Here is a 288,358-nt window from a genome sequence, read left to right on the forward strand (position 1 = left end):
ACCATCACCAGTGCCCTAAATCACCACATTACCTTCCAAAAGGTCTATGTTTCTAGAAAACACAACAGTTTGTGGCTGTGTGGTGTCATCTGCCAAGCAGTACTACTCTGAATCTCAACCATCAGGTCAGTCATTCAGACGAGTGAAGCAGAAGATGAGAAATGGTTGGTTCATGATGTTTCTGACATATTCTTACTGTCTTGATGTATAGAGACCATTATCCTGCTCTGCTAACCCAACCAGTCTTGGAATTTGCCCCAGTTCACACCTGGACAACAGGGAAGTACATGTTCCCACATCATTAGGGTTCTAAAAGCATCTTGTCATAAAATATCCATGTAGGTTAGGTTGGTTTTTCTCAAATATTTCCCCAGCCCAGCACTGAGGTGCATGGCATACTCACATCGCCACCAGCAAGGACTTACAGCAGTAATACACTTGTGTGATATGAAAACTTCCGTGCAAAGAATCTGACAAGTCATGATAGCCTTGTGCTACCCCTCCATTAGAACACACACACACACACACACACACACACACACACACACACACACAAATATACAAAGGTTTTGTGTATTTTATGAATAGCTAAGCTTCTAAATGACCATCTTGCAAAAAGTAAAATTCACCTAAATGTAGGACAGAGCCATTACAGACAAAATAACTCTAGGTTGTAGGAACCATTGGTTTGCTCTTCTCTATGGTGGACCGGTAGCTAAGACCTCCCTTGTGAATTCACTGACACACCAAGGCTCTGTGAATGGCACTATCCCGTAAGGAGTTAATTGCAATCTTTGTGACCTTTCAGAGAGTTATCATTAAAGTATCTCAGTCTCAATCTTAGGAAATTTGTTTAATGTTTATGTATTTACATCTACTTGAGAGAGGTTAGAGAGAAAGAGAGAGCTCTTCCATCTACTGACTCACCCCACCCCCCAAATGCTCACAACAGACGGGCCAAACCAATGCTGGGAGTCAGGAGCCAGAAACTCCATCTACACTTCACATGTAGGTGACAGAGGCCCAAGCATTGGAATCATCATCTCTGCTGCCTCCCAGGGTGTATTAACAGGAAGCTGGCTCAGAATCAGGCGTAGTCGGCACTTAAATGAGAGGTGGGTGTCACAAACAGTGGTTTGGCCTGATGCTCCACCACACTAGCCCCAACAAGTGTTTTCCCAAATCAAAACACCTTCTGCAAATTGGAAAATACTCATTATTAAAGAGGAAATCATACCCACATTTCAACTTTTTTATTTGATGATGGAAATGATATGTTTCGCTCTTTCTCCTTTTGCTATTGCCTGAAGATTTTCTTAAGTTGTATGAATGATTTTAGTCCCTATTTATATTGTTATTACTCCTTTGACTTTGTCTCAAGAAAGCAAATATATTCTCCTGCTCTTTTCTTCTGTTAATTCTGGCCTCTGTTAATAAGAAGATATTCCAAGATCAAGTACAGGGCCTGGTGTGATAACCTAGTGGCTAAACTCCTTGCCTTGCATGCAAATGGATCCCATACAGGCACAGGTTCATGTCCTGGCTGCTCCATTTCTCAACCAGCTCCATGCTTATGGCCCAGAAAAGCAGTCAAGGATGGCCCTAAGCCTCGGCACCCTGCACCCAGGTGGTAAACCCAGAAGAAGCTCCTGGTTCCTGGCTTCAGACTGGCTCAGCTCCAGCCATTGCGGTCACTTGGGGAGTGAACCAACAAAAGGATGATCTCTTTCTCTGTATCTCTTCTCTCCGCAAATCTGCTTTTACAATAAAAATTTTTCTGAAAACCAAATGTTTTCTTTTTTAAAAAAGATCAAGCAAAAACACTCTAAATCAAGAAAAATAAATCAAGAACTATGACATTTCAGCTATTCTCTATAGGCTTACAATCATATAAGGTATGATAAGAGCCTAAAAGCAAAGTATAAAGACAAGTGTTATGCCACAGTGGAGTAAACCACTGATTGGGACACCCACATCCCATATTGGATGCCTGTGATAAGTCCCACCTCCACCTTCTGATCCAGCTTCTTACTAACACACACCCTGGCGATGCCCGAGTTCTTGGACTCCTGCCAGTCAGTTGAGAGAGCTGGGTGGAGTTTCTGGCTCCCTCCTTCAGCCAGTCCCAAATTCAGCCCTGGTAGACATTTGAGGATTGAACGCCTTGGGAGTAAGCCAACAATTGGAAGATCTCTAATTCTCATTCTCTGTCTCTCCCTTTCTGTCACTTTGCCTTTCAAAAAAAAAAAAAAAAAAAAAACAAGCCAAAAAACACAAACAAATACAAATACAAAACCTTAATACATAAGTAAAAGAAAGTCTTGACCATTGTGGTTTTATAAAAGAATCAAAGCTATGTAATAATTCTGAAAATTTTCACTTTCATGACAATCATCCACAAGTTCCTTTGCATTTCATATAGGTCACTATTACCAACATTTCCTTGACTATTCTTGTATATGCTTTCAACCCAACTACCACATGCTTCATTTCATTATTTTAATAAATATTACTATCACAATTTTGATTTTTTTTCATTTCCATGTAAGCAATATTACCCATGTCCTATAAAGAAGGTCCCTTGCGACATGGTTAGAACAAATCTGATTAGAAAAAAAATATGGGTCCAGCACAACAGCTCAACTGGCTAATCCTTCCTCTGCAACCCCAGGATCCCACATGGGCACCAGCTTGTGTCCCGACTTCTCCTCTTCCCATCGAGCTCTCTGCTTCCAGTCTGGGAAAGCAGTCAAGGATGGCCTAAAGCCTTGAGAACCTGCACCTGTGTACGAGACCTGGGAGAGACTCCTGGCTCCTGGCTTCAAGTTGGCTCATCTCTGGTCGTTGTGATAATTTGAAGAGTGAACCAGAAAATGCACGATGTTTCTTTCTGTGTCTCCTTCTGTCTATAAATCTGCCTTTCCAATAAACAGAATTACATCTTAAAAAGGGAAACAAACAAAACAGATACTTCGCCTGTCAACAACTGAATTTATTTGTATCTGTGAATGAGATAGGTTTTCACACTCAATGTTATAGAAATGCTAAAGGATAGTTATTTATTTTTTGGAATTTCTCATATACATAAATTGAATTTGCCTACATCTTAATAAACATGTACACCTTAAACAAAAACACATAATAAAGAAACATCTCCCTCATTTCTTGTTTTATTTTCGGGCCTTGGCTCATGACATTAAATTTCTTTCATCCCTGAATCCAATCACTTTTTGATGGTTGGAAATGAATATAGCTATATGCATGAAGAAGTTTTTATAGACTACAAACTCATTGACCTTTAAAAAAAGTCAAGTGTGTATACTCTGACATTTCCAGTTAACTCTTTCTGTTGTTAATTATTGCATTATTTTTAAAGAATCTAATACATAACTCAAAGTTAATAATCCAACTGATGAAATTACAAAAGAGAAGGGACATATTTATGAATCCAGGGAACAAAGTTTGACACCCTTGTGTAAACACCAGGAAAGCTTGGTCTTCCACATCCATATCCCCAGCTAACAATGCCAGTCAAAATCCATCTTCCATCACTTTTTCTTCGGCAAGATAAGGGTCCACCCGAATCTCCCTACACAAAAATATAATGTGATTACCAAGCACATTTGTCCATGATCTTCAAGTTCATCATTAATGCATCTAATGTACTGTGTTTGAGAATCCCATCTGACTTGTCTTTGCTTGACTAATTACTAAACTTTGTGGAAGTATCAAGAAATAATGTGAAATTGCTAATACCATTTTAGAATTATTTTTGCTATAACAACAACAAAAGAATACACTCATTCTCAAAAACTTGATTATTTAAGCTAACAAAAACAGCAAAAGCATCACCCAGAGGAAAATTAGAACCACATACCTCCATACAAATAAGTGTCAGTCGTAGTGGTAACAGAGATAACAAGGGCTAACATTCACTCAGTACTAGTTATGTGTTACGCATTCCTTGGGGGTGTTTATCATGACAACATTAGTTGATGTGATTGTTCTTTGCAGGTTAACTTCTGTCTCTGATCCTGCTGCCTCAACCATTGGCATGTGCTCCAGGCAAGAAGCACTTCAGTTTATTACCAAAAGTGAAGTAATTCTAAGGACCAATGGTTGAGGATGGAGAATCATTACAGAAAAATCACTCTCACCTGAAGAGTCCCTTGTGCTAGCTCTGTTCTACAAAACAAAGACTTAGATAATCCCAAGTAAGTGTTAACCATTTAGAGTATAATGTCTAGACTTTATTTTCCTACTCAATGGGAAGGAAGAGTTGTAACTTGCCCAGGTAAAAAGATAGCAATCTATATTGTCCCTGGTATCCCAACTCTACTCTTTTATATCTGGTCAGGTAAATTCTGACCATTAGGAAATTGGTTTCTTTCTTTTTTTTTTAATCATCAATGCACCAATTCTACTAACATTAATTTAATGTGCAAACTCTAATCTATAAATATACAAAGCTCAGGAGTCATCGCCTTAAAGAGACACAGGTTCTACTCCTGGCTCAGACATTTCCACCTGTGTTACACTCTTACCTCTATAGCCTAGTTTAGCCCTCTGTAAAATGAGGGAAAAGGTCTAATGCTAACGAATTTGTGTGAAGGGTCTAGCACAGTGCTTGCCCCAAAATCAGAGTTCAAAGAAGTCCTTACAATACTAAGACGAGTTTTAGTGGCATTATGGTTAAGATCCTATGGTGTGAGAATGGCCCCTGCTGTCCTCCTCCTTATCTGCTACATTATGATACTTGCAGAGATCAGGATCTCAGGCTCAGAAAGATGCTGCTCTAGCATGGCCTCCAACTGGACCACAGTCAGAGTGGCTACTAAGTGGCCTGCAAAAAAGTCATCGTTCCATTCACTTCCTTTCTCCCCCAGCCAATTTTCCATTGAAGGAGTAAATATTTTCAGAAGTTCAGTGGTTGCTGCTGGGGAAACAGGTAGTGATTCAAAAATACCATGTGCAAATGCATGTATTTGGATTTTTTTTTTTACTTTCTGATTATAAGAAAATCATGGCAGAATGATGACTGCTAACTTTATTCTCAGTTGGGGGAAAATACATGAAAACAAGAAAACTGAGTCCTTTCCCCATCTCACCCTGAACTTAAGCAGTTGGATTATAATTGCTATCTCAGCAACACAGAGAAGTTAAGCATAATACTTGCAATGGTTGTTTCCAAATCTGTGTGGATTAAACAGAAAGACACTTAGGTGGAAAGTAAAACTTGTTGGGCAAGGGGAAAGAGAGCCAACTTACTTTGCAAGCATCTCTCTTGCCTGACATGACACCTGCACAGAGCATCCGTGAAGTGATGATCCCGTAGGTGGAAACACAGAGTGTTTGATCAATGATTTCCACCTCTGCTTGCTGCAAAATAGGGGAGCCTTTATTATCTGGAAAACACATTGAAGTGTGGTAGTGGCAGTGACTGTACTCATTCAGGGCTTCATTTGAACACTTAACTCACAATAGACTGTCTTTTTTCCTCACAACAATTCTGACAGAAATTCTGTCATGAGCCCTAGTTTGCTGATGAAGAAATGGAAGTTTCACAGGTTAAAGGATTTGCACAACTGCACACAGGAGTATTCAGACCCAAGGTATGTCTTAGCCACCTAAGCCATCACTCTAACTTCCTTCACCATCTTCCTATTGCTTCCAGTAGGACTAGAAGTCAGTGACAACACCAATATTTACTGTTTGAGAAAGATCATTAAATGGAGCAGCATAATTGACCTATAAAAGTCTCTGGGGAACCATAAAAATGCAATGGCTTGGCCTTTTACTGACTTTTAACCAGTTGGGCTAACATATTCAGAAAAACAATCAGATGTACACATATACTCATGCTTATCAAGAAAGGATCTCATGATAAGTTGGTTGGGTAGAGTTTTTCTTTTGTGATATATGATCATGTAATAATGCACTGAGCACAATAAGTTAGGAAGGTTACAAGTGTTCACACAGTTAGCTGTCCTCCCTTAGTGGACCCCAAGACCTCAGGAGGCCCAAACTGGAGGTAACAAAATTACTTCAAAAACTAAACAAGAGCAGTGAACACTTAAGAACCTGCCCACAGTAAATCTCTGGAAAGTGTCAACATAAACCTTTAGGATAAAAACCAAACATTATAGATTCTACTTCTGTCCTAAACTCTTAGAAACAACTGCAAGAGAATCTGAGACAATCAATTGAGACCCCACTGTGCTTGTACAGATGGAGAAGGATATTTGTGATTGGAGGAACTGCAAAACAGCATCCTTTACAGGTGGACCAGGTAAAAGGTCTGTTTGCCACTGGCCTGATGTTAGTCACAGGCTAGTGCATCAGCTGAGCTTGAATTTGCAGCCTAGGGAGCCATGAGCAGGGTGGATGTAAGCCCCTGTTCTCACATACTGTCAGTAGTCTTGATGCAGAATGTATCTTCCACACAGTTGTCAGAGTTGGCACGATATATTGGGCTTGGGTGCCCCTTTTTCATTTATAAAAATGAATCATTCTTTTGGGTAATATGGGAACCTAACCATAACGAGGAATTGATTTTCTGTGGTAGAAAATAATAATAAGCCCTTCAGAATGTAGAGCATCCCTGGTAATGAGAGAATATGTTTTGTATATTGCTGGTTCTGCCAGTAATGTTTTGTAGGTAAAATGTAGTTTTTGAAACAGTAGGCCTCTGTGACCATGATAGTGTGATGAAAATCTCTGTTTGGTGAAAGAAAGAAAAAGAAAGAGAGAAAGAGAGGAAGAGAGGAAGAGAAGAAAGAGAAGAAAGAGAAGAAAGAAAGAAAGAAAGAAAGAAAGAAAGAAAGAAAGAAAGAAAGAAAGAAAGAAAACGAAAGAAAGACAGAGAAAAGGGCGATACTGTCTAGTCAATCCTGACTTGCTCACACAATCCCTTTCCCCCTTTTTGAGGTGAGTCCTGTATCTTTCACATCAGGAGGAGAGCATCATAAAGCATGGATAATAACACTCTGCCCCAATTTAACCTTGTAGGGAGGTCAGGAACTCAAATATTCACCAATCCTCTCTATAAACCCCAAATACAACATCACATCAGGTGTTAGCAACACTTGGAGAAGCAAATGACTGTTCATGCATACACTCACCTGCTTCATGCCTTCTCCCCCAACCAGTCACCCAGCACTTCTCCCCACTGTGCACTTTCTGGCCTGCAGGAGGAATGCATATTGGCTGAATGAGCTGTTTCAGAGACTCTGGCCAGGCGATACTGAGCTGCAGCAAAGCAATGTCATAGTCAAAGGTCTGGCTGTTGTAGTACTCATGGACCACAATTCTTCTCACCGGGGAGACAAACTTGGCATTCCCCTGCACATACATCCCAAGATGAGCAGTCCATGGTGTGGGATCTGACAGCCTGTTAGAAAAGGTAGCACAAAGTTAGTATCATGAAAAACGATATGTGATTTGGCAACAGGAACTCTATAGAAAGAGGGCTGAGAAGAGGAAGGTCTGTTTACCACTAGCCTGATGTTAGTCACAGGTTCTATCAAGGAACATAGCCAGAAGTACAAGTTCTCTGAATCCCTCCTGATCCCTTGGTAAAACCAAAGATGAAGTAAGCTGTAGCACGGAGGGCAAGTTACAGCTATATTACAGAAATCTCCTCAATAATGTCCGTGGGAGTTGCTTGGATATTTTCCTGCCACTGATATTTTATGAACCAGACACACATCAAGAATGTTGATAACCAGAACTAATTTGTTACATTCTTCCTGTGCTGACATTTGCACTAGATGCAAACAAGACTTCTACCAAGCTGGAAAGATAAGAATACTGAAAGAATACTAGAAATCAAATCATTTCAAGCAAGAATTTAACGAGATTTCTTTCTGTAAATTTGCAGAGTCTTATAGATCACTAGTCTAATTGCTCAAGATCACCACTCATGGGCTCACCAAACCGTTCCATCTCATGACAGTCTTCCCAGAACTCTAATCCTGACATCCCCACCCTGCCTGGCAACAGTCTTGAACAAGTCACACAGGGACTTATCACCAACTTGTGAGACTTTCCCCTCCACTGGAGTAGTGGTAGAGGTAAAATATGGGCATAAAGAAAGTGAAAGCTTGCAAAGAAAAATAAGGGCATCACCTACAGATGGAAGTCCCATCTCACACAATGCACTGGAGACCCGTGAGAGCATTATGGGCAATGTCACAATACCTTAACCCAAACGATCAAAGGTGACATTATTTCAGTAATGAACATGAATTATGTCATTTCTAGAAATGAATACTCGAATGGCAAAACTTGCTTAAAATGTTTTTTTAAATATTTTAAAAATGTTTTAAAAATATTCTTTTAAATGATTGAAATGGGTAGTGCTGTGGCATAGCAAGTTTAGCTGCCACCTGCAATAGCAGCTTCTCATATGGTGACTGATCCACATTTCAGCTGATTCACTTCTAATCCAGCTCACTGCTAACATACCTGGGAAAGCAGTGGAAGGTAGTCCAACTGTTGGAGCCCCTGCACTCATGTGAGTGACCTGGAAGAAGGTGCTGGCTCCTGGTTTTGGCCTGGGCTCAGCCTGGGATCAATGTGGTCATTTTGGAAGTGAATCAGCAGATAGAAGGCCTCACGCTCTCCTTCTTGTCTCTCTCTCCCTGTGCGTGTGTATGTCTATAACTCTACCTTTCAAATAAAAAAAAATCTTTTATAAATCCAGAATGAGAAGTGAATGAAGGTAGCTCTATATCTAAGATCTAGTAGATTTCAAATACAGATAAGTTTTATGGGAGATTATGAGCTTTTGTGTTGTCTTTAACTAAAAAAGCATCTGTCCCACTAGAATTCCATTGGCAAAAGCAGACATAGCCCTTCCAGTGCCACTACTCACGGGTCTTTCAAGATGCCAATCCTTGTAGCAATCCCCTGCTCAAGTCACGTACCAGTGCCTACTCTTTTCCATGTTCTCCACACATTTCCATAGACTCAGTCCCTCCGTGTTTTAAGCATTGTTTTCTCAGCCTAGTAAAACCTATTCATTCCTGATGTTCTCGTCAAATTCTTCTTCTTCTTCTTTTTTTAATAAAAAATACCTAACCACTCCATCACCAAAGGGGGGGGGGAAAAAGGTTTGTATGAACTGGTGTCAAAAACACCAACACAAAATAATTAAATTGTTCACTGTCTCCAACAGCTTGAGGGCAGATGGAAGGCCTATGGTCACAGAGTTCACCTGAAAGTAAGGATTGGGATGCCTTACCTGTTTCCGTGGAAACAGTGGGCTGCAGAGAGAAGCCACTCCCTGGAGATGACTGAGGCACCACAGTAAGCAGTTCCGATAAAGTGGAGGCTGACTTGCCATGGCCAGCCTCCCTCCAGGGTGTCAGTGCCGCCAACAATGCGGTGGAGGGTAGAGGAGCCCCTGCTGCAGCCTTTAGTAAAGGAAAATGTCACATGATGTAAAGGCAGACTGGAAAGATCTCAAGATTAAATCAAGTTGTGTGCTGAGTTGGAAACCAACTCATCCGGTAAGCAATTTGAAATATCCCGCATATCTAGAGGACAGAAGGTATGTGGATCTGTCTGAATCCAGCATCTACAAATCCCTCTTTCCTTCTTCCTGAAACCTGCTCTGATGTAGGCTGTCTCCATGCAATAATGCATGGGAGCGGGCCCGGCACGGTGGCGCAGTGGTTAAGGTCCTCGCCTTGCATGCCCGCTGGGATCCCATATGGGCGCCGGTTCTAATCCCGGCAGCCCTGATTCCCATCCAGCTCCCTGCCTGTGGCCCGGGAAAGCAGTCGAGGACGGCCCAAAGCTTTGGGACCCTGCACCCGCGTGGGAGACCCGGAAGAGGCTCCTGGCTTCGGATCGGCATAGTATCGGCCCGTTGCGCTCACTTGGGGAGTGAATCATCGGAGGGAAGATCTTCCTCTCTGTCTCTCCTCTCTGTATATCTGCCTTTCCAATAAAAATAAAATAAATCTTTAAAAAAAAAATAATGCATGGGAGCGGGAGCAGGATACATGGGAGCAGGTGGACTGCTTGACAGAAACAACAGTCCACGAATTTAGGTTGCTAGGGAGACAGGAAAAGAGAAGGACTAACTGTTACAGAATTGAGAAGCTCTTAAAGGTTGTGCTGATCTGAGAGGGAGCATTTGGGAAACAAATCAAATCTACTAAGAAAGATTATTCAGAGCAGTAGGTTTTCAGTATAAGCGATACTGATAAGATATATAATTAACATATTGCTACATGGTCAATTAGAAGCCATGTGACCTATAACAATATAAGGTAGATTGCAATTACAGGGTCTCAGTTGAAGAAAGAACCAGTATTCTATCTTGTGTGTAACGTGAGGCAGAATTAACTGTCATCTACTGCATTATGATAACTATTTCTTCTGTCACGGACATTTAAGAAATTCTATTTGTGAATGTAAAGGGCGAAGGAAAGAAGAGAAAGATCCCAACTGCTGGTTCACTCCTAAAATGTCTGCAATAGCAGACATTCTCTGAATAGTATTGTTAGAAGTTAGGAGGGCATTACTGCTTTTTGTTAGAAAACAAGGAAATAAAACTCCTAAGTTTTTATTTCTGAGAAACAATTTAATATTCTGTTCAGCAACACTTACTATTCCTCCCTGGACTTTGTTGTAAACTCTGCATCAAAAAGGAGCAAGGCTAGGAGGGAGTGAGTATGGCCATGCAGAGGGTAGAGCCATGGCCTGGAAAGCCCATATCCCATATCAGAGCTCCAGTTCAGGTCCCAAGTACACTACTTCCAATCTTATGCCTGTTAACGTGCCCGGGAGGTAGTAGATGATGTCTCAGGTTCTTAAATCACTTCTACCCACATAGAAAACTCAGATGGACTCCCATGCCCCTGCCTTCAGCCTGGCCCAGCCTTGGCCATTGCCAGTGCTTGGAAAGTGAACCAGCAGATGAAATCTTTCTGACACTTTCCTTCTGTATGTCATTCTGCCTTTCAAATAAACATTAAACACAGAAGATGCGTAGACTAAAGATGGGAGTACAGGAAATAGAAGAAGCAAATTGTTACTCACTGCAGCCTTCTTCATCACTTCCATCTGGACAGTCCACTGTCCCATCACATTTTGCATTTTGTTTCCTAAAGCAAATATCATTGCCACACTTAAAAGTTCTATTATTGCATGGGATGCCTAAAAATTAACAGAGAAAAAAGAAACCATTTTTCCTAGCCATAAGCAAATATTCACGAATGACACTGAATTTGCCAAGGACAGTTTATCCATGAAAATGCTATTTACTGCTCTGGGACAAGCATCAGGGAGAAATGAGCAGCCATACATTAAGCTGCCCATTCACCTGGACAGAGCCATTGAAAGGCAAGCACGTGGGCACACCTGCCTAGCATAAAGCAATTGTCTCTCCTTCCATTTACTGTGAAAGTCAAAGGAAGTTAGCCATTGCCTCTTTGTTATTACTTTGTCATGTTATCCAAGACAATGTTTCAGCAAATATCACTATCACTCTCAACCACTGTATAGCTTTAGGGAAAAGACAGCTGCACAGACCTTTTGAATTAGAGCATATGTGTTCACAGCCTAAAGATTTGTGTTTCTGCAAGGGCTAACACAGCATGTTCATCATGGAATCTGGCAAATTCCTTTTTATCAGGTCTTCAGTACTTACAACCTTGAGTAGTGTTAAAAGAATGTACACAATGAAACTACTGATATTCCCATAGGAATGTACACACAAGCACACAACCCAATGAAACCCCACTAGAGCAACCAACTGTTTTGTCTGGGACTGGGGGGTGAGGGGAGAGTTCCTGAGATAAGCGGTTTCTAAGAGTCAAACTGGGAAAGGTCTAGGAAAACTGGATAAGTTGATGGCCCTAATCCAGCAAAGGTCTTTAGATTCTGTTTTAGAAGAGCTCTATCCCTCCTCACTCTGAGTGCAGTTTTGCTCGTCCTGGCCATTCTCGCAGTCCCTGAAGCCATCGCAGATTAAGGGGCCATGCTGCCTGGAGGAGCTGACATTGCATACAGAACCAAGGGCCACTAGAATGAGAAAATAAAAAAAAGGCAAAAGCAGAAATACCATGAGTCTGAGACATGCATCATCGGGATTCTCTGAGGAACAGCAGTGTCAATGCAAAATGTGCAGATCAGTAATAAACTGACTTAAATTTTCTAAGTGATTATGTTCACTGAAACTGACACGATCCTTAATAAAAGCAGAGGCTTAAACTTTAACATAATTCCTAGAATTTGAGTTAGTTATACCTGGTCTTGCTTTTGCATAAATGTGGTGAATTCTAGTGAAGTGCTTGCTTATCATAACTAAATGCCAAAATAATTCCTTTCAAAAAGACAGGGACCAGGATTGTGCAGAATGAGCGCAGCCTGTCTAACCAGCATCCCATGAAGGCACCCCTTTGAGTCCTGCATGCTCCACTTCCAATCCAGCTCTCTGCTAATGTGCTTAGACAAGCAGTGGATGGAAGATGACCTATGTCTCTTGACCCCAGCACCCAGATGGAACTCCAGGCCCCTGACACAGATGGAAACACCCTCTGTCACTGACATTCATATAAGATAAACAAAACTTTATATTTTTTTAAAAAACACTTCTTTTTATTTGAAATACAGATTTTGGTGGTTTTTTGTTCGTTTGTTGTTTGTTTTTACAGAAAGAGAAGAAAAGACAACGAGAAGTTCTTCCATCTGCTGGTTCACTCCCTAAGTGGCCACAAAGCCAAAGCTGAGCTGATTCAAAGCCAGGAGCCAGACACTTCCTCCAGGTCTCCCCTGTAGGTACAGGGTCCCAAGGATTCTGGCCATCCTCTACAGCTTTCCCAGGCCACAGGCAGGGAGCTGGGCTGGAAATGGAGCAGCCAGGACACAAATTGGAACACAAAGGGGATGGAAACGCCCACAGGGTAGAGGATTAGTCTTCCACTGCATTGGCCTTGAATAAATTTTTTTTAAGATTTGTTTATTTTTATTGGAAAGGCAGATATACAGAGAGGAGGAAAGACAGAGAATAGGAAAGACAGTGATGATTCACTCCCCAAGTGACCACAATGGCCAGAGCTAAGCTGAGCTGAAGCCAGGAGCCAGGAGCTTCTTCCAGGTCTTCCACATAGGTACAGGGTCCCAAGGCTTTGGGCCATCCTCAACTGCTTTCCTAGGGCACAAGCAGGGAGCTGGATGTGAAGTGGGGCAGCTGGGATTAGAACCGGTGCCCATACGGGATCCTAGGACGTGCAAGGTAAGGACTTCAGCTACTAGGCTACCATGCTGGGCTCGAATTTTTTTTTAAAAAAAAGGTAAATCAGTATCATGAAATGTTTTCTAAATTGAACTAGTCTGTCTTCCTCAACCAAGTGGGAGTGCCCTGAGACTGGGGATTCTGTGTTTTCATTTCTGTGTCTCAAGCACTGAACAAACAGTAGGTACTCACTAAAGGTATTTGAATTAATTAACAAGAGTGATATCTTAAAGGACAATATTCTTGTGGTCTAAATGTACAAAAACTCTTTTTAAAGCTATTTTTATCATGACAGAGTCATTTTTAGAGTTAGGAATTGCTAATGGAAGTTAGTCATATTTCTCCTCCATGAAATACTTGTGAAATGCTTTTAGGCCAAGGGCAGGCACAGAATATTGTCAAGCACTTCCAGAAGGCAGAATTCCTCAGGCATTGCTAGTTCGTGAGAAGTTACAGGTTGGTAATCTGGTCCTGTGTTCCCAGGGGTCTCTGTTATCTTATTCTGTCATGTGAGGGTCGGGGAAGGATGTTGTTTCCCTGGCACAGTTCATTAGGTCTCCAAGAGCACAATGAGAAATCAGATGGACCCAAAACAGTCCTTATGATAAAGTAACAGTGTTCACTTACACTTGGAGCAGCAGAGAAGAGCAAAGCAATGTTTGAAAATAGCTCCATGACTTGTGGCTGTTGCTGAAGGACTGCACTATTGTCATAATATAAGGAGGTGGAGTGGGAAGGATGTTTGGGGAGGGTGGAAAGAGAAATTGTTGAACCTATGGAACTGTAACATGAAAAACTAAAATTTAAAAAATAGTAAGTAAAAAGCTCATGGAGCTAACATAATGGCTCATGTGGTTAATCCTCTAAGTGTAAGTGCCAGCACCCCATATAGGCACTGGTTCATGTTCCAGCTGTTCCACTTCCCATTCAGCTTCTTGCTTCCGGCCTGGGAAGGCAGCAGAGGATGGCTCAAAGCCTTTGCACTCTGCACCCATGTGGGAAACCCGGAAGAAGGTCTTGCTCTTGGCTTTGGAGCAGTCATTGCAGTCACCTGGGAATAAACCAGCATTTGAATTCTCTTTGTCTTTCCTCTCTGCAAAAAAAAAAAAAAAGGAAAAGGGCTCAGTGCAGTAGCCTAGCAACAAAAGTCTTCATCTTGCATGTTCCGGGAACCCATATGATTGCCAGTTCTAATCCCGGCAGTCCCACTTCCCATCCAGCTCTCTGCTTGTGGCCTGGGAAAGCAGTTGAGGATGACTCAAAGTCTTGGGATCGTGCACCTGTGTGTGGGAGACCTGGAAGAAGTTCCTGGCTTCAGCTCAGCTTAGCTCCAGCTGTTGTGGTCGCTTGGGGAGTGAATCATTGGACAAAAGATCTTCCTCTCTGTCTCTCCTCCTCTTTGTATATCTGACTTTCCAATTAAATAAACCTTTTTTTAAGAAGTAAAAACTTTCTGTAATCAATGAATGATCAGTACTTTTTAAAAAAATATATGAGACTTTGGATTTAAATGAACAATAGACTATAAAGTAAGATAGATTTGTTTTGGTTTGTCAAAAAGATGCTAGAGAGAAAAAGATTAAATAACAGCATCATTACAATTATATTTGCATTAAAGCTGCTGGATCTGTAGGAGAAAGTGTTGTCAATACTTCCACCTCAGGTAATGAACAATTCTTCCCACATTCTTCACTACAACAGCAGACAGACTCATGAATGAGGGGAAAATAGTAATGAAAACACAGACAGAGAATCTTCAATAAAACAGAGATATCTGTGCAAAATATGCAGGTTAAAAACACAAACCCACAGACGAAAACATTTAATTCACAAAGACCTGGACTCCATAAGCAGGCAGGCCAAAGGGATTCGCTACTCTGCACATTCTAAGCTTGTTTCTGGTCTGAGAACCTGTACTTCCAAATAGACTTTTTAAAAGATAGTGGCTCATTACGTTATTAGTCACAGATCATTGCTCCCGAGGGTATTATTATGTATTCAACTCTTGCAATGGTTCCAAAGTATGCAGAGGAAATTCCCCTGCTTTTTAAAGACCTCAACTGTGCTGCCTGCAAGGATGGTGTGTCAAGTCTAAGTCGAGGTCTTAAGAAGGGTCAAGGGTTTCTGCCTATCCCTCCTTCTCTCCCATCACTACCATGACTAATCCCTGGCTAAATCAAAACAAGTGGCGGGCCCAGCGCGGTGGCGCAAGTGGTTAAAGGTCCTTGCCTTGCACGCCCGGGATCCCATATGGGCGCTGGTTCTAATCCCGGCAGCCCCGCTTCCCTTCCAGCTCCCTGCCTGTGGCCCGGGAAAGCAGTCGAGGACGGCCCAAAGCTTTGGGACCCTGCACCAGCGTGGGAGACCTGGAGGAGGCTCCTGGCTTCGGACCGGCATAGTATCGGCCCGTTGCGCTCACTTGGGGAGTGAATCATCGGACAGAAGATCTTCCTCTCTGTCTCTCCCCTCTGTATATCTGCCTTTCCAATGAAAAAATAATAAAAATAAATCTTTAAAAAAAAAAAAAAACAAGTGGCACAAAGAGTAGACATGTTCCCAACCTAGGAAAAATTACGAGGACACAATGCTGGAAGCAGAGCCACCCAGCTGAATCCAACCCAGATCAGTTACCCCCAGCTAACCCAGGGAGCCATGATGAAAAATAAAGGATGGTTTTCCAGTCATTAGGTTTTAGGATCATTTGTTATACAGCAATGAATAACAACTACCCCGACAGGATATACAACACCAACAACCATGGCCCTGAGAAGTTGTTTGTAAGAAATTCATTTTAAAAGCTTGAATACCTACCACAGAAAAGTTCGTCACTTTCATCCAAGCAGTCATTAACTCCATCACAGCGCTGGGCCTGAGGGACACACAAACCGGAGGAGCATCTAAAAGATCCGACAGGACAAGCTACAGACAACAAAAAAGAGAACGTCTTGGGGAGGTCCCTAAAAATCAGCAGATCACATTAGCAAAGAAATCAAAAGTGCTAGGTGCTTGGAAAATTGGCAAGGTGGCAGTAGTAATTGTATCACTTCTCCATCCAATCAATGCTGCAGGTAGTTAAAAGAAAAAAAAAAAAGTACAATTTAAAAGCTGAAGGGCAAAAGCAAATTGAGTCCACAAAAACTCTAAGTGAGCATTGCATTCAACTCATATGCACAAGTGGACTGCTGCCTCCACAGCCTTGGCTCGGTTCTATGCCATTAGCACCGGCTGGCAAAATGTAAAAACAGTGAGACCCATAGGAGTATCCAGACATTCTTAAGGTGGTGGAGGAAGGTGTATCTTTTTTTTAAAAGATTTATTATTATTATTATTTTTATTGGAAAGGCGGATATACAGAGAGGAGAGACAGAGAGGAAGATCTTCCATCCGATGATTCACTCCCTAAGTGAGCACAATCCGAAGCCAGGAGCCTCTTCCGGGTCTCCCACGCGGGTGCAGGGTCCCAAAGCTTTGGGCTGTCCTTGACTGCTTTCCCAGGCCACAGGCAGGGAGCTGGATGGGAAGCGGGGGCTTCCGGGATAGAACCGGTGCCCATATGGGATCCCGGGCGTGCAAGGCGAGGACCTTAACCACTTGTGCCACCGCGCCGGGCCCCGGGAAGGTGTATCTTTAGGCTCCCTTATGAAATTATAAAGGGATTCCAGGTATTTCTGAATTTTCTGTGGTCAGATGTAAAATTGCACATGCCTTTAATCAGATTTCAAGTGATTCCTGTTCCAAAATACATTATAAATTCTGATTTTATCAAGTGGAAAATAGTGAGATTACTGACTGGTTTCAAAGCTCAGAGCTCCTGACTCTTATCGCATTGACCATCATTCTTTCCATGTCAACCAAGGAAATGGCTCCCTGACTGGATTTGGGTCATTAATCTTGAGCTTACAGATAAATGTTCCAGAAAGACTACGTTTTCATCCACTGTGCAAAACAATGGGAGCATGCTTTAGCAGTTCAACCACAGTCTCAGCGTCACATGACAGAGTGGACATGCCATGGGAAGGTGGACAGGAATAGAAGGAAAAGGGGAGACAGGTGTTGGCCTGACAGTGAAGACACCCTCTGAAGCACAAGCATTCTACATCCAAGGACCCAGGTTCACGCCTACCTCCAGTTTCTGACTGTAGCTTCCTACTGGTTTAGACCCTGGGAGGTAGTTGTGATTCTCCCGTAATTGTCTTCCTGCCACTTACATGGGGGACTTGGACTACATTTTAGCTCTTAATTCACTCTCTTAGCTCACCTCTCCCATTTTTTTTTTTAAAGTTAAAGCCAATATAGAATTTCCTCAGCAAGTCATTATCTGCTCTCCACAGTGCTAATGACTTCCCTTCTGCTGACCACTTCCTGGCTACTAATTTAGCAATTTTCAGTGTGAACTTTAAGTTCAACATTCTAGGTAGTAGTATTTGGATTCTCTTGACCATTTTTCTCCGTGTATCACAGGATAAAATCACAATAATTAGTCTTGAAAATACTGTCGCTATAACCATCACATTCACAATGTGACAGCTACCATAAAGAACAACAAAACCAGGAAATGATTCCTCCTATATTTCAGGAATGATGTGAAAAATTAATTTTCAACTATAAATTGATAATATCAAAAAGTTATATTATTTCTCTTATAATTTAAAATATTACAAAAATGTACAATTTTATATATCACTTATTTTATGTTATTTGTATTTGATCTTTATTGTGTATACAAAATTTCATGGACAAACAAATGAAAATAAACTTATTTGCATGCAAAAAAGTTTGACATCCAGGCATAGCTTTCCCATGATATCGTTATGAAGACCTTCATAAAAACGAATTTATCATAAGAATAATATATGCAACAAAATAGCATGTATTAAACACTGTTCATTCCCATCCTCAAAGCCTGAGTTATAAAGTAGCTCTATGTAGGTATTAATTAGCTGCTTAAAAGCTTAAAAACAGTTGATCCGTAGACTTACGTTGGCTGATGTTGTAACTGCCGTATTCCACCAGAAGTGGCTTGTCTGAAAGCCCTGAACTACCCCGGAGCTGAATGTGCACCAGAGGGCTGGGCACTCGGAAGATGGTCTGGTGATCCATGTAGAAGCCACAATACCTGCAGACAGGGAAGATGTGGATTGTCAATGGTGTCCCTGTTGGCAGTGAATTCACTAACTCTGGTCATTTGGGTTTCATTTGGGTACAGGTCCCTACAGCAGAGCTAATGGCAACTATCCAGTCTATATTCTGATTGCCACTTGGGGAAGGCTGCCTTAATTGGTTCTTCTGCTGAGTAGAACAACAGTGCCATTAACCTGTTGCTTTTCTCACCAGCACTTAGAATCTGAAGAAATGTAGATTGAGTCCTCCCAGTACCCTCTTCTCTGTGTGTGTGTGTGTGTGTGTGTAAAAAGGCTTTGTCCCACAAGCCTCTCTAATAGCAGAGTGAAATTCATTAATTCATGCTGAAAATATGCCAAGAATTCCAGCAACATAAAAGCAAAGGACAACAGCATTATTCAAGCTAAGTTGAAATCCAAAGTGCATCCAAGGTGTCAGTGCTCATCCTTGGCACATTTCAAAGAAGTAATATCTGTTAACAATATTTCACTGCTCTCTCTCTCTCTCTCTCTGTGTTTTGTTTTGTTTTTTCGCCTTGTCACCTAAAGTCCTCTACTCTGATTTCCCAGTATTGTCCTGAGAAACTGCCCTTTTGTTCATGCTTTCAACATGAGCATTGTGGTTAGTGCAACATGGAATATTAGCATGCTGTTGGCAGATGATAAGTGAAAATTTCATGGAACTCAAGGCATGAGGAACCCAGGGATTCCACTGGAACCTGTGAATGTCAATCATGCTAGGCCCCCAAAGCACTCAGATTCCATGGATCAGACACTGGCCTTCAGGCATGCACATCATTGATGATTTCAAGGCTTCAAGGAGGAAAGCATTCACTGTTATTCAGAAAGACATTTACAACTGTTTGAAGTACAGGAACAGATGGGCTGAGAGACCAGTCCTTGAAGTACAAAAAAGAGGTAACAGATGTATGTGGTCACTTGGCAAGTGGAAGCAGTGCCTAAGCCAGAACCTGTGGAAGCAGTGCCTAAGCCAGAACCTGAGCAAGAGGCAACTGAAAGGAAATCTGACTTTAAGGGGTCAGAGTCTACCCCTGTTGGATACACTGAGATCAGAACCATGCTCTAAAATCATGATTGTGTCGTCTGTAACTCAAGATTATTATTTTTACTCAATACACTATGGTTTGGAATTTCATTTCCAGGAGGACTGCCATGGATATATTAAGGGGAATTTAGTGGGAAAGGATCTTCTGCATCTAGGTTAGGGCTAGGTTTAAAGATAGCTTGCAGTGGGCCTGATGATAAAAATGTTAACAGTGAGATTGGGGAAATCCCACCAAAAGCTAGTTTACATGGACACACAGAGGGCCAGTAAGGGAAGGGAGATGTAAAGAAGTGACTTTCCGAAGTCCAAATAGCAGCATTTGGACACATGTTAGCCTGACGCTAACCTGCAGGACTTGCCAGCACAGCTAAAGAAGGTGAAAGTGGTCCACACCTGTAAGGTGGATACACTGCTTACACTATATCTTAGCTTCCCACAGAACTGTTCTCTGAAAGACCTGAGGGAATTGGGCCTCCTCCACTCAGCATTCATTTACACTCCTCCTTCTGCTCCTAACACAAGGCCCTTAGGCTAACTTCTCAGCAAGATGTGATAAGTTCAATTAGAGCCTTTCCTTTTTAGATGAAAGGAACTGATAATGGGGAAAGTTTGGCATTTTAACTCCCGGGAGTACCATCAGCTTTTAAAGAATCTAAGTGGATTCCAGCCACTTAACTTCAAGTAGTTCCCTTCAGGGAAACTGTTTAGAAAGCTTTCCTGGTATTGCTTGGGAGGAGGCCCTGTCTCCACATTGGCACACTGCACCCTGGGCTGCTGCTTTTACTAATTAGGAGAAAAATAGTACCCCATTTTCAAAGTATGGGCCTATTATCATCTGACAATCTCACAGAAGATTTGTAATGGTTTGTTTTCTGGATCTCTATTTTAATTGGATTTTAAATTTAATTTTGGCAGCACTATGAAAGGCTTGGGTGCATTCTATCCTCTTTATCCAGCTGATGTGATGCCCAAAGCATTCTTACTATTCATGTTAATAACGGCTAATGTTTTTTAACGTGTAGTATACACAATTTAATTAAATTCTAACAAAATAAATAAAAACCCTTACTATGGAGGCTGAAAGTCATGGTGGAGTTTGGGGGTGAGGGTGCAGTGCACTTAGGATGTCCATATGCCATCTCTAAGTGCTTTACTTCAAGAACCATTTCCATTCCCAATTCAGCTTTCTGCCCCTAGGAGCAGCATATGGTGACTCAAATTCCTGAGACCTGAATTTACTTTCCAGTTCTTTCTGCCTGACCCAGCCCTGGCTGTTGAGGGCATTTGGGTAGTGAATCAGTGGAAGGAGAATCTCAATCTACCTTTGTCTTACTGTTTCTCTGCCTTTCAAATAAGCAAATAAGTTTTATAAGTGAAAACTGAGGCCAGTGTTGCTGTACAGCTAATTAAGCAACTGCTTGAAATGCCCACATCCTACAGTAGAATGCTGGTTTCAGTTCAGGCTTTATACATGTGACCCAGCTCCTTGCTAAAGTACCTGGGAAAGAGTAAATGAAGTGTAAGGGCTTGCATTTCTGGCAGCCCTGTGCAAAAGCCAGAAACAGTTCCTGGCTCTTCTCTCCCTTCTTTCTGCCTTTTCTTTCTCTCTTGACACTGTGCCTTACAAATAGATTAATTATATCTTGGAAAAAAATTTTTAAATGCATAAAGACTGAAAACCAAAGAGGCCCAAGAATGTGTCCTACTTAAGAGAGCTACTAAACAACAGGGTTGGAATTTGAACTAACGTCTCCTGACCCTTATACAATAAACCTTTGATTCAATTATATTCCCCAAAGGAATACAGACTGTATTTTAACAATGGATCCAAGGGCACTTTCAAATGTGACAGGGCCTGTTCCAGTGAAGCTAAAGCCACTTGTCTGTATAAAGGAGGACCTGGAGGCAGCCTGTTGAGAAAGAGTGCTTAGGAGAGGAAGGTTTCTACAAGGAAAAGCAGCCCAGATCTTTTAACCTCATGGAATTCTCTGAAGCTCACCTGGGAATGTGTTTGGCTGGCAAGACAGGACCTCCTGTGTATTTGAATTCAGCTGAATGTCAAGTACAGCTTTTGAAGCAAGTAAGCAACAACAAAGGAAAAGCTGAGTCAAGAATTCCTAGGTTGGGTCCAGAAACCCAAGCGCCTAGATTTCTCTGGCTTTCTTTTCTGATTAACTTTGCCCATTCCAAAACCTTAAGATCCAGCTGGCCAATCTGGCTCTCCTGCTGCTGAGATCTGGCCTCTAATTTTAATATCATTAGATCCCTGTATATTATTTTCCCTGTAGCTCGAGGATCTGAAAACTATCTGCCAATTACTTTTGTAAAGTGTCGATTATTCACATCAATAGCCCAGCAGCATACAGCAGGTGGCATAGGATTCCTAACCATGGGTATGAATCCTTCTTCAGTCATACAGAGCTGAGTTTCCTTAAGCAGTTACTAACTCCCGTACCTTTTAAGGTCCTTCTCTGTACATAACAAAGTGCAGATTCTCTGGGGGACAAGAAACCCAAGCCATGAAGCCTTCATCAGATGCTTCACATATGGGAATCACTTACATGTGTTCGTTAATTTCCCACCATCCGTGCTCGCACCCTTTTACACTTTTCTTGGTTATTGAATAGTTATGAAATTTCAGTGCTACACCAAGAGTTGACAGGGGGGTCTGTGAAAAACAAACATCAAGTCAGAATATGCTTCAAAGGGCATGCTTAAAACTAAAAAAAAAAAATAAATAAATTCCACACTCCTTACACCTTCTGCGTGTTGTTTTAGGGATATTCTAATCCTTTTGCCCTTTGTAGGAGGAGACCCCACAATGCAGGAGCAGAAGGAGACAGGTTTAGGTTTGTGCTAGCAGTGAAGAAACTGGTTAGGAAGGCTGCATCGCAAGGTGGCACGCTGTATGTTCTTGATTCATATTTCCTGTTCATGTAGATCATGGAGACAGTGGTGACGGTTCAAGGGGTTGGGTTCCTGCCTTCCACGGGAAAAACTTAGATGAGTTCTTGATTCCTGACTTCTGTCCTGCCCAGGCCCTGCCATTGCAGGCATTTGGGAAGTGAAAAGGCACATAGCAATGCCCTCTCTCCTCTCAAATGAATATACAATTTTAGGGGTGGGGAAGGAGGAGAGAGAGAAGGCTCAGGGACCAACTGTTGTGTCCCACACAGATCCGAATGAGGGGACACACTCTGGATTTCAGTTTCCTCTTGTTGGATGAGCTTAATTCTGAGAGCACGTGTTAGTTGATGACTGCAAACACATCCCTCTGTTAATGAAAGCAATGGCATGACTTAATTGAAGCGTCTGTCATATTCTTTAGAAAAGGGAGAAATGAATCATTGTTCTCTCCTAGTGAGCTTAGGTATTTTTGAAAGCTGTTACTGAATCATCTTTAGTTTTCTTAGAAAAGAATCTCTTATGTGTGTGAACACACTGCACCTGACGTGCATGTTTCATTGGGTAATGTGTGCCACACATTATGTACCAATATGGAAAATTTTTTGTTTTGAGTTTCATGTGACTCATGAATCATTTAACAGAGTTTTGTTTTGTTTTGTTTACATTTCCAAGATGTAAGTTTTTAATTCATCCATTCTCAATTTTTCAAATTCAATCTAATTAGACAAAATATGACTGTCCATTCTGCTTTTACAACTTATTATAGATTTTGCTATGATAAAATGTATAAATTCTCCACAGTCATTTGAAAAAAGTATTTCTGCTTATCCCTCCAAACTCATTGGAAAAGACAGTCAAGGACTGTCTTGCTGCATGGAACAGCCCTCTAACTGTGGCACATGCAGATTCCTAGCCTTACTTACTTTCCCTCTTTATCTGTCTTGAATCAAGAAAAGGAAAGTAAAATCTCCTTTTTTATAAACGCTGTCCTCTTGTCTCTGTATTTTCCCTTTGTGCTGCTGCTGTATGGGTAAGGCTGCTATGTCATTTGCTGCGTGAATGCTTGTCATGGCTAGATCTTGTGGATCTTCTTTTCATTGTAGATTGTCTTATTTTTCTTACTTTCTTCTTTTAAAAGATTTAATGGGTTTTTTTTAATTGGAAAGGCAGATTACACAGAGAAAGAGAGAGAAAGCTGATTCACTCCAAAGGGCAGCAACTATGGGGGCAGCAGAAGTGTAGCCCGTCTGACGCCAGGAGCTTCCTCCGGGTCTCCCATGGAGGTATCGTACCCAAGGACTTGTATGACCTTCCACTGCTTTCCCAGGCCATAAGTAGTGAGGTGGATTAGAAGCAGAGCAGCCGGGACATGAACCAGCACCCATATGTGATGCCAGAACTGCAAGGTGGAGGATTAGTCAAGGGAACCATCACACTAGCCTCTCTTACTTTAAAATCATGAATATTGTTGCCTGATTACAGTGTTACCCGAAATTGTTATTTCTACTTTTTTTTTGTTTATACTTACCTGTTATGAAGATACCTATCATTTTTTGTTTCTTCAGTTGTTTTTGAAAGCAAGACAAAGTTCAGTTCTAGGTAACAGTTTGTAATTAAATGTAATTTAATACAGTTCTAGGTAACAGTTTGTAATTAAATGGCTCTGACAGACATTTGGCTTTAATTATGTCATCATCTTTGTTATGCTCCTATATGTGTTTGCATCTATGTAACTGTGTTTAATTCAGTAACTGAGATGGAGCCAGGATGAGGCCAGCAGCTGTGAACTCAAGTCAGGCCTATCGGTGGGTGGCATGGAGCTAAGTATTTCAGTCACGACCTGTCTCCTCTCAGGATGTGCATTGCCAGGAAGCTGGGATTTGGAGCAGAGCTGGGACCCAGACTCAGGCACTCTACTGTAGGAGTCAGGCATCTCGAACAGTAGCTTGGCCCACTTGGCCCAACACTTGCCCCTCTTTCTCATTGACACATCACATCATTGTATTAGGCAAGTGTTATGATTCCCATTTTACAGAAGGAAACAAGGCTAGCCTAACATAAGTTCCATTCCCTGGTGAGGATTGAGTGCATACCAGATTTCAAGCTAGTCCCACATTCTATCAGAGTTCCTCCTTTTTCCAGGAACTTCATCCTACGTGAACACCAATGGGCAGGGCTCAAAAGCTACAGGATTGCCTTACCCTCACCAAAAGCCCAGGACTAGTGAGAGCACATACTGTTTCTTTTAAGCCTTTCCTTTTCACTTGGTAATCTCTTCAGATTAAAAGTAGATATATTCAGCATACTGTATAAATGCAAACTAAGACTTTTGTTACTACATCTTCCAGTATAATACTGTACCAGTACACTTAGACATTTTCACTGTGTTCCACTACTTCAAAAGGAAATGCATGCTATGGAAATCCACCAATCCACTGAGTCTCTCCAAAATGAAAGTCAGTGAATTCTGTTGCGCATGGCTTCTAGTAACACAGGACTTCACACAACGTGACCTTTGTGTGCAGATTGGCCCTGGAGCACCACTGATACAAATCTGCTTGGTAAATGGAGGAAAGGGGCACTATTTCAGTGTATGTCATGCTATTTCAACAAATGAGCCAAAAAACAAGTTCACTATCTCCTTGTACTTCTGTGTTCTCAGTTTTCAGTCTCTATTACCTTACATTTGCATTGGAAAATCTACCCAAGCGAAAGGAGGAACTCTTCCAATTGGGATCTATGATACTGAGTGTTTCTCTAGTCAGTGGTGGCAACAGATGGCAGTGCACAGGTTATCTGTCAGTAATGCCTAATTTGCCAGTGGCTGCATGAATGTTCACACGACACCTGCATCCCCTTCAGATGAGCGCTGGAGATCCCTGTGGCAAAAGTGCCTGCATATTTCCTTCACAGGAGCAGGGAAGAGGAGCTGTCCAAGCAATGTGAAGAGAGGACTTGAACAGCACTTAGTAATCCCTGTTGGAATTGGGTGGACCTAAACAGGATGGTTTCAGGCTGATGACATTTGTGATGGAACAAAGGCACTGCTGCATTTTCTAAGATTCGTAAAGTTAGTGGAATACTCAAAGAAGGAAGGTAGAGAAGAAGCAAATGTCCAGCCGAGCAGTTGTTATAAAACTCAGAGAAGCCAAACGTCCACAGCAAAGAGGGGGAGGAACTGAACTTAGGGACGCAGCTTGATTCTTTTATCCGTACCTACGGCTTCTATCCCTACCATATACACAGCACATCTCTAGCAAAATGATTTGCCCCCATCTCCACTTCCTTCACTGTAAAATATAATGAGACAGAATCTATGTCAATGGTATGTTTTGAGTTGCCAGTAAGAATATATGTGTTGAAAACACTATAATGTCAAGCAAACACAGACAAATACAATGAACTGAGCACTCATGTATGGTTTTAGTATTTCTCTTCACCATACCATTTGTAAGCCCTGTGAGAACACGGGCTTCATTTTCCTTAATGGTCTCATGTGGTACCTGACACCACTGGCATTTAGTTAGAGATCATGGGGGAAGAAACTCATGGTCTTTAGGCTGAAGCAAGAGCTAATCTTTCTCAGATGGATGAAACCTTAAAACTCAGCTGAAGGTGAATTCTCAAACAGAGTTGATTGCTCTTCAGTAAATTTTGCAAATAGGATCAGGCACTAAGCAGGACTGTAGATAAAAATCAGCTATTGGCTAAAAAAAAAGTTCTGCCATGACTTGAGTCATTGTTTTTTTCATAAGTCATCTGGTTCTTAGTTGTTTTTAATAGATTTGAAGCTATTGCACAGGTGGAAAAAAAGGTTTAACACTAATTTCCATTCATAGAAATCCACTCTCACTTTGCCAGAGTCCCAAACTCTCAGAAAAAGGAAGTGCCTCATTTAACCTCCATACCGAGAGGATACTTGACTCTGGGAAACTGGGTCAGCTTCAGTGTTTGGCCCTGCTCCGTGCCTCTGCCTCCCACTGCCCACACTCCAGTGATTTGCTCTTTTCCTCATTCTTGGCATTAATGTTTCCAAATCCTTACTCCTAACGTATTCTTACTTACAGTGTGGCTGAAAATTGTAGCAACATTAGGAGTTTTCATCTTAAGTGTATTGGTTATCATGGAATCAAAATTTATTGTGTATCAGGAATTCCAAACATTTCACAGGGCTCCTACAATGTTACCTTCTTCATTCCAGCTAGCCTAGGATGACCAGCCTGGGTTTGGGGATTTGGTATTTTTCCATCTCTTTCCCCAACCTCTGCTTACGCTGCCTCCTACCTTCCCTTTCCTCCACCCTTTAACTTACTGCCTACCCGAGGCCCTGTGCTTTTGCGGCCTTGAAAATGAGCAAGCAGCCAACAGCTTAATAATTTCATTAATTTGAAAATGCTTGTGACAGTGATTAAAATAAAACCTAAGGATGCAAGCCATCAGAATGTTTAAACAATTTGGCTGCTAAGACTATGCAGAAGTCAACATACATGCTTCAAATCCCCTCCTGCTTCCTTCTGCTACTGCTTTTTTCTCCTGGGCAGTCTCATGGCTAGCTTCCTTATGCATCAAGTTTCTCTGCAAATGTTCCTTATCAGTGAGGATTTTTGACTATCCCATTTAAGGAAACAAATCCCTACATTTCTTCCCCTCACTCACTTACTGCCACTCTATGGTCTCCTTCCAGCTTTATTTTTCTCCATAGCACTGTTTCTCCTTGTGCCATCCCACATACACTGGCCTCGTTCACTATCTAGACAAGCTCTCTGAGAGCAAGATGCTTTATTTTCAGGCTTTATGGATTCCCAATGTCTAGACCCCTTGTAGTTACTCAAGAACAAACTCAATGAACACAGACTACAAACTCCTTGTCACACAACCCAATGACTCTCTCCACATCATAAAAGCAGCATGTATACTGAATGAGCAAAGAGAACATGTGACCCTATATCCATATGAAACTATAGTAAAATACACACACACAATTTTACAGCCTGATATTCAAAGACAGCAGAAGGGCATGGCACTGTGGCAAAAACAGCATCCTATGTGGAAGCACTGGCTCAAGTCCCAGCTGCTCCACTTCTAACCCAGCTCCTGGCTAAGGTTCCTGGGACAGCAACACAAGATAGCCCATGGAATTGGGTTCCTGCTATGTGGAAGATCACATGGTATTCCCAGTTCCTGGCTTCTATCTAGTCCAGCTCTTAGCCATTGCAGCCATTTGGGAAATGAAACAGTGGATGAAATACCTCTGTGTGTGTGTGTGTGTGTGTGTGTGTGTGTGTGTGTGTGTAGTTATCAAAAGGAGCTAAAAGAGATGTATATTTGATGTAATGTCATGCTTTTTGCTTATAAAATAAAAATGTAAATGTATATTTTCTAATCCAATTATTCTTAATTATGGCCATTATGATGGAGTAATTATGAATGTAAAAATGCTCCTTACCATAATAAAAATAACCGTTTGATCCCCCCAAATTCTGTATTATTTAGGACAAATAAACAAAATTAATTGGGAAAATTAGCTCCTTGTCTTCTAAGAGAAGATGATTCGTGAACAGAGGGTTAAAATGGCAGGAAACTTGGATAATATGTTGCTAAGATTTAAATTTTTAAAAATTCAGTGATAATCATTTTGCAATTTGAAAAATAAGGTGGCAGAATTAAAAAATAAAATACTACTAGAAACAGAATAGCAATGCTTTTGTAAGATACTGGTAAAATTCAGCTACCTGAAATTTCCAGGTACACTTGCACTTTGGAGGATAGTAGCTCGGGTAATACGGACTTGAAATCGTCCCTTCAAAGCTGGTGATTTCTTTGACCTGCACCGTGTTTTCACACTCTGGAAAAAAAAAAAACAATAATTCTCAATGATTTACAGCTGTGAGATTAGAGAAAACTACCCAGCTGCATTTCTTTAATTACAAATATAATTTCTTGACTAATAAACTAATGCCTTTTCTGACTTTTGCTTTTTAAAGAAGTAACACCCTACAAATTTATGGCTGAAAGACTTCTTTCTCATAAACTTGCTTTTACATCCTATGTTACAGCTGCAGATCTGAAGCTTGCCATTACGCTCTTAAAATGTGGGTCTGAACTCAGAGACACCTGCAACTTGCCCTGCAGCCCCTGCCCACCGTCTGACTTGATCATCCCATGTTCCCCAGCCCTGAGAGCTGCTGTCACTTTCTACATGTATACCATCCACACTACCCTGACGTTCTTACCTGTTTGACCTCCTGGATTACCTAATGAACACTTTATACTGAGTTAATAGCTGTTCATTAAGTTCACTTGGTTAAAATCACGAACGCAGTTCCAGGTCTGTGGCACAGTTCATGTTCCAGCTGCTCCACCTCACATCCAGATCCCTGCCTGTGACCTGGGAAAGCAGTCAAAGATGGCCCAAAGCCTTGCGACCCTGCACATGCATAGGAGACCCTGAAGAGGCTCCAGGCGCCTAGCTTCAGATCAGCTCAGTTCCAGCCATTTTGGCCATCTGGGGAGCTAACTAGCAGATGGAAGACCTCTCTCTCTCGCTCTCTGTCTTCCTTTGTTTCTGTAAAATCTACCTTTCAAATAAAAATAAATTTAAAATATTTTAAAACATCACTAATATGACATCCCTCTTCCAACAGGACCCTGACTCAGAGTCTCTCACTAGTACCACAACCATGAAAGTGAAGCCTCAGGAAAGCTGGAAGCTTCGATCTCCAGGTTCTATTAACAGAGTATCGCACAAATATTTTCAAAGTAACTTTTTTTTTAATTGGGAAAGACTTACTTTGCTCTGGAATGACCTCAAAATATGCCCGGATTCCTGATAACCTTCTTATATGAGGAGATTTAAATGTCACCAACATGAGATTATTTGTAGATACAAATGATATTAATGTCCTTGTGGGCTCACAAATTCTGAAAACAAACAAAATAAATGCACATGAAAAATAAGTGGAGGACTGGACTTTCATCTAGTCCTGACTTCACACATGTCAGAATTATCCACACAGATGCTGTGAGAAAGTCTCTGCCAACCAGCTCTTCGTCAGTCAGTAAACACAGGGAGCTACCAATAGCACAGACCGGAAAAGTACAGAAGCTTCTGTCCAGTAATGATTATCATAGGATTCTCATGACATGGCCACACTAGACCCTCTTAAGAGCAAACAAGACTTGAAAGAGACAGGTATTGGGCCCAGCATGGTAGCCTAGCAGCTAAAGTCCTTGCCTTGCATGTGCCAGGATCCCATATGGGCACCAGTTCCAATCTCGGCTGCCCCACTTCTCATCCAGCTCCTTGTGGCCTGGGAAAGCAGTGAAGGACACCTCAAAGCCTTGGGACCCTGCACCCACACGGGAGACCTAAAAGAGGCTCTGGGCTCCTGGCTTCGGGTCGGCATAGTTCCAGCCATTGCAGCTGCTTGGCGAGTGCATCATCAGAGGGAAGATCTTCCTCTCTGTCTCCCCTCCTCTCTGCATATCAGCCTTCATAACAAAAAATAAAAGAGCTAGGTATTCCTCTGCTGTTAGGAAGGCTGGGCTCAAAACTCAGCATCTTCATTTAGCTCGGCAATCAAGTAACCGTAAGTTAGAAAGCAGTAGCTTCCCTTCTATGAAATGTTTGTGACAACAACAGAGTGTTTCTCATTGTACTTCGGTGAGGAATAATTGAGATAATACGATGTCTGAAATGCTGAAAAGAAACTGGCAGCAGTGATTGAGGAATGGGAGCCAATGCAGAGCTACTTTTAACTGAATACCCTACTATATTAGTCGACTTTTGGCATGCAGACTCACAACCAAACACATGAGAACACATATGTAAACATGCATAAAAGGCTGTTACCTACATGCATAAACAGCACAAGCAGGAAGAGAAGTGCAAACATTTGGCACAGCAGCAAGATGCCACTTGGATGATCACGTCCGCTATCAGGGCGCCTGGCTGCAGTTCTGAATCCACATCTGGCCCCAGATTCCTACTAACACACACCCTGGGAGGCAGCATGTGATGGCTCAAGCACTTGGGTTACCCACATGAAACACTTAGATGATATTCTAGGATCCTGCATTGGTCTGGTGAAGCCCCAGCTATTGCAGGCATTTGAGAAGTGTACCAGCAGATGAAACGACTTATGTTAAAATGCAACAGAAATTTGTTCCAGGTAAATGAAATCCTGAAATAGCTGATTTTTTTTTTTTTTGCTAATTAATCCTATGTTTTACAATGCAGATATGTCATCTTTGCAGCACGAAGAAAAAAAAAACCAATTGTTTCACTAACACTATGCATAGGATACTTATTCTTACACTCTGTTAAAGGGATTAGGCTTCAGAATAATTTGCAGTAAGAGCAAAATTAGAAATCTCATGTTTCAAATTCACTGGCTGAAGTTCTTGCTATGCTGATTTTGAGAGTCTCATACACTAACAGTGGAAAACATCAAAAGCTGAAGTCCACAGAGCACTAAAAAGAGCAAGGGTCGGCCATGATTCCTCACAGAAGCATCTCTTTTAAAAGCTTTCTTTTAAGAGGAATCCAGAGACTGCAAAGTAGAGACACTGTAAGAAGTGTTTTCCCCATCAGCACAGAGCGTTTGCATGCTACCTGTACAAGACAGTGCTCCGGATTGGCAAGAGGGAGTCGTAAATGGTCAAGGAGTCGGTGACACAGTTGTCAGCTTCGATTTGGATGGACTCGATGGAGAGGCGAATCAGGTATCCCACGATGGCCACCAGCTTGAAGTGACACACCAGCCTCCCTGAGGTCGCAGACATCTCCACAGGGTAGCGGAGGGACAGTTGCTCTGCGTAGACATACTGAGAGCAAACCTTGTCTGTGGAAACAGAATGGTCTTTTTTTTCGTGCTTTCTTGGTTTAGGAGATGACTTTTCTGGTAATCCTGATAGGACAGTATAGGGCAAAGGGCATGATGTGGAAAACATTGGCCATCCTCACCAGTCAAGAATCCGATTCCCTCTTTTCGGGTAACAGCACCTAGATTTTACTTTGATAAGCTGCCTCTGTTCTGCATACATAGTTTGGTTTGGGTTAAACTCAGCCCCCACCCCCCAATTCTAGAGATGAGCACATGACAGACTGGCCCAAGTCAAGAAATGGGTTCAGGTGTTATGGACTAAGAAGCTGATTAGTGCTCCCATTGGGCTGGGCAGGAACAGGAACTGGGCTTGTAGCTAAAAACACCTAGCCTAATTGGACTCATCTGTATCCAATTTCCTGACTAAATTAGGACCTGGTGTGTGTGTGGGGGGGAGTATATAAGGAGAGGTGAAGGAGCAATAAAGAAAGATTTCTACCATCACTGGTCTCCTGTCAGTGCTTCATCCCCAGACTCTCTTCCTAGCCAGAGTATTCAGGAACATGTACTTGGCACAGCAGTTACAATGCTGCTTGGGGCACCCACACCCCATATTGAAGTGGCTCTAATGTGAGCTCCACTACAAATTCCAGCTTCCTGCTAGTGTATCCCTGGGAGGCAGCAGATAATGTTATAAGAGAGTAAAAGGTTGAGTCCCTGCCATTGACAGGGGTGATCTTAATTAATTTCCCTGTTTCTGATTTGGCCTGGACCAGCCTTGGCTACTGAGGAGTCAACCAGCAAACAGAATAATCTCTCTCTCTTTTTTTCTTTTAAAAATGATTTATTTATTTTTGCTGGAAAATCAGATTTACAGAGAGAAGGAGACAGAGACAAAGATCTTCCATCTGCTGGTTTGCTTCCCAGATGGCTGCAATTACCAGAGTTGAGCTGATCCAAAGCCAGGAGTTAGGAGCCCCTTCCAGGTCTCATGTGGGTGCAGGGTCCCAGGGTTTGAGCCATCGTCAACTGCTTCCCCAGGCCATAAGTAGGGAGTTGGATGGGAAGTGGAGCAGCCAGGATTAGAACCAGCACCCATATGGGAGCCCAGCACATGCAAGGCAAGAATTTTAGCCACCAAGCTACTTTGCCAAGCCCTCTTTCTCTGTTTTACATATAAATAAAAATGTTAGTTCAGAATTGGACAGCCATAAATGGTCAATAAAACCCAGCATCAGGGCAAATGAGAATAATCTTGCAAAAACTACTAGAAAAAATTATGTGTGTGTGAGAAATAGGGGTGATTTCCATGATACTTGCGAAAACAAGAAATCACACACTTGGATATTCTGGTTACCATTTACAGCACCACAATGGAAGAACACATTTGATAATGTAGCCGTAACAGAAGACAGCAATGGAAGAGTCCCATATTTTATTTTACAACCTAGATTCAGCCATGTCTGAAGCCAGAACACTCCATGTTTATAACAGGTGTATGAGCCAGTCAAGTCTTGTTTTTAAACTAGTTTGTATGTATTTGCAACTAAAAGGGGCACTGAGAAACACCATCATTGGAGAAGGAGGAAAACGGGCAAAAAGCATCTAAATGGGAGCAGGTTTGAGAGATAGCAGACACTGTAAAAAATCTTACCAGATCCTATAGTGGAGGAGTAATCTGATCGAAGCCCAGCTGCATTAAGAAAGCACAGAAGAGTCAGCTAGCGCTTTCACTTCATTTTGCCAGAGTGATTTTAATAAACATTATTTTCAATCCCTTTGTTTAAAAGAAATCAAACATATCTGGAATTTGTTTTAAAATAATATTCAGTGAGGGTTGAGGAGCTTGTTCAAGTATTTAGAGGTCAAACAAGAGTGCAATAAACTGATAGTTGTTGAAGTTGAGTCTGAATGAGAATTTGTTATACACTTCCTTTCACTTCTGTAGCCTTGAAACCATTCATAGTTACAAGATTCAGACATCTTAAAGGTATAAAAAGCAACCAAACCAAATACACTAATTAATTCCATGCCTGAAATAGTAAAATTAGTGTAGGTTTTTCCACAAGAGGTTTTTCATCCATTCCTTTGTATATAATCTAGCAGCCAACCACTGTATGCCTACATATGTGTATATATTTATTATATACATATGTAATAAAAGCTGTATACATTTGGGAATCTATCATACTTAAACCATTTCACTGTCAGGACAAATTATTACATTTGCATTTGACAAGCGTAGGGAGCAGGCAATTTCGGAACATGGATCAAGGCTCTATAATGTAGATGCATTACCTTCTGCACAAAGGAAGAGACAAGAAAAACCTCAGCAAAATTCTTCCTTCTCTAGGACTTTGTTCTTTAGAAACTTAGTTTGAAGAGGTATGAACCAAATAAACATAAGGAGAGTTACACAATAATACATTCAATTTCATGTATGTGCTGATCCCGATTCTATTATTCAGTCAGCGTACTAACTGCAAGATTTCGTGATTTCCTTAGCATAATCCCAGTGTCTTCAGCTAATCCTGTGCCACTAAGACTATACATGAGAATACTTCATTGCAAGGCTGACAACCAGAGGGACAACCGAAGGGAGGTAGAGAGGAGTTACCCAACAATCACCATTTAGTACCACAGAGTCCATGTCCACTGCCAGGCCTTGCAAGCTCCCCACAGAGGTTCGGTTGATGATGCTCGTCTGGATGGAGTCCTTCAAGATGGCTGCCACACAGTCTTCGCAGAAGATGTGGCCCTTGGCGTGTGGCATGACAAACACAATCCAGAAGTGGACAAGGAGGCCACCTTTGTTGTTGCTGCTATTGTAAGAGTAGAAAAACGAGAGATTTAGAGATACTGCTTGGGAAGTCAACTTTCATAGGGAGGCAGAATCCCAATGGACAGGCTTAAGGTAAGGCCACAGAGTACGGGTAAAATCTAACTCCCTTCTCTGGGTAGTCAGTGGCTCCTATTTTGTGAATTGGAAGGGAAAATATCATGTGACATGCATTCTGATTATTATGTTGGATTTAGATCTATAGCCATTACCGAACTGCATTTCAATGGAAACTATACCATTTTTATGTATATCAGTATCCACTGCCATCAACAATAACAGGAATTACAGTGTTTGATACCTACTGCGTGCACAATAAATCTGCTTTGTCCCATTTATTATCGCTTGGAAGAAACTATGACAGTTTCACAGGTAAGGAAATTGAAGCCAAGTACTATTCAAAGTCACTCAACTAAGGGCTCAGATCCAATTTGCTTTTTGCTCTGACCAGAAAGCTTACAGTCCCAACTGCACAAATACTGCTGTGTTTTATGAAGTACAAAGACATGTTCACAGTAGTAAATAATTTGGAAAATGAACAGGAAGGAAAGTCCACAAGTTGCTTTCCTCCAAGGATCTCAGTGTCTTTAGTGAGTCAGAGGGACTGAATCTCCAGAGGTCAATAGGGGTAGATAGTAAAGGTGGGATCTGTTACACTGTGCACAAACGTTTCCTAAAACTTACTTGACCTTGAAATTCTTCTTTTCTTGCACCATCTCTAGTTACCACTTCTTCATTGAATGTATTTTGAGAAACCATGGCCTCAGCTTTACTTTCACCTCTAGCCTTTAGCCAATCTGGTCACCACACTTGTGCTGATAGAGAGTTCAAGAGTCCCACTTTGGGGAAAGGACAGGATTTGGTAGATGAGGAGCAAAATCCCTGCAGAGAGTTGGGTACCAGGTTATGCTAATAAGATATAACCCACAGCGACCCTCTACTCAAGATAGAATCTCAACCTTGAGCAGAAAATGTTAACAGCGAACACAGAAATCTCCAAGCATGGGGTATGCCTTACCTGACATCAGCAACAACGGACTGCTTGTAAAACTTGGAGAAGGCAGAGGTTGTGTAAACCAGGTTTATCTGAAAAAGAATTGAGGTGTCTGAAGTCTTTCAAACTCAGCTTACTTTCACAGCGCCTTGCAGGTTGGGGGTGAAACTCTGAAAGCTCGTAAGGAGAAAGGTCTTCCACAAATTATAGGTTCCTACCTCCAAATGTAGGCAGTATTTTATTAATTAAAATAAATTCTTACATTTGTAGCAACTCTTTATTTACTTCCTTTCATCCTGTTATCTATGGGGAAGAGTTAGCCTCATTCTTCATTGCTCTTTTCAAAGATTCAAATCAAGCTTAACCTCTGTGTGTTTCCCACTTCAAAGCTTAATTTTCTCCATAGATAACAAATTAAAGTCATTTAAATACCTTCTCACAAGTATTTAAACCAACCCACTGGAACTTGCAAGATTCAGGTGGGTGTAAAATGAACTGGGCTATGTGTTGGCCTCGCTAAACTACATGAGAGCAGTGTCTGAGCATGGACCAGGTGTGGCTGGGCTGCAACACTCAACAGAAAGAACCAGATTGGGTATGGGCCAGTTGGGCAAGGCCACTATTCCTGCAAGAACAAGAGGTAGACAAAGTCAGCCTGGACCAAGGCCCCACTGGTGTGCACAAATCTACCAATGGGAGAAGACCTGAAAGAGGAGCTTGGGGGACTACCTTGTCAGAATGCCGTCTCTGCAGGTGAACAAATGAACCAAGGTGAAGAGCAGCCCAGACCAACTCGGGTTACAGTACCCACTGGAAATCACGTGGGTCAGGTCTGGGGGTGGGCCAAGATGAGCCAGTTCATAATATCCACTGGCAGATCTGAGAACAGGAGGGGTCGGGTCAGGATACAACACCAGCCAGTTTACACTGGGGCCAGGACTGAGGGCTGGCTGGGTCAGACAAGGCTGTAACACCTACCAGCAGGAGCTGGAACTGGAGGCAGGCTGGACTGAGCCAGGCTGAAGAACCGGCTGGTAGATGCTCAGGTGAGGTGAGCCATGTCCATCTGGTGGGTGCTGGTTTCATGAGCCCTAGGGGCAGAGGGTTTTTGGACCTGCCTGTGTGGTGGGCGCTGGGTTAGTGAGTCCCTGGGGTGAGGAGTCTGGAGTAGCCCAGGTTGTCTGGCCCAAGGCCTTGGGCCCGCCCATGAGAACTGGTCCTCCTCAGTGGAAAAGACTGAGCAGTAGACGGCTAGCCTAGATTCACATGGAGGATTTGGCAGCCCATTGAGGCCTGCAGAGGGATCTGATATCATGGCAGAGGAAGGAGAACAGAACAAATTAGACAACTGCCCCAGTAAAATGAAGACCGCAAATATCTGAGCAAATGGAGATTCTAAGATCAACTGTGCCAGCCAATGGACAGGGAGAGTGTTTCCTTCCTTATCTATGGATCAATAAAAGAGTATTTCAGAACTATTCCAACCACCTGGCAGACCCCTTGGATTGTGCACCACATTGGGACTCTGGGTGGATACAGGAGGTTGCTTTTCCCCATCTCCTAGGACTTGGGTGTTTGGGAAGCTGGGTATGGCTTCTCCCTTTATCTCCCCTCTCCCCCTAGAAACAGGAGAAAGAAATAGAAAATTTGGAAACAATAATCATACCCACTCTTTTCTAATCCTGGGTCCTTCCCACCCTGATGTAAACATGATCTAAAGTAAAATAAATTGTTTTTAAAAGTAATGTTTATATCATAAAAACAGAACAGTATTTAAGCCACCCTCTACTAGAACACTGCCGCTGTCTTAAGGACATGTTCCCCTTTCAGCCACCAGGGGGCAGGCATGCCCAAGGCCAGCTACCCATCCATCTGCCTGCAGAAAGACATCTTAGCAAACGCTCAGCCCCTTTAAAACCCGGTAATCTCAAAGCAGAACTATGCCAACCAATTTATTTTCTTTGGCTAAGACATTTCTAAAATCCATTCTCTTGTCACAAATCTCCTGCCATAGTCACAAAGCCAACTACCTCATTGCTTACAATACAAAAATAAATGAATAAAAACAGCCTTAGAAATTATACAGATGTATAGAAAATATACAGATTTGGAGTTAAATATGTTGTACAACAAGGAATGTGATGGAGCAGGCATTTGTGCAGCGATTATTCAACACTAATGTTGTTCCCTCTCCGTCTGTGCTAGCTTCCTGTTGATATGCAGGGGTTGGCTCCAGTACTTGAGTCCCTGTCATCCACATGGAAAACCAGGGTTGAGTTCTGGGTTCCTGGCTCCAGTCTGGCTTAGCCCTGGCTCTTGGTGGGTAGCAGGAGGGGGCGCGGTATTTGGAGAGTGAGCCAGAGGATGGAAGACTTCGCTCTCCCTCTATCTCTCTTTCAAATACAATTCAATAAATACATGAATAAACACTTTTAGATTTTTGTTGCCTAAACTATCTGAACCTTCATTGTCTTTTTCCATTAGCAAACTGATCATCAAAATAGCACAATTAGGTTAATTTAAAGAAAAATTCCTACACATCAGAAGAATATTTAGTCATGTATTCAGTATAGCAGAGGCATTCAATAAGTAAAAATCTCTCTGACAACTGCTGCACAGCACTTTGCCATTCTAGTTTGCAAGGTGCCTGTCACTGTGTAACGTCATGGCTATCCAACCCCCTCTGTTACTGTGGAAATACAAACTGGCAGAAATGGAATGTTCCAAGAGCTATTAAGAATGTGCCAAGAAATATGAGCAGGTTTTTTTTTCTATTTTGCCAAGTTATTAAAAGTTTTAAAAATTATGCAGGAAAATAGTAAAAAAAAAACATGCATTTTATGTGGTGATTGTCTTGTCACATTATCCATAATTGAAAACAGCTTAAATATTCAACAAAAAGAGATTTGCTCTTTTTGAGGCCTTTGAAACTTATGTGCTTCAAAAGTATATTTGTATTTACTTGCAGAGTCGCATCCAGTGTAGTGTTAAAATCAGACTAAGAAACTAGTTTGAAACAATTCCTAACAGCTGTGTGGTCCAGTTTACAAGGGACCGTGTCTCTGATGATATTAATGAGGAAGGCTTTAATATGGTCTGTTATCCTTTTCTGAATTTCATCAACTTTATAATATCTTTTGGCCTACGATAAGGAAAAGTGAAGATCATTTTATGCAAAAAACAAAAGGGAAGACAGTGACCCCCATCCCAGTACTAATCAGGCCCAAACCTGCTTTGCTTTGCTCAGCGTGCTATGCCACAGCACAAGTAAATACACTATCAACACAATGGGCAGAAATAGATGCATGTGGATCACACACAACTTCTGTTCTGGAAGGTATCTGAAAAATCAACTGATCAAATTCCTTTATTTTATAAATGGGGATAAACAAGTTCAGAGAATCATTTTTTTTACATTCATCAGAAAAAATAGCAATTCCTTCATATAGCAAAGATAAACAAAAAAGCCCACATTTCCTTCTGTCCACTTCCTAAATCCACTCTGCCTCGCTTTCCTTGCTCACTGTGACCCGTGAGATCCCCGCCACCCGCGCGGCCCTGCCCCCATGGCCTCACCACTTGCTGCACAGTCCGAGCCACTGAGAGGAATTCCCTGGACTCCTTGTGTCGGTGCTCAGGAAGAAACTCCATGTTGGTGATACGAAACATGCCAACGAAGTAAAAAGCATCTCTACTTTCCGTCTTACCTGTGAAGTAGGAGACAGCATGAGGTTTCTCCCACCTGAATGGCAGCAGGGCATTGTCCCACCTGGTCACTGGTGGGTTTCTAAAGTGATCCTCTGATTTCGTTTTCTTGACATATTGCTCCTGTTGGGGACCATCTACAAGGCCCACAGCCTCTGTGCATTCCCTCCCTTGGGAACATGCCCCACAATACTGTCACTTTCATCTGCTTGTCATTTGATATTCAAGCTTTCTTGCTAGCCTCTAACACCGTATCTGATGAGCTTTGAAGGGAAGGTGAAGGTGGGGTGGGAGGTAAGGAGGAAAGAGGGAGAGAGTAGGAGAGGGGAAAAAAGGAGGAAGAGTGGGAGAGAAAACGCTTTTAGTGCATGGAAACACTAAACAAATAAATGATACAGAACTTAAAAAGTGAATGGAGTGAATTTGAGTGAGGGGAAGCAGCTTCCAGGGTCACATTAGCCTCAAGCAGGTTGAGACTGTGAAGGGTAGGGGACAACACAGGGAAAGGGGCAGGAGGCTGAACTCCTGCCCTACTCGCACAAGTTCTGGGGCCTTAGACACACCACGTGGCCTCACCAGTTCCCCCTATGAAACAACTTTGTTCTTATGTTTGTTTTAGATGATTAATTTATTGATTTGACTTCAGACTCCGAAGTGTGCTTGAAACCTAGGACCTCTTTCTAGAGGCTCACATGTCCCTCTCGCATCAATAACTACACTCAAAATCAAGACCAAAATAATGTAACAAAAATCAATTTCGCCTTGACTCAGATTATGCTCATCCAACTCAAGGTCAGACCTACATACTTAACCCTCTGTGATCTTCCTGATTGTTTATCCCTCTCATTTCTTTAGCTCCCCCCGACCACCACCACCACGACCAGAGTCCACAAATCAAAGCTAAGCTACCTCCTGTTCATTCTTATCTGTTCATAATCTACTCATAAGCATTTCCCTTTGATATTTACACAACCAATAAACTACTAATGTACAATTCAAAATGGTGTACAAAAATAGCTACACAAATGGAAATGCATCATTTGAGAGGTGGCAGAGAGTTGGAAATCTGTAGGCTTGCTCCGTGTTGCAGTGGCTTGTATTTAACTCAGCTGCCCATTGACTGGACTTATGCCACTGATCTGTTTCTTGAGGACAGAAACCAAATCTTGTTTACTGCTCTGTCCTCCTAGCCTACCACAGCTGCCAGTATACAGCAAGTACTCCCAAGATGTGCTGAACAAAATTTTGGGGAATTGGCTCATGAAACCTTCACTAGAATTCATTCCTGGACTGGTTGGATGCTTCTCCTCTGGGATCAGAAAATTATCAGAGTAAAGGAGTCAACCTACACCTTCCAGCACTGAACTGTGAAATTTCCCAAAGTAGAAAATGAGTATGTGAGCCTTTCAGAAATGTATCTTGGTGGGCTGATGACCTATCCTGTGCCTCCCCCTGCCCCAAAAAAGTAGAAAACCAACTTGTATAGATGTACATGACCTGACCTGTTCATGACAATATTCATTAATTCTTTGTCTATTCGTTTTGTTTTCCAATCATATTTTGATGGCTTTCAAAGTATGTATAGGACCACAGCTTCTCTGCTCACAACACTTCTACCATCAGATGCCACCTCCACATTAATAATTTTCCAGTTCTCTACATACAGCAACTGAGAATCCAGTGATGGAATTCAGCTCTGACACTAGTGTCCTGGACTCAGCTTTAGGCCCCATGGTTAAGGGATCAGTCCCGAGGCTGCCCCCACTTCAGATGCCACGGAGGAGGTGGCGGGGGGTTGGGAGGGTGCCTCAGGCTGCTCGCTTGTTCATGCCACTGTCCACCTTGGTTACAAACTGAGAGTCGTCCCATGACCCTTGGGCTTCATGATTTTCTACAACTCACAAAATTCAGAGAGACACTTAACTTACTACTGCTGGTTTATAGAAAAGCATGTTGTAAAAGACACACACAAACAGACAGGTGAAGTGCACAGGGCAAGGAGGGAAGTGTCCAAAGCAAAAGTCTCTGGCTTGCAGAGCTGACACAGGCCTTTTCCTCACCAGGAATATGTTCGCCAACTTGAAAGCTTCCCTGATATGCATTGGCAGTGCCATTTATATAAGCATGACTGATAACAGCATTGCATGTGGATGATTTCATCCAAACTCCAATCCCTCCCCAAAGGTGAGGGGCCCCACATAGTGCAGGGTTGGTTACTCAGACTACCACTGGATTTTCTGTCACCAGTCATCTCATTTACATACAAAAAGACTCAAAAGCCCTGTGTTAGGAACCAGGGACGAAGAGGAAACCTTACAGCCAAGGGTGTTCCTGCCCTCTTCACTCAGGAGAGTATAAGAAAAAACCTTGTGCCAGACATGGCGACGACAACCAAATGTGCTTTGTATTGCTACAGGACAGGGATGCTGAATCAAATACACTAGCCAGTAGAGGATGGAGACTCCAGTGCAAGTCAACAAGTGCTATGGTTACTGAATTTCGTGAGTCAGTACTCTGTACGAAATAGCTTAGTTATGACACCTGTCCAAAGCAATCCATCACATCAACAAAAGCATAACAACAGGGAAGAGCAAGATGCGTGTGTGAAACGGAGCTCAGGGAGCTGGAACTGTAATGTTGCCTAGAAACAGGAGGCAGTGGGAGGAATGAGAAAATGAAACTGTTTACCATTCCATTCACTTCGAACAGCTGTAAACGCATTACATTTCTGAACTAGTCCGAATCTCCTGAAAATTCTCTGCAGTTCTTCCCATCCTATTCCCTCTTTCTTCTCTGGCTGCTCTCCACAAGTAAAGAGATAGTGCTAAGGAAGACGTGTGAAAGAGAGTTCCAGCTTCTTTTTCCTTGAATCCTTTACACGAGGGGTGCTTACGTCACCACCTCGGGGACTCCATCCTGGATTAGATTTGCCTCTTGATCCAGCCCCTGGCTTCCTAGCCAACCTCCTGCCAATGAGCATCCTGAGAAGCAATAACTGGTACTCAAGTACTTGGGTCACTGCCACCCACACGGGAGATGCAGATTAAGTTCTTGACCCTTGACTTCAGCTTGACACAACCCTGGCTGTTACAGGCATTGAATAAGTAAACCAGCAAATGGAAAGTGTGTGTGTGTGTGTGTGTGTGTGTGTGTGTGTGTGTGTGTGTTTCTAGATTCCAAATAAGTAAAATTAAATTGTAAAAAAAAGTTATTAACATGATTTTTACAACCCCTGAACACTAGTTTTGGAAATGGTCTGTTAAGGAGGAGAATCTCATGAGAAATCCCAGGGGCAGGTCAGGCTCACAAGGACTCATCCCACTACCTCTAAGCCCAAAGAGCCAGACACTGTAACTTACTGATGTAGAGCCACAGAAGGGTCCAGGCTATGATGGCTAGCACAAAGAGAAATGCTGTAAGAAGGATGATTTTGTTTTGGACATTCCAAAAGGGAGCTTTCTTCTGGCATTGCTTCTTGGGCTTGGCTGTGCTTATGGGTCTTCGTGGCGGTCGTCTCGCTGGAGTTTTTCCTTGGCCACTGACCACCTGAACTGAGATATTGGATATCTTTGAAAGGAAAAAAAAGGACATTATCAGTTAGAAGTAGTCTAGTAGTAGCAGCTTAAAAGGGATTATCCAATCAGGAGACCTTGGTGCTAAAAGGTCTAAATGTACCAAATGTTTTATATAAAGATAGTAAATTGATGTGCATCACAGCATGGAAGTGAAATTAGAAATAGGAGGCATGGTAAGTTCCCTAAGGAAACTGTTTCCACAGCCTCTCCTCAACTCTGCAGAACAGATGCTCCAGGGAAAGGCCTAAATTCCACCAAGCAGGGTAAACTAGACACAAGGATGTGAAGGTTCTAGGAGGGTAAATGACTACATACACACAGCTGTGTGTGTAAACGTGCTTCAAATGTTTGCACCATGCTTCTCTTGTAGTCAGTTCTTTCTGGGCTGAGACAGATGGAAAATAAGCATTCTACACAGAAATGAGCCAATTTCTTAATTCTGGCTTCAGGATGGTAGGAAGGGAAAGGTCATGTGACAACATGATTTGTGTAGGGTTGTAGCATAGGAATCAAACATGCTTATTTTACCATTGCCAGTCACTGAACTGACTAGTGACTGTGTCATTTAATCATCAAGGAGCAAACACCTTATTTTAAAAAGAAGATGAAGTAGAAGACTCATTATATCGATAAGTTATTGCCTGAAGTGTAACAGTATGCACATGTAAGAGGGAAAAGTACATTATTTAGCTGTTTCCCCTTCTCCTCTTATTTTCCTCTCCTCTACCCCCTGTCATTTGATGCTGTGAATTCTTTAATAATGTATCTGAGAGTTTAGCTTCTTTGACCGAGAGATTTATACATGTCAGGGTAACTAAACTCCAGTGATGAAATAACTCTTAACCACACATTCTTTTAATGACAATGACCCAGAGTACCAATTCCAAAGGAATCATCTCTCATGTGCGTTATCACTAAGAGGCTGCTCCTTCTCTTCCTCTTCCCTTCAAAGTTCATGGCTCCCCCATCTTTAACCCTACCAACTAATGGGATAGGATGTGGCCAAGTACACTCTGAATTATTCATAACTCCTCATTCGTTTTGCCCAGCACCCTTGTCAACTCCAGGAGTGAAACACCTCTGTCTTCCCTGGTGAAACTACACAAGGCCAGACTTACGTGATGGAATGTGCTAGAAGTGTGGATGCTGTTTCTAAAGAGAAAACATCCCACGGTGGGGTGGGGTGAGTTGACCGTGGTGACAAGCTCACATGGAGCACATTCCCCATAGAACCCGAAGAAGGAAGCACACAGAAATGCCAAGCCATACTGAGCTGACAAGGCCACAGTTGCATCTTAAGTGCAAGAACACATTATGGGTAGTCTCAGTTAGCACTGATTAATTTTTAAAATGGAATTTGTACGGCATGATTTCCCTGGAGTTTTACAAAAAGCAGTTGCAGATCAATTGCCAGCTGCAGTACTTTAAACAAGCTCACATTTGTAAATCTCCATTAAGCAACATAAGAAAATAAGAAATAAAGTCTTTTCTTAAGGTCCCTTTTATTTTACAGGCATACCATTTCTTTTTAGGAAAAGGGGTAGCCAGGACTGTCATTCAAGTGAGAGAAGGTTTCCAGTTCTCTACTTACTTTCAGGTCAGCAGGTTTGGGTGAAGCCTCACTGCTTTCTTTATCCATTTTCAGATGCTCTGTGTGTGATCAACCAAGGGGCCAGTTTTTTACCCCCTCGCTTGCTCTCTGGAGAAGAACTGAGACAACAGGCACTGCGTTCAAGCTACCTTTCAGCAGAATGGAATCAGTTTACTTGCACCGGGTCCAGTTCAGAAACTGAAACTGCCCTGCTGCTATATTGTGAATGTTAAAGGGACCTCAGCACTCAGCTTTGCACTCCAAAGTAATGGTCTCTTCATCCGCTTAGGTAAAAGCAGGGCCTCTCACATCCAACCTCCCTTACAGTGTCCTTATAAGAGAGCTCTAGAATGTAAACATTTTCAAGTAATGGATCAATTTGCCTGCGTCTTCTATAGAATTGAAAGATATCTAATTGCTATCCCTGAGTGCCTCTAAATCCCTACACCCCTATTTCCTGCGCTTAGTGTCCCCCCCACAGGCTCCAGATGGCTCCACCCCTGCCCTCAATTCCCTAGCCATGCTCTCTAAAAACCCACATGTAAGAGAGGGGTTTTTTCCTCCTATTTTTGTCCTACCATTGACTTTGAACCTGGGGCCCTTTCTGATGTGTATTTCCCTTTCCCAACTCTCACCTTCTCAGTGTCAACATGAGGTAAATCCAGGAGTAGGAAGAGCAACTCTGAAGGGAGAGCCAGAACTCTTCTAAACAAACGGAGAGGAAAAGGAAGAAGGTTGTGTTTGCTTGGGCACCAACACATCCCTTCCTGTGGGCTCTGGGCACCCATGGGAAACTGATTAGTTTCCCTCTAAGGGGCAAACACTGCCTTGCTGGTGTAGATACAGACGCTGGTCTCAAGGGCTACACCCGTCACATGAGAAACAGTCTGCACTGTGGTGAGAGAGTAGGCAAGTTGCCCAATAGTTGAAATGTGACCTAAGGTGGGTAAAAAAGACAGAATGACAGACTATGTCATGTACAAATTCGCTTCCTAGGTTTGATTATTTATTAGTGACACGAATGAGATAATTAACAATGCTCTCGGCTATATAAGATTAAGGAATTTTTTTAAAATGGCTTCTTTAATGACTCAAGCTTTGTAATTTCTTGCTTATTTCTAAAACTCCCCTTTCATTCATGTTGGTAAATGAGCCAGGGTCCCTGGCAAGGTTAAGTTAGACTTCTCCGGGCTCTTCTTTCTATGGCACAGATCCCTTGGCCCCTGCTGTGGTGGACGTATTAGTTTGGGGGTCACCTAAAGGCCCATTTATTAAAGGCTTGGTCCCCTGGGTGGCTCTCTCTGGAGATGAAGGAAACTTTAGGAGATGGAGCCTCGGGTGGTGTCCGTGTGTTGCTGGGGACATGCACTGAGCAGGTAGCTCTGGTTAGACGGTTGTCACATAAATCTGAGTTTGGGCCCAGACTGCGTTTCTGTGCCTGACTCAAAATAGGAACACTTACTCCCATACAGCTTCCTTCTTCGGCTTTCATTGTCTTCAACAGAAGCCAAACTTTCCTGGACTTGACTCTCCAAAAGTGTGAGCTTAACAAACATTTTTACCTTCATAAGTAGATTGTGTCAGTTACTTTGTTAACATAGCAACAACTGACTAAGAAAGGAACCCAGCTCTCTGTTCTGCTGTTTCTCATCTTTGAGTAATGCCCGTACCCTGTCTAGCTCATTCTGGGAAGGTTTCTGCCAGATTATGTTAGCAGATATTCCTCTGTTGATATCTGATCACTCTCAATATTTGATGGGGTTCTAAATTCTTTCCCCTTGATGTGTAAATCCTTGGTTTCCCTTTACAAAAGTTTCACTAGTAAGTTTACCATTTGGCACTGAGCTAAATTCTACACTGAAATTTCTTTTCCAGTAGAACCATAGGCTTGAAAAAAAATTGTCTTTATGGTCTCAATATGTATAATGCTGTTTTGTTTTTCTTTTAATGTCATGGTGAGGAAACAATGACAGCCAATAATAAAGGATAAATTACATGTACAGAATTTACACAAGCCATAAAATCAATTGAAGGTTATTTTATTATCATTTTGCCTATAGTTCTAGGAAATATCAGTGATGAGATAATGCTACCTGAGAAGCATCTTTGTTTGGTATATGAATTTTGATAACATCTACTTTAGCTTCAAATAGGCAGAGTGTTGTCTTAATAAATAGCAAACTCTGTGTAGAACTTAGAAATCTATGGAGAGCTTCAACCATACAGTTGAGTTCAAATGTTAGACTCTGTGATTGCCATTTATTTCTCCTTTTTTAAAGATTTATTTTTATTTGAAAGGCAGAGTTATATAGAGATGGGAATACATGGAGAGATTTTCCACCTACTGGCTCGTTCCCCAAGTAACCGCAAAGGCCAGGCTTGCTTCAAGCCAAAACCAGGATCCAGGAGTTTCTTCCAGGTGAGCAGGAACCCAAGCCCTTGGGCCATCTCCCACTTCTTCCTCAGCTGTATTAGTAGGGAGCTGGATTGGAAATGGAGCAGCCTGGACTCAAACAGCTGCCCACATAGGATGTCAACACAGGAGGCAGTGGCTTAGCCTTATATGCCACAACCTCAGCCCAGATATTCATTTCAAGAGAAGGTTTCTAATGGTCCAGGTTACTTAGGCATAGTTAGGGCAAAGTCTTTGTCTCCAACAGCTCCAATGATTCTACATACTCCTGCATTTGAACAGACAATTAGGCACAAGCAATAGTAGTTCCGTGACTGCAAAGACAAAAATCACAGTTTCAATTATTTCAGTCTTTCCATGTGATCACTCTGGGTTAATTTATACTTAAATTTGGAGTATGAACTGTATGGTATAAAACTATTGCATGTGTAAATATTGTGTGTGTAAAGTTTGTATGCAAACTTTATTAATTTTATTTTTATATTTAAGTTTTAAATTTTATGTATGTCCATTTTATTTTAAAGTCAGGAAAATGGTACAACAGTTGAGACTTGGAGCTTACAACAGCTGGGACTTGGGACAGGTGAAACCTTGAATGTGGAACCCAATTTAAATCTTTCCCATAAGAATCAGGGAATCAAGTACTGCAGTTGTCACTTACACCTCGCAGAGTACACAGTGGCAGAGCGATGAGTGGAGAGCAGAGCAGCCAGGACTCCAGCCAGTCACTCATGTACTAGATGCAGATGTCCCAAGCAGTATCGTCCCTTCTGTGCTGAATGCCCACCTCAACTTTATTTTTACTAGCATAATTATATATACAAAGTCAAGTAAACTTTTTCCCATTTTTTCTAACTGTTCATTTATTTTGCTTCATGACTCTTATCAAAAATAATTCCATTGTACAGTGGGAAAGTTTGTTAAAAAATGATTCACTTGGGGGTTCGAGGGGTGGTGCAGCATGCTAATACTCCGCCTGCAGCACCGGCATCCCATATGGGCGCCTGTCTGAGTGATGGCTACTCCACTTCCACTCCAGCTCCTTGCTCTTGAAAAAGCAGCAGAAGATGGCTCAAGACTTTGGTCCCTGATCCCATGTGAGAGACCTGAAATAAGTTCCTGGCTCCCGGTTTTGAATCAGCTCAGCTATGGAAATTGCAACATCTTAGGGGAGTGAACAAGCAGATGGAAGATTCTCTCTCACGCATACACACACACTCTCTCTCTCCTCCTCTCTGTAAATCTGCCTTTCAAACAAAAATTAACAAATCTTGGAATAACTTTTTTAAAAAAATATATCTACTTTCATTAGAACTGCAGATCCACAGAGAGAAGAAAAGAAAAAGATCCTCCACCTGCTGGTCCACCTCCCGAGTGGCTACAAAGTGCCTCTGGTCCATCTGTCTGTTTCCATGGCTGGGCAAACAGTAGAAAATGGCCCAAGTGTTCGCGCCTTTGCTACCTACACGGGAGACCCAGAATAACTGCCCGGCTTCATGCTGGCCCAGCCTCATCAGTGTGACCATTTTGTGGAGTAATCAGCAAATGAAATACCTGTGTGTGTGTGTGTGGTGTGTCCTTATCCTAGTAACTCTACCTTTTGAATAAACAAATATGTCAAAACTATTCACTTCTAATAGACAGATGCATGATAAAACAAGTATGACAAAACATTAATGCTAGAATATAGGCCTGCGCACATACATTTACGTCATCAAATTCTTTCACCTGCATTTTAAAAATATTTCTTGGTAAAATGTTGGTGAGGAAACAATCACTTGTGGGAGCCAAGTACGCACGATCAACACTGGTTTTAAAGTGGGAGCAAAAGGCTAGGGTTCAAGATAAAACTGCTCTTGTTGCTTCTATTGGTAAGGCAAATCCAGGACAGGATTCCATTAAGGCAGAGCAGGTAGTGACAACATCGACATAGAAATCAGTGTTTCCCATCAGCAGCAGCTTGAAAGACAGTGGGAAAGTTTCTGTTCCTTCCCTAGAAGCAAAGGTCCCTGCTCTAGAAGCAAAGGAAAGGAAGAGTGTAACAGCTTGGCTTGTCAAGCGGACTGTGTGCAGTGACCTGGAAAAGAAGAAGCCTCTCTCCCACAGCTGCAGTAGTGGGTGTCGGGCATACATATTTAACCAATTCATGCATTCGGGATATTAACATTTTGGCTTTAAAGGGTTCTGTCTTCAGAGACACGCGTGTCCTAAAAACCTGATTATGGGTCAGGTTATTCCTGTAACATGAGTGCAAGTCTGCCCCTCCCCCATCCCTTAGCATTAGAAGCTACTTTGCGGGAGTAGTTGATGCTCCCCTCCAGGACCAGCAGGAGTGAGGCCAGCTCATCGGCCACCGAGTGCAGTTGTGCTGTGAGAACGAATGTCCACTGCCAAGTTGCCATCTGACTGCCACTCACCGCTGAGCTCTTTGCTGAAGGGGAGCACATCCTGAGGAAGTGAGCCATTGGCCAAGACGCTAGGATGTCTTCCAGTCATTTGGCACTACTGCCCTTAGTGTCCCCATTCAGAGGGCACAGCAGTGACCCTGGTTGCCTTTTTTTTTTTTTTTTTGCTCACTCACAGAGGGCATGATCCCAACTATTCATGTCCTATCAGATGAAACCTTTAAAAATGAAACCTATGGTAGGACATCTTAAATCTAGATATTGTACAGTTCTCTCAATTGATTTTCTTCCTGACTCTAAGCTCATACCTCATTGTTGAGCCCTCACAACCGGCTCATGTGCATATCACCGCTAAAGAAAGCATCCTAAAATGATTTGCATGTCACCCCTCTTTGCTGGCGTTTGCTGGCAAACCTTGGTGTTCCCTGACTTGCAGCTGCAACACCTGATTTTCTGCCTCTGTCCTCAGATGGCACTAACCCTTTTGGGCATTGATGTCTGTGTCTCTTCTCCTTAGGACACCAGCTACATCAGATTAAGGGACCACCCTGCTCCTGTTTGACCTCATCTTGACCAATCACATCTCCAGTGATGTAATTCTGATTTCCAAATAAGTTCACATTTTAAGTAGTGCAAGGTAAATTTTCAGATATTTTTGAGGGTAGACACACTAAAACCCCTTATACCTAGCAAGCTCTGTGGGAAGTGAGAGCGACTTAGAGGATTATCATTCTTGAAATAGCTAATTTACTGGAAGGTTTTAGAGCCTGGTCATAGTTTGAAACTGCAGTAGTTACCTTTTTCCTGTTTTACTCAGATATTGTTCTGTTTTGCTCCCTCTTTCCCTCTGTAGTGGCAGAGGCGAGGATAATGCAATTGGACTTAGTCATGGTGCAGGAGGGAGCCATTAGCACATCATTCGTTGTCATTAATGTCTCCATGTATTTATCCTAAAGGGCTAGGGTTCCAACAGCAGTGTCCTGTTTTAGACAGTAAAAGGAAAATAAGGGAATGAATAGCTAATGGTTGTTTACTTTCTGATTTATTACTTTCTGATCTGTTTTCCCTTTTAATTGTTTAGTGTGAATAGTACTCTGTACATTATAAAATTTTGGCTGGGGTAAGAGAACAATCTGGTGCCAAAGCATTTGACTTCACATATCTAAGCAGACAAACCCTCTGAGACCCAGAATGACCCCAGCTGGTAAGCAGCATTCTCACAGAATGCTCTCATGGCATTGATGTAGCAGAGCATCTCGCTCATGATAGTATCTGAATCAGCCCAATCTAGATAAAAAAAAAAAACCTGACTTTGAAAATTATGCAAGGGCTGGAAGTTACAAGGATATATGTTTAAAATCCTCTTGAAAAGCACTATTAGTCAGAATGACACAATAGGTTTGGGAAAATGACAGAATGATGGGAAAGGAAAACAATTATGACGGAAAGGATGAAAGAAAACAGATAAATCATAAGAAACTTGGCACAGAGAGGTAAGGAGGAAAATGGAGAGGGAAACATGAGGAGAAAACAATGAGATCATGCTAACCGCCAAGCCCTGGCTCACACTGCCCTGGCTCACACTGCCCTGTGGAGCATCCCACTTGTGGACAGTCAAGAGTCACAGAGTTAGCTTCACACGCACAGCTCAGTAGTGCTGTTCAACCAGCTCAGCTGCCTTGTTGCACTAGCCCCCCCACAGACCCTGTGCATCACCTGGAATCTCAAATTAAAGTCAGTTTGTTCATTACCCTAAGTTTTTCCCAATTAAAGGCTTTAACCAACCTTGAAGTAATAAGTAAACGAAAAACAAGGGAGATCCCTGAGTAAATGTTCTGGCCATTTCAATCAAAATCTCAAATGCTTGGAAACAGCTAAATTCTAAATTTAAAAAAAAAAGAGCACCAGCGATGCAATAAAACTAATCCTATCCTTTCATAAGACAGAAATAGTTCAGAATTGTTTAGACTCTTCCCTCTAAAAATGGCTTTGTTATATAGTATCACCATCTATAAATGAAAAAATACATGGTACCGGATCAGTTTCTACTTTCATTTTTAAAAATCTGCTGCCATTAGTTTGTTTTTGTGGTTCTATGTGTATGGTTAGTGCAGCATTAGCCATACTTGATTAGGGTATCTGAGATGGGTGCTTGCCGGAGGGTCTCCTGTTTGCCCTGTTGTTATTGATCTCATTTGAGAATTCCAAAATGTGGCTGATTATGTTCCTGGGGCTAGCATCAGGGTGCAGGATCTGCCAGTGGACTTGCACTTACTCCCCTACAGAGCTCTGACTTTGGAGAACTAGCTGCCACCCTCCCACTTTCTCTTCAGGCATGAAGGGCATATGATTCTCCATTAAGTGATCTTTCAGAGCATCAGTGTGCTCCAATGGACCAGAAACAGTTTTCTCTTAAATGGTATTTTTGTACTTCTTCCATGAGTTGAATTTTACCAGCTGTCCTTGGCTGCACCTGCCCACAGCTCTTCAAACTCACTGACAAAATGTCTTGGTGTCTCAACAAGTCAGTGGAAGAAATAAACTCTGTGTCTAGAGCTGGTAAGGCACCACATGAGTCATGTTCTCCACAGTGCGCAATGCTATGAGACAATTGCAGTTAGGGGGCTTTATTTGCTGATCTTTCTCATGATAAGCCTTTATCAACTGAGGGATTCTACCTGAGCGTAACACGATGCTTAGCATATAGCAGGCATGAGCAAAATCTTAACAGATATATTAATTACATATTCATTAGCAACACATATTAATTGCTAAAAACTGGTGAATGCAATGTTGACACAGATCGATGCCAGTCTTATTCCATTCTACCACAGAAGGGAGTGATAAAAACTAGTTTGCCTCTCAAAATTAAACTTTATGCTAATTAAGTTATTCCAGTGGCAGGCCTTTGGCTGAGCAGTTGAGATGCTGGCTGGAATACCTGCATTACTTATCAATGTGCCTGGATTTGACTTTCAGATTCACTCTCGATTAGCTTCTTGCTAATATGCACTCTAAGGGGCAAAGAGGAGGGGCCAAGTGGTTGGAATCCTGACATCTCCAAGAGTGATCTTGAGTTCTTCACACCTTCCTAGCCCAGCCCCAACTATTGCAGGCATCTGGGACGGAAAGAGCAGATATGATTTCTCTCTCTTGAATAAATTATAAAAGAATTATTGCAGAGTATATACGCATTTAATAGAAAATTTTTGATCAAGAATCCTAGTTAAGCCTTTGAATATAAAGCAAGGAATGTTAAATCTTGATTATTTACATAGGTAAGGGTGTTCTTGTCTCAGGAAAAAAATGAAATCCATCCTCTGAGTTGGGCTCTAAGAAACATACTTACCTGTACTTTTCTGAATTGTTAGGTGGATTCTTCACTGCATCTTCGTAATGGGGAGAGATGCATTGCTGCTTGAGTACAGGGACCACTTCTTCGCCTGCATGTCCCTGAGAGCCCAGTCTTCAAGCAGCACCCAACATTGTATAGTGGAACTTGCAGGCTTTGGAATTATAATGTACAGGACTCAAACACCAGTCCTTTGGTTAGCTGTGGTGCCACAGACCATCCTTTCACTTCTCTACCTTTAGTACCTCTCTAAATGAATGCAAATGCTTCTCTTGCAGGGTTGTTATAAACATTCAAGGAGATGGTTTAGATGAAGCACATGACACCTCATAAGTGTCTACTGTGGTTTGGATTTGTGTATCCTTCCAAAATCCATGAGTTGGAACCTAAACTCCAAGATATTTGTATTAAGGGCTGAGGCCTGTAGAAGGTGATTAGCACTGACAAGAGCACAATGGATATATTTTTATTTTGCAGGTGAAGCTGTAAACTGATGGTATAGATGACAATCCTTTTAATAATAAATTTATTTTATTTTTGATGATATTTACATAGTTAAGAAGGATGCATGCCCATGTAGACCACCAAATAGGGTGGAGAGGGTCAAGGAATGGGTACTTGAGCAATATTAATGGAAAAATGGACATTTGGTATCTGAGGAAACATCTTAACATAATTATTAAAATGCATGTGCATAAGAATGTTTTATAAGAAACATTAACTTGAATGACAACATCTGGAAACATTTAAAAAGTCAAGAAGATATTAAGTGAAAGATGGTAATTCATTTAAGAGATTCTCAATGAAAATCATTTTCATGTAGAGGGAATTCCCAAGGAAAAATGACCAGCCTGCTCTTCCAGTTTGGCAGAGGATTTTCCATGAATCATGCCTTCCTAATTCCTGAGAAGATACCTGCTTTCTCCTTTCCTATAAAGCTATAATAGTGCACAGGGGATGTGGTGCCTTCAAGTTTGTTCATCATATGCATGGACGGATGGTGTTAATAAGCCCATGTGAAAGATAATCTGGAATTTGCACAATTCAAGAGCAGATCTTGGTGTGTGCTTAAAATATTTATTTTGGGGGACATTCCCTATTAGCTAGACCCCGGCATTTCTTGTGGCAAAAGTTACTGTCATCTCACCCTCAGTGACCTTGGAGCCCTGCTGGAAGGTCTAGACCCCCGAGAACTGGCGCCTGAACAGGTACCTGAAGAGTTAGAGAGTTCGAGACTTCGGCAGTTAGAGACCTCAGGACAACAGAACAGGGACATCACGATTGCAGAACATTAGGACTTCAAGACTTAAGACTTCGAAACATCAGGCTCTCAGGCCTGCAGGATTTCAAGCCACCAGTTAAAATTTGAGTGAGGCCCCCACCCCAGTGTGTGGGCTCCATTTCCCACCCGGTTTATGGCTCTCACCCTGGTGTGTGGCCCCCACTTCCTGCCAGTTGACATGGATTGGCATGAGTTGGCATGGGTTTGCATAGCCTGACATGGACTGCACAAGGTGGCATGAGTTGGCACCAGGTGGCACAGGTTTGGCATGTGTTGGTACAGGCTGGCACAAGGTGCATAGGCTGGCACAAGTTGGCAGTGGGTGGTATGGAATGGCACAAGTTGGCATAGGGTGGCACATGGCAGCACTGACTGGCACGAGTTCACACAGGTCAGTGTGCCAGCCTATGCCAACTTGTGCCATTCCATGCCATCCAGCACCAACTAGTGCCAGTCTGTGCCAACTTGTGCCAGGTTGTGCCACCTTGTGCCAGTCTATTCTACCCAGTTCCAACATGTGCCAGCCTATGCCATCTGTGCCAACCCATGCCAACTTGTGCCAACTTCAGTAGATAATTAATGAATGCAAAGAACTGACAGATATATGTAATTTACTCAGCTGCACTATAAATATACCAGATTAAGAGTACTGCCATGTATTTCTTTGTATGCCCCAGTGTAACAAACAATTTCTTACATAAATTAGGTACTCAATAGCACTTGTTGACTGACCACTGAGAATGGTTTTCTAGGTTTTTTTAAAATACCTTCATCACATAGATCAATTTTGCTGAAGACTAGCAAAGTATTTGAATAAATAAATGAGAACATTATTCATTAACGATGCCTTGGAAAGAATTAATGCTAGTAATAGCAGAAAGGTCATGTAATAAGAAAGAACAAGCACTTGTCTGGAAGTCTAAAAATCTATCCTACTCCCAAATTAATTGGCTACGTTATTTTGGGTAAGTATTTCACTTCTTCCTTCTCTTTTATAAAAAAATATTTATTTATTTTTGTTGAAAAGGCAGATTTACAGGGAGAGAGACAGAGAAAGATCTTCCATCTGTGGGTTCCCTTCCCAAATAGCCACAACAGCTGTAGCTGTAGCTGTAGCTGAACCAATCTGAAGCCAGGAGCCAGGAGCTTCCTCCAGGTCTCCCATGTAAGGGCAGGCTCCAAAGGCTTTGGGCCATGCTCCACTGCTCTTCCAGGCTACAGCAGAGAGCTGGATGGAAGTGGAGCAGCTGGGACATGAACCAACACCCATATGGGATCCCAGTGCTAGCAAGCAGGAGGATTAGCTAATTGAACCATCAAGCTGAACCATTCTCTTTTCCTTCTGAAATTCCAAGGATATGTTTGTTGACTCACACTTAACATTTCCTTTGCTTTTACCACCTATTTGTATCTATCATCTTGAATAGGAGGCATGTCTTGATATTTTTATTTATTCTTGGAATAGTCACATCTTTTATACCATTCATTTTTCGTATTTATACCAATCATTTCCTTGTATCTCTCATTTCTCACATTTTATATCTCCAGTTGATGTTTTTCTTCACAGTGAATCACTGCTTTATGTTTCCTATATTTTTACTTTTCATTTGTAGCTGATTGGTGAGGCTAACTGTAAACTGTTCTGCCTGCTATGTGACAATGGTGTTTACAATCCTGAGGCTCCCAAGCCTCTCCTGGGAGCTCTTACTTCCCTGAGATCATCTATGACCTTGACTGCAAACGCCCAGTGGAGAAATGGGGTGGGGGAGAGGACTCTAATGCCCAGAGCGTGGATCCCATCAGTGACATTTGGGAACTGGAGATAAAATCTTTGGGGTTACATCGTGAGCTGTCTTATTGCCTGGTATCACCTATCCTAGTCCCCACCAGCCGTGGGTCACCTCTACACCACAGCTTCAGATTTTTCCAGAGCCTCATTTCTAGGTTACAAGCATGTGACATGAGTGTGGGTGTATGGGACAGTGTTGGGAGGATGAAGTGCGCAATGCGGAAAAGTACCAGTGTTCTTAGTACCTGCTGGGTGCTCCAGCTGGCCTCTTGCACTGCCCAGGGTCTGGCAGGCTGCTTCCTGCCAAGCTCATTTGGCTTGGTCCTGCCTTTCTGCCTCTCTGTTACAGTAAGTGCTGGAGCCAGGGCAACGCGGGAGATGGAACAGGGCAGAGTCTGAAAGCACCTTCCAGCTTATCTGCTCCCTGATTATAGGTTGTTTCCCAAGTCCTCTATCCCCTAACCTCCAACTCCCCAACTCCCCAAAAGAACCCTAACCACCCACTGTTGTCTCTCAGAATTGCATCCTAGTTTTATTTTGCTCTTTGGAATCTATCAACTGCCCTCTCATGTCTGTGGCAATTCCACATTAAGGTTTGAGGAATGAATTCAGCTGCCCTGTTTGAGAAACATCCTTCCAGAGTTTCCAGGGCTCCCAGAAGATGCATTCAGACATTTTTGTGAGATGGGCCACTTTGGCATAATTGTTTTCCCATTAATAGTCTCAAAAAAATCCTTAAACTCCTATGCTGCTTAATTCAAATATAAAAAAAACTTTACAATATAAGACTAGAACTACTGCAGGTGAGGGAGAGTGAGAAATCGGGATCCAGATTCCTTTGTACCCCTTCCCTCACAGAAACTTCTGGAAAACCTTACTTCGCAAAGAACAGTCTGAAAATCTTCTAACTAGACAGTGAAAGTGTTGGTCTGATTTTATTTATCTTACATTTTTCTTGTTATTTAATGATTCATTGCATGCATAAAAAAACTTCATGCATTCTTACTAAATGCATCTTTTTGTTTGTTTTTACTGGTAGAAAAGAGCAGATAAACTTAAAGTCTCCAGGTTTACTTGTTCTCTTAATTTTTCTACCTGTGGAAGAAAGTCTTAAAACCTCACCCATCTTATGGAGATCTCAATCTTGGACAATACCGAAGAGTTTTAGGGCTTTCAATCCTATATATGCTTTTGCAAGAGCAAGCATGTCTTGGATGGTGAAAACATATACAGGGAGTTCTGATGTGGCACTGTGGATTAAGATGCTACGTGCAGCATTGGCATCCTATTGGATGCCAGTTGCAGTCCCAATTGCTCCACCTTTTACAGCCAGTTTCCTGCTAATGAAGCTGGGAAAGAAACAGAGAATGGCTAAAATGCTTGAGCCCTTGCACCAAGATGAGAGACTAAGATAAAGCTCATGGTTCCTGGCTTGGGCCTGGCCCAGCCCTGGACCTTGCAGCCATTTGGGTAATGAAACAGCAGATGGAGAGTTCTCTTTTTCTCTCTCTTTGCCTTGCCCCCTCCAAGTCTCTGTTCAACTCTGCCTTTCACATGAGTAAATAAATCTCTTAAAAACTGTCTAAATATAAAATATCAGACCTAAAGAATGTCCTGTAAGAGGAAGATTAATGCTACAGAAATGAGAACTACTCATTCATTCAACTGTGTGTCCATATATCATTCAACAAAATCATCCATCTGTCCAACCACCCACTAGATACTTCTTGAGCACCTATTGCAGAATACTTGGTCTTACTCGTTTCTATATTCCCTACATGGCATATCATAAAAAGCACAAAATAGATACTAGGAAAACATAGGGGCAAAAGCCCTTTTTCTTAATCGTGACCTTAGGTACTCAGAGTAGATAGAGCTATTCTGAAACTTTCACTTTCTTCTGCAATTGCTGGCTTAGGAAAAAAAATTTTTTTGATCAAAAATCTTGTTCATAGCTAACTTTATTTCTGTGGTACAGTCAGCCCCACCTTGCTGGCACCTTGAACAGAACAGAAAGCCCACTAACCCGGAATTCCCTCAAAAAAATGATCTTTACCTTTTAAGACACAAGACTAATTTATTGGGTGTGTACTGTGAGTGGAGGAGAAGAAATTTGGCAAATAAATAAATAAATAATCCACCAACAAGGCAAAGGAGGGGCTGAGGGATAGGATGGAAGCGGAGTCTTTGCATAGTTCTAAATGAACAAAAGGTGGCGGCAGTAGGCAACGTGGAGTCTCAGCGCAAATGCAGCACTTGGAAAACCAGGGGCAGGAGGCTTTGAGAAAGAGAAGGTCAGAAGGTGGCTAGCTATTTCTTTGTCAAGAGGCCATGACGTGGCCAGCTGCGGTGTCTTACATGATCTGCCTGGGCATCCCGTAGCCAGTCATGCCCGCCTGGGAAGCCCCCTTGTTGCTGCCCATCTGCAGACCTATGACGTTCTGTCCCTGGCGAAGCTGCTCCTCAGAAAATCCTCGCCGATTTTGCTGGGCTTTCCTGAAGGAGGACAGGGGGCAGGGAGAGAAGGGAAATAGAGAAGAAGAGGGTGAGGAGGAATCATGCTGTCAGGGCAGTTTGCAAACCCCTTGTCAAGATTCTGTGGGAGGTCACTACAGAGAGCAGCAGGCCCGAGTGATGGCCCCCACCGCAATGCTGGGAGAGCCTTTCTTTCAGAATCTCAGATGTTCTCCAGGATTTCCAGCAAGCCATCTCTTGGCGGTCAGGTTTCCCTCCCTTGCAGGCCTCTCCTTTCCCGCTCCCCAACCTTGGCCCTTTGCGTCTGCATCCTCTGGCCCTCAGGAGTTCTGCCGCAGCTCCTCTTACTAAGCGCATTAGTCCTGATTCATGCTCCCTGTCCAGAGCCAAGGATCCACGTTCTGTAGGAGCCAACAGTCAACAAGGAGAAATGTCTTGCTCTAGACCAGGGGTGAGCAAACCGCCAGAAAGAACCAGGCAATAAGGAATTTTGAACTTGTCACCACAGGTAGGTCCCTAGTCATTGCTGAGACTAAAGCCAGGGTTCCAACAGGCAGATTGAGCTCATTTAAAATGACTGAAGCTGGTAGCTTGTCATAAACAGGAGGGGAAAAAAGCAGGGATTAGAGATATGAACAATGAGTATTTTGCTTTAAGGTGCTTTTTTTTTTATCTGCCATGGGAGGGGGGAGGATGAAAAAGGAGAGATGTTAGGTAATAACAACACCATGCTCAGGCCAGAAAGCCACCCCGAGGAACCTCCTTTAGGCCTGCTGAACATCAGTGGAGACTGGACCTGGCTAAAACTGGGTAAGATCCATGGGTCGACAGAGAGGCCTGGTCATTTCTGTCCCGGGCCAAGCACCAGCCTGGGTGGTGGCCTCAGTGCTGCCTCATGGTGGGCGACTTGGCCCTGGGACTAACAGGACCTGGTGTGAGGGGCACCGACAGCACACAGCCTCTGGAGAGTTGCAACGCCTGAGACTCTGTCCATGGCTAAACCACCCTGCACCCCAAGAAATCTTTTACCTGTGAAACCAGGACGGCTCTCCCCGGTAACAGCCATCATCCTTGGTGACTGCGACACTGCCTAGGGCCATCAGGGTCCTCTGCACAGCAGCCATGTCCTTCCCTGGAAGCCAATGGAGACGTTAAAGCGAAGAGTGCAGCGGGGCCCAGGGATTCTGAGTGGCTGGACTCCCAGAACAGGGTATCTGACACAAGGTTGTGGGCGGTCACATTCAAGGGCAAGGCCCTACCCCACACTTCTCTAAGACAGCTTGAAACCCTCACACCCTCATGTCTCAGAAAGGAACAGAGGAAAGACCCAGCTGATTATTATTATTCCTGATCCATCCATGAATAAAACCTCCCCACCTCCTGGCAGCTCAGAGAGACACAGGCTTCTACCCTATGTCTATGCTTTTCCATCAGCGTGGTCCACAAGGGGAGGTGGTGTGTGCCAATTGTCAGGGAGGCATTTCCTCCCGACTGGAAGGCAAGAAGGAAACCTGAGCAAAGTGGATGGTGCGGAATAATTCTGCACCAAACCCCGGGTGGCTTCTCTCTTTGACTTTATCTGGGTTAAAAGGGTCTGTGATCATCCATGTGCCTCAAATTGAGTGTTCACTTGGCTCTTTGTGCTGTGGAGCCAGCCAATGAGCAGCAGCAAATCAGCCCAGAAAGCACTCAATGTGACATAAGTGATGGGCCCTCAATTTCGTGCTGCCTGAAGAGAGCTAAATGCAAGCGATAAATCACAGGCTTGGAGTGAAAGGAAGCCAAGCAAGGGAGTTGTGAGGTGTGGCTCTGCACAGTGCGGGCGGGGAGGGAGAACACTGCCTCCGCTGGCTTCTCCTGGGGAGAAGGAATTGGGCTGGCAAGTAGACCTGCTCCTCCCCTCCTCCCACCCTATCTTCTTTCTAGCTGATACCCAAGGACTTAGCAAAGATACTGTTGGGAGGGCTACCTGCATTTGGAAGCAGACACATGGTCCACGCGAGGCAGAAGTGTGGAGTATAAAAGGTAAAGGCACAGGATTTTAGAAGGAAGGCAGACTATAGCCTGTTGAACAGCTGTAAGAACTAAGGAAAGATATTCCACGGCTTTCTCTGTGTAGACCATCTGCAGTCTGTGGCCTGGCGGCTGCAGCATGACCACAAAACAGTACAGAATTACTGGGGAAAGGCAGATGAAAAGTGAGAAATGAGTACAAACTGTAATAACATGAACCATTAAGGCCCTTAGAGGAAATCCAATTTTCCGGATGCCCATCTATTCATAAAGGAGAAAGTGCATCTCCTGCCTCTCTCACCTCCCTCCTCTCACTCATAGCCCACAGGGTGGTTGCCCGGATGCGGGGCCTGGCAGGATGGACTGAGAGCTGCAGGGTAAAATGCTCTCCAGGAACAGCTGGGGGTGGGGCAGGAGGCTGTGGGCAGCAGATGGAAGGGGGCAGACACAAGGATGGAGAGGAAACGCGGCAGGCTTAGAGTGATGCTTCCCTTCCCAAGATGAAGCATGTTTTCATATTAGTCACTGCATAGCATCATTTTTTTAACTTTTAAAAATAGAACCACAGTAGGGAAATCCTGAAGCATCATTCTGGCAAGAGAAAGGGAGAGGGTTTGCATTTCAGTAGTGCATGATTAAAGAGAGCGTTGATTGGGGTGGCCCTTGTGGTATGGTGGCTTAATCACTGCCTGCAGTGTTGGCATCCAGGATTGGCATCTGTTGGAGTCCCAGTTGTTCCACCTCCGATCTAACTCCCTGCTAGTGGGCCTGGGAAAGCAGTGGAGAATGGCCCAACTGCTTGGGCCCCTGCACCCACATGGGAGTTCAGGAAGAAGCATTTGACTCCTAACTTTGGCCTAGTCTAGCTCCGGCTCTTGTAGCCATTTGGGGGATAAACCAATAGATGGAAGCATCTCTTTCTCTCTCTCTCTCTCTCTGTCTGTCTTTGGATTATGACCTATAATTCATTTATATTCTCAACAAAGAGCACACAGGAAGTGTGCTTCTGGTGGTTGGGAAGGATTGGTCTGTTACCAGCAGGATCTAGAAAATGTGGCGCCTGATGTCTAGCAATACGGCTACAGATAATGCCCTAAAACAATTGGTGAGGAAGCAAGCCTTGCCAAACCACAGAACCAGCCTACTGCACAGAAAGCCACACGCACCCAGAAGAGACAGATGGAATGGAGTTTCAGACAATTGTATGATATTCCAGAAATGAGAACTATCATCAATAGTGCCTCACCCTCAAGGGGAGTGACTGCATGACTAGGGCACAAGAAAAAAAATAAGCATTATCTGATAAAGACAAATGGGATATTTTAAGAATGGTTCTAGAGCAACAGATTTAATATAAACTATAGAACAGATGCTTTATTATGTATGACCTCCATTGTGGCATTGGGTTTGTCCCTCCCTATGTACTAACAGTAAATCCAATTCAGGGGGCCAGTGCTGTGGCTCAATAGACTAATCCTCCACCTTCTAGCCCCAGGATCCCATATGTGCACCCAGGATCCCATCAAGCTCCCTGCTTGTTGCCTGAGAAAGCAGAGAAGGATCACTAAAGGCCTTGGGACCCTGCAACTGCATGGGAGATCTGGAAGAAGCTCCTGGCTCCTGATGTCAGAATAGCTTAGCTCTTGTCACTGAGGCCATTCAGGGAGTGGAGCGAAATAGTGGATAGAATATCTTTCTCTCTATCTCTCTTCTCTGTAAATCTGTCTTTTAATAAAGTAAAGCAAAGGCCTGGCTTGGTGGCCGAGTGACTAAAGTCCACACCTTGGATGCACCAGGATCCCATATGGGCACCAGTTCTAACCCCAGCAGCCCCGCTTTCCATCCAGCTCCCTGTCTGTGCTTGGGAAAGCAGTAGAAGATGGCCCAAGGCCTTGCACCTGTGTGGGAGACCTGGAGGAAGTTCCTGGTTCCTGGCTTCAGACTGGCTTACTTCGGCTGTTGTGGTTACTTGGGGAGTGAAAGATTGGATGGAGATCTTCCTCTTTCTCTCTCTCTCTCTCTCTCTCTTCCTCCTCCTCTGACTTAGCAGTAAAAACAAAATTTCAAAAAAAAAAAAAAAGTAAAGCAAAACAAAAAAAACTAATTCAGGTAGGATAGTTAATACTCCCAGAATACTCACAAGTAATCCAGAGCAGAACTGTATTCAATGGGCCTGAATGCCAAGCCCAGTTCACCACATCACTGCCTGCTCTCACGGAGTCACTTGTGAGTTGGTTGGGAAGCACCTTCCTCCACCAGAGCCCAGGATCAAGGTTGCTCTCCATGGGCTCAGGGACTGCCTCAGTGCCAGCTCAGAGAGGATGAACAAGAAAAAGGGCTCAAGAGAAGGGGAGAAAACTGGTGCACAAATTCTGGATTTATAGGACCAAGGGAACCTAAAACTCAAATGCCCCAGAATCTCTGAGTATTTTTGTATAGAATAATTTCTCCATGTGCTTGCGCAAAAAAGGTTCAGGCAAAGACAAGCAGTTTGGGCCTCCCCATCTGTGTGGTGATCAAGTCAATTATTGTCAGGATTCTAAGCGACATTGTGACCTGAAACCTGCCTTCTGTAACCAGTTCTCATCTAGCTTAGCTGCTTCTCATTCCTAATATGATTTTTCAAGGAGATCCCTAAGCAAAAATTTCTAGTGTTCTATGGCCAACAGGATACGGAAGAAGGAGTTTTTCAAGCCTCACTCTCTTGCGAGGTCAGTAGCACAGATCAAGTCCTGCTGGTAGGAGGGAGTACATGGGAGGAATCAGGATTACTTGTGGAAACTTAGTCTGTAACTCCAAGGTCAAATATTTAAATGTATAAAGAAGCAGTAAATTTAAACAAAATCTGTAAAGTGTGTTAGGCAAAAAACAACCAGAGTTAAAATGCATGTGTGAGGGACTTCAGAAACTTCATGAAAATTGGTAATATGAAAAAACTACATGCATTTAATTATTTGCACCAAAATAAACATTCTTAATTCCATTTTCAATTTATCTTTTTAATCACCCTATGTTATAATTAACTGTAATATCCATCTAGTGATAAAATTGTACAAAGCTAAACAAACAGAAAAAAAAAGCAATGCAAAGCTTCTTTAGATTAGGATTTCACAAGTGTTAAATTCTTATATGATAGGGGCATCTGTTTTAAAATATGAATTTTGGGGCCAGTGTTGTGGCACAGCAAGTTAGGCTGTTATTTGTAATGTCAATATCCCATATCAGAGTGCCAATTCAAGTTCCAGCTGCTCTACTTCCAACTCAGCTTTCAGTTAATGTGCCACAAAGTATTTGGCGCCTGTCACCCCTTTGGGAGACCAAAATGGCATTCTTGACTCCTCACTTCAGCCTAGCCCAAATCTGTTGTCACTGTCTGGGGCGTGAATCGGGGGTGGAGACTCTCTCGGTACCCTTCTCTCCGTCTGCTTTTAAAATACTTAAGTCTTCCTTAAAAATATGAATTTTGGAACCATTGTCCTGAAACATTGATTTAACAAATTCTGGGAATCTGTATTTTTAATTAGCTCTGCGAGTGGACCATATCATCAAGCAAGTTTAAGAAACATGGATTTCACCTGATGACTTCCAAACTAAACTGAGGATCAAAATTATCTGAGAATCCCAAGGCAATGTCATGAAATGATTCTTTTAAAAATTATTTATTTTTGGAAGTCAGAGTTATAATTACAGAAAGGGAGAGACACACACACAGTTATTTTCATCCACTGGTTCATGCCCCAGATGACTGCAATAGTTAGAGCAGAGGCTGGATCAAGCCAACAGCTTCTTCTAAGTCTGTCACATGAAGGGTAGGAGCCTAAACACGCAAGCCATCTCCTACTGTTTTCCATGCCATTGGCAGAGAGAAGGACTGAAGTGGAGAAACTGGGACATGAACTAGTCTCTTTAAAGGATGCCAGTGTGACAGCTGGCAGCTTCAACTGCTACTCTACAATGCCAGCCCCTTTGATATGGTTCTGATGCATCCAGGGCTGGCCCAGGTTGGAGCCAAAAGCAGAAATTCAACTGGGTTTCCCATTAGGGTTACAAAGATCCAGTTCCTTGAGCCATCATCCACTCCCTCCTAGGGAATGCTGTAGCAGGAAGCTGGATCAGAAGCAGAGCATGGATTCAAATCTAGGAATTCCAATATGAGCTACTGGAATCTTACCCAATGAACTAAATGTTTGTTCTTTTGATTTTCCTTCCTCCCTTCCTTCCTTCCTTCCTTCCTCCCTTCCTTCCTTCCTCCCTTCCTCCCTTCCTCCCTTCCTTCCTCCCTTCCTTCCTTCCTTCTTCTCTCCCTCCCGCTCTCCTTCCCTCCCTCTCTTCCTTCCTTCCTTCTTCTTCTCTCTCTCTCTCTCTCTCATTAAGGTCTGTCATGTCTACATTTTAAGCTACCGTGAATGATATGACTACTGCCAAAATGAAAAGCACAGCAGTTAACACTTTATCTGATCCTACAACATATAGGATCTGCTTTTGTGCTTGCATAGGCAAGCATTGTTGTATAGTTTTGGATTTCAGCTCATCAAAATGTGACCAAATCTGGTGTGCGCTATGTACTAAATACCACCCGATAAGTAATAAAACTTGTTTTGAGAAGTGTTATCACATCATCCATCAATAAAAGTTTTGATCACTAGATGTGAGCAGATTAAATGGAGAATCAGCCCTGAGCTCTGGTGACTTGGAATCACTCTGCTTCCTGAAAACTACCCTGGATACTTTGGTGGCTTGTTAGAGTTCCTCAAGTCACATTGGTAAAAACGTTGCTCAAGACCATTCTTCAAAGAAGACAACAATACCCTGAAAGACCAAGCAGGTGTTGAGAGTTTTCTAGACGCCATGGTAACTAGAAGGAGAGTAAGTCCTGGTCCTGGTCATGGTCTAGGAATTGATCACTGACCTTAAGAAAAGCAGCACAGGTAAATATAAAAATGAAAATAGACATAAGACAGCTGAATGGTACCCTATAACTTTTTAAGGTTTGTAGCAGCTGGTTGTGTATATACTAAAATTGAGATGTCAATGAAGTAGTTACAGGATGTCATTAAGAGCTTGCATTTCTAGCATGTTGGTCACTCAATATCATGTTAATTAACTTCATAATGTTGTTAATTTCCATGCTCCTTCCTGTTGTTGAAGTTGTGTGGTGGTTTTCCATTGGAGGAGATGATATTCTGCCAGTTCTACTTTCAGAACAAGGATGGGCTCCCAAAGAAACTCTTGAATTTTTCTGAATAATAAGATGCTGGACTCTGCATGGTCCATGCCCACAATGAAGGAATCATGACTGGTTATGAACTGTACTACTGTAACAGTATGGAGGAATTCAATATGGGGCGAGGGCTTGGGGCAATACCAGAGCCTATGAAACTGTGTCATAAAATGCAATAACAAAATTTTTTTAAAAAAAGAAAAGCAGCACAGGAAGGAGGTGGAGCCATGTCTGCCTTGACAGCTCAGGATTTGGACGAGGCTGTTTTGTCTACTATCACTTGTAGGAAGCTACAAACAGTGAAAATACTCTTATGATCTAGCGATGGATACGTGATACGATACATGTGCTAAAGGCACAGATTGTACAACAATCTCTAATGTAGACCAAGGATTTGGGATCAAGAAAATAATGCATAAGCTCATCAGCTGAAACAAGTGTATCACTCTGGGAACTGCCACTGATAATAATTGAGGCTATAAGCATGTGGGAGGCCATGCATGTGTGGGGCAGATGGCACACAGTAAGTATATATACCCGTCTCTCGCTTGCTGTAAACCTAATAAATAAATTCTTCAAAATAAAAGCCAATGGCATAGTGTTTTCTCTGTATCATCTGAAATGCCTTTTCAAATTGTCAGCCAGCAACGGACACTTTTACTGAATAGAGTATCTCCCATGTCCTACATTATCACTAAGTAATGTTACCCCAAATGTGGCGTTGCATCCCAAACTACTAAGCTGTAATTTATGAGGGATTGAGCAGGGGATTGTGTTTGCAAGGATCCAACCCAGGAGTTCTTTGTTTAATGTGAATTTTTGGTTGATTTTCAACTACTTGAAAGACAGAGTGACAGAAAGAGAGAGGGAAAAGGGGAGGGAGAAACAGAGAGAGAGGGAGAGAGAGAGACTGCTCCACTTTTAGGTCAACTTCCCAAGTGCTTGAGAGAACTGTGATTGGGTCAGGCCAAAGCCAGGAGTCCAGAACTCCATCCAGGTCTCCTGCATGGTCCCCAGTACTTAAACCATCATCTGTTGCCCCCCCAGAATGCATTAACAGGAAGTTAGACTGGAAGTGGGGGAATCAGATATCACAATCAGTAGCTTAACTTGCTGTGCCACAATGCAACACCCCAACCCAATGATTCTTAATGCTGTTACAGTTTGACTGTTATCACCAAAAAGACAATGATTTTATTTTTCAAAAATTATTCTGTTACCTCAAAGATATATTATGCATGACTTTGGAAAGAAAAAAACAGGTTATAAGAATAAAGAGGAGAAAATGGATCAGAGAAGTCACCTGAGTGGATAAAGTCAGTTAGACACTCTCTACTTTCCAGTTCTACTCTAAATATCTGAAATCAGTCCTGTAGACAAAGTTCCATTTTAGAACTATTTCTGTTTTATACCAGTCTTGGCTCAGTTTACAAATCTTGGAATAAGGCCTGTTTTAACTGTTCTTGGGCTTGCAGAGAAAGCAAGTGCTAGGATAGGAAACATTTCTTATTTTCTTCAATAATAACTTACATACAAGTTTCGATTGTCCACTTAAAGAAAATGTGGCTATAGTCAAGGAAATCGGAGGGTAAGTTAGGACTAGCTCCATGGGTTTTATGAATTTTGTTGCTTCCCAGGCTTTGAGGAGCGAGACATTCTGTAGAGAGAGTGATTCTTAAACTGGAATTTCCAGACCAGCAAAATCAGTGTCACCCACTAATTGATGAGCAATGCACGTTCTGGGCCTTCAACCTCTACTTTATGCCTTATGAAACTCTTGGGCCTAGCAATCCATGTTTTAACAACCCACCAGGTGATTTGGGTGTCAGAGTTTAAGAAAAGACCCATGGAACAGGACGGTCTGTCGGCAGCCCTAGGAGTCAGGGCAGTGAAGGCTTATCCCTGAGCCAGGCACGCTTCGAGCAGCAGACGTCTGCACTGCCTTACGTCACTACAGGTACAGGATCCCAAAATATCTCTCAGACTGGGGGAAGTGTCTCCTCTGCTCTTGCCATTGAGGAATGACACATAGAATGCCAGCTCCCTAGAGAGTGTATTTGGAACTTCTGGTCTCACCACCTCCAGCAGGAACCACACCTCCCTCTCTGACTCCCGAGTCGCTAATAGAAGAGAAAAGGCATGATGAAACCACATGTCCAGGGTCCTCCCTGCTAGGTTTACTGAGAACAATGATCAGAGGGATTGATCTTTGAGCCCCGCCTGCCCAGTCTGACACTGGCTGACGTTGAGCATACTTAACTCTCATCAGCAGTTATGCAAATAAACAAAACCAGGCCAGATATTGATGGGTAATCATGGGGGAAGGAAGGTAACATTTATGAGGTGTCTAGTAGCACCACACTAGACATTTTACATATTTAATCCTTGTGAGATCCTCCTGTGGGGTTGGAAGAGGAGGGATTAGATCAGTTCACAGACAATGGAATTTCAGCTCTGAGAGAGGAAACTGCTCTGCCCTGCAGATAAAGAGGAATGGGTCTTCAAGCCATCCAGCTGACTTCCAAACTCAAGCTCCTGACGCTACACCTGGGTGTTCCGAGTCTAGAGCTGGCAAAGACATCTGCTAGGAGAGAGACATTCCTGGGTGTAATGACCATGAAGGCTATAAAGTGACCTGGCCGTCGGCCCCTGCAGATGGGGCAACAGCTGACAACAGGCAAAGGCTCCAAAGATGGCAGAGCAGACAAAGGTCACCCAGGCAGCCCATCAGCAACTACTGAGGTTATTTTTTCCAAGATGGAATGTGTGCCCTTTCAATGTATTCCCCTCTCTCTCACTCACTTTCTAGGAGTCTTGGAAGGACAAGTCAATCCTAAGAAACATTTCTACATCACAGATATTTATCATGTTCTGTTGCAAAGCCCTGTGCTGAGTTGTTCTTATGCATTATCTTCTTTACTCTGGCCTGTCAACCCTGTGGAATTAAAGTACTGTTGTCCCCATTTGATAGCTGAGAAAACTAACACTTAGAGAAGTGAATTGGTAAGTGGTAGAGCAATGGTTTTGAAGCAGGCAATCTGGTTTCCAACTCAGGAGCCTGCACTCTGCTTTCAGTACTTAATAAGACAAACTTGCAGGCAAGATGTCTGCCCAGACTCTAGAGACAGCACAGATGGCTCACTCTGCCCTTTGGGGACATCCGTGGCAGATACAATAGAAACTGGCTAGCTAGGTTATCTTTTGTCCAAGCGAAAGCCTTTCCTGGCTCACTTGCTCTCCTCCAAGCTGCTCTCACCTCTTCTCTGTCACTGAAAGCACGGTGGCCTAGCTTCCCTCCAGTGGGCACTTCTGTAACATCTCTGTGACGGGCTTTGTCTTGGGACTGTTCACCCTTGGCTTCATTAAACACGCTTGCATTCTAATTGCTCTGAGTTTGTTCCAAGCAGTTTGTTTCAAGGCTTGGAGGCACATCTGGGCCTCCGCCCATATAAATACTGGAAGCCTAAACAAGGAGGCAGTTGGCAAGCCCAGGCTCCTGAAGCTTTATTGGCCTGCTACTTAAAAGCAGTGTGGACAGCCTGTGGGCAAGCAGGGACCTACCCAGGGGAAAGACGCTAAGCAGGGAAGATGGGGGACTGACTGCTAAGGAGCATAAAATGCCTACAGAGAAGGAAGGAAAGTACCCAGTTAAGAACAGCTGCATCCACAGCAGTCACAACCACCACAACCATGGTGCAGGGCATCAGGAACTCTTGTGATTACATGGAACGTGAAGATAGCACAGAAATCACAGAATGTGGAATAGTAGGGTGAGTGTGGGATGAACCTAAGCACAGGGCTAGTCCAATGGTGGCGTGAGCAAACACACACACCCTCATATGTGTGTAGATACATACATGTATGCCTTGCAGCTTCCCTTTGATTCCACTCTTCCTACTCCAAAGCTCATTAGGGACAGGCAGTTCTCATTGACAGAACCTTGGTTTTGCTTCCTCAGTCCGTGCCTGCTGCATTACCAGTCCCACCACGTCTTCCTGCTCTGTTCCCAGCAAATCGCTTTTCCACCTCCTGCCCTGCAGCTCTGGCCTGAGCTGTAGATGTGATCCTGGGGAACATCAAGTACCCTCTCCAACTCAGAGTAAATCTCGCCGAGCCTCACCATTTATCACTGCCTGCGCAGCTCCAAGGGGGCGATCTAGAAATTCCTGTGGCCCTGCTTTCCCATCACCAGTTCTTAGGCACATATCCCTTCCTATTGCGTGACCTGCCTGGAGCTGGTGCATGGAGTGTGATCTGCCACCTGTCAGTCACAGCATCCTAGTTGTTTCCTCCTTCTACCCCGGAGCTGGAACTCGCTGTGCTTGATATTTCTCTCTCCTATGAACATTATCCTGCCTGTTCCATTGCCCTGTCTCAGGCTAGTGCAGCCACACTCATTTCCCCAACCTCCCTCTTCCTTAAGAAAAATTTAACCCACAGTTCTGGGTTAAATAGCTACTGTGTTCATCACAAAAGTTTATTACCTGAGCTTTATTACTCCCTGCTTTTTCAAGTGCTCCTAGATAGAAAGTTCAGGTCTGCGACAGTTGGAAAGAGAAGGAAATGAGGTATCCTCAATAACACAGATGCAGGAATTCATGCAGTCCTTACCTCCCTCAGCCCTTCTACCGTCTTCTTTCTCCTTTCACACTTTCTGCACATGGAGGATCTCTCACCAGTTTCTTCCATTCACACTAACTCCTCTATCCTCCTGTCCCACACAGCCCTGAATCATCATTTTCTCTCTCTCCTCTTTATCATCATCAGTTAGTCACTGCTGTTACTCACCATTTGACTCATGGCACAAGCAATGGGAACTAAGCTTTCTGGCCAAAGACTGCCATGGCAGACTAGTGGAGGCTTCACTTTGCCATCAAAGAGCCTGGATTTGAATCCTGGCTCTGCTCTTGACTTGTGACCAGTTAGACACAGGTACTCATGGGCAAGCTTAAGTTTCACCATCTGTGAAATGAGCAAACTAAAAGCACCTTATGGGGTTGCTAGGGGAATTCATTGGCATCATGTTGCAAATATTTGCTCAATAGCTACTTTACGGGAAAAGGTCAATGAGGAGTAGCTGTCTTTATTAATTGGGGGAAACTATAACAGTTTTGACATTACAAGGTATCATACAATCGAGTATCCATTAAGTCCAATGGGCTGGCCTCAAGTTCTAGATATTTGAGTTTTAACTAACAGTGAAATTCAGGATAAACTCAGGAGACTTAGAATTTCAACCGCTCATTCATGAGGGAAACATGAAATGCCAGTACGTTGTATGACAGAGAAGATTAGGGAGATGGTTTTACTTTATTAATTGTTTATCAAGCTAATCCTCTGCTAGAAATCTGTTTCATCCATCATCTGAATACCCTTTAGAATATATGGTTTCTGCGCCCAGCACGTAGCCTAGCAGCTAAAGACCTCACCTTGAACGTACCAGGATCCCATATGGGTACCATTTCTAATCCCAGCAGCTCCACTTCCTACCCAGCTCCCTACTTGTGGCCTTGAGATCCTTTAGCCACATGGGAGACCTGGAAGAAGTTCCTGGCTCCTGGCTTCAGATCAGAGCAGCTCTGACCACTGCGGTCACTTGGGAAGTGAATCATCAGATGGAAGATCTTCCCTTCTGTCTCTCCTCCTCTCTGTATATCTGACTTTGCAATAAATAAATAAATAAATAAATCTTTATAAAAAAAGAATATTATTGTTCCTGATCAGAGGGAAACCATCACAGTCTCACTGTCAGCACAGCCGTTTGAGTCACTGCCCTGGGTATCTGTTGGTTGACCCACCAATGAGAGCCTATGAGCATGTCAAAACAGCATCCATCCAGCAGCTCCTCTTGGGCTACTCTGTATCTCTGGATGTCTCAGGCAGGCCTTGTCTAGAGAAGTCACAGTCACACGGAGGGACATGCACATACTGACTCTGCCTCACTATCTCCAATCACATCACCATCCCCAATACCAGTGCATTGTTCAGTGTGTCAGGATCTGTGATTTGATGCATATGCCTTTCTAATATTTCCTCAAGTATTTCATAAATGTGAAAGAAAAATCACTTGCGCATTCCCTGAACAGAATACATATCCCGGATATGCATTCGCCAAGCTCACAAATAATTGTCTCATGAAAGTCTAGAAGACTCTTCACGCCTCAGACTGATGACAAAAAAGCACCAGATAGCCTTGTCTGCAAGTCTCGCTGCTCTATTTGTGTGTCAGAGGCATCCTAGAAACTGCCTTCCTTCACTTCCAGGAGCTATCCCTGGTACTAGGGGACAGAAATAGGGGTAAGCAGCTTCCATGGAACCATTTCAGCCCCATCTCGGTTGCAGCTTCCCTTTGCCGTGGTTCCCGGCCATGTTCTCAAGGTGTGTTTTCCCTTAGAGAAGGACGCCCCTCCCAACAGAGGGTCACAGACAGGAAGGTCTCCAGATGACAGGCAGCTGAGGGCACACCCTGCACACACCCACATGCACACAGGCACGCATGCACAGGGAAGAACACGGCAAGTAGTCTTCACAAAGAGGGGCGGTGAACGGGAGAGTGAGGGCAGGACAGTCCCAGGCAGAGGGGCCATTTACCTTCCCACAGATCCACCGTCTGAAAAATGTCCGTGGTTCTCACACCGTAAATCTCCGCAGCCTTTAGGAACTGAGAGATCTGCTCCATCTGCTTAAAAGCCATCTTGGACTCTGAGATCTTGGGGATGGGCTCCTGCCCTGGTGGGTAGAGGCTGTTTATCAGCTTGCACAGGACCTAAAGGGGGTGGGGAGGGGGCAAGAAGAACCAGTGTTTCCCTTTTGTACTCCAAGTCAGGAATGATATGTGAAGTGTGCATCAGGTTTGGGTCTGGAACTCCAGGAAAGCATAAATCAAGGCTGTGCAAAGTGCCCACACCGAATCCCAAGGCCAGATGACCCTATTCTCAGTGCTGCTCCTGATCACAGAGTCCTGCAGCCCAGGAGCCCCAGGCCCTCCTTGTCCTTGCACCATCCTTCGTTTCTCAGGGCAAAGAAAGGAAGATTTACAGAAAATAAAGAGATGGAGTGATACAGACATGATTTTAGACTTCAATGGGAGGGATGAGCTAGTGGCTTCCGATGGATGTGGGGGAGGGGCAGAGTCTGGTCTGCTTTCTCTCAGAGGTTGGATGAGAATCTGCCTTCCGTGACTCATCCCTTGCGAACTGTGTGCTGGTGATGTATAAAAGAACTGAACTGGGCGCTCCCCTCCTGGGCACCTAGGGTTCCCTTTTGGGGCAGCCCAGTAGATATGTGGATGGCAGTTATGTAAGAGGACATCACAGCCTGCAGGAGAAGAGGGGTTTGTTCCAATCAGCAGAGCTGGTGGTCCCCAAGCCCAAACCCACGGTAGCATCTGGTAGAGCAGCAGTTGTCAAATAAGGAATCACTTCAGGTTCCAGGAGAACCAGCCGTTTTACAAACAGACATGGGGCACCTCCAGGGAACACAGCACTCCAAGGATGAGAAGGAGGCTCAGTCAACTTGTTCCCTTTGTCTTACTGTGTAACCAGCTCTTCCCCCTGGGGGAAGGAGAGAGGGTAAGGGATGGCCCCAGTAAGGGCTGATGCACCAAGAAGAAATCGCCAGAAATGCTTATCTCTATTCTCCCTGGCAAAATCAAAGGGCTCTGGATTTGTGGCGATTGGGAGGAATGTTGTGATGCTCCAATGGGTGGGGAATCGGCGACTCTCACTAGGCAATTGTGTAGGGGCCCAAAGCTCACGCCTGACAGAAATAAAGGCATTCCCATCCTCTCCGGGGGACACCTGGAGCTTGGCAACCGTTGCTCCCGCAGAAAGATGGAGCCCTGGGCAAGGCTTCCCTGCCCACCACCCCAGTTCCCGCGATCGCCGCGGGTCTTACCGTCCCGTCCATCAACCATTTCTGAAAGTGAGCCCTGCCCGGAGGCGGGTGTTCTATGTCCTCGGCGCACTGCAGGATGATCCAGTCCACCAGCTTGTTCTCCAGGTCCGCGTCGTACTTCTGCTCGATCTTCTCCTGCACCTCCCGGCTTAGGCCATAGCTCGGGCCGCGGTTAGCCATCTCTACAAGACAAGAAAGGACACGCGCTGCATCCACACAATAGCAGCCGCAGCAGCCCCGGGCTCCCAAGGCAAACGGGGTTGCGATGGGGCTGGGCGGCCTAGCCCGGCAGCAGCAAAGCCGGCAGGCAGCCGGGCGTGGTTTAAATCAAGGAGCCAACGGAGCCAATGGGGTTTCGCCTACAAATCGGCAAGAGAAGCGCGGCCACGCGCCAGTGACTCTGGAATAAAGCCCCAGGCAGCCCAGGGGGCTGAACCCGGGCCCTACCGGTCCCGCCTCTTGATGAGATGCGGTGACGAACAAGAACTCAAAGCCAAGCGTGAGCCCCCTACGCAGCCAAGGGGGATGGGAGTGGGGTGGGTGGTCGTTTCCTGGCCGGGTACAGAGGCACTTGGCGAAGGCAGGAACCACGCAGTGGGGAAGAGCAGGTGATTACAGGGCAGGGAGGAAGGCTGCCTGGGCGGTCAGCTGCCGCTGCTGCATCGCGCCTGCAAGAACGGCTCCCTGATTTGATTTTCGCACGACCGGCCGCTGTGGATCAGACCCGTTGCTAAGAGCCCCTCGGAAATTTCAGCCCTTTCTGTTGTTAGTCAAGTCGGCCTGCCTGCCTCCCGCTGAGAGCAGCTTTCTCGGCGGCGCAATTCCTTCCTCTCTTCCCGGAGCCAGCGGATTGTGTGTGGGGCGGCCCTGCAGCTGCCCTGGGGATGACAGCTGGCAGGAGGGGCCCTTGTGCCCACTGTCCATCTGTCGGGAGTAGCCCAAAAGCCACTATACCCTGTCCCTAGTTAGCTCTTGTCTGCCGGGAGTGCAGTCGAAGGACTTGAGATCAGCAATCATTAAACCTGTTCTGCTATCAGTCCAACTTGGTTCAGACGCTTCCATATTTGTGTTATGCCACGGTCTGACATAATCAGGGGCTGTCAGATACACCTTTCTAATGTTATCAAAGCACACTCAGAGTCAACTTTATAAAGAAAGTAAAACTAAAAACTCTTAGGAGGAAAAGCTTTGATGGGATGTGAAGGCTTTTTTTTTTTTTTAATTTCATGTTTATTTCAATTAGAGACCATTAAAGTACAAATGACATCCTGTATATTTGGTGTGATTTAGATCTAAACTGGCCTGGGGTGTGGCATGATAGGTTTTGGTTAAATCATCACCATGCAAGCACCAGGATCCCATATGGGCAACAGTTCTAATCCTGGCGGCTCCACTTCCTATCCAGCTCCCTGCTATGGCCTGGGAATGCAACATAGGATGATCTAAAGCCCTGGGACCCTGCGCCTATGTGGGGGACCTGAAAGACACTCCTGACTTCAGATTGGCTCACTTCTGACCGTCGAGGCCGTTTGAGGAGTGAATCAGCAGATGGTGGTTCTTTCTCTCTTTCTCTCCATAAATTTGATCTGCCTTTCCAATAAAAATAAATATTTTTAAAACATAAAAATAAACAAATAAACTAGCCTGACATTTTTTCTAACAGTTAAAGGGCTCAGCTGTTTGACCTCTGGGTATGACAGCCAATTAGGGATAAAGCTCGTGTGGAAGATGGCCCCTGGATCTCTGCCTGTTTGGCCTTTGTGCAAGGTCACAAGGATGTGGCTCACCGTGTCTGCACGGGAGGCCCCTGGCAGTGGTCTTGGCACTGAAACCTCAAGCTGACCTGATCAGTGGCCGTGTGGGTGAGACAGTGGGCTGTGCCCCAGTGACTCTTCTCTGTCTTTGGATGAACTGTGCTGGGATTTCTTTGCTAAGCAACTCTGAGAAGTCAGTGGGGGCACCCATGACCTGTGAACTACATGTTGAGTAAGTCTCTGGGTACTTTTCATGAGAAAAACAGCCAAATGTTTGCTCTTTGGTTCACTTTGCATTCAACAAATGTCTGTTGATTGCTTAAATGTGCCAAATACTGGACAGGAGTAACATAATTCTTGCTTCTGGGTTGAACGGATAAAATGGACTCCAGCACAGTGGACGCAGCGGTTCTACTACAGGGGATGGTGAGCTCGGTTCCCCTGGGAAACTGATTAGAAACTGTGCAGGAAATGACTCCTCTAATAATACATGTGTTAACAACAACAACAACAACAAAATCCTGCCAGCTGGAGCCTGGACTAACCACAATTTGATTACTTGCTAGCCTTGTGAGTAGCATGCCTGAAGGATTTAGTGGCCAGTCATTGAAGTTCTGAGCGAGAGAGACAAAGGTTGTGAGTGAACCAGGCAATTGCATGAGACAAGATTTAGAAAGAGAAAAAGGAAGACTGCTTAATGCATATTTTGACACTACGTGGTCTTCAGTTAAAGAAGCTCTAAAGAAATACAGAGGTCTGTCTCCATTGCACCTTGGTGACCGCAAGATGGCCATTTCTACCCAGGGCTGATGAACACAGATCCTAACAGAAATTCCATGACTGGAATTGACCAAAAGAAAACACTGATCTTGGTACACAAAACTTGAAACAATGCAACATTTCTGAAGGCATTGCATATGCCTTTTTTTTTAGACTGTGGTTTGCTGATCTTTGGACTCTAAGAATCACTTGACTTGTAACAGAAAGTTGATGTGGGCCCGGAGGTGTGGCCTAGCGACTAAAGTCCTCACCTTGAATACACCAGGATCTCAGATGGGCGCTGGTTCTAATCCCGGCAGCTCCGCTTCCCTTCCAGCTCCCTGCCTGTGGCCCGGGAAAGCAGTCGAGGACGGCCCAATGCTTTGGGATGCTGCACCCGTGTGGGAGACCTGGAGGAAGTTCCTGGCTCCTGGCTTCGGATCGGCATAGTATCGGCCATTGCGCTCACTTGGGGAGTGAATCATTGGCAGAAGATCTTCCTCTCTATCTCTCCTCCTCTTTGTATATCCGACTTTGTAATAAAAATAAATAAATCTTAAAAGACCCCCAGAAAGTTGATGTGCTCTAAATGCACATCTAAGTGTGACTAGGATACAATGAGAGCTAAGGTAGAACACTGGATACAAGTATCCAGATTTTCACAAGTTCATAGATTCTCTAGAGGGGATGATATTGGAAAGTGCCTTAGCCCTGCATTTACTGAAAGCTTGTTACCACGGCAGCTAAATTTTTCAGCAACAATTCGGAAGAAACTATGTACATGTGCCCAAGACACAAAACTGAATGAGATTTGGCAAATTACCAAAATTAAATCTGCGAATATTAAAATGCCAGTCAGATTTCATACTAAAATTATGCACAAAATACTATAGCAAGGGGTTTAGGAATAGGGGAAGATTTCTAAACAAGATGATTTGGAGTTTGGAAAGAGGAGTAAATGTTTGCTAGGGTGATGAGGTGAAACAGGAAGGGTGGGAATGCTGCTGGCAAAGGCGGCTTATTAAAAAGGCTAAAATGTTCTAGTATCAACAAAGAATGGAAGCATACAGAAAGCAAAAAGGGTGAAATGTCAGGCTGCTGATCGTAAAGTGCAATGCTTGCAAATACAGTTTTCTGGAATTTTAAGAGTTAGTTATTAAACTCAGCCATTATTAGCAATCAAATCATATCAACTTACTCTTTTTTTTTTTTTTAAAAAAAAAGGTTTATTCATTTGAAAAGTAGTTAGAGAGAATCTTCCATCTGCTGGTTCATCTCCAAATGGCCACGACTGCTGGGACTGCCCAGGCCGAGGTCAGAAGGCAGGAGCTTCTTCTGGGTCTCCCCTGTTGGTGCAGAGCCCCAAGACTTTGGGCCATCCTCTGCTGCTTTCCTAGGCACAATAGCAGAGGGTTGGTTCAGAAGTGGAGCAGCAGGGATTCCAATTGACACCCATATGGGATGCTAGTGTCACAGGTAGCAGCTTTACTCACTATGCCACATCGGCCCCACTGACTTACTCTTCAACAAATTATATTCAAATAAAGGTCAAGGACTCAAAATGAACTGATTCCTGATTTGTTACATTTATCATTACCTATGTTACTAAGGACGTGTTTATTGTCCTTATGTGGTACAAATACTACATTATAGTGTGCTACTTAGCATGTCTTCCCAGTGTTGTGTCCATGCATGTTGGGAAATGCTATAAACCAGAGCTCCCGTAAACCACAGTATCCAGTGAAACCCTTACTGATCTTGGGCTTACCTATCAGACTGAGTTTTTTTCGATAGGGGGCTGATTTGAGTACAGGAAAAGATAGTCCAGAGTGACTCATAACTAACTTGTCTAAGAGAAGTTAATGGTGGCTCCATTTATTGCGGAGGATTCAAAGGAGGGGTGGTACATGAAGTAAGAAAGATAATAAAGTTTGGACGTATAGTATTTGCGAGGCCCATGGTCCAGTTTATTAAGCAGTTGGTTTTATGAGTCTGGAGCTCAAGAAATAAATAGAAATTACAGGAATGCACTTGAATAACCTGCATGCAGGTAGTGGTTAAAATCATAAACATGGATGGTGGTGCTCAAGTTGAGTAAAGAGCTTGAGAAAAAAATCCAGGCTAGAAGCTGAGGGAATCTGAACGCTGTAAGATGGGTAGTGAGGAGGAGCTAGATAGGTGGTGGTGATGGTCAGAGAGACCTTTAGATGAACTATGTCAAAATAAAGCTCCTGATCTCAACAGTACTTATAGAGGATGCAGTCATATAAACTGAGGGTTTCAAAGTAGTTAAGTTCTCAAATAGGCCTGAGTGTTGCTCATCATAGCACAGGGGCCCCAGCAACATACTACCTGGGAAAAAAGCAATGAGGGAGAGTCTGGAAGGACTTCACAGAGAACCTGCCATTTGAGGTTATTTTACAGCACTGGAATGTTTGTTAGTAAAAACTTGAAAGCCCAAGAAAAGAGGAAAACAAAATGGTGAAGGGCATTACCTCCAAAACATAATTTGGCTTTTAAAGAATGTCTTCACTTCTCTAGAGCCTCTAATTATATCAAAACATGTTTTCTTTTGCAAATCAAGTTGTCCATACTAGACAAATGTTCCTAAATTTATTTAGGGGGTTTTACATGAATATATAAATACTGATAGAGTCACTCCCAGCATTTCCTGGTTCCACAACTGTGGATTCAACCAACTGCAGATCAAAATTTATTTGAAAAATAAATCTGTAGACTTTTTCCTTATCATTGATACTTAAGCCATGCAACTATTTACACAGAACTGACACTGTATTAAGTACTAAAAGTAATCAATCTAGAGATGGCTTAAAATATGCAGAAAAGTACATATAATTATATAGACCATAAGTCATTATATAATAAAGAATTTGAGTGACCAGGATTTGATATGTGGGCAAGTATCCAGGAATCAGACAATCCCTTATGAATTCTGACTGTATTTAAATTTCACCTACTTTCTCCCCATGTCCAGAAAATAAGTTCAGGACTTTTTTTTTTTTTTCCTAAACTGTTCCACATTTTATGAACATTTCACATACTTAATTAGGAAACTGTGCTGAGAACAGTTCTATGGGGAGGGCTGGTCTCTTAGTTGTCTAAATCCACGCTTTATACAACTTGGGCTCTCTCAGAGTTTGTCTTCCTCTTTCACATTCGGTCCTTCTATTGGCTTCCTGGATTGCAGCCATGTCTGCATATGCCTCCAAACTGAAGTGATGCAGTAAAAGCAAAGTATAGTAAGCAAACTAGACTTCCACCCCATTGATACTTATGTTTTATCCCTTGGCATTGACATTTAGAAGGTTCAGGTCACTTTTAAGTAACACAGGAGTCCCAGAGGGTAAGGAACAGGGGCTGTCAGCTGTTCATGCAGTTTACCAGTCACCTGAATATGAGGCAGCAAAAGAAGAAGTTCCAGAACAGCTTTAGGGAAAAATAGAGAAAGACTAAGATAATCAACTAGGTGCTAGAGTATATATTTTATAGATGTAATTGCATTTGGAGTTCGTGATGTTAAAATCCCACAAAACCAAATTTTAAGTTTTTCCTATATATTTTTTAAGCTAAACGTTTGAAGAAACACTATAAAACCAGAATCCCAGTTTGAAATCTTCAGGTAAGAAGACAAAAATCCAGCTTCAGCGTAGAATCCCTATCCCCTTCCTTGTCATTTTTTTCCATCCCTCCATGAATTTGTACTCATCAGACTCTTGCTGGACTGTCCTTAAAAAACTTTAAGGCTGTGCTTTCCCGGACATTCTTTTTCTTATTGTATAGATTTTATTTTTGATAATTTTAACACATTTGATTAGGGTGTGAAGGGTGAAGGGCTAGAGGCAAGTGGGTATAACCATTGTATTGACATGCTCTTTTTTCCTTCCTGTACCTGGGGGGAGGGAAGAGATAAAGGGAGAAGCCACATCCAGCCCCGCAACCATCCCAGGGTCCCTGATGTGGGGCATACTCCAAGGGTCCTGCTCAAGTGGTTTGATAGTTCAACAGTTCTAAATTGCTGCCAATCTTGCCACTCCAATCACAATGAAATCTCTCCAGAATCCACCAGCTGACATACTCCACCTTAGAGTCTCCGTTTGCCCAGATAACCACTGCCAACATTTGGTTGGGGTAGTTGATCGATTTGTTCTGTCCTCCATCCTGTTATGGTGCAAGGTGTCCTCTGCAGGCCCCAATGTACTGCCAAATTGTCCATTTGCATCTGGATATGCTGTCCACTGCTCCATCTAAGCCACTAAGGAGGCTTCTTAGCTCTGACACATGCACTCTACAGCCAGACTATGGAACCTGTAATTTTCTCCATGGTTGGAATTTTGAGTTCAGTGGTTCAGTTGGGGGAGATTCCCAAAGAAACTTCATCTGAGGTGATCCCAGACCTGTGCATGCTATTACAGGTTCTCGCACGGCCCTTCGGCCAAATCAACTTATGCACACACTGCTAGTCGCAATTGCTGGGTCAGTTCTATCTCCAACCTTGTCTTTTATGCAAACTAATGGGTGTTGCAGTCCAACCCGATTCTGCCCACCACACACTGTGCCCCGACAGAATGGTTCCCCAAGCTCATTCATCAGAATCTCTCCCAATGCCAGATCTTGCACTCATTGGTGGATCCATGGGCCAGCCCTACTTAGTCCATTTCCTGTCCTAGCAGGAACAGGAGGCCTTTCCTGACCAGCCTTCACCCATTCTGGTTCTTATTGTTGGGTGCTACAGCCCAGCCCAGCCTGGTCCAAACCCAGACACAGTTCACACATGGCTCAGCAGGGACAGTGAGACCCAGTCCAGCCCATCCTACTCCATCCTGGTTCTCATAAGCTCAAATGGGTGCTGGAGTCTAGCTTATTCTTGCACGCTCCAGACCCAGTCAACATCCATGCTGAGGCAGACTGCATATATCAAGACCGCATCCTTCACTCTGGCACCTGCACTCACCAGTTGGACCCACAACCTAGCCAGGATGTCCTCTTAGCTCCTCAACCAGGCCTGATCCTAGCCACTGATCTTGTGCATGCCAGTGGTTGCTCTGATCCAGCTTGATATAACCCCTCTACTGTCTTGCCTTTGCCTTTGAATGCTGCAGCCTGGCCTGGCCCAGCCAGCCCCTAGTGCCAACTCTCACTGGTAGGTGCTGCAAGCTAGTCCTGCTCAGTCTGCTCTCATCCCTGGCTCCTTCAAACCAGTAGGTGTGGCAGCCTAGCCCGGCCTGACCTGCACTTAATCCTGTTTTCTGCACTTGCCAGTGGGCTATGGTTTGTTCAGCCCTGCCCAGTCCACCCCTCTTCCAAAACCAACTCACACACTTGCTGACAGATGGAGCTATCCTGCCCAGCCTACCCAACACTTAGGCCTGCTGCATCCATCCTGGCCTTTGTATGAGATGGTGTGGCTCATGTGGTGCTGCAGTCTGGACCTGCCCGCTTGTGCCCAGCTTAGTGAGTATCAGTGAGTTGCACAGTCATGTCTAGCTCAGCCCATCACCATCCCAAGCTAACCAGCAGGACTTGTACTTCCATAGGGTTAGGCCTACATATCCCCCACAGAATCCACCCCTGGACCTGGTTCTCTTGTGAGCTGGTTGGTGCCATGGCCCAGTCTAAAGTCACCCATCCCATAATCTGACACTCACTGTCTGCTACTGGGATCTAGCCCTGTCAGACAGGCCCCCAACCATAGCTTACATGTGTGCTCCTTGCGGTGGTCAGCCATGTTCCATGCCAACAAGCTCAACCTGTGAATTCCATGTGGGCTGGCGCAACAGTATGACCCAAAAACATCTTCAGGTTTCTTCCCTCAAAATCACCAAGTCTTAGACCCCTCACTTACCTGCACATACAGTGGCCCTGTTGCTGGGTGTCCCTCAGGATTCATTCCTTGCCTACATGCACTGTGAATGTCCCTTATCCATGAATCCCCAAGACCCCAGAGCTCGCCGCTGGGTGGCCAGCAGGCAGAGCCTGGCACCAGTTGGTACACTGGCCTCCCACAAACCCAGGACTCTTCCCCTACCTAGCAGCGATGCATGGGGAGCTAGGATCCCCAGTAGGAAGTCTGGGCTGGCACACGGGTACCCCAGTCACAGCCACGTTGCTGGGGAAGCCAGACACCTGTGCTGTGCTGCTGCTCAGACTTACCTGAACTCCAATGATCTCAGTTTGTATCTTTTCCAGAAGAGGAAACTGAGACTAAAGGAGGTTAAATAAATTGCTGTCAAAGAAACACTACGCTAGAACTTGAATCTAAGTTCCAATCTCAATACCCAAGAATTATGTTATAGGAGCCTGGTACCATAGCCTAGTGGCTAAAGTCCTCGCCTTGCATGCACCAGGATCTCATGAGAGTGCCAGTTTGTATCCCAGCTGCTCCACTTTTGATCCAGTTTCCTGCTTGTGGCCTGAGAAAGCAGCAGAGGATGGCCCAAGAAGTGGGAAACCTGGAAGAAGCTCCCTGGCTCCAGGCTTTGAATCGGCTCAGCTCTGACCATTGCGGCCACTTGGGAGGTGAACAAGCAGATAGATGATCTTTCTGCCTATCCATAAATCTTTCCAATAAAAATTTAAAAAATTTTAAAAAATCGTTATGCTGCTTCAACATACAGGCTATGAATCTCTAATCGTATTTTTTTAACCTCAGAACCCTCATATGGAAAAGGGTTCTTATATCTTTCTAAAAACCCTTGTTCCTTGAAATATTTGGGAAAAATAAGGCTCAATAGCACGGCATCATCCTCTTATCAAACCACTCCAGGACCAGACACTGTGGCACACAAGGATGACTAATATGTTTTTAAGTGACTTTGTCCAACATGGCAGATAATCTACAGATGAAAGCCGTATCTCTGTCAAGGGTCCCCAAGACTACCCCTAGATTCAGATGTGCTTGAACTCAGTATTCAGTACAGTTCTGTTCATGGTTAAGAACTACAGAGAAAGGATACCAGGCACAATCAGTGAGGTACAAGAAAATCAGGTGCAAACATTTAAGTTTTGTCCCAGAGGTAACAACACTACACATGACATGCTGCCCACCAAGGCAGCTTCTCAGAGACTCAGTGCCCATGATCCATACCAGGAGTTCGTTGCAGAGGCAGCCGACTTGTATCTAACTAAATCCCAGGTTCCCAAATATTCAGCACAAATTATCTTGTTTGCACAATGTAGGCATTGTAAGTGACTTAGATCAATTTGGGGAATGGTAGAAAACTACTGAAATTTATGCCCCCAGATGCTAGCAAGGACCGATTTTGTAAACAGGGAACCAAGCAGTAAGTTCTGTTATGCTAACTAATACTTGCTACACAGCAGCTTTTATTCTAAACTTTTCTCCAATGCTTATAAATTCTGGTTCTTGAACTATCCTTCAAATTGTTTACGGAATGCTGATTCGCTTATTATGAAGGAGTTAGAAGAACCTTTGCTGCGTAACACTCTATGCACACCTCACACTGTCAACGTAGTTCTACACTGACAAAGCAAGCTGACGTCCGGCCAAACCTGATCCACACTAGGCCCAAATGCTGCATAATCTCATTCAGTTAATAAAAAATTAACCCTTACGCTTTAAGTGGTTTATATATTTTTAACTGACTCAAATACTTCACAAAGCCCTTGGATTTAGATGACAATCACTTCACTATTTGTACTTTAGGCATATATTAATAAAATGTTGCTGCAAGTATGCAATAATACAAAGATCATTTTTTAGTTTTATCTCAGTATAAAAATGGTACATATTAATAAAAAGTTCTCCATTTAAAAAAGGCAAAAGATTTATATGATCTGAAGAGAAACCAGAGTATAAATTTCTCCATTTATATATGACGGATGCGGTAGGCAATGGAAGCTGCCACTTGGGATGCGCACATTCCCACCAGAGCTCCTGGGATGTAGTCCCAGCTCCACTTCCGACCAGCTTCCTGTGAATGTGCACCCTAGGAAGAGGCAGACGAGGGCTCATGCACTTGGGAGACCCTGATGGAGTTCCTGGCTCCTGGCTTCCGCCTGGCCCAGCCCTGGCTAGTGTGAGAATATAAACAATCAACTAGCAGATAAAAGCTCTTGTTCTATCTTTCAAACACATAAAAATGAATAAACACTTAAAAATATAAACTATAATATGGAAATAGTTCCCTTATGGCATCATAAAGCATTGACATATAAAAGTAAAACATGTAGCTCAATTGTAACATTTATATCCTGATTTTTGAACTTTATTATGCTTCAGACATTTCTGATCATTTCAAATATTCAATAAACATGTTCTTATTTTCTACATTGCATTTCAAATTGAGTTTACAAATTTGAATACATAATAGTATCAAACAAAAAACAACATATTTGAGCTTTATTAATAATTCTGAGAGAATGAAATTAAGAGCTGGCAGAGCTAATATAAGCATAAAAGTAATTATCACTTGAATAAAATGAGATATTTTAATAGACAGAAAATTAAGAGCTAAAGAAGAAAATTTCCAAACAGCAGCCAGTATACTTTTTTTTTCACAATTTGTACAGTTTATGCAAATACATCATTAGATAAATACTTACCCAATATTTACAAAACTGAGGTAGAGGGAAGAACTTAAAGTACGAAGGTTTATAACTAGCTGTTCCTTTGCTAATCTTTTGGATACGTGAGCTTATATACAAACCAAAAGCACGATGCTAGTTAACTATAGTTGAAAGTTTATCAATTAAGTCATCAATAGTATAAACAAGAAGCTGGATGTCTGCTTTCTCCTTCATTCGGTGATCACTATCTTTGCGGAGGATGACATCTACATCTCTGCTGACTACCCGGTCGGCAACCTGCATGGACGTGTGCCAAGGAATGATGTCGTCCTTCATGCCATGCAGCAATCTGATAGGGCAGTTCACAGGAATAGGGCTGTGCAGCAAGCAGTGGTGCTCAGCTTCCTTAATGAAACTGTACCGAATGTGGTAAACGCCTTCTTCATGGTATTTTGATGGCATGGTCCATACACCTTTCATCTCTACTTCTTTTTTTACCTTTTGAGAAAAAAAGGAAAATCTAAGTACGTACACAAAGCGTATATACATTAACACCTGTAATAGTCTTAAGAGTCTAACAGAAGTAGTTCATGAATGCAAGGAGAGGAGTAACAAAAAGTGTAATAACCACAATCACCAACATAATGAACACCAATTAATATACCATGCAAGATCTGTGACAACTGGGGCTGGCCCTGCAACCAGTGTGGCCCCAAGATCACACAGCTGTGCAAGGAGAGCTGTCAAGTCCTGGTTACACTGCTTCCTAGTCAGTTTCCTGCTAATGCACATGTGATGGCACCAAAAACTGGCCCCCAAACTGAGTCCCTGACACCCATGTGAGAGACTAGGATGGTCCTCTTGGCTTCTGGCCTAGGGCTAACTCAGACTTGGCTGATTTAATCATTTGGGGAGTGTACCAGTGGATGGCAGATATTTCTCTTTCTGCCTCCATTACTAGCTTTCTGTTGCTCTACTTTTGAAGGGCAGACTTATAGAGAGAAGGAGAGACAAAGATCTTCCATCTGTTGGTTCATTCCCTAAGTAGCCACAATGGCTGCAGCTAAGCCGATCTGCAGCAAGAAGTCTCTTTTGGGTCTCGCATGTGGGTGCAGGGTCCCAAGGCTTTGGGCCATCCTCTGATGCTTTCTCAGGCTGCAAGCAGAGAGCTGGATTAAAAGTGGAGCAACTGGGACATAAACAGCACCCATATAGGATGCTGCACTTAAAAGTGGAGGATTAGCCTGTTGAGCCATGGTGTTGGCCTCAATACCTTTTTTTTTTAAAGGATACTTTGACACAAACTTTGCATATATTATTTCATAAGATCATGATAATAGTAATTATTCCATTTTTACTAAAAAAGATATTAAGGCTAAGAGAATTTCAATAGAGAATTCAAAGATCAAAGTAACTGTTAGGACTAGGACTCAGACTTTTTCAAGTTTGTTCCACAGCACCTTGCATCAAGGTACTACCTCACTCTCACTAAATGGGGAGGAAAGGAGAAGGTACAGTAATTTCTTAGGATCAGTTCAAGTATTATTCATACTAACAGAAAATGACATTTTAGAATAAAAACTTAGGTTCTTAATTTGTCTGATAGGCAGAGTGACAAAAAAAGGGAGGAAGATACCCAGAGCTAGACATTTCAGGGGTTCCTTCAACGCCCAAACATCTGCAAAGACTATGACTAGGCCAGTTCAGACCAAATGCCAGGAACTTCTTGCATCAGATGGCAAAGTCACCTTTCAAATACTTCCTAACAGCTGAATAATATCATTTCTGCATTTATTAAAAAAATCCATTTGCTTTCATCCACTTCAAAGAGTAATGCCAGGGAAGGGAGACGGAAACAGTGAAGAAGGGAAGGAGGGAGGGAAAGAAGGCAAGAGGAAAAGAAATCTACCTTCCACGTGCTGGTTCACCCCTACAAAGTGCAAAAACCAGTATTTTTCTGGTTAGAAACGCCACCCAGGTCTCTTACTTGAGCAGCAGGGGCCCCGGTATTTGGGCCATTTTCTGCTGCCTCCTAGAATGCGTCAGCAGGAAGTGGAATCAGCAACAGAGCTGGGACATCAACTGGCAGTCTGATATGGGAAGCAGTCACCCTAAGATGCAGTTTAACCTGCTGTGCCCAAATGAAACAGTATGTATCCTTTGATTCTTTGAGGATCCTATTTTTAAGGTTATAATTTGTCTTAATTATTTTCCAAAAAATGAGAATTTTAAAATACTTTATTAAAAGTCAGAATTTTCTATGATGTATAACATATAGTCACAACAGAAAACATAGGAAACAGAAGAAGGTATAAAAAGGAATGAGACACCCATAACCCTACTATATGCACATGAAAACCATGAATATTCTGGCTTCTGGGGCAGGTCATTTGATCTGGCATAAGATATCGGGTCCCACATCAGAGCACTGGGGCTCAATACTGGCTCCAGGAATCGAGTCCCTGCCATCCACCGACAGACCTGCACTGACTTTCTGGCTTCTACCTTTGAGACAGGCCAGCCTTGATCACTGCAGTCATTTGAGAAGGGTAACAGCAGATAACAGTGCGTTCTCTATCTCATTCTGCTCTCAAATAAGCAAGGCTTATTTCCTTCCAGTATTTTGCTTTATGAGTTTGTTTTACCTAAGCATAAACTATGTAAAATATATATCTCTGAAATTTTGAGACTACTGCAAAAAGTTTGCAAAAAATGTAATTAAAGTTTATTTTGCAGAAAGTGTAAAAATCTATATATTTAAATCTATTTATTTTGACAGAGATACAGAGGGAGAGCTCTGAGGACAAAGATGCTTCACAGTCAGATCAGTTCCAGATGGATGCAAACGTCAGGGCTGGAGGAATCTCCAAACACTTGGGCCATCTTTTGCTGCTTTTCCCTGATTAGCAGAGAGCTTGATCAGAAGTAGAGCAGCCAAAATACAAACCAGTGCCCAAATGCAATGCTGTCATCACAGGCAGTGGTTTTATACCCTACATCAAACTGGTGGCCCCTATTTGTTTGAGAGACAGAAAGAAACAAACAGAATTTTCACACACTGCTTCACTCTCTAAATGCCTAAAACAGTGCTGAAATACAGCCCAAGTCAAGAGCTAAGAACTCAATCCAGGTTCTCCCACGTGGGTGGCAAGAACCCAAGTGCTAAGAAAATTATGACTGCCCGTGCTGCATGTTCTTCAAAACACACACATTCCATTAATTTTTTGGGGAACTCTCAAATAGTTTCCTATGATGATTTATATAGGACATACATTTTTGAGCTTTAAAAAACTGTGAAAAAAATTTTAAAGGCTACCTAAACAACTTTAGCTTTTTAATGGTCATGCCCAACCTGCTGATATTCCAAGAAACATCTTTAAGTATAAATGAATACCTGCATAAACTGTTTGGAAAGACATCAACAGGACTTGAATTAGAAAGCAACATGGGGCTGGTTTAAGGCACGTGCAATCATGTGACATGAGGGAAATTTCTGATTAGAGAAACAGGATAGACGTTTTACCAATAATAAAGGAAAGTATCAGGAAAGCTAAATCAGATACAACGTATTAGAGAATTTATAAGTTTAAGATTTCCTCCCAAATACTTTGAATTTTTCTTCATGTTTTAAAAGTTACTTTACTGTAAACATAGAAATGAAAATAAAAATTTAAAAATGTATGTGATAACCTACATTTTTAAAACTCAGTATTTATTTGATTTGATAAAATTTATTTGATAAAATTCAGTATTTATTGATTCAGTGAGTCATATCTGAAAGTTATACTTTCAAATGTGTGTCTTAAAAAACAATAAAGTTTTGGGGCCAGCACAGTGGTACAGCACAATAAACTCTGTCCATGGCACTGACATCCCATATGGGCGCCAGCTCATCTTCTGGCTGCTCCACTTCTGATGCAGCTCCCTGCTTGGGCCTGGGAAAGCAGTGGAAGAAGCGCAAATCTTCAGGCCACTGTTGTCTCACATGGAAGACCTGGAAGCTTCTGGCTCCTGACTTCAGAATGGCTCAGCTCTGGCTGTTGTGGCTATTTGGGGCAGTGAACCAACAGGTAGAGAAGACCTCTCTCTCAGTCTCTCCTTCTCCGTAAAAATTTCCCTCTCAAACAAAAATGAGTAAATCTTAAACACACACAATGAAGTTCTATAAGAACACACAACATATGAATCTGTTGTAATGTCATCAGTTTCTCTGTATTAAACAAATACAAATCAAGTGTTCAAAGCAAAAATGATATCCACTTATTCACAAGCTACTCAGGATTGTTCTTGAATCTGTATGCATTTCAGCAATTAAAATTTAGTTCCACTGGTTATTAACTGAAATGGAAGCGATGCTAACTATTGAAAAGTGAGGTACTATTACTTTCATTTTAAGCGTCCCTGCCCAGTTACACTGCTATCCACTTTTAAATAGAACAAACTGGTCTATCTGAAGGAGATTCAACTTTATAAAAAATACACTTTCAAGCCCTCAAAAACAAAAAATTCAGAATCAGCAAAAGCAGTATTATCCAATGACAGCATACTAAGGTTCTTTACCATGAAGAAACTCTTACAGTTATGTGGTTAGAAGCTGAAATTACGAAGGGCTTTCCATTTCATCTGAGGCCCTCTAGTGTCCCAACAAGTATACAAAGATAAGCCAGTTAAGGAGGCCACTGCTCCTAGGCAATGAGAAATGTTGGGCTTAATATTCCCAGGATTACAAAAGATGACAAAAAAAAAATCTCTGCTGTCTTGATTCTTACCAGGTTGAGAGAGACAGACAGAGAGAGAGAGAAAGAGAGAAAGAGAGAGAGCGCACACAGAAGCAGACAGTCCTGGTGCCCCTGATTTTTCCTTGCGCATGTCTTCAATTAACAAGGACTCAATATGCTTATGAAATGAGATTAGCAAAGACATGTTCTGATTTGCAAGCTATAGATCTTCTTAGTCGTTTAGGGAGTATCTAAATTATTCTCACGATGAGTGATGTGGAAACACACACAAAAAAGAAACCACATAAATCCTGTCATTTACACGACATAAAAGATGCATAACCACCCATTTTACACCTGTCATTTCCTTAGAATAATTCCTTATCAAACTAGTTATGAGATAGAACCAGGAATCTGAAGTTTAGATTAGAAAAAGACAATGGTAGAAAAAAAAATGAGGACATAGAGTAACTATAAGAAAAAATGTGGAGCAAGAACCCTCAGAAATAGGAACTCAAGACAGAATGGGCTTTTTTTTTCTTTCGCCTGATAAACAATGAAATAAGAAATATGAGTATGTAATTTCTTAAGAAGTTAAGAAGAGCATGAACTAAAAGTAAAAACGGATGAGCTGCAGTGCAGATTTCAATGCAGAACTTGTGGCAGAACTCAATGATACTCTACTCTTTGGACTCACCGTTTCTTGGTGGTTCCCACCCCTTCACCTGGAGGTGGTGTCAAAGCACAGAATACCGAGCAGGGCAAAGCTCCAGAGTGCATCTGTCAGCCCTCAGGTGTTGCTGCTGCTGCTGGACAGGGGCAACACTGCCTGAGCCACTGCCCTACACTGTTCTGATCTGTGTCTGAGCCTTGGGCCTGTGAAACCCAGACCCCTTGAGAAAAAAGGCCACTTAACTGAATGCAAAATAAAAACACACAGAGAAATGGAAACCCAGCCAACAGGCATTATTTCATTAGTTTTGCAGACAGATGAAGTGCTTAAATTTATGACCAGTAAGAGAGTATAATAAACTAATTACCTTCCCAGTTATTTCAGAAACCTCGTTTTCATCACGATTTGCTGAACATGAAATAATGAAAAATACTTAAGAGGTAAGAAACAGGAATAACATCAACTACGTAACAAGCCAGAATTGGCACATCTGTGTAACTTGGATTAACACTGGCCTAGAAAGTTCTCTAAGGTTATGAGCTGACTTCAGGATAACTAAAAAGTTACACACTTGACGGGGCCAGCATAATAGGCCTTACAAATATGTAATACTGTACATATGCGATAAAATAGTAGGTTCAAAAGAGATAATATATGATCTAAATAACTGCGATTAACAAAGAAAATAATGAAAAAAAGAAAATTCCAGGGGCCACTGCTGTGATACTGCTGGTCAACCTGCTGGCACTGTGATGTCAGAATTTCATATTAAGAGTAATGGTTTAGGGCTCAGCGCGGTAGCCTAGTGGCTGAACTCTTTGCTTTGCATGAACTGGGATCCCATATGAGCACCAGTTCATGCACCAGCAGCCCCGCTTCCCATCCAGCTCCCTGCTTGTGGCCTGGGAAGACACTTGAGGATGGTCCAAAGCCTTGGGACCCTGTACTCATGTGGGAGATCCAGAAGAGGCTGGAGGCTCCTAGTTCCTGGCTTTGGATCAGCACAGCTAAGGCTGTTGCAGCCACTTGGGGAGTGAATCATCGGAGGTAAGATCTTCCTCTCTGTCACTCCTCCTACTGCATATCTGCCTTTCCAATAAAATAAGATAAATAGGTCCCAGCTGCTCTGCTTCTGATCTAACTCCCTGCTGATGCCCTAAGCAAGCAGAGGCAGTTTCCACTTGGGCCCCTGCCACCTACATGGGAGATCAGGTGGAGTTTCTGGTTCCAGGCTTCAGGCTGACCCAGACTTGACTGTTGAAGCCATGTGGTGAGTGAAATAGCAGATGGGAGGCCAGCCTCTCTCTCACTTCTTCACAATGTAGCTCTGCCTTTCAAATTTCAAACAAAATCTTTTTATTAAAAAGAGAAGAAACAATTTCAAAGTGTGCTTTCATTAATGTGCCTCAAACACTCAGAAGAACAACTTGAAAGGGACTGTGAACAAAAAGCCACCCTAAACAAAGAGGTAAAATAGTTGAAGGTGGCAAAGAGATCACCTACAAAACGACAACTAGACCCTAAGATGGAGTCAGCACAGTAAATCAAGGCACCTTAATACAGGAACCAGTACTGAAAGAGAGAGGCAGTAGGGGCAGGCATGTGGCCAAGCAGTTAAACCTCTTGTTGGCCTTTTCACATTCTCTAACAGAAGGATCACGCCTAAGTCTTAGTTCTACTTCCAATTGTGGCTTCCCACTCTTGTGCACCCTGGCAGGTGGCAGCAACAGCTGAAGAGGTTGAGCCCGTCAGCCACATGAGGATCTGCACTGCGTTGGGAGCTTTTGGCTGTGACCTGGCCCAGCCTTGACTGCAAGGGGCATTTGGGGAGCAAACTAGAGATGGGAGCTCTGTCTCTCCACCTCTCAAACTATAAAAGAAATAGGGAGCCAAGGGTGACAGAAGGTATACACCAAGGGTATCAAACTGACTTGTGACTTACTTCAACAGGAAGCTGATTAAACTGTGTCACCAGGCCATCTGCAGCAGTAGCCACACCAACAAGTGCCATGACCTTTTCTGGCCGTGCAATTGCAGCATGAAGCATAAGCCAGCCACCAAGGCTAGATCCAACTAGTATCTAAAATAAAAAAACATGACTAGTTTTAACCAGGAATTACTTTTTCCTGTCCACAGAGGCATGAGCAACTTAATAAAAACGGAAGTACTTTATGTCATATTCATTCAGGTACCAGATTTTTAATATTTGGCACCAAATAGAATTCAATTATAAGTTCTTTATTAATCAGGGTTCTAACATAGGACAACTTTGAAAATAAAATTCATAAAATTAACTTGCTACTTAATATGAGAAAGTGAAAACAGAATAAAAATTGAAAATAAAAACTGTTCATGCATTTAAAACACTAAATTTTCATATCTAAACAAAGACTATAAATATCATGAGGACTGATTATATTTAATAAAAAGTTACCTGTGGTCCTACAGCTAATTCATCAATTATAGAGAGAACATCTTTTCTCCATTTCCCCACTGTGCATTCTTCTAAGTTGCCTTCTGAACTTCCAACTCCTGAGTAATCAAACCTGGAAAAAAGAAAAACACATTTGCATCAAAATACACACCCATTTGAGGGTTTTGTGTTTAAGAAAACAGAAGTTTTATTGTAATGCTTAAAACATGATAAAACATCACAGTCTATTTATTTCAGCAAACTGCACTGGCTTGGGCTTCAAATACTTCCTGTACGCACTTTCTCACTTCTACTCCTACCAGCCTCACCCAGTAATCATCATCTCTGCTCTGAACTAACGTGATTGTCAGTAAGGTTCCTTGTGCACAATGAACCCTTTAAGACAAAAAACCATGTCGTACATTAACTCCCCGAAGGCTTCCTAAGAGATTTAACAATACCCACAGTTCTGAGGCAAGTGTTTAGATCACTAGGTAAGATGCTAGTATCCCACAGGGGAGAACCTGGTTCAAGGCCTGGCTCCTGACGGTAGCTTCCTGCTAATGCACTCTGGGAGGTACAGGTGATGGCTCCAGGAACTGGGTCCCCTCCACCCATGGGCAAGATTGGCCAAGAGAGGGCGTTTGTGGAGTGAACTGGCAGAGAGGTACTTGCTCTGTCTCTCAAAACAAACACCAAAGTCCTTTACCCTATCCTGATCCCTGATTATCCCTCCGACCTCCTTTCTCCTTACTATTCCTCCATCCTAATGTATCCTCTTACCTTTGGGAAGTGAAAGGAATACACCACACCTGCCTGTCATGTAGAATGACTATCCCCAAACATCTACACGGTTTCTCAATTCACCCAGGCCTTTCCTCAATATGATATTTTTGACCAATCAATCCTTAAAACTGTACATCTTCATCATTCTCTATTTACTCCACCTTGTTCTCTTCACAGCACTTTTTACTACAGAAGATGTCCGGATTATACACTTCTACTCTGTCTCCCACACTAGAATGGAGGCTTTCCTTTGTTTACTAGGGCTTTCCCACCCTGCAAGCACAGTGCTGACAGACCAGAAATAAAATCATCATCATCAAATCACCTGTTTCTCTTTCCAAATTCTTACTCAGGTGCTGCCCCAACTGTTACCTGTGCATTCTTATCTGTCCTTTAAGGTACCAATCAACTGTACCAAACCAGGCTCACAGGTCATTCTACATGTAGTTACAGCCAACTAATCTCAATCCCCAAACTTCTTGAGAACTTTGAGGCTTTGCACGCTGCTCCGCTGCCTGACACACCTCCTTCCTCCTCCTCCCAAACTCCTAGTCTCTTACTCAGGTCATTCTAAGAAATTCTTCTTGACACATATGGCCATTTAAGACCGCTTTCCTCAGCATGCATTCAATTAAAATTTTTTCCTTATTTTGTTTGGCAATCAAGTATTTGCATCTCTCTAAGATGCCAGTTACTCAAGGGTGGACTGTCTAGTTTGCTTTTCCAGTCTATGGAGCACTGTTTGCTTTAAACTATCAACATTCATCCTCCTTTCTTCCCACAATCATCCCCTTCTTTGCACTTCAGTAAGGCCAGACTTCTGGTGCTCTTTCTCATCTTATTTTTTTTTAAAAGAGTTATTTATTTATTTGGGAGGCAGATTTACAGAGACAGGCAAAACAGAGCTCTACCACCTACTGTTTTATTCCCCAAATGACCACAACTGCTAGAGCTGTGTCAGCACAAAGCCAGGAGCCAGGAGCTTCTTCCACGTTTCCAACGTGGGTGCAGGGGCCCAAGGACTTGGGCCATGCCCTGCTGCTTCCCCAGCAATTAGCTGGGAGCTCAATCAGAAGTGGAGCAGCTGGGACTCAAACCAGCACCCATACAGAATGCTAGTACCATAAAAGGGACCAGCCATGGTGCTGGTCCCGACTTTGTCATATGAAATACAGACTATCACAGTAGTTCCCTGAGTGTGTCTCTATGACTCTGTCTCCAAGAAGACCTGCCTTCCATCTGTTAGCGCTTCCTATACATTACAATGATAGAACATTACCTTCAATTGCTCCCTGTGAAGTACACCAGGCAAATGTAGTACTTCAGCCTGTTTTTTTTTTTAAAGATCATTGTGTTTCATTCATCTCAGACTGACTCTTTATTACCTCATCAGAAGTAATACTTTAGCCGAAATGACTCTAAATAGGCCCTACATATACTTCTGTTTAACACCTCGCTCTGTTATTTCATTCACCTGCAGTACCTCTTCTCGCCATTGTCTTTACTAAAATCATTTCTGAACCCAGTGTAAATGAAGCACGATGGAGGAAAGGTTTCCCAAACAGGAGAAAACAGAAATAAAAGTGTCCCCCAAAACCTGAACAGATCTTTAGGCTATAAGTGTTAGAAAAGAACTCAAAAAGTATCTTTAGCCCAACCCCCTTTTTGATGACAAACTTGGATCAAGTGTTTAAGAATTGACTTGTCACAGCTACTGTTACAATTTATTCCAGAAACCAGGATTCTAGAATCACAGGTCACTGCTCTTTCTACAAGATGACACTCTCTTCCAGCAAACTTGACACTGAAGTAAAAGACTATTACAGATGAACCTCATAACAAAGGAAGCATGCTATTTTACTCAATTAGCTGTACGAAGCATTAAGAGTTGTAAAACTATGCTTTAAACAAACACTACCTATTCCTATTTATGTTCATATTTAGAGTACAGGGGTGAAGGGGAAAACTCAGTAGAAACATGAATCATAGAATACTTTTCAATATATGCATTACTTTTAAATACATATTTTTGGAGGACAATGAACAATGGTCAATGGAAAACCACAGTGTCATTATAGGAGATTACAAAAAGCTAATGAGGATTACATATTTGCTGTGACAGACTGCTGCGTCTGGAGAACTTACCACTAATTCCCTTACGATGTCCTTTCTACTAAGCATTGTCAGCAAGGTACAGACTGGTAGAAAAAAGGTCATTTAGAGGTTGTGTTTTCCATCATCCCAACTTACAAGAAGAAAGCTTAAAGACCATTAAAATAAATTAATCTATAAAAATGCTGGCATTTGCTTCGATTGGTAAGCCATTCTCCACTGACATGCTAAATAGCAGCAAAATTTTGTCTGAAATGTGTTATTCCTACCTTATATAGGCGTGACCTAGGGATTTGCAAAACTCCTCAACTGCCAATGCTTTTGTGCCATTCATATTAGAAAGATAGCCAGGGATGAAGATAATTCCCGGACTTTTGCCTTTTAGTCGCTTATAAGCCAGTTTGGGAAGGTCTGGTCGCTTAAGGAAAGAAACCGACGCCTTCTGTCTGCAAGCTGAACAAAGTACACAAAAACAAAAGCTACAATTTACAATGACAGTTTTTTTTGGAAAATCCTCCATATTTTTCTATCTTAATCACTGAATTATGCTAAAACCTATTCCCACTTAATAGGGAAAAAAAGTTACCAAGACAAGTTTGTGCATGACAGCATTACTTTCAAAGCTGTCAAAAATAGTGCATTCCTGAAGCAAAGTCCAACCCTGATTCTTCCGAATTACCCAGAGAGAGAAATTTCTAGGCAACAAGGCACTAAAATATATATATATATATATATACATTTTTTTTTTCTGAGCAGTTAACACTCAACATTAGACTTACCTACACTGTGAGGCTTTTGTTTTCATTTTACATTTTTTTTCAATGTTTGAGGAATTATCACACACTTCATATTTTTGGGAGTGGTTGGAGGAAACAAGTTGGCTTTGCATGTACAGTGAAATAAACCTAATTTTGGTGAAAAACAGGGCTTGGAGGGGTCAACACATTTTATCAGCAAAAAAAACGCATTGATTTGTCATTTCCTTAGCTGAGTTGCTATCCTCTTCATTCCTACCTTGCCAAATAAGAAATTTCCTAGAGCCAATTAAGGTGTATTTAATGTTGGTGAGCTAGAAGGGAACACGCGCTTGACATTGCACTCATAAATCGTCTTTGTATTTTAAGGATTAGCTGAAAGCCTGGTGTATAAATGCTCAACAAATACTTGCTACATAAATGAATATACTTTTTTTTTTTTCCTAATCAACGTAAGTATTGCAGGCGTTCTGAATACGTAACAGGCACTTTTGGTTGTGTCGAACTAAATGTCAGCTAAACTGTAAGCTCTAACCAAAGGGTCTCTATTACCGCATTAGTGAATATTCCAAACACCAGGAGCCTAACCAGAGGCGCGGCCAAGGCGTAACCAAACACAGACCCAACAAGTGAAAGTCATTCAGACTGTTCAAGTACAATTAGGAGAGTCTCTAAATTTTAGATCCTATTCCGATTTGCTCTGTAGTGACTGTGGCAGCCTCGAGAAGATAAAACCAGACTTTAGGCTTACTAAGGTGCATAAGTCACCTTCAACCACATCAAATGCACATCTTCATCGCTGCCAGTGCGGGCACCGGGTGCCGAGGCAGGAGGAGCAAGCGCTGCGAGCCGCGGGGCGCCCGGCCGACCTCCCCGGCCTCCCCGGGACCGCTCGGGGCACCGGGGGGCACCGGGAGGCACCGGGAGGCACCAGGAGGCCGAGCCGGACACGGGGAACGCAGCTTTTGAAACAGGCGCCAAAAGCGCGCTGCACAAACCCGGGAGCTCGGCATCCTACTCCCGCCTTTCGCACACTAACCTGGGAGCCGCCGGGGCACCCGCGGGGGCTTCCGTGCAAGTAACGTACTGAAGTCACGGTGGGGACCAAGGGACATGGCAGCCCAGCCCCAGCTCCGACGGGGCACCCAGGACGCCACGGCCGCAAGCCCCGAGCCCGCCATCTTCCCAGCAGTCCCGGCGGGCCGCACCGTCCTCAGCCGCGCACGACGCACAGGATCTGAGGCTGCGCATGCGCCACGGGCAGGTCAGCGGAAGTTGCCCTAAGCGCCCGGCACGATTCCCACGCGCGGAGGGCGCGCATGCGTAGGCGGCCGAGCGTTCTGCTCGGCGTCTTCGCCCAAGATTCTTCGAGTGGCCGAGCAGGGCGCATCTCGCGCGCCGGTGGACGTTCCAGAACTAGAATTTCAGAGAGGAACTGTGTCCCGAGTGCTTAGGATGGGGAACGTGTTTCAGGGAGTCCACATAAAGCAAATGCTGGGCTGTGGCGTTGAAGTCCCTGTGACCCCTGACGACTTTAACCGGTGTCGAAAAATTGAAAAGTTCCAACTGTGCTCTCACTGTGTCAATACTTGGAGTGAAATTGGACATTGGCTGTTCCCTCAGCCTTTGAAAATTGTTTCTGTTTTAGAGCTCTGCCTCATATATCTGCAAAACTCAGTTCCAACAGATAAGTGGACTCAACGGAAGAATCAGAAATAGAGTTCTGAATAACCTTTGGGAGATATTTTATAGCCTGAGAGTACAAAAATTTCTGGTATCTACACATGAAACCAACAGGTTATAACAACGTTTGTGAATTTAGGTTTTTCTGATGGCAAAAGACAGTTTGTCAAATGAGGATGAAAAGATATATTTTGCAGCATAGATACGTTAAGAAGTTATATTCTGTTTGCCTCAGGAATTAAGGAATATCCTGAAAAAAAACCATTCATAATCCCATAGATGGGACAGCAATTATGAATAGGAAAATGTTTAGGTAAATAGGATTTGCAGCCTCACTCATTGAAGAATATGAATTGCAAAAATGCATGCCATTAAAAAACAAAAGACATTTTAAAATTTTTATTGGAAAGGCACGTTCACAAAGAGGAGGAAAAACAGAAAGATGTTCCATTCTCTGCTTCACTCCCGAATGGCTGCAATGGCCAAGCTGAGCTGATAGGAGCCAGGAGCTTCCTCTGGGTTTTTCACATTGGTGCAGGGCCCCAAGGCTTTGGGCCATCCTCTGCTGCTTTCCCAGGCCACAAGGAGCTGGATGGGAAGTGTGGAGCATCTGTGGCAGGAACCAGCCCCCACATGAGATCCTGGTGCCTGAAAGGGTACAATTAGCCAATAGAGCCATCACACCAAGCCTACTGCATTCTGTTTTCTTTCCACCTGTAAAATTGGTGAAGCTTGGTGGAGCTCTATGCATCAGGGGCACTGGTTCATATCCTGGCTGCTCCATTCCTTATCTTCTGGAGAACTCTGATTTGATCAGCTGCATTTGGGGCCATTTGGGGCCATTTGGGGAATGAGCCAGCAGATGGAAGACCTTCTCAATCTCTTCTCTGAGTAAAATCTGCCTTTCAAATAAATATATATATATTTTAATGCTAAGAACTGTCACATGTGGTTACAGAGAATACGAATTGTTGAAAATTTTTGTCACTGTTACCACATCTATTACAATTTAAAATGTGTTGTTTTCAGGGTGGATGCCATGGTTCAACACTCTGATCCTCCACCTGCAAGTGCTGGTATCCCTTATGGGCCCAGTTCAAGTGACTGCTCCATTTGTCATCGAGGTCCCAGCTTCCGGCCTGAGAAAGCAGAGTGGGAGACCTGAAGAAGCTTCTGTCTCCTGGCTTTGCACTAGTTAAGCTCTGGCCATTACAGCCATTTCGGGAGTGAATCAGCAAGTAGAAAGATCTTTGTCTCTTCTCTCTGTAAAATCTTCTTTTCCAAAAAATATTTCTCTTAAAAACATCATCTTAAAAACATCAAGTTCTATCCAGTGCCCTTCTTCCTTATTAGTGACTACTTTGTAGGAGGAAAAAAATGCACTAGTTTATAAGAATTCATGCCAGTTTTGCAAGCAAGCAGATTTTTTAGAAAATGAACAATAAGCAAGACAATTGAATAAATTATGCTACCAGGGGCTTGAAATTCCAGCTCTGACACCCTTTCAAGGAATTCTAGGAAGTTCAAGTATTAACGAGTCCAGATCTGGTATTCTGCTTAAGTGGTGGTAATTGGTAAAATACTTCTATTTAAACCACTTTACACTCTGCTTGTAAACACAAGCAATGACTGATGGCAATGTAGAGGGGAAGTTTGAACATAGTGAGTTTAGCCGTCTATGGTGTTTTGAGAATCTGTCCTGTTGAAACGTGTCAAAAAAGTTGGATAAATTAATATTAAACAGGTCTCTTTTTTTAAGAAGGTACATTGCCTTTCAAATAGTAAAGGCAGCCACTTGATTTCAGGACTTACTCCAAAGGATACTGGACCAATTTGCCAGTTCTCTAACAAGCCTGAAGAGTTAAAATAGCTCTAAGTCACAAAAGTGGTGCCTCACCATCCGTTACATCTTAACAAGAAACATTTCTCCATAAAATCTTTGGAAAGTTACAAATATTGTCTCAGTTATTTATCTCCCTTTGTCTTGCATTTTATGTGCAGCAAAATGAAAAAATATGACATGATACAGTGGGGAGAGCTCTACACAAAAAATCTGGGGAGATCATGGATCATTGTCTCTGTCTTGCTCAATAAAGTAGAAAAATTTGTGACTAAAATAAGTGAAGATGCTTGGACTTCAGTTACATACCAGTGATGACATTGAAGTAAGCGAATGTGTTTCCACTTTGGGTACCTACTGTTAGTTTGCTTCATCACATGCAGAGAGTTAAAGATACAGGCCCAGTGCAATAGCCTAGTGACTTTAAGTCCTTACTTCACATGTGCCAGGTTCCCAAATGGGCACTGGTTCTAATCCCAGCGGCCCCTCTTCCCATCCAGCTCCCTGCTTGTAGCCTGGGAAAGCAGTCAAGGATGGCCCAAGCCTTGGGACCCTGTACCTATGTGGGAGACACGGAAGAGGTTTCTGGCTCCTGGTTTCAAATCAGCTCAGCTCTGGCTGTGTGGCCACTTGGGGATTGAATCAATGGATGGAAGATCTTCCTCTCTGTATATCTGACTTGCCAATAAAAATATAAATAATAATAATAATAAAAGATACATGGTTAAGGTGCTGAAATCTGCTTTGTTTAGGGAGATAAAGTTCTCACAGAATAAAGCCCAAGGTTTTACCTAGCATTTGATGACTTTTTCGGCAGGATAAACACAGTCCTTGTATTATAATAACTGTGTGAACACAACAATGTAAAATTTGTTTTTTTCAAAATTCACCCCGTTGTGTAGCAATAGAAATGCACCCAATGACAATTCTAAATACTTCAGTTTATAAACTCTAAATTAAAAACCCTTCTGTGAATTCTACAGTTGACTTTGGCCAATTAATCCATCCCACATCAGATGATAGACAATTTCCAAACAAAAAAGTTTATTTTCAAATGTGGAATCACCATTTTAATCCAAAGTTAATGTACTTAGCACACATAATTAAAAGGTTGACTACATCATACAAGCTAATTAGGATATACAGTACATCATAAGAGTTGTGTCTACATTACCAGCAATACCTTTGCAATTGCATTTTCTTATTTTAGACCTTTACCAAAATTGACGGTGATTGCAAGATTATATTTAATAAATGTGTTCAAAAATCAATATTTTCCCTCATCATTGTTCAAGTACAATCTTGTGCCATCCAGTTGAAAAGTCTCAGTATTGGCAATATGCATGCTTTTATACCAACTACATTGCAAATTTTTAAAAATGTACCCATATTAGGCTGGATAAAGTTTTATAAAGAGACATTTCTATAATTTCACCTTGTACTAATAACGTAATGCCATTATTTGCTATTTCTAGTTATTTATCTAAGAAAGAATACATTCATACTTAAAATACCCAAACATCAAAACTAAAATAAATGCATTTGAAAAACTATTTATAAAACAGACTTGCCCGAAGTCATTTCGTTCAACAAAAATTAATTTAACTCTAAAAAACAAAGGTGAATTGAGCAGAAATAGGTAATAAAATAGTACATTTCAGACAATGTTAGACTGAATTTCATTTTTTACTTTTTTTTTCTCTAACTACACTTCTACAAGTATTTTAATTGGTCTGTTCTTTGGTGAATATAAAACTGTGATTTCATAGTTGTGTCATGTGAGGCTGTAATTAGCTAGTGTGCTCCACAACAAAACAAAAGCGGACAACTGGAAAGAAATTAAGAGGGCCTTATTCTCAGAACCATGAATGGAGACACTGAGCAAAACAGCTTCCTGAGTCCCGACTGCCCAGTGCAGCACAGTCTGTTGTCCAAGATGGCTTTTCTAAAAGGCACAGCTTTTTGTTCTTGTGTCTTTCACAAAAAGTGGTTTAGCATATATGTACAGTAACTTAAGCTGTGGTCACATTTGCAAAGTCAATTTCCTGGGTATTCGATGGTTTTAAACAGAATTACACTAAATGAGGCTCATCACTTGAAACTAACTCTTACACAGAATTCATGCCAAATCTTTGGTTTTGATGCAGGACTTAAAAAAAAAAGGCAAAATTCCCCGAGCATATTTCCCTCCAAGCCCTTATTTGCTTATACTTATAAATGCTACTTAAAAAAAGAAAAAGCCAGCTTATTTCCAATCATGTCAGTGCCAATTATTTGTGTGCTAAAATAATTCTGCATTTCCAAGTACATATATACAGACATTCTGTAAACAATTTAGTTTATTTCACCAAAACAATTGATTTTTAAAAAGTTTACAAAAAAGGTTCCTATAAGTGATGCTATTTATCGAAATGGTGTTTTTCTTCTCATACAAATTTCAGTTTTTTTATATTTATGACTAATCATTGAATGAAAACCCTCTTTCCTTTTTGTTTTTTAAATGACTTTTCATTAATATAAAAGGAGCTCTGAATATATACAGTACGGGGTACGGGTCTGTTGTGTTTCTGAGTGTATTCAGCTACAAGGATGGTCTGTCGGGTCTGTCCGTCTGTTGGGATTGGATATGACTTCTTTCTTGTAAAAGATTACTGCAGTGTTCCCTGAAATAGACTCTTCCTCGGTTCACAACAGGAAGTGAGTGTAACCTTCTGCCCCAGTAACTATGACATCCATCCAGATCCGCATAGCTTCTGGGGATGGGGCCACCATGTAGTAGATTCTGTCATGTGTCTTGACACTGAAGGTAAGTAATGGATTCGGACTCTAACATGCAGAAAAAGAAAAGAGAGTAAAACAAACATTTTGAAGTTACAGTATTAAAGACATGAATATATGGGACAGTCTTATCCTCTTTAAAGGATCCAATTTATAGAAATTTGTGCAGGCTTCACCACGACTTTTAACTCCTTTCTCCAATGCCTTTCTCAGAATTATAAAGCTTTCTGGTTTTTCTGAACAACAACAACAAATCTCACAGTCTAGTCTGTGAAGCTAATGCAGGGCACCTAGGTGACAGTAGGTACTTCACAAACAGTAACTTCTTCTTGGCTCTCCGAAGGTCCTGCTAAGCATTAACTCCTCCCCAAGTGCGTAGTGGTTCCATTCTAGAATCACTTTACAAGGTCTTCCAAACCAGTATCTACAGAACATTCTCTCACTTTGTTAAAAATGTTCTTCGACAAAAACATCATCTCAATGTTTATTTTTCCAGCAGTATTCTGATCATAACTACCCATTGTTCTACAACAACAACCCGAAGTGACTTTAAATCCAAAGATAATCTTCTTAAATTTGCACTGAGATTTAGGAATTTGGAAAATGGATGTGGTTACCTTATTAGCATTCTTAAGGTGGTCATAATACACCTCTTCAATGGCTTGAAAGTATATTACTCCTTTTAGTTTAGCTTCATGCTTGTCTGTAAAGATAGTTGAGCATTAAAATACTTTATCACTGTGGATGGAGAAGTGAGACTACCATTACATTGCACTGCATAAAGATCTACTCCTGCTTGTGCTGATGTGCACATGTGATGGCTCAAGGCTGCCGGAGGTCTGCCTGAGCTTTAACGAAGAATTGATTTAATTACACGCCCGAAATATGGTGGAGTTTACACAGCCGCTCAAAGGGCTGAGATCATTCGGTTAAATGCTCATAAGAAAAATACCTTGGAAATACTGCTCTTATGTGAATTAGTGTATGAGCAGAGGGATAATTTGGTCTCAGCTGTACAAAAGAACAAGGTACCAAAAACATGCACCAAATGAAGCATGTACCAAAATGAAAAGAGGCTTAACAGCGGGAGGTCAGAACTTTTTTAATGTGAAAACGACTTAACTTTCATTGTATCAACTTTTTGTAGTTTTAATCTGTTACTAAACGTCCCCCTTTTTCCAATAACAATAATCAAAAATCATGTGATAAGGTAACGGCCCTCTGAGAATATGAAAACCCTCCTATCTAATTACACTTAAGGCATTATTTTCCTAACTTCTTTGACTGAGGCCCTAGTATTTCTTTTTTCCTGTGGGAAGCACTCTTAATTAACACCATACTGAGTGGATTTCTACACGTTTCTATGAAAGAGAAGGTCTTGAACACTTGCCAAAATAATTGCTGCAACAATCATGGGTCTATGAGAATATTCTGCTTTCTGAAAACAAGAATGTGAACATGAAAGTCAGCCTTGCCAGTTTTTCAAGCAGACAGAAGAAGAAACTTTTGTTTGCACGGCGTTTCCTGTGAGGAGGAACTCTGAGAATGATTAGCTTCACAACCAACTGGTAGGCCAAGAAGAGTCAATGACAGTGTTGTAAACCAAGGGGATGATGCCCTTCATTCCAGATCTCTAGGTAGTCCATCTAATCATAGAATTGTTTTCTATGCCTCGGATTTCTTTCACGCCCACTGCTCCCAGTTGGCGTGGAGGAAGTCAGTGCACAGGAACTGTGTGTATTTTGGCACTCAGGCATGGGGCCCTTCACACAGGCAGGGCCATTACCCTCACATGAGCTTTGAGTGCCGTGGCTGCTTCAGGCTGGCCTTCAGCCTGCACGGAAGCCCGGGGACTGTGCTTATTGGTGTCTGACAAAAGGCCAAGGGTAACAGTGAGGAATCCAGCCCAGGTACTGCAATGTGGGACACCAGGCTAAACACCTGCTCCTTACCCACTCATTTCCGCAATACCTGATAACCACAAGAAGGGCTGCTTGCTGAACGCTGTGTATCTCACCCACCTGACCCTAATTCTCTGGTTCTCTGGCCCGCGGTTCTTATGTTTTGGCTTTTCACGGCTATCTTCATAAATATAATCTCGCCTCACAAGACAGACTAAATAACCGCCCTCTATTTTATATGTATTATATTGACACAGTTCATAATAATTCCTATGGATGTTTGTAAGTACAAGACAGACAAGACAGGGTGTTTTTTTTTTTTTTTTCCTTAATAGCATCTAGTATGGTAGTACTGCTTTTTAGGAACTAAAAACAGAACAGAGCTGCTGCTGGGTCAGTAATGCACACGTCTCATATATAATCCAGGAGCAAACAGAAGGCTTCTTCATAAGCATACTCCCCTCCTGTTTCCCACAATCCATTATTTCATTCTCCCCGCCCCCAATATTTCTGTCACTTCATATAAAAATACATCAAGAAATGTATGGCAAACGGAATTTAAATGTGTTTTGGGGGTGGGTGTTCGCTACAGGCAAATGGAGAGGAAAAGTTATGACGTCATTCCCGTCATCATCCCCAGGGATGAGCATTAAGCACAGCCATTCCATCGCTGCTGAGATGCCTGTATCCCATGAAGAAGTGCCTGCGGTTGGTCCTTGGCTGTGCTCCCCGCTCAAGCTTCCTACTCATGCTCACTCTGGGAGGCTGTAGGTAATGGCCAAGTCCTGGGTCCCTCTCATTTACATGGGGGACTTGAGTTCCTGGCTCCCAGGCATGGCTAGTCCTAGTGATTGCTAGTAACTGGGGGCTCTCTGTGTGTATTATCCACGACTTTTAAGCAAATTGAAAATAAAATCATTCTGAATGTTTACCTTGATGCAAAACATTTTGAAATCCTTGCAGAATTTTTCTATGAATTTTTAAACTGCACGGATTTCATAATTTTTGCACTACACTAGATTTACCTTTAAATTCCATTTTTAAGGGCTTCTTCTTTTTTAATGATTTTTTTTTATTAGAAAGGCAAATTTACAGAAAGAAGGAGAGACAGAAAGATCCTCTATCTGCTGGCTCACTCCCCAATTGGCTGTAATGGCTGGAGTTGAGCTGATTCGAAGCCAGTAGCCAGGAGCTTCCTCCGGGTCTTCCACATAGGTACAGGGTCCCAAGGCTTTGGGCCATCCTCTGCTGCTTTCCCAGGTCACAAGCAGGCAGCTGGATAAGAAGTAGAGCAGCCAGGACTTGAACCAGTGTCCGTACGGGATCCTGGCACAGCTCCTCTTAGAATGGCTCTTGACATGCAAGGCGAGAACTTTAGCCACTAGGCTAACGCACTGGGCCCTCCCACAGAATTTTTGAATACGTTTTATTTACATAAGTAGTTTATCAATAAGCTTTACTCTCTATGTTTAAGAATCTACTGGTTTATAATCTACAGTTAATTATTCTTTTCATTTAGGGGTAACTCATTGTGTGTGACTTAAATAGAATGACATTAATTCATCAAAGGCAAATTCCCTTCAAAAGATAATATTTTGTCCTAAAAATAATTTTTGTTTAATATTTACTAGAGCATCAATTTATTTCAGAGTTACAGTAAACTAATTCATACTTTAACATACAATGTTTATTATTCCTGGAGCAAAAATTAATATCATAGGGACTACATAATCTGAACATAAAAGAATGTACAACCAGGTTTGGTGCAATGGCTCTTGATTAAATCCTTGCCTTGAATGTGCCAGGATCCAAAATGGGTACTGGTTCGTGTCCCAACGGTTCCACTTCCCATCCAGCTCCCAGCCTGTGGCCTGGGAAAGCAGTTGAGGACGGCCCAAAGTCTTGGGACCCTGCACCTGTGAGGGAGACCCAGGAAAAGCTCCTGGTTTTGGATTGGTTTAGCTCCAGTTGTTGCGGTCAATTGGGGAATGAGCCGGTGATGGAAGAGCTTTTCTGTCTCTCTTTCTCTCTATAAATCTGCCTTTCCAACAAAAGTAAAATAAACCTATTTTTTTAAAATGAATGTATAACCACAAAGCTAATACTGTCATTAATTTCTAATTTCATTATTTGCATATCTAAGCTGCATTTTGATTGCATTTACTGTTTAACAGGGGCTCCCTCAAGTCTTTCATCACCCACCTGCATAGTAGGAGAACGTCCGCTTGTTTCGGTCAAAAACAAACCAACGTTTTTTCCAGGTTTTAATTTTCCCACCCATTTTGATGAGGAATCCACGGCAGGTCTTCTCCGTGATTGACACGTGGTAACAGGTGTCGATATTGTGGCCGGCAGTCTCTACGTGGCTTCGCAAATCAAAGTCTTCCTTCCGCACAGGCAGATAACGTGTCAGAGGACGAGCCTGGAAGAGTCCACAATGCAATCCATCTCTAAGTAACTGTGTTTTAGGTCACGAGGGTTTAGAAATGAGAACTGTCGGTGAAGCCTGGGCTTTACAAAGCCCGTGTAATGACAGGAGCGTAAGACAATCAAAACACCTATGGCCTGGAGTCTGAATAGTGAGTGCTACAATATGGGGCCGGGGTGCACAAACTCAGAGCTGTGGGCTCCGTTCCTGGAGCTGGGAAGAGGAAAGAATGGGAAAATGTCACTCATTGTAGCTTCAACAAGCTGAGGGAGAGGAGGCAGGAAGCTGACTGAGCTGCACCCTGCAAATGAAAATTATTTTAGTGGGAAGCTTCCAGCAGTCCCTGCTGCAACATAACAGTAGCTCTCCTTAGGAAATCTGACTTGACATAGTTGATTGGACAGTGTCTAGTAAGCAACCTTCACAGTCAGCCTGCCCACTCAAGTTGTCCATGCCTGCTGGATAAGAACATACTTTGATAGAAGTTGGAGGCAGAAGTATGAAGCACAACCCAAGGTGGGCCTGGTGCAAGCAGCTAGCTGCCCAGGCTCAGGCAACAAGATGACGTATTTACTTTACTTTTTACTTTTGGCAGGGGAGAAGATTCTTCTAATGAGGAAGGGTAAAGCGGTTGTACTTCTGAATGATTGTTCTGTTCAATAACTAGTCCGCTTGTCCCCTGGAGTGTGGGGTGAGGGAAAAAGAGTGAGGGAGTGACCTACTCGAGTAGTTGGAGGCAAGGCTTGCAATCAGGATGGAAACAGAATTCTACTTCCTGATTTGGCTTCAGATACTACACAGGCCTGGGTGACCTTCACTTGCAAATAAAGATCTGGCAGAGGTTGCACATGATGAAATCACATAAACAGGTTTCACTATTTTCCCTTCGAGTTATGATACTCAGCTGCACACAGATGACTGAGTTTAGCTGACATCTCAAAGCACACAAAGCCTTAACGACAAGTGTCTCTAACCACCACATGACTGCACGGCCAGAAAGCAGGACAAATAGTGAAATGACATGTTTCCGTGTGCGTCTGGTAAATCTTGGGCAGACTGTTTTGTGCCTGAAACTACAGGTCCTTAACAAAACTTTATTTTATTCTCAGAAAACAGATGTTTTATAAGCAGCTATCATAATCACAACAGAGATTTTAGTTCTATGATGACCACTCACTGTGTTAACAATCTACCAAGAAGTTGGGTTGGTAAAAGTATGGCTTAAGGGAGCCTTTTCCCTTCCTCAACCAAAAGCTTTAGTTTGCATGCTTTTCTCCCCTTATTTTAAATATTTATTTGAAATGCAGAGTAATGAGAAGTTGAGAGAAAGATCTTCCATGTGCTGGTTCACTCTCAAATGGTCAAAGACCAGGACTGGGGCACCCCAAAGCCAGGAGTCTGAACTCCAGTCTTGTAGTGATTTCTCAGGGGCGTTAGCCGGGGGCTGGATCACAAGCAAGACAGACGGGGCTCGAGCCAGTGTTCTTATAGATCGCCTGTGTCACACGCTGGGCTTAACCTACTGCGCCACAATACCGGTCACTGGGTGTTTCATTTGTTTTCAGCAGAAAATTTAGCTGCAGTTTTTGAAGCTGAAAAGACATTTCTCTCCCTTTAAATATATTCCGAGGAATGGGTAGAAGAAAGACGACCCCTCTTTCAAAATGTTTTATGCATTCCTAGAGAAAACAGTAACTCCCATAAATACTCAATTCTTCTGGGTGCACACTCATATCTGTCCCTTAGCCCTCACATGGTGTTAACACACAGTGCCCAAGAGGCTGTCCTCACCCAGAATGGCTGTCTTCTACAGAATGACCACAAGGGGGCAACCTATTCTCGTCCATTAGGCTCCACCAACTAACCTGTGCTCTTTGTTTCTCCCTTATTTTTACTTCCTTTTCTATTAACTTCTGCCTCTGGCTGGTTTCTTCCTGAAGTCGTTTTTCCAGGAGTTCTCTGCGTCGTTTTTCTTCTTCCAGAGCTCGTTTTTTGGCTTCCATTTCCCGTTCCTAAATATCATTAGTAAGATATAATGGTTACATATATAGAATGGTTCCAACTAATATGCCGACTTAGCTTTCAAAACGATCACATGCAGAGACGCAACCATTAAATGTAATTAACAGTTAAACATTGGTTTTAAGTGGAAAAAAAATCCAGGTTGTGACTCCATTCAGTCACTTCGTATTATGATCACATCCTGCCATGTTTTAACAAATTGTCACTCAGCACTAGTCAGGCGATCCAGCCCTCTCTTCTGTCTTCCAACCAAGGCTACTGCTCCTTCCACTTCCTGTTATTGCTCTGCAACTTCCTGGCTGAAGCTCAAGGAGGAAGCACACGGGGAAGTTGGAAAAGGAAAGGAGGTGCCTCAGGGCAGGATACAAAGGCATTTTGGGGATTCCTAAGGAAGTCCAGATTCAGACTTGAAACACAGTCACAGTAACATGGGATTTTTTTCATGTTACAATAGCGCGGTTAGCACGAACTGGGAAGGAAGGGCGAATGCACAGACACGCAATCCCCCCTGTGCGCTGGCAGAGCACACAGTTCAGCCTGACACAACACTATGTATGCATTTCAAGTCACTGGAAGTTGCAATGTAGTCCAGAGCCCCAAAACCCTGGCTGAATTTTCAGGTAACCAAATGAGGCTGTGCAAGACTGACCACTCCAGGATCACACCACTTATTCAAGTTCTTTAAGGGGGAGTCTCTTGGAATCAGGTGTCTGGCTCTGGCATAAAGACAGCAAGCTCACCCTGGATTCCAGCAGCCTTGTCTTTTCTGCGTGAGCCTGCTTCAGCAATCTCTCCATTTCTTCTATTCTGGCAATGTTTGAAGTGCTGGCACTGAATGAAACAGAAAAGCCTTTTAAGATTATTAGTTCAGAGTTTCAACATTTTCCAACACACGGTCAGGGAGGTACATGACAAATTCAAGCATGTGAAGTTTAACGTATGTTACTTACAAGTCGCTGGTCTGAAGAGGCAAACCAATTAAACTGTGAAAATTGCAGATGAAATTGACTTACCTCAGTTTAGGAGACAAGAAATAGGCAAGTAAAACGGTGCCAGGGTAAACTACAGGGTAAGTCCAAAGCCAGATTTGACAAGGTGTGACTTCAAAATGCTTCCTTGCAAGTCTAAAAATGATGGCTGGTGGGAGTTCTTCCCTATGGTTTACTGACTGGGAGACGTCAAACCAACGCAACTGTCACCAAGGTTCTACATGATAGCACGCTGAGGTTTTGATGAACAGAGAAGGGTTTATTCAGTTGGGGAGTATACATCACTGTTGGTCTTTTGTTGTACCTTCACATATGAAGGTGTTTTATTTCTTGAATGATAATACCAATTAAAAAGTTATTCTACAGGTACAATAGATACGTGGTAGCCAATTTTGTGAAGAGTACCTATGTGACATACTAATGTGGAAAGTGTACAAACGGAATCCAGGACTTCAAAACAAATGCAACTGTGGAAACCCATCCCCAGAACAAATGAAGGGTATATGTCAAGCAGTGGAGCCTGTAAGAACAGTTGGAATAACAGAAATAGAAAGAGAAGAATTGGGAATGTCAAATGGAAAAGCTTCCGTTTTTATACTTGTTTACATTTTATATGATCATTCTGAAAAAGGGGGATGTGGTCTAGGTCAAGGCTTGTCTACTCTGATGTTTCAATCATGAAAAGCCCGATGTTATTTATGTTATCATTTACCCCCCAAGGGCTGAGGCCCGGCTGAAGCCAGGAATCCGGAACTCCATCTAGGTCTCTATGTAGATAAGGATCCAAGTACCTGACCCATCCTGTGCTGCCTCCCACGGCACCCAGTAACAGGAAGCTGGAACGAAAGTGGAGGCAAGATTTGAACCCAAGCACTGCAATACAGGGTGGGAGCATCCCCAGAGGTAGTTTAACCTACATGCCATAACACCTGGCCCCACATTTGTTTAGATTTTAATATTTACCTTTAATTTAATATTTATTTATTTCATTCTATTTTTCCACCCTCAGCTTTATTGATGGTGACAAATAAAAGCTACAATAATATCTATGGTATACAATGTTGTTTTGATATATATATAATACTATATATACATACATATAATACTAATAATACTAATAATCTTCATAATATATCACTACATAATCACACTAATTAATATCCCTGTCACCTCACACAGTTACATTTCTGTGTATTTGTGTGTGATGAAGCACATGTGTCCTTTAATTCTCATGACAGCATTACTGCAGAATGAGAATTCCTGGCAAGCAGTTGCACATGGCCATGCTCACTGTAGAGTGTTTCATCACACCGAGCTGCAATTGAAAATGACCAGTGACCACGGTCAGAAATGATTTATTGTATTCAGCTCATTGTGCTAGCAAATCCTTTGAATGCTTCCCCCTCCCCCCCAAAAAAATCAAAGTAGAAGATGCCTCTAAAAGGCTGAGTATAGGCTAGAGGGAGAAAACAGGTCCTTCTCTTAATAATTCAGTCAAACCTCCCAGTTGCGTCCCACAGTACATACCAGACCCTCATAATGATTTATGGTGAGCAATACATATATATCACTTATGGTAACTTTGAAATAAATATCATTCTGTTGAAATATTCACAGAATAAAAACCTTGGGATTGAAAAGTTAAAAGAAATTTGTGTGACTCTCAGATTGACTCTTAACCATAATTATAAAAGAAAATCATACTATATAACATGGGGAAAATCACTAAGAAGTAACTAAGTTTTTGAATGCGTATTATTACAAAACATTCTTGAGAACTTTTTGAAGATGGGTATAAAATACTGAAGGACTAAAAAATTTGCTGTGCTTAAGATTTTTAAGAATCATGTATTAAAATGCCCTCAAATTATAAGTTTATATTAAGGAGGTAATTCCATGCTGAAATTAGAGTGACATAGACATGGTTTGTGGTTTATTCTCAATAGAAGCCACTTGTAACATTATAGAATTACTCAATATTGTGGGTACATTGCCCTTTGGTTTTTGCTGAGGAATCATTTTTCTGATTACCAAAAAGTTCACTTGAGTCAGACAATGTTTTTGCTTTTTCAGCATCATTGTTTACATTGTAAATAAATATAAATATCAGAAATAAGCCATCAAGAATGGGTCCTGCATAACATCTTCATCCTTCTCAAATTGCTGGCTTGCTTCAGGAACAATGTTCTAAGTACCACCTACAAGAATGCCTATCATTGTTATCCCCATTACTAACTTACTAACCCAGACCATCCTTTGGAAAAACAGTAAGTTCAAAGGCAGAGATCTGAGAATACTTCTCAATAAGAACTCTGAGGTGTGCCAGGAAAGAGAATGAATGAGGAATTGGTTGAGATCTATAAGACCAAACCTAGCATCTGACTTTATAAGGCAGGTAGTGAAGCATAAACAAAGCTTCAGAAGAGAAGGAATTCCATGATCAGAATTATGTGTTAGATTTGCTGGTGGCTCCAATCCATAAGACCACCTTGACTTGCCTCAAAGGATGAATAGAAATATAAATGACTAAATCCCTGCCAGAAGTTTAATAGACAAAATAGCTGTATCTTTCCTTTTAACAAACCACAGAAGAAATCCTTCAAAATTCTGACTCCACGAAAGGAAAGTGTTTCTTTAATCAAAACCAGTGTGAATGAAGCCGTGAGTCCTCCAGCAGAGGCAAATCAGTTTCAAAGTATTGTAAGACATTGACTCAAGGGTAAAGAGAGAGGGCAGGGGGGGATGATGGAGAATGGAATATCTAACTGGATAAGTCACCTAAGGCAAAGGTCATGGCATCCAATTCTCATGAACATTGCAGACTCAGTACGTCTCAAAAATCTGGGCTTGCACATTTACAACACTGCAAATTGATGACTTTAGTTTAAGCGAACAAGCACTTTTCCAAACCCAAAGCCTTAGAGATAAGTAATCTTACCTTGAAATGTTGTCAGGTGAACAGGCAGAGATGCTTGTCTCCATGCTGTCTGAGCTGTCCAGGCTCAAGGTATCAAAGGCTTGGTCCTTGTAGCTGTGATCTGGGTAATGGAAGCTGTTCAGGTAGACATTTGACTCAGATGCTGTGCGGCTGTAAAATTCAGAGGGTTTCTGCCTTTGCCCTTCGCTCATCTGTTGGTGATTATAACCTAAGGCAAGGGCCATAAGTACGTTAGTACACTTTATTTTTTAGCCTTAGAATCTTGTAAGTCTACGAACTCAAACCAGCAACCAGAAACATGTGTGCATGAAATTTGCCCTTGCTCTAATTTGTTTTGAAGCTATGAAGATCAAAGAAACGGCATCACGCTCCATGCTAGCGCGAGTTTCAAAGAAAGCGTCTTGCGAGTGATCTTAATTGTCAGCAGGATCACTTGACACTTTCCTGTGCCATTCCTCTGCCTCAGCCCAATGGAGAATGGTATTTCAAAACACACAGACCAAAAGCACAGTAAGGCAGCACTATTGGCTTGGAGTGGGGAGATTGGCAGCAATTCATAACTGCTGAACTATCAAAACTACTTGAGCAAGACCCTCGGAGCATGCCCCACATCAGGGACCTGGGGTGGGTGGGAGACTGGGTGGGGGCTTCTCCCTTAATATCCCCCTTTACCTCAGATACATAAAGGAAACAATATGGAAATAATAGTCTTACCCACTTTCCTGTAGCCCTTGAACCTTTTCACCCTAATTAACTATGTAAAGATTGTAAAAAATATAATTAAAAAAATAGAAAAAGTTAAAGAGAAATGTATAAACCATGGGAAAAAAAAAACACAGCACTATTGAAGATCCAAGTCCTCTAAAAATAGCTGTCTTTAAATGAGGGCAAGACAATGCCCATTGTGATAGCAATATAGCTAGCATTACAGGTAAGTCACTTATTTAATGGTGTTCATTCTGGTCTCACAACAGCAGGTGGTTCTTATAGGTAGGACGTGAGAAGCTTGAATCTCAGATCATGTCCAATAATTTCTGATCTGGTTAGAAGTCAAACTGGTACATTTCCCTTTCTTGCTCTCTCTTTTACAGTTTCTTTTATCTGATGATTACTCACTTAGATAATCAGGGTCAAGCAGGATCTATGGCACCCTGAACTAAGCCACCACCTGGGACCCCACATCTCATTTTAAAAGTCTCAGTTCAATTCCAGGCTACTCTGCCTCCAATACAACGTCATGCTAATGTTTCCTGGAGGTAGGAAATGACAGCTAAAGTGTTTTGAGTATCTGCCACCATGATTGGAGGCTTGGGTGGAGTTCCTTCCTCCTTGGTTAGGCTTGGTCCAGTCTTGGCAATTGCAGGAATAGGGGAGTGAACCAGAACAAAAAATTTCTTTCTTTCTTTAGGTCTACAATCTTCCTAATTGTTGTATTCCTCTCAAATGTATAACACTCTCTTTTTCCATCTTACTAATTTTTAGCTTTCTGGTCATAATTACTTGAAAATGCAGCCATCAAAATGACCAGAAGCACCAAAAGTAAGAGGGAACCTTTTGTCTCTACCCTGGTACTTGAACAGATGGTTTGTCAAGTTGCTGACCTCCACTGCTCTTACGGCCTGAACTCTGGCAGCCAGTCAAGCATTACACACCAAATTCTCTTCAGTTCTCTATTACACTCTTAAGAGGTGGGGGACACACTGATAAACAAATCCCTCAATTCATTACAAAACTTTCCCCTATACTTTGTAATCTCTTTCTTTGTAATAAAAGACTACTTGAATAGCTTCCATTACCCTGGGAGCTGTTAACCACAGCCATTAAGACTCCACAATTGGATAGCTTGAATTTAGACTCTTTCCTTGTGTTCTGTCTACCTTTCAAGGAGTTTTTTAATTAGTGAAATGGCCAAGAAATGGGCCAGAGGACAAAAGAAGGGAACTAACTTCAAACTGCTGCTTCAGCTGTTGATTAAACACTTCCAGTCAGCAACAGAAGCCACATCCATGATGCTCTAACAAAATGATACGTGCCAAAAGTTTCCACAAAATGATTTTAGTTCCATGCAGTTTCCATGCCATTTGGTATATGGAGCAATTTTAGATAGGTAAGTGAAAAATACACAGTTTTGGATTAGTATTTTCTAAGAAAACACATTTTCTGAATATAATCCGTCATTACAAATTACAAAAACATATGTATTTAATCGCCACATATCATTCAGCTAAGGGAGAATGCAAAACCTAAACGCATGCCAGGAGGTCAGTTCCAGTCTCATCCATCATGGCGACGAATGCATAAAGCATTCAGTGAAGCCACTGCATCTATGACTGGGGAATGGTGCCTTCCTTTATTTTCACAAAAGGCAAAAATAATTCAAATATGGTAAATGTTAAAAGAGTGTAACATAATAAAAAAAATTTATTGCTTAAATATTTACCTTTGATACTTGAACTTTTGGAATTAGTAATTGCTCCTTTTAAATTGTTTCCAATTTTTCATTATGAAAGGAGAAAGACAAAAAAACAAATTATTTGAAATGAACACACATGTACATTTCCCATGATTTCATTAAAGGCTTGTGACATCAATTACTCTCACGTTGGCTCCAATTCCATGGAAATCATTGCTGTATGAAAAACAAATCCCAGAGTAACTGCATGTGGAGGTCTGACTTTATTTCTGATTTTCGTGAATGGCAAAGTCTGCAAAAAGTGAGCATGGCTTTTGTGCTACAGGAGTTTCCTTGCCTAGGAACCAGTGTCAGTGGACTCCCATCTCGGGGAAATACTTGTATCTGCTGATGACTGGTAACTCGGTTCCGATCACAACGACCTTCACTATTGCCTGGTTTTATCTCTTCCCTGCTAAATATGATCTTAAAACTAGTTACCCTTGCAGTGGCGGATAAGAGCACTGACCTCACTCCTGTGAACATGGAATTGTATACCAGTACGACTCTGACGAACAGGCTTGGCATCCAGGCTCTGGCCAGGCTATCACAAGGTGTGGGTATTTTGATTTGGGAAAAAATCATGGGAAAGCAGGGGCTTGAAGGAGGGTAGCTTAGCAGGTGATGGGTCCTGGGACAGCTTTTGTGCATTGCCTCAGGAGTCAGCTAAATCAGGGAAAATGGCAAGGAGGTCCTTTTCACCATAGGAACTTATTTATTTAGCATGTGACTGTCACAAAGTAGTCATTAAATCAACGCGTTTTTCATCAGCAAATTCCAACTAGGTTAGTGGCTAAATAAGGCAGTGGAATGCATCTACGTTTTGGGGCTGAGTCAAGGAACTGGAGAGGGAAAAATGAGGCCTTCCTCTTGGCTGGGACTATTTGGGTTTTGTTGTTGTTGTTTTTAAAATTATATAGCAAGAATAACAGCAGAGAGAAAGCCACTAAATTGTTAAAAAAAAAAAAAGTGCCTAGGAAGAGCTGGAAATTTTTCCTAGCCATACAAACACAGCTGTCTGAAGAGCAGGTTAATAAGGTTTAGATAGCAAGAACTGATACCTGCGGCAGAGGCTTGTCTCCAACCACAGCACAGACAAGCAATGAACAGGAAACCAGCCAGTTTCATTGTTCAGGACAGCCAACAGATTGCAAGTGCAACGCCCACATATTACAATAAGCAATTCTAATGCCGGTCTCTATGAATTCAAGCAAGCTCACCCTCAAAAGTCCTTCGTGAGTTGATCATTGTGGGGTATACAGAATTTTGCTAATATATTCCAAACGTGTGCTATACTTTTTCATATAGTTATCAGGGTCTTCACATGGAAAATGAGATGATTTCAAACCCCGACTTTGGTTCGGAGAATAAAACTACACAGATTTTCTGACAATTCAGTCTCTTGGAGCTCACCTGAGGAATTCATTCTTCCTATTGACATCCACAGCGGAAAGGAGAAGGACAAGTCAGGAATGAAGGAAGAGAAAGATGGAGAAAGGGAAAAAGATACAAGATCAAAAGGGTGACAGGGAGACATGGAAAACAGTCAGCACTCCAGCATGCAGTCATTGGTGGTGTTAGTCACCATGCCAGCTTAACAAGTATGATGTTCACATTTCTAGATTAAACCTCAGTTTACAAAGAAAAATCCAAAATGTAAGAAACTCTTGAGACATGCAATTAGTCAATACATATATATGTGTGTGTGTGTATAGATAGATAGATAGATAAAGCTTTCACATTTACTTTCCAATCAGAAAGTAGGAAAAATAAAACAGGAATATATATGTCTACACAATTCTTTATAACAGACAGTAGCACAATTTTAAAGAGCTAAGCTTTATAAAATGCAATTTAATGATCTGAAACACTTGAAACGGTCTATTAGGCATTATTAACACCTTACAAACCCTAACATCCTAAATCTTTAGCACTTGTCCATAGAACTAACCATCTTACTCACTCAAACCAGCCATTCAAACTGCTCATCAGCTTTTTCTTTCTTACAAAATAGGCTTAAATGGAAAGGATGCATAGGAGTTCCTAAAATCCTTCAATCCCCTCCAGTGTAGCCTGCTTTACTTCTATCTAGGCTTTCAAAAAAAAGAAATGCCATGTTTTACACTTAGCCTGTCTACACAACACCCACCCTTCTTGTTATCTGAATCCCAAGTCTTACAAAACAATGCTTCCACAGCACTCATGTTTCCTGCATGATCTGACCTTGTGATAATACAGCTGAAACAAAGCAGGTCAGGCAGCCGGTTATGAATGAACAGCAGTTGCACCCAGCCTTGTGTTTCTTGTAAATATGTAAGATTTTTTCCTCAAAGAATTTATGGTGCAAAAAGAATTTACACAATAAAACACCGTTGTACAGTTTTACATCAGACCATTTCTTAAGGATGACTTGATAATGACCTTTCAATATTTACTGGGAACAAAAACACCACACAAGGAGGTTGTCATACCTTTCTTGGACTTTCCTGCATTTAACAAAAAACAAAAGGACAAAGATTTCATTCATCCTAGAGCTTACAAAGAGCAGTTCACAAGCTGGACAAAAGCCAACAACTATAGCAAGTTCAGTAGTTCCTCAGCTTGAAGGTTCTTTGCATGACTTACAAAGTCTCCTCCATGAAAACAGTACTGACTAGGGCAGGTTTATACTTACACCATCATCCTCGATGCATCCATTATGAATAGCAGCAAAAAAATGGTGTATTTAAGTTAATCCATGTGAATTTGTAAAATAATAAAGTCTACTAAATTGAGTTGTTGAAAATGTACTAGGTATAATTAAAAAAAACCAAAAAACAAACCAAACCAACCGTGAAATTTTACTTGCAGTTGGTACTTTAATGATGCCTAGCAGTAAACAGGAGGCAATTGTGAATGAGGTTATGCTGCAGTCCTCTTGTTGTTTGTGGGCTACCTTTATGGTCTCTTTAGGCAAGATGTGGCTCTACAAACCACAGTTCCTGGGTATTCCCTCTCTGGAGTGGCAGCCAAAGGCGGCAAGCTGGTTTCACATGAACCAACACGTGCTTTTGGTAGTCCGACATGCCAGAAACTACCCAGCAGCGCCATGTGAGACTCTGAAGGGGACCATCCCAGCAGAGCTGCTGCACAGAAGGCCTGAAGTTGCAGCATTCTCACGCGCATAAAAGATACACCAGGCAAAAATAGGAACATAAAAGATAAATCAAACAATTTTGCAGCAGGTATGTCCATTACATGGTCTAAGGGCATTGGTACAATTTTCTTCTATAAAATTAGCATATGGATTTCCATAATTTTAAGGGAAAACAGAAATTAAGAATCTCCTATGTGATGTTAATAACTCTTAAGTGTTACATTCATTTTTTTTTAGAAAGCTTTAGTTCTATTTTAAAATCTCAAAATATCTTCAACACACAAGATGAGATGACTTTAAAAAGTTCAAAGAGAAAATGAGTTAACAGATAACAATTTTGGAGTAAAAATATTAAACTGATATATTTTAATTGTATACATTTTATTTTTGGTAATTTTTACATATTTGATTAGGGTGTGAAGGGTAAAGAATGTATATCTTTTATAATATAAGGTTTGCATGAACTTTCTGAAGATCCTTTGTATGCATAGATTCCAAATTTGTTTTGCACCAAAATAAACATACATTTCATTTTCTTCCCATAAACTTTTGGAAGTCCCCAGGTATTATCACAAATGATCTACCCTCTTCATGAAGTGCTCTAGTGCTGTAATACAGAAAGCACATCAATATCCTGAACATTTTTTGTTGCTGTTGTGGCTCATCAAAGCTTTGGTGTGGGAAAAATACATTTTAGAGGAAGTCTATATTAGACAAAAATACTTTCATCGAAAATAGACTTGACCTACATGTTAACAGTGATACTTAAAAGTCAAAAAAAATAAAGATTGATGTTCATTATTTGTATATATTGAGATATTTTTGCCCTAATTTAAGAAATTATGGCAAAGAAAACAAGAGAGAAGTTAAATGTATCTGATTGAAATATTCAACATAATATTGAAATATTATTAGTATAAACTCACATATTTTAATAATTTTTCATCAATACTGTAGACTCTGCTAACACTTAAATCACTTCTAATCAGGAGTTGAAAATCTTGTTCAAGTGATATATTACCATACGCATGCACATTATAAATTACACAAAGTATGTGTATGTATGTGCAGGTATGCGTATTTTGTTTCTTCTAGGGGAAATCAGTTATTATTCCAGCATCATTAGCCGAGAGCTCAGAGAGTCACAGTAGAATTCTAGCTGCTTACAGGAAAGTACTTTAGTCTTAAAAATGTGTGGATGTATCTTAAGGCTAAAACCTCCATCAGCATTTTCATCTGATGCCCTTCGGCACACCCTTATTATCGCATTTCCTACATTTTATGGAAATCTACTAATGTGACTATGAGCATTTCCATAGCAAGGAGTATGTCATTCATTTGCATTCTTGTTATTTAGTCTGCTCAAAAGTTAGGGTCAATTAATTTCTAAACTACTGTGATAATACTTATTAACATTGATTCCTTTCAATAAAAAAGCTCATCTCTGAAACGACATTATAATTATTTTCCTAGCTCCATGAAAGCTGAACTCCCATTATAAATATAAAATATGATTATAAAGAAAATATGCAGAGTCTAAATCTACCTGAAACTCTCCAGTATTAAAAACTGAAATCTATACTAAAAGTCTTAGAGGAATTCTGTTCTGGAATACTTGTAACATTAACAGCTCAGCTCAAGGACTCTTCAACATGAAATTCACTCAAGCTCATGGCTCAGTCACATCCACGTGTTTCTGGTCGGTCAAGTACCCTGGCAATCTCCCTGAGCTAGTGGTCTTTTTTTTTCTTTCTACTGATCAGGAGTAACTCTCTCAGTGCCTTTCTGGGTTTGAGAGTTCCATCATAATTTATAAAGTTAATAATGGGCAAATATTAAATGCACTGGCTACATTTGTAAATACAAAAAGGTAACCCTGGTGGAATCATCAGGTGGTCTATGCACATATTTCATTCCAAAGGAGATTAAGAGTACAACAAGAGTAAAATTAAAATTTAGAACTCTGGCTAATGACTTCTCTAACTATCCCCAACTCCATTTTCACTCCCTCTCCCTGAGAAGTTTCATGCCATTGGCTTTAACAGGTACATACCTCTGAGCATCCTTCTCGATTCAGAGTCTTTGGTCATGGTAGCCAGTGAGTGGGGAAGCACACTGCCGCAGCTATTGCTCTGTCCCAGTGGCAAATGAGCCTGTGAGAACCATGAGGGAAGATTTCAGGCAAACTGCAGGCTGAAGGGTCCTTCAGGAAACGACCACAGCCCTGTTTTCACAGCGCCTATCTAAGTGCAGAGGATAGGAAGGCTAGATATTGTTGTATAATTTGTTAATGTTAAATGGCAAAAAGCCAGTCACTGTGCCTCCCAAGAAGTCCCACGGGAATCTTAACATCACAGCACTTCTTCCAGAGGCAGCAATTCTAGCCATGAAGTTAGCCGGGAAAGATGCTCTCCAAAATTCTCTATGAGAGTGACTGCAGGTTCTTCATGCATGAAGAGCAGAAGGCAGATGCAGGGACAGGAACGCATGCATACCATGCCAAAGGACAGGGAAGGTCTACACCTGCTCCAAATGTATTCTTCCCCATCCACCCCGTCATCTGCTCGACTGCCAACTGGACACATCCGTGAATATCGCAGTGGGTTTAGCATTCATTTTAAGTAAAAATCCTTTGTGTACATAAAATTTACTTTAAACACCACTTTATGAAACACATTAAGACATATTACTTTGATTAAAGGCAGGGAAAGGACTCATCAGAGCCTCCTCATTGGCCTCTTCCTGTTTCCTCAGAGACCCCTGGGGCACATCAGCAGAAGAGGAGAGGGCACAAGCATCAGACCACGTGGATTCACACTCCATCCTCACCAAGTTCAGACTCAAGGTTTGTAGATGAGTCACTTACTTTCATTAAGGCTTGGTTTATTCACATATACAACTGGGATAATGATCAGTACCTCCATCGCACAGTACTGCTGGGCTTTCAATTAATGACAGGATCCACACAAATGACTGTGCCCCATGTCAATCACACAGAGGTGACTCAATCGTTGCTCGAATTCCTGGAATCCAGAGTCTACATTCTGCTTTATTTCTATATCTGGGATACAGCCTCAGAAACCTGCCACATAAATGAATGCTACCCACCACCACGCTGCGGAAGACAGAAAAGACCATGAACCATGATGTTCTTTCGTTGCCACAGTGAAGAATTCAAAGTTAAATCTGAATGGAATAGGAAATGCAATTTAGTCATGACGTCTACCTAACATGCAAATGTAATGGGTTTAGTATTTAGCGCTTTTTCTTAACGGTCTTTGCAGGCTGATCAGTTTGATGACAAGATGATGCAGGGGAAGTCAGGTTGGTGACTCTGCCCAGGTCCTACCTTTGGGGTGCTGCTTCTCCCCATGGTAGCACTGCTGAAATGTGGGGAGATGGAAGGTGTGGTTTTCTTTCGAGGCAAAGTATCACTCAAATAGAGGACTTCTTTATGCTGTTTTTTCCTTTCTTCCAGACTTCTAAAGTGCTTTAAATGCAAACGTAAAGTAAGATAGCAAAACTTGACTAACTGCAATAGACCACTGAAGAAATGAAGAATTATGCATTTATAAAGATGTTTTGGAAATTTTAGCACTGAATTAAAAAAAAACATATTCAACTTCTCCTTGTGTTCACTAACAGATTTGGGCTAGCCAGATAGACTGAAATAGCTTATTGAACCTAGAAAATTTTAGGGAAAAAAAAATCCACCTTTCACTTCTGTACTGCTTAGTGCCTTGATGCCTGAGAATGTAAAATTCTTAGGAAGGTCACCATGTGGACAGTGGACCAGGCAAGGAACAAGTGTGCAGTTTCTCTTGGTCTGTCTAGGCATTTCTGTTTATTGTACAGATCCCAGAATGAGGTGGATAAGACAATGAAGTTGCTAGAAAGTAGCAATACCATTTCAGTCACATCAACACAACCCAAATCCATCCGAAGTATCCATAAATGGCATTCTTTTAGGTTACTTGTTCATTTAAAAAAGAGTTTGGCCAAGGGGCCTCTGCATTCTTCTCTGAAATTTAAAAAAATCCCTCAGATTATCATGTCAATTTCTGTTTCAGATTTCTAAGGCAGGATTTTTGCCAACCTACCCAAATTTTTCTTCGCTTTCCCCTAAACTGTCTTCAATAGCAAACATTCAATGACATAAAACTAAAATTATAAAATGAATGAAAAATTCTTCAGGTTTTATCATATCAATACTAACCTCAGACTTCTGAAAATATACAATTAATGCAATTTTGAATTAATACTTATACATTGAATATATACCAATTATGTCTTGAAATGTACAAATTATGAAAAATTCTGCATCTTAACTTTATGATCATCTATTTATACTAGTTAATGGATATTAGGAATTTTCCGCATGCTGGGTATAATGCTCTATAATATGATCTTATTCAATTATTGCATTAATCCTGTGGGGTAGGTGCTATTACTATCCCTATTTTACAAATGAATTCTTGAGAACAGAAGGAGTTAGAGAAGCATTCCAAAAGTCCTGCACCCAGAAAGGGGCAGAGCTGGAACTGTCAGCCACAGAGTTCACACCATGATGATAATGACCTTTGAGGGCTGGCTGCCGAAGAAGCTTCATTTTACTTTGAAAAATGGCATTAGAACACTTTCGCTCCCACTGTGACCAAATTCACAAATTCTGAAATCTAAAGCTTCCAAATATTTCCTAATGGCAGTTCAATAAAATGGGAAAGTGAAAAAGAGCCCCAATCTAATTAGATTTGGCAGAAAACAATCGGCATAAAAATTGTGATTATTTTGCTGTTGGAGGTTTTTGTTGTTGTTGTTTTGTTTTGCCCTGGTTGAAGCTGTTAAAGAATTAACTTAACATCAGACGGGAGGTATGTGGTTCTTAAGGTCTCCTACCCCTCCTTTGTATAGAGCACCTTCACCAATTCTTTTTTATATCTCCTGAGATGGCAGCAACCAGAAACTGATAAACAGAACGTACAGGTAGTGAAGCTGCCTTGGAAGGCCTGGCATAACAAACCAGGACTCACCTACTTTGACAGCGTCTTGAACATGTTTCCTTGGGACCTTATGGGCCCATTTCCTGCAGGAATGTGAGTTACTTGTAAGAAGAATTTAAACAGACTTTGTTGAATACATAAGCATTAATATGCACTGAGTGTGCTGAAAGGAGGATGGAATTCAGGGTGATGAATTACTTATTTAAAAGTCTGATCAATAAAAAGCAGTAATCTTAGTGGCCAAATGTATTGCTTATGGTGTGACCTCAGACAAGTTACTTCGCTACTGAGCCTCAGCTCCCTAAACTTTAGGAATGAGACAATTCTTATTTCATAAGATTATTAAAAGGATCAAAATGGGTATTTGAAAAATGCTTAGCAAATTTTGACACAAAGCAAAGGAATGATGTCTATTATCATGGCTTAACTAAAGTGATAAAAAGATTTGGTGTTGACATGGCAACTTTTTATGCTGTAGAATTTTTGAAAATTCTGATTAATGTTTTGAGAAATGCCTGAGATATATCAAAATGAGAACTGTAACAGGAGGATGTGATTCTTACTCAAACACATGAAAATCCAGGAAAAAGGTAATTGAAGCCTGTCAAAACTTTATAACCATTCCACATTCTTCAAACATACTAAGTGTCTTCAGCAAAGAAAAAAAAGGCGGGGGGGAAGAAGGGATATGTCACGTGCTTTTTTAAAAAGACACCTTTGGAAAATCTGAAGGCAATATACCACATTTAAACACCTTTACGGTCAAGGTGAAATTCCTAGACTCTACACACCGGTTTCATTACCTGTTGCTCTTGGGGTGGTTGCCTTCGGTGTTTCTTAGCTGGTAGAGGAGGAGGTGTGTCATTTAAAGGGAAAGGACTGACAGATGTAGTCATGACTTCAGGCCAAGGGTCTGATGAAGGCTCAGGGACAGGATGAGCAGAAAGGGTGGAAGGAAACACAAATCCAGAACAGACAGCAGATCTTTGCTTTGGAGGAGAAAGAAAAGGTGTGTGTGTTCAATAGAAATGAAAGGATAAAACAAAGGAATAACACTGATTAAATGGTTATGCTTTGTCATTATCTAATCAAGAAATCACAAATGATGGCCTCAATCTTTGATTTAGTACTTGTGAGGATCCCACACTGCAAGCAACAAGGATCTCTAGTAGGAGGCATTTTAATTTGCTATTATTGGTCCCTCTCCTGAAAGACACAACATTTTAAGAAACCCAGTTTGTAAAACAAAATATAAAGCAAAGTTAAGTTGGAAAGATGATTCAAACAAGGATTCCAGGCCAGGTTACAGTACTAAGAGATCAGCTTATTTCTTTGAATTTCCTTCTCCAGTTCTCCATTCTACCATCTATATCACAGTTTCCAGTATTTTCATGAGTAGAGCAGGACCCCCAAACTGGGATGACTTATCAACATCATCACTTTAGTCCTTGGATAAACAGACACATATTTGCCCACACATTCTCGCGATGCACAATTCCAGTGAACTGTGGGTTAATGTTTGACATGAGGAGAAGCGGTGAAGTAAGGAAATGTCATGCCAACACACCTCTTTGCTCCGTGGCTGGCTCACCGGCACAGCCGTGGCAGGCTCAGTGACATCAGCACCAGCATCAGCATCAGCAGGGAACTGAGTGGAAGGGGACAGATTCGTGGAATTGCCACATGGCTCATTAATTTCATTTACACTGATATAGCCCTAAAAGGAGGAATTCAGAAGTTACACAAAAGATGCAAAAGCTGAGGCATGCGAGAGTATTAATATTCCCAGTACAATGGAGTTAGCTGAGAGCAGCACAGCCAGGTATCTGGGTGATATTGAATGTTTCAATTAAATGAATAATCAGCAATTAAGATGGATTTATGGTGCTTGATCTTAAAAATGGCAAGTCATAACAACATAATTTTCCACTGAAATCAGGATGACAAGTAACTCAACATCTTCGATTTAACGGTATCAGCATTCATTCTGCGGATGGAACTGAGATGGTCACTACATTGAAATCACACACCAGTCTGAAATATCAAATTGACAATGCAGTCACTCCCTATTTCAAGAGCATTTTCCACAAATCTTCATTCTCAGATTTTCTCCCTTTATTTTGTTTTCCAATGAACTAAAATGTTGACTAAGAATGGGCTGAACATTATCAGGCTTTATACTGACAAACATGTATTTAAAAGTAATTTATTCAAGCTGGATACTAATTTGTGTGCACTTCAACCCTACCAGAATAAAAAGGACACTACCTCCTCAATCAGAGGAGCTTTCACTGGCAAAACAGACAAGAGCACATGTGCAGTGTGCGCCTGTGTGCACACACACAAACACACAGTACACTCACCCACAGCTCTATTGGTGGTGTAACGGATGGGGTTTGAATTCCAGGCAGCCTCTGCAATCCCCAACTCTACTCTCAGGATAGAATTTCTGGCTACTTTTGAAATCAACAATTCTTGTTTTTGCCTCAGCTTAGAGAATACACTCATACATCAAAACTGAATTATTATTTGTGGAAAAGGCACTTATAATTTTTTTCATGGAAGGCATACAGAACAGTCACGATTTTCAGGACGCTATGAGAGTAGCATGAACAAAAAGAACAAAAGTTACAAACATCTCTTTTTAAAATGAAATTGAATTCAATTTGACATTTTGATTATTCCATTATCCCATCAATCTTTTACAAAAAATGATTCCTGGAAAAGACAGGCTATTATTATGCAAAATTCCCAGGCTGGAAATAAAGGCTTTTATTGATAATTTACTTATAATTACAACAAAGTGGAGAAAGCTAGCGTTGACTGTTTATAAACTGGATGCATCAACATCATGCACTTAGATGAAGCATATCACATAGTTTGATAAGGTTAAACTAAAGGAAGACAAAGAGACTGAGAAATTTTATTTTATTTTACCAATGATAATGAATCTGGAAATATATGAGCCACTTTGAGTTTTCCTTCTACTCAGTTTAATAGTGAATTGTTTCAAGAGGTCAGGATTTGATTTCTTATATGAGTTATAGCACACAATGTAATCAACTTTTTTCCTTTAATTTATCCATTTTTGGAGACTAGAGTATTAGGAAATGAAGAAGTGCTGCAGTATGCATCTCTACTCCTGAACAAAAGACCCCTTAGTGAAACTGTTAAATATTCCAAGACAATTTGATGCTAGATCTTCTTCAATTTCCAATTCCTACTATGTCATGACACAAGTAAACAACAGAATGTTGGCATTGTGACTGCAGATGAAGGACTAGATTATTGCAGTAATACAGGGGAAAATGATGGAGGGGAAGATAAGTAAGGAAACAATGGAAGAAGCCCTAAAACTGTACAGTAAAAAATAATAACAAAAATAAAAAATGTATCCATTGTTATTGGAAAGGCAAATCTACAAAGAGTAAGATTTTCCATCCCCTGGTTCACTCCCAGATGGTCACAATGGCTAAAGCTGAGCTGATCTGAAGCCAAAAGCCAGAATCTTCTTCAGGGTCTCCCATGTGGATGCAGGTTTCCAAGGCTTGGGCCATCCTCCATTGCTTTTCTGGGCCACAAGCAAGGAACTGGATGGGAAGTGGAATAGCTGAGACATTAACTGGTGTTCAGGTTGGACTCTGGTGCTTGCAGATAGAGGATTAACCAATGGAGCCATCACACTAGCCTCAATCAACTCTTTCAAAAGTGTATACTATTTGTGTAACATAGGAGCTCTTTAAAGATTTAGGTAATAAATTCTTCATTCCTCAAGAAAACAAACCAAAAAAAAAAAAAGAGTAAGAAGGAAAGAGAAAAAAAATACATAGGTCTGTGTGAATGGAAACATACATCTAATCAGTGAGTAAAAGAACTGCAGACACGGGGCCCAGTGCAATGGCTTAGTCCTCACCTTGCAAGCACCTGGATCATATCTGGGCGCCGGTTCATGTACCAGCTGCTCACTTCTCATCCAGCTCCCTGCTTGTAGCCTGGGAAAGCACTGGAGGATGATCCAATGCCTTGGGACCTTGCTCATGTGGGAGACCTGAAAGAAGTTTCTGGATCATGGTTTAGGATCAGCTCCGCTCTGGCCTTTGTGGCCAATTGGAGAGTGAACCAGCACATGAATGATCTTCCTTTCTGTCTCTCCTTCTCTCTGTAAATTGGATCTGCCTTTCCAATAAAAATAAATCAAAATTGCAGACATAAAAATAGTAAGAAATGTGGCTTTACTACACCAAGAATTCTGCTGGAAAAGAAACTAATGAATATAAAAGGACAGATTATTTTTCTGATAGGAAATGAAGAGATCTTAGAGTCTATCTAATTTGGTCTGAAGTCACCAGCCCCTCAAATTCAGTCTGCCCAGAATCAAATTTCAAAATCTTTCCCTTTAAATCTATTATTGCTTGGTAGAAGCTACTTGCCATCCATCTCAGCATGCACTCTGAATAATGATGTCACTCCTGACATCTTCTTTTATTCGCTTTACTCGCACATCCAATTTATCAGCAAGAATTGTCCACTCTACCTCCAAAAGAGATCCAACTCAGCTATTCCCCCTCACACTTTCTCTGTCATTGTTCTATTCAAGCCAACACCTTCTTTAGCCTTTACTACTACAAATATCTCCACACTAATTTCCCTGCATTTCTTCTTCTTCTTTACAACCCAGTTTTTACCACTCTGCTTAGAGTGTTCTTTAACAAACAAATGTGACACAATGTCACATCCTGATCAAAACCCTTTCTTCAATGACTCAACATGAATCTTCAACATGAGTCAGAAAACTTGCCACCACCTGTGCTGCTGACTTTACCCTATACCACTACACTGAATTCATAATCATCTTCTGTTTGCTAAACCTGCTACTGCTAGTGCCACACATGAAATGATGAGAAACTATAAAACTGAATGATATAATAAATCTGGAAATATCTCACAAACTGTTTCTAGACTAATCTTTTAGCCATACCAATTATAATAATGAGTATTTTACTTCCTGTATTTATACACAAAAACACTTTCTATGTAAAAGTTCCTGTCTCTGCCATAATTTTATAATATAAAGTAATACATGTTTATACATTTAATGTACTTTATATTATGAAATATCATTTATAAGCAAAAGGGAATTTGTTATGCAAAGTTTTTTTTTACAGAAACTAGATTTACTCTTAGCTTTAAAGAAATCTAAATGTAAGGAAACATACTTTTTTTTTCTAAATCAGAGATATAAGTTTCCAAATTCACTAGTGTACGAATGAAACTCATTATATAATGAGGATATTTGAGGAAGAGTGGTTATGGGAACTGAGGAAAGACTGATGCTAAGGATGAAGACTACATGCAATTCAATGTAAATAGGAGTTTTCACTTCAGGGAAAAATAGTTCTGCATTGGGAGAAGAAAAATAGAGAAAAGAAAAGAACTAGACTACTTTTTCCCAATGTTTGGAGACTTTTTCATATAAAACTCAAAAGGAAGTAAAGGAAAAGACAAGGCGTGGAAAAGGAGACACAGGAAGAACAGAGGAACATTAAACTCATTTTGAGCTGGATCATAGTTTGTTTTGAAATTCCAAGTTAATCTACAATATTAATGCCAAGCAAATTTCACACACAGACACACACACACACACACACAATCTCTGCATTAGCCAGAGATATTCCCTGTGATTTTCAAAGTATAAATGAAAGGCATGAAATCCATCAAAGAATGGAGTGTGTACACAGTCATTTAGGGCAATTCCATTAGTCAGGGAAGGTGAAATGTGTACACATGCACAATCAAAACTTACCTCCTTTAGAGTATTGGGGTTAACAGGGAATCCTTTCCCTCCAGAGAGGCTGGAGTATTTCTTTTCCAAATTGCAAAGATTCTCTTTTTCCTGAGGGAACATAACATATACTGAGCTTGTAGTCAACTGAGAAACAGTGGCTTTGCATTAGAGACAAAATCTCAATCCCATATACTTCCCACGTAATTCCAACTGCGTGCTGAAAATCACATCTTCTAAGGGCTGATGTGATGCCTAAGCTATTTTCAAACATATTTCACTACATAACTTCTCACTCAAATTTTGCAGTGATATGTTTTTAAAAAGCTGTTGTAGATGGAAAAATGAAAACGAAAGTGCTCAGAGACCCTATTAGCTGTTCACATTTTGAAGATCTTCTGAAGTCAATGATTTTATCTTCCTGAGTAACCTACAGCGAGGTGCCTTCTGGAAACTTTATATGCTGTCAGCCATTATGTTTGGGTCTATGACCCATTTCACAAAGAACCTTCAGGAAAAGTACTTATGGGTCCCTTTTTTTTTTTTACTTCAACATGGTATAGTTCACATCCAATGACATGCACAGCCTTTAAGTAGACAATTTAGTGACTCCTAACCAATGGAACATATCCCAATCACGACAGAGAGCATTAAAAGCATTTTTATCCCTTTAGATATTTCCTGATGACCCCCGTCAGTCAATCCCCACTCCTACTGGGAAACACAATTCTGATTTTTACAGATTTATATGTAGTTTTGCCTGTCCTTGAACTTCATTCAAATGGCGTAGCACAATATGTGCTCTTTTGTGCCTTCATGATGCTACCTGCACCAGTAGGTCACTTCTTTTTGATTTTTTTTCATCTATTCTCCTGCTAATGTTACTTAGGTTGTTCCTAGTTGGGTGGGTTTTTTTTTGGTTATTGTTATGGGAAAGGTTACCTTAAACACTACGAGTTATTTTTTTTTTTCTGAAAACTTGCTTTTTGTGATCTGACTCTCCAATAAAAATAAGTAAATCTTGAAAAAATTAATAGATAATAGCTATTTATGTCTACTCTGGACTCGTGGGTCAGTTGCCCTGATCAAAATATTTATATGCTAGGAAAACACTCTCCCAAATACATAGCTTTACAGCAAACCCAGGTATCAGAGCATAAATGTTCCAACTATGTTCTCCTTGTGTAAGTCGATTTTCACTCTGTAGGTTCAACCATCTTTTAATATTCCACTGACCTATCATTATTTGTGGTTGTTATGCTTTATAACAGTGCCACAGGCCCTGAATTAGTGAATAGTCAATCAACGTTCTAATGAGAAATACAGGGTGGTGTCCCTGTGAGCCTCTGACCACAATATTTCTGCCAACTAATACACTACTTTGCTTTATGAGTGTCCATTTACACACACCTAATTTAATATACATTATTGATTAACATTGAACTGATAGTCCACAACCTGAATGAGGTTTATTAATAGCTGACACATGAATTTTCTCCACCAATATGACAGCTTTCTTGCACTTAACAACATTAGACAGCACATTAGCATTGTGCATGGGCTACATTTTAAACAGAAAAAGCATCAACAAAGGCTTTTAAATGTGAAAGCAAGGCATGTAAAAGCCGTAACAGGGACATATGAGGAATAATTGTTGAACTATCAAGACAGGTTTTTGCCTTATCCATTGTAAGCAGAGAATGGTGACTTTAATGTCTTGGAATGGCCACGAGACAACATGGCTACAAATTCAGGGGTTAAAAACAAGTTTTGGCAATTGGGCATCTTGAGAAACATGAGAATCAACTGAAATCTAGCATTAACTCTTCACTTTCTTAAAATAGAATTTTCAGGGAGATTGAAACAGATCTATAGAACAATTTGGGAAAATAAAATTCTTAGTACTTACAAAAATTTTACCATAGATACATGGTTTTAAATGTTTTTAGTGCAAGAACTATTGCATCTATGTCCGCACTTCTTTTTAAAAATCTAACAACTTCACAAAAATAGATTTTAAAAACTATTTACGTATCATATATTACATGATCTAATTTAAGATGTGCTTTTGAATATCTGTGCAAAGAATAAAATGGTAGTGGAGAGACAAATGACAACATTGTTCATATTATAGCAGAGAAGAGGGATGAAAAACACGTCCCTGTACAGACAACTAGCAATGAAAAAGAGGCAATCAGAGATTTATGCAGGCTACGGAGGCATCTCAAGTGGACTCATAATTCCAAGTAAATGACTTGGAATGGTTTGAAAGCCTCTACCAAAATCCATGTTGAAATAGAACCATGAGGAGCTAAGAGGTGAGACAAGGTGGGATCTTTAGGGAGTGATTAAAGCACAGGGACAGAGCTTTTAAGGATGCATTCATCCACTCTTGCATTAACCAGTTATCCTGAAAGTGAGTCTGTTACAAAAGCCAGTTTGGTTCTGTCTCTTGGAAGCATTGCTCTTGCCACGTGATGCCCTATGCCACATCAGGCTCTGGGGAGAGTCCCCAGCAGCAGGAAAGCATCCAACACCAGATGCAGCCTCTTAACCTTGGACCTCCCAGCCTTTCAGACCGATTGGCTGAATAAACCTTCATTAAAAATTATCCAGTCCACAGCCTGCAGTTATAGCAACAGACTGAGAAAACAGACTAAGACAGACAGTTCCTCCCTTTTCTTGACGTAAAAATAGCTAGAAGGAAACACTCATTTCTTCTGGGTAGGTCACAGTACAGCCTCATTTCTCAGTATTTTATTCTGGATCCATCCTTTCCCCTGCCCCCGCTACCAGCCCACACCCCCACCCCCCACCACCGGGATCCACTGGGTATTTTCAGGATGCCCAGTAACACACTCAAAGCAGCAGCCTGTATGCAGAGCTCAGATCTGAGATAAGCTCCATCATTACTAAGTTACACTAGGGGACGTGCCACAAAGTTACAATACAGATTTTTGTTTGTTTGCTGTGGGGTTTTTGACTAAAGGAACCTCTGACCTAAAGTCATGTTAAGTCTGGGACAGATGAGTAACACTAAAGCAGTAAAAACACCATTTTAGTTAATGTCACTTGAAACTGATATTGTATGCTAGATAGTGGAAAAATACAATTTTTAAAAGAGATAAATAGGGCTCCGGCATGACAGCCTAGTGGCTGAAGTCCTCGCCTTGCACATGCCAGGATGCCATATCTCAGTTTGCATCCCAGAAGCCCCTTCCCATCCAACTCCCTGCTCCTGGCCTAGGAAAGCAGAGAGGACTGCCCAAAGCCTTGGGACCCTGCACCAGAGTGGGAGACCCAGAAGAGGCTCCAGGTTCCTAGCTTCAGATTGGCTCAGCTCTGTTGCGGCCGTTTGGGGAGTGAATCAACAGATGGAAGATCTCTGTCTCTCCTCCTCTCTGTATATCTGCCTTTCCAATAAAAATAAAATAAAAAATTTTTAAGAGAGAAATAGGAAATTTTCCAGTTTTCATAGTGTTGATAAAACAGGAAAAAACATTTGCTTATTTTCTCAGTTGCAATTTTTCACACAGAATCAGTTAGTTAATGTGAAAGATTATATAAAAATGTATATGAGAATGTTCACTATATCCTAAAGGCATTCACTATTAACAGAGGAAGACAGTTTTCCCCAAGTTGGAAGTTGGGTTTCATTGCAGCCAGCGCTGAAAAGGAAATACTTACTCTTTGCAGCATCATTATTAAATTATTCTTTTCTTTCACAAAATGATCTTGCTCCCTCTGAGCCTGCTGGACAATATGATTGGCCTGCTTTTTCAATGCAGAAATTTTTTCCTGGGGGAAAAAAGTGATCAAAAGAGAATGCACATTAAATCTTCACAGATTCGCTAGTCTGTCCTGGAAAAGAAAGAGTTGTCACAAATGGAGCAACAGCGACCACATTATTACTGATGATGAGTAGGGATTCTTATCCAGAGACTATGAAGCAGCGTCTTCGACCTATTGAGCTCAACACTTTACTTAAGGCCAATGCAGTTCATGTGATTTAAACTCTTCCTGAACAACCCCACTTTATGCAGGAGCTGTTGGGTCAGGAAACCAAACTATCAGTGAAGTTTTTACATCATCTCAGGAGATATGGTAAAATTAACAATGGAATTTATTACTTAACTGACAGCTCAAGAAATCGCTTCCATTAAGTCCTCTTTTTACTCAGCTTTATTAGTTAAGTACAGAGCCCTTGAGTGTGATTCTAAATTGTGGCATAAGAGCTGAGCTCTGGTCTAGACATCTAGGTACTATGGTTTGAATGAAGTCCGTAATATTCTTTCTGGAACTGCTGGGCTGTTTTGTGATCATGAAAGTCTGAGAATTGTGGAACAATGAAAATAAAGACAATTCCTAAATGGACTGCTCACAGAATCATTCTGAATCTCCTTATTATGACTGCAAAAGGACCTGCTTTAAAACAAATAATCTACATCCCTCGTTGTCCATACCTTGGCAAATCAATTTTTAAAAAATGAGATATTATCCATAATTACATCTACAATATTTATAACAATGACTGTAACAAGCTCAATTTAGCCAGCTCAGCACATTATTTGCTGTACATATGGCAGCTCCAAGATGTGCAAAATGTGACATGCAATCAAGCAGAGAAAAACATTCTAACATAAATATATGTAGTCACACTCATGCATGGCTCTGTTAGTGACAAGTATATCTCAATTTTTTAAAATATACCTTCCTAGTAACAATGTTGCGTTGATACTCAGCCACTTCACGCAGGAGCTGTTGGGTCAGGTTCTCCTTTTCCTCATCCAGTCGGCTTTCATGCTCAAGCTGCTGGAATTCCAAATCTTCAAAGTGCTTGCTTTCAACATCCAGCAGGTCCGCATCCTTCGCAGAAAAGGGAATGAAAACAAGACACACCAGGAAGGTTGCAGCCTGCCTGAAAGCAATCTGTCCAAGATAACTTTCCAATAAAAAACTGAAAGGGTAAGAGCATGTTAATCCTTTGTTTAATCCTTACAGCAGTGACAGAGTGAAATAGCAGGGGTGGGCAGCATTTATTTCACTACCAGCTTCAGACAGATTCCCGATTTAAATTTACTAGGTAGCTTTAAACTGCTTAGTGAATTCCCACAACAAACAATAAATAACCAAGACATCTGCAAACTAAAGATTATTTTAAGCCATTTTGCTGGAATGAATAGAACCAAATCTCTCATTAGCTACAAAGGGTGACTTAAAAGGTTAAGGATTACTACTTTAAGAATAAACCTGGGTAAATTTACAGAAAATCAGACACCTTGAAAATCAGATGGTCTAAAGTAAGTATTCTCCAAAAAGAAGACATTTTAAGGTAGGTATTACTAATGCATTCACATTCGTGGAGGCATTGGTGTAAATGAGCCTCCATTTTTATTTTTAAAATTCCTTCAATTTTGTACCTTTAGAAATTATAAATATATGTAGTTTTTTAAAAAATAAATAATTCACAAATAATCCATGACCAAAACGAAGACACAACTGATTTAATGTGTCCTATAGTTCAACAAAGGAAAACTAGCAAGGTATGGTTTCTCTTATGTTCAAACAAATTCTAAAAAACTGCTGGATAAATAATTCTATGATAAACTAGTTTATATCACCATTACACCATTAGCTCCCTCATATAAATGGTAATCAAACAGGATATATCTTCTTCAATTAATTTTATTATAGAGATAATTCATAGCAGGTGTATTAGCTGTCCTGTAACTTTACTCAACACCATAGTAACAAACTGTAAACAGACTGTACATTCTCAAACCTCAAGGGCAGGAAAAAACAATTCAGAAATGATATTCCAAAGGACATATAACTCCCTCACGTATTTTTTTGACCACAAAGAATATGATCTTGATTTTAAGTTTTTGATTGCTATTTCAATTTATCAGACATTATAATTCTAATTTCTAGATAAACTGAAGCAATCAAAATACCAAGACAAGTTCAGCATTATATCCTGAACAAAACTATTTGTAGTTTTAAAACAGCACATCAGCTGATACATTCACTCTTGAGGCAACACATAATCAGTTTTAAAGTCTTTCAGTTAAGTTTGGTTTATGGCTAAAAGATCACTGGGATAAAAATGTAATAAACTTTTTTCACTTATAAGCAATCTTCAATATGTACAAATTAACAAGCATACAAACATCATGCCACTCAGTCACTCACCCTACATCTAGCTGATACCTGACATGTGTGATGGTCACAGACTGTTTCATTTGTAGTAAACACTTAAACAACGGCATGAACATAATTGTACACTAGGTAGGAAAATCATAAGTTAAGTCTAGATCAGCACCCAAATTCTGCTGGTTTCATAATTAGGCCAAGTTTTCTAGACCAGAAAATGTATGTACATAAGTTTAAACTCAGGGGAAAAAAGCACTTGCAGTGGGAATAAAAACTTTTGAAAGACATCAGATAAGATTAAAATCTCAGGGAGTGCTATTTAGGACCAGAAGGAGCTTAACTGAGCACAGAATACTATATACATATATAGGAAGCTCAAAATCAAGTACATGCCTAGTTGAATGAAAATTTCAACTAAACCTCATTTACTAAGAGAAGTTTTCTTTGTATACCTGCTGGCAAGCTCGAAAGGAAATACACAGCTGCTCTAAGGGAAATTCAATATAATTTCCTTTGTCTTTCCAATAATTCTTTCTGATCATTTATGAGGAAGAAGTTTATATTCAGTACTTTGTGTTTGGTGGATTTACTTAGTTAGTTTTGCTTGATGGAGGAACAGAAAGAATTTAAATACAGAAAGGAGTATTTATAGAAATAAGCTAATGACAATTCTGGGTTAACTCTAGAAGCAAATTTAAATGGATCTCAGAGTGTATTATCCTTTTTCATCTTATGCTCTGTAGGTAAATTGCATTTTTTTAGGGGGAGGATATTGACAAAGGCAAAAGAAATCGACCCGCAGAAGTGCCTCATTTTTTGTATGAAGATACAGAGACCCACAGAGTTTGGATTACTTTTCAATAATAAAGCGTACATCGACATCAGACCAAATCATTGTGTAATGGGGAGCCGCCATTAATGGCTTGCACCAGGTTAACTGACAGTGGACAGGGCACAGAAACGGAGTTTCTACACCCAGCTCTTCCTACCTCATCTTGTATCATTCAAGTGAATTGAAGGTTCGAAAAATGAACCCCGCACCTCCAGCATGATTCAGAACAACTGAGAGAACGGAAATTACTCAAGAGGCTCAGTGCACCTGGCCCTTTCTGCCTCTCATTGTACTATATTAGGTGAACTACAGGAAAACTCTGGGCTGTTCCAACTCCCTTCCTGCCTCCTCCACATGCAAGCTTTCTTTGTACTGCGTGGCTCTCAATTGGATTGGAGGACAAGAACTTGGTGGCTCAGTGCAGTGGTTCCTGGAGTGTAGTGTAGCTGCTGTCACCCAGCTTCGGGAGTAAAGGCTCCTAACATCCTGCACTTGGGTCCAGTGTGATCTCTCTCGCACTCCGCAACAATAGAAAGTTTCTTAATTGTAGTAGGTATCAGAGTGGAAAGATCTTTTTTTTTTTTTTTAAATCAAAATCAACCACTTGGTTGACTACTCATCAAAAGCACAAAAAGGGGCCAGCATGATGGCTCAATTGGCTAAACTACCTGCAAGTGCCTACATCGCATATTGGCACCAGTTCTTATCTTGATTGGTCCACTTCCCTTCCAGCTCCCTGCTTGTGACCTGGGTAAGCAGTAGAGCACGGCCCACAGCCTTGGGACCCTGCACCTAAGGGGGAGACCCAGAGGAAACTCCTGGCTTCAGATCTATTCAGCTCTGGCTGTTGTGGTCATTTGGGGAATGAATCCGTAGATGAAAGGTATTTCTCCCTTTCCTTTCCTTCTGTAAATCTGATCTGCCTTTCCAATAAACATAAATAAATCTTTTTTTTTTTTAAGCACAAGAAAACACTATCAGCCAGGTGTCTGTCTCCCCTGCTTAACACTGGCTCTTACCCTGGCAAATGACTCATATCAACTGCATACCAATAACAACCATGAAATTTACAGCAGATTAACACTATACTTTGATTTGAAATAAAAACTTTAGGGATAAAAAGCCCAGCCATAAGTCCAAGATATTGTATGTACCAGCATCATTCTACAATTTTAGCTTAAGTATTCAAAGCGGCATACAGTTGAATAAAATAGGTTTTATATGATTGATTTATTTTTATTTTGTGAGACTTGCCAGTTAATGAAGTTGGAGAAAAATCAACCTTTTTGAATGTAGTTTAAATGCCTTAAGGCAATTTTTGTGATTTCAGCAGTTCTCTGAAATGCTTCAAGCCTAAAGGGAAGTAAGTTGTGATAACACAGGGAGTTCCTGGTATGAATGGTCACAGGAAATAAGCCAATTTTGACTAAGCCAAAGGATTGGGAGAAGAGCTGAGCAGCTCATTATTGCTGGAAAACAGAATCAATAGACCTCCTGAAGCAATTGAACAGAAGCTACCACCAGCCAATTATCTCCTCTAAGGAGAGTGGTTCTTCGGGAAGAATTTTACTCTTGGCTTACAAAGAGGATGGAGTTTGCCTTCAGTTAATGGAACAGACTGCATTATTTCCTTTCCTCCTTCCTAGGCAAAACCCTAAGGACAAATATAAATCTACAATTCATCCTTCAGAATGTAGATCTGAACACGGAAAAGACGACTACTAGAAAGAAAGAGGAAAATATATAACCATGTTGCTGATTTTCAATAAAAACTTCTAATAGCTGTAAAATCTTAACAGTAAAGGAAGTGGAAAAACAGTAAACAAATATAAAATTGAATTTTCCATCACTTTCATGAACAGGCATGGGCATACATTACAAACTGAACCAATTTTTCAAATACTAGTCTTTTTTCAATTTTTTAGTCACACAATTTCCAGAATGTGACACTTTTCATATTTTACACTGCAATTTCAGATTGACATAACAAAATAGTAAAGGGAAGGATTACTGTTAACTTTCTTGAGACAATGTTGTAAAGACAGATATTAAAACTGTTAACTTTCACTTAACAAAGCTACACTGGACACTCCTTATTAACATGCTTCCAACCTCTAAACACTTAGTTAACTAGCTTTTACCAAAAGATGCTCTCAGAAATATCAACAATTTTTATCTTAAATGTCATGTTAAAAATTTTCAAGGGTATGTTATCTTCACTGATTAGTTTGACCTGCTAATTCCAAAGAAGTTACAGACATAACAAAGAACACTTAAAAACGGGCTTTTTTTCCGTACTCTTGCGGAATTATGATTGCTACTCACTTAGGCCAAGTTACTATTGTGTGACTGCTTCCTGAGACCTGGGCTTCAGTTCTGGAGCTGCTGTCTGATGCTCCACAGCCACTTGGGAAGGAGTCATCAAATATAAATGACCCTGCCAGCATTTGTAAAACTACCCACTTAGGAAGTCTCATTTTCTGAAGATAACAAACACGGCTGTGTTAAACACGGTTGCAGTTACAGGCAGGACAGTGCTCTGCTAAAGTGGAGATGGAATATAATGCTACATTAACTGTAAAATGTTGAAGCTCCTAAGAGATGCTGAGGCTTTTAGCAATGCTGTGTAATGTTGCAATCCTGCTAACAATTAGTTCAATGTCACTAAGCAGCAGAATGAAAAATAAAAACAAAACAATGAGTCACATGATCATTTTTTGGACAAGGTTATAAAATCAAACTAAGAAGAAAAATTCAGAGCAAATAGTCCACACAGTGCAGAGAGTGCAAAAAAAAAAAAAAAACAACAACAACAAAAAACTCATCAGCTGATTTAAAAGCTACAACCTTGCTGTTGGTTACAAGTCAGGAAATACTCTCTTGTTACAAAGAACATGATTCCAGAAATTTTTTTTTGCATTATAGATTTGATAAAACATTCTAGCAAGGGATTTGTTAACCGATTAGCTTAAGATAACATACACTGTTGGCATGCATATTTCTATTTTAAAATGATTATGAACATTTATGCTTTGTGAACTCATAAGTCATAAGCAAGTGGCACTTAACTGAAAGAGATAATAAACAAAAAAGAACAAAAGAACTGTTGCATTCCTGTTGCTACTGACCCTCTTCAGTTGTTGCTGTAACTGCTCCCTCATGGACTCAGGACAATTGTCCAGCTGGGTCTTCTGCTCGGAGTAAAGCTCCTGAAGCCTCTCTAGTTTTTCCCTTTCAGCATCAAGCTTTACCTTCTCCTGAAGTTCAGAAATCAGAAAAATACAAGAACAGAAGTTACCTTCACAGCCCAAGCAGGTGCTAGTGCACATTTCCCACGGACAACATAAATAAAAGCACGCAAACTCTGCATTGTCTATGAATGTAGAGACTTATTTTGTTAGTGGCTAGGATAAAAGGGCCTTACTGGAAGCGAAGCAAAGGGCTTCTGGTTTCCGCATTTTCAGGACACAGTCCATTTCATTGGATAGTGACAATTGCCCCCTTTCCTTTCTTCCTGCTACCATGAAAGCTTCAAAGGTTAAACAACTGAGAATATTTATGCCAGGGAAGCAATCTAATTGAAGAGCTGAGAGGTAGTAAAAACGCAAGATTGACTAAACGGCAAAGGGAAGCAACGTTAGGCAGCTCAGACATACCAATACTATAACAGTGACCACAGAAATATGTATCGCCCACAATGACTAACAAACTGAAACACAGACTGATAAAAAAGAATATAACTAGGATTCATGGGAGGCAGTGGAGAGGGAGGAGAAGAGTGGAAAAGCAGGGGAGGAGAGGGAAGAGAATGAGTCACATGATCATGTTTTAGACAGGGATATAAAATCAAACGAAGAAGAAATCCACAGATTTCCTATCCATAGCTTCAATTAACCAGGACTGGAAAATGCGTCTGGCACGTCATACAGGGCAAAGTGATGCAGGATTTTCTCCAGAAAAACAGCAGTAAGTACTGTGATTCAGTGATGATGTAGCCTTAAGATGTCCCTCTTTAGCAGAGAATCATAACTGCAATGTATTTAGTGCTTGTCTTCCCCACTTGTAATACCCTGATGATGTTGGGCATATTTCTATTTTTAAATGAGTATGAACATACATGCTTTGTGAACTCATAAGTTATAAGCAAGTGGCACTCAAAGCAAACCTTGTAGAACACCTCAACCCTAACAGAAGCACCGTATGAAGCACAGTAACTATCTGACCCCCAGTCAGCCAAGTGGCCAGCCAGCATCCTGCCTTCCTTAAATTCAGTCTGTGTGAACTGACAGAAGTTAATCTATCTTCTGTGTGTATCACAGGAGGATTTTTTAAGGAATGAAGCTTTCAAAGAACATCCTTACTATAGTTTCTTCATTGAAATGGCCATGATTTCTTATGTAAGCAAATATTGTGAATTTTTCTGTAAAAGATGTTATGCGTATAACTCTAACATTATAAACAGCAATACTTGTACAGTTTCTTGAGTCTCCATTTGTCATTTGAATGTTAATATTTCAAGGATATTTTAGAAACATAAACTTTTAACTTCATAAACACACTTATTTCAACCCCAAAAGTGAAAAAAATCATAGGATCTTAGTTCATACATCAATTGAAAGTGATTCTACATCAATCTAAAGTTTAACAGACTACACAAATTTTCTTTGATTTTTAAAAAGGGAAACTTTGTTCACTGTTCATGTCTGCTGTTCAGGAGTTGGAGACAGCAGCAGCAATATTAACACAGAAGAGAAATACAAGTGCTAACTCATAGTAAAACTGAAATATATTGGTACTAGTTAGATTTGAGCTTTAGTTTTCTTTTTTCCCTCCATAATAAAATCCAGCAATGCAGAGTGCTTTTTGTCTTTTGTTTAGAAAACAAATTGTGTTAGCCATATGTAAATCAAAGAGTGCCCTCTTTTTACCCAAATAATTTTATATGAAAAGAATTCAATTTCGAAATGCTGTATCAACAGACTTTGTAGTAAATCTGATCCAAACAAAAGCGTTTTTAAAATAGAAAGACTAACCATTACAGTTAAATATCACCTGTACAAAGAACCAAACCTTATGGTTTTCTAGAAAATACTGCTGGGATATGGTACCATATGGAAAGCCACTAACTTAAAACACAGGTTTCAAGTCTGAAGAAACGACTCACAGTTCTTCTGATGCTTTCCATGTTTTTAATAGCTAGTGATGAACAGAATTGAACATCTATTAATAAATACCTGATGTTTACATAGCGTCTTCCTTCTGAGAGGCTCAAAACGTTTCACAATTCCACACAAGCGGATAGTTAGAAGAATTATGCAACCAGGCAGCATTCGAGCCTTCCGCAGCTTCTGTGTAGTTTTAGTAATGCTGTGACCACTGCCCGGGTCTCTGAGCTCAGCGGAGCCAATCTTAGGCCAAAGGAAGTCGAAGGGAAAGATGAAAGAAGAACTAGTGGCAGGTGGGCCCAGCCATAAATCACAGAGGACCACAAAAATGATATCACAGCTGTGAAGGCCAACAGTACACCAACTCTGAGCCAAAAAGTAATTAATATTCCTCTCTTCTATTTATTGCCCAGGAAGTTTTCAAAGGAATATTAGCACCAGGGTGGTAGTTATTATCACCTTCCACAGAGGAGGTAAAACAAACAAATCAGATTGTGTTGCTCGCTTGTCACATTTAAAATATTAAAATTGGCTGCTTTTCTCTCAGATTTAAATAAGGAAGCTCACTTAACCACTACAAGCAGGACAATATTTGCTAAACACCATAGCAAGCACATCTTCCCCCCTTCTCAGATTCATAAATTGATTCTCAGGGAATAAAGTAAGTTATATTTTCATAAATTTAACTATTTTCATTTTGTTGACAAAAATTAAATTACAAGGAATGCTCTGGGAAAATCCGGTGGTGTCAGGGGACATCTATGAACCAGGAACGGAAGTGAAGCTCCTCATGGATGAGCTGCTGCTGCATGCCCTGTTCTCACACCTGCTTGTTCTCTTTTGATATACCAGCCCACTCCAGCTGAGTCACAAATTCATTGACAAATTCTAACAATTTTGTACATTTAACCTAAATTTTCACATTCATATATGGTCAAAGGTATATTATTTATAGTAAATTGTGGTAGAAATTGGCATGTAGTATTCAGTCTAGGTAGTCATACTTTCATGTTTGTAGGATTTGGTTTCTGGTCACACACCCCCACACCAAAATCAGTTGGTGCTCAAGTTCCTTATATAGCACAGAAAAGTACTTGCTTGTAACCCACACACACCTTGCCATACACACTAAACATTTCTGGATTACTAATAATACCTCATAGAATATACATACTATGTAAATAGTAGCTATGGCTTCTGGTTTAGCAATTCAAGATAAGGAAAAGTGTGGACATGTTGAATATATACAAAATTTCTTTTTTCTGAATACTTCCAATCCTGGGTTGGTTGAGTCCACAGGTGAGGAATCTGAGAACAGAAAGGGCTAACTGTACTTTAAATCTTTCTAGATGATTTATAATACATAATGCAATGCAAATGCCACATAAACAGCTGCTATACTGAATTGTTCTGAGAATAATTATAAGAAAATGTCTTTACATTTTAGTACAGATTCATTTTCCAGTCCTGGTTAATTGAAGCTATGGATAGGAAATCTGTGGATTGGTGAGTGCCAACCATGTGCATGGTGAGCTATTTGTTCATGTAGCCAATAAAGCTAAATAGAGGACTAGAGGGAGGATGAGAAGAGGGTACTTGATCAAGGACCTATTCAGCATGATTCATGTGGCTCATTGATCCCCAAGTTACACTGCTCATTACAACAATCTGGATATGCTTTCAAATGTACTTATAACTAAGATCTCAACTTAGTCACAAATACAAAAGTGTAAGATGTAGTAACAAGAAAACTTAAGATCTCTTAAAGTTTCCTAATATGCATCCAGGTCACGAATCACTGACAGCCACTCATGTTTGTGGGAGCCAGAGGCATTCAACTGCAGCTGGACTTCACTGATTAACACAGGGTATTAGCACAAGGTCCATCAAGAGCTGTTCTTAAAATAGTTGGTCCTACTGTTTTTGCTTCACAGTAATGAAGGCCTCTCTAACAAGTGGTATCCCAAGCAAACCAACCAACACATTTTTCACAACAGATCTGAATATTCAATACTCACCCAGAGAGGCATGATGTATTTTGAGATCAGATGCAAAATGCGTACCTTCTAATAACACCAATGATTAGAAGTGGTAATAAAGCTACCCTCAGCAATTTGAATTTGTACCCAAGAGTTAACAATGATCTTAAAAATTCAAGACTAGAGGGAAGTATTTACTGCAACAGTTAGCATATGTCCAGGATACCTGGACCCCATATCAGAATGCCTGAATTCCAATAAAGACTCCACTCCTGGTTCCAGCTTCCCACTAATGTATGCTCTGGGAGTAGAAGGTGATGGTTCAAATACTCGAATCCTTGCCATCCATGTATGAACAAATACAAAATCCGAACAGAGCTCCAGCACCTGGCTTTGTAGGAATTTAAGGAATGAACCAGCAAATGCTCTTTTTCTCACTGTGCATGTGTGTGCACACACAGGTACACACATGCCTGCCAAAAATAAATAAAAATAAATTTAAAAAAGAATCTAATATTCACCAAAGGACACATATTTTGTTAGATCTTGTAATTAAAAAACACTAACAATTTTTTTCTTTTAAGTTGCATTCTTGAAGAAAGAAATTAAAACCTAATGTTTGGCTCTATTTGAATCCCAGTACAACACAGAAAACGCATACCAATTGCATTACCAATACTTGATAAGCAAATGTTTCAAAGTTGTCCTGATGAGATTGTTTATTTGCATTTTTATAGGGTAGCCAGATGGAAGGCTTATAGTTAAATTTAAATTTCAGATGAAAAAAATTGGTTTTTAAAGCCTAAAGACACCCCAAATAGTCCATCGGACATTATTACACTAAAAAAATGCTGACTGAGATCCAAATGTAACTGAGTTTCATGTGTTTTTGATTTGCTGAAGCTGACAATCCTGTTAACTTGATAGAGTTGTTCTTAAAGGTTGAGATGTAAGTTTGTAATCTCTGGTTTAGCAGAATCCAGCATGCACAATGTACTTGGAGCCACATTTCATGAAATGCTGAGTTAGATCAGAAATTAAAGCAGTTATTTGTTAACATTCCCAATCCCTAAACCATCATTTTTAAAGGAGGCCCATCCAAAGCCCTTTCTGTACACTTTCAAAAGCCAGTGGGATTGTTTCTCAGGCAGGCATCCTTATAGGTTTATTAATACGACAATTATTGAAGGCCCAAAACCGTTAATCTGAAGTTTATCTTTCTAAAACTTATTGAAGCATAGGTGTTTTATTGAAGTTTAATTGCTGTGTAAAATAGACATACATGCTTCATACCTTTCATTTTGATGTGTTTGGACCTAATGTATACACTCATGATACTATTTAAGACCAAAAGGCTTTCACATTTCACAATATTCTCAATTTTACAAAGGTAGCACGAGTCATACAGATTACATTATCTGTAATGTAATTTCCTGGGAGTTCTGGAGTATTCCCCTTTAATGAAAAATGCTAATATTTGTTCAGTGACACATATAAATTTTCAACCTTACTAAAAAGATTTTTCCTTCTCATAAAACATGTCAGATTTTGGAATTTCAGAAGAAAGAATGTGCACCTGCTTGTTAATCAATAGTGATTGTTGATAAATCCTTCTATGCCTCTAAAAAAGATGCATATGTCCATTTCTTTGGGGGATTTTTTTCCTTGGACTTTGAAATTTTAATCAACATGACATGTAAAAAATAGTTGGAAAATCAGGACAGTAAGAATTGTTTCATCAGTTACCCACTAGAAAAAATAAGCCCGATTTGTAATCCTGCTGCTTTAATTCCCAAATGCCACACTGCCACTCCACTTCCTCTAGCCAGGGAGCTAACTTTGAAATGCAAGCTAGAGGCAGGGGAAGAGCTGGGTCACTTCTCACCCTGATTGTGACCTGGCAAATGATCTGTATGCAGAAGGCATTAACACATTGCTGAAGAATTCTTAGCTGGGTTTATAGCCTTCTCATAGCTCCAGAGGAAGGATGCGGAGGAAGTAACAGGTATCTTAGCATGCTAATAATTGGGAATAAGATTTATCCATTTCATATATGGTGATACACATTTATTATAGAAAAATCAAGAAGTCAAAGAATTTCAGATGTCACTCAGGGACATGTTGTATGATACTGAATGATTCAAGCATTGGTTCAATTCTTAAAGTGTATTTAGCTTTCAACTAGTGTAGACTGAGATGGCCACATAATCTCCCCATGTATCCTTTCAGCAGGATAATTTGAGCTTTATGATTCCCTCTTGGCTCACAGAAACAACACTTCAATAGAACCTTTCCTTAACTACCTCTTTAAATTTTCTGTAGCTGACTTCTTATCTCTAGAAGCAGAGTATAGGTAAAACACAGATAACTGAAACTAAAAGGAAATTGAAAAGCTATTTTTAATTTTTAAAATGTGATGTAAAATCAAAAGCACAAAAAACCCATATTCAGGGGTTTGCATCCATTCCCTCTCCGTCATTGGTGGAAAGTGGGCTTTGCCATGGGAGTGGCATGTGGAATAGAAGGAAAGGCAAGCCAATTCCACAAACAGATCCTGGTCAAAACTGGACTTCACCGTGCCGGTGACTTCCTTACTCTGCCACCAAGCTCATTAAATGACAACAGTGTCCTAGTCAAAAGGTAAAAAACCCTCCCCTCCTTTCACTTGCTGTGAGAACACAGGATGGTCTCTTTGGTTGCTGCTTCACCACACATCCCCAGTGGGCTTATGTTTAAATTAGAATTTTGCATCTTGGTCCAGGCTGATTCATGTTCACAGTGACTCTCTATGATGTGGCTACCATCTAGAATACAACAGGCAGGTGGCTTTGAACTCGGGGCCACATGGGAAGAGGTATACTGATGCCTTCAACAGTTGTACCCATAAGGGCAAGGAAAAACCAATCCATGGAACTACTGCAAAAATACTGAATAAATACATAATAAAATACACTGTCTATGTAGTCAGTCTAGAGCATAAACTTTAAGCAGTTACACAACAGTTGTTATGTCTGATATATAAATAGATTTGCTTATTTATCTATATAACTAAACATGCAAAGTAAAATAATTACAAAATTAATCAGCTACAAGAAACAATACAAGATTTGAGAGCCAAGAAAACAGTCTCAATAATTTCACAGCCAGAGTTGAGCTCTAAGGTGTTTAACCTCTCTTTTCCTGTGGCTCCAGGTCTTGCCTCTAAAACCTAGAACCTGGCTTACAGGATGTCAAATTAACATCTGAATTGGAGCCTGCCCAAGAGGATATCTTGTTAGGTTTTACTTTCCTCATGCCACAGTTTATATCTGACCACAGCAACAGGTGTATGGAAAAGGAAATGTGATCCAAAAGGGCAAAGGCCACTTCCTCCTTCTGTCTTGTGCTCCAGCTCGATTGGTAGCGTGATTACAGCCTCGCTGGCATGTGCAGGGGGCAGCCCATCCCAGCTGTCCTGAAAATTGGCCACAAGTAGCTCATTGGCAGGTGTTTGGCTCAGTGTTTTCTGTCAAGGCCCTGCCTAGACTAGCTGTTAGTTGGAGAATCTAAGAACAATACTCCTAAAGTACACCAGGCAGTATTGCAGCACTTATTTCAGGATGGCTGGATAAATACTGAATCACTCTGCCTTCCTCTATTTACCATGAGAGAGGAAACCAAATATCTAACAAACCCCCAAGCATGCGTACATTATAGGATATGTTCTGTAAAGGGGCTAAAAGAATGGCAGGGTAAACATACTCTCAAATGAATAGATCTGGGAGGACTCTTCTGGAAAACTGACATTGAAACTGAGTTCTGAAAACAGAACCAAGAAGACACAAACAATGGGAAAGGGGATTCCAAGTAGGAAGTATCTACAAAGCCTCTAGGGTGGATGGAGGGTGGCTCTAAATAAAGGGGCAAAGAAACGCATGGTGGGGGCAGAGTACAAACAGGGTTATGACAGAAATGCTGTTGGCAGATCACAGTTAGGAATTTGCATGTTTAAAACAAGTAGGCCACAAACCGGAGTTTTATGATCTAGTATCAATTAAATATTACCCAGAAGACATTCAAAGGAACCTGTCTTGGATGGGAGGGCACCTTCCTTAGCTGTGAGACCCATGGTGATTCTAATTTCTCAGTAACCACAGGTGATGAGATCATTTATGGGTCAGTGGGAAGAAAGTGGGCCAGAAGTTTGAACGGAGGGATGGGATGAAATAATTGTGTCACAAAGTGTTAGATACAGTGGGGACGAGAGTGTGACCAATTTACCAAAAAGAAACATGACAGTGCTATGTCCTGCATCAGAGTGTCTGAGTCCAGGCTCCAGTTTCTGACTCTGGCTGCCTGCTAATTTGGAACCTAGGAGACAGTGGTGAGGGCTCAAATGATTGGGTTCCTGCCATCCATAGTGGAGACCTAGATTGAGCCCATGGTTCCTGCTCCATGGAGACTCACTCTCTCCCTCTCTCCATCCTTCTAACCCTCAAATAGGTAAATAAAATGAATATTACTAAATGGCCAAAAGACTATAAAGTTATCGAGTGCTGTAGAACCTCTGAGTTTGTCACAAACACGTAGTAATATCATCTAGTCCAGTGCTTGCACCATCCTCTTCTGCAGTACTCTCCCAGAGCTACTTTCTGCCATTTTTCACACTATGTGATGACAGACTATAATCCCACCTGCCAAGACCAACTAATCCCCAAACAGCTGCAGGCGCTGGTCTGATACTTCAAGCTTCTCTCATGTACAGTCTATTCATTCCTAAACAACAATAGGAAGGATGGAGGAGGCTTCTTTGCTTGTTTCTGCCCATGTTCCTGGAACTCCACCTCCACCTTAGACCTGGAGAATGTAACACAACTTTCCCTGGGAAGTGAGATAGATTTAGTATTGGCTTAACCTGCTTTTTTACTTTTGTGTAGAATCTGATGCTAATGATTGATATACAAAGAAAAATTATAGGCCACACTGCATGTGATAAGATAAATGCAAGATATCTGGGGTAAAGGGGAGGTAGAGGGAGAAACCCACCCAGTCTCCCACCCATCCCAGGTCCCTAATGTGGGGCATGCTCCGAGGGTCTTGCTCAAGTGGTTTGGATAGTTCAATAGTTCTCAATTGCTGCCAATATCACCATTCCAAGCACAATGAGGTCGCTGAGGAATCCTCTGATTGAGATAATTCACCTTAGAGTCTCTGGTTGCCCTGTTTTTCACTGCCAACATATGGCTGGGGTAGTTGATTGATGTGTTCTGTCATCTGTCTTTTCATGGTTAAGGATCTGAGTCTGGCAGTTCGATTGGGGGGATCCCTAAAGAAACTTTGTCTGAGGTGAACCCAGACCAGGTTCTTGTTTGTACTTGCAAGTAAGGGGCCCAGTACAGTCCATCGCCCCAATCAGCTGGTGGCTGCAAATGCTGGGTCAGTTCAGTTTCCAGCCCTGTCTTCCACTGGAACCAATGGGTGGTGCAGTCCAGCCTAATTCTGCCCCGCATACACTCAGCCCTCATATAAACCAGTGGGAGCTGCAGCCTAGTTGGAGCAACCTGCAGTAACCCCCACCAGACTCTTCCCCTACCCTGGCTCCCGTGCTTGCCAGAATGTGCAGCAGACTAGTCCAGTCTGTCCCACATCCCATCCACATTCTCCTACATGTCAACCCAACCAGCTCCACTATCCAGCCTACACACATGCTGTTGGGCGTCCTTCTGACTAGCATCCCTTGCCTCTGTCAACCAAGAAATCAATGTGCAGTTTTGAATCTTTCATTTTTAATAATACTTTGAGCTCATTCTCAGGCACAAAGGTCAAATTGTTCTTATTTATCTAACTCAAACTAATAAGAACCTAAAAAGGAAGTTTCTTTCAGCAGAAATTCTTTCCACATATGACCACTAGAACTTCCTCAAACTGAAAAATTCTTTTTCTCAACATAGTGGTGAATACGATGGGCAGGAAAGAATGCATTAGAGCCCATTCACTTTTTGCTTTCTCAAATGGGAATTTTATTTTTAATTTTAAGCTTATTTCAGCTGCATCTTAGAATGTAACAAGAATGTACAGTATTTCCCAGAGAGGGAGGGGAAAAAAATCTCATAGATGCACTAACCATAAGCCCAATTACCATCCTCACTTGCAAAATCTGCAACTCATTTTTCTCCATTTCCCTGGTGGTAATCAGCTGACATGCAGGTTGTTGCCTGAGCTGTCTGAGCAGGACCTCTTCCCATATAACTGTCACCTGTGGCTCATGGGTAGGCTTCACTTGGCAGTACGTGAGGACCCTTCAATGCATCTTTCTTAAAGAGCAGTACACTTGCAGTGACAACATCAAGGCAGACAGCTGAGATGAATGGTCTGCATTCATATAAAGAAGTGAGAAAATCCTATTTGCATAGACTTCAGCACATCCTACAGAGCCCCAGTGATTAAAAAAAAGTTCAATTTTTTAGAAAAAAATTAGAAACCCAGTGGAACCAGAAGAGCAGAAAGTTGATAGTGGGGGGGGGGGCTAAAGAAGGAATTCACTCATCTCAAGGGAGCTCTCTTGCCATGGATATAAGCTCCCAACTTACCCAGGCTCTGCTCTCAACAACCGTGGCTCAGTACCTGACTGACTGCTCTTAGTCTGGGACAATGATTGTTTCTAGGACTTTTATCCAGTGCCACTACCATCGGAAACATGCTAGACAAATCTCAAATTGTGATCATTCCTTTTAACATTTAACTTAGGACAGCTGTTTTGCCCATAAAACAGCATTCAAACACAATTTTTCTTTACCTTGGTCTTTTCACCAACAATGTTCTTTTCTAGTTCGGCAATCTTCCGGTTTAGATGATCCAAAATCTCCTTCTCCTTCATGAGTTCCGTTGTTTCAGATTTCTGTTCTCCATCCAAAAGAGCACATTCCATATCCAACTAAGGACACAAAACAAAGCTCAGAAGAGATCCACCCTCGGGGACATTCTCAACTACCCACCACATCGGTACATCTTTAACAACTACAAATTACAAGAAATTTTACTCCCACTAGCCAGAATTTGAGATGTGGAGAACATTCCAGCCCAGGAGACAGCCCAGGAGAGATCCGGGATTCCAGTGTAAGAAGCATGAAGAATCCAGAGTATATTTGCTACAAAATATATCTTATCACTTAACATCTCTTTTCCAATTCCTTTTCTGCTTACTTGTGAAAGATAGCTTGTGGTTTGCTTAAATTCAGGCTCAAGTACAGACCACATTGGAACAGCCACGTTTTGTTTGTCCCTAAAGCACTGAAGTGAAAGTGACCTCAGGCTGGCATGTGAGCTCTGCATTCCTAGTAATGTCAGCAGGAGGGGCTTCCAGGGTGCAAGATGACAGGTGAAGCATCCCCTTAAGGGGCTGGAGGCATCACTGGGGAGCACAGGCATGCAGATCCCCCTGGAAAGACTCTGGCACTAATTCTCACTCCAGGGAGGTAATGTAAAAATTGCTATGGACTACTTTGGTTATAAAAATGTATGTCTGTCTGTTCTCTGGCTTGCAAGCCTCCAGAAAGTTAGGTCTGTCTGAGCCATGTGTGTGAACCTTGCACCCCTCAGTAGTACCAATATGATCTTGAACTCATGCTAAACATCCTCAGAAAATGATGGTTAGATTTACACTCAAGCACCTAAATACAGGCTTTCTCAGCTGACAGAAAGCACAAAGTCACAGCAAAGCTTTACACATACAGTCTATCAGGATGGCTTCACATGCTTAGGTATCTGATTCATAGAAAGAAAAAAAAAGGAAACAAGGAAAGAAAGAGAAAGAAGAGAAAGAAAAAATGGAATTAAAGAAAAGGCACACTTGTATCACGCATGAGAGTTACCCTTGAACAAACAATAAATCATGTTGACTTCTAAGTATTTGGTGTCCAGGACCTGTGTCCTTGTAAACAGCAAAATTTTAACTTATTAAAAAAGGAGAAAAATGAACTCATGTTTTTTACCTCTCTGGAAGATTCATCCATCTGGTCATTTATATCTTTGATTTTTTGCTCAAGCTCCTCCAGGTTGTTCAGAATTACTATTCGAGCATCTTCCATTGCGGCCAGCTCCTGAGCCCTCTGTTCTTCACTTATGCCCTCTGGGGTCTGCAATTCATCAATACAAAAACAGATATTCACATTTCATTTTTAGAATATCCTTTTATTTCCAGACCCCTGACTATTCTTTTTAAAAGATTTATTTATTTATTTTTTATTGGAGAGACAGAAAGATCTGGCCACAACAGCCAGAGCTGAGCCAATCTGAAGCCAGGAGCCAGGAACTTCTTCCAGGTCTCCCACATGGGTGCAGGATACCAAGGCTGTGGGGCCACCCCCACTGCTTTCCCAGGCCATAAGCAGGTAGCTAGATGGAAAACAGAGCAGCTAGTATAGAAACTGGGATGCCCAGCATATGCAAGACAAGGATTTAGCCAAGTAAGCTATCACTGGGCCTGACCCTTGCAGATTCTAAAGGCATTCTTATGATGACTGTTTCTTTGAATTCTGATACATTTTCCCATAGGTGCTGTGCAATACTCAGTAATATTAAATAAGTTAAAACACAGCAACTTCAATTTGCAAGGTCATATCCCCTTAAAGCTAAACATCTTTGAGTCCACATTGAGGCACAGTGGATTAAGCTGCCATTTGCAACACCAGTAGAACGGAATTGCAGGTTCAAATCTTGGCTCCTTCATTTCTGATACAGCTCCCTGCCAATTCCCCTGACAAAGCAACAGAAAAGTGGCACAGGTGCTTGTGTCCATGCCCTCTTTTCGTGTGAAAAACCTGGATGAAGTTCCATCTTCTTGGCTTCAGCCTGATCCAGACCTGGTGGTTCTGCATATGGGAAGTGAGTCAGCAGATGAAAGATCTCGCCCTCTCTCTCTCTTGCTTGTCCCCATCTCCATCACTTAGTCTTTTAAATAAATAAATCTTTTTAAAAAGCTAAGATAACTAAAAGGTTATATAAATGACGAAGCTATGGTAGGTGGAAATTCAAGTGATCTCTCCAAAGTTAAGACAGTTCAGCATAGCAGAGATCTAAAATCATGTTCCATAGAGGTCCCTTGCACACACTGTACCTTCGCACAGGCTTCATGCTTTCATCCACTCCCAAGTGAGTTCTGCTCCAAAAGCCTCTTGACTCTCCTGCCATACTACGAGGGTCTGCACCTGAGCTCTGGTGCTTATTTATTCCTTCCCAACATTAAATAGAATAGCAAGGATACATTATTTGGCTGTGCCCAAATCACTTAAAACTACACCTTTGATGTTAACTGATGCTTTCTTGTGTGATTTATTGCACTATTTACTGCCTTGGTTCTACTGACCATCCTGTATCAAACACTAAACCAGTCAAATTGGCCTTTCAGATCTAACACAGGTCACTGGTTACCTTTGATAAAAGTATTTCATGGAACTAACAAATTTCTTGGTAAGGAATGAGTAAGTCAAGGGAAAAAAGTGGAAAAGAGTGTGCTTATACCACAGAATAGAGCTAATGACAAATGCCCAGCAAAAATGTGACTGCCTCTTAATAAGACAATGTAGTAAGCTGACAACACTCTCTTCCTTCCAGAAGCTCACGTTTTTGTTATGACGGATGTCACCTGGTGGAGACCAAGCTTTCTGCAAAGCCACAGATGCCAATACTGGTGTATTGCTTTGTAAATTTTTAAGTCTCTAAAAGGTGAATTTTTGCATAAGTAAGCAGACAATTACATAATTCACAGAAATTGGAAACAATAGTCTGGTTAATTACTGAGGATCACTTACTAATTATTGAAAATAATATCCACATTGAATAAAAAAGCAATCAAAAATCATTTGACACTAAATTCACCAACTTCATTTAATCTTTTTAACAATCTTGATATTAATTTTAAGATATCCATCAGGTCCTGGTTTATATTCCTTACCCAGAGTCTTAGTCTATTCTTTTCCCAACTTAGCAGTTCCATAAGGAATTTAAACAATTGAAAATACAATCGTCATAAGTTGGTTAGAACAAAGATATGCCAGACTTCTAAGTTTTGACATTTATCTTTTCAATTTTCATTTAAAATCCAGCATATTATTATCTAATGAAATGACTGATGACCTGTTTTTTGCACAGACAATGAAGCTCAGTAGCCTAATGCCGAGGTGCCTGTTTTAGGCCATGAGGCATGTAAGGAGCAAGCAATGGCATTCCAAAATCACAGCCCAGTAATCCCAGCAGGAAAGTCTCACCAAGGCCAGTATCCTGTTGGGTCAACAGCACATATCAAGTTTCTACTTCCAACACAGTTTAAAAATATCTCTCTCCTGGGTGGAAGTAAAGCACTAAGAAAAAAACCAAACAACTGGACAATCTGTAAAACTATAATGTTTCTAAGTAACCAGAGGGGTAAAGATACTTAATAGTGAAAGTTACAAAAGTTTGAGTAACTCAAAGTTTTGAAAAGTTTATCACAATAAGTATATTTAAAATGGACAACTTACGAGGCTGCTTATAGCAATACATGCTATCTAGGAAATATTTGTGGCACCTTTTTTTCTGTTACTTATAAGAAGCAAAATCTCCAAAAGACATCTTAAAAGTAAAAGGTTTCTACTAGAATAAGATCAAAATACAATAATCTTGTTTATTAACCAAAGAAAGAAAGCCAACAGTGACACAAGGCTAGCGGTTTCTGAAAGCTTGGTCTTTAGCGGCTAGGAAGCAATTAAAATTTTAAACAGAAGCCTTTCATTTTAATTTTCTGGGATTTTTCTTTTTTTCAGCAATGGAGTCTATGCCATAGCAATATGACTTAAAAAGCACATTACACATGTATGTGCATCACCAAATTGTCTTTCTTTGAAGTAACGGGAGTCACACAGAGAAAGGGACGTGGGAGCCTCTTCTTTACATTCTCTTCTGAGAACCCACTTTCAGTAAAATGGGGTGCAGATGCAAGGGCTTTCCACCTTGGGAACAATTTCTCAAAAAGGAAAAGGATGAGGTTCTCTCCAGCAAACTTTTATACCTGCGATCCCAAGACAGGTACAGACAAGAACATTAGAATTGGGGTCTTCCCAAGGGCATTGGCATGTGTTAGGTATAGCAATTAAGTTTGAGACTGGTAAACTGTGAGTTTCCTAGATATGGTTAGAAGCTTCCTTTAGTTTAATCAACTTAAGTATTTTTCACATTCCTGTTCTCTACTTAGCCCCAAATCCACTAATAACGGACTTCCTACTTTGTAAAGCAAATAATGCAGTGCCCAGATTACTGGAATAGGAAGAAAATAAAAAATAAACAGTCCAGAATCTTTTGTTTTTCTTTTCAAGGTAGTGTATGTCTTTGGCAAGTAATAAATGAAAAATTCATTTCTCTGTCCCATCGACCTTTCTCCTTCATTGTGTCTAAGTTGCAGGGTGGTCACCAGGGGTACCCTGGATGGCACGTCTCTAAAGGACGCATGCTCTTGCACACGCAAGTGTAGACTCCACTTTATGCATCAGAGGTCTTCTCTTCCATAAGTGCATACCTGAACAATTAAAAACACCTGCCAGGATTTGCTGTTTTTTGCACTGACAGCTTTCTTGTCTAAGCTCTCAATGGATAGTCTTTACAAAAGCACACAACTCAAGACTTTGACCCACATCTGGCAGATATCCATAAAGGAAGATGTGTGAAAAGACTGAAGATGAAAAGGAAACTAAGTATTTCTCAGGATGTTCAGTGCAGCTAGCTGCAGCTCAGATGTTCAAATGAGGAGTTTTACTTGATTACTCTCCTGAGCCTCCATCCATTCTAGCTTACATCCATTTCCACTTTCACGTAATGGAGACAGAATATCTCTCCACTGAGAATGTGTTGACCTCGGACTCCAGAGGAAAGAAGGGATGGATGGCCAACATACCCTTGACCATCCAAGTCACTGTGTTTCATGGGAGAACTCATAGGTAGATAAATACTTATCACTGAGGACATTCAGTAACTAGTCTTTGCACAGCCAAACAAACACAAAATCAACCACTACAAACACACAGATTCACAAAGCACCAGGATGTTCTCTTAGAGGATCATCATCTGTTTCCACATAACATAAAACTAATATTACCTTATTTTTTCATTCTGTGGCTTTGACGGCCAAGACTGAGTCAAACTTGATAATTACTTTGTTATTCATTCTTAACTAAGTAAATGCACCTGTACTTTCCTCTTATTTATCGAAGGAGCAAGGACCGAAAGTCTTTAGCTCTGCTTCTGCCCCTACCCGTTGGGACTGAAGGACAGATCTCTACTCCAATGAAGATGCTCTCTCCTGCTGTCTTTCTCACACCCAGCCTTCACGACTGAAGACACCTATCTCAGTCCCTGGCCCACTGAGATAGTCTTGAACGCACCCCATCCTTGGCCTGCTTTTCCCCTCACCATTTCACACACTCTCAAAGCTGGCCCCAGGAGGGCAAACAAGCTCAGCTCTGTCCCAAATCCTTCCCATCATGGCTCTCAGCTGCCCTGTGCTACACCAATCGAGCCTGTAACCTACTTCTTGCTGTCTGCGGCGTGCATATGCCAGCAGACAGCCATCCCTAGGTTTATTTTTCTCTGGATAAACATGTTCTGACTATGAGTTCGTGTCTCGCCTACTTTCTGTCCTGCTCTTTTTCCTTACATTTACTATTTTCAGATTTCAAACTTGAGTCTAAAAATGATACATCTTTCGTGGTAAGTGCCTTCAAGTCCTTTTCACAAAAGAGGTGGGAGTTTCCTCTTTGAATCTTCACAGAAAAAATTCTTAAGCTGTGTGAAAAAAAGCAAATAAATTTTTTTTTCCTTTTGAATTTTAAAAAATCATCAAATTTGGAAGATACTTGTAAAACAGTATACAACCAAAATACTAAATAATAGTTGTGACTGCAAATAAATCTGTATGTTTAAAAAACATAGTCATTGATTGGGAAGATCGCTCATAATAAAAGACTTATTTGCTTACTACAAACAGTTCTTACTACTCATTAAATACAAGAAAAAAGAATAAGAAAGCTTTAAAAATATATAAAAATGTCTTATTAATGCAAATGTCACTGGAAGAAATATCTTTTGGGGGTAAATTTGGCAATGCTGCTTAAAATGAATAATAGATTCTTGAACCCAGAAGTTCTACTCTTATTAAGTGATCCTACAGATACATATGCACAAATGCACAAAACCAAATAGGACAGAATGTTGGCTGACTGTGGACTTTATTAACAAAAACCTGGAAATAACTTACATGATACCTCCAAACACAGATTTTTAATCTGCCATTAAAAAGAATGAAGGAGATGTGAGTGTACCAATCTACAAAGATTCCCAAAGTGACTTACAGAAAGGAAAAAATTCAAGGCACTTAGTGTGTGCCTGTGGGTGTTGTATGTCTGTAATACATAGTTACATATGCACTGAAACATCACGAAAGCAAGGGAGGCACTACCAACTACATTTACCTCTGAGGTGTACAACTGGGAAGGGAATGAAGAGGAGAAAACTGTCTACTCTTTCTATGCTGTTACATTTTTAACAGTGCAAATATGTTGCTTGATAGTAAAATCCTCATTTTCTGTGTCTTGTTTAGCTTACTGCCTCTTAAACGGAAACTCCACTGAAACTTTCTGGAAACTTACCATGATAAAATCTCTGATTCCCAGACCAAAGAGTATGCATAGCTCTAGGCCAGAAATCCTAGTCTCTTTGCTCAGCATCCCTTAGGTCAGAGAATTGATGAGCCAGTATTACCTTTGGGAGGATGCTTAGGTAAGAGGACTCGCTGGAAGCTTTCAGAAAGGCAGAGGATGGTGGAGGAGGCGTCCTGGTGAGGTCACTGAGCAGCTCCTCATTTCTGACGTTTCTGGGGGCAAGGAAGTTACCACTGCTCTGACCGAGGCCCCCGAAGCCAGCCAAGTCTGCATCATGGTGTGAGCCCTTCCGGTTGCACCTGTAACGCGTATCAGCAGCTGCCAGGGCTTCTTCAAACACCGATTCCTCATCGGAGAGTTGCAGCTTGTCAAGCTCCTTGTTGATTTTCTGCACATCCGCCACGGTTGTACCAGTGGACAAATGACTGTCGGGCTTTGTGTACTCAGCACATAGGCTGAGGATGGTCTCCAGACGCTGTCTTTCCTGGAACACAGGGAGGAGGGAAAGGTTAGAGTGTTGTGCCGATGGAGACTGAAGGGGCTAATTACCTCACTCCACACACAAACCCAGGTGCTGGGCTGCCACTGCTGCTGCTGCTCGCCTAACACCTTCACTGCATGCTTTTGATGCACTATAGGTCAAAAGTGTCCCACTGTACTGTTTTATCTTAGTATATCCTAGGGCTGACCCTAACACAGATCAGTCTTTTCTTGAGTTAACCTTATCTTCAGCACTTTGTCATTTTTTAAGATTCTCATTTCCTTCCATCTGCTGTCCAACCTCCTTTGTCTCTACTTCCACAATATCTGACTCCTTTATCAAAGATAACACTTGTTTAATGTTCATTCTCTATAGTCCTGTAGAAATGTTATTGTACTGTTAAGACACAAAAAAAGCAGGAAGATAATTGAAGAATCTTTTAATTTAAAAAGCATGTCTATGGTTTTTTTTTTGTTTTTTGCTTGATGCTTCAAAGTTTTCCAAACATTCTACCTGGTGACCACAGAAAAGCCATTTCCACTAATTTCTCATGTGAATAATTAAAACTAGAAAAATGTGGGACTGTTATACTAAAACAAAGAGCATTCTCTACCAAGTCCAGATAAAAAGATAGCAATATAACTCAAATTCAGAGATCATGAAATTTTTTAAATGGTAGTTGTCTTTTTTTTTAAAAAAAGACCAACATTTAAATCGTAGATACCTATAATATAGTGTCACTAATATCTCAGCAGGCTTCCAATGCATAAGAGATACATATTTATGATATTTGACTTTAAGTTAATTAGGTTTTTGTGAGTAACAGGGTATTATTTACAAAATGCTTGTCAGAATCCTATACAACACTGCTTAGCGTGGTGAAACAGAACATCTTTATCCTTCATACTAGTTTCAATGCTAAAGCTGAAAAAGAACCCAAACTAAAAACCATCTGCTGTGATTCTGTCTACCACATTGTAAAGAGACTTCAAAAGCCAATTTCAGAAGATTTCAGAAAACCATTTTCCAAACTGCTGACCAGTAACAAAATAGGAAATTATGAAGTAGCACTGGGCTACTGTTTTCATGTTAACTGCATCTAATTTCTAAAGAGAATACTCAGAAGACAATTAACTCTTATTATTTAAAAACAGTAATAAGCAAGAAATGTCAAATAGGAACAAACCAACTTAACTTTCTGATTTCAATTAAATACATTCATTGACAAGAGAGAAGTCACTTAAAGTATATCTGACTTAGATCCAATCTCTAAAGTACCTCTACCTTCACCAAATAAGCAATAGGTTGATCAAAAGAGCTATTAAAACAGTTTTTATACACTCCCACCTCCCTTTCATTGCCAGAACCTCCGGACTCCAGGTACAGCTCGGTCCTCATGGCCTCTTTTCACAGCAGACATTCATAGCTACACAGTCTCATCCTGGCTCATCTGTAGCTAGTCCATCTAGGAGCTCTGAGGTTTATTTATCTGTGCGGCTGCCACCAGCTGCCAAGCCCTACCCACCTCAGCTTTACAGGGGAGCAAGTCAGGGGCACACAATGCTCACTGACTCATTGTGAACTTCTCTAACCTCTGACAACCAGGAAATCTACATGGGGATATGCTAAAGCAACCTGCAAGGATATGAGACAAAGAAAAGACATTACAGCTTATCTTTTTAATATCATCTATATTAGAGACTAATCTCCAATGAGAAGCTTCCTGTATGCCATTTCAGTAATTACTGAGCCACCTATACTTAGCCTTTACTAATAATCTTTATGGATCATGACAAGCATACATTAAGCCTTGGCATTAATTACATTTGAGATTAATTACATCTGGAACCTGTCAATTCCCATTTACCAGGGATGCAATGAACAGTGAAGTCTTCAAAAGCATTAAAGGTACTTCTGGAATACATATTGCAAAATTCCTCCCACATATCCTTCCCAAAATAGTTGCTTTTGCTGTTAGTGCTATTGCTTAATTCCAGAGGGAATAAACGATCCAGGCTTAAGATGAATGCTATTTCAGACAGTGAAATGTGGTATTCAAAGGCTTGTGCGCAGGAAGTTTGGTCTACTGGTATGTGTTTCTCTCTATTCTTATCACCCCATTCACAGCCAATCCATCTAGGCTTGAAACACACACACACAGCAAAGCTACATGGGAGTCTAAAAGAAATCCAGGCTGCATGGAGACATACTGGGCCCATAAAAGCTTCACCAAAGAAAAATAAACTGATGTCAAGGAGTGCGTCAGAGCCATCTGGGACACTTTTCAGAAAGCCATACAAAAAACCTTTTAAGGAAAACTCTGGAAGGAAATTACCTTGCAAAAAGAATTCTCCTTTCAACCCTCTTCACTCTGGTGCCATGACCCTTCCCATTCATCATACTCTATGTACTACCCAAGACCTAAGTGGCCATTCCAGACAAAACTGTTTGGAGAATGAGCGTGTATTATTGATGATTATGTTGAAACAAAGTGCATCCAAGGTTGGTATCAGCACACTGGGTTGTGACACTTACAGCCCTCTGCTGAGAGGTCGATATTCTTGGAAGTGTCACCTCAAATTCTGTTATGTCAGTAAGCTGTCCTCTTGGAGATATCAAAATCTCATTCATTTTCACACCAGCAACCTACCACTCGTGCCTTAACACCCAAATGGCCTGAAGCACGGTGCTAACGACCTAGAAAGTAGGTCACTTGGAAATTTCAAGTGCATTTTATTTTTTTTTTCCTTCCCTCCCATTTTCCCTTTCCTTTACTCCATACCCCACACACATCAAAGGAAGCTTTGGAGGGAGACAGTGGCATGCAGGTTTGCTTTTTGTTTTTTGTTTTAGAGGCTCAAAAAAAAAAAAAAAAAACAGCTGTGGGCCATGGATATGTGTGTGTGGACTTCAGAGCTTGCTTTGTCGGGAGGAATGTTTCTGCCAATGTCCTCTTGCAGCTTCACAGTCAGTCCAAAGTAGACAATACCATCCTGCACCTAAAGCCACCCAGTCCCCTTGTGACCAGCCCCAGCCTGTCCAGGCCTTAAGGTTGTCAATATACTGCACAAACACATAATTTATGCAAGAAAGCCAGCTAGCTGTTGACACGTGACATCTTGGCTCCAAATCCTTTTGCAAGAATTAAATATGTGAAGTCATTTATTATCTAAAACAAATGGGTCACCTATTCAATATGAGACATGGTTTAGATGAAAGGAGACCTCCCCCACCCCCCTTTTAAAGGGAATTATTGTAGCAGAGGAACATGGTTCTGCTTTCACTTCTGTTAACCCTATGGGATTAGTATCTTCACAATCTGCTGAACAAAGTCTCTTAAAAGTTACTCATTTCCTAAGGATGTGCTAGGAATACAACGATGAAAGACAGCCATCCTACCCTGCAGTCCTTAACAGGAAGCACAAATGCATAATTAATTACAGAAACAGCATTAGGAGTTTTATAGAAAACCTATGGATTGCCATGTGGGATAGTCTGGGAGGAGGAAGGATGCCTGCACAGAAACAAGCCAACATTGTTCCTTCTTCTATCAGGATTTAAGGAATCCCAAGGGTTCCCCAAAAACTTTGAATAAATTCATGGATTGCAGCAGCAAGAGTCAGAAAACCTGATGGAAACGTGGGGTTAAGGGATGTAGCTGCGGCGCAGCATATTAAGCCCCCGCCTGTGATACAGGCACCCTATAGGAGTGCTCAGTTCCTGGTTGCTCTACATCGGATCCAACCCCCTGCTATGCCCTTGGGAAAGAGGCAGAAGATGGCTCAAGTGTGAGGGGCTCATCCACTTTCAAGAAAAATCCAGGTGGAGTTCCCACTTCCTGCCTTTAGCCTAGTCAAGACTCAGAGGCCAGTTGGGGAATGAACCAGTGAGTGGAAGATATCTGTTTTTCTCTTTAACTCTGCCTTTCAAATAAAGTAAAAATAAAAATAGCAAATGGAAATAGGGGTCACGATGAGAAAAGTTTCACAGCAAGTAACCAGAATTTCCAAAATTGTTTAAATATATCCCCAAAATAATTAAATAAGTCCCAGTTAGGTAAGACAATCAGGAGGGAAAGAGAACAAATGGCTAGAAGTCTTTCATCAGAGACAAATCTCCTGGGATAACTGGAGCTACCAAACTACATAGGAGCCTCAGACTTGCCCAGTGAAAATGGAGAGAGAATGCCACTTTCGCCTGAATGGCCAGCATACGATGCGTTATTGCCTTGCTTTGCAATAGCAGAGTTGCCACTTTAGATGTGGCTGGTTCCACCAGCCTGAGACCTGATGAGGAGACACAGGGCAGAGACCTTGTTCAGTCCACATTGGCCATGGGGCTTAAGAGAGAAAAAGATGTATGTTGTTTAAATAATGTTTGTTCTTTTTAGTTTTTCCGCCAACAGAAGCCTATTATACCTGACAAGCTGTGCTTACTTTTTTGCAGGAAACTAGCCCCAAGCTTGGACATGAATGCAAGGATCCCACTAAAGAAGCTAAGTTACTTATTGTGCAGTCAACAGTTTGGCTTTGCCCAAAGATGAATCTAGCCTCTACCTCTGACTTCTGGAATGCAGTGCGCCTCAGTTCCATCTGAAGATTTTTATTTAGAACAGGGTTGGCTGCAATAATTCTAGGAGGGAAGCTAGTCATTCAAGAGAGCCCAACCATGTAATGTTTAGTGTGAAGGTTGCACATCATGGGATATTAGTTAACTAGAAGAATGAGATTAAACACATGACCAATTAATCTACCAATCATGCCTAACAATAAGGTCTTGGCAAATCTCTGTTTTCATCAGTTTTTAACTACAGTTAAGTCTCCCAAGGGCTAAGGTTGGTAGTAACACATTCCAACCACAGAGAGAATGGGAGAATATCACGGAAGCACCACCTTTGGAGTTCCCCGGACTCAGCACTGTGGGTTTATTCTTTGCTTGTTCCATGTTTGTACATTTTCCCTTTTTAAAAGACAAACAAACAAACAAAACTAGGACAGTAACTGTTCTCCATGAGTTCTGTGAATCCCAGTGAATTGTTGAACCTAAGGGTGGTTTTGGGAACCCTTAAACTTGCAGGGGTATCTGTAGTACAGAAACGGCCCTCTAATTCTTGCAATTGGCCTTCACACTTACCCCAACATTGCCTTGGTATTGTTTATAACAACTTCAAGATAAATACTCTGATTGAGAAACTGTATATAAAAGAATGATTAGGGACTGGTGCAATGGCTCAACTGGCTAATCCTCTGCTAATCCTATATGGGTACTGGTTCGTGTCTTGGCTGCTCCACTTTCCATTCAGCTCTTTGCTTGTGGCCTGGGAAAGCAGTGGGAGATGGCTCATGTCCTTGGGAACCTGTACCAATGTGGAAGAGCAGGAAGATGCTCCTGGTTCCTGGCTTCAAACTGGCATGGCTCTGACCACTGTGGCCACTTGGGGAGTGAACTAGCAGATGGAAGATCTTTCTCTCTGCCTCTACTTCTCTGTGTATATCTGCCTTTCCAGTAAAAATAATAAATCTTAAAGAAAAAGGAATGTTTTAAGTGCTTGGTTTTAAACATTATTTTTACAGAAGTCAGTTTAATGTCAAGCTAAGAATATTTAATTTTATAGCCTGCCTGGGAAATGTGCCTCCAGACTTGTGGTCAGGAAAGCACTTTGTTCTGCCACTCTTAGTTTAAACAGCAAGCGCATAAGTGCCTCACTAGTCAGACTGCCCTGGACAGAGGCATGTCCAGTGGATATATGTGCCATGCTTTGTGGGGGGAGCAACCATCCACACTACAGCCACTAAGTGATTAGCAAACATTTGCGTACAGACTTTTGTCTTGTCTCACATCCAAAATAAGGGAGGGACAATGGTGCAGTAAGAAAGAATAAGACATGCAAACAGCTAGGACTACATTACCACTCAGCAATTTTCAATGTGCACTTCTCAAATACATTCAATATATTAAATTACACATGAGGCCAGTGCTGTTGTGGAACAGCATGCAACCACTGCAACCATATCAGATTGCAGGTTCAAGTCCCAACTTCTCTGTTCTGACCCAGCTTCCAGCTACTACATCTGGGGATGCAGTAGCTAGGGTTCCTGTCACTCACAAGGAAGACCTGAATGGAGTTCTTGGCTTTAAACTGGCTCAGCCCTGATGTTACTGTCATTTAAGTAGTGAACCAGCAAATGGAAGATACCTTTCTCACTCGCTCTCTCTCCCCCTCTGTGTCTCTCATTTTGTCTTTAAGTAGATGAAAACAAATAAATTATATAGATAGATGGATCAATTCAGTCACACAAACATGCTGCCCAAGGAGGCTGAAGCTGCTCTGCTTCAACTCCCAGCACATTGCTCCTCTGCTTTTATCTGCCTGGGACTCCTTCTTCAGTGTCCCATCGTGGCATGAACTCTGGGGTCAGACTGCTAGGGGTGTAATATAATCAGTTCTAAAGAGTGTCTGGGACATATGAAGGGCAGTGTGAAGTGTTAGCTCTGTTATCTAAAGAGAGTCCCCCTGGTCTTTGCCATGGGAGGCCCTCTGCTGTCACCACTGCACCTTACTCTCTGCCACTGTCCTTGTAGCTTTGTCTTCTTGATTACTCCTTCTCCTACCCTCCTGTATTATATACTCTATAGCCTCATTCTCTCAGGCTGTGAAGGTCAAGTGGCCTTCACCTTCCTCCAAATAAACAATAAGCCATCTTGATCAGATTGCTTAGATGGTCTCATTCACTTCCTCACTTTCCTTCACACCACACTCTTGGAGAAGCTGCTCAAGGGCCGCAATTCATTCCCCACCCCTGTCTGGCCCTCCACCATCTGGGGCAGTAGCCATCTGGGGAGGTATGTGCCTTTATGTAGCTGAGACACCCTGAACCAGATGGGCTGCTTTCTCCTTCTCCAGGAAAATTAGGATAAAGTGACCAGAAATAAGAGAAGCAGGACTTTTTACAAAGCTTGGAACCTCTCCCTGAGGCCTTATATCTCCTTATATCTTGAGGATTTGAGAGATAAATTGACTTTTCTCTACCACAGAGCCCTTGGACTTTAAGAGAAAAATCTGTAATTCAGTTTAGTTAGAGAGAAAATGGCTTCAGGGCCCGGCGCGGTGGCGCAAGTGGTTAAAGGTCCTCGCCTTGCACGCCCGGGATCCCATATGGGTGCCGGTTCTAATCCCGGCAGCCCCGCTTCCCTTCCAGCTCCCTGCCTGTGGCCCGGGAAAGCAGTCAAGGACGGTCCAAAGCTTTGGGAACCTGCACCCGCGTGGGAGAGCCGGAAGAGGCTCCTGGCTTCGGATCGGCATAGTATCGGCTGTTGCGCTCACTTGGGGAGTGAATCATCGGACGGAAGATCTTCCTCTCTGTCTCTCCTCTCTGTATATCTGCCTTTCCAATAAAAAAAATAATAAAAATAAATCTTTAAAAAAAAAGAAAATGGCTTCAGATTTGAGGTTCTGGACCTTACCAGGCCTATAACAGCAATTTAAAACATGAAGATCAATGAGTTGCACCCAGATTACTTGGTATGTAAAACAGAGACACTAAAATCAGCACCTACTTTAAGGAATTGGGGGAAAGTTGAATAAGGAACTGTATGAGAATGTACTATACAATAAACTTGGAAGTCTACAGTAGGTGTCTCTCACGTAATAGATGTTCAGTGTGTTAGCCACAGATAGCAATGCTTTCATCACAAACTTGATGTGGAATCAATAGTTATCACCTGGGTTCTAATTAAGCAAATCTAGTCATTTTCAGGGACCGAAAATACAGGAAAAATACATTTTGCAATCCAACATTTTCCTTTAAGCATACAAGTCCATGGACTCCTTTCGCAATCTGGGAAGAGACAGAATTCTCTCAGGGCCCAGCATTCTGTATGCCTCTATTCCAGCAACAGAGCCCTAACTAGTTTCTACAGTAACCAGAGAAGAAAAGATCCTTCCAAATTGTTACTATTCTTTGGTCCCTTTGTTCCCAACAATACTGAACAACGCATAGTCTCTGTACATTAAGCCTAATGGAATAGCTTCTAGAGAAAACTAAACAATCCATTTTCCTATCATGTCAACATACTTTACCTTTGACATAAAACCCAGCTTCCTCTTACATTGCCCCTGGTTCTACTTTAACTTTCAGAGTTCCTGATGACCCGACACTACCCTATCTAATACATTCATCATCCGAATACCTGAGGATCTTGTCATAGCCTGCCTTCACGCATACTCACACAAGGACTTTCAGTTCTATTAGCCTCATCTCCTATGTCAATTGCTCACATGGCTGATGGTTAAGGATGACTAGTGCTCAACTGTGTTTTAACATCTCCCTCAAACTCACTTGCATGAATTACTATTTCTAGCAATCTCTGTTTTATACCAAGCTTGCACTTTGAAGAAATAGAAATGTAAAATAAGCAAACATAATATATTTCATTAACATTTTAAATTAGTCATCACCATTTTAATAACTCAATAGCATTATGTTGTAATTACTTACATCTTAAAGTCATGCTTAAGTAATATTTGTTTTTAATTCTTTCACTACAAACATGCTCTAATAAGTTGATTCAATTAATTTTATTAACAACTTTGCCAAAGCTGGTTATTATTTGCATTTTCGTAGGCAGACTCGTTAATCTCTAATCACAATTGCCATTTGCTGAGAATGCTCTGAACTTTACTTCTTTTCTTGATGCATTTTGGTATCCTGTAGCATTTAAAACCAATTGGCAGACAGGCCAGTCATGAAATGTTTAGCTTTTAGGGACGATTAAGGATGCACAGGGATTATTCATAAAATATTTAAAGACAAAATTGGAGCAACAGCGCCTGCTATGAATGATTCCATAACCTTTTAAAAGGAAAAACATCCTTCTTCCTACTGATTGAAAAACACCAAACAGCCAAAAAGAAAGAAAGTCATGTGATCAGTATCATCATAATTTCCTCATAGCATCTAGGAAAAACAAACAGGTGTTTTCCCTCTGAAATGGACAATGTTTCAGAGGTGAGTTCTCACGGTGCCTGCCCATCCCCTATTAGAGAAATGTGCTGCCACTGCACATCACTGAAAAAAACGAGCCACAAAGCTGGCACAATGGCTCAACTGGCTAATCCTCAGTCTGCAAGTGCTGGCAGCCCACAGCTGTATCCTGGCTGCTTAACTTCCCATTCAGCTCCCTGCTCATGGCTTGGGAAAGCAGGGAAGGATCACCAAAGACTTGGGACCCTGAATACACCTAGGAAATCTGGGAGAAGCGCCTTGGTCTACTTTGATTTTACCAAGTTGTAGAGATTCTGTTTTTTTTTTTTCTTCTGATGACAAGATACAATCCGTTAAAATGCTTCCAGAATGCTATATAGCATTTTATTGTATTCTATCAAAATCTGTGCATGAGTGGTATCAAAACCTTTAAGATTTCATAGTAGAAAAGTCAACATGTAAAGAAAGTCAACATGTAAGAAGGGAAGACTATTACACATCAACTAAATACTATCATGCAATTACTTGTGAATATACCATGTGTGAAAATCTGAAAAGCATTTTGTATATAAACGGAAAATAAACAATATCTTCTTTTGCTAAATTTGAGAATCATGTTAGTTACTTGTAAAATTGCAATTTCTGCTAAACATGACTTAGGTCCTAGTGCTTGTGACCTGATGAAAAAAGTAACCTTTCGATGTTCAACCTCTGTTAATCGACCAGAACGAAAGGATGGTAAATATATACAACAGATGTTTCTGTTCCTTCTACACTGCATTACCTTAAATTCTGCCTTTTTCCCCCGAAATTCTAAAAACAGTTTGAGTTGAGTATGGATCTAGCAATTCTGAGTGTAAAACATCAATTTATCCAAACCCCAAATTTTCAACAGAACATGATTTCCTCTTCCCATACTTAATCAGTCTTTACTAAAATGAAGCTCTCGGCTGTTTTGACCTGTGAAATTCTAATTTCAGGGAAGACACCATGGCATAGTGGGCTGGACCTCCACCTGCCGTGCTGATGTTCCAAATAGGCACCAATCGTGTTTTGGCTACTTCATTTTGAACCCACATCGCTGCTTATGACCTGGGGGGGAAAAAAGCAGAGGATGGTTCAGGTCCTTGGCCCCCTGCTCCCATATGGGAGACCTGGAAGAAGTTCCTGGCTTCAATTCCTGGCTCTGGCCGCTGCAGGCATGTGGGGAGTGAAAGGTCACTCTGTCTCCACTTCTCTCTATAGTTCTGCCTTTCAAATAAAAATACAACAAATCTTCATTTAAAAAATTCATAATCTCACTGACATTGGTTCCCAGACATACTTTACAAAATTCCTTTACTATATGTACACTAAGAACCGTGTACATCATATAGAAGATCAACAGAAACTCTGAAAGGTGGAGAAAAAGAAGCACATCAGCTAGGACTGAGGGCCAAAGAAAAGCAAGCAGCTGTGTTCCCTAGGATTTCCCTCTGGCCCGTTCATGATTTTGGAGCTGAAGGAAGAAAAACAATATGTAACAATCTGGCTCAATCTCCACAAAATTATGCTGAGTGGGAAAAAGCCAAACCTAAACGTTACATATGATGTGATTATGCATGCACAACATATTTAACATGAAAAAATTACAATAGAGAACAGATTAGTGGTCCCACTGGTTATGGTGGAAGGAAATAAGTATGTCCGTAAAAGGCCAACACAAGGGACCCTTGTGATGTCAGTACTGACAGTGACAGTGCCAATTCCTTGGATGTCAGAATGACCAGCCCAAGTTACTGACATTGGAGGAAATCTGGTAAAACATATCCAGGAATACTCTGAATCACTTGTTTTTTTTTTTTTTTTTTAAGATTTACTTATTTTTATTGCAAAGTCAGATATACAGAGAGGAGGAGAGACAGAGAGAAAGATCTTCTGTCCGATGATTAACTCCCCATGCGACTGCAACGGCCAGTGCTGTACTGATCAAAAGCCAGGAGCCAGGAACTTCCTCCAGGTCTGCACATGGATGTAGGGTCCCAAGACTTTGGGCTGTCCTCAACTGCTTTCCCAGGCCACAAGCAGGGAGCTGGATGGGAAGTAAAGCTGCTGAGATTAGAACTGGCGCCCATGTGGGATCCCAGGGTGCGTTTAAGGCGAGGACTTTAGTTGCTAGGTCACTACGCTGGGCCCTCTGAATCACCTCTTACAGTGGCAACACCATCTCCAATTACCTCGAAATAAAGACTTTAACCTCCTGAAGTACTGTCTAATAGGTCATAAGCTACACACTGAGGTGGCTAAAATAAAGGTGTCAATCGAGAAGGTGATTAATGTGTGTTTCTTTTATAATACTTATTTTTTCATTTTTTGATAAATCAATTTTTAAAAATATTTGATGAGCTATTCCCATAGACTTTTTAAAACTGGAGAACAAATCCTTATTATAAGATTTAACCATCATTATTACCAAACCGATTTTCTAATATTTTTAAAAAACAAAGGAGTAGATGGCTTTTAACTTAGATACACAAATAATGAGAACAAATATGAAGATCCCTTTTGCAACAAAAAATAATCAATGGTTCTCCATCACGTACCTCCACTTCCATATTGTTGTTGGTACTGATGTACTCAATTTTCACTCGATTTGTATTTCAAATTTCACCTAGTTGAATCTCATGTATCAGCTTTATTTCTTATTTAAAAACATAACTCATAGAATGATATATCATCCTGAAAGAGAGTGAATCTTCCCCGACAGCTGCATCCATGTCATGCCGGGTCTCTAGTAGTGTAGGATGCCCTCTGCATTCCAACACTTAACTGGGAAACGTTGCATTATGTGAACATTCAGAACATATGTCACTCAAATTCTGAGCAGAGATTTTTAAATGCTTGGCACCATCAAGAGGCAACAGCTTGTATTGCCACTGTGACAAGAACCTCAGGTTTGATCTCAATGGTAGAAAAACCTGCTCTTAACAGCAATTGCCATAGACCACTGTTAAATAAAATAACCCTAAGACCTTAGCTCAGATTTCCTAATGGGAAGACTTCTAGGTTATTACTAAAACTCTTAGTTTTCCTTTTCCATTCTTTGCCCGTCTATCTCTTCAATTGAAGAAAAAGAAAAAAAGGACAACTATTTTCTTGACTCTTGGTTAACTAGGGATTACTGAAAATCCTAATTTTCTAATAATGAATTCCCTGGATGTTTAATGAACATCTGCACATACATCAGCAAAATGCTGTTCAAAGCATACAAAGAGAAAGTCCCTGTTCCTCATGACTCACAGTGATCTGCTGAAAGCTAGTATTTCTTATGAGACCAGTAGTTACAGACTGACTCTTTAGAAACAAAGGGAGGCTGATTACTTAGACAATAGATAGCTAACCTAGGTAGTAGGTAACAGATACTATCATCAGCCTAGTTCTGCAACATTGTGCTAACAGAGGTAATTTCACTCTTTCTTAACCTAAGGAAAATTTAAATTGCACATTGTGTTTGTTAGCCAGATTCTATAACCTTCCCAGTAAGATATGAAAGTGAAAGATCAGGAATGGGAAACAATTTCCTGGCTGTTTCAAACATTACAGCTAAGAAGGCTCATTGGAATAATTCAGTTTAAGACTTTAGGATGAACCAACTGATTGAACAACAACCATTCTAATCCAGAATATTAGAGAACTATCATTTCCAAATATCCCTTTAGGGCCCAGCACAATGGACTAATGGTTGAATCTTCACATTACATCCACCAGGATCCCATGTGAACACCAGTCCATATCCCAGCTGCTCCATTTCCCATCCAGCTCCCTGCTTGTGGCCTGAAAAAGCATTAGAGGATGGCCCACAGCCTTGAGACCCTGCACCTGCATGGGAGACCCAGAGAAGGCTCCTGGCTTTGGATTGGCTCAGCTTGGCCGTAGCCGCTACTTGGGGAGTGAACCAGAGGATGTGAGATCTTTCTGTCTCTCTTCCTCTCTGTAAATCTGCCTTTCAAATAAAAATGAGTAACTCTTAAAAATATTAATATGAAGGTCAAGACATAGCAAACGGAAGGGCCACATAAGGAAGCTGATTCCTTTCAAGCCACAATGTGGCACAATTTTTAGTTCTTAAATTTACCTTCAAAGACTTTGTTCTGGAAAAAAAAAAAGTATGACTAAGCACCAACAGTCTCTTTGCAGTTGTTTGTTTGTTGTGTTATTTTTTGCTCTGTTACACAACCAAACCCTGCTGTCAAGCTTAAATGGCAACGCAGCACAGCTGAGGTGTCAGTATGAATGCCTCCATGTCCAAGTTGCTTTGGGTGATCAGGAGACACAAGGCAATGGAAACAGCAAGAAGCAAATGGAGAAGCCAAACAGAACTGTTAAGTGGAAGAACTTCCAAGAAGGCTCCCTGCCTATGAGTTTTGGAACGTTGCTTTCCTAATTACAAAACTAAGCGATACTAACCTGTTTAACTCTCTGGTTTTCAAAAAATCATCTGCATCTGACCACCATTTAGCAGCTTAGAGAGCACATGGATTTATTTGTTAAAACATCAAAACCCCCTAAACAAGTATGCTCGAGTGAATGTTCCCTTAATTTTCAGAACTATGAAATCTATCACATACTCAAGCACATGCAACAAAAACTCCGACACGCAGCCTTAGTTTTTCTTTGGGTCCTAGAGAGCATCAATTATTGCAAGAGTACTAAAACATTTTAAAGCCAGAAAATGTAACTCATTTTCCATCTTTTTGCTTTTAGGAAAAACTCTTTTTTTCTGGAAGCAGAGAATCTGTCTGTGCTGGTGTATCTGCCTTCCTTGTAAGGTGCTTCCCTGTTACCTGGAACTAAATGCATACCATATAGGAAGCTGAGAAACAGCCCAGAGCACAGAATAAGGAAAGCCAGAAAGAATGCTATAAATGCATACCAAAAAAGTCAAATTATTCTTCTTAAATACAGATGCAATGCTTCCAATATTCAAGTCTGCTACCTAGACAGCCAAGGTCTTAGCTTCTTGCAGATTAACATACTTAAGATATAACATGCTTTTAAAGTAGCTGTAAGAAGAAATCATCTTTCCAACCTCAGAGAAGTGCTGAGTCAGACAGTTACCTATCCACATAACTGCCATGGAAATAGCAGGATGTTCCGGGAAAGAAAGCCAACTTTATCCTTAGGAGATGCACAGTGATAGAAAACTGTACTCCATGGACCTTAGCTATCATGAGGCACCACGGAGTGCAGTGAATGCCAGCAATGCTGTTTCTCAGGCACTGCAATGACCACCAGCTGCCAGGAAAGAACCCACGAAGACTGCTACAATGCAACTCGCGGGAATCCATTGCTTATGCACAATACCATAGATGCTTCTGGCAATAACCCAATGAATGCTTTCAACACTGCTGTTTCTTTTAGTTTTTTATTTCTAAAAACCTAAATTATACTTAAAAATGGATTTTTATACTCTGGAATGTAAGAAGCACTCAAAGGCCATCATTACCTTAGAATTACTGGGAGGTACGCACGTGTCAAATGAGACGAAGAAAAAGACTATCTTAACTACTTTGTAAAGATTTTTTAATGTGTAGAACAGCTAATGCGTCAAACAGTCACTATCCCAGCCCTCCAAAGATAACTTATTCGGTGATGTTCCCTGCTATAAAGTGTGTTCTGTGCAAGGGAATTAAAACGACTGTTGAACAGTCCAAATGGAAGTCCTGAAATCTATAAACTGATTTACACACATTTAATTTGGACTTCATAATTCTTTATTTAGAACATCATAAAGTCAAGTTTTTCATTATCTTGTTTTCTTTTTAAAGATTTATTTTTATTAGAAAGACAGATTTATGGAGAGAAGGAGAAACAGAGAAAAAGATCTTCCTCAACTTGTTTACTCCCTAAATGGCTGCAATGGTCAGCTGATCAGAAACAAGGAGCCAGGAACCTGCTCCAGGTCTCCCACATGGATGCAGAGTTCCAAGGCTTTGGGCCATCTGCTATTGCCTTCCCTGGCCACAAGCAGGGAGCTGGATGGAAAATGGAGCAACCAGGAGATGAACTGGTGCCCATACTGGATCTTGGCTCTAGTGAGGTGAGGATTTAGCCATTGAGTGATCGTGCCAGGCCCTCATATTTTATTTTCAAAAGCATAAAAAGAAAAGACTGGCATAAAGACCAAAGCATAAACAGGCAGCTAAGAGCAAGAAAAAAGGAATATATCGATGTTTATATATTATATATAGATAAATACCTCAAATTGTGTAGCAGTTGGAGATAGTACCGGTACAGAGTAGATATTACCCTTTATTAAGAGATCCCTGGGGTTCCTACTTATGGCTCACTCTTTTGTTAAGAAAATTATGCTGAGTTTTCAAATAAACAGAGAAGAAGTAAAAAAAAATAGAAAAAATTAAATGTTTTATTTACAGAAAAAGATGTTTCTCATAAAAACTACTGACTCAACAACATCTCGTCCCCATTAGAAAGCAAGTTTACACAATGTGAATCCTTACACAAATTAAAGTGACTAAATAATCTGGCTTAAGGAACAGCCATACATCTTTTCGTTGTTTTGTTATTGCATAAAACACAAATTTAATTTCATTTTTAAATATGATCTGGATTTTCTGTATCAAAATTTACTTTGCATGAACTTCTCAAATGTTTTCTATTTACTTATTAAAATATAAAGTTAAGAATATTACCATGAGATAAAGAAAAACATAAAATTTGTATAACTAGGGACCGGTGCAGTAGCCGAGCTGCTAAAGTCCTTGCCTTGACTATGCCAGGATCCCATATGGCTGAAGGTTCTAATCCCAGCCACCTCACTTCCCATTCAGCTCCCTGCTTGTGGCCTAGGAAAGTAATCAAGGAAGGCTCAAAGCCTTGGGACCCCGCACCCAAGTGGTAGACCTGGAAGAGGTTCCTGGCTTTAGATCGGCACAGTGTTGGCCACTGTGGTCGCATGGGGAGTCAATCAACAGACAGAAGATTTTCCTCTCTGTCTCTCCTCCTCTCTGTGTATCTGACTTTCTAATTTAAAAAATCTTTAAAAAATTGTATGTAAATTATGATTGTTACATCTTTTTTTTTACATTCATAGTAATTATGTTCCAGAATGCTTGGGCTTCAACAAAATTCCCATCTCCCAATCAGAAAACATATTTGAAAGAGGACCAGGAAGGACAGAAGCAGAAAGAGGTTTGAACAAAGTAAGCATGATTTATTTGTCTTGACTTGTGATACCTGAAAATGTTAAGTCATCAGGAAGTAATAAAATGGTAAAATTTAGGCAAAGTTTGTACAGTTTTGACCCTTATTCCTGGCATATTTTATGGAGAATGTAATGCATGGCAAGCTCCACATGACAAGCACCCTGGTGATATAAAACTAAGATACAGTTATTTCTGTTGTAATGACAAACTGATCTGAGGAAAATTAGTCTTTGCTTACAAAAGGTAATGAAAGGTTATTCTTCTGAGTCTTATGCCCCAGCAGCAGAGTCTTGGTGCCACCAGAGTAAGTTTCTGGGCTTTGTGCAAACTAGACTATCCTTGTATCTCTAAAATAACAACAGTTCCTCAGTTCGGAGTCACTTGAAGGTCCTTGTTTACTATAAACTAATGTATCATCACTTTGCATAGTATCTAGCCCAATCAAAAGATTCACTGTGCTCAGTTACGCACAATTCTGTACTAATCAAATGACAAAAATCTCCTTTAAGACTTGATTTACTTTCCACGACTCAGCACACCCTAAAACCTTGGGGAAAGGGAGAAAGAAATTCAAGATATTTTATACCTGAACTCTCTTCAGGTTTTCTTGGAGGAATTCTGGACAATTACAAAGATGCGTTCTTCAATCTTACAAAAGCAAAAATATTAGAAATAATAGGTTCCTTTTGGTACGCTCCTTAGTTTTACATGAAATGTATAAGATTTATCAAATCAGATGAGAAGTCTAGTTTGCTCTAAAATGATTTTCTACAGAAAAATGTTAGTATAAATAAAAAAATAGTGTACAGATAATTTACTTTAGAGAAAGATCCTGAATACACGCCAATGCCCTTATTCTCTGTAATGTTCTTAGCTTTCAGGGAAAAACAGAACAGAACCAAACTGATGAAATAAGACCGGTGTTTTATACCCTTTCACAGAATTCTAACTCTAAGTCACACTGACACAGTTTCAGTTCATCATTGAATTAACCACAGCCCCTACTCTTCCCAATCGTCATTCGGTCATCACTTTCCTCCCAAGAATGGGGTTCACATTAGGGACCACAATGTGCCTTTAATCAAAGACGGCAATTTCAGAGCTCACAGAAGGGGCCGCATCATGACACCTGATATCACAAAGAAGTAAGTGACTTAGAGATACAGGCTTCTGAGCTGACACTGCATAAACAATGATGAGACAGAGCTCAGCAACTAAATCACATTTCCAAGATTCCTTTTAGTATAGAAACAGATGAAATAATAAAACCAAATTAATGGCCCAAGATGCACAGGAAAAATAATTAATTAGAATTGATGGTTCTGATAATGGAAATGAAGTTTCTCAAAACAGATATGTTATTGGTATTATTTCTAAGGTTCTTAAAATGACAATTTTTGTCTTAGATAGATGCAAATGATTTCTCCTCACTACAATCTAAATTTTACAATTTTATCGTTCTGTAGGGCTTACTGATTTTGTTTGTGACTAAAAAACATCTGATTCATGCACACTTCCTTAGTAATAACTAAAATAATTCCAATAGTCCTGTAAATAATTCCAATAGTCCTGTACTTTGTAAACTAGCTCCACCATCTTGATGCTTCCATCATCAAGAAAATACTAATCATCTATGAATCAAAATAATTCTTAATGTCTATTCATTCTAAAAGAAAAAAAAGCTTACACATAAAAGAGAATGGAAAATGCAGTTATTTGTTCTCATTCACTAGGCATATTTCTCTGTTTTCTTATTTTCAGCTTGCTATAAAGACAAATTCACTGCCTGATATTCCTTAAGAATTCTCCTGTCTTCTTATTTCCACCATTCTCCCCTTGCAAATATAAATACATTCTAACTGGGGAGAAAAAGCAGTTGAATAAATTCTGCGAGTGCATGTATAGTTTGGAGTGACTGTGTTAGGAGTCACAACGGAAGAGTGTGGGGTGTATATGAACAGTGTAGGGAGGAGATCAGCTCCACCGAGGTAACCTTTGAACTCTGCAGACAACTTGCTACAAATTCATAGCCACAAATTCCCCATGAGTCATGATTTCCCAAACTACTTCTATTGTAACTGCATCCGCTGTTGCGCGTGTTAAACTTGGAGGTATTAGTTATATCCTTCAAGTTTAATGGTGTATGTAATACACATCAGCACTTCCTCAGAGCTTTAAAGAAGGGTTTGTAAGCCTCGTGAGTAAATCCGCAACACTGTCAGCTTTTTCAAGTATAATTCTTACAGGTGAGAGCTGTGCAAAGCAACTAAATTGACAGTAAGCTCCGGAAGACCTGCCAAGTAGCACCGCAAGCCTAATACCAGTGAGCTGGGAAGGATAGGAGGAGGGGGTCCAAGAAGGGGTGGCAGCACACATGGACACACTGCACCTCACAGCAGTCCTTGGAGTCCACTCCAAGGCCGCCCCAGACTCGGCCGCACCAAACAGTGAAGCCATCAGCAAGAAGCTCACCAGTCGCTCCATCTCCTGCTCCCTGAGTCTCTCCTCTCTCTGCCGCCGGTGATAGTCCATGAGGTCTTCGCGCCCGGAAATGGAGCTAATGCTGCTCTTTCGTTCCCGAAGGGGAGGCTGGGGCGTCCCCGAGGCCTGACGGAGGCTGTCCAAATCAGCATCGTCGAACTCAATGGAGCCACAAGAGAAGTTCCTCCTGGCTACAAACAATCTGTCTGGCTCTCCAAGAGGAATCGAGTGGCTGGGACTGGTCCCCGGGAATGAAGCCCTATCAAAGTCATCAGAAGCGCAGGAGGAGGTGGAGGCCAGAAGCATCTTCCGAGCCACACGAGGACTGGCAGGCACGCTGAGGGTGGAACTGACATAAGGATGGCCCTCGGAGGCAGAGGACTTGTAGGGGAGGGCTCCTGAGCTTAAAGAGGAAAAGTTAAGGTAATTGTCGCCGTCTACAATGCCATGAGGTAGATCCTTTTCCCCTAGTTTTGTTCGTTTGGAATTGCCCAGAGAGCTTCTGGGAGGCAAGCTGAGCGGCGTCAGCTGATTCTCTGTGGCTTTGTACAACCTGGGAAGCGACCGGCTGTAGGCTCCCATGTGACTGAGGCCGCCCGAATACTTCCGGGTCCGTAAAGCAGCGCTTTCGGTGGCCAGCTCCCGGTGTCTGCTTGACTTGGGCTGCAGTGTCAGGTTGTCCTGAAGGTTCATTCTCCTGGCTTGCTTTGGGCTTGAAGGCATGCTTGCTGCTCCCGATCTGCTGATGGGAGAGGGCCCGCTGTCATTCAGGGAACCGCCATTCCACATGGTCAGGAGGGAGCCAGATGCCTTCCTGCCTTCCAGCCCTCCGAGAAAGTACACATTGTCATGTGACTTATTCCTCGAGCTATACTTGGAATAGGGAGGCTTCTCGGAGAGTCTCAAGGGCTTCTCACTGTCCCGCCCAGTGTAGTGATCAAAGTCAGCTCTCCCCAGGGCGTATGCACCAGAAGGGGTGCTGAGTAAAGGTGTGGGAGGTTTCATGGACGTACTTTTGTCAGTCCCATCACAGGAGAATGGCTTGCTTGCTTGGATTTTGGCCACAGAGGGACTACTTCTGACACTGGTGCCCAGAGGAGAAGGGCTTCTCTTGGCAGGCACAGGTTGCGAGAGGGTCAGATAGGAGCCAGAATAGTCCCCGTTGGCTTTGAACCTCAGACTGGAAGAGTATTTCCTTGGGCCCAGGCTCTCCATCCCGTTTTGGGAGTCGCTCTCAAGGGGATGTACCGCAACGCCTTCCTCTACACTACCATTTTGTAAATCTTGCTGGCTCTGCATGGGACTATGGTCTGCCATCATTTTGCCAGAATCTGTAAAGAAAAACAGGAGAAAGCTTAATTCAATTAAATAAAAAGGTCTTAAAAAGAAAAGAAAAATCAGCACAAAAGCCTCTGTCCGCCTACATCTGAATAAACACCCTTGTGGTCTGGCCTAATGCAACTTCCACACACAAAATCTATTTTCCCAATAAACCTACTAAACTGAAGAATAAAGAGCACAGATCTGGGATGCTTTTTGTACAAAAGGAAACTCAAGAGAACAACATAGATGTTTTGGAAAAACAAATCTTTACCCCAGGGTCAGGCTGAAAAAGACAATTCCCCTTCAGCATTTAGACCTTGGAGAAACATCTGCTGCACAAGGACCTAGTAAACACCAAGGGGACATGCAAACGACCTCCCTTTAGAAGTCCCTGCAAGAATGATTAACTGCCCAGAAACCATCCTGATAAAATGAAAACTCACATGTTGTAGACAAAGAAAACTTTGTTAGAAACTGTGGCAATTAATGTTTTCAAATACACAGATATTTAAAAAATGAAGCTTTGGTCTGTGAACATATCTTTGAATTGCAAACTATCATTGCAAATGAGAAAGCTTGCGTTACTGACCAAAAAAAAAAATGTATTACCGGCAAATGGGAAACACAGTTTAACATTCTCATTGAATTAATCTATCACTGACTACCCTCCAATCTTAGGGAAGGCAAGACACTCATCATGCCATCTTTGATGTACAAGAAAAATAATACTGAAAATGGTTAGTAATCAATCACACAGAGGCTGTGTAATCGGGTCACAAGTCTAAGGAAGAAGATTATATCTAATATCTCTGTCTTATCTCTAGCCCTCAGAAAGCCCTTGTCCCACAGGTGAGAAACTGAACGAAAACCACAGACTTCCTCATTCCTGCCTAGAAACAGATTTAGGGACCTTTACCCACCCAAACGTACGCAGCCTCCTAAGGAACTGACCCTTATTCACAGCCTGCAGCCAGGACACAGCCTGGCTGCTTCAACTCTGGTGATGGGCTAAGGAGCCAACTGCCAAACAGCCACAGCCTCCTGTAGCAAACTCTGCCTTGGGCTTCTTTCCCTCCAACTCAAACCTGCCCAGATGAATACAAACAAACTTTGTCTGGTGGTATGTGCTCTACTAAAGCTCTCCCTCAGATGTGGCTCCCAGCTGAGACTGGTCCTACCATGTAGCAGGTCCTTCTCTTCTCAGGCACAGTGCCTTTCCTCTCCAAAACGAATGGCCCTTTAGCACTTGTCAGCTTCCACCTTTTCTGACCCTGAGAGTAGCACCAGCCTGGTTTGATGGACATCAAGACAATCTCTTGTCTTCAGTATTCTTTTCCAAACTAACTTCGTCTCTGGTTGGTTGTTCATACCAAAATACCAGCAAGACTTGGCCAACCATCTTAGGCAAATATCTCAGAATTGAGAAAACAAAAATGAATTTGGAGGTCATTACAGTATATATATTTTAATTTTTCAAGAGGCAGAAGGACAGAGGGAGACAGACTTAGATATAACTCCTATTGATGGGTATACTTCCCATATGTCCACACCAGCCAGACTGAAGCCCGCAAGGCAATCCTGGGCCTCCATATGAGTACAGTGACCCAATTACCTGAGCCATTACTTCCACAGTAAGAATTAGTAGGAAGTGAGAACAAGGAGCAGAAATGGGATTCAAAGCAGAGAACTCTGATGTGTAATGTTGGTGTTCCAAGCAGTGGATAACAGCTAGATCAAATACCACACGAGACAGTATTATTTCATATTATAGGAAAACCACTCTAAAAGTGCAACAATAGGGGGAAAGTTGAGAAGCCTACAATATCTTCTCTTTCCTCTATGCCTATTCACATACAACAACAGTAACAATGGGCTAAATGAAGTCACACCAAAAAATTAACAGTGGCCTTATCTAGGTGGTATTACCAATGAATCCTGCTTTACCTATTTCATCCAATTTGACATTTTCTACATTTCATATGATGGATTTGGGTTTATTTTGATAATTAAAAACAAATGCCACTTAGCATAAGATGCAGCAACTTCATTTTTCATTGATTGGACTCTAACTCTTCCTTAATAATTGCCCAGTTTTCAAGCTAGATATCAGTCCCTCAAAATGTTATTTTAAAGAATTCCTTGGTCACACTAACTTAATATGTAAATGGTTGCAAACTAAAATATTTTCTCCCACTTACTTAAAAAAATTTTTTTTTACTTCTATTTTTTAAATTTTATGATACAACTGCATAGGCTCTGGGATTTCCCTTATCCCCTCTGCAAATTCCCTCCCCTCAACTGACTTCCCCCATATTATTACAATAGTATAGACCTTCATAAGCAGTCATAAGTCCATCATTCTGCTATTTAAATGTATCTTGACATTGAGGGTACAGACAGTCCAGCATTGTATTGTCAACATATATCCAACACTTTAACTGGAAGTCCAACCAATTTTTAAAACATATTTACTTTTTTAATTTGAAAGGAAGATTTACAGAGAAAAGGATAGAAAGATCTTCCATCTGCTGATTCACTCCCTAAAATGGCCACAACAGCCAAAGCTGAGCTGATCCAAAGCCAGGAATCAGGGCCTCTCCTGGATCTCCCATGTGGATGCAGGGTACTGAGGACTTGGACCAGCCTCTGTTGCTTTTTCCGGGCCATAAGCAGGAAACTAAATGGGAAGTGTAGCAGCCAGACAGGACATGATGCCCTTATTAAAAGTCAACACTTGAAGGTGGAGGATTAGCCTGTTAAGCCACATGTTGACTTCTATTTTCTCCCTCTTAAATGACTTTAACAAAATGTTAATTGACAATTACCTGCTTTATACTTATTGTATTTGAAATAAAAAAGTACTTATTTAATATAGATGTTCCATATTTCTTTAATATTAAAGAAAACTAATAGTTACCAGAAAACCTGGATATTTTCCAAACATAGCTTAGACAATACTTTCAGTATTCTTGTCTTTAACAATGTAGTTACTAAAGAATTGCCTTATTTTAAGTGATTCTGTCTACTGCATAGAAAAAAGTTTTAGAGACTTCATTCATTGGACAGATATTAAATGCCTATACATATCAGACATGTATTTACATGACAGCTTGCTCACTTAAATTCCAGCCCGCTCTTTGGGAACATAATGGATTTTTTTTCTTCCTCATCCTGGTGACAGAAGGTGTGGGTATATGCCTTGTTTTGCTCAATGAAATACAAAAGAAAATGACTTGTCAGTTTCAAACAGAAGCATCATGAGCCAGAGTATGATTCACCATTTCCCATACCTTTCCTGCAATAACTGATCTCCAGCCAAGTATGAGAAGGCTTGGTGAGCCTAAAACCTGAGGACAGCATGGAACTGCCACCCAAGACTCTCTTCACCCACTAATATCTGAAAGTCAATTGTTAGTATGAAGATGCTAATCTTCATTACAGTTTCTACTAAAAGCAAGGCTCTGAACTTGGCATTAGGATGTATATGATATTAGATTCTAGTTCCTGCCTTTATATGTAGTCCAAAGGAAAGATGCACTTAAGGGAAAATTATTGCTAATAGATATTCCATAGAGGATTGATTGGCGGATCAGTAAAGGAACATACAGCAGGGCTAACTCAGTTAAAGTCACAGTGTTAGGGAGGTACAACAGGAAGAAATGATAGTAATGCCAGCTCCAAGTAGAGAAAAGAATCTCACTGGAATTCTCCAGATGCAGAAAAAAATACTTCCACATCTACAATGTTAATCGTTTAAGAATATAAACAAAATTCCAGGTCCCTGCAGTTATCAGACCACTGCTACATTCAGCAAACATCCTGTCTCTGATAGAATTAGAACTAAAAATGGCACAGGAAAAAGCAAAATTGTTTGCTATAGCATTTTTCCAAAAAAAAAAAAATCTAAAATTGTAACTCTCTGGGGATTAAATGCATTTGATAACCATGCATTACTCTCTCATAATCTTCGAAATTCTTACCTATGCAGGCCTGGGTATGCCTCCCTGGAGACTAGTTTAATTTGGATAATAATCCTTCAGTCAAGAAAAGCACTGGTTATTAGGACTTTAGCTTCAAGGTAATATATATAAAATGGGAAAAAGAACTAAAGTAGAAAGAAAGGGTATTTCTACCATATACAAATACAACATTCTAGAAAGCAGGTCAAAGTAGATGTCATTAAGCTACGTACTGAGTCGAAATTCTGCATTTTAAATATTTACACTTGCAGGACAGAACGGAAAGCTTTAAACATTCATGTCAACACACATAAGTTTAACTTCTGACCTAGTAGTGACAGACATTGATGCCAAATAGGATGATGAAAATTATTAATATATTTTAATCTATTTGCATATGCAAATACAGAACGAAATACTAGCAAGCTTTGTTTGAGCTAAAAAAAAAATGACAGAGTATTACACTACTACAAATTCCTCGCTATCTCACAGTGCACCACTATTAGTCCTACTTTCCCACTCACACACATTTTTCTTAAAAATTAAAAAGTGATCACTGCAGCAGTTTGGTTGGCCAAAAAAAATACAAGCTTAAAATATTCCAAAGTTATACTGGCTGAGAGCAGAGCAGCTTTATAGTCTCTAGGGAAGTAATCAGCAGGACATTTGCAAACACGAAATAAACCACTCTGTGGAACAGCCATGCAATGTTTCTCCACCAGAGATATCTGTAGAAGAATGTTAGAAACGACTTGAGCATTCCAGAGAAAGATAAAGGGATATTCATATTTGCTATCTTGTTTTTTTCAGTTCAATCTTGTTGGGTCTATAAGGATGGATAAAAGGTTGTACACTCCTGATTTATATTAAGGCACAATATGGAATCTATTCATTTTCTTAAGGTCAATTTTTGTTTTTTTGCCATAGCAGAATGACTTCATGAATGTGTTACAGTTTATCTCTTAATAGCACAAATCAGTTCATGCAAACAGCAGGAAATCGGGGGCAGGCATCTAGTACAATGGTTAAGAGCATCTGAGACATCTGCATCCTATATCAAGGCATAATCCAGTTTCCTGCTTATCTGCACCCTGGGAGAGAGCAAGTGATGGCTCAAGTATGCAGGTGCCTCCCACCCACATGGAAGACCAGGAAGGGATCCTGGGTTCTCGATACTGGGCTCCTGGCTTTCATTTGATCCAACCCTGGTTATATGAGGAGCAAACTGGCAAATGTACAATTTTACTTATCCTCTGTATCATTTTTCTTCCAAATAAATAAAAATAATTCAAAGAATCACATTTAAAAGGTAGAAAATCAGCAAGATAGCTGACCTTGCTGACCCCAGGGTCCACAGATGTTGATACCTGTCTCCTTCCCTGCTTCCAGGGTGATCTTTCACCGTGAGTTGTGTTCTCAAGAATGGAGGGGCCTAGAATTTGGAAAGGCATCAGCAATCCAAAGGAGACATGGGTAATACGGAACTCTGAATTAATCTTAGAGTGTGTCAGAGTAAAGAGAGAGTGGAACACAATGGAGAAGTCTGAGGTTAATTCCCTAGGCAATGAAGGAGAGGTGCGACTGCAGGCAGAACAGACCAGACTGCAGATGACTTTGGAAGAAAGAAGCAGATTTAGAGTGCCAGGAGGTGAGCAGGTTACAAAGAGGCAATGAACAGGAGGGAGAGCAAGGCAAGAGTAAAGACTCAGAGGTTTGCAATCTGTCTTCTTGATCCACAATGATGTTTCTTTTCAATTTCTTGGAACTTTTTATGTAAACAAAAAGTGAAACTATAGGATCCAAGCAGGGTGTTACTGTGTGAGCAAAACAGTCCAGCAGGCCTTAATGGCTGCAAACATTATAACACACATAGCTAAGGAATGGATTGGGAGAAGGGAAGAACACATCTGGTGCCCATCCGAGACGAAAGACAGCACAGGGACGTCTAAACAGGAAAGAAGTTCATGTGTGTTGAGACATTTGTGTTTACTTTTTTAACTATAAATTTAAGCCTTCCAATGCGCTTGTTATTTTATCACCTGAAACATACATCATCTCATTGTCAATTAGGCAATATTCAAAGTCAAGAAGCGTTTTACAGATGGGACCACAAAAAACTCACAGCACTTTTTTTCTAAAGAGAAGGAAATTACTTTAAAATACAGTCTCAGGTATTGTGTTGCAAATGGTACAGACTCTTTTCCGGCATTTGTTTTAAAATATCATTCATTCAACCTAAATCACCAGCAGTGAATTTACAACACTACAATTGCCAGTGAGACCTCGCTGTCAAGGTACAGAAAGCACACCCAAGAAACATTAAAAACAAATAAATAAACAAGCAGAATCCTGGCACATGAGGTTAAGCCACTGACTGAAGTGCTGACCTCCTCTATCAGAGTGCCTAGGATGGCACGTAGCCTCTACTGCCAGTCAAGCTCCCCACTAATGCACAACCTGGGAGGCAGCAGGAGATCTCAAGTACTCGGTTCCTGCCAGCCATATGGGAGACCTGGATGGAGTTCTTGATTCCTGTCTTCTGCATGCACCGTCAGCAACTGCTATGGGTATTTGGCAGATGAACCAACACGTTAAGGGTTTCCCTTTGTTTTTGTTTTCTTTTTCTCTCAGTGACTACACTTTCAACCAGATAAAAACGTATAAATTCACATTGAAAAATGAACAAATTAAACCAAAGGGTTTGTTGTGCTGTGTTGTATTTTGCTAGAGAAGAGGGATTTGAAGTCTAACCTATAAAAATGTAATCATCCAAGTGATTTATCCAAGTGAGGATTCCCAAAGCACACAATACATTACCTCTCCTTTTACACTGCTACACAGACATGGCTGAGATTAACCAATGTAGCAGGAAGTACTCAAAGGAAATGCAAGGGCAAGTGATAGGAAAGAAAAAACCATTTCCCATGGTCAGGGAATGGACAGGGGAATAATGTCAATTACAGAGCCCAGAACAATGGCCCAGCGGCTAAATCCTCAACTTGCATGCACCTGGATCCTATATGAACACCAGTTCATGTGCTGGCTGTTCCATTTCCCTTCCAGCTCCCTGCTTGCGGCCTGGGAGAGCAGTAAAGCATGGCCCAAAGTCTCGAGACCATGCACCTCTGTGGGAGAGCCAGAAGAATCTTCTGACTCCTGGCTTTGGATTAGTTTAGCTTTGGCTGTTGCAGCCACTTGGGGAGTGAACCAGCAGATGGAAGATCTTTCTGTCTTTCCTCTCTGTAAATCTACCTTTCTAACAAAAATAAATATATTTTTAAAAAGAATGTTAATTACAGAAGAATGTAGGAAAAACAATCTAGAAATATTCTGAGGGGTGCAGGTCAAAATACCCATTGAACAATAAACTTTGAGTCTCTACCACATTCTGCCAGGGTTTCCAGACTGGAGCTGCTAACTCTGGGTGCACATTTTGCGGCCAACAGTGATGCATGCCTAGTGTTTGAAGCTCTCACAGCACATTGGCGGTCTGCAGGCTGTTCTCTTGCAGCAGATGCCTACAATATGGCACTGCTATGAACAAAGTCTGTACTGATGAACTGTAATTGAGTTGAGACCCAGCTGAGAGCAGGCACTCGGAAGCAGTACCATTCTCTACCAGTTTTATGGAATGCGCCTGAGGCCGCCAATGGCATATGGGGCCTACTGTAGGGAAGTTTGGAGAGCACTGAAAGGGAAAATTAGAGAAATCCACCGCCTTAACCCTAAACCCCAAACTCCAAGCCTTACATGGAGAAAAATGAGTGCAAAAATCTCCCTCACTCCCCCAGTATCAAAATATCAGCAAGATGTGAAGCTTCAAGAACCACCAGTTTTTTCTCTGGCAATATTCTTGTTTTAGAAGTTTGGAAGTAGTCTGTTTTTCCCTCCTTTCATTCCTGAAATCTTTGCCAGTCTTCTCCATCCCTCCAACACAAGTCTCACCACTCCACACATCCCCAAACCAACTGCAAACATGCCCCTTTTAGCAAATAATTCCCATGCATCTCCTTCCAACACCAATGCCCACACACTGATAACTGGTCCTGCATCTCCTTCTAACACTGGTCCCTTAACTGGTCCTTCTCTTGTCTCAATCTCCATCTCTAGAGCTTCCTTCTCCCTCTCACTCATTCTTGGCTTCCTAACTGCTCTTCCTTCTACACCCAAGATTTTCCATCCTAGGGCAGGAGGAATGAAAACCTTGTTTGTTAGTAGACAAAGTCCCCTGAGTTTTTCTAGCAAATAAATACTGCACTACATGGGTTTCAATTCCTCTTCTTTACACCACATTTTTTGTCATTCAGAGATATACCTGTTTAAACAAAACATGTCCACTTAATGCTTTCACATCTCAGAAAGATCCAAGAGCAATTCTACACAATTTTTTTTTAATAAGAGGACTGATTCTCTTACTGAACCTTTGAAATAGGTGGTTACCATCTTTTTATCTAAAGACACACTCACATACAGATGAAGACGAACTCATGCTGTCATATGCACACAAAAGCTTAGATGTACAAAGGTTTTTATTGTTGTTGCGGCTGCTGCTATTTGTGATTGCCAGTGGTGACTCTTCAGAACCCAGACTGTAAGCAGCAGCCTCAAGATGCTGAGTGTTGAGAGTAAAGTATGGCAAGACTGGGAAGAGGGAAAAGGGCCTCTAGGCCCAGAAGGCTGCCGTGATGCCTCTGGACAATGCCTACACAGATTCTGGCTTGATTTTCTTTGTTTAATCTTTTGAAAACATATTTTATTGCATTCTCAAGCCAGCTCAATAAAAAAGCCAGGACAGACGTTTAGGAAAGAACAAAAGATTCAGACAATGCCATCTGAGGAGGAAGGAGGCCTTCTGGGGGTTAATGAGCACACTGAATGCAGATGGAAGTGGAGTTACAAAGTAAAAATTCCAAGCTCCTTCCCATCATAATGGAGTCTAAATCCAAGCTACCTTTGCTTTCAGTTACCTTAGCTATATTAAAATATAAGCTCCCTTTGAACACACACACTATCTAATAGCATTTAATGGTTCCTATAGGGAACTAGAATCACCAGCAGCAAGAATTCAACTGGGGATTTTCATCTTCTGTGATAAGAGGTTACTTTAAGTCTAAATTAGTTCATATTAGAAATTCTGAAGACCGAGAATCAAGATGGCAAAATAGGGTAAGGACACATTTAAATGGACAGAGAAACATTAACCAGTATAAAGCAGAGAGGACACATTCCAGGAAATAGGAGAGGACAGAACAACAGCAGAGGGGTACCTGGAGACTGACAGACACAGGAAAGCAGTGAAAATAATGGTATGGTGTTGCAGTGACTGATACTCCAGTGCATTCAGCTAATGGTAATCTGAACTCCACCAGCAGCAGGAACTCCACCAGCAACCAGGTGGGAAGGGACATTACCGGGAGCTTGGGAGGTGAACCCAGAAAAAGAACTGTCCATCCTGCTGGTCCGTTTTATTTGACCAGGAGCAAAGACAAAGCAGCAGATCCCAATGGGCAGTGCAAGAACAGGGTAGATATCACAGTCCACTCAGCCCGCTAGAGCCGAATTGGGCGCCATTTTCCTTAAGGAGGCAAAGGCAAGGGAAAGGACTGAGCACACGCTGAGCTGGGAATGAACTCATTTCTGACTCAGTGAACTGCAGCGACGTGGCATTCTACGGGTTCCACCCAAGACAGATCTGGGTAGCCCTCAGACCTGACAGCCAGCAGATCAAGAACTCTATTAGTGGTACATCAGGCGCCATTTTGTACACTGTGGCAAATGCTTTAGGACTGCAGGGGACAACAGTGAACTGCACATGTGCTGAGCTCACGAGAACTCACTGAGTTCAATGCATTGCACTGGACCCACAGGAAAATAATACCGACTGTGGAATCATACGTGTCAAAATAGGTCCATATGGCACCCAGACCTAACAGCCAACAGGTTCCTGCAAGATCACCACCAACAATAACCTAGGTATATAGGACACCTGGTGTCTCTCTAATCCTGAGACCTGCTCCAACTGGAAGTGGGACAAAGTTTGCAGAGACAATAGTGCAACTCAGCATGATATCATAGGAGGTGGAGAGTGCTGAGCCAGAATCTGGGGCTACAGAGAACATGGTGGAAATCTAGTATAAGAACCCAGACCTGGAACTTGCTGGAGGGAGTGGCAAAATTGGCTGCAAGCAATGAGCTGTGCACCAACCACAATAAGTAAAATCAAACCGTAGACCTGTGGGTGACACAGCTTAGATACCTGCCCCCAGGAGAACAATCTGATAACTAGAAGTACAATGGCCAAGAGCAAAAGAAGACACAAAGGCAAAATGAATATTACTGAAGACTCTCCTGCAAAGGAGTAAAACCCTATGCCACAAAGGAAGACATGGAGAAAATGGGGGGATACAGAATTCAGAAAACTCATTATAAAGCTTCTTATCAACAACAAGAAGCACATACAAGAGTTCAAAGAATTTAAGGAACGTGTTAAATAAGAAATAGCAGCATAAAGCAAATCAAGGCTGATATATCAGAAATTAAGAACACAGCAGAGCAATTGAAAAGTACAGTGGAGAGTCTCAAAAATAGAATGAAGCAAGCAGAAGAAAGAATCTCAGAATTGGAAGATATTTCCTGTCACCGGGGGAAACAAACAAAATGCTGGAAGCAGAGTTTCATCAGGCCAAAAAAAGTATTCAAGAATTGAAAGACACTACTAAGAGGCCTAAAATAAGAATTATGGGAGTCCTAGAATGTGCAGAAAGAGAAACTGGTTTTACAAATATATTTAATGACATAATAAGGGAAAATTTTCCTAATGTAGAGAAAGAATTGGGAAACAACATCTATGAGGGGCACAGAACTCCCAACAGGCTTGATCAAAAGCGATCTTCACCAAGACACATAATAATCAAGGTTTCTTCAATTGAACATAAGGAAAAGATCCTTAAATGAGTACATGAAAAAAAAAAATCAACTGACATATAGAGGAATGGCTATTACATTCACAGGAGATCTCTCACAGGAAACTCTACAGGCAAGAAGAGAATGGAGTAACATTTTCCAGAATCTAAAAGAAAAAAATTTATCGGCCTAGGATAGCATATCCAGCAAAGCTTTCTTTTGTCTTTGAAAATGAAATAAAATTCTTCCACACTAAAGAAAAGTTAAAAGAATTTGCCTCTTCCAAACCAGCCCTACAAATGATACTTCAAGATGTTCTCTTCACAGAGAAGAGGAATAGTACCTACCAAAATCAAAGGCAAATATGAAGAACATCCCAGTAAAATGATAACAGAAGACTAAATCAATGAACAATCCATTCCTAAAATGACAGGACCAAATTACCACCCATACATATTAACCCTGAACGTAAATGGCTTAAACTCATCAATCAAACATCATAGATTAGTAGACTGGATTAAAAAACAAAACCCATCTATTTGTTGCCTACAGTAAACACATTTCACCAACAAAAATCAGCAGAAACTATATCTCACGAATTTTGATGTTGTTAGTTTCATCTCTTCAAAACACTTTCTTCTGATTAATTTCTTCAATGACATCATTTTCTGGAAGAAGGTTCTTGATTTTCTTTTTCATTTTTTCAGCGACACATTAGTCATTCGGTGGCATGTTATTTTACTTCATGGTGCTGTTAATTTCTTTTTTCTTCCTGTTGATTTTGTTTTGTAGCTTTTCATTTAAAGGGATGTATAGTAGCTGTGCAATGGAGACTGTCATATCTAGTAACATGTTATTTAACTTTGTGGCATTGTAAAATTCTATTTTTCTTTCTGTTGTTGAATTTGTATCATGACTTTTCATTTAAGGGGATGTACAGTAGCTGTGAAATGGAGACTAACATCCAGATGTGAGGATACAATGCAGTATGCATCCCTACTTCCAGACAAAAATGAACTTACAATGAAACTGTTTACTACATCTTGACAATAGGATGCTGGGCTCTCTGCCATTGTCCATGCCCGAAATGATGGGCATATCACTGTGTATGAAGAACCATATTTTAGTAATGATATAGAGGAACTAGGTGCAGGAGCGACTGGGGGGGGGGTAAGGGAAACCCCAGGAGCCTATGGAACTGTATCATAAAATAATAATAATAATAAATAAAAGATTTTTAAAAATCTGAAGACCCATAAAGAACTTGTTAGTAATAATTTTAAAAAGTTTTATGCAGTCTTTTCAATAAGGCTTGTCTATGAGAACCTTCATATGTTCTTCAGATTATCCAAGGCACCTGGCTGCACATTTCCTGTGATAACTCTGCACAACCAAGGAGAGAGGCAGTGGAGGGAAGACACACAGCTGAGAAAACTTGCAATTTGCTGACTTTTGCCTACCTAGTCAAGATACAACATTTATCTGTTGGATGCACATTCATATTTGTACTGTTATTAAAGTAGCATTAGCAAGGCATATAGAAGAAACAAAATCAGTTCAAGATGAATAAATATATATATATATGTGGCCAATGTATTGGCTCAACTGCTTAATCCTCCACTTCCAAGCCCTGGCATCCCACATGGGAGCTGGTTTGTGTCCCAGCTGCTCCACTTTCTTTCCTGCTCCCTGCTTATGGGCTAGAAAAGCAGCAGAGGATGGTTCAATCCCTAGGCACCTGCATCCACACGAAAGACCTGAAAGCAGCTCCTGACTCCTGGCTCCTAGCTTCAGATCAACTAAGTTCTGGCCATCGCAACCATTTGGGGAGTGAACCACAGATGGAAGATATTTCTCTTTCTCCTTTCTATAAATGTGCTTTTCCAATAAGAAAGAAATATTTTTAAAAGTATAAATATATATGAGGAATTACAGTTTATATTAAGCGTATGCTATCTTAGATTTGCAGAAATACAAGTGAGAGAGTTATATATTCAAACAATCAGACACAATGGAGAAGCAATCACCTAATTCTAGAACAGCAAAATGTTTACAGGAGAAACAAACCAACCCAAGAGGGACAGGAACCTATTTTAATGATTTGGAAAGACATGCCAGTTATATAAAATACATTTAGATGCTGTTTTGAACAGTTCATCTACTAAGAATGGTAAGAGACAGAGAATTTGAACTTTGGAAAATAGAAACAATATTGTAATTACTATTGCCTCTTTTTTTTTAAAGGTGTGACAATGATACAGTTGTTTCTTTTTCTTTTTTTTGTTTACAATGTTACAGTTGTATCTTCATTTACATCCTAATCTCTTGAGCTTACATTATGAGTTATTTATGGAATAGATGCTAAGATATTGGAATTCACTTCAAAGCAATTTGTTTGAGGAAAATGAGGGCTTCTGATAAAATGAGATTTGCATATGCAAGTCATTTGAAGCTGGGGGCTGGAACATGGATTTGCACAATCTTACTCTGTTAAAGTACATTTCACATTCTTTGGGTTTCAAATTTTTTGTAATGAAGTTTTTAAAAGATGCACAGAGTGGGACTTTATCCTGAGTTAAGACACTTACAAACCACACTGTTTGGGTTTGAGTTCAGACTCCAGCTTTCCATCAATGCAGAACTTAAGAACTAGTGGTGATGCTTCAATTAATTGTGTTCCTAATACCCACAACGAAGAACCGGGCTACATTCCCAGCTCCTATTTTCATTGGTTGCATGCATTTAGGGAATGAACCAGCAGAGGGGAGCTTACTCTTTTCTTCCTGTCTCTGTCTCTCTCTAGTAGTAAATAAATTAACGCTAAAGATACATGCATTGTGCAGGTCAAACGCATAAAAATAAAACGCACTGATTTAAAAAGTCGACTGGCCATGTTACAAAGAAAAATAGGCTCTTAATCAGTATGTCCTAGATGATAGTTCAAAGGATAAAATACTCATTATGCATCATGCTGAATTAAGTCCCTAAATCTGATCTTTTTTTTTAGGTACCTGGGAAAAATCTGAAAGCAAACACACTATGAAACTCAAGTATGGATTTAGGATACTGGCAAGGCAATGTTAGGTGGGAGTCCCTACACTTTACCATTATGTGTTCTCACATTAAAGCATTTCTTCAGAAAGCTAGAATGTATCAGTAGAGTGTACAAAGAACTGCCAAAACATCCCAAATCCTAAAGAATTCCTTCTCCCCTTGCAAAATGTTAAAAACACACATACACAAACTGTGCACACATCCATGCATATCTCCCTTACATATCTATGTTAAGGTGAAATTGACACACTTTTAAAAAATTTGTTAGTGTAGAATCTGAAAGTGTAGAAAGTCCCAAGGAAGTCATGGACTCACATCATCCAAGTTCTTCATAGCCTCCTAAAGCACCTCTGGTTCAATGTAAAGCCTGCTGAAATGTTCCCAAATAAATCACATGTTTCTTATTCTTGCTCATTGATAGAATCTTTCTCCAGGTTTAGGTGATTCAGACCAAGTGCCTTGAAAACCTAGAAGAGTTCTCCTCTATCATGATCACCCGGTGAAATCCAAGAGGGAAAAGGGTCATGGTAATAACTAAAACACATATCTGTGAGCACTGTACTTCAAATATCCTTCCCTTGGTAAATCGTATTTTTTCCCATTTATTTGGAAGGTAGGGAGAGACAGACACCAGCTGGTTTATTCTGAAAACTCCAGCAACAACCAGGGCTGGGATAGGTCAAAGTTAGGAGCTGAGGACTTAAGTCAGACTCCCATATGTACAGTAGGGCACAAAGTACTTGCTGCCCAAAGTGCCTAAGATCATGGAGCCAGAATCATGAGTGCAACCAGGTGGTGAACCCAGTTACATGGACAAAGGATGGGGGCGGCCCAGACAGCATTTTAATACTGTGCCAATTACCCACCCCTCAGATACCCACCTTGAAAAGGGTGGACTCTTCAAGAAAGCACAACTTTCTCATTGTTTGAATTCATAGGTAATTTCAAGCAAGAAAAATACCAGCCCTGGACCCCATGACAATAAAGAGGATTTCTCCTGATGGTAGACTCTCCACCATACTCTTGAAGTGGAGGCAGAGAAGGGTCTACCATCACAAGCCCCCCTGATTCTTTCAGCATCCTGTTGCCATTCCACAAAACATATAAAAGTAGTCTTTCTTCGAGTAAAACTTGATTTTCCCAAAGTAACTCTCCCTACAATCCCCTGTCAACTTACACTGTTTATAAACCAAGAATAATCTTTAAGACATCAGGAAGAAACTCAAAGTGAAACATGTCTTTCACGGTCGTTAACTAAAATATTGAGTAGATGGATCTTAAAAATAGAATAAGACAATTAATAAGCATGATGAGGCTACCAGAATTTCATTACCCAACAGTAAATTACGCAGAATAGAAGACTTAGGTTTTCCCTTCCCTGCTGCCAACCTTTGGACCACTTACTGTTTGGAAGAAGATTAATTCAGCCCTGCAGAAATCAGTTCATTAGTGAATAAGCTACAAATAATTTTAATCAATGCTTTTAAAAAAAAAACCATTCTAGTCAAAAGACCTAATAGAGGAAATGGTTACATTAGATGTTATTTTTTTTTGTACTGGCCAATTATGTGGTACAAAGACAAAGCTACCAGGGACACAAGTCAGGAGATCTGGTTTGGCCAGACAACTAACACCAGATTTGGAGCAAGTCACAATGCCTGCCTTCACTGTGTCAGCGGAGGTCTTCTCATATTGAAAATGATGCGAATGAACATACTCTTTCTTTTTTTTTTTAATTCTTATTTTCCATTATATAGTTTTGTTATGTAAAGGGTTTCCCTGCTTTCCCTCCCTGCTTTTCCCTTCCCCACAGTCCCCTGTATTCTACAATAATATAGTCTTTCAGCTGTAGTCTTGACTCCAGCATACTGTTCCCTGTATGTCTCTTGATATTGTAGGTTTAGGCAGCGGCAGAGTCTAGTACCTTGCTGTCAAGTTATACTAGCAGTTTTATTGGGGGCCTTCTTTTGTTCGGAATTAGAGGTGCACATGACAGTTCTTTTTTTCCTAGTACTCTGGTCTCCATTTCACCGCGGAACATACTGTTTCTGCACCAACCTTCCTCACTCCCACAGATACGGGTTAAATAACACAGGAGTGTCTGTTACATAATACAGGAAATGGAAATGACCACAGAACAGAAGTATGTTTTAGTGATAAGGTAGCAGCTACCTAATTGGGAAAAGATTTCACAGGCACTATTGCCCATGAAATTCAAGTACCTGGTAAATTGTTTTAGCATAACATAGTGGGGGAAAAGGCTGTTGCAAGTTATGTTAATGCAATAAAATATGAGAATTCAGCATAATGGATAAGAAGTGTTTTTTGCCTGCATTTCCATGGCTCGTAGTTTCCTAAGTAACTCTTAATGCATTCTTGAAAACCTACTTCTGCAATGACATCAGCGGTGTGGCAGCCAGACATCACTTTCCAGTCCCTCCTAGTTTCTACTGAATATGAAACACTCTTCGTACTGGGCCTGAACTGGTCAGAAGAATGTGGTCGCTGCCTTCCGTTTGCTTTCACTTGCCTTGATTTTAGCAGTTCAGTGGTCAAGGAACAAATCTCAGAAAACGCTGGCAATCTTTAGCTTTTTGTTTCTCTAGTTTGTGGATTAATTCCACAAGTGCTTTGGAAGCTGCAGAAATCACATGCTATGTGCAAACAAAACATTTTAAGGTGATCAACACCCATTTCTTCTGACCTCTAGGTTTAGCAGCAAGTCTTAGAAAAGCTGACCCGGCACAAGGTGACAATACTAATTATTGGCAAGCACAGATGTTTTCTTCCTGTTAATTAGTAATGGAAGGAAAAGTAGTTTATCAGAAATCAACCCTGCACACTAAACAAACAACTCTTACAATAACTTGCCCCAAACTTCTCTCCACAACGCAGTTGTGACTCTATGTCTCTGTTACCACTTTCTTGGAATAGCACCCGTTGGCAGTTACTGCCTTTCTCATTGCGCAGTACAATGATTTCCACACTTGGGTTTCTCTTACTGAACACTTGCTTCTGAAGAGATAGCAATCTTGCCTTTAAAGTAAATACAGTACAAATATTCTTTCCAACAATGTCTCAGAAATATTTCTAAATATCCAGAAATTAATTATGCACAAATTAAGTCCTGAAACTTCAAATTAATGAGTAACTCAATGACAGTTCCAACCTTACTAAACATTTTTTAAGGGATGTGAAAATATGCTCTAATCTTTTGATTTTGTTTCCTTTAAAAAAACCAAGCATCACATCAACCAAAATCCAATAAATATTCTCAGCAAATGATTACTTCAAAAATTATTCATGTCTTCTATCACTGGGGTGGGAGGGAGTAATTAAGAAATGGTCAGAAAAAGGTGATCATGAAAATACTACTACATTCTTTTAACATTGCACCTGCAGGAGCACACCCTTATAAGTCAGCACTTTTGAGTCATTTCTAATAAATTGCTAGGTACTTGTCTTTGAAGTTTACCCATTGGTTAGTTTCAAAATGACAAGAAACAACTTGAATATTATTCAATGCTCTCACCTCTTCCAAGAAGGGCATACAGAATGCTGTCTTTTATCAAAGGAACTGCCCAGATTTGAGGCATAAATGATGTAACTACTGTGGTAGGAACACTTGGCACACACAACTAGAATCCATAATCACAAGCCTTATGGCTAACCAGAATACTGCAAATATGAAGGTACATGTTTGTGACTGATCAGGCCATATGTGCACCATCTTTATAGATAGTCAAAAACTCCTTCCTATAAACAGAGCCCTTCACTGTGAGCACACACTCACTGCGAAAATTCATAATTTTAAGTTATTATCATCTTCTTCCCAACCAAGTAAACACAATCCAGAGGAGGCTGCAGGTTTTAAGACAAAGTGTAATAGATCATGAGTTAGATTTAGCTTATAGCTTCCACCACTATCTAGGCACGTAAAGTGGATCGGCAACAAAAGATTCAAACAAAAGGACATCTAAAATTCCTTTAGTAAAAAAGATTTATTTTTATTTATTTAGTTAGTTATTTAGTTCATTTTTATTGGAAAGTCAGATATACAGAGAGGAAGAGAGACAGAGAGGAAGATCCTTCATCCGATGATTCACTCCCCATGTGGCTGCAATGGTCAGAGCTGTGCTGATCCAAAGCCAGGAGCCCGAAGCCCCTGGAGGTCTCCTATATGGGTGCAAGGTCCCAAGGCCTTGGGTCATCCTTGACTGCTTTCCCAGGCCACAAGCAGGGAGCTGGATGGGAAGCGGGACGACTGGGATTAGAACTGTCCATAATATGGGATCCTGGCATATACAAGGTAAGGATTTTAGTTGCCAGGCCCTAAAATGCCTTTTATTCTTAAGATTATTTTGTTCTGCTTACCCAAACTATAGTCCAGCTTGAACTGCTTTCTGATTTCTTTTCTTAGCTATCCACTCATCAGCTTGCGAATCCCCCCTGCCACTCTACCCCACAGCCTCAACACAGGCTCATCTTTTCACAGGACAGGTGTGTTTTCTATTACCACAGGGAGAAGGTCACTCTCGCTGTTTCAATTATCCAAGACAACTTTATTCTTTCATAGACACTCTTAACTCATAAAGCAGTGGAAGGACAAAAAAAAGTTTGAAGGTTCTAAATTGTACCTGGATTCAAAAGCAACATCTGCTATGTCAGTGCGCCCATCTGTTGCTCACTCTGCCATGCAAAGAATGGTGCAGACCTCCAAAGCAGAGTGCCACAGGTCACACAATTCCGTCCATGGGACTGACACATTCAGACATATGCTCCACAGTCATTACAGCTAGTGCTACCCCTGCTCCATCACAGACTTCACATCCCCCCAGAAAAGAGTACTTCTGAACTCTCACGAAGGGGTAGATCCAATGGCTTAATGAGCATTTTTGACATTCTCATTGGCCCGAATAACAATGTTTAATTCTCTAACCGCAGTATATACCTAGAACTGTGTCTGTTCCTATGTCACTTGAGACCCTCTGAGTCATTAATCCTTAGGCATCTCAATTTTTACATCTGCAAAAGCCAAGCCTTGATCACTGAGGCCCCTGTGCTCCAGCACACACATCAAGCTCCTTCACCTTTGTGATACACTAACACTCCAAATGCCAAGGGCAAAGGAACCTCACCCGGACAAAAGGGCTTCTATGATGTGGTCTCTTTGAGTTGAGCCGGGACACAGCTAAACAAGTTTCTTGGAGGATCTCCATTAGATTAAGATCCCTAATCTTGTTAACACATACCCTCGAGGTAACACTCTGCTGCTGGGTTTGTAGCTAGGCGGCTTTTGTTACGTGTATGCCCTGCACTGAATGCAATATAACAGCAGCCAAGGCTCTACCCACAGACTGCCCAAAGTACTCCTCCAACCTCAATGTGATCATCAAAAATGCACTGTCTATATCCCAGGGGGATAAAAACCCCCTCCTACCTCACGGAGAATTATTGCTCTGCGTATAAGTAAATTACAAACAATTGGTAGAAGTGGAAGTTTAGAATAAACCTTATGTTTTACTACACAAAAAAAATTGAAATCCATGCAGATCTTAAGTCTCCAAAGCCTGATAGAAAACATGTATTATGAAAAATTATGCAAGGATTGAACTCATTTGCACCAAAATAAACTTATCTTTTAATTCAATTTTTCATGAACTTTTTGAAGTACTTCAGAGTAACAGGGTTTTAAAAGTGATGCATATGGGCCCAGCACAGTGGCCAAGCTGCTAAAGTCCTCCCCTTGAATGTGCCGGGTTCTAATATGGGTGCCAGTTCTAATCCCAGCAGCCCCACTTCCCATCCAGCTCCCTGCTTATGGCCTGGGAAAGCAGTCGAGCATGGCCCAAAGCCTTGGGACCCTGCATCCCCATGGGAGACCTGTAGGAAGTTCCTGGCTCTTGGCTCTGGATTGCGCAGCACTGGCCGTTGTCGTCACTGCGGTCACTTGGGAAGTGACCTTCCTCTCTTTCTCTCCTCCACTCTGTGTATCTGACTTTGCAATAAAAATAAATAAATCTTTTAAAAAGTGATGCATATCACATTGATGCTGTTTTGTTTCAAAAGGAGACTTACAATTTATCAATTAGAATAACAGTGCAGGCAGGTAACATCCCTGGAAGCTGTATGGAGCAACTATTTTGCTACGTCATCTATAGCATTGCTTCCCTATTAAGGGTTAAAATTAGCAAACCTAACCTCAACTACCCTAACCTAACCACAACCTCAAATACTCTTTCAAAGCATTGAAAATAAATCCTGTCTTCCCGGGTAGCCATTAGAGCACCCGGTACCAACTCTGGGCATACACACCTCAAAGTGGGCTTTGAAGGAGAGATAGAAAACTAGAGGTTGCTCTAATCACTTTGACTATTTCTTCCCTCTTCCTAAGGGCGGGGTGGTGGTGGATGGAATGTTAAAATGTCTCTGGAAAGGCTGTTCTTGCTATAAAGCATCAAGGCTCCTGTGGGAGGAGGAGGAGGTCAGCCACCGAGAGCCTAATTTCCCAAGTCTCTTTCCCTCCCCCACTTCAAACAGGGCTCCGGGAGACACTCCCAGCAGAGGATCTCAGCCCCCCAAATGACTCCAGCTGTGAACTGCTTGAAACAGATTGAAGCCTGCAAATGGACTGAAATGATGACTACCCTTGACCAAACATCTCATTTTTCCATTTAGTGACAAGCCCCTTTAGTCAACTAAGGGCAACAACTCAAAGCCCCTCTTGCTCTTAAAGGAACCGCCAGTTACAAACATTTTGGAGATTTTCCAATTTCTTAAACGCGTATAACTTTAAATTCCCACATTAAATGTATAAGGGGAAATCCTCTTTAAAGTAACTAAACCAAGGATGTGAAAGAAAAAAAAAAAAAAACCATGAATAGACACAACTGTTACTTTTTAAAGACCCTAGTTCTTGATTCAAACAAATATTTACACAATTGAGGCCAAGGGCATGAGTGATAAAGCCAGTCTGTTAAAATAATGAGCACCCCACAAAGTTTATTTATCCCAAATCCAACTACTCCGTTGCTATCTCACCAGCAAGCAAGAATTCAAGTGTTCACGGAGCAAAAGTTTAACCCCGTGAAACGGTGACCCTCATTAAAAAGACCTCTGACAACCGAATTCAGATGTTAGAATCTCGGATATGTATTCTTAAACGCCTGAGTGAAGCCAGAAAGCTAAAGTTACACGTCCAATACCTGAAAATCTATCATGTACACATTCATAAAACGAAGGGAAAGGTGGCTGGCAAATGTTTACTTAAAAGGACTCCACGATGACACGCCTCTCCCAGTGCCCTGGCAGCTGCGCCTGGCCCTGGCTCGGCGCGCACCCCAGCGCGCTGAGGACCACTCCGGAGCTTCGGGAAGAGGACTTCTAGGGAAATGGGCAGGGCCAGCCTCCAGGATATCCAGCCCCCGGCCAGTCCACCCACTAAAAGGCTGCGGGCGGTGCTCCCTGCTTTACATAAGAAAAGTAAATGAGGCGCTGCTGGAAGCAGGTTTGACTTCCAAAGCCCTTTCAAACAGGAAACCCTAAAGCTGGGAGGGACGCGGTGACAGCCTTTTAATTTCCTGGCGGTGGCGAGAGTTAGTCCTTGGGCTTTAATAAGTTACGACTGTTAGTGCTAAGTTACCAAACGTCCCGGCGCGCGCAAATAGTGTGTACACACACACACACACACACACACACACACACACACACACACACACACACACATCTCAGCTGCTGGTTCCTCAGCGGGACAGCGCCTCAGGCGTCCTTGCTCCCCCCACCCCACGTTCCAGCCGCTATTTCTCGGGGTGTGCAGACAGCCCACAGCAAAAAGTTTTCGGGGTTTTTAGCTTCAGGCCGGAATCGGAGGCTCACGGCGGCCCAAACTGGCTAGTTTCACCCTTCAAAGACAAAGTGGAACTAGTAGCAGCGCACCAGTCAAGCTATATGGGTGTCGAGGTGGGGGTGTCTTCCCAAGTCCCTTGCCCCAACGCAATCTACTATAGGACCATCTCCTCCCCAAGGACCTAGCCTTTGGTTCCCGATCTCTCTCTTTCCCCTGGCGCATTCCATAACTGTCGGCAAAAGTTGCCCCAGAGCTCTCCCCCCCGCCCCCCCGCCATCCTTCCAGTTCCCTACACTCAACCATGGAAAGCATCTCCCCCTATCCGGACACTCCTTCCCTCAAGATCTTCTAAAAGTGCCACCCAGCACCCCGGAGGCATGCACAGCCAGTCAGGGGGCTCCCCAAAGCTGCACAGCCCGGGTTCCGCCGACCCCAGCCTTGGCTTTTGTCCCCACCGGCTGCAAGAGAAGAAAGGAGAGTCTGCGCCCCGGCGCCCACTCACCGTCTCATCTTCCCCTCGGACGACCGCTCTCCGCCGGCCCCGCCGCCCTCTGGCCCGGCCCTTCGCCCGGCTTCCTCTGGTCCCGGCCCCAGCCCCGGCCCCGGCCCCGCCGCAGCTCCAACCGCGACCCTGCGCCCGCCGGCCAGCCGGGACTGGCGCTGCGCAGTCAGCGCGCCCCTCCTCGGCCGGCGCCGCCACTGCCTCCTCTCCGCCCCCAACTCTCCGCCGCGCAACAGGCGGCGACCAAGTCGGCGGCGGGGGAGGCAACAGCGCCCCCGGGGACCCGCCCCCGGCGCGGGGAAGCGGCGCGGCTTCCCGCTCCCGATTCACCGCCGCTTTTTCCTCACCTGGTGCTGCGGCGGCGCCGGGTGTCTGACGCCCCACCTGGAAGGCGCGCCCGGTGCGCCTCTCCAAGCACGCCGCTCCCCCTGGGCAGCGGTGGTGGGCTCCGCGCGGCTCGGCCTCTGGCCCCTGGCCCCCTTCCTGACCAGCCAGGCGGTCAGCTTGGGGCTTGACTCAATGAAGGGGCGACTGGTTTAGCCCACCCCCCCCCCCGGCTGGTGCAGCAAGTGGGGCCGGCAGCTTCTCTACACCGCACCCCGCGCAGCAATTAGAAAGACTTTTCTTTTTTGTGACAGACTTTCTTCTTCTTTTTTAATGAAATGGCAGAAGGAGGGAGAGTATCTGTCCTCCGGAGCTGATTTCTTCGCCCTACGAGGATGTCTCTGTGGGGAAACTCCAGGTGGCCGCACCTCACCCAACGGTCCGCCCGCGGGCACGGTTACCTGATGCGTCAGGAAAGCAACTTTGCCAACTCACAGGAGAACGCCTGCAGCTTGGGGCTGAGCCCGAGAGGGTTGAAGCTTATTTTTCTGTACTATTACGACCAATGACTGTAGCATTGATGGGGCACACCGTGCTTCGGGCGCTTCCCAGGAACCGCGGTGAACTGGACGTTAGGCGGTCCTCAAGCAGGAGTGTGAATTCCCACCACGTTTTGGGAACAAGAACGTTCTGGAACAAGAGATACTGCCAACAGGTAAAAAGCACAATGAAGGGCCAACTGTTTAACTTGAGACAAGATCCCAGCGATGCTTTTTCCATGTACATTAGTTACAGTAGTTGCAACAGTACCGATGCTGCAGGGCACCCGATATGATGCTTGACAAATAGCTGTCACCTTGACTAGGACTTAGTTCACCTTGAGTGGCTTATTTAATGCTCTTTTAAAAGTTAAACATATTGTCTTTATTAATATAAAGAGAACAGATTTAATGTAGTTGAAGTATACAATTCTTTTTAAAATTTATCTATTTATTATTTTATGATACAGTTCTATAGGCTCTGAGATATCCCTTCCCCTCTTCCCAAATATCCCCTTCCATTGATTTCCCCTATATTATTAACAATGGTATAGACTTTCATAAGCAGTCTTAAATTCATTATCCTGCTACTTAAGTGTATCCTGACACCATAAGCATGGACAAAGGTAGAGAATCCAGCATCCCACTGTCAAGATATATTCAACAGTTTCGTTGGGAGTCCATCTTTGATTTGGAAGTAGAGATGCATACTGCATTGTATCTTCACATCTGGAGTGTACTTTCCATATGATATGCAAAAATCTGATTTTGATCCTGCAGACACTCAACATGGGATGCTTGATGTTTAATGGGATACTTTCACTCACAGAAACACAGACTGACCAATCCAATGATTGGCTGCTTAAGCTGTACTCTTTTGCATTCACACCATCACTTCCTTCTCTTTTTTGGATCATTCCCCAACAACATAAAATAATATTCTGTATCCAGCCGTAAGAATGGATCCTGGAATTGGTGCTGGCGCATTTAGCTCAAATGGCTAAACCTCCACCTCCAAGCATGGCATCCCGTATGGGTGCCAGTTCGTGTCCCAGCTGCTCTGCTTCCCACCCAGCTCCCTGCTGATGGCCTAGGAAAACAGCACAAGATGATCAAATGCCTTGAGACCCTATATCCACATGGGAGACCCGGATGCTCCTGGATCCTGGCTTCAAATCAGTCCAGCTCAGCTCTGGCTGTTGTGGTCATTTGCAGAGTGAACCAGAAGATAGAAGATCTTTCTGTCACTCCTTCTCTCTATAAATCTGCCTTTCCAATTAAAATAAATAAATAAAATTAAATATTGGAAGCTTTAAAACTTTTACTTCCTCTCCCAGACTTTTGCCCTTTTATCTGCTCAGCTATAGCAAAACTCCTTTAAACAGTTGTTCAGAAAATCTGCCCCCCAGATTCTCTCTTCCTGCTTGCTGCTCTCCAGCTCTTCTTTCTGCCATGTGCCTAGAGCTCTTGTTATTGAGATCAAGCTATCAGAGCCAAAGGTGTTTCTCAGTCTTCATCTTTGCTTAAACTATCAGCATCAGTTAACAGTTGGTTGCTTTTTCCTGAAACACTGGTGCTTTACTTCCAAGACACAACATCATCATGGTGGTAGACCTGACCCACTGTGCCTTCTCTCTCCTTTGCTAACTCCTTTTCTCAGCCTAGGAGCCTTGGAGTGCTTGGAGTTCTTTGGACCACTGGTCTTAATCTATATTCCCTTCTTTGGTGATCTCATTCTGTTTCATGGCACTAAATACCATCTACATGCTGATGACTCAAATCCCACCTCCAACCTGGCCCTGTCTCCCAAACTCCAGGCTCCCAGCAATTGCTCACTCGAATGTCTCACAGGCTTTTCATACATCCAGAATTCAGTGCCAGGACCATCCGCATTGTTATTACTGCCCATCTAATCTCTCATGAAGCCCTGAATTGGATTACCCTTGTCCTGTTGGTACTTTTGCATACATATAGGATATTCTCAACATAACAACCAAGGTGATCCTTTCTTTTTACCTGTCTTTTTTAACATTAAGGCAGCACACATCACACTTGAAGTCTCACAGTGGCCTTCACTTCAGAAGAAAAGCCAACATCCATATACTACCCCAGAAGAGCAATGCATGATCTGTCCTTCTAGACCCCATCTTCTACTTTTCCCTTACCCACCTAGCTTTTGTCACTACAGCCATCTCAGTATTCCTAGGTCTGATGTCTAGACAGGTATTCCCCGACCTTAGGGCATTCATGGTAATTGCCCTCTCTGCTTAGGACTCCTCCCCACCACTGCCCAGTTGTAATTGATGGCTTGCTGCCTCATTTTTTTTTTCTACCTTCAAGACTTTGTTCAGGGGTCATCGTTGGGGTATGCTGGGTAAAGCTGATGCTGGTGACACTGGCATCACACATGGGTGCCAATTTGTGTCCTGACCACTCAACTGTGCAGTCAGCTTCCTGCTAATGGTCTGGGGAAAACAATGGAAGATGGTCCAAGTATTTAAGTCTCTCTCATCCATAGGGAAGAACCAGATGAGGTTCCTGACTGGCCTGGTCCAGCCTCAGCTTTTACAACAATCTGGAGGGTGAACCAACAGATGGAAGATCTGTCTCTTTATTTCTCTCTTTGTAACTCTGACTTTCAAATAAATTGGAAAAAAAAAATATCGAATGTCACCCTGTTCCTCATGTCTACATGGGAGATCCTTTTTGTACCAGTAAGTTTTATTTTTTGCTGACATGATTACCACCTTCTAGCGGATTATAAAATGCACGTTTTGATATTGTGCTCCATCTGTCCTCACTAGAATGTGAACATTCTGCAGTCAGAGGTTCCTACCTGTTCTCTCAGTGCTATATTACTAGCGAGCCTCAGACCATGTCTGGCAGGTGGTTGATGCTCAAGAATGAAAGACAGCTTTAATCCAAAGCATTTTGGTTACAAACTTCACCTTGTCTGGAACAAGGCCAGCAATACACCTGAGTATATAGATATCTTAACCACAGTCACTTTCTGTTCAGAAGACCTAAGGTGCAAGGATAGTAATACAACACATCCAGAACAGCCATGATAAAGTGGCCAACATTCCTAAGAAGTACATTGCTAACAGTTGCTAAGAGCAGCTATTACATTGTGTATTAGACATGTTGGTCAAAGTTTGAGCAGATGCAGTGAAGCTCTAGAGCTCACCATTTGCTGTCTGTGAGTGTTGCCAGAGCAAGCCTTTATGTAATGAAAGAAGGTTCTAATTATCAGGCAAAAAGTAAAAAACAAACAAACAAAAACATTGCCTTGATTTGTGTGTTGACATTTCTGTACCTTCAAATAACAAAACTCTTTGAAGTCCAAGGTCATTTTATCCAAATTCATTGTTTTCCAGGACTTAATCAGGTGGAAACAGCTCAAAAAGTACTCATTTTTCTGACTTTCTTTCCTTGCACACTTTTCACTCTTTTTTTTTTTTTCAGTAGCTCTTCTAATGCCCATAAATACCTGGCACTAGAAAAGATCTGAAGGTGCCATTATCAGTTGGCAAATGTGAACACTGACATCATAAATGTAGAGGAAACACTCAATGAATAACTATTGTTGTTACTGTTATTGTTTGCTACCAAAATTTTAAAAACTATTGTAAATTAAAAAAAAAGAAATAGGGGGTTATGGCTTTTAATTGGTAGGGGTGATATTCTGCCAGCTCTGCCTTCAGGCCAGAGATGGTCTCCCCAAGAAACTGTTGAATTTATCTGGACAATAAGAGGCTAGACACTATGCAAAGTGCATGCTGACAAAGAAAAGTTATGATTGGATTTGAACTGTAATACTGCAACAAGGTGGAGGAATCCACCATGCGGGGAGGGTACGGAAAGCGTTTGGGGGAATCCCAGAGCCTATGAAACTGTGTCATAAAATGAAATGTAATTTAAAAAAAAAGATTCTATGGTTAACAAATGGCGTGGCTGAAAAGATTCAACCAATTCTTAAATGTATTTTAGTTTTACTAATAAAAAGCTTATTATACCACACAAAAAAATAGAGGGTAAATAAAGCAATGAACTTTTCCTAATATTTCCTCTACTTTTCTATTACTGGGGTTCTTTAAAGTTCTCCTGTTTGATCACAGACCAGAGCTGCATGCCCTTGTCTCCACAGTTCTGAGTCTTGCACAAGGGATGCTGTGCTCTAAACTACACCACAACTTTTCTGAGCTGGTTGCCTCTCCAGAATCTCTAGTGGCTGTGGTATCTGATCCTAACTTTTCTGTATCCTCCACCCCCTGAAAGAAATTATTGTTGCTACTCTTTCCTTTCATTAACAAAGATTGGTTGGAATAGATAAGCTTTTGATGTCCCATATCTGTGTATCTCTTCCTGTTCTCTATACTGATAGTGTAACAACTTTTCATGGTTATTAACTCAGCCCATTCTCATCCCCTGTCTGACTCCAGGAACAGCTGTTTGGGGAGGCAGGCAAGCATCAGTTGTTAAACCCTGACTGCCAAGTAATTTCAGTCCTTTGTCTGCCCTCATTGAAAAACAAACTTGTATTTTGTAAAGTGTGACTAATGACACCCGACTCATATTTTCTGAACTCTTCACAGAGGATAGCACAATGAGAGAGCTCAAAAGAGTGGTTTCCAACTGTAGCTGCCCCTCTGTGGAACCGTCCACAATGGCGTTGACCATTGTATTGTACAATGTCCTATATGAGTTCCACATCACATACTCTTTGGAATTTAGTACTACAATAAATTTTTTCTGTCTTAGAAAGTAAATGTATCTTCCTTAGAAACACCCACTTCACTGGATCTGCAATCCCTGTTAAGGACAGCTGTGCAAACCAATGTGTCCCATTGTGTCCTGGTTTCCAGGAAGCTCAGAATCAAAGTTTCTACTAAATTATTGTATAAGAGTTGCAAAGAATTTGCTCCTTTCTCATTTTACATCTCTGCTTTTTTTTTAATTCCAGTAATCTTACTGGACAATTTATTTTACTTAAGTCCTTTGCTAACTATAAACATAAAAATAGTAAACTAGCTAAATTAATACCAGAAACTTACCCAAAATTAAAATGACAATCACTTTAACTTTCAAGAGACACAAAAAGGTGAATATCTGGGTTTTGTCTCTTTGGTGAGTTTAATTATGATTTCTTTGCACTGTTTTATGTTTGAACTATTGTATAATTGATTCTCCAACTATGAGAAAAATCAATCCATTTGGAATGTCTGATTAATTTCTGTATCAAAATTATCTCTTTCTTACCTACACCCAGTCTCCTCTTGTGAATTTATAGGCACCTGCAGGAAAAGGATTGTAGTAAGTGTGTGTGTGTGTGTGTGTGTGTGTGTGTGTGTGTGTGTTGTATCTCTTTTAGATTAACCTATTCTAGCTGTGTTTTCTGGCTTACTTTCCTAATCACTTGAAGAGCCTGAATTGGTCTCCCTTCCCTGCAAGGCAGGCATTTTTTAAAAGGAATTTTCTTTGCATCTTATCTGCTTATCACAGAAAAGCCCAGCCATGCAAAAGCAGGGAACTGCTCTTCTCTGTTTTGTTGCTTATTTTCACTTTTGCCTGAGTTCCATAGTTTACCACTTCTTTCACACCTTGATTTAAAAATCATATATATACAGCCACTGCACTAGAGAGTCTAAACACAGGGCAGAAAGTAAGGAATAGTAAAGGCAAATTTGCTAAGTACTTCTGTGTTCCACGTGGATGTGCCTAGATTTGGGGAAGACAGAGAAAAAAAAAAAGACGTTTTTTGATGTGTGTGTGTAAGGAGTACCCAAAAATTCATAAAAAAATGCAATATTATGAAAAAGTTAAGCATGGATTTCAAACTACTCTGCACAAAAACCATTTTTAATTCCATCTTTAGTTTAAAGAAACCTCATTTACTGTCTAACATGATGTAATGAGATACATGATGTAACGTAATGCTTAATGTTTTTAAAAATGGTAACAAGGCGTTCAGATAAAGGAGCATCTGTACTTTATGATGGTATATGTGACTTTCATGGTGAAATAAAAGACCTTCTTCACTGAGGAAATGGTCAAGGGAAAGGGGATTTGGGAAGGGGTGAGTAACAGTGCAGCCTGCTGAGGGATTACGTGGGGAGGGAGAGGTGAGAGATAAGATGCAGGGAGCTGGAGCCAACTCTGGGGGAGAGGAGAGACAGGGCTTTGCATTTTACATTTCGTGCCAACTCCCACTATAATAATACTGTTTCATGGCCCTGAACTTACATAGGCTTCTGCTTCCATGAAAACTACAGGAAGAGGCACTGTCTGTATAGGGAGTAGAACCTGATTATATAGGGCTAGGATGAAGGAGAACTGTGCTCCGCTACAAAATGTAAAAGACTCCTTTACAGCCCCAATGAGGCTGTTTCCAATCTTACAACAAATCGAGGCTGCCCCACTTAGCATTTCTTCCTCTGGATTCTCACAGATAGACTTTCTTCATCTATTCATTTCTGTCGTTGTTTCTACTTGCTATTACCATTCAATGATTCTAGATTTTAAAATGTTCATAGAAATAAACATATAACAGGTACATTTGGGTTGTTGGTTTAAGTGTCGGTCTGGAAATTCAGGGATAATATTTCATCCAGTAAACTCTGTCCCCAGAGCCTTGGGACTTTTTTGCCCTTTTTTAAAAAGTTCCCTTTTCTAGGGATAATTTCATTGCTCCTCTGAGGGAAATTGTAAAGACAGCTACTAAACACATTGTTGTATAGTAATCAGCAATGACCGGAGATTTAGTGTAAACTGTCAATAAAGTCTTAATGGTCAACGTTTGTGAAAACCAGCTAGTGATGTTTACGACCATCCAGTTCTTTCAGACTGAGTGGAGTCTGGCAATACTGAAGAATAAGAAGTTTCTATAAATCACTTAGCAATTAAAAAAGATGATGGAAATTAATCTGCCATGTTGTTCAAATGGGAACCCAAAGAAAGCATTTAAAATGTCATTCTCAAACATTGATTTCCAGATGTTAATTTCTAAATTGTTAGTATTTTTTCTGTAAGATTGGCTTCACAATCTCTAGAATTTAGGATGTGCATTTGGTACAATGTATAAGGTGCTGCTTGGGTCACTCCATTTTATTTTTGAAGACCTGGGTTCCCTTTCCACTCACAATTCCAGCTTCCGGCTAATCCAGAGCCTGAGAGACAGGAAACAATGACTCAAGTAGTTGAGTCCCTACCATTCCTGTTGGAGACCTGGCCTGAGTTCCTGGTTCCTGCCTTTGTCCTGACCAAACCCTGGCAGCCGTAGGCATTTAAGGGCCGAGCAAGCCCAAGGGAGATCTCTTTCTTTCTTTTTCAAATAAATAAAATAGATGAAATTTTAAATTCCCAGATATTTAACATGGGAATGTATCTATCTTTAATATTGATAGGAGAGTAAGAGAGGAAGAGAGAGAAAGAAAGCAAGTGAGAGAATTTTCCATCATATGCTGGTTCACTTGCTAGATGGGTGTAAACGTTAGAGCTGGGAAAGGCAGAAGCCTGTAGCCAAAAATTTCATCCAGGTTTCCCACCAGAGTGGCAAGGGCCCAAATACTTGGAAGTACAGATGCGTCTTTAATATATGTATGCAATTTCCCAGCACATAGTCAGGGAACTGGATAGAAGCAACAGCCAAGACTTGAACCAGTGCTCCAATATGGGATTCTGGTGTTGAAGGCCCTAAAATTAACTTCTAAAAAGTTTACCAACCCAGTAGTGAACAAGAGGAAAATTCCATGTATTAAAACGTTGATACTCAAGAAGCAAGCACATACGTGTTCAAAGGCTACTAGTGGTGTTTTCTGGGACCCTTCTTCTATTTTCTCTAAAAAAAAAAAAAGCCCAGGTGAAATCTACAGCCTTTCAACAACAGAAGGCGGGGGAGGAAATACATAGTACTTCTCACACTTCTAGTCTGTTGAGCACTGATGTTCAATGTGATCAAGACAATCCCTGGTGTGCTTCATAGTTTCTTTTCTGCAAAATTTAGTCTCATCCTGCGTCCATATGCTGGCAAAGTGATAATCCAGGTGAAAAATTCCTTGTTTAGACAGCCTTGAAGTTTCTGTTTGGAGGGAGGAGATACTACTATTGATGAATAATCTATCTGAATTTAGTTCCTAAAGGAAAGTTATCTCTCATTGACTGTTAACCCTTCATATCAGATTCTCAATGACTGTAAAATCATTTGAATACTTAGAACCTACTGGAACCATCAGTTGCTTGTTTTCCATTCCACCTGTCACAATTCTCAGTGTAAAAGGCTTGAGGGGTATGCATGGAAGAAGGTGAGAATCACTCACTGTATATACCTGCACAGCAAGTCCAACATGTCAGAGTAATTGTCTCCTCCCATAATGTGATAGCCTTAACCCTCTTCCTTTGTTATGTACTGTTTTTAAGAACATTATCTTACATCTACTCATCCACAACCCCAATCTAGAAAACTTCTTAAGTCTCTTGTTTTTCCTTAATTGCTATTACCAATCCATTGCCAAATTTTATCTTTTTTACCCTGTAAACATTTGCTAATAGCATTGTCCCTCCTGCCTGCTGTGTCTTCATTGGTTACCTAGTACACTCATAGAGATGGCCAAGAACAGACGCAGAGGTCAAGGAGAGATGAAGCCATGTTAGGTCTACAGCTGGAGGAACACTGGATGTGTAATAAGTAAGGGTTGTTCAAGTCAATCAAGTATGAAATATCCTAAAAGGAAAGCTAAGATCCACATTGTGTAAAGAGGGTCTCCAAATATCAAATCTGAGAACCAATGTACTTGATCATGACTGGGAATGTGGTCTAGGACAGTTGATGAGAAATTACTCAAACTTTGAAGCTTAGGTTTACAATTTATAAATAATCTTTATAATCTTCATGAATAAAGATTTATTTATTTTTATTTGAAAGTCAGGTTTACAAAGAGAAAGATCTTCCATCTGCTATTTCACCTCCAGATGGCCACAATGGCTAGAGTTGAGGCCACCTGAAATGAGGAGCCAGGGGCTTTTTCCAGGTCTCTCACTTGGTTGCAGGTATCTAAGGACCTGGGTCATCCTCTGTTGCTTTCCCAGTCCACAAGCATGGAGGTGGGTTGGAAGTCAAGCAATCAGTACATGAACCTGTGCTCACAGGGGATGCTGGCACTTGCAGGGAAGGATTAGCCTATTGAACTACCACACTGGTGCCAACTTTTCACCTTAATTGCCATTTTATTCTCAGTGGGATACTTCATAATGAATACTACAAAACATTTGTTAAACAATTACATGAGGGGGAGCTTGGGAAACTCCTCTGTTGGGACATAGCCCCTGCAGGTGAGTACAAGAACCACGATAGAGAGTAACCCAGAGCAGGCCAGGTAATGGTACCCACAGGCATATATTTGGCGCAGGTCGAGGGCGAACCAGGCAGGAGCAGTTCACATCACCTGCTGGTGAATCTGAGCACCAAAATTGAGTGTGGGTTGGGTTGGGTTTGGTTACAACACATACCAGTACACATGAGGGCCAGGACTGGGAACCAACTGGCCTAAGCTAGGCTGTAGCCCCCACCAGAGTGAGCTGGAATTAGGAGTGGGCTGGGTGAGCCAGGCTACAGCACCCACTGGCAATGCCCCGGTGAGGTGGGCCATGCCAGACTGGGCCACAGCACCCAACCAGCACATGTGAGACCCAGGCGAGGGGAGGGGGCAAAACCAGTAGGGGGACTGCATGGGGCTCCCCTATTGGACCATTCCAACTGGAGAGCATGAGTTGGGATGGGGGCAGACCAGACTGGGCAGGGTTACGATACCTGCTGGCCTCATATAAGCTGGACCAGGAAAAAGCCAGGCTGGGTTGACTGTTCTTATTGGTGCATACATAAGTCAGAGTGGGTGAGGGTTGGTTGGGCTTTGCTGCAGCATCAGTTGGCAGATGCTGGCATTGGGGCTAATTCTGTCAAGTTAAACTGCAAAACCACCTGGAGAGTCCATGATCTGGGAGTGGGAGTGGGCCCATTAGGGAAACAGTGGGCACCTCTCTCTTGTGTTGCCACTCAGACTGGTGAGCATGAGAACAAGGACAGGGGCAGACATGGCTAGATAGAGAGTGGTACCAGTGTGTGTGTAGGCTGGATAGTGGGGCTGGTTGGGTTGAACTAGGCTTCAATGCCCGTTGACATGTATGATAGCTGAATGGGATGTGGGACTAACTGGACCAGTCTGCTGTACATACTGGCAAGTACAGGAACCAGGGCAGGGGAAGGACCTGGTGGGGTTTATTGTGGGTCGCTCTGACTAGGCTACAGCTCCAACTGGTTTGCGTGACAGCCGAGTGTGTGGTGAGCAGAATCAGGCTGGGCTGCAACACCAGTTGGTTTGTGTAGAAAACAGGGCTGGAGGCAGAAATGACACAGCAATTACAACTACCAGCATATGCATAAGCTGATTGAGATGACAGACTGTGCCAGAACCTGTACTGGCAAGCAAACACAAGAATCAGGCCTGAGATTAACTCAGATGAAGTTTCTTTGGAGATCCCCCACCCCCAATTGAACTAGTAGACTCAGAATACCAACCATGAAGAGAATTGCAGGTTCCACGGTCTGACCGTGGAGTGCATGTGTGTCAAAGCTGAGCCTCCTCAGTGGCTCAGACGGAGCAGTGGGCAGCATATCCAGATGCACATGGAGGATATGGCAGTACACTGGAGCCTGCAGAGGACACATGGTACCATGACAAAGGACAAAACAAATTGATCAATTACCCCAGCTAAGTGTTGGCAGTAAAAATTTGGACAAATGGAGACCCTAAGGTGGACTGTGTCAGCCAGTGGACCCCTCAAATCCTTTAAAACAAAATAAATTTAAAATCTTTAGCATGAAAACAAATCAAGGGATGCAAACAAGTTGTCTGGTCACTCCACATTATTTTCTTATTTATTGGTTTGTCATTTCCTCCCTGCTCTTCCTGCAAAGAAGGAGTATTTTAACAACAAACTGCCTTCAGGTATTTGCATGCCTTACTGTTGTTCACCTTTCCCCTCATAACCCCTGTTCACCCAGAAATAGCTCAGCAATCACACTCTCCAGAAAGTTTGGCTGGGTGCCAAAGTATTTCACATTATCATACCGCAATTGTTCTGTCTCGTGTTTCTCTGCTCAAGATACACACTCATTTACATGCATTCTGTTGGTCCTGCTTCTCTAAAGAACCCTGATATAAAGATGTTCTGTTTTGATTTCTTGTGCCTAGAACATACCACAATGAAAAAGCAAAAAATTAAATGTAGCTGGAACTCTTGGTCTTTGACACAGAAAATTCCACCGAACACAGCCAGTCTGGTAATGGAAGGGAAGCAATGATGCAATTGACTGAAACCAGGTACCCAGCATATCCCGAAGGCCTCTGGTTGCTTAAACATCTGAAGCACAATAAAAAATAATAAGGCAAATATACATTTTATAAGTTCACTTATTTTGTTTCAATGCCAATGAAACACTTTGCAAAGCTTTCTAGCAGCACTGTAAACCCTGCGTGTTGGGAGTAGTTGGGCTCTTCACCCCCCACCTCCCCGAGAGAAGACAGCAGGACCAACCAACAGCTAGAGTCTGGAATTGGCGTCTTTCTCAAACCATCCCACCGGACCAGTTCTTGCATTTGGCTTTGTTTTCTGAATGGCTGGTGACGCATTGCAGAAGACCTCTGCACACCAGCTGCTCTGGCCACTCTGTCACTCAGAATCAAATCCAAACAAAGCATGTCTTCAGTGAGACAAGGAAAAAATGCCTGTGAATGAACACAAAGTTACAGCCAGGGTTCGCCAGCCATTGCAGCCTCAGGCTAACTGACCGGTGTTTACTGGGCTCTTGAGTATACACTGGAAAACGCTATTGTATTTCCAAGAAAACAAGTATTCTCTTCTATGTGCATAGAACATTACTTTATGTACTATGACAGTCTCTGAAGATAAAGTGCACCTGGCAGTTCTCACCAGATCCCTGCGCAGCACTGGCTCGGTCTTCCTGCAGTTCCCCTCTCTGGGCTTCACCCGCCTCCATCAGTTTGGTTGACTCTGTCTCGGAGGAGACACTGGGATCCACGTCAGCCTGCACACAGTGAGAACAGATAGGTACCATGACTGGGGAGCTGAAAGCTGATCTGCTCTGGAAACTGAAGATCAACAAACAGATGCTGCACAGCTGGGAAACACTGCTGCTGGAGTTGAAAAACAGACATCCTGGATCACTGTTACTTCCCCACTAACTGTCTTTTAGAATGATCAAGCTACATCCCAACCACCATCAATAACAGGCATCCTGTGGATAGAAGAGTTACACATTTGTAAGCAGCTTTGAGCAACAAGTACATTCATCTTCCCTCATTAATGGCACTGTGTCCAGGAGCTCCGGTAGATGCCAGTAACAGCAGACAGCAAACTATTTTGTGTACATATTGTATTTTCCCTTTATAGACATATCTGTGATAAGGCTTAATGTATAAATAAAATACACTAGGAAATTACCATCAATGAATAAATTGTAAAGAAAATTTTGTACACATACATAGTAAAATACTACTCAGCCATAAAAATGGATGAAATATTTTAATTTTCAAATGGGTGGATGAAGCTGAAGGTCATTATGTTAAATGAAACAAGTCAAATCCTGTTTGTTATTCTCAAGCCTCCTTTCATTGTACGAGTTCTCCCTACATGAGTATCGAGGAAAAGGATTCCAATGTGTAAATATGTTAGAGCTGTCCAAACAGTGCAAGCAATCATCCAATACAAAAAATACCAAAGCAAAAATTAGGATCAGATTTCAATAAAACACTAAGAAAACATATGGCGGGGGTTGACATCATGGTGGCTAATTTTGTTGATGCTGCCATCCTAAATGATTGCTGGTTTGTTTCTCAGCTGGTCCACTTCGTGATCCAACTGCTTCTTACGCTGGGAAAGCAGTGGAGGATGGCCCAAAATCTCCACTCACACTGGAGACCTGGAAGGAGCTTTTGACACCCAGATTTGGACTGGCCTAGCTAGCAATGCATGGAAGATCTCTCTGGGTCTCCCTCTCCTCTGTAATTCTGACTTTCCTAGTAAAGTAAATAAATCTTTTAAAAAATAAAAAGAATGAAAGAAAGAAAACATATTGGGCCAATGCTGTGGTTTAGCCTTTGAAGTGCCATATAGATACTGGTTAGGGTCCCAGTTCCTCCACTTCCAATCCAGGTCCCTATTAATTTTCCTGGAAAAACAGCAAAGGATGGCTCAAGCCATTAGGCGTTTGCAACTACGTGGGAGACCTCAGAGAGATCCTGGCTTGTGGCTTATGCACTGGTTCAGCTCCTGCTGTTGGCAGTGATTTCGGGGTGTGGACCAGTGATGTAACATCTTTTTCTGTGTGTCTCTTTCTTTCTGTAAATATATCTTTCAGATAAAATTAAAAAAATAAAAAGAGAGAGAATAGGTTGTTAACAGGTGGGATTTTTTTTTTCTGGAATGCAAGGATGATTCAATATGAGAAAATGTATTGATATAAATACCATGTTAATAGATTTAAAGAGAATAGGGGCCCGGCACAATAGTGTAGTGGCTAAAGTTCTCTCCTTGAACTTGCTGGGATCCCATATGGGCATTGCTTCTAATCCTGGCTGCCCTGCTTCCCATCCAGCTCCCTGCTTGTAGCCTGGGAAAGCAAAGATGGCCCAAAGCCTTGGGACACTGCACCCTGGTGGGAGTCCTGGAGGAAGCTCCTGGCTCCTGACTTTGGATTGGTTCAGTTCCAGCTTGGGGAGTGAATCATTGGACAGAGCTCTTCCTCTGTCTCTCCTCCTTTCTGTGTATCTGCCTTTCCAATAAAAATAAATAAATCCTTAAAAAAATTAAAAGAGAATAATCAGATGATTATTGTTGAATGCAAAAAGAAAAGTAAAAGCTTTAGATGAAATTTAATGCCAGTTCCTGATACAAATAATAATAATTTTTAAAAGTATGGACATTTGCTTCAGCAGTTAAATTACTGTTTGGGATGATCACATCCCATATATGAGTGCCCAGTTTCAGTCCTGGCTACCTATCCTCTGAACCCGTTCATGTGTACCCTGGAAGGCAGCAGAGGGTTGCCCCAGTGCATGCATCCATGCTGCCCATGCAGGAGCCCTAGACTGAGTTCAGGGATCCTGGCTGGACACAGCCCTGGCTGCAGCTGGCATTTGTCAAGTGAGTAAATGGAAGATCTGTCTGTCTTCCTACCTTACAGATAATAAGATAAATTTAAAATTTAAAAAGGGTATCTTTTACTTACTGGTGAAATTAGAGATGCAATCCCATTAAGACTGGGTAAAGGGCAAAGATCCTTATTATTTCTTATTCACTTGAGTGTTATGCTAGAAATATTAGCCAGTATGATTTTAAAAAGAAAGAAAATAGGAACTAGTGCCATGGCATTACAGTTTTAAGCCTCTGTATGCAGTGCCAGCATCCCATTAGGGTGCTGGTTTGAGTCTCAGCTGATCCACTTCTAATCCAGCTCCCTGCTAATGTGCCTGGCAAAGCAACAAAATATGGTCCAAGCCTTGGGCCCCTGTACCTATGTAAGAAACCCAGAAGAAGCTTCAGGCTCCTGACTTAGGACCACCAGCTCCAGTCATTATGGCTATCTGAGTTGTGAATCAGCAAATGAAAGATGTTACATCCAATAAAAATAAATTAATCTTAAAAAAAGAGAATAATCAGATTATTTGAATGCAAATGGTTATTGTTGAATATAAATCTGCTTTTCAAAAAAGACTAAATAGACATTTAAAAAGAACATTAAAATTGTTACAGGAAATGCAAAATAATATCTATTTCAGGTGATATGGTACTTTATCTTACAGATAGTAAAATTTGGTTTACATGCTCAGGATAATGTTAACTTAATTTTATATTTTAAACACATTTCTTTCTATTCGAAAGGCAGAGTTATAGAGAGGAGAGGCAGAGGGAATGAGAGAGAGATCCTCCATCCACTGGTTTGCTCCCCATATGGCTATGGTGGCTGGAACTGAACCAATTCAAACCCAGGAGCCTAGAGCTTCTTCCAGGCTTCCCATCTGGGTATGGGGGCCCAAGAACTTGAGCCATCTTCCTCTGCTTTCCAAGACCACAAGTGTGGAGCAGAATTAGAAGTAGAGCAGTTAGGACTCAAACCAGCCCCATATGGGATGCTAGCACCGTAGGTGGAGGCTTAACCTACTATACTATGTTACTGGCCCCAGGATAATGTTAATTTTAAAGTAATTCTAAATTCTAGAAGAGCTGCCAAAATAACACAAAGAACATTTCTTCTGAAAACACTTGAGAAAAAGTTTTCAACACAGTGCCCATCATTCCTAAAACATTAGTGAGTAACCCTTCAAATGAGGACAGTTTCCAGATAACTGCAACACAAGCATCGAAGTCAGGGAATTGTCACTTAAGCTTAACCAACTTTGAGTCACAAACTCTGGTAAAGTTTAATCAAGTGTATGCAAAATGTCCTGTATGGGATCCTAGCTAGGAGCAGGTGTTCCTTGTCGTTGTCATTCTCTTTCTTCCCTTTTCAATCTGGAGGAGCAGCCTGGGTGGCCTCTCACAGACTAATTTATCCTCACTCCCACCCACTCTGAAGCTGGCTGGGAAAAAAAGCAAAGAGAGCCATGGCAACCAAGACCCATCCTGCCAGACATGGAACATGAATAATTACTTGAGTGCTTAGAGAAAACCTGGAAGTGATGTCATGCTTTTATCTTATTTAGCAAGGCTTTGAAGAAGACTGTAAAAATAGAATCCATGAACCTGTTCATCCTTTCCTGAATGTTCACAAGAACGAGGTTGTCTTGTTTCCACAGAGGTTCTAAGGCAGTCTCTTTTAGAGTTAGCTGTGTAATTCTCAGATTTTAGTTTTCTCAGGTCTGACTGCTTGCCAAGAAAATCTCAACTAATAAGGCCATTCTTAGACTGAAAACATTTTTAAAAGATTCATTTATTTTTGTTGGAAAGATCTTCTGTTCTCCAATTCAGTCCTCAATTTTCTACAATGACCAGAGCTGAGCCTATCTGAGGCCAGGAGCCAAGAGCTTCTTCCAGGTCTCCCACATGAGTGCAGGGTCCCAAGCTTTGGGCCATCCTCTACTGATTTCCCAGGCCACAAGCAGGGAGCTGGATGGGAAGTGAAGCCAGGGCATAAACTGGTCACATATGGGATCCTGGCAGATGCAAGGGGAGGATTTAGCCACCAGGTATTGGGCTGGGCCCTTAGATTAAATTTTAAACAGGCATATGGACAGTCCAGCACCCCGATTGTGTTCTATGTAAGTAAAATGAAAGGTTCTCACTGTTCTCTGTCTCAGTGTTTTCTTGATAATTCTTAGACATCTGTCAGACTATTTCCCAGGACAGTAATTCAACTTTATTCTCTCACTATATTTTTGTGATAACCAAATGTTCATTTTCCTCCACATTTACCATTTCAAGGTTTTGGGAGTGCATGGAGACATCAGTAACTGTATTTCTGGGTTTCCTTTTGTGCATCTTTGTCCCTTGCCTTTGTTGAATAACCCATCCAGACATCTGGTTGGTTGTCTGTATCCTGTATCAGTTTGGATGCTTTAAGCCTGTGTCCCAGACAGCGTTATTGAGCCAGTGAAATGATCATACTGAGAGTTCCTTTTTATTTTTTTTGACAGCAACTTCTAGATTTGTTTTAGTTCTCATGACCTATGCTTTTGAAGTCTGCTCAATGAAAGTATTTACAAATGCTGATGGTCTGTTTTGCAGCCGTCTCTCCTTAGGGGCACAATTGTTTACCCTCCAACAGTTTTTGGTCACCTTCTTTTGTGGGAGACTCTATACTGAGAACAGATTGGAAAGATGGAAAGAGAGGTCATGGGATGGGACAAATCCCTCTTCTGGGTGGATGGAGAGTAGGGTAAAAAGCAGGGAGGCTTTCAAAAAACACACAATTGGCCTTACACTAGACTTTCTTGATTTTCTGAAACAAAGTCTATGTTGACAGGTCAAAAAAAAAATCTACACTTTTTTTTTTCAGGAGATTTCCTATCTAGTGAGTTCAGCACTGACCTGGAGTAGCACTGAGCAACTGTATTCCACAGAACATCAATTGAAGAGCTTTGAAATATGATGTATTTTAATTCCATGCATAGCAAGCTCTAGCACTAATCAGTGTGTACTTTGAGCACAGACTCAATGCCTTCTTTCATTTTGTTAATCCAACATTTTACAAATGTGTTTTCAGAATGGTGCATGCTTTTTAAATTTTTTCAACACGGTACATATTACCATAGCACCCCAAAGAGTAAGACTTTATAAAAGTTTGGTGTAAGAAATACCACTCTGAGTCAAGACAGATAGCAAGTATTTGAAGTTAGGCAACTCAATAAAGAGACCAGTTATAATCATTCATTAGGATTTATGAATACAAAGTTGCATAAGGCCTACATACCCCTTAATTATTATTCTCTAGCTTTTCCTGTGTTTGGTCCTAAAAGAAGAAGTTTTTGTTTTGTTTTGTTTTGTTTTTCTAAGCATGATATTATAATAAACAGTATATACTGATTACCTCCTGTGTGCCAGGCTCTGTTCTAAGCACACTGCAGGTTTTAGATTACGTAACACATAATTGTTCAGGTAGATTTTATTATTGTAACCGTGTTGTAACAAGACACCTAGGTCTAGAGGGATTATGAGACTGAACCACAGAAATCACACTAGATGTTAAGTGTGAATTACAGAGGTAAAATCCAGTTGTTCACACTCAAAACTGGTAGTGGGAGACAGGAGTCTTCAAAAAAATTCATGAGGATGTTTATCATGAAAACCTACACAAGTAAAAAAATTTTTTTTGCCTTAAAAAAAGTTTTTCTCTTGATTCCTTTTCCCCTGAACTGTTTAAAGTGCTCTTGATTTTAACACTCTGTTATTCTACTGGAGTAATGCCTATTCCTGGTGACTCTCATACACAGCCATAGGTCCCCTAATATACAGGTTCCTAATCCCTGTCCTATCCTAGCACTATCTGCTGAACTACAGACTCATAGCACTGCTTGCTGTGTCAGTAAGAAGCCACTGTCACTGGCACCTCCCACTTAGTGTGGATCCAGGAGAACATCCTCCTCACCCTTTTTCAAAGTTACCATTCCTTTTGTGTTCCCACTTCCTAGTCATGCATGAATCTCTTCATCTGATGAATCTGAGCAAGTGCTGTGTGCTTGGCCCAGTGCCTTGTCGGGATATGAGGGTGAACAGGCCTTCTCTTCCTCCTGCCTTTTGTTTTTCTCATGATTTTGGTGAACACGTGCTTCATCCTCTTTCTCTGTTATGTCCCTTCATTTCCGTGTGTAGCAGCTGTTGTCTTCTCTAAATTGCTCTTAAACATATTCATGTGAAAGTGAAATTTATTGTATCAGATTATCTTTCTAGGACAGGCTATTGGCACAGCTCTAGGTGTGGTGGCAAATTGTGTTCTAAAGATGGCCTAGCGGCTAAATCCTCCCCTTGCATCTGCCAGGATCCCATACGTGTGCCAGTTTATGCCCTGGCTTCACTTCCCATCCAGCTCCCTGCTTGTGGCCTGGGAAATCAGTAGAGGATGGCCCAAAGCTTGGGACCTTGCACTCATGTGGGAGACCTGGAAGAAGCTCTTGGCTCCTGGCCTCAGATCAGCTTAGCTCTGGCCATTAGGGCCACTTGGGTGAACAGAAGATTTTTCTCTCTGTCTCTCCTTTTTTCTGTAAACCTGCCATTCCAACAAAAATAAACAAATCTTAAAAAACAAAAAAGACAACTCTATCAACCCACATCTTACATGCTTGGCTTATCACATACAAGATGTTGACTTTCCTCCATCATGAGGTGGTCTACATTTCTCTCTGGATTGGGAAGGCCTGTAAGTGTGGCTAAGTGCATTGCAAACCAAGAGCTGAAAGGCAGACAGTTTCTGCTGTGCCTTCCGGCCTCTTGTCTTTAGAACTCAGTCCCTCAGCCAGAAGCCTTCCTGCAGTCCATATGTGAAGGTACTCCTGGTGACTACCCCTGCTGAGGGCTCCAGCTGACAACTAGTACCAAACCACAGATGATGAATGACAAAACTTCAGAAAATTTCCAGTCCTAGCTTTTGAATGATCTCAGCTTGCACTTAGTACATCAGATGTTTCTTCTGAGCCTAAGTTTCAAATAAATATTGCCATTACTTGAAGGTGTCTGTTCCATAGAAATAGGTAGCCAGAAGAGTTGCCTACCTATTTTCACCTGCTGCTCCCAAGAGCAAGGTCCCATGGCACAAGGCGCAGCAGCCCAGAAGGGGCTGCTACCAGGAAGGCAGGCACCATTACTAAATGTCAATCATGTGCCAGTCTTTTTAAACATTTGTCTGTGACATTTAATAAGATATATGTAGTATGTCTGCTGCATTTTCTGTTGTGTTGAAACTGATATATGATGGGATAGTAAGAAAATATAATTCACTCACACAGACGACATGTCCAACCACAGCTCTGTATATTACAACTGTGTGGGGGAAAACAGGCTGTTTCTAGACCTTCAGTTTTTCCTTCTCGAAACCCATGTAAGAATTAAAATATCGAAGGCATGTGACATGGCCTACAAGTATGTGGCTCCTTGCTGATAGCTTTTTATAATAATGAAATAATTTTTAAAAGAAAGTGAAAAAAAAAAGGAAATGACAGCGCAGTGATATTAACAGCAGTCTAGCTTGTTATAGCAAGGGAAATGGAAGTAAGTTATTATTAAAATAATGGCTAAGTGCACATATGTTCAAATAGTAGAATAATTTGGAAATTAGGCAAATTATTTAAACTTATCTGAATGATAAATTTTAAGTGAAAACAGCAAGTTACATGTATATAGCAAGTTGTATGTATGTGTATAGCAAGCTGTAAGGCAACATATGTAATAACATCTTTTACTGTTAAAGTAGAATAAAAAGCTGAGTCAGAAAGGGACACAATAAAATTTATGTCATTTTCCTTTGGGTACTGGCAATAGAGAGATTTGAAGTTCAAATGATTACTTTGATTAACCTATATAATTACATATTTTGGAGTTTTTTGTATTTTTAAAATGAAATATGGGGCATAGTAAACAGGTAAATTTCACAACATTGCAAGAAAATATTAGTATTTATAGAACCAGTAAAGTTTGAAGATATTGTTGTATTCAGAACAAGATGATAATTCAGGATAGATTAATGCATATTTAGTATGAAGTGAACCTGGGCCTTAGGATTGTATTGTGGTTAGTTATGGAAGCTATTGGTAGCAGTTGAGGGTTTGCCAGAACAGGTCTTCTTGGTTATGATACTTGAAGGGTTTGGTCAAGAGCTTGATTATGGATACTACTTATAGCTGAAGATTCCAGGGTCAAAGGCAAGACTCCCAAGTTAGCACGGTGGGAAGCAGCACTGCAGATCTTCTCCACTGCTCCCAGTTGCCCAGACTGTAGGGAATCGCTCCATCTTCCTTTTGTCTCTGTCACTTTGACATAGACTTGTTTGCTCCATAAGGTTATCTATCACATGCCATTTCTCTGATTCACCAGTGATTGTTCTGGGCTTTCCAATCCAAAACAAAGGTTCTTCAAAAAGTTAATTGAATATGTATATCATTAAAAAAAAACTATGTTTAAGAATATTTTGCAATAAAACTGTCTTTATTTGCATTTTCCAAGAACTTTAAAAAAGTTCTCAGATGAGATTTGCTAGGTAGTATATAATCCTACTTATAAAACCAGTCTTTTTGAATTCATCTGTCCCTACCTTAAGCTTATTTCTATTTTTAACCTATCTATATCCATGTCTTTCTTGATATCTGTTCTGATTTTATTTATTTATATTATATAAAATTTGTCTTATCCAGACTGATGTAGGTAGATATGGATATTATTTTTTTAAAGATTTATTTGTAAGGTAGAAAGACAAAGAAATATTCTATCTGCTGCTTAGCTCTCTAAATGGCTGCAAGGGCAGTGGTTGTGGAATTCCATATGGGTCTCCCTTGTGTGGGGGAGGGGCCCAAAGCTTTGGAGCATCTTCCACTGTTTTCCCAAGAACATTAGGAGGAATCCATTGGATCAGAAGCAGATGGGATTCAGATCAGAGTTCTGATATGGGTCATGGGTTTTGTAGACAACATTTTAACTGACAGTATCATAATACTGACCCTAGATATGCTCTTAGATGAAACAGTTATCTTTTATTCAAATTTGAATATTATACAGGACAATATGTTTAATAGGCAGCATATTGATTATAAAATAGATCCCAGATGGAATATTACACTGGTTTATTATAGAACCATTGCTCTATTAGAAATTACTGACTTGATTCTTCAGAGGTATTTAAATTTATTCCTTTCACGATACTGTGAAAGGAAACTTTTCAACTGATCCATTGGTTTTAAAAATGTGCTTCTAGTAATATTCTTCCTGTCTTTGTGGCTTCAAAATTGAAACTTATAAGAGAATTCAGCAAAGTTGCAAGATGCACGCGAAAAATCAATAGTATTCTTATATACCAGCATGCTATGGCTGAGAAAGAACTTGCAAGATCACTCTCATTCAAAATAACCACAAAAATGAAATACCGTGGAATAAATTGAGCCCAGAATGTGAAGAATCTCTACAATAAAAGTTATAAAATATGAATCAAACAAATAAAAGAACAAGATACAAAAAATGGAAGAATCTTCCATGTGCAAGGAATGTAAGAATCCATGTCATCAAAAGTGTCTATATTATACGAACAATTTGTAGATTCAATTTGATTTGCCCTAAAATTTCAGTTTTTTTGATATCTAGAAAAAAACAATTTCCAATAGTCAAAGCAGTCTTAATAGAAAACAAAGTTGGAGGCATCATAGCACCATATCTCAGAACATACTGCAGGGCTGTTAATGCAGTCTAGCCTTAGAGCAAAAATAGGCATATAGACCAATGGAAGAAAATAGAAACTCCAGAAATCAGCCCATTAATTTACAACAAACTAACATTCGACAAATAAGCTAAAATTACTCCCTGGAGAAAGGAGAGTCTTTGACAAGTAGCACTGAAAAATTGAATTTCTGCATGTGGACGTTTGAAACAAGATTCCTGCCTTATACTCTATATAAAGATCAACTCACACTAGATGAAGAATCTAGATGTCATACTAGAAACCATCAGATTACTAGAGGAAAACAAAGGCCTACACAAAGACAACTTGGATAAGATCTCAGAAACACAGGCAATAAGAGTGAAAAGGGCACATGGGATTACATAGTACATATATATATAGTACATATATATACAAAATGGAATACTACTCAGCCGTAACAAGAACAAAATCCTGACACTGCAACAGAATTGATGCAAGTGCTACATGAAATAAGCCAGACCTAAAAAGAAAAAAAAATTATATTTGTGGCAGTTAGCATATAAATACTACCATACCTTTCATGACAATTATTATTTTAAAATTTACTGTATGTGAATGAGCAAGACATATTTCCATTTGATTACTGCTTATAGTGCTTGGCTGTAGCTCTGTTGAACTCTATTTTATGGAGCATTAAGCTTCTACAATAGATTAAAAATGTTATCTCAAAAATTAAAAAGACAAAATAAAGAAGGAAGGAGGAGAGAAAATGAAGAGAAGAGGATAAGAGAGCAGTATTACGACTTAGAATTGTGTCTATGTACACCATGGAATATTTTTTCTTTGTATTGCTGTATTAACATGAGGATGGATGAGAACAATCTTTGCTATCAATTCATATATCTCATAATTTAATGGGAAAGTGTTGCATTTGAGGTAAAGAATTTTAGACTTCATCTATTTATTCATTGAGAAGCAGAGACAGGGAGGGAGGGAAACAAAGACAGAGAATAATGAGAAAAAGATCACACTCCATTGTTTAACTCCTTAAATGCATGTCCACAAAGGCCAAGTGTGGACCAAGGATGAAGCCAGGAGCCAGGAGCTCAATCTAATCACGCACATTGAGTTGCGGGAAACCAGATGTTTATTCCATCACTGCTACCTCCCACAGTGTGTACTACCAGGAAGCTGGATTTGGAATCTGGAGCAGAATAATGAGCTTGGGTATTCCAATATCAGATGTGGGCAGCTCACCTGCCTATCCCAAGATAAAAGAAGTTTTGATTGTTTTAGCTTTGTTAGGCTCTTCTTTTCCAGACAGAAATACCAGTCTCCAATTCCCAGCATGTGAGGCAATATATCCTACCAACTAATTACAAAAATGGTGAGTTCTTTTGAAATTGCTTCCAGTTCCTGCTAATGGGTGCTGGGAAATAGGAGGAAAGAGAAAGCTGCCTTTCTGGCAGCCAAACACACTGCAGAGGATGCAGGGACCCAACCTCGATTCTGGCAGCTTTACATTACCATTTGGTGTGGTTGGAAGTGGAGAGTGGTGTACAGAAAATAAAGTTGCAGTTTTTTCATAACAATACAGTTTAAAAGGCAGAATTATTGGGCTGTAGCACAGCAAGTTAAGCTGCCACTGGCAATTGCCAGTGGCAATTGCATCTCCTATCAGAGTGACAGTTTGAGTCTCAGTTATTCTGCTTTCCATCTAGTGCACTGCTAATGCCCCTGGGAAAGCTGTGGAAGATGGACCAAGAACTTGTGCCCCTACAACCTGTGGGAGACTAAAATGGAGTTTTTGGCTCCTGCCTGAGGTTAGGAGACGCTGGGCTAGTGTGACCATTTAGAGTGACTCAGCAGATGGAATCTCAGTTTCTGTGTGTGTCTGCCTCACTCTGTCTCTCTGCCTATCAAATAAATAAGTTTATAAAAGTTGAAGCTGGAAGTACACCCTAAATCTGAAAGTTCCAGGACGTTGACTCATATTTAATCTCTACCATTTTTGAATAGTTTTGTCAGTTTGGTGATAAGGTACAAAACAATGTGAGATTAAAAACAAGCAAGCAAACAAAAAAACTATTATTGAGTTGAGTATTTAGTGAAATGTGGGCAAGCTTCCAGAACCTAGTTAAACAAGAAAGTAAATAGGATTTTTATAAATACAAGATTAAAAACAAAAGGATAATGGAAGATCTAGGTGTCTAGGAAAGGAGAGCAGTAAGCATAGTGACTTCACTGGTTGAGATTAAACTACCCATCCACTGGTCCGCATTGTTATTTCCTGTGGTGACTGATTTGACCAAGCGATCCAAGCCCTTTCACCCAGTTTTTCTCTTTATCGATTGCAGAATTTTGTGAAATGGGGCAACATGGGTCAGAGGAGGGAAGATGAATAACCCTCCAGTGGCTTCCATGACCTTTTACCATTGGCATCTTGGCTCTCATTCCTGCTGATGATGAAAGAAAGGAAATGTCTTCTACTTTAGGTGAATAATCATTTATCCACTCAGAAAAAAAATTTGGAAATGAATAGAAACCGTGTAATCTTCTCCTGTTGATGTCACAAGTTCACCTTTTCTTTGTCTTAAAGACCAGTAGATGCCACTGATGCTAAGAGCTGTAGGTCCATCGGTGGCCCCACTTTTGCACTCTACAGTGCTTGGCACCTGGTAGGAAACCAATCAGTATTTCTGGAATTAATTGGATGGGATAAGTATGATGGAGATATACTTATTTAGCAGCTGAAATAGTTGAAAAAAATCTTCATAGGAAGTTTAATTAAGCATGAGGGAACTTGGAAAGTCAAAGGGAAGTTAGAATTAAAAGTTGTTTGCTCGGGTACAATAATATCTTGAAATCCATGCACATTTTTCTCAATACACATTTTCCACTAACTACTTATTTCTTTTTATAAATTTTCTTTTATTGGAAAGGTGGACTTACAGGGAGGAGACAAACAGATCTTGCATCTACTGGTTCACTCTGCAAATGGGCTGCTACGGTTGGAGCTGAACTGATCTGAAACCAGCAGCTAGGATCCACCTTGGGGTCTCCCAACGGAGTTTAGGATTCGAGTCTTCCTGTACTGGTTTCCTAGGCCACAGCAGGTAGCTATATGGGAAACAGAGCAGCTGGAATACAAATGGGCATCCATATGTGATGTCACTGCCACAGGGCAGAGGATTAGCCAATGGAGCTCTCATAACAGCCCCTCCACCAATTGTTTGAAAACCCTGTGGACCTTCACAGATCAGCTGAACGACAGTGATTAGTGGTAAAATGAAAAGATGATCCACTAACATATGTAATTTGGTAGTTATCTTTGCGAACTGGTTTTCTGTCATTTGTAGGAAATAGAGCAGCATCTAAATCTGTCAGAACATGGGAATATCATGGGCATAGGAGGAGTACAACTTCGCTTGTTTCCAAGCCTATGGGACATCAGTTGCAGTAATTCTTTTGGCCTCTTTCCCCCACTTGACTCACTCTGTCCCAGAGGAAAAGGGGAAATTCTCCAGTTCGTATATTTTTGGGAAAAACAAAGAAAAGTAAAACAACTGGTTCTGGGTAGTTGGGAGCTGACAGCACAGAAACTACAGTTGCTCAATCTGTGTGCTCTGTTTTACTGGGCAGACACTTAGGGGGAGCTGAGCTGTTACTAGGAATGTGCCTGCCTGTTTCTGGAGGGCAGCTTTAGGAACTCCTCTGTGGTTAGGTTCTTAAATCATGCCCACCTGCCAGATTTCATGGTTATCTTTCAGTGTTTTCAAACTTGTTTAGGAAAAGAACACTGTTCTCTGACCCTCCCCTTTGCCCCACTCAGCTCTCAAAAAGGGCACTGGACTCTGTAAGTTCTATGAATTTGTGCATTTTACATTTGATTATCTAATGTCTTTCTGGCATTCACTTATCAGGAGATATTTTTCAGGTTTCTAGAATATGATAAGACCTAGGACCCTAAGTCTGAGGTGCTCACTGAAGAGTATGTTGGTAATCCGAATGGATGCAGTTTTCCAGGAGGGCACAGAGTCTGAACGAAGGTCCTCAGATTTTGTATTTTCCTAACCAAGCAGGATTTGGCTGGGAGGTGAACAGGATGGCAGGTGCTCAGTTCTGAAAGGCCCCATCTAGAAGATACACTAAAAGTTGCGGACTTGCCTGATAGGTTATAGGTAGCCATTGAAGAGATTAGAGAAAGGATAGGTTAGATTTCTAACCTTGGGAGTTTGGAGGATCAGATGAAGGATATTAAGCCTAAAGTGAACAATTTTCAGATTGCTCTAGGTGAGATGGTAAAAACATGGTTTTTCAGCATCTTTGCTTACTTCTGTTTTTCTTTTCCTGTTCTCATTGCAATCTTGACATTTTATAGAATGAGCAGTAATGCAGAAATACCACCTCTGGGAATAGTGGTGAAGATGATGAAGAAAGGGCCTGGCACCATATCTTAGTGGCTACCTCCTCATCTTGAGGCTGCCAGGATCCCATATGGATTCTGGTTTGTATTCCAGCAGCCCCGCTTCCCATCCAGCTCCCTGCTTGTGGCTTGGGGAAGCAGTCAAGGACAGCACAAAGCCTTGGGATCCTGCATCTGTGTGAGAGACCTGGAAGATGTTCCTGGCTTTGAATAGGCCCAATGAGATTGCTCTTGAAAAGTTCATGGATATCAGAATTAAAGATATGGATTTTTGATTTAAAATTTTTTTTACATAAAAGCAGTTTTGTCACAAGGCACATTTCCTTTGAACTTTTTGTAGGAGTCTCACAGTCAATTTATAGCTTCTTTGGTGAAATTTTATTAGGGTGACATCTTGGGGACCGGTGTTGTGATTATGTTGGGTAAACCAGCTGCCTGTGACATTAGTATCCCACATGGATATTGATTCAAGTCTTGGCTGCTTTATTTTCAATCCAGCTTCCTGATAAAGGCTTGGGAAACAGCAAAAGAAGGTCCAAGTCACTGGGCTTTTGTGACCCACATGGGAAACCTGGATGAAGTTCCTGGCTTCTGGCTTCAGCATGGTCCAGCCCTTGTTGTTGTAGCCACTTGGGGACTGAACCAGTAGATGGAAGTCCTTTTCGACTCCCATTGTCTCTCTGTTTCTCTGCTTTTAGTAAGTAAATCAATACATCTTTTTTTTAAAGATTCATTTATTTTTATTGGAAAGGCAGACCAAATTTATGGAGAGAGGGAGAGACAGAGAGAAAGATCTTCCATCTGCTGGTTAAATTCCCAAATGGCTGCAAAGGCCAGAGATAAGTTGATCCTAAGCCAAGAACCAGGAGCCTCATCCTGGTCTCCTGCCTGGGTACAGGGTCCTAAGACTTTGGACCATCCTCTTCTACTTTTCCAGGTCATAAGCAGGAGCTGGAAGGGAAGTGGAGTATTGGGACACAGACTGTTGCCCGTTTAGGATCCCGGCTCATGCAAGATGGGGATTTAGTCACTGAGCCATTGTGCCTGGCCCAATGAATAAATTTTTTAAAAGATATCTTCACCTTACTGCCAAATAAATGATTCAAGCAGAGTGAATTTTAATACCAGTTTTAAATAAATACATAAATAGTCGGCAAATCATAAAAAGAAAAATAATAGCAGAGGTGATTTCTGATTTATTTTTTGTTATGAATTGTTCATTCAGCATTCAACAAATACTAAGAGCTATGGTATGTTATTTACCATTCTTCGTAAGAGTGGAAGAAAACAGCAACAATTTGCTTAGAATTTATTCTGTAATGCTATTCTTAGCTTAGTGTTATCACATTCAGAGTTTTCAGTGTTTGCTTTCTGAACAAATAACTTCAGTGAAATAAGACAAAGTACATTATATAGACCAAATATTCAGTTTAAAATCATTTAATTACCTTAAATTAGCTACATTTTCTGTTTGGAAATTGAATTTTTTGCCCCGGTTTTTCAAATATTTAGGTATTTCTATTGGAAAGGCAGATCATATTTATGGAGAAAAGGAGAGGTAGAGAGAAAGATCTTCCATCCATTGGTTCACTACCCCAAATTGACATAATGGCCAGAGTGGGGCTGGTCTGAAGCCAGGAGCCCGGAGACTCTTCAAGGTCTCCCACAGGAGTGCAGGGTCCCATGGCATTTGGCCCTCCTCCACTGTTTTCCCAAGTCATAAACAGGGAGCTAAGTGGGAAGTGGAGTAGCTGGGACACAAGCTGGCATTCATATGGTATGTGGGTGCCACAAGGTGTAGGATTAACCAGTTGAGCTAAAGTACCCTCAGCCAATTCTTGCTAACAGGATAAAGGTGATCATATTGCTGCACATTTACCTAATACAGATAGATAAATCTTGTCTGTTTCTTTGGCATTGCATTGCTTCAGTATTTCTGATTCTAAATCTCCCGGTTCTGAAGAGAAATGCAAGTGCATCCTTAAAATTTGTCTTTCTCAATGAATGACCATGCACTTGTCAATAATAAAGGGTGATTGCAAACCGCCTAGCAAGTTCTGGCTGCTATGTGCCCTGTAATTAGAAATTGCACATATGCCATACTGCCTAGTCCTCTGAGGAGAAGAGAGACAAAAATCATGTGTCAGAGGGTTCTGATTCAGCTGACAAAATCACTCCCTACCTTCATTCTCACCATCAATCCCCACCCCTAACTCTCAGTCATCACTCCATGACCACACCTCCTTTGCCAGAATTGCCAAAAAAATGTGGACTGGTCTAGTTGCTGCATTTCTGCACTGGCCATGCGACAAAAATTACGACACTCCTTTTGGACTCCGTGGAGTTGCTTTTTGTTCTCCTGTGACCCTGCTTTCATCTGCTCAGAACTTTCCCCATTTGAGGTAAAATGTAAGGTGCCATTCTTGGTCTAGCTGCCAAGATTCCTCAGTGCTTAGGCAAAGGAAGGAAAAATGGCACAACGTGCCTTATGCATTAGAAAGTCGTGCTTTCTGGATTTAAACAAAAAGTATGCAGGTGCAATTATCCCCAGCATGTTAGGTTTGTTTTATTGAATAATAAGGTGATTCCAAAAAGTACTTTGTCAGAGGAGCTCTGCCTGACTGCTGTGTTCAGGGCTTTTATTTAAAAGATTTGACAAGATAACCAGATATTTAATTTTATGTTATATTAATGCTAACAAACAAAATAACAAATGACAGATGAGATTAATTTAAAAAACCCATAAATTTTACTCCAAATAACTGTCTTAAATTAAGCTTCTTAAGACATTCATAGAGCAGTTGATCATATTTCAAACTTCCTTTCCCTTTTGTTTTGGTTCTTTCACAAATTAATGAATTAAGTAAGCCAAAAATTGAGAACAATCAAGAGAAAAAAAAATGGCTTTATTGTAATGCAGTCTTTAAGAGTTAAAGGAGGGGCCTGGCGCGGTGGCGCAAGTGGTTAAGGTCCTCGCCTTGCACGCCCGGGATCCCATATGGGCGCCGGTTCTATCCCGGCAGCCCCGCTTCCCTTCCAGCTCCCTGCCTGTGGCCCGGGAAAGCAGAGGACGGCCCAAAGCCTTGGGACCCTGCACCCGTGTGGGAGACCCAGAAGAGGCTCCTGGCTTCGGATTGGCATAGCACCGGCCGTTGCACTCACTTGGGGAGTGAATCATCGGACTGAAGAGCTTCCTCTCTGTCTCTCCTCTCTGTATATTCGCCTTTCCAATAAAAATAAAATAAATCTTTGAAAAGAAAAAGAAGAGTTAAAGGAGGAACTGTGATGTGTGTATCCTTCCAACGCAGAAAGTCTACACACCTCATTCTATTCCATATATACTTAGCGCAGTTTTCCTATTGTATATGCTTTCAGACAGAAAGGTAAGGCTTTCAAAACTAGTTTCCAATAGTCTCTATGGATCTCTCCTTTTTAGATATTATTTCATCTTTAAATATTATTTTATTTTTTCCTTTTTATTATTTTCTGATACAGTTCCACAGGTTCTGAGATTTTCCTTACCTCCCTCCGCAAATCCTTTTTGAAATGTAAGAATTTTCATAATCACCACAGCAGAAGTATACTGATACTTAAGAGTCTGAATCCAGTGTGTCACAAAAAATCACCATCTTTTATGTGTTTGCTCAATTGTGCAGTGACTTGTGTTTTTAACAATCATCAAGATTGTGTACATTTGTGGATTAATCAACTCTTCCTTTTCGGTACTTTTGTTTTCTCATGAGTGCAATATTAATAATTGCTAAAAGTTACTGAACTTCCCAGGAGTGTGCCAGGGAATAGCTATCCCTTGAATCTAGAGATTTAAAGTTCTTAAAGTGAACAGGGAAAATACCAAGAGTTTCTCTGTAAAAATATTAGTAATTATTCTTCTATATTTCCAGAACATTCGGGCAGAATGAGTTATTTATTAACAATTAACTCACCAGTGGGCTTTGCGCATACAAGATACTTTTAAATGCAACTTTTCAGAAACCTAGACACAGGTCATACTAGCTACAACTGTCTGAGAAGTCACCGAACATCTTAGGGTCCCTCTGCTTCAGGGTCTGCTCTGCACCTCTGGGAGGGGGTTGAGCTTTCTTGAACTCAGGCTTCATGTTATCATGACTGCAAGGTAGCTGCCAATTGCAATCAGAACCACTCGCTTTTATTTCCACTGCCAAATTATGCAAGAGAGACTTGCTCCTTGGAGGTCACCCCAAGGATAAAGAATTATTTTCCTGTGAAAACCTCTGGTTAATTTGTCACACACCTGCTCTAGAATCCAAGCTGTGAACTAACCCTTTGATTAATCAAGGTCATTGAGAGAGGAGGAGGAGCTTTGACCAATATCTCAGTTCTGTTAGTAAGGAAGAAAATGCAGTGGGTACTGAGGTACCAGTTAAATGCACACCAAGGTTGCTAGGAGGAACAGGACTGCGTAGTTCTTAGTACAAAGTCCACTGGGAACATTAGCAACTATTGAGTTTTGGCTGTTAAGCAGCAAATGAATCAGGCAAGGGATCTGTTTGTAAAGAATATTAATGTTAATTCCCTGGATTGAATATGGCTACAAGTGTGGCACTTGTTTCCACCATAGTGGGATACATTCTCATCTTTTATGATGGTTTGAAGGACAGCTACTGTTGTACAGTGGGTTAAGTCCCTGCTTGCAATTTCCATAACTGACATCAGAGTGTGTGAGTTTGTCCTGGCTTCAAAACATTAATGGAAAAATAGGGCTAAAAGATAATCTTAATTTGGTGCAAAAATTTGAAGCCCATGCCTCTGAGGTTTCTTCAAAAAGTTGATGGAAAATGTGTATAATGGAAAAACTATGTGAAGATTTAAAAATATTTTGCACCAGAATAAGTTTATTTTTAAATTATTTGCCATAAAATTTTTGTATACCCTCATATATGTAATATCCCCCTTCGTATGGATAGACAGATTTTTGCATATATTGGCAGATACAATGTACAAAATGAAGAAAAGTGGCATGTGAGGAATCAGTGTGAGAAACTAACACTTAACTTTACTGCCTAAGGATTGGCCTAAAAAGTGGACTGGGAAAGTCATCAATATCATTATAAGCAACCTAGATCAGTTTATTTATGAGGCTTGACATATCACCACAATTGGCCAAATATAGGATTTCCTGACCACTGAAATTCAAACTCTTCCTACGGAAATTTGGTCATGCCTAGTAAAGCTTCTACCCCATGCAGGTTATATGTCTTTTCAGTGCAGAGCACTTTTGCCTGCCAACATGCTGGATTTGAAATAAAACCTGGAGTTCCTGGCATTGAACAGTTTACTGGACCTCCCCAAGGTTACTGATTTCTCCCTAGGAAAAGCAATAGGAAGGGTATGTTGAAATACAACTTTAAAAAATGTAATGGTGCTTGAAAAATAAGGTCTTAATTTTTATGCATTGCCTGACATTGTACCTGAGAACAGATCTGGTGTCTTGGAATCTGTGATGGATGATTTTATGTGTCAACTTGGCTAGACCACTGTATCCATGTGTACCAGGTGTTTAGTCAAACACTCATCTAGATATTGTTATGAAGGTAATTTTAGGATGTGAATAACATTTAAGGGCTGATTTTGAATAAAGCTGGCTACCATAATGTGAGTGGGCCTTATCCAATCTATTGTAGACTTTAAGAGAGAAAAAGAATAACTTTGCTCCCCCAAAAAGGAAATGTTGCTGGCGAATTACTTTTGGACTGTAGCTGTGATGTCAGGTCTTTGCTGGATCTCTGTTCTGCTGATCTGCCTGTGCGTTTTGCTAGATTCCACAATAGTGTCAGCTTATCTTCCCCTCATTCCCACCTCATCTCAGTTCTCCCTCATCTTAATGGTTTTGCCTTTCTGGAAAGTCCCAAAACAGGACCATTGCACATTTTTCACAGCTTGGACTCAAAATCACATAAGAATTAATCTCTTAGGTTCTCTGAGACATTGTCTCTGGGTTTGAATCTGTTCTAGAGAGAAGTATGCAACACCCGTCAGAGTGGTGGGACCTATGTAACTTTGGGTCCTGTCTTGAGAGAATTCTTGAAGACAGGTTCAGTTGAACTTGCACTCATACTGGAAGCTCTGAACTACCTGAAACCCTAAAACAGGATTCATAAGAGACTGCAAAAGCAGAATTTCTCTGATTTCTATAGGGAAGGAGAACTTCAAGTGCTCTCAGATCTACATTAATCTGATGCTCTCTCCCAACAAGCACATTTTGGCTGTTGAGGTCTAAAGGTGGAATCTTGCCAAACTCTGGAATTTGTTCTAGTGATATGATGCTATTTTAATTCTAAGCTGTGTTAATATCCTGTCAGTTCTTGATGTTGATAAGCTACAGGACTACCCTTATAAAGTCGCTCCTCATTATGCACACAAGACTGATTCCAGACTTTTGTGGACATCAAAATCTGCTGATGCTCAAGTATCTTTTGTAAAATGGCACAGATAAGCATTGTGCCCGTGCACATCCTTCTGTGTACCTCAAGTGATTTCTAGATTACTTATTTGGGAGTAACAATAAGTAGCAATGTACATGTTCAGTATAGACATCACTTTTTTCCTCAATGGTTTTGATTTGTAGGTAGCAGTTAGTGAATTTATGGTTCATGCCTAGGAAGGATTACCTGTATTGAGCAAAACGGCTCCTGCTACAGGTTCCACATTTTAAAAGGCCTTGTGTACATTGTACTCCACTGCTTTTGCCTTTCTGGATTCATCCTTTTCCTACACTCTTTCTTGAGCACAAACTGCTGGCTCTAGACCTGGGAATTTCATGTCAAAATTCATGTTCAGAGCCTGGGGAGACCTGTTCTCCCAAAGACATGTACATCTATATTTGAGATGTGGCCTTGAGTCTACTGCTTTTGGGTAAATAGAGTGACTGTAGGCGTGGGCTAGTGTGAGGAACAACTTACATGAGACGTGATCCAGGAGGAAATAAATCTAAGATTAAAAAGAGAAGGATTTCATGTGGTGCCAAGGCTAGTTTCCATGTATCAATATGGCCTTCAGTAGAACTTCAGTGGTCTGAGAATTCTAAATTTGAGTCTTGTTTTCCAAGTGGTTATGAATATATTCTTATGAAACCGAGAGAAAATATCCCCTTAATTGTGCTTTCATTTGGTTTTTGACGTTAATATTTAGACATGTGCATCCATTTGTACTCTAGGCCACCTTTGTCAATCATACAACAGGGAAGGGGTTTGGGACTCAGAAGTTTAGACTAGGTGACCATTAAGACCTCTGCCAAGTTTGTGATTCTACATGTGGTAAGTACAGGCAGAAAAATGTGATCAAAACCTCTCTAGAGAGCTCAAGGAAAACAATGAGAAACAACCTCAAACCACTAAGGCAGGGATGGTTTGACCTTACTCCAAGTTTCTTTTTGGTTAGATTTTCTTCTTGCACACTACTTTTCTTCAAAGCTTTCCAACCGCTAAAGCCTGCAGGACATTGCATGCCCTGCCAGTAGTGGTTACTAAATAAATTCTCACTAACCTTGCTTGGTTTCCAACTCAGTAATTTATTTGATAAATATGGATGCATCTTGAAAATTAAAATCTCAGTATCCATTGGTATTTGTTTTTCTTTGGGGTAAACAGATAAAAGAAAATTAAAATGAGCTGATATGAGACCGGAGTATCTTCTGAAGGATAGAGAAGATTGGGGTCGACAAAAATAGTGGGTTTGCTTCATGAGGGGAGTACAGAATATCCAGAGAGAATGTACTAGTATTTTGGGGTACCCATTTTGGTTTTCTGGGTATTTTAACAAGTTCGTCATAATTCTATGTTGCATAAACTCTCCTAAAAGAAAAACAAACAAAACAATGTGAAATGAAACATTCTTGTTCTCAGTGTCCCCACATGGGAATCAATAGGATGTTGTCTCTGACTCCGATGCATTAAAGATGCTGACTTATCTTTCACTTTGAAAGACCAAACAAACAAAGAGGTAACATTGAACATAATTGGGTTATATACTCTGGCCTTTTATCAATTGCTCCTGCAAAACAACTAGCTCAGATTCTACAGCTCTGAAATTATGATTTACCATCATTAAGCAAGATGGTGCTTGTGGACTGGATTCCCACTTCCAGACTTCCATGCACATGTTGGAGGTGTGGCCTTTGCGAGTTACTTAGGCGTATGTGAGTTCGTGGGGGACGACCTCTTATGAGGGAATGAAACTTTCCTGATGAGGTCAATGCTCTCATAAATCCCTCTTTCTCTGTATTTGAGAACACAGTGAAAGGATAACCATCTACAAGTAAACAATAATGGGTCTCTGATCTCAGATTTCTGCCTCCAGTTCTATAAAACCATACATTCTGATGTTTAAATCATTCCGGTAGTAGTATTCTCTTATGGGAACTCAAACTGACTAGGACAAATAAAAATTGAAGGATTCATTGAGAGGCGAATGTAACAAGATCAGTGGATAAAGCCGAGGTATTAGGTTTAGTGATCAAGATTCAAGTACACCATGGCCCTAGCAGCATCATTTACTTAGGATTCAGTCAACTTATACTAGTGTCAGTCTTGTGGGGAACTATGTAGGAGAGCTGCAGCTTTGGACTCTTGCTGTTGACTCTGCTGCTAGCATCAGGGCAAGCAAGGGCATTGTTACCAAAAGCTGTAGGAGCTGGCAAATCTCATTCTCAACAATGACAGTTTGTGACATTGAGGAGAGGTGGCAATAGCGGTCTAATCAGAGTCAGTTTGGAGAAAAGAATGAAATTGATAAAGCTAATCCCTGGCATTCTTAGACAATTGAGGTAAGTAAGATATTTGGAGAGTTTATCTTAACAGAGTAAACAGGGTTCACAATAGCAGGTAAGTAGCAATAGGCCTAACCAAAAGAAATGTGCTGGAGAGATGAAGACGGAGGTACAGACTGAGCAAAGTTGATGAGCATGTGCTAAGTTATAACGAGAGAGGTGAACAAAGTTCTGGTGTTCTATTGCTCAGTACGATGACTATAGACAATAATAAGGCACTGTGCTTTAAAAAAAATCTAGAAGAGAGAAATTCAAATATATGCACCATAAAGAAATGACAATAGTTTATTCTTATTTGAACATTGCTTAATGTGTTCCTGCATTTTAAAACATTACGTGGTTCTCTTTAAATATGTACTTCATTAATGTAACAGTTGAAAGTTATATGGCCATATCTTTGTAAACATATTTGTACTGAATTTAGAAAATGAGTTGTGCCATTTTTTTTTCAATTATACCCTCTAAAGGTTTCTTTGGCCTCAAAGAAAGCTATCATATTTCCATTTCAAAGAACACTTCATTTTTCTTTTTGATGTTTCTATGAGCAGTAACACATTGTAACACACATGCACAAGTTTTCAAGTGAGGCTGGCTTCTCAAAACCTATGTTATTGATTCAGTCTGTATTTCACAGGAGCTACAACATTATATCAAATACTTTCTTGTAAGAGATTAAGCTCGAGTTGAGCATTACTAATATAAAAATGAGCAAAGTATCCCCCTCCCATTAGGGCACTAAACTTTTTCAAAGAAGAAATATTTGATCCAAAATGGTGTGCACATTTTAACTTGTCTTGTACAAATTGATTTAGTGATGTTTTACCAAATTCTTTCCCAAGAGATAAATTTCTAGTAAAGTGAATGGAAATTCACTAACCTTTCTACTCATTATGAATTGATGCTTATAACTCAACCAAACAGTGTTATTATTAGCATGTCCATAAAATGAGAAGCCAGATATTTTGAGCTTATGTTTGTATAAAAGACTGTCTTCACCTGAAGAACCATGATCCTAAGTACAACTAATCATGAGGCACCGATTTGGAAAAATACAATGGAATTGCTGGAAAATAGGTCAAATTTTTGGCTAAAGAATTCCAACTGGTCTTCAACCTCAGTTTGGAATATAAACAATAAGCAAATGAGAATATAAAGAGTTAAAATGTGACATTCTTAGAGAAATTAATTTTTCTAATGATTTGCTTCTATTAGAAAGAAATGATTGGGTAAATAGTGCTAATTCTTACCACTTTGTTTTCCTATCCTGTAAGGCAGCTGTGTGAACTTCACTCGCCTCTTATACCCAAGAAATGTTAAATAAGTTATTCTTCTTGTACATAACACAACATAAGTCATCACATATACAACTCAACATCATGGAATCCAATGGGAAATCATATCTTCTAATATTAGTCTAAAAATTATTCTTACCTCCTTATAGTTTTTTAACCCACTGAATGATTTTCCCCCAGAAAATAATCCCCCTTCAGCAATTTGCTTTACCATATGTTACATAGATTATTATTTTCCTTTTAAATTAACTCACTTCTTAATACTTAAATGTACTCACTATATAAATATAAGGAAAGAACAAAACACACACACACACAAAGTCATGTAGTGGTTTGCACTCGTTAAGTGCTATTGCTTGAGAAAGTATAGACCCAAACCTGCTTTCTCTTTACTCAAAAGGGGAAATTAGGAAGTGTTGCTGAGCTTAGAAAGTACACTGTCATCTTTCTGAGATACTTTTTCACACTTTAAAAACTTAGAAAACTGAAAAAGGTCTCTGTTTTCCACTCACTGTTACTGAATGCCTTATGAGAGTGTCATCCAAAATCATCTTTCCACTGTCAGCAACAGGCATCTCATCCTTGGGGAAATCATTGATTTGAACTTTGTACCCATTAACTTAAAGTACTGGTTAACCTATGAGCACATCATAAATTATAGTAGTTAGATTTAGCTAAGCAGTAATTTCTGCTCTAGGTTTTTCAAGGGCAAAACAAGTTTAGAGTTGATCAGGTAAGAAGCACACAGCATGTAATAGGGATTAAAAGGTGGTGAAAATAGAATCCTACCCTTAGACATTTCAGGAATCTTTCTTTACCCAAGGAAATGTTGTCCCTCAGTCCAAGGCTAGGAGTTGAAAGTTTTCTGTGCCTGCAAATCACCCAAGGAGATTACTAAAATATGAACTCCCAACTTCAGTTGTCTTAAGTGAGGTACTTGGTGATTCTGATGTATGACACACAACAATATAAATATAAATATAAATATAAATATAAATATAAATATAAATATAAATAACAATATAAATATAAATATAAATGTAGAGGAAGGTGGAAGGTCCTTCTCTGGGAATAAATGCAGAAGGTCTTTGTCTGGGAACCAGGTAGAAGGAGGAAGTTGGGTGCCAGGAGTGGGCAGTGTGGGTCAAAGGAATGCTTCAGAGAGAGACGATGCAAGAACTGACAGGTGGAATCTTGTACAAACATCAGACTTTTGAGTAGGCGTCCACAGCTCTTTCTACTGCCAGAATGAAAAAGTAGGCTAAAGAAAAACATTTCCATATATCCCAACTTATAAGTCTTCTAAGTCCATCAGGGCATAACAATAGCTGCTCTTCCATTGAGACATGAAAGGAATCACAGTTTATATGGATATTTGGAATAGGTTTAATGTTTAGTTCAGAGCATTATCACCTTAGGCTGAATTCAGGAGTTTAGTCTCCAAAATCTTAATTTAAGCATGTATCTGGTTAACCAAATTGTGAATAGAGGTGGAGCCTTTGGAAATCGTTGAATTAATGGAGTATCCATGATTAAATCCTCATGGTTTATAAGTAAAGGGAGAGAGATGACACAGAGTTACAGACAGATGCACGTTATCCCTGCGTCTTGCCATGTGATGTGATATACACCTCGGGGCTCTGTTAGCAACGATGCCATTACTTCGGCACACCCCTATGGACTGTGAACTTTCAGAACAAGAAGCCAAAGTAAATCTCTTTTCTGTATGAAGTTGAGCTGCTTCTGTATCTAGTTATATGAGTGGAAAGCTAATTAACACAGGTGCCATGACAGTTTGCATTTTCAGAGTCATCCATTCAAAGCTCTTAAGTATCTTCTGTTCTCATCTAATTCACTTGAAAAATGTTGTCTTTGTGTTATAAAATATTTCAGATAATGCAGAAAATTATAAAAAGAATACAATGGGCACATGTAAATTTGACATTTTAAAAAACATTTTGCCATGGGTGGGTGCTATTTTTAATATGCATGTGGATGTGTTAATAACACCCAATGTAGAATTCAAAACAATGATCATAAATGCAGCATTATGCAATGGGTTTAATCCAGTGAAGGCAGTATTTATAAATACCTAAATAGTGAAAAATATTGCAACCACACACTTTAATCTATCATGTGCCTGTCTGTCTATCATCAACTCCCTAAGCTTTCACATATGGAGAAAATAAGCAGAATTTGTTTCTGTGGCTGGCTTATTTCATTTACCACAAGGATCTCCAATTCCATCTACTTTGTTGCAAATTGGAATTTCTAAATTTAAGCTTCAGTGTACTGCCTCTCCCATATATGCTTCCCTCTCAGCTCTGCTTCATGTAATCATTTCATAGCTACCACCCTTGGGGATGGTCTCCTTTGGTTTTCAACTTCTGCTTCCCTGTGATTTAGTTTTCATCTCATCTGTTTGAGTGAATTAAAACAGGCTTCTCTAACAAGTTCTCAGAATCTCTTTTCAGGGAAGAAGTTATAAGTTATCTCTTATAAACTGATGTTAGTCTTCATAGATCTAAGTTTGGTGATATCTTTCACCAATATGGATACTTACAGTTCTTGGGATCAGGAACAAGCGTATGTTGGGTAAAAATTACTGTTCTTGGATCATTTTGCCTAGTTGGTTCTGTTTTGGATACTTCAAAAATATTTCTTTGTTCATATCTACATATCATTTAGAGTCCTCTCCCATTGATTTTTTGTTAGACCGAAATTTAAGTTTAAGGAAAAGAGTACCATAATAAATGAAAAACCAATATCACTTGCAGTAAATATGTCATGTAAAAAGAAAATTCAAGGAAAGCAAAGCAATGCTATTTTATCCTATTTATACTTAAAATGACAAGTGACCTAGCAGTTTGTTATTTGATATAGTGGGATATTAGAAGCTTTAAAGATAATTGCTCATTAATTCAATATTGTGCTACAGTAAGAAAATATAGCTTCTCCTTCTGTGAATTAATGTTATTTTGTGCAATGTCCCTTGTCCCTTTGTGCAATGTCCCTTACACATGTCATATCCAATTGTACTTGCTGATGTAGCTCATCTTTTGGAAAAAAACACACAACTGGGCTGTGGTTGGACATTATGGATGCATACTTACTTTCCTATCAGAAGGTACACTGTGGGAGTCTAAATTAAGATCTTTCATTGAGCAAATATAGAGCATTTTGAACAAAGCACACCAAGGAAAAATCAGACTCAGTGGATGAAGGAAACTGTTCCAGTGTCCTTGCACTCACAAAAGCTCCCAGTTTTGTTGTCAAGTTCTATGTTCACCCTAACTAAGTAGCTTAAATATCACATTTAGGGAAGATTACCGGCATCAGAGTACACTATGTCTTTATTCAATTTGAGAACTGGTTGGAAAGAAGAGAGAGCACAAACCAGGTTAGAGCCTCAAATATGGTTTACAGCTTTTCCAATCGGTTTATAATTGTAATCTTTGGCACTCTTCCAGCTTCCTTTCCTTTGAACTGTTCTTTCTACATCTTTATATAATTTCCAATTTTTGTGTACTATGTTATAGTTTTTACTTTCAGTCATAATGCATACATTCTAATACATTTGTTAAAAAAGTTAAAAGGCAAGTGGGTTTGCTTGAGCCTTGAACCATAAATTTTTCCTTCCCAATTATTTTAAATCTCATGATTAAAGAGCAAAAGGGGGAAAACAAACCTCACACATATGAAAGTTTCCTTTCCCTTTTCAAAAATTTCTGAAGCTATAAACTCCAAAAAAAGTATTTTATATTTTAAGCTAATTAATCTTTAATTGCCAAAATAAAATTGTGCCTGTGCAACATGTAGAAACATAATGTTTTGAAATATGTATACTTTGCTCAATGACTAGAAGCAGCTAACAGGCTATGTCATATTTATCATTTACAAATTTATTTATTTACTTGAATGGCAAAGATACAGAGAAAATTGAGACAGACAGGTAGAGAGAAGTCTTCCAAAATCTGGTTCACTCTCCAAACAGATGCCCCAATAGCCTGGGATGAGCGTGATTGAAGCCAGGGTGGGGAACCATGGGTGTGGGCCATCCCCTGCTGCCTATTAGTCTGTGAATTATTAGGAAGCTGTAATTTTGAAAAAAGGAGAAAAGGAAGCTACAATTTAAAATGGAGTTGGACTGGAATTCAAGCCCTCTACAGTCCCAAATTACAGTTCAACCACTGTGTCAAACAACCACCCCTCTAAGTGTGTGTGTGTGCGTGTGCGTGTACCTTTAAAATCTACTCTGTTATTTTTAATACTGTAACACCTTGCTATCTATAGACACCATGTTATGTGACATGTCTTGTGATTTTTTTTCTCCCTTAACTGGAATGTTGTGTTCGTTGACCAACATCTCCCTAAAAGTGTCCACTCAACAGGAGACATTTCACTTAAACACACTAAGCCATTCTGCTAGTATTCCGTGATTGAAGAACTGGTGTATTCCTTTAGAGAAGGCCCTCTTCTGATGAGGAGTTAACTATCTCAACAGCAAACACAGAGCCATGAGGGAAGCTCCTGGAGAGCATCCTCTTGATGATTTTCTGAGCACCTCCTTGCTGGGGCCACTTTCCTTATTCCTGGGTTATGGCTACAAACACTGCCAGATAGTTCTCCACTCTTTCTTAGCTTTTGGAACAAAAGTTAAAAATAAGCAGAAATGTCAAAGATTAATCTAACTCTGAGGTATATTTATTACCTTTTCTATGCAGAAAGTCAATGACAGTGGCATTCAGTGGAGCACCTAAGTCCTCTCAGGGATCGGTCTTCATGATTTTGTTTTGGACAGTGAGGGTAAAGTCAGGTGGTAGATGACGGTGCTGAGATGAGCTACACTAAAAGAACTCGTTCTAAGCCTAAGAGAATGGAAGGGTTCAACTGAGAATATTCTCTGGGATCATTCTTCCTTCCTTTTTATTGCTTTCTTCCAAAGTTGAGCAGCTCCATGCAAAAACTCAACTCCCCAATCCTTCCACTGATTCAACAAATAAGCCTGAATTTCATTAGATAGTTAGACATCACATGTTTATGCTGCATTTCCTCTACCTCCTACCAGGAGTACTGTTTTTATACATTGCTAGCCTGTGTGTTCACTGTAACTTTTCATAAAGACGTAATTCATGTACAGCATCCCAATCTTTAAGGAAAGTTCTTAAGCAGCATCGATTTAACTAAAAATTATGATTTGCTAAAGAGGCCCTGGCCACACAGATGACTTTGTGAATGATTGAGATATGCCAGAAGAGGCCATAGTGCCTAGGTAAGAATGTTCTGTATTCCTGAAACATATTAATGACTTTGGAAATGGAGCTGAAGATCAGAGACAACAGAGAAGTCTGAGTTCTTTATCTGAATCCTGGAATTCAGGTTATGAGACATCATAGAATCACGGTGAGTAGCAGAGTCAGAAGATGGATCTGATAGAACATTCCAAGCAATTTTCTCTCACCCTGGGGCATTGTTTGGAACATACACACTGGAGGTAGAAAATTACCAGCCTACACCAGATGAAGGTGGCAAAAATACATACTGCTCAGGCACCATGATTTACCATTCTCTCCTGGCTTTCATCCTAATGGCATGATCCAGTATGCTTAGAATGAATAATAACAACAACAATGTTTATTTTTTTAGTCATTCTGCTGTAGCTAAGTCAGGAATGCAGGCCTAGCACCATGCTTTATTTATATGAGCTTTAAAACATAGAATTATAAAATCTGAAAGGGGTGACTTCAGTGTGTGTGTGCTCATGTGTGTGTTTAGGTAGTAACCTGCTGACCAAAATTTCCTTGAGTTTACTCCAGACCAACGGGATCAGAACTGAAGGGGGCTGAAGAACTACCAGTCAGAAAATTCATATTTTAAACAACAGCCCAAATCTTTCTCTCATACAGTATAGTTTGAGATTCCTTGGCATAATCTACCCTTTCAATTTAGTGATAGAGAAACCAAGTCACTTCTCTAAAAAGGCTAACTGGGTGACTTCAGAACCTCATCAAACATGTTTCTCTTAGAGTATGCTGAAGAGATTTGGATGTTACTTTAGCAATGACTGTGTCCTGTAAACATCAGACCTTGGAAGATTCCTCCTAATGAAGTGAAGATTCCAGTTTTGCAGGTGCTTTGATTTTATCAATAACAATGCCAAAGGGAGTACATTCTTACCAGAGACTGTCACCAGCCAGACCAGTTACTTCAGTGTTTCTGAGAAATGCCTGCTGACTCAAGATGACACTCTCTGCTGAAGTTTCTTCCCAACCAGGTTCATGTGCAGCTTACACCATTCCAGAGCAACCAGGAGATAGGGCTGCTCTGACAGGTTGTTGAGCTTGAGTCCTTTGCTAAGGGATCATGTAGTTGTCTGAGCTTTTGCCCAGAATGCAGCTCTCTGTATTTACTCACAGTTGTTTTGCACATGTAACCATTTACTCTCACCCATTTTCCTATCTTAGCTTTCAGCATACCCATCTGTGGGTTATGTGACATGCTGCATATCTTTGTAAAATTTATTTTGGATGAAAGGTTCTACTGTCAAAAATAAAGTTATATATATATATATATATAGCTTTGAAGAATATATATATATATTGCTTTGAAGAATATATATCTTGCTTTGAAGAATAAAACTAATTTCCATAATATGAGGCCATTCTGTGTGGGTTGCTGTGTCCTTGCTATAGTTCCAATTTTTGCATTCTGGCAAATTCATACTGACAAAGTCCTAATCTGAACCAATGCAACTGTATTTGGAGACTGGGATTTTAGGAGATGACTAGACAAAGTGAGGTTTTGAGGGTGGGGTCCTAGTCTGCTGGGACTGATAGCTTTATATGAAGCAGAACCAAGAGAAACTCTCTTTTTCTGTATGAATGCATCTAATAAAGATCACATGGGCTCACAGGGAGACAGGAGTTGTCTGCAAGCCAAGGTAAGGACCCTCTAAGAACTAACAACACTGTCAAGCTGGTATTGGACCTTATAACCTCCAGAACCATGGGAAATAAGCTCTTACCCAAGTAGACTAAGTCATGTAGAGTCAGCCTTGATTTCAAGAATGCACTTGAAAACACAGTATACAGCATGGCCTCAGCTACGGCCCTCACAGAGTACACACTTCTCGTCTCAAGCACTCTCAGGTTTTGGTTAGTGTGTTCTCTGAAAATCTTTCATTTAGTATTTTTAACCTCTAGCATCTTATAGACAGCTCTTTGACAGTGTAACCCCTGTGTCCAGTAGGATTTTGTTGGAGTTGTCAGTAATAACCTAATGTATGGAGTCCTGATATATTATGTTTCTTTAAAAATAAAGAACAGCTTATTTATTTTGAAAGGTAGAGTTATAGAGAGATGAAGAGATAGAGACAGAAGGAGAGATCTTTCAGCCACTGGTTCACTTCCCAGATGGCATTATAATGCCCAGACTGAAGCAAGCACCTGAAAGTTTCATTCAGGTCTTCCACATGGATGGCAGAGGCCTGAACACTTGAAGAATCTGCTGCTTTTTTCCCAGGCCACTAGCAGGGAACTGTTATGGAAGCAGAGCAGCCAGGACACAAACTGGTGCTCATATGGGATGCCAACGTCTTAGGCAGTGATTTTAACTGCTATTATTATAATATCTATATTCCTTTTTTAAAAATTCCCTTGGCAAAATTTTAAGTGCAGAGTGTTGTCTACTATAGGCATAGATTACATAACAGACTTTAGGATGTACTTATCCTGCAGGACCAAATGTCAATGCTCTTAAGATGGTTCAGGCAGCATCCAATTTCTTAGGTTTGTATACCAGCCTGGACTACATTGTGACTACTGTTCTAAGACTTCTTCAAGGGACTAGACCAATAAATTTAAAGTGATTCTGACTTGATACAAGTCATATCATTGACCCAAACCTCTTTAAATATTAGCACCACCAGAGAACAGAGCCTCTGTGGACTGTGGATATGCTAGACCCTTCTTTAAAGTGAGAAATGGGAACTCTGTTAAAGCTATTTCATGGGTAAAGGCCTGATAGACGGTTGTAGCCTGCCATTAAAGAAAGAGATTTTAGCTAAGTAATAAGGGAGCTGGTGAGTATGAGGGCATTTGTGGAGAAAAGAGGAGGGACATAGGCCTGTGGGGCTGGGAAGTGGCTCATTGTTGGAACAGGGACAAACTCGTCAGAATTACTGACATGCCACAAAGCCACAGCTCACAGACCACATTCTCATAAGGGGAAAAGTTGAGCACAAGGTCACCTAGAAGCAGAGGAAAATATTTATTTTACTATTTGGAGTTGTTTTCGTTTCCTTAAACAAACTGTCCTTTAATTCCATAGCCAGAGCTTTCTCCTGGCACTTCTAGCTTATGTAGATTTATTAGTGATTTTCCCAGGAAGCCACAGAATCAGCCAAAGGCTCCTTGTAATTTCACCAGGTAATATTTAATGCCATGTTACAACTTTGCAATACCGTAGCTTCAATTAATGATGGTTCTGTCAGTACCTTATCTGTATTGATTGAATAGTTATTTTTTTGTGTATCAATTCCTCAATTACAGCTGTCAGTTCCTGATGGAAACTCTGGAGCAAACTTCTGGATTTCTTGGGTAATGTAATTTAAATACACTGCTCAAAGACTAAGTAGACTATTCGTGTGTGTGTTCTAGTGTTTTTAACAGATCCAAACCCTCATTTAGAAGTTTCTAGTACTAGTGGTAAAGTTGTAAATGGGACTTTAAGTGAAGAATTTGCTCATTATTATATTAGTCATGAGAATTATAACCACAGAACCACAGTAATTGAAAAAAATACCATAGGGCTCATAAAACAAACTCCATTAATTTTACAAATTAAATATTTGATGCTGAAGAGTGTAGGAAACCAGTCCAAATTTTCTGAGTCTTTAGAACTTTTAAGTTGGACCAGCAGCTTGTGCAGGTTTTATTTGTCTTTTTGAGGTATTTCCTTATGAGGCATGTAGTTCTCGATGCTTAAAACCATAGTGTCTAGACATAGGACTCTGACTGCACGCAGGAAAGAGAACTGTGGCAATGGGATATAGCGATGGAGAACACACTCTTCCAGATCAGAAATAGCTCAAAATATCTTGCAGAGGCCTCATGAACACTTGCACAAACAACCAATTTTAGGAAACAGGGAAAGTCTTCTGTGGATGTCATTGAGGATGGGCAAGGCACTGTGGATTTGGCTTCTTTCTCAGATAACAGAAGTGGCACAATCTAAAGAAAGTTTAATCCACAACTTTGAACTCATTCTCTGAAACCCAGGAAATGAAATGGATTTTAATTCAGCTGTAGAATTTTTTGTGATGGTTATACATTAATACAGGCAGGGGGAACTCCAAACTCTCCTTAATCCAGGCACCTCTTCGGGCCAAGGAAATCAGAACATCCAGGCTGGGGCCTAGGCATTGGTAACTTTTAACCTTTCTCAGGTGACTTTAATTTGCAACTAGGACTAGGAACAATTGTGAATTTATGAAGTGCTTTCCCTGCTAAGTAAAGACAGCAGTGGTAATTACATTTAGCAAATCATTGTCCATGTAGCTGACACTGTCATCTGTGGGCTTCATTCTTTTAAATTTTAAATAAATCTATGCTTAAAGTCTAATATCCAGGTACCACTCTCCCTCCCTGTGTCTTTTGTCTCAAGATGGAATGTGCTTTACATAATTTTCTGGTCAACAAGGTCTATCATTTGTTAAACTCCTACCCCTGAGTTACATGCTTGACCTACTCTCCACAACAGAGCTATCCTCATTTTATTTGGGTGAGAGTGAAGCTCTGAGAGGGTGAGTTAACCATTTAGACTTCAGAGCTGTCTCAGCTCTGATGGCCTCCGGGAGGTGGTTTCTGGTATGGCACACAGAACCCTGACAGGAGCATGGCACAGCAGGGAAGCCCTGCACTGAGAGTCAGTGGCAGTATTCTCTCATCCTGGATTTGCCACTCACACATGATCTTAGTCAAGTCCCATGAATGTTCTGGACTTCGGTTTTTCAGTCTTTGGAAATCAAAAAAGGATGGAGGTGGAGGGAAGGATTAAAGAATATGCACACAAAAAAGAAGGCATTAATAAAAGTGTGCATTTTGTGTTGCATATGATTCTATTTACATGACATTTCTAAAATGACAGATAGAAGTGCAGTGGCTGCCTGGAGTTGGGAGTACGAATGAGAGTTGAGTGCCAAAGAGGCATGTGGGAACTTGTTGAGTGATGGGCATGTTTGAAACTTGATTGTGGTTAGAGTTGTTCACTGCATACAACCACCAGAGACTACATTTAAAAAAGGGAACTTCCATGGTATACAGATGATCCTCAGCTTCTGATGGTTCACGTTAGGATTTTCCAAGTTATGGTGTAAAAATACACTCAGACAGTCATTTTTCTCTCCACTTTCATTTCAGTGTTTGATAAGTTTCAGGAAATATTTGGCATTTTCTTGTAAAATACTGTTTGTGTCAGATGATAGTTGTCAGCTATAGGCTAATGAAGTGTTCTACTCACGTTTAACACAGATAGCTTAAGCAATAATTTTGGTAGGTTAACTTTATTAATACTTTTGACATATTTTTAGTGAATAATGGGTTTATTAAAATGTAACTCTATTATAAATTGAATATGTGTATAGATTACACTTAAATAAGGTTATTAAAAATGATAGTGTCAGGTATAGTTGTTTACCCGAGTGATGAAGATGCCTGTATCATACACTAGAGAGCCTGGGTTTGTTTCCCTGCTTTGGTTCTTGACTTCAGCTTCCTATTAGGGCAGGCTCAGAATAGATCTTCCCCAATACCTATAACAACTGTATTAAAACTTGACCAACTCCTTTCTGCCTCCAATGTTTATGAAAGGATGACAAGAAAAGTCTGTTCTGAAACAAAATTCAGTGTGTTCTTACACAGATTACCAAACAACAACAACAACCCCAACCAAACAAAATAAACTCACTCCTCCCAAATTGTGCTAATACTGTTATAGGCTATGAATTTTCAGTGGGGAGATTATCATCCTGGAAGGGTTGAAAACTGGCTTTCTTGAGACTGTTTAAAAACACTTTGCTCCTTATATATATAAAGAAGCATTTTAGGGCTCTCATAATGAAAATAGATTTAGCTGTTGGAGTAGTCAGAGGACAGGAAAGGCAAAATAGAATTTCAGGGATCTAATGGAGTCAATGCCTTTATTATGTAAGTTTGACTTAGGGTCTGACCTTGCAGAATCTCCTCACTCTCGTGATACTGTTTGACCAGAAGTCATTCAGCAGTTTTAGAAGCAGAAGGAAGAAAATTATGATTTGTTAAGAAACATTTGCAAGTTCAAAATTATTGTTTTTTATTTTTCCTTTTTAAATTTTAGGCATTTTTGATTAGCAGGTAATACTTGCACACCTTTATGAGAAACTGTGCATTATTCCAACATATGATTGCAGCATGAAATGATCAAATCTTGCAAGCAAAGGTATGCTCATCTTCATTTATGTATGTAAGGAAACTGTGATTCAATCAGTTTAAAACTTACCAATTCTACAAAAAAAAAAAAAAGAAAGAAAGAAAGAAAAGAAAAGAAAAGAAAGAAAGAAAGAAAAAAAAATGCCAGGCATAATTTCTGAGTATAGTAAGTGACTATGAGGCCTTGAGATTTTCATTTTCAAAGCTCATCATTCCTTATTCTCATGGCATAGCCATTCATTGGTTGATAATATGGTGCACAAGTTCATTAGAAATGGACTCAAATGTCCATGTCAGGAATTCCAGTTGCCTCATCTTAAATTCCAGAGATGACTAGTAGGTGGGAGTGGGGCTGTCCCTGAGATAACTCGTGAGTTCCTCCACGAGTGAAGGGAGGCGGTCCCAGGAGGCTCAACCCACTGGAATTTACGAACTTTCAAGAGACATAGCTCCAGTGGAACTGATATCAGGATAGCAGAAAACCAGTTAGTCACAATCTAACATTCCATTCTGTATTGTTCAGTGAGGGAGAGGCATTTTGGTCCCAACCAAAAGAATTGCTCAGTTCGGGCTGGTTGCCGGTTATTTCTGCTTCAGGGCATAGAGGTTACCCCTCCGTACTCCCTCCCAAGCTGCAGAGGCAATGAAAAAGACTGCCAATTACGGAAGTCTGAGCGGTAGCCCTATAGACTGAACACAGCAGCAATACTTCTGCAGCTACGTTTGTATCTAAAGATGGGCCCAAAACTTTTTGTTCAAAATCTATACCCATTTAGTGTTAAATCTTTCCTCTCCTTGGTATCATCTGCTCTTCTGTGTCTTCCCTATTTTACATTCCTGCTTTCCTTTTCTTTTCCAATGGCAGATTGATGGCCATTTTAACTGTATTATCTATCCATTGGGGGGATCACCTTTATCCTTTACTTTTCTTGTCAGTACAAATGCCTCTGCCCTGTCACCTATTCCTTTTTAACTTGACTCCTACCTCTTGAAGGAAAGACTTGATGCTGAGGACTGATTCCTTTGAAAGGGAAGAAGAGAAAGTCATGAACTGGGAGTTAGAACCTGGAGGCATACGTGCTGTGGTTGCATCCTTTTCTATGGTAGAGAAATGCATGGTGCTTGCTTTCCACCATGGCAACAAAGGAACACATGTAAAGATCAAAAGAAACCTCAAAAAACTGTCTTATACTACCTACAAGGAAGAGCAGGTTGTGAACTCCTTCTTGCTGGTGTCTGGGAAGACAACAGAAGATGGCTGAAGTACTTGAGCCCCTGTCACCCATGTAATTTTTGGCTTCTGGTCTTGGCCTGGCCTAGACTTCACTGTTGAAGCCATTTGGAGAGTGAATCACTGGATGGAAGATCTCTCTCTCTTCCTTGTCTGTGTCACTATGCCTTTTAAATAAGCTTTTTAAAATTTTAATAATAAACTGTGATTACTAGTTTATTATTAGCCAAATTAATAGGCCTGATGTCTGTTCCTAAGGAGAAAACCAAGTATTTCATAAGAGGTTACAAGACATTTTGACCTGTGCTAGCTTGAAAATAACTTAGACCCAAGAAAACAGGAAATTATATTCTAAGTTCTCATGGAATACTGCAGAGGCACAATAGGAATGCTGCTACCTGTTTCAGGCTCTCGCAAGACTTGAGGTACCAGGGCTTGCCTAGGTGGTGCTGGGACCAGGGACTTAGAGGATGAACCTCTGGGAAGGTCCTGTCCTCTTGCTTCCTTTCCTCTGCTCTGTGTAACACTCCTTTCAGGCCAGAACCTTGGGCAGTCCCAGCACAGCCACTGTAGGGTAATGCTTTTGTCCATGTAGTTTCTTGTATCATGCTCTGTGGAGTTTAGAGAGAGCTAGTAGCACCATGGAAATGTCTAGGTGGCAGCTTGGTAGACTGAAAAAAGTATTACTGAGGAGTCAAAGTTTTGACGGTATGCTCAAAATCACACTTACCAGCAATATGATTTTCAGTAAGCTATAAAATCTCTCAAATTGTTTTACATTTCAAAAATTACATTATAATTGACAAACCCCCATGCTTGAGCATTCACTGAGAGCCAGTGTTGTGGTATAGCAGATAAATTTATTGCCTATGATGCTGGCGTCTCATACATGTGCTGGTTTGAGTTCTAGTAGCTCTACTTCTGATCCAGTTCCTTGCTGATGGCCTGAGACAAGCATCTGAAGATGGCCCAAGTGCTTGGACCCCTGCCACTCTAGTGGTAGATGTGGATGAAGTCTCTTGACTTCAACTTGGTTTTTGTGTTGCTTTCAGTTTTGATAAATCACATAAAACTACAATGCAATCTTCATATCATTATCTGATAAATTATCAGTGGTGAAATGGTTTGAAGTCTCTTTGATTTGATTTGTAGAAGATAATTCATTGTACTTAGTAACAGTGTTAAATTCACTTGTTTATTTTTACCCTTTAATTTCTTTTACAAATGTTTTTCAGGGGTAATTATTTAGCCCTTGGTTACTTTGCCCGTATTTTATATTACAGAACATAGGTCCCAATCTTGGCTTCACTTCTAATTTCCAGCTTCCTGCTAATGTCCATCCTGACACCCAAGTAGTTGGGTCACCCATATGGGAGACCTGATTGGGTTTTAGAGTTCTAGTTTGAGCACAGCCCAACTCCAGTTGCTGTAAGAGCTTTGGGAGTAAACTATCAGATGGGAATTCTCTGTCCATCTCTCTTTGTCTTTTTGCCTCTTAATAATTGAAAAAGAAAGCATGTATGAATTTATGTGACAGTTTTTGGGAACAGTTTGTAGTTTCCAAAAACATAAATTGTATAAAAATTGGTATATATTTTAAAATCAACTAAAGCTTTCCACTTTGCCAGTTTGACAAATTGAAGTAAGATTTCATTTTTCAATTCTAAGACTATTTTTCCCAATAATAAATTATTGTGTATACAAATACTTGGTTTAATTTCTGCTGGCACCATGATAAATTTTGGGGAAAATTTTTGGCATTGTGAGTTTCTCCCATTGTAGTAGGGGAGTCCTACTTTCCTTCTGGTCTGACCACTCCTGCCAAGTCCCTGTAAACTGCTACATAGCAGGGATTCAGAACACATTTTGAAATTGATGAACATGAAACATTGGGGACTTGGAAAATGCCAGATTCTCTTCAGATTTAAGAGAACAGTCTTTTATATGCATTAATAATTACATTTCAGGGCCATGTTCAAGCTAACTTTGATTTAATCATTGTTACAGTATTTGGTTAGAAAAATAGATGCAAACAATCCTAGAACATATGATGATTTTCCTGCATACTTCATAGAACAATTTGATTTTAAAATATTTTAAAATCTTGTTTCCTAGCTTACTTAGCCTGGAAGTAGCAATTAACTTTAAAACATTGTTTAAAAATTAGAATCCTTTTATATTTAAAGTGTTTATTGCTTCCTTTTAAAAATTTTGGGAGCCAATTATTAGAATTCAGCTTTGATTCATAAATTTATTTTTAGAATCAACCTCTTGAAAGCTCACCTTCTTTTTTGTCCCTCTGTGGTAGTGTAATCCATGCTAAATGACCACATCTTGCTGAGCCTTCGTTAAGTTGTCTACAGAGTTAAGATGATCCTGCTGTCCCTTCCAGTTCCAGGATCTATGACTCCAAGTTGGGGGTGATGTTGGAGAGCAGGGTGGAAGTTGCTGGTAGATACATTTGTTAGATTTGTGGGGGTATCCCACGCTTCAAAAAAAAAAAATACTACATCCAAGATGATTTCAAAAGATAGAGAGGCAGAAAATATAGCGCTAAGACAGTTTAGCGTTTGTCTTATAACCAACTGTCTTATGGAACGCTTACACACAGACTGAATCATGTTCAAGTATGGCAGTCAAAGATAATATGAATCTCTTGGTACCTAGTGGCTGAGATGAGAGTTAGAAAAGGGTAGTGCTGCTCAGTCATCTACTGTGACTATTGTGCATATGTGTGTCTTTGTCTTTCCTTTGTCATTATGGATTACCTACTGTTTGTTAAGTGCTAGTGGTGTTTATTGGTGGGGGAAACAAACACTGAATAAATAATTACACCAGTATATAGGAGTGTATTTCCAAAAGTTTGTAGAAAATTGAATTAAAAGATATACATGTTCCCACACTTGTTAAAGAGCTATCTTACATAGTAACAAATTGTGATAATTTTGAGAAAGCTAATAAAGAGCATAGTGAGAAATTCATGATATCAACGAAGAACTCAGAGAAAGCAACATTTAGTTAAGACAATAGTCATGAAGGGAGGTAGTTTAAAATAGAAGATGTCAGGCAGAAAGATAGATTGAGAGGTAAAAAAGAAAGGAGTCCAAAAACGGAAAGCCAGCCTGAGGTGGTTGTATTGCACTGATATAACATATGGGCACTGGTTTATGTCCCAGCTGCTCCACATCTGATCCAGATCCCTGCTTATGGCCTGGGAAGCAGAGAGACATGGTTCAAGTCATCAAGCCCCAGAACCCACATGGGAAATAAAAAGGAAGTTCCTGGCTCCTGGCTCCTGGCTTTGGATTGGTTTAGCTCCAGCCGTTGTGGTCATTTGGGGAGTGAACAAGCAGATGGAAGGACCTTTTCTGACTCCTCTCTCTGTGTTTAAAATATGCCTTTCCAATAAAAATAATAAGCCCTAAAAAAAGAAACAACTAAAAAAGAACCAACAAAAATTTAAAATCAGTTGTGTCACAAACCTAGAGAAGTGCAAGAAAGAATAAGGCTAGAAGACATGTAGATCTTTATAGATATTGTTAAGATTTTTTAAGAAAGATTTATTTATTTATTTGAAAGGTAGAATTGCAAACAGAAAGGGGAAACAGAGAGGAAAGAAGAGAGTAAGGGGAATGGAGAAAAGAGAAGAGAGTAGAGAGGAGAGAAAAAAAGAGGAGAGGAAAGAGAGAGCAAGCAGCTGGGGCTGAGTCAAGCTGGACCAGAAGCCTGGAACTCCATCAGGACCTCTCTGTGTGTGACAGCGACATAAAGGATTGGACAGCCTTCCACTGCTTTCCCAGGCACATTAGCTGTGAGCTGGAGCAGAAGTGGAACAGCAGGGACCGTTACTGATATTCATATGGGATATCATCCACTGCGCTACAACGTTGTCCTTGGGATTTTAGACCTAACTATTTTACATCTTACTAATTTGGGATTGTAACACAATATATCTTTAAAATCTCCCACTGACTGTGCAGATTCTCTAAAAAATCCACTGGAAGTGAATAATAGAGTGTTCAGAAAAATTGCTAAAAAAGATACTGTAAAAATCTATGTGAGGATGGTGTAGGTTGAACTGCTTGAGAGCAAAGGAACTGGAGAAAAGTGAGTGGATGTGAGATGTATGTTGAGGGTAAAACTAACAGGACAATTCTAAACATATCTGGAATTTTGATTATTCTTTATCACTTTTGAAAACACTATAAAGATGGAAAGAGATATTTGTATTTTTCCTTCCCCTTCCCCTCAGAAAAAGCAGGTCTTTTCATATGAAAACTCAGCAAACTGAAGCATGCCAAAAGATTATCCAGGAACAATAGCCCCTCCATGGATTGGAGAGGTGTTCATGTGTGTGGGACATACAATGGGATCTTTGATACTGGAGGGTATGGTGAAGTGGAATGGTTTTATCAAATTCAGATATACTTTTAAATAATTATGGTGGGGCCTGTTCTCTCTTGTGGCTCATTGAGGCTGGTCAGATGGCAGATGGAACTGCTATTGTGTAATCCTGATTGGTAGACCTTAAAGAAACATCTTGAAAGACAGTTGTATTCGAGTGGACCACCAGACTTGGACAGTATGCACTCTGATGACATACTAAGCTTTCTACCTGGGCTACATTCTAACCTAAGCATTTCTACTTTAGTATCATCTTTGGAAGGAAAGGGTTCTCTTAAACATTTGTGAAATGCAATTCCATTGACTAGAGGTTGGATATTTAGGTATACTTATATGATTTAAAATAATGAAGAGGGGCAGGCCTTTGATCTGGGGGTTAAAGGCAGTCCTTTTGTTTGGGACATGTGTCACCTTGCAGTGCCTACGCTCAGCGTCAGTATCTGATGCCCACTAAGGCGAATCAGCAGAGGCAGTGGTGGTCACTGACATCACTGGGTCCCAAGCACCCATGGTGATAATGGCATCTCTAGCAAAACCAGATGTTAATTTGCTATTCATGATAGTAGTGGAGATATGGTAGTGTTTAGAATGTGTTTAAAATGAATTTTGAGAAAATGTTAGTGAAAAATGGACTGTGGCTGGAGTGAGCATGGGAGCAGCTGGAGAGCATGTGATCCTATTCACATCTGGGAACCATCAAAGGCAGTGGTGACAGAGACATTCCAGATGGTTCCACCCTTTAGCCAAATGTTACAGTCTTTGATTCCCATCTGATCTTCCACACAAAACTGACTGGGCACGGTTTGGGTAAAAATGAGAACAGAAAGATCTGGGCAAATGCTTTGTTTTTACGAATGGTTCAGGTAGATATGATTCAATCGCTGAGCCTTATTGAGCAATTTAGGACACAGAGAAATAGACCCTTTATACATTTTCCTGAGAATATGAATTGTTTAACATTTCTTGATGGCAGATCTAGTGATATCTATAAATAACTTTCAAGTGTTCACACTTCTCTCTTCATTGGATTTATGATGCACAGAAATGAATTAGTCAAAATTTTGGTTCATTACATACACATGGCTTGCATTTGTTTGCCTGCTAGCTTGCTTGTGATAAGTCCTTGGAATGTACCACCCAAAACAAATGCTTGAATCTTTATGGTATAACTGACATCACATGATAGGTTCTCTGAATTCCATCCTAATTCCTCTTATCTGAGGAAACATGGACATATTACTGCAAGTTTTTATTTTTCTATAAGAGGAAGCATGTATGATTAGCAAAAGTATGAAGTGGTAGTAACATCAACAGAGGTCAGGAAATGTAAGTCATGAATATAAGAAAATAACATTTTATAGCCATTTCATTAATCAACAATGAGTAATTCTGACAATTTCAAAAAAGCTATGGGCCAAAATATCATTCATCTCTTATTGAGGGAGTTTGAATTGGTCTTGTGATTTTCTTAAGGATAAGCATCCATCTACCCAGTGACTAGGATGACTATCCATTGCCTAAACCAAGACACCTGTGAGACCCGAAGGGCGTCCCTGGAAGGGTAAGCTCTGGGATCAGTGGGTGTTAAATGGGACTGACCTGGGGAAGCTGAGGCCTGTTGACATTTATCCAAGACCCAGAAAGTCCACTCCCAGAAGATAAATCATTGCATCTGCTTGATAAAAGTCCTACACAGGAGTATTTATTGCAGACTTGCTCACAGGTGCAAGATCTTCAGGACGCCTTCACATGCCAAATCCGATATGTAGGATTTCATTGTAAGGAAAGAATGTTGAGTAGGAATAAGTATTTACCTGAAATACTATTCATAAACTCATTTTTTATCACACTGAAGAACTGGAAGCCATCTGAATACCACCAGCTCTGCTTTTATTAAATAATTATAGTACACTCACAAGATATATCATTAGACAATTAAGATAATATTATGAAGAAATATTTATAGGAAACATTTATACTAAAGTAGAAAAGTAAATTGAAAGTCAGTATGCTTATCATGACACCTTTTTCTAAATTGAAGATGTACATTAAAAAAACTAAGAGGATGTATTTTATGCCATTAATAATAGATATTGGTAAATTTCTGGGAAATATTGAATTTTTTAGTGCGCTTCTCTGCATTTCCATAATTTCCTACCATGATCATGCATTTTTAAAGAAGTGAAAAAAAAAGGAACCAAGTGAAAAATAAATTCTGTCACAAGAGAACACTGTTTGGGTAGGAGGCCATTCTATTAGTGTTGGCCTAATTCTGTGCAGAGTCTCCTGAACAGGCAGTTTTCCTTACAGTATGTTCACCTCACAAAATTAAACCTTCTACTGCACCTGTAAAAGGTTATCTTCCTTGGTCAAAACCCTGTGCTTAGGTGGCCACAAACATAAATTAGTTCACTGTCATAGTCTGGCTCCTAAACTGCCATCATTTAGCACTGCACTGAGTATCCTAATGCGTTAAGTACTGTGAAGGAAGTACTAATTATATGTATAGAAACTTCTGGAAGGTAAATGGAAAGCATTTCAAGGATTTGGAGCTTGGCTTCTTATCACAGGAGACTCAGGGAATTTAAGTGATTCTGCTTTAGTGGTCAGAAAAGAGGCATATGGAGTCTGCCTGGGGTGAAAGAACAGCAGGATGAGGCAGTAGCAGGGGAAGTTCTCTTTGCCAATCTCTGAACACAAAATGCTCTTTTCTCTGATAGGAAAAGCTCAATATTTGGGGCTATGCCATGAGGCTGTCAGAGCTTTTGGAAGCCCATGTGATGGCCTCTTTCTGAGTATTAGCAAACAATCGAAGTTACAAAGTTAGGTTTCTACCTACTGATAGCTGACTAACTGGAACAGCTTTCAGGCAATGACGAAATGCAAGGACAGGACACCCAGTCAGCTTCCCCCACCCCACAGAGACATTGCTATACCTGCTTTGGGAATGGACTTTATTCCAAATTTCAGAGGAGCTTTTCCTGGAGAGATTCTGACATGTGAAAGTCAAGAACTTCACAGTGTAGTGGTGAGGAAAAGCAAGTCATCGTCTTCCAAATAGTATGGCAATTCAGTTTTGCATTGTTTGGCTGATCAAAGACAAGGGTTAAATAAAAATTCTGAGGGCACATAAATCCAGTAACAGCAGCCTGGACAGTTACTGGTTATCATTTATCAATCACTCCCTCTAGGATTGGACACTGTAAGAATTGGACACATCATATTGATTATCTCATGTAATTCTTAAGAGTCCTACAAGTGAAACTGGAACCATTATCATTTGGTATGTCAGACAGCTACATTGTAGTAAATTCCACAAAATTAGTAAAGAAATCTGAATTGGGTGTCATCTGAATCTGAAGCCTGCACTCTCACCACACTACATGACTTCCTATTAAATGAAACGGCATTTAACTGTTTCTTCTTTGTTTTCAGTGGAGGACATACTTATAGCAAAACAATTTTGTTGTTGCAGAATCTAAAAGAACCCAGACAGGATTACATTTCCCAGTTACGTAACCAACTGTGAATTGTACTGTCTTAATTGTTGGTTGAACAAATGACTGTCTAATCTCCATAGAGAGCATGTTATTAACTCTTCTAAGAAAGCTGGATAATAAGAAGTTCTGTTGAAGTCTGGCATCTTCCTTCAAGAGACTACATAATCTGATGGCAGGAATCTGATATACCTCGACACACTGGCCTACCTGATTTTAACAGAGCTTTCTTTGACCATGACTGAGGAACATGATTTTGTCCATTGCCTTGTTCAGAAACCTGCAGTGATGATTGGGAATAACAAAACTTTAGTTTCTGAAGAGTTACAAAAAGGATCTGCTGTGTGAACTCTGTATTTGTTTCACGCTAATTTGACTCCACTAAAGCAACCATCCAAACAGCACATGCCGTGCTTTTTCTCGGCCCACCACCTTTCAGTGCTTCCCTTTTCACCATAAAGAGAATAAGAAGGAGCTATTATTGATTGAGTGCTACCCTGTGTCTGCTGTTATCCTTTGACTCTTAAAAAAAAAGATTTATTTATTTATTTATAAAGTAGAAAAGCATACACACTCACAGAGATCACCTACTTGTTGGCTCATTCACTACATACCTTCAATATCAGAGCTAGGCAGATTGAAGCCAAGATCCAGGAATTCCCTTCAAATAGTTTATGTGTGTGACACAAAACCAAGTATTTGGGCTGTTACTGACTGCCTTCCACGTATGTTAGCAGGAAGTTAGAAAGGAAGTGCGGAGCAGCAGGGACTCAAACCAGGGACTCTGATATGGAAGACAGGCATTTCAAGCACTCACTTAACCAACTGCACCACAGTTATCACTCCTATTTTATTCTTTAAAGCATCCACATGTGGCAGATTTAACCATATCAATTTTGTTCCTTTCCTCAAATTTTATTTTCAGACGCAAGGATCACAGGGAGATAGATGGGAGAAATAAGCAAGAAAGGTGTCAAAGGGTCTTCCTTTTCATTTAAAATGATCAAATTAACAACATTGAAACTAATATTGACATGTACTTTCTCCTGGACACTTGCACCTTTAGAAGGTGAATACTTCATTGTTAAGCAGACTGTCCTTGTGGTGTAGGCTGAGTCATTGTCAGCCTTAGCTTCTGCAGATCTACCTCCACGGCATTAATAAGAAATAAAATATCATCCATTTAAATGAAATGAAATTAAAAAGAAATGGCATAATATTTTTCCTCTACTTACTAGTTTTTGTACCCAGGTTCATTTCGCTTGGCTTTAATCAAATTAAATAGTTTGTTTGAAAGGCAGTTATAGAGAGAAGGAGAGAGATTCAGACAGTCAGAAAAATTCCATTCATTGGTTTGCTCCACAAATAGCCTGGGGTAGGCTGAAGCCAGAAACCAGGATCCAGGAGGTTCATCCTGGTCTCTAACTTAGGTATGGGGTCCTCGTGCCTGGACTGTTTCCTGCTGATTTCCCTGAAGGATTAGCAGGCAGCTGGAATTCCAAGGGTGCTCATCATACTTAATGCTAGCACCACAGTGGCAGCTTAACTTGCTATACCACAGTGCTAGTCCTCTCTTAGATTCTAAGCAGATTTAGGGCATAAGACATCTACCCATTGTCTTCCTGGTACATAGGACCCACATGGTTCACACTGATCACTGTGGTTAAAGCAGAGTCCATTCATTTCCCATTTATGCCCCATCTCAGTTTTGCTACATTGGAAGATTGTTTTTCTAACCATGAAAAAATACTTCTATTAAAGGATTATTTTTATCATCTAACAGACTTAATGTTTCATTCTCAAAGTTTATTTTAGAGGCCTACAAAGTCTGTGTTTGTTTAAAGACATAGAAAAAAAATTGTGGTGTTTTATTTTAGAGAAATATGCAATTGGGTTAAATCCACCCTAGAAGAACCTGGGTGGGCTGCCAGTGACTTGTCCCCGAGGTGGTCCTTTCTTCTTGTCTATGGTTGTGGAAATCCTTCACTTTCTCCCATAAGGACATGTGTCTTCTTTGGGGCAATTGGGGAGAGGAAAGAGGCAGAATCAGAGGTCAAGCCCCAGAAATAGAGAGAAAGTCATAGTGAGTTCAGGCTATTGCCAAGGATTTTGAAATGGGTGGAAGTATAGGGGCCGCCTTTCTAGTTGGAATGTATTCCAATCTGAAACAAACGTGAGGCATAGCGCCAAGCCTTGGGAAGTCAGGAAAAGTGTCTGTGTAACACAATGGAGACAACCCTGATTTCTACCCTTTAAAATTAAAGTGTAGAAGCTATGAGAGGGAAAGAAGAGTCTCTTGCTTATAAGGACCACTGAATTTACAACTATCTGCTAGGGCTAGTGGGAGACCTCCACTGGCCAGATCCTCTGATTCCAAGTACCAGCATCCCATATGGGCGCTGGTTCATCTCCTGGCTGCTCTACTTCCCATCCAGCTCCCTGCTTATGGCTTGGGAAAGCCGAGGAGGACAGCCCAAAGTTCTGGAAACCTGCACCGATGTGAGAGATCTGGAAGAAATTCCTAGCTCCTGGCTTCAGATTGGCTAGGAGTGAACCAGCAGATGGAAGATCTCTTTCTCTGTAAATCTTTTTAATAACAGAAAATATATAGATCTTTAAAAAACCTGCCTTGTAAGATTTTGATCACATTGTACATTATAGGGCCCTCTCCCAAATTGTAAATTATTAAGCTTTTTAAATAAAGAACAAAAGTATTTTTTCTTTAGCAAAAACAATTTTTGAAGGAGTTTTTTTTCAATCTTTTGCTGCAAAGCAGTAACTAAATTATGTTAGCAGAGATGTGAGGGAAAAAACTGGGTAATTTAGGGAATATTTGTGCAGAAGGATGAATAAATCTACAGATGTAGGAAAGAGTATGGAGATCATTGTGAATAAGATTAGATTCTACATTGGAAATTGTCTCAGAGTAGATTTTAGGAGCTCTTGCCACATGCATGTACACACACTCACACACACACACACTTACACACACGTAACAACAAGAGATGATAAATATATGAACTGACTTAACTGTGGTAAGTCATGTAACTTACTTGCATCCCATATGGTCGTTGCTGGTTCGTGTCTCAGCTGCTCCACTTCCCTTCCAGCTCCCTGTGGTGGCCTGGGAAAGCAACAGAAGATGGCCCAAAACCTTGGGACCCTGCACCTGCCTGGGAGATTCAGAAGAAGCTCCTGGCTCCTAGCTTCGAATATGCTCAGCTCCAGCTGTTCTACTTGGTAAGTGAACCAGAGTATGGGTGATTTTTTCTTTTTCTCTCCTCTCTGCAAATCTTTCAAAAAAATTTTTTTAAATAAATAAATAATCTTAAAAGAAATAGAAAGTAGTTAAAAAAGAAAAATTTTCCAAAAGAGAATCATCAAGAGAAACGTATGAAGATTGTGTGTAATTTGGTTGATTGGAGCTCCAGAGATGCCTTTATGTTTAAGCAGACAGTTGGAACTAAGACTCTGGTTAGCCCAGTGGAAGTGGGTGTTGTGGGTTGGTCTTCCTGGTGACCTGGGGACATATACAACATGTGAGCTAGATGTCTTCTAGACCACTTTTAAGAGAGTAGGCAAGAAGGCATCTATTCCTCAGACTACAGCAGTTAAAGACATAGCAGAATAATTGCTAGGCTACTAGGCTGTCATCACTACTGAACTAAGATATTTGAGAGTGCAGATTTCCTTGTAATCACTCTTAAATCTCTGGTACCAGCATAGTGTATGGTGCAAGACAAATCATTCCTTTTAAAAAAAATGATTAATGTATGAACTTATGATTTAAATTCTGTATTTTTTTTTCTCCTGGTGCTTTTAAGAAGATAAGGCCCAAAAAGTGCCCAAGGTTTATTAGAGTGGACATATGAGTTTCTGTTTGGAAAACTGATTATGTGGTTTATTCCACCTATTTATTAAACAGAATTTGAAGGTTAGGCTTGGATGGAACCTTCAATCATGTAGTGATAGTATTTCAGCTCTCTGATTTTAGAATAGCAAGGTGCTTATTGCTGGGTGATAAAGCCTGGGCTAGGATATATATATGACCTAAGTTAGTGTCCTCCTAGACTGACGGTCTGTAACATTCTTACACTTTAAAACTTTTTTAGAACTCAGATAATTTTTAAAAGATTATTTATTCATTTGATATATTCACAAAGGAGTTACATATAGAGGGAGACATCCATATGCACATAGATATCTTTCATCCACTGGTTCACTTCCTAAGAAGCTGCAGTAACTAGGGCTTAGCCTAGCTTAAGTAAGACTCCAGGAGATTCATTCAGGTTTTCCCCACGGGTCCTAGGGACGCAAGTGCTTGGTCCATCTTTTGCTACTTTTCCAGGCTGAGCTGTATGGAGCAGATCAGAAGTAGAGCAGCCAGAACTCGAATAGGCATTCACAGAGGCTGCTGGAGTCATAGGCAGCAGCTTTATGAACTAAGCTAAAATGCTGGCCTGGAATCCAAATTTTTTAAAGTAAAAGTTTGAGAGTTATTTTATGAATTTCCTTAGGCAAATCACAGTCTGGAACCATAAAATCCTATTATGTTGGAAACATTTTCCATATGCTGGTTCACTGCACTAATGGGCCACAACAGCCAAGGCTGTACTAGGCTGAAGCCAGAAGCCAGAAACTTCCTTTTGGTGTCCAACAGGGGTACGGTGACCCAAGCACTCAGACAATCTTCCACTGCCATAGCAGGAAGATGAATCAGAAGCAGGAAATCCAAGACACAAACACCAACATTGTGAAATAGAATGCTGGTATCTCAAAATGGCTTAGCTCCCTAGGCCACAACACTTGTCCCAATATTTAATTTTTAACTGACCCACAACTCAGCGAGAAGCATAAAAAATGCAAAACAACAAACTGATATTTTTCAAAAATACAGATTCTTATCAGCACTGTATTTTTAAAGATTATTTCTTTATTATTTTAAAAATCTTTTTATCATTATCATCATTATCATTTTGTGATACAGTTCCATAGGCTCCTGGGATTTTCCTATCCCCTCCCCAATTCCACCCCCCCACTGAGTTCCCCTATATCATTACTATAGTAGTAATCTGTGTTCTTCATACACAGTCATATGTCCATTATTTTAGGCATGGACAATGGCAGAGAATCCAGCATCCTATTGTCAAGATATAGTAAACAGTTTCATTGGGAATTCATTTTTGTCTGGAAGTAGAGATGCATACTGCATTGTATCCTCACATTGGGATATGATGGTCTCCATTACACAGTTACTACACATCCCCTTAAATGAAAAGCTACAACAGAAAATCAACAATAGGAGGAAAAATAGAAATTTACAATGCCATGAAGTTAAATAACATGTTACTAGATATGATAGTCTCTTTTACACAGCTACTGTACATCCCCTTAAATGGAAAGCCACAAAATAAAATCAACAACAGGATGAAAAAAAGAAATTAACAGCACCATGAAGTAAAATAACATGCCACCGAATGACTAATGTGTCGCTGAAAAAATGAAAAAAATTAAGAACCTTCTTGAAGAAAATGATGTTATTTACTGTATGATGTACAAGTCAGTGGAGAATTTAATAAGAAGAAACAGTTTTCAAGAGATGAAACTAACAACAACAAAAAAATCAAAATCCATGAGATATAGTTTTTGCTGATCTTTTTTAGTGAGATGTGTCTCCTGTAGGCAACAAATAGGTGGGTTTTGTTTTTAATCCAGTCTACCAGTCCATGACATTTGATTGAGCTTAAGCCATTTACATTCAGGGTTAATATGTACGGGTGGTAATTTAGGCCTATCATTTTAGGAATGGGTTGTACATTGACTTAGTCTTCTGATGTTTTGATGTCTTGGGATGTTTTTCACATTTGCCTTTGGTTTTGGTGGGCACTATTCCTCTTCTCTGTCAAGAGAACATCTTGAAGCATCATTTGTAGGGCAGGTTTGGAAGAGATATATTCTTTTAACTTTTCTTGACTGTGGAAGAATTTTATTTCCTTTTCAAAGACAAAGGAAAGTTTTCCTGGGTACATCATCCTGGGCCAACAGTTCTTTTCTTTTAAAATCAGGAAAATGTCACTGCATTCTCTTCTGGCCTGTAGAGTTTCCTGTGAGAGGTCTCCAGTGAGTTTAATTGGCATTTCTTTATATGTCAAGAATTGTTTCTTTATTTTCATCTACTTTAAAGCTGAAAGAGAGAGAGAGGGAGAGAGAGAGAGAGAACCTTATCCATTGGGTTTACTCTGCCTAATGGCTGCAACAGCGGAGTGGATCAAGCCAAAGACAAGAACCTGAGACTCTATTCAGGTTTTGCAAGTGGGTAACAGTGGCCCAGATACTTTAGCCATCATCCACTGCCACCCTGGACCTCGTCAGCTAGAAGCTGGACTGCAAATTGAGTAACTGAAACTCAACCCAGCTCTTACATAGCAAAGAGGCATTGAAGCAGAGGGTTAACATGTGTATCACAATGTCTGCCTTTTAATGTCACTTTAAACTCTTGGAGCAAAAATCTAGAATACACAAAGAAGGAAGCAATAGTTCTGTTTCATTCCCCATCTGTCTGACTACATCTAAAATTAAATTGGGACAGGAATAAATTGGAGGAGAGCCAGAGAAGAGCAAGCAGCATGGGGGTAGTTCTGGAAATCATGTCTTTTAAGAATAATTCAAAGAATGTTCTGCACAGAGAAGAGATTTATTTTGACAATGAAAATTGTACATAGAATTTGGACTGCCACAAATAAATGCTCAATTCATTCATTCATTCATAGAGTTTAGATGTCAGCAATTGATGCATTAATATTTATGTCAACGCTTATTTTTATTTTTTTAAAAGGAAGAATTTTATGTCAATTACATCTGTTAAAAAAATAGGTTCTGGGGTGCACGTGATGGTGTGGCAAGCTAATCTTCCCATATAAGCACTGATTTATGTCCTGGGTGCTCTACTTTTGATCCAGCTCCCTGCTAATGCCTTGTGAAGGCAGTGGAGAATGACTCAAGCCATTGGGTCCCTGCATCCACATGGGATCTTTGGAAGAAACTTTTGTTTCCTGGCTTCATATCGGCTCAGCTCTAGCCATTGAGGCCACTTGGAAAGTGAATGAATAGATGGAAGACCTGTCCCTGTCTCTCCTTTATGTAACATTCTCCATGTTGGAGGAATTGCACCAGGGCATCTGTCTCAAATATCCTTGCCTGGGCCGGAGAGTTGGCCTGATGGTCTCTACAGCCTATTCTAGGGGTGGGCGGTGTGGTACAGCAGCTCAGGCTGCCTCTTAGGATGCCTGTATCCTATATCAGAAAGCAAAATGAGTTCCAGTAGCTCTGCTTCTGGTCCAACTCAACACTGTTGCTCCTCGGGTGCAGCAGATAATGGCTCAGGACTTGAGTCTCTGTCACTCATGTGGGAGACCTGGATAGAGTTCCCATATCTTGGCTTTAGCTTGCTGCAGCCTTGGGAGTGAACTGGCTCTCTGTCTCATTATATATGTGTCTGTCTCTTTTCTTTTTCTTCTGTCACATTTTTAAATAACTAACCCATTTTTTAAAAATCTGAATTTTGCCCACTCAAAATAAACTAAGTTATGCCACCATCATAAAGTCAAAATTTCAATGATACAACAGAAGTTCAAGTTACTTACTAGTACAGGCTATGAGATAGGGAGCTACTCATTTTACCCATCTAAGATACAGACAGAGGATCCAGAAGCCTCCATCATCACTGAGGCAGGAAAAAAAGAGGGGGAAAAAAATCGTAAGACTATGTCTCACTTCAAAGGGAGAAGGGCTGTGCAGTTCTGCAATGGACCCAGAGAAAGAGCTGCAGTTGTTCTAGGCAGTGCTAATAACTACCACATTGACAGCTTATTCTTCTATTTGCTTATTTGTATTTTCTGATTTTTCCAAATCAACATATATAACACTTGATTAATAAAATTCCTGGTCAGGCATAGGTCCTTAATCATGAGCTTATAGACTGTTGGCTAATAGAATTTATAACTTCTTAAAAATATTTCTCAATCTTAATCTTGATTCTATTAGCGAACATATTTTCCCTTTGAGTTTAATGCTCTTGGCAGTTCTGAAAAATGTCATCTAAATCATTGTCAACATGAAAGCAGGCAAAGTGAACATTTTGACATGCCAGAGACACTATTCTTCCCAACAGGCAAGGATCTATCACACAAGCATCTTAATATGCATGTTCAGTTGACTCTGTATCCATCCAAGTGTGTTTTCATGAAATTCTCACTTTACCATCCATTTCATAATGATGGAAAACTTTGCCAAGAGCTGTACTGAAAATGAATTTCTCTTTGGTATGCATCTGATGTAGCGTTCTAAGTTTCACGTGAATTGATCTTAAACAAGTTCCTTTGGGATTAAGAATTCTGGCTCCAATGTCTACATTTTGACTATTTACCATTCACTCTTGGACCTGGCTACTCGTGAATAGCAACTGATTCATCTCAGAATCCTAAGAACACTTTTTTTCTGTTTGGGGAGTACATGTATATTTAAAGTCATGTATGATTCTCTCAAATATATTTTCTCCCAAGGAGTTTCCTGAGAGATCTACAGGTTTAACTCTCAATAACCTGGGCTTTAGAGTCTTGAATGCACATAAGAAGATATTCTTTGTTATCTCCTTACCTTGCATATGCTTCTGGCTCTTCTTCCTAGCAGTGCTTATTCAACTATTATGTTTTAAAGAACTTACTACTAAGAAAAAATAGAAGTCAATTCAATCACGAAATGAGTATTAATTGTCTGATGAGGCTACCCATTTCTTGGATTCAATATGGCATCAGTTTGTGTCCTGGCTGCTCCACTTGCCTTCCAACTCCCTGCTGGTAGCCTGGGAAATCAGGAGAGGACGGCCCAAAGAATTGGGACCCTGCACTCACATAGGAGACCTGGAAGAATCTCCTGGCTCCTGGCTTCGGATTGGCTCAACTCTGACTGTTGTGGTCATTCTGGGTAATGTACCAGGAGATAGAAGATATTTCTCTCTGACTCTCTTTCTCTCTTTAAAACTGATCTGTCTTTAAATAAAAATAAATAAATCTTTTAAAAAGTAAAGGTAATCTATATTGCTCAAAGAGGCTTACGTATGTTCAGTGGAGAGTTCCAGGAATTACTTTTTGAACAATAACAGTTTTTCCCACGACCTTGACATTGCAGGCATAGACTTCAGAATTCCTGCAAGCAGTTTCCAGAAATAAATTTGGAAGCAAAAGTTTCAAATACAAACAACTTTGGAATTTTAGGAAACAATGTCCTAGAATAGCAACTGGGGACAGAGGAGAAGAAAGCAGATAGGACCTAATGAGAAAAAAAAGTAGATGTAGAAAAAATATGTGACATAAAGGTCATACATAAAAAACTAATTCAAACTGCAATAATGGGCAAACATATATCATCCAAAAACAAGATGACATGTTACAGGAATATTATTAAAAACTTTTCTTTGAAGTTAACTGACAACAACAACACTGTGTTTATCATGGCACATGTGCTAAGAACTTGTTCAAAATGGTAAAGAATGGAGAGAGGAGCATTGGTTCTCATGGAATTCACTGCTGAACCAAAAGGCCGATGATTCATAGACAGGAGCAGATGTGTGGTAAGCACCCTACTGGGATCAGTACTTTCTTGGTGCTACAGAGAGGAGCTCTAGAAGCACTCTCACCAATTTAAAGGAAAGTAGCAAGTGCCAGAAAAGGCTATCTGGCATAAATATGGTTTAAATTGAAACCAAAAGAGGAACAAGAATCTGTCAAGCTTAACAGGAGGATGTTCTAATCCGAGAGGATAATATATTGGAAACCACAACAAATCAATGAGCCCTAAATATCAAGATGGAACTCTTGAACTCAGGACAGCTCATCTTTCTGGAAGACCAAGGAAAGTAAAGAGCATCTCTCCCTTTTCCTACCCTCAATTTGCGTTTTGCAACAGGAGAAACTGAGTTTAGAGTCTGGCTCAAGGGTTCACGTAGTTTCTAGGAAGCTATTATTCTTTCCAAGCCTGGTCATTGACTCAGATTTGGCCATTCCACATAGGATGAGAGTTGTTTTCAGCAGAAAGCTGAAAATTTGCTGCCAACTCTAGGGGCAATAGATCTCCATGTTCTATTATTATCTTTGTGCTTTAGATGTTTGGCTCCATAGTTATTCTTTCTCTTCCACAGTTTGTCTTCAAATTGTGACCCTGGCCATGGTTCCTACTATAGCCCTGAGATACTAAATGTGCCAAAATTTTTGGTTCAGAGAGGTAAAAGTACATCCTTCTCTCCCTGCTTGATAAAATTCAAAATGGGCAGGTTGTATTGGGGTCCTCAGACAGAGATTGTTTGATGGGAAAAAGCAATACTCTCTGTGTCTATAGCTGCTGTCTCATGCTTCCCACGTGGGACTGCATTTCATTTGCCCTAGAAGAAGTGTTGGAACCACTTGAGAAAAACTTGCAAAGCTGTCTGGATTCTTTTTTAGATTAAAAACAATCCAACCCCCAACAAAAACTCTGTGTTAACTGTGCTTAAGAATGTGAGAGTGGAGAGTGTGGGAGGAAAGGAATGCATTTACTTTGTAGAAGGCCAAAAAATTCTTAGTTTTAAATTGAATTCTATTTGACAACTGGTGATCATTCCTATCATAACACATGAGACTGACCTTTTTGTGAATATTCACAAAAGAGAGATTCAGTTGTTACTTGACAATATTCAGAAGGGAGAAGCAGAGACAGGCTTGCCACTGTGGTGGAGACACTGCTTGCTATACCCACATCTCACATTGAAATGCCTGGGTTCAACTCTTTGCTTAGTTCTCAATTCCAGTTCCCTGTTATTATGTACTGTGAGAGGTGGTGGGTGACAGTTCAAGCAGTTGGATTCCTGCAATTCTACAAGGGACTCATACTGAATTCTGGCTCCTGTCTGTGACATGTTTCAGCACTGCACTATCGTAGGTGTTTGGGGAATGAATCAGAGGATGAGATCTCCCTGTCTCATCACCTTCCACATAATTAAATAAAAAGAAAGAAGCAAAGCATTCTATAAGAATAAAGTTTTTGTGACAGAGCTTTTATTATTGGGAAGATGCTGCTGATACTCTCCAAATTTGAAAGTGGGGCAAAATATAAGCATTTTAAATTTTGCCTACAATCCTGCCTCATGAGGACTTTTGATATAGAATTTTGGATGAGGGGACAATCAGTATGGCTGAATAGGGTAAGGATACCTTTAACCAAATGTAGAAACATTAACTAATGTGAAACAGAGGGGGCACATTCCAGGAAATAGGAGAGGACAGAATGACAGCAGAGGTGCACCTGGAGACCGACAGACACAGGAAAGCAGTGGACACAACGGTGTGGTGTTTCAGGGACCAATACCCCAGCAGCAATCTGAACTGTACCAGCAGCTGGAATTCCACCAGTGACAAGGTGGGAAAGGTGTTCACTGGGAGCTCAGGTGGTGAATCTAGAAAAAGAACTGCCCATCCTGCTGGTCTGTTTGACTTGAGCAGTAGCAGAGTCAGAGTGTCAGGTCCCAGATGGGTAGTGTGGGAACAGGGTGGATTTCAAAGCCCAGTCTGCCCTCTAGAGCCGAGTAGGGAACTATTTTGTGTAGGAAGGTAAAGGGTATTGGACAGGACTGAACATGCACTGAGCTGGGAGTGAACTCATTTCTGGCTCAGTGAACTGCAACAACATGGCATCCTACAGGTTCTACACACGATAGGTTTGGATAGCTCTCAGATCTGATGGATGGCAGATCAAGAACTCTAGTAGTGGCACATCAGGAGCCATTTTGTATGGTGTGGCAAAAGCTTTAAAACTGCTGAGACAACAGTGAGCTGTGCATGTGCTGAGCTGGAAGTGAACTCACAGAGCTCAGTGCATTGCACTGGCCGCACAGAAAAATAATACTGACTTTGGTGTTGTATGGGTCAATAGGTCCATTGGCTGTCAGATCTATCAGCCAACAGGCTCTGGCAAGATCACCACCAACAACAACCTAGTTATATAGAACATACAGTGTCTCCCTAGCCCTGGAAAATACTTGAATTTGAAGTGGGAGGATGGTTGTGCAGACAATGGTGCAGCCTCATCATGGAATCACAGCAGGTGGAGACTGGTAGAGCCAGGAGCTGGAGCTACTGAGACCATGGTAGAAATCTATCATAAGAACTGAGACCTAGGGCCCAGCGAGATAGTGTAGTAGTTAAAGTTCTCACCTTGCACGCACCAGGATCCCATATGGGTGCCGGTTCTAATCCTGGCAGCCCTGCTTCTCATCCAGCTCCCTGCTTGTGGCCTGGGAAATCAGTCAAGGATGGCCTAAAGCCATGGGACCCTGCAACGACATGGGAGACCCAAAAGAGCTCCTGGCTCCTGGCTTCGGATCGGCTCAGCTCCAGCTGTTGCAGCCATTTGAGGAGTGAACCATTGGATGAAAGACCTTGCTCTCTGTCTCTCCTCCTCTCTGTATATCAGCCTTTTGAATAAAAATAAATAAATCTTTACCAAAAAAAAAAAAAACCCAGATCTAGAACTTGCTGGAAGGAGTGGCGCAAGTGACTGCAAACAAAGAGCCATGTACCAACCACATAAGTATGTGTGGAATGGATAGTAGGGTTGGTTGGGTTGAACTAGGCTCCAGTGCCCATTGACATGTACGACAGCTAGCTGGGATGTGGGACAGATTGGACAACTCTGTGGTAAATACTGGCATATATGGGAACCAGGGAAGGGGACAGGCCTGGTGGGAGTTATGGGGAGTCGCTTCAACTAGGCTGCAGCTCCCACTGGTTTGTGTCAAGGCCGAGTATGAAGTAGGCAGGATCAGGCTGGACTACAATATCCATTGGTTTGCGTGGAAGAAGGGCTGGGAACAGTAATGACCCACTAATTGAAATGACCAGCATTTGCATAAGCTGATTGGGGTGACGCACTCTGCCCTACCCTGTACTGGCAAGCACACAGAAGAATCAGGTCTGGGATTACCTCAGACAAAGTTTCTTTGGAGATCCCTCCAACTGAACTGCTGATCTCAGAATGCCAACCATGAAGAGACTATGTCAGCCAGTGGATTCTGAATAGGTTTCATTGCAATTGCAATGGTGAGATTGGCAGCAATTCAGAACTGTTGAACTATCAAAACTGCTTAAGCAGGACCCTCGGAACATGCCTCACATCAGGGCCCTGGAATGGAAGGGAGGCTGGGTGGGGCTTCTCCCTTTGTTTCTCCCCTGACCCCAGATACAAGGGAAAATGATGATATTAGAGTGGAAACAATGGTATTACCCACTTTCCTGTAGCTCTTGACCCTTTGTACCCTAATCAGCTAAGTAAGATATTTAAAAAAAAAAAAAACAGATAAAGCTTCTTATCAACAACGAGAAGCACATAAAGCAGGCATGTGAGGAATTTAAGGAATATGTCACACAAGAAATGAATCAAATAAAAGCTAATATATCAAAACTGAAGAATACAATGGAGCAAATTAAAAGTACAGTGGAGAGTCTTTAAAATAGAATGAAGGAGGCAGAAAAAAGAATCTCAAAATTAAAAGATATTTTCTGTCACCGGGGGAAACAAACAAAAAGCTGAACGCAGAGCTGGATCAGGCTAAAAAAAGTATTCAAGAACTGAAAGACACTACTAAAAGGCCAAATATAAGAGTTATCGAACTCCCAGAAGGTGCAGAAAGAGAAACTGGGTTTTGATAGGAACAGTCTGACTATAAGTACTCCACATTTACATTGCTCCAGCAAAATATGATCATAAACAAAAATGGAGTTTTGGGAAATAGGGGTTGGAGTACTATTAATAATTTTAATTATATCCTTAATATTGTTATAGTTTTATCAGAAATTGATGACCCAGAGATAGCTGCAATGATAGACCTCCTTTGCAAGTTATGCTGTGACTTAATAATGGATATAGTGTGTATGTTAGAGTTTTTTAACAAAGGTGACTCCATCTTCCTAAACTACTGGTGAAATGGGGCCTCCTCTCCTATCGCTCCTGTCAAGAGACTCCTAAGTGCGCAAGCCCTCCGCTTATCACCTTTGTCAAGAAGCCACAATGTATGTAAGCATGTCATGGTAAAAATGATAAAGAAGAAACAATTGTATACTAATGAATATGTATGTTTTGGGAATGAATATGCATGTTTCTTAGAATTGCGAGAAAGCGAGTGTTATTGATAGATAACATGTAATAACCAATCAAAACATTGTAAACAACTGCCTGCCTTGCCCCTGGATTTGTATATAAACCCATGAATTTGTCCCAGTCACTGAAGCCAGCAGGCTCCCACTAGACTGGAGCCAAAGCCCCTGGGCATCCATCCGAAACTTGCGGGCTCCCTCGAGGCTGGAGCCAAAGAAGCCAGTAGGCTCCCACTAGACCGGAGCCAAGGTTTTGGGCTTCCACCTGAACTTGCAGGCTCCCATGAGGCCGGAGCCAAACGCCTAGCAGACTTCCACGAGACTGAAGTCAAGAGGCACTCTCGGTGGCTTCCCCCATCCTGTTTGGTGTGTGCTTGCCTGAATAAATGCTTGAATGCTTGATTGCAAAGCATCCACTCTTGACTCTTGGCATTTGTTCGAGTGACCGGGCTCGGTGTTCGCGACAGGTTTAAAAAAGTGTTTAATGAAATAATAAAAGAAAATTCCCATAATCTAGAGAAAGAATTGGGAAACAACATCCAGGTGGGGCACAGAACTCCAAGCAGGGTTGATCAAAAGCAGTCTTCACCACGACACATGATCATCATCCTCTCTTCAATTGGACATAAGGAAAGGATCATTAAATGTGCTCACGAAAAAAAGAATCAGTTGACATATAGAAGAATGCCAATTAAACTCACAGGAGACCTCTCACAGGAAACTCTACAGGCCAGAAGAGAATGCAGTGACATTTTCCTGATTTTAAAAGAAAAGAACTGTTAGCCCAGGATGATGTACCCAGGAAAACTTTCCTTTGTCTTTGAAAAGGAAATAAAATTCTTCCACAGTCAAGAAAAGTTAAAAGAATATATCTCTTCCAAACCTGCCCTACAAATGATACTTCAAGATGTTCTCTTGACAGAGAAGAGGAATAGTGCCCACCAAAACCAAAGGCAAATGTGAAAAACATCCCAGTAAAATAACATCAGAAGACTAAGTCAATGTACAACCCATTCCTAAAATGATAGGACTAAATTACCACCCATATATATTAACCCTGAATGTAAATGGCTTAAGCTCAATCAAATGTCATGGACTGGTAGACTGGATTAAAAACAAAACCCACCTATTTGTTGCCCGGCCCAGTGGCGCAAGTGGTTAAAGGTCCTCGCCTTGCACGCCCGGGATCCCATATGGGCGCCGGTTCTAATCCCGGCAGCCCCGCTTCCCTTCCAGCTCCCTGCCTGTGGCCTGGGAAAGCAGTCGAGGACGGCCCAGTGCTTTGGGAACCTGCACCCGCGTGGCAGACCCGGAAGAGGCTCCTGGCTTCAGATCGGCATAGTATCGGCCCGTTGCGCTCACTTGGGGAGTGAATCATTGGACGGAAGATCTTCCTCTCTGTCTCTCCTCTCGGTATATCCGCCTTTCCAATGAAAAAATAATGAAAATAAATCTTTAAAAAAAAAAACCCACCGGGCCCGGCGCGGTGGCGCAAGTGGTTAAGTCCTCGCCTTGCAACCCCGGGATCCCATATGGGCGCCGGTTCTAATCCCGGCAGCCCCGCTTCCCTTCCAGCTCCCTGCCTGTGGCCCGGGAAAGCAGTCGAGGACGGCCCAAAGCTTTGGGAACCTGCACCCGTGCGGGAGACCCGGAAGAGGCTCCTGGCTTCGGATCGGCATAGTATCGGCCCGTTGCGCTCACTTGGGGAGTGAATCATCGGACGGAAGATCTTCCTCTCTCTCTCTCCTCTCTCTGTACATCCGCCTTTGCAATGGAAAAAAATAATAAAAATAAATCTTTAAAAAAAAAAAAAAAACCCACCTATTTGTTGCCTACAGGAGACACATCTCACTAAAAAAGATCAGCAAAAACTCTATCTCATGGATTTTGATTTTTTTGTTGTTGTTAGTTTCATCTCTTGAAAACTGTTTCTTCTTATTAAATTCTCCACTGACTTGTACATCATACAGTAAATAACATCATTTTCTTCAAGAAGGTTCTTAATTTTTTTCATTTCTTCAGTGACATATTAGTCATTCGGTGGCATGTTATTTTACTTCATGGTGCTGTTAATTTCTTTTTTTCATCCTGTTGTTGATTTTGTGGCTTTCCATTTAAGGGGATGTACAGTAGCTGTGTAAAAGAGACTATCATATCTAGTAACATGTTATTTAACTTCATGGCATTGTAAATTTCTATTTTTCCTCCTATTGTTGATTTTCTGTTGTGGCTTTTCATTTAAGGGGATGTATAGTACTTGTGTAATGGAGACCATCATATCCCGATGTGAGGATACAATGCAGTATGCATCTCTACTTCCAGACAAAAATGAATTCCCAATGAAACTGTTTACTATATCTTGACAATAGGATGCTGGATTCTCTGCCATTGTCCATGCCTAAAATAATGGACATATGACTGTGTATGAAGAACTCTACTATAGTAATGATATAGGGGAACTCAGTGGGGGTGGGGGGAAAAGAGGATTTGGAGAGGGGATAGGAAAATCCCAGGGGCCTATGAAGCTGTATCATAAATAATAACAATAATAATATAAAAATAGAATTTTTGAGGAAGAGAAGGAAGAGAAAAGTATAGAAACCAAGAATGAGAGATGTGGGAAGAGTTTTTTGGAAAAGAAAAAATAATAGGCTTCTGCACAGCTGTAGGGCTTGAGAAAGCAAGTGGGTTGAGAAAATAAGATATTAAAGTAACAATTGCCATGTTCAGTAGATCACATTCATAGTTCTTCAGAAATAAGTACAGAAGTTAAATTTTCAATATTTGGCAGTTTTTTTAAAATAAATATGATTTCATTCTATGTATGTATCATATGGATGTCAGTTTGAAGCATAAAAGCTGAAAAATTACATTAGAGAAAATTTCACACATTGTACTGTTGAGGGAAACAATGCTAATGAAAAAGATTCTAAGTGACCACAGAAATTCATTGATCAAGTACTTACTACATAATTTTGTAACTCTATCTAGTAAGATATGTATCTAAATGAGCTTTTATCTAGTAAGATATGTAACTCAAGATTTGTTGTTCTATCGAGAAGAGAATATTGGTGAGGACACACAGATAACCCTTAGTTAATACCCAATTAATATTCTCACAACCAAAAGTATTTGCCAAGATCCACTATAATATTTGGTCTAGTGTGATTCTGATGTTTGAGTAACTGGGCTCACCTCCCTGGCCTAAGGCAAAAGTCAGCCTCACTCCGTCATGATTTTATCTGAAGACTCTCTAAGAGCTGAGAGTTCTATGCTACATTAGTTGAAACTCTGTACTTTTGCATTGCTGTGATACTCAGATGGGCAGCCTGAGGCCAACATCTGAGGAGTCACTGTGAGAATCTTGACTTATTAATGAAATTTTGGCCCACATATTATGATCTTTTTATAGCACAGGGGGTAGGATGATAAAAAGCCAGATGTTGGGCTACGTGATTCAATCTTCCTTAATTACAACTGGTTAGGCTACTTAACCTGAGAATTTCAATACATAGGATGTGCAGAGACCCATGCAATTAGGACAAAAAAAATTAGAATCTGGATAAAATTCCACTTTAGGATATAGATTTTGGGATGCCAGCATTGTGGTATAGTAGATTAAGCTATTGCCTGCCTCATTAGCATCCCCTATGGGTACCAGTTCCATTACTGGCTGCTTCCTCACTTCTGACTCCTTAAAACTAATGCACTTGAGAAAGCAGCAAAGGATAGCCCAAACTTTGCGGCCTCTGAAACCACTTGGTAAACCTGAATGGAGTTTTGGGCTCTAAGGTTATGGACAACATGATGAGAGGTGAAACGTTTTTTATGTCAGAACATGGATTGCCTTCCAAGATCGCTGACATGATATTTGAACCCAGTGTTCTTCACAGGGCAATTGGAACCATGAGTTGGAGGTGGGACATGGGCATTTTACATGGTGTCTGTAATTCTTAAGGAAGCTGACGAGGGGGATGTATAAAACTATCTGTATTAACCTTCTAGTACCTCTGTAACAAAGTGCCACAAACTGGGAGGAATAAACACCAGAAATGTACTGTCTCCCAGTTCTGGAGGCTAAATGCTGGATTTCAAGATGTTGACTCACATACTTCTTGTGAGGTCTGAATGAAAAGATCTCTTCCACGCTTCTCTCCTTGCTTACAGTCAGCCATCTTCATGTTCACATAGCTTTCTTGCTGTATGCCAGGCCGTGTCCACGTTTCCCATTCCATAAAAATGTCACTCCTCATGGACTTCATTTTGACATGATTGCCTTCATAAAGACTTTTCCTCCAAATAAGATATTCTTTTGTCTAACCAAAGGGAACTTGGTGTACTATCATAAATCATATCCTGTGCATTAAGGTTCTTATTTTAGTATGATTTTTTAAAGATATTTATTTCAAAGGCAGAATGCTGGAGAGAGTGGGAAAGATGTGATAGACACACACACACACACACACACACACACACACACACACACACACACACACACAGAAGCCTGTCATCCGCAGGTTTACTGTCAAAATGCCTGAAATAAGCAGGCTGAGCCAGAATGAAGAATGAGGTCAGGAATATGGAACCCCACCTGTGTATGTTTCCCCTGTGTGTGGCAGGTATGCAAGTGCTTGGCCATCATCCAGTGACTTCTCAAATGTGTTAGCAGCTGGATTAGAAGTGAAGCAGCTAAAACTTGAAATGGCACTTCACTATGGGATGACAGCATCTCAAATAGCAGTTAATTTACTGTACTGCAACATTGGCCCTCACACAGGAACTTCTGGGAATCAATTCAGTTGGGAGTAGGCTCCCCAGTTTTTAGACAAAGATCCTCAGAGTGGTTATCTGACCACGTGAAGGTTGTAGGTTGGTTTTGTGAGAGGTTGTAAGCCCAGAACTCCACACAAAATTCTGTTGAGTCGTAAAGCATATATGCTGGCGTTCATGAAATGGTCTACCTTCCCAAAGCCAGTCCATTAGTGGGAAAAAAAAAGGAGGACAGTGGTGTGAGAGAGAGTATAATGTTTATGTTGGGGTAAAACATGTGTTTCACATCTATAACTAGTTGAAGAATTTAACACCCATGAGTTTTTTCCAATGAAGTAGTGTTCTTTATTTCTTTGAAAAGTGGTCAGATGAAATTCTGGTCATGTGTAAGGCCTGCTAACTGTTTTCTGTTGTGTTAAGCATATGGCATCAAAGAACAAATTAAGAATACAATGTACAGGAATACCCCAGACCACCATCTTTTGGGGGGAAATGCAGTACATAATCAAGAAATCACAACACAATAAGCAGAGTGTGAAACGACCATTTCTAGCAATCTGGAACCGAGATGCTTTTACCCATCTTATTTCTCAAATATTCACATATTTTGGTCTGGTCTACATCCTGCTTTGTTAGAAAACAATAGAGAAGAAATGCCATAAATTCTGGGTGCAAATTGTAGATCTGGATATTAGCTTTGAAATTATGGCCTGCAGAGGGGACCCCAGAGTAGAACAGGGGGATAGTAGGAGGCTTGTATGCTAACACCAGAGACTCCTGGTACCTCACCAAGGACTATCAGTATGGACACCAAGGACTATATCCCAACTGCCAGGAGATCACAGGGAATTGGAATGCCTTCGTAGGCCAAGAACTCTGAGATCAACCATTCCCTACCGGATCTCCCACATGGGATGATGGAAGAAGCCCAGAACCCTCCTCACAGGGTCTAATGTCAGAACAACAGCCAGGAGCCCTAAGCGGTCCTCAGAAACAGAAGAACAATAAACTTCCTTTGGGACTCAGGAGAGGAGGTTTCTCTAGTCCTTACTTAGGTCCAACTTTGGCTCCCTACCCTGTCATGCAGTGACCATCAGGGTTGTTCTGGAGCCCCAAAATTAGATCAGAAAGACAAAGACCAATAAGGAAAGCTTAGGACAAACACGAAAAAGTTAGCTTGGACTCCCATATACCTTACTAGGTAGGACACAAAGATCAGTTACTCCTCACTAAAACATTGACAATTTCTCTGCATACGTCTCCTAAAATTGTTCTCCTCAATCGTTAACATATGGTTTGTCAGAGTTATAAGCCTGTTTGGACTATCCTAAAATTCGTGAAGTTCAGTAAAAATCACACTTGAATACGATAGGCTGCTAAATATAAATATGAAAAAGGACACGAGACAGCTGAATAGTACTCTACAATCATTTTAAGGTTTATAGCAGCTGGTTATGTATAAACTAAAATTGAGATGTCAATGAAGTAGTTATAAGATTTGGTTAAGAACTTGCATTTTCTAACACATTGGTCACTCAATACCATGTCAATTAACTTCATGATGTTGTAAATTTCCATGTTTCTTCTTGTTGTTGAATTGGTGTAGTGGCTTTTCATTGGAGGGGATGATATTCTGCCAGCTCTGCTTTCTGACCAGGGATGGTCTCCCAATTAAACTGTTGAATTTTTCTGGACAATAAGATGCTGGACTCTCTACATGGTCCTTGCTCACAATGAAGGAAAAATGACTGGTTATGAACTGTACTACTGTAATAATATGGAGGAATTCAATATGGGGGGTAGCTTGGGGGGGTTGAGGGAATCCCAGAGCCTATGGAATTGCATCATAAAATGAAATGATAATAATAATAATAATAAAAGAAAGTATGGCCTGCATAATTTGAATTGTATTATAAGGAAAAATTCTAACCCTTATTTTTTAAATAGTAATGATAAAAACTTAAAAAAAAAGACCTAATTGAGACAAGAAGAGAGATGGAGCTCCCATCTGCTAGTTCATTCCCCACAGTTGAGGCTGGGTTCAGGATCTCAACTCAGGTCTGTCACTGGGTGGTAGGAATCCGTGTATCTCAGCTACCATCACTGCCTCCCAGGGTCTGCCTTAGGAGATGCGGCATGAAGCATTCAAGCCAGGCATTCTGATTCAGAGTGTGGACATCTTCACCAGTAGTTCAAAGGCCTGCTCCTGGTTCAATTTTAGTAACTGATTCCTATTGTCATTGTATAGTAGAAATGGAAACCCATCTCACTGGTAAACACTTTAAAAGAAACGTTTAAATGACACTTTAAAGGAAACGTTTTATGTGGCCCTTGAGAAGATGCTCTGGCCCCTCAGTCATGTATTACCTTGTTCCCAGTGGCAATCATTTTCTTCAGAGAGACGTTGCTTTCTTGAGCTTCCTTTGGAAAGTCCTGCCTCCTGTTTTTGCATGTGACTGGCTCCTATTTCATCACTATGGCTAGGCTTCTTTTATGTCACTTGTTGGCCTATCTTCTCTTGAATGTTTAGTCACATGCACTTTTCAGATTTTCTTAGCTGAGTTTGACTGTAAGCTCCTTAGAGGTCAGAATCTACTATTTCCCAGGCAATACACTTACATGCCTTTAGCCCTAGCACCCTTTGGATAAAATGTATTTATATCTTCTCCACTGATAAATATTAGGAAGCAACAAACATAGAAGTTATCATGTGTTTTAGGACCAATTGCCAAACCAAAGGAAATGCACATTATTAAATTATCTTCAGACTAAGAAAATATGAAGGTTGTAGGCAGTATCAAGGGGGAACTGTAACTCCTTCATACATTCCTGCAGGCTTAGCCTTTTGAGTGCTACATTTAGTTAGATAAATCATTACAAATCCCTTCCTTTGCATTTTTCACTTTTCTAGGATAAGGTGCAGTTGATTTAGCATTTTGGTAGGGAAAAATTCGCCCTCAGTAAGTTGGACTTTGCAGGGTACTTAAGAGATTCTAATTGGATCAGTTTGGAGTGTGAGGCATAATTGTAGGAATGTGCATTTGGATAGAAAATTTATATTTGATTTATAAAATAGACATACTAATTCCACGAGTCAAAAATATTTTGGAAAGATATTACAAGAACAGAAAAGGAAATTCACATATGGAAATAGTACCTGATAAATAGTCCTGAGCACAGAGTTTGGTTTTCTGTCTTTCTCTAATCCCCTCTCTTCTTTTTAGTCCCACTTAACTGACAAAGACTTAGAGTGGGACTCAACAAGAAGGTTCCTTTTATGCTCCTGTGATGGAAGTCCATCTCTTATTTTCCCACATTTAAAAAAAATGTTTATAAAGTGAACAAATTTCACGTACGTTACGATGCAGCTTCAGGTGCATGGCGATACTTTCTGCCCTTGCCTTCTTCTTGCCTGCATAGAGGTCTATCCCTTTAGCTAAGAGCTATTCTTCCAGGGTGCTTTTCTCAATAGCGATCACTAGTGGCTATCATCCTAACTATCCCGGGGCATTCAGTCGGGGGTTTGTCACATTATAGAAGCCATTGACTTTAGTATTGTTGTGGGAAGTTCAATATCTCCTGAAAGACCAGTTAAATATGTTCTAAAGCTTACATGACACCTTCTGAGAATACCTCAGGGTAATTTTACAGCAAAACAATAAGACAAAATTTAAGAACTTATTTGAGAAATGAGTGCCCATTTCCTAAACTCAATACAGTTTCTGGGCTCACACTAATTTAGCAGGAAGATATAAACGCACTCCCAAATGTGCAACTGCAGGAAAATGTAAAGGTTCTCCTAATTCATTTCCTAGGAAAATGCATATTTAAAATAATTATTCTCTATGACCAACATCAAGCCAAAATTCATCATCTCCAATTTTATCATTACCATTTCTTGATTTTTTTTGAAAACTCAACTTTGTTTTTTGCTTAACTACTGGAATAAACCAGATACCATGCACATGAATTCAGTGATCTTTTAAAAACATTGAAACACAGAAAGCTCTGAATGGGACTGACAAAAATCTGAATAAGCCATCATCTCATTATTTCCAAGCTCTTTCCTAAGTATTTTTCTGCCAGCAGAGTACTTTGGACTACCTCCAGTCTAGTTTCTGCAGCAGCCAAGCCCTGCATTCTCCTATGTTTACTACCTGACTCATTAGTCTTTTCATATATCATCTACCTTCCCTTCCATGTCATTTTCTCCCCCTGATTACTCACCTTTTTAATCCATGTGGGAAATGGTGTCAACTGAGTAGATTAGCCTTGGGTTCTTGAGCTTTGTTTTCTAAGGGAGTGAACCAACCACACATCTACTAAGATGACAGCCAAGTCCCTTCCCTTTGATCCTACCCATCCCCCAGTTCTCCCATCTCTAAATGATGATGATGATGATGATGATGTTTTTCACCCAGGAGGTTGTTGCAAGGATGACAGGAGACAACTGCAAGGTTTCCGAGCAGAACTCTCCCGTTGAGCCAGTGCTCAGTAGTTCACAACTATGATTTTCATTATTACATTCGGGAATTCTGATGAAACCCTCTTTTCTGTATCACACATTACACTATTAAAGATAAATGTTTATATGTCTCCCATGACTCTCTTACTCGTCCTCTATGGCACAAGGCTCACAGAGGATGCCAGCAGAATCCAGTTCATCTAGGGAACTTTCACGTGTCCCAGCTGCTGTGTTTGGTTTCAGAGAAGCTCAGAGGGATGCTGAACCGGGGAAAGAAACCACACCCGAGCTGTGGACTTGATAAAAGAGCTGGATCATGAAAATATTTCTCTTAGGGCTAGGTCTGGCAAAAACCACTGTTTAAATTAAAAACACCATGAATTTGGGGTCTAGTAAATTGACAGTGTTCTTTGAAACCAAAAGAAGTTAACACGACAAAGAATGTGCCAGAGTCAGGATATACACATGACTGAAATTATTTCAATTCAGCTCTATTTCAGCAGAGAGTGAAAACAGACTAAAACCCATGAAAACCATCCCAAGCTCCAGCAGCAGTGCCCTCTCCCAGGCCCCCATGTCTCTTCTCACATTTCTGGTCCTGGCATTTCTTCAGTCGATCCATCTAAAATCAGATGTGCCAAGCCACTTTATACTTGCATCCCCAGGACTTTGCTCTCTGATCTCCAAGGCACTGACTTTCTCCTCTCTGAAATCTTTAGGCAGGAGGAAAGCAATACACATAGGGCCACATTTGTAAGATGACTGATAGATATTCCTAAACCTTGATAAAATGCAGAAGCGCTATCTGATTCTTGAATATGTATCAGCAAAGTGTCATTCGCAAATTTCTTTCCAATCAGACCAGTTTGGTTTCTTTTGGTATACCCTCTGTTAGGGAAGCGTTGCCAAAAATGGGTTGGAAGAGATTGCACAAATAAGTTTCTCACTCAAGAGATAATTTGACAACCTTTGAGAAGAAACTGCTGTCTGAGCATGTTAGCAACAAAGCTAAAGATTCCAACAGGCTATCCATTATATAAAACACATATTATAATAAATCTTAATTGTTTACTGAGAACAAGCATTAGCTCTTTACTATTCGTGATGGATAAAGTAGTCATATTTATTTATTTGATCAGTAAAAGTCTATGAAGTGCCTCTTTAGTGTAGCATTCTGCCAAATGAGACACAAATAAAGGCCTAAGGATGCTATGTCACTGGCTCTTTCTGAAAGAGACACGAGGTAAATGGAATTTGGTAATCCGCAGGATGAATGATAAGCTAAGTGCTAGAATGAGCTATGGAAACCCCCTTTGTCCGATAGTAAGAGTTGGGAAGGTACTTCCTCTAAAGCTGAGGTGACAACCATTAATTTTATCAATCCTCAGAGGCTTCCCAGTCCCTGTTGAAACCTGTGCTGTCCTCTTACATTTGGGTCATTTAGTGGCTGTCATATTGTGGTGTGCATCCCAGGCACTCAGGATGCTTGTGTAAAATGAGATGCATGAGTCCCCACCCCAAGAATGTCTAAAATTCTGTTGATTGGGAGCTGAGCCTAGCAAACTTTATTTTTGCAAACAAGCATTTCAGGTGATTTCTGCACAAAGTGGTTCTCAGATTGTATTTTCAGTCACACTGTCAGAGCATTGAAACTCCTGCTTGTGTCTTTCACTGAGGTCTGTGCTCAGATCTAGCAAACTCAATCTTCACAGAAAAAAAAAAAAAAGTAAATTTCTACTATACCCTCTCTGCTGAACCACTATTCCCCATCTGTTGACTAAAGCTGTTTGCTTCCATACTTAAACACAGGAAAGTTATGCTGAGAATCAGGAGTGTCTGGTTGCTGTGAGTGGGAGTGGATGTTGAAGTTGTCGTGGCCTCCACTAAGAATTCTTGCTTTGTTGTGGAGGAGATCCAAGCTGCATTCCTTCTCTACCCCAGCCCCTCCTTCAGGCTGAGGGTGGCAGTGGCTGGTGCAGGTCCGCACGGAGGGGCTCTGAGAGGTGTGGGCCTTGTGCAATCCTGTCTTTGCCTGAAGTTTGCAGATATACAAGGCAAATCCACAAACTCCCGGAATCTATGTGAGCCCTTTGGTGAAGAAATCAGCCTCGGGGGCATGATATGGTAGTGCAGTGTATATTAAGCCATTCCCTGCAAATCCTGAATATGCTGGTCTGTGTCTCAGCTGGTCTACTGTCAATCCAACTCCCTACTGATGTGTCTGGGAAAGCAGTGGTAGATGGTTCAAGGGCTTGAGTCCTGCCACCCATGCCACGCATGAGAAAGAACTGGATGGAGTTCTAGGCTCCTGGCTTCAATCTGGCCCAGCCTGGCCATGGTGGTCATTATGAGAGTAAGCCAGTGAATGGAAGGTGCTTCCCCCTGGGTATCTTTCCTTTTCTCTCTGTAACTCTTCCTTTCAAATAAATAAATCTTAACAAAAAAGAAGTCAACTTTAAATATTCGCCGCCTGTGGATTTGAACTGAGAAAAATGCTAATACGGATCCCTAACACAAACTGCTCTACGAGAAGTGTGCCATTCGCAGGATCTATCAGCAGGGTGAGTCTAGGTGTTTCTGAGACCAGAAGCGAGACAGCAGATGCCGCTGTGTAAGGCTGCGGGGTCAGTGCCGAGAGTGTCAGCCTGACCCGCCTTCATCACCACTCCCTTCCGTAGCTTCTCTTTTTCCTCCTTACTCCACCCACGTTTTTCACTCACACTTGAAGAAAAATTCTAATTACAGAAAACTGAAAGGTGATTTATTTATTTAAGAATAAACCAAAACGGTAAAATTAAATGCTTTTGAAAATATCAAGTTACACAAATTTTTCAATACCACGCTGGAAAAAGCTTTGTCCAAATCCTCTCTTTTTGGAGAATGAAAAGTTTATAGATTCTGAGCCATTTTAGTACATTGCTTGTTCCTGGTAACAGAAATCCTGAGACAGAAATCAGGAAGTCTCGCGATGATTTCCCTTCCGTTGCAGTAGCATATCTATCTTTTGAGAGCAATGAAGCCTATTCTATACTAAATCCATAGGATTATTGCTAAAAATACAAAAAACTAATAAGAAAAAAATTCAATCTTAAGTTTAAATTCGATAATAACAATGTTTGAGGTAGATAACACAAAACCGATATGCCAGGGAAGGCGGTTTTTGGATGAGGAGGTGCTCTTCAAGAAGCAACATTTTCTTTTCTATCATTACATGCATTGTATTTCCTTAAAAAAATGCTGAAATTCTAACTTCCAGGATCTGTCAGTATGATCTTGTGTGGGAATAGGGTCTTCACAGAGGATCAGGTTAAACTGCAGTTGTGAAGGTAGGTCCTAATCCAGCGTGACTGGTATTCTCATAAAAGTGAGAAATTTGTACTTAAGGACCTGCCTATGTACAAGGAGGATGCCCTGACGATGAAGTCTGTTATGTAAGCCAAGAAGACAAAGTTGACCAGCAAGTGAGTAACAGCCAAAGAGAATGACTTAGAGCAGGTACTTCCTCATGGCCATTAGGAGGACCCAACACTCCCACACCTTGACCTTGAAACTCTTGTCTCCTGATAACAAGTATCTGCTGTATAGATCGCCTGTTGGTGGTGCTTTGTTAAGGGAATGCTAGCAAACTCACATGTATAATCAGGCTCATCGTAGTCTTTCTCAAAATCTCTGAGTGCTAAGGCTGATGGTTTTGTCCAGGAGGCTCAGGGACACCACTGCTGCCACCCCTGCTTGTGGCGGAAGGGAGTCCCTGGAGCAAGCTGAAGTGCTGTCCCATGGTCACGCTCATTCCCACTGAAGCTGCCTCATAAACCCGGATGTTCTGCTCCAGCTCCCAAGCCTTGTGTCAATCCCACTTTTTCCTGAGGTCACACCTCTCTGCCAGCGATCAGACCCTCAACCAGCCTGCAGGCAGGCATTAGGGTTTTATCTTATTCTGCCTTTAACTTCCATTTCTACCTTTGTCTATAGGAATCATGAAATATGGGAGAAGTTATTTCATATCTCTAACTAGGAGGATACTTCAAAAAGCTTGTGAAAAATTTAAAGTAAAATATTTGTTATAACTTGCCATGAACTTTTTGAAGTGGCATCATTAAGTTTTCCTGTTTATGAAATAGAAATGTTTTGTGAAAAGACTATAAGTTCTGTTATGACCTTCCTGTAAGAAATTGGGCTGAAGTAGTTTTGTACACTGCACAGATTTTTTTCCCAAGTGTGTTTTGATAGACTTGCAACTTGGCTTATTGTGTGTATATGTATGTGCATGCTCGGTACCTTACACACAACAATTGTTATTGCTAGAGAAAAAAAAATAGCATAAAAGCCACAGATTCTCAGAGTAGTCATTTAACATTTGCATTGACAAAGGTAACTGCTGTATTAAATGCTAAATTAAATTTGTAATATCTTACTGTTTGGTACTTACTAGAGAAAGAGATGCACACACACTCAGCCAGAAAATAGGAGAAAAATATTATTTCTTCTACAGAAATGTAACCCCTTTAGGGGTCTGATAAGTGTTTCCCCAGGAAGCATTTGCACATCCCAAGGGGCCCTGGTATCTGGAAAAACACAGAGATGATGTCATGAGAGCCCTTCTGCAGGAAGCTCCTTTTGCTTGGGAATCACAGGTCTTAGATGCAGGCAGTGATTTTTAGGTGCTTGGCTACAGACTGTCTTTCTCATTACCTCAGTTTTCCATTATTGAATTGAAGAGCCTGCCCTTTCCTTAAAATGGTTTATAAGAATACAGGGAAGTGAAATAAATTCTGTAAAATTATCAGACAACTTAAAAAGTAAAGTCAGGATGGATCCTGTGGGTTAAATTGTGTGTATCTCCTAAACAGTTATGATACTACAGTAATCACAGCACAGATATCCCCAACCCAGCAGACCTCTTCATCTCTGTCAATCAAAACCATATGCACTTTATCAGTTTGCATCCAACTGCCATAATACTCACAGACCATACAGCTCAGAGATGAAATAAAACTTGGTGTGTTAAAGGGAAAGCTTTCAGAAGCTGTAGGTTGTAGACAACATTGCATATCCAGAAAGTTAGGAATAATTTACATGAGCACATTTTCCCAGGCATTCTTTGAAAGGTGAGAAACTAAAATGATCTAACATCCCTCCCTCTCAAGGTTGAATATTCTGAAACATGCCCTATGATCCACTGTTTAGGGAGTAGATGAGATGCCAGCAGGTACTTATTTTGGAGCTACAAAATGTTCAAAATGAGGGAAGACAGATGACAGATATTTGTCGGATGGGGTTTATGAGATAAGAGACTTTATCTTCATAGTATCTGTGGTGGAGGAACATGGGAAAAGGATGGTGTCTGAGGGACCTACTGAGCATTGGTTCAAAGCCAAGTGAGAGGAACTTTGGGCTCCCTCTCAGAACATTATTACCTAACAATGTAAAGTGGCTTCCTTATCCTCAAAAACCTTATATTTTGCATGAGAACTTGCATGGAACAAATTATTTTCTCTTTTTTGACTCATTCAGCTACATAGGACTGGGCCTGGTACGATGGCTCAATCTGCTAATCCTCTGCCTTGTAAGTGCCAGGTCCTTTACGGATGCCTGCTAGTGTCCAGACTCCCTTCCAGCTCTCTGCTTGTGGCTTGGGAAAGCAGTCGAGGATGGCCGAAACCTTGAGACCCTGCACCCAGTGTGGGAAACCTCAAAGAAGTTCCTGGCTTCAAATTGTCTAGTTCCAGCCATTACAGTCTTTTGGGGAGTGAATCAGCTGAGGAAGATGTTTCTCCCTGTGTCTTCTTCTCTTGATAAAAATCTGCCTTGCCCACATTTTTTTTGATGATGCTGTAATTTTGTTATTGTTGTTTTAATTCATATCAGTTGTTGACCTTAATTCGTGGCTTCTCATTTATCGGAATGTATAGTGATGGAGTAATAGAGACTACCATATCCATAGGTGGGGATACAATGCAATATGCATCCCTGCTTCCAAATCAAAAATGTGTAGGAAATGTGTAGACAAATGTGTTGGAAATGTGTAGACAATGGGATGCTGGACTGTCTGACATTGTCTGTTACTAGCAATGTCATGGCACACTTAAATAACAGCCTGATGGGATTATGACTCCTTATGAAGGATTATACTATTGTAGCAACATGGGAAAAATCTGTAGGGGGTGGTTGGCATTTTGGGGGAAGTCCCAGTCTATGTGTAATTGTACCATAAAATTCAAAAATTCAAAATAAAAATTTAGCAGAAAATCTGCCTTCCCAATAAAAAATAAATAGAAAAAAAATACACAGGGTCTCACATACAAGATAGAAGCCATATGTAAATATATATATATATATACATAAACATATAATATATATATATTAAACACAGCTCAAGCTCACAGGATAACTGATGAGTACTGCTCTTAGGTCATAAATAAAAGTTCTGATGAATGTGGATCTTTGCCAACAGTTCCCATCTGGCAACACTCACAGGCACGTGTCTGATCATAGGTCAGAGGTGAAAGGGAGTCGGCAGCTCACAAGAGGCATTGTTTTCATTGGCCTGAAATTAAAGACTCAAGAAATTGCTCATTGGCTGCCAGAAGGCTCCTCAGGCCCTTGGGAATCTCTTCCCCTAGCAAAGATAAGAGTGGGCTTGATGGCATTCCAGACATGAATCCAAGCATTGTCCCAGAGGGTTTCTGCATGTGGACCCAGTTAGACTATGCAAAACTCCAAGAACGTGAGTGGATTTGTATGATGAGATTGCAAAGAAAGACATTCAAATCTTAGGCAATCACATGGGCTATTATTTGGCATGAGTCCACTAATGTGGCCGTGGCATTGATTCAGATACTTGTGGTAAGGTTAGAAGATGTGGGTGAAGAACTGGCTGATGGGTAAATACACACTTCTCCAATGCTCTCCGAAACAGCCAGAATTTTTGCAGCTTGGGGCAGGCCTTTGTTTGGTGGTTAAGTCACAGCTTGAGACACCATATCAGAGTCTCCGGGTTTGAGTCCTGACTGTGCTCTTCATTCTAGCTTCCTGGTGATGTGCACTCTGGGAGGCAGCAAAGGATGTCTCTCTAGTACTTGGGCCCCTGGCACTCATGTGAGAAGCCCACTTTGAATTCTGACCATTGAATTTGACTTAGCCCAGCCCAGGTTGCTGTGGTATTTAGAGAATGAAGTAGCAGAGGGAATCTCTGTCTCTCCTTTTTCTTCTCTATTCCAGCAAAATAAATAAATTTCTTGAAAACCTAGTGAATTCTTATGTGTGACCTATTATTCCTACATTGATGCTTGTTCTGTAGGGAGAAAACCAGTCCATTGCTCCTAAGGCCATAGCTTTATCATTGCAGTGGTTTTCTTGAGTTTTTCTGCTCTGCAAACTTATCATATCCCTAGGCAACTACCTAGGTTGCCTTAAACCTAGGCAAGTGTTACACTGCTACCAGAAAAAAAAAAAAAAATTCCGAGCTTGGTTAAATTTGAATCTTTGTTAACTGTACCAGTGTGCCAGAATAGTTGCCTATCCTATTTTAAAGAGTATTTGCAGGGAAGGCAGCGTATGTTGGATTGGGACATGCCACCCCAGCCCTCAGGCAGGGTGTGCTGCTGCAAGGTGGAAGGGCTGCAGATTGCCCAGGGAAGGGGGTTTGGGGATGTAGGGTAGTGGGGGCCACCGATGGTGTACTTTACAGGCATGGAATGACTTCTGGGGGCTCCTACACAGTGGGCCACTGAATTTGCAGGTAAATGAGGGAGCTGAAACCAGAGGCGGGGAGATAGAAGCTATGTCTGGATTAGACAGATGCATCTACCCATGTGAGAACCCTGCACTGGGCTTGGTGGCATCATCCACTGGTGCACATGAAAGCCAGGGCTGGGTGACCTGCCTCCAGGGCTAGACCACAGTACCTGACAGCGACTGTTAGGGCAGGAGATGGGCCATGTTAGGCTGGACTGTGACACTAACCAGTACATGAGAAAACCAGGTCTGGGGGTAGTTCTGTAGGGGATGTTAGGAGTCACCACAGCATTCCCTGGCTCATGCAAGAGCCAGAATAAGGACCAATTGGCCAGGCTTTCCCACAGCATCTGCTGTCAGTACCTGGAGAGGGTGCAAGTCATGTCAGAGTGGAATGAGTATCTTTGGAAAGTGCGAAATCCAAGGTGGAAGTAGGTCCCACTCAAAATCACTCAAGTAACACCTTTGTAATATTCTTGCCCACATTAGGATCTCTACGATGACAACAAAAGACTATCCTCCATCCCTGGGTGGTGGTGTGGTTTGGGAGCAAGGAGTGGCCTGCTTCTTTTCCCCCTCCGCTCCACAGATACAGGGGAAT

At 41.0% G+C, this 288,358-nt stretch overlaps 4 protein-coding genes across 7 annotated transcripts; all 4 read right to left on the reverse strand.

Moving 5' to 3' along the window:
* Positions 1–3,354: 3,354 nt before the first annotated feature.
* TMPRSS7 (transmembrane serine protease 7) lies at positions 3,355–43,919 on the reverse strand. Of its 2 annotated transcripts, XM_040980827.1 has the most exons (18): positions 43,872–43,919; positions 42,065–42,272; positions 38,577–38,707; positions 35,025–35,092; positions 33,796–33,989; positions 32,822–32,860; positions 30,957–31,185; positions 29,133–29,263; positions 28,075–28,187; positions 21,997–22,103; positions 18,229–18,365; positions 16,061–16,168; positions 11,926–12,036; positions 11,053–11,169; positions 9,245–9,416; positions 7,122–7,390; positions 5,269–5,405; positions 3,419–3,589 (listed from the first exon to the last, which is right to left on the reverse strand). In XM_040980827.1, the coding sequence occupies exons 1-18, from the start codon at positions 43,917–43,919 to the stop codon at positions 3,419–3,421; spliced, it is 2,490 nt and encodes an 829-aa protein (XP_040836761.1). The 2 variants fall into 2 exon arrangements, with proteins under 2 accessions (XP_040836762.1, XP_040836761.1); XM_040980828.1 differs by lacking the exons at positions 32,822–32,860; positions 42,065–42,272; positions 43,872–43,919 and having other exon boundaries at positions 3,355–3,589; positions 33,796–33,986.
* Positions 43,920–57,175: 13,256 nt separating this feature from the next.
* Positions 57,176–73,122, reverse strand: TAGLN3 (transgelin 3). The gene is made up of 4 exons (XM_040980829.1): positions 72,718–73,122; positions 71,413–71,587; positions 58,617–58,719; positions 57,176–57,608 (listed from the first exon to the last, which is right to left on the reverse strand). The coding sequence occupies exons 1-4, from the start codon at positions 72,895–72,897 to the stop codon at positions 57,467–57,469; spliced, it is 600 nt and encodes a 199-aa protein (XP_040836763.1). The 5' UTR covers positions 72,898–73,122; the 3' UTR covers positions 57,176–57,466.
* A 10,327-nt stretch (positions 73,123–83,449) lies between these two features.
* Positions 83,450–96,437, reverse strand: ABHD10 (abhydrolase domain containing 10, depalmitoylase). Its single transcript, XM_040980502.1, has 5 exons — positions 96,274–96,437; positions 94,749–94,932; positions 91,603–91,714; positions 91,111–91,248; positions 83,450–84,275 (listed from the first exon to the last, which is right to left on the reverse strand). The coding sequence occupies exons 1-5, from the start codon at positions 96,413–96,415 to the stop codon at positions 83,931–83,933; spliced, it is 921 nt and encodes a 306-aa protein (XP_040836436.1). The 5' UTR covers positions 96,416–96,437; the 3' UTR covers positions 83,450–83,930.
* A 4,544-nt stretch (positions 96,438–100,981) lies between these two features.
* PHLDB2 (pleckstrin homology like domain family B member 2) lies at positions 100,982–198,763 on the reverse strand. 3 transcript variants are annotated; one of them, XM_040980504.1, is made up of 18 exons: positions 198,715–198,763; positions 175,119–176,458; positions 156,077–156,460; positions 150,283–150,426; positions 149,088–149,225; positions 138,297–138,425; positions 132,894–133,049; positions 131,871–131,981; positions 128,205–128,294; positions 123,969–124,118; positions 120,751–120,891; positions 119,455–119,554; positions 111,814–112,021; positions 108,627–108,717; positions 107,730–107,876; positions 105,639–105,858; positions 102,153–102,238; positions 100,982–101,583 (listed from the first exon to the last, which is right to left on the reverse strand). In XM_040980504.1, the coding sequence occupies exons 2-18, from the start codon at positions 176,445–176,447 to the stop codon at positions 101,443–101,445; spliced, it is 3,765 nt and encodes a 1,254-aa protein (XP_040836438.1). In that variant the 5' UTR covers positions 176,448–176,458; positions 198,715–198,763; the 3' UTR covers positions 100,982–101,442. The 3 variants fall into 3 exon arrangements, with proteins under 3 accessions (XP_040836438.1, XP_040836437.1, XP_040836439.1); XM_040980503.1 differs by lacking the exon at positions 198,715–198,763 and adding an exon at positions 123,205–123,390 and having other exon boundaries at positions 123,993–124,118; positions 175,119–176,452; XM_040980505.1 differs by lacking the exons at positions 138,297–138,425; positions 198,715–198,763 and having other exon boundaries at positions 175,119–176,575.
* Positions 198,764–288,358: the final 89,595 nt, after the last annotated feature.

This window comes from Ochotona curzoniae, unplaced genomic scaffold (assembly GCF_017591425.1).
Source record: "Ochotona curzoniae isolate NIBS_2020 unplaced genomic scaffold, NIBS_Ocur_1.0 contig_3498, whole genome shotgun sequence".
Lineage (NCBI taxonomy): Eukaryota > Metazoa > Chordata > Mammalia > Lagomorpha > Ochotonidae > Ochotona > Ochotona curzoniae.

Coding starts and splice junctions, on each gene's coding strand:
- PHLDB2 (XM_040980503.1), bottom strand. CDS start 176,447: ATGATGGCAGACCATAGTCCCATGCAGAGCCAGCAAGATTTACAAAAT. Junction 112,022..119,454: donor ATCGAGAAGGATGCTCAGAG/GTATGTACCTGT, acceptor CCCTTGCCTTAG/GTTATAATCACCAACAGATG. Junction 105,859..107,729: donor GGGAGAAACAAAGAGCACAG/GTTAGTTGGTGG, acceptor GGACTCTTCCAG/GCTCGTCCTCTGACACGTTA.
- ABHD10 (XM_040980502.1), bottom strand. CDS start 96,415: ATGGCGGGCTCGGGGCTTGCGGCCGTGGCGTCCTGGGTGCCCCGTCGG. Junction 94,933..96,273: donor GGTGCCCCGGCGGCTCCCAG/GTTAGTGTGCGA, acceptor TACTTTGTTCAG/CTTGCAGACAGAAGGCGTCG. Junction 91,715..94,748: donor CTAGGTCACGCCTATATAAG/GTAGGAATAACA, acceptor TCTTTTTTCCAG/GTTTGATTACTCAGGAGTTG.
- TMPRSS7 (XM_040980827.1), bottom strand. CDS start 43,919: ATGGATAAAGAAAGCAGTGAGGCTTCACCCAAACCTGCTGACCTGAAA. Junction 38,708..42,064: donor CCTTCTGTGGCTCTACATCA/GTAAGTTACAGT, acceptor CCTACTTCACAG/GTAAGACGGAAAGTAGAGAT. Junction 16,169..18,228: donor CAGTTACAACATCAGCCAAC/GTAAGTCTACGG, acceptor TGTTGTCTGTAG/CTTGTCCTGTCGGATCTTTT.
- TAGLN3 (XM_040980829.1), bottom strand. CDS start 72,897: ATGGCTAACCGCGGCCCGAGCTATGGCCTAAGCCGGGAGGTGCAGGAG. Junction 71,588..72,717: donor AATGGTTGATGGACGGGACG/GTAAGACCCGCG, acceptor CACCCCCTTTAG/GTCCTGTGCAAGCTGATAAA. Junction 57,609..58,616: donor GAGCCGTCCTGGTTTCACAG/GTAAAAGATTTC, acceptor GTCCTCCTTCAG/GAAAGCCCAGCAAAATCGGC.